Below are 288358 nucleotides of genomic sequence, written 5' to 3'. Positions count from 1 at the left end.
TTAATTTTTAAATTAACAAAAAATCAACTCAAATTAAAATATCAATTAATAATTTATAAAAACAAAATCTTAACATAGAGTATATCAAATTTGTTAAAGTTTCTAAGATACACATCATATACAAATTCATAGTTTTTAATTAATAAAATAATTATTTCATTATTAATATTTTTATTTCTATAAATTTTATAAAATAAAAATCATTTTTTAAATAAATGTAGATTAGCGGATTTGATATCTTCAATTTAATATTATATTCTTCAATACTTTTGTTTATAATATTTTATTTTTATAAATAATAAATATTTTGCTATTACTTATTAATGTAAATTAAAATATTAGCTAATAATTTATAAAAATATATAAAAAATTTAAGATTTATATCATGTACGAATTTATAATTTTAAGTATTAAAATAATTATTCTATTTGTATAATTTTTTATATTTAAAATCATATTTTTATATAAATGTAGATTTGATAGATTATTTATTCTATTAGTTTATAAAATACTATTTTTTAATTTTTAGTTAGAGTTGTTAAATATAAATATGTGCTTTTTTTAATTGCATGTAAATACAAAAGTTAATAAAATCTATTGTATATCACATTTAATTACAAACTGGCATGTGGCTTGGTGGCTTGGAATTGGAGCAAAGCATGGATGCGCTAGGTGTCCTTTAGTGCGAATTACTTTAATTGCATTTTTTATGAGATTGGTGAAATTGTCAATCCAACCCATCCTGACCTCCTCGACCCAACCCACCCTGACCCTTTTCCACTAACCCTGATGGGTTGCTCGACCCATATTAACCTACCAATAGAATGGGTGGGTCAAATGAGTTGGGGTCAAGATTGCCATCCCTACAATAAACCCTGCCCAACTTGCCTGATTTTCACCCCTAGGTATAAGTGCACACCAGTGTTTAGGGTTGGTAATTTTCCTCGTAAAACCAGGCCCACCTCGAATGGGGCAGGTTTTCCCATACCTTAAACGGGATGGGGCGGAGACAAGGAAAATATTTTGCCCTGAACTATGGATGGGTGAAGATGGGATTTGCAAATAATTCCCTAAACCTAATGGTAAACTAGTAAAATATTCCTAGGTTTAATATTAATTTCTAAAATACCTCAAAGTCTAACCCAAATTCTTAAAACCCTAGGATCCCATAATTTCATTTTTTTATAATTCCCAGAAACTGCCATAATCCAATTCTTAAAATATTGCAAACTCTCATAATTCTATTTCTACAATACCTCTAAATTAAAGGTATTGCATTAGCGCGGAGAAAATTCAAGGACTTCTCGTCCTTGATGGGGAGTGGGTGCTCCTCCCGCCCCCACCCACTAACGATATAGGGTAGGGAGAGGGGGTGCCCCACCTCATTCCCACCAGTGTTCTTACTCCTCTAATGGATTTTCTAATATAGATGGAAAATATGTAACTAATTTTCATGTCCCCCAAGGTGTTTTACAGCTTAATGAAAGCTGGTTTAGAGCTGGTTTGATGCTTAAACAATCAACGATTGAATGTACTTGCTACATTATTAGTAGGATATCATTCTAGCAACTAGTTTGCTAGTTTCTAACAATAGTTAGGGAAGATGATGAGGGAAATAGGACTGATTCCGAACCTTATTTTTCCTTTTATTTGGGCTTCAAAAAGTCCTAGAATAATCTCAATTGAATTAGGATAACCCATGCAACAAGTTTCCTAATCAAACTATCCTATTAGTTATAGTTGGGATAAGTTCTAGTCTAATTAGAACTTTGACTCCCAATAAACCATCCCTAAGAATCCTTCTCCAACTTAAATAATAACTAGAGGGTAACTAAATGTGTGTACAATTTAGTTTGAATTTTACTATTTAGTTATCAAAAATTAAATTTAAAAAAAAAACTAATATGGGTCTTGCATCTTTGTAATTGACAATTTATTCTGACCTATTTTATTTGAAAATCATTAATTTATGTTTTTTTAATTTGATTTAAGATATTAAATGGGATCTTATTCGTAAATAATAACCCACTTTATTTGGTATTTACTATTTATCTAATAAATCTATTTTGAGTTATTTATTTTTAAAAGTTAAATTAGGTTGCTTCCTAAAAGTTAAATCAAGTTTGTAATTAATAAAGTATTTTTTTTTGAAAAAATCATTTAAAAACAAATGTGGGTTTGTGGTAATCTTTTAATGGGTCCCACCATTTGTATTTAATAGACTATGAATAAACACGTGTTAACCTAATAAATAATTGTCTATTCAGAATGTTTAGGAGTGAAACTACCCACTTTTTGAATCCTATTTCTTAAATTAATAGGATGCCATGTGTCTGAATGGTGATAATAGGTTGTGGGTTTTAGCAGCAACTTCTCAGAAAGTGCCACGTATCTAGCTTTCGAGAAAAACTAGTGAGTGACCCCGTACTAAGTACAGGGAATCAGTAATGTTAAATTTACATTATGGAATCAATAATGTTAAATTTATAGTTATTAATATTTTAAATAATTATTAAAACTTCAAGAAATATTTATTTTAAAAAATATTTTTTCAATAATTATTAGAATATAGATAATTTTCTTTTGTTATGATACATAGAGGGTTAATGATTAACTGAGATTGATAAAGTATTGGTAGAATTGGTTGTGGATAACCACTTTTGCATTTTCTGCATTTTTTAGGAATGGATTGAAAAAGGTGGTAGTGGATTGTGGGCTTTAGCAGCAACTTCTCAAAAAATTCCACGTGTCTAGCTTTCCAAAAAAATGAGAAGGCCATGTGTCTAAACAGTGGGGGCTGTATCCTGGTAGTGGGTTGTGGGTTTTAGCAGGAATTTCTCAGAAATTGCCACGTGTCTAGCTTTCTAGAAAATGAGAATGCCACTTATCTAAATGGTGGTAGTGGGCTATGGGCTTTAACAGCCACTTCTCAAAAATTTCACATGTCTAGATTTCCATAAAAATGATAATGCCACGTCTCTGAATGGTGGGGGTTGTAGTCTGAAGAGTCCATTAGGATCAATTATGAGAGTACCCATCACCTAGCACATGTGCTAATACTAGTTGGATCCACATGGACCGTAATTCTACTTTTAATTAACAAAGAATTGACCCCTTAACTAGATGGGCCTACAATTAAGCCCATAAGTGTCTTTATGTTTGGGCTTTGTTATCCTTTAAAGCCTCAACCCATTGGTCCTAGGTGAATTGTGCTCATCAGGTTTTTGGGCATAACAGAACATTTGCTTCACAATCCTTGTTCCAACAAACTCAACACTAAGGGTCAGTTTGGAAGGAGTGCAAATACAAATATGTACAGTGCAAATAAAAGTTCAGCAATACAAAATACAAGGTTTTGTACTGTACATATTTGTATTTACACTCTTTCCAAACTAAGCCTAAGATACAAGGACTTGTTTCCACTTATACAATGTCAGTGTTATATTTCCTACCATGATGGATCTTAAGAAATCATTGATCTCAAACCAATTTGAGATCTTACTTCCAACAGATTTGGGTTCTCCATTAAAGAAAACATAAACAAAAAGTTTTCTTTCTAAATTAACAAAGTGGCAAATCTTATCATAATGATACTTGTCACAATCCATCACTAACCAGTCCAACCTACCCAAGTATTGGCCCTAATATCAAAACCAAAGAGATCAAAAGTTTGACACGGTACCATTATCAAGTTAAAAGAACTACAAATAACAATCTAGAAAATTATCCACAAGTTGTCCAGTTCAGCATTTCATAAATGTCAACACTATTAGTTGAGACAAGTTGCTCCTTCACACATGGTAGAATTATGCTAACCTTAATTGGATAAATTGCCTAAGCCAACCCACTAGTTAGGGACATTTAGATCACATACTGATCATGAAAGCTTCAAGTAAATTATTATAATCTTAAAATGTATATCAAGAGCACAACACAAAAACACACCCAATGATGCATACATAAATTGATTTTATTCAATAATAATCCCATATACAATGATATTGGACTTTGGGGGAATGCATTATCCAAAAGTTTGATCAACATCGGGGGCTAACATGTTTTAACCAATTCAACAAGGTTTTGTCAATTTTGTCTTTTGTGTATTAATGGGTATGGGGTTGAAATGGACCATTATGGCTTCCGAGTGATGATAGCTTAAGTGGTTAAACCATTCATGTCATGAATTGAAAACAATACTTATACCATCTAAAAAACTTGGCCTAGATTGAACCATGATCATCCCTAATCCTAACTATCACATTATACATAGTCATGCCTTAATATAGAACTTGGGCTAAAAATAGATCAATTGACACACTTAATTGCCCAATTTATTCATAAGACACTACTTAATTAGGGGTACAATGTACAAGTCAGATTGGGTTAAGTCAAGTTGAAGTAGAGCTATAAAGTGGGTCGTATCGACCGTGGGCTAGTACTATATAACTCATATATATATATATATATATATGAGTAGGCAGCCCACATAAGTGGGTCATGTCACATTACACCTCTAGGCTTAAGTCAACACACTAAGCAAAAACAAGTTGTTAAACCTCTAAACATAAAGAAATGATCTTAAGAAGACTTAAAGGTTGTCATTAAGATTCACTAGTTCTAGCAATAAAGTAGTTAAGAGGACAAACCCCTAGCATAACTTTGTCATGGTATATACATTAATAAATATTTGTAACATAATAAGTATGTGTTTGGTTCCGTGGGCATTTATGGATAGGCCATTTATTTGTACTTTTTTACTTTAAATGTTTATTTATATTTTTTTACTTTAAATGTTTCCTATTTTTGTTGTTTGATTGGGCTTCACTTTAAACATTTTTTATTCTCCACCTCAGATTAATACCCACTAAAGTGTGTCATATCAGCATTTGGTTTCAAGAAACGTTGGGGTGTTGGGGGAAACAAGATTTGATGTTTCCCCAAATGCCCCATGCACAAAAATCAAAGTGTTTCAATTTTTTTACCATTTATTTGATAAACAGTGAAACCAAACAATTGTTTCATTTTGCTTCTTCTACAATAAACACCAACGCCTATATAGTGCTGATGTGGTGGCGTTTTTTCAAAAACGCCCATGGAACCAAACACAACCTAAATCAAGATTTCAACCAACCATGTTAAAGATGTCACATGGTCTATTTATTTTTCATTTGTCCATGTTTCACAAGGTGTAGTCACCATCAAGACTTCAACTGTGATGTATCAATCATACATTTTGCCTAATAATATATGTATAAAAAGTTATATATAATATATGTCACACACATGATTTTATGATATTTATGTATATTAAGGGTTGTTCCAAGAAAGCCCCAAGGATGAAGGGTGGGTGTGTGGGTGGAGGAGGGGGACAATTTGAACTAATTCAAGTAATCCAACAAGCGAAGTTTGGATCATGAGGCAAGAAATGGACCTATCTGATATTGATCCAATTTGTTTGCATCTCTAATTCCGACTTACCCAAAAAAGCCTATTTGGCCCATGTTTTGAATTAATCTTGTTTGCATTAGCCTCCCTAAGTGTGCCATGCAACAAAATACAAGGACCTGACAATATATATATATATATATAGACATATACATATACATATACATATACATATACATATACATATACATATACATATACATATACATATATTTATGTATTGCACCCCAGACCTGGCCTAAGGTATTAAGCCTAAGTCAGGCTTGGAAATTTTTGAGTGTGATGCGGGGCCGTCCTAAAAAAACTACTAGGCTTAAGCCTTGATAATTTCAGCCCTGCAACAAAAAGCTATCTGATTTTTTATAAGAGAAAATCTCTTAAAATATCCTTGAGTTTTAGGAAATTGATTTACTTTACCCTATTGTTTAGAAATTGACTTACCTCTTAGTTTTCTTACAATTGATTAAATCATTCCCTATCATTAGCATTCGTTAGCGTTTTAGTACAATCAGTTCACATGTGACATCATGTGGCACATAAAATTTTTAAATACCAGTATTACCCTTTTATGATCAGTTTTTCCCTCCATTATTCTTCAATTTTTCAAAATAAAACTCAACAAAATCCAAATTTTTTATAAAATCTAGCACATTGTTTTTAAATTCTTTAGGACTTGCTATGTTCATCAACGCCCTGTGACAAGCTTCCATTTGCGACTTCACCTCTCAAATGTTTCACTCTCTTCAATTCATGTTTATCTAAAGCAACCCAACTTACATGAAGAGAAACCAAAATAAGAAAACATAGTTTCACTTTCTAAACAATTTCACTGTAAAATCAATTTTGACAGTTAATGGACATCAGTTTTCAGTTTAAGTGAGATTGTGAAAATTGTTGAACAAAAATGGGGAAGAACCTGGCTTGAGTTTAGAGCTTCCTAATAGCAAAGGATTTTTGTTTGCAATTAGAGAAATGTGTCAAGTTGGGTCATACAATTTGAATTCAAATAGTCATTTGCTTCTTTTGTATTAATAGACACTAACTATAAAAAAACTTGGGAGGTGTTTAAAGCAATTTCTAAACAATAGGCGTAAAGTAAATCAATTTTACTTTTGACAAATTTACCCTTTTATTAGTGTTTTTGAACTATTGTTGATCCAGATTGTCAAACCGTTTGGATTGACAACCGTCCAACCAACTGGTTCCATTTCACCCCTAACCCATTCCTTGGCCAAAACCTGTTGACTTGATTAGCGACCTGCTGACTTAGGCAATCGAACCATTGACCCAATTAACCCAGACAATGGTTTTAACCATTTTTATTTTAATTATTTTTTAATTTTTTGTTTCTTTAAATTAAATGGGCCATCCATTTAAGCCGGATGGTCGAACCTCTAACCCGAAAACTAGTGGCCAAAGTGGCTCCGATGTAGGTCAATTTTTAAACATTGATTTTTATAAGGGAAAATTCTCGATTAGTACCCTATGCTTTGGCTTGAGTGACAATTTGGTCCCCAAACTTTAAAATGCGACAATCCAGTACCCGAACTTTTGAAACATGACAATCTAGTACTTGCCATTAACCAGTCATTAAGTGGCATGTGAAAAGACACAAATGCCCTTCAAGTGTCATCTAATTTTCTTTATCAACCATATGCTAAAATCAAAACCAACCGTCAAAATTTTCATCCATGCAACAACACTTTTGTCTTTCTTCTCCTCTGAATATTCTGCCATCTTGAACCAAAACCTAAGCAATTTCTGGGAGAAAAGTTTTCCTTTAACTACTATAATTATCTTATATGAAAAAAGAGAAAAGTCTTCGGCCACCATCACTGATCTCTCTCTCTCTCTCTCTAAAGTATCATGACAAAGCTTCCATTTCTTCTCCTCTCTTTTACTTGTAGGAATAAAATATTACTATGTTAAGTTAAAAAAAAATAAAAATAAGTTGTATAAAACCTGGAATTTTCTGTAATTGGCAAAGACTTGCAACAACTTTGCATGAAAGGAAAAGTCATTGCAAGTGTTTGTGACAGAGAGCTTGAGCTCTGTTTAATCTTCTTGAGGAAGAAGATGATGAACAATCGATTTTATTTTCAAGGGTAATTTTGACATTTTCAAAAGTCTTAAATCGCACATAAAATACGTGATATACATAACTGACAGTCTATTAACGACAGGTACTTAGCATTAATGGCATGTACTTAGATTGTCGTGTTTCGAAAGTTTAAGTACTGGATTGTCACATTTTAGAGGTTGCTTGGGACCAATGCGTTTCATGACCGTTCCATTTTTTGCTGATGTGTCATGCGTGCCACAGCAACAAATAAACAGAATCAGTAAAAAAATATGACAATTAGTAGTCTTGTTTTTCAAGGAAACGTTTTTGTAATAATTAGCTTTGCGATTTAGGAAAGGAAGGGTTTCTTGAAACGCTAAATTTTCGTTTCTTGAATTGCCTTAATGATCCTGAATCACCCTGGTGACATGTCGTATTGGAATTTGAAAAAACTAACCACTTTTTGAGATGTCAAATAGTTGTCATTATAAATATATTATAATATTAAGCCAAATCAGTTTAAACATCCAATTAGCCTATATCCCGTTTATTTGTATTCCTTTAAAAAACAAATAAAATGATTCACTTATAAATCGGACCCCACTTGTGAAACACAATGATTGTGAAACGCACCGATCCCAAACGTCCTCTTAAAGTTCGATGACCAAGGCGGTGTTTGGCACCGTGTTCATCTTGTGGGCAGGACTGGTCCACAGGATGAACACCCATTCGGTTGGCTATGGAAAGGCGGTCCCGTCCACACCCCAATTTCTCATCCATGACAAAAACTCGTGGTTAGGGCCCGTCCACACTCTATTTTTGATCCCCCTGCTTCACACTCTCCTTGAAAGGCCGAAACCAAGGTTTTAAAAACTGACTCAGAAAAGGAACTGTTCTGGCCACCAGTTTCTGGGTCAGCGGTTCGACCATCTGGGTCAAACGATTCAAATAGTTTGAACATCTTACCCATTAGATTAGAATATTAGGGTAAGATGCATACTATATAAGAGAAAATCAAGTTTGAAATTTTGCATGAGAGAGATTTGAGAAAATTGTCGGTTGAAAGAGTTTAGAAGAAGAAGAAGAAGAAGAAGAAGAAGAAGAAGAAGAAGAAAAAGAAGAAGAAGAAGAGGAGGAGGAGGAGGAGGAGGAAGAGGACTTACAAGTTGCAGCGGCGACAACAACGACTTACAACAACAACAATGACGGCGACGACAAACTATAGCGGCGGGGATGGTGGCAAACTAGCAATGAAAGTAGATCTGAGATTTCTCAGTCTCAGATCTCACTCTCTCTCACCATCTCGCGCAGATCTCTCTTACCTTTTCATGCGAGAGAGACAGATCTGCACATATCTGAGATTTCTCAATCTCAGATATGAGATTTCTTAGTTTTTAAAACCTTACAGCAAACTGTTCTTCGGGTCGAATGGGTCAACAGTCAAACCATCCGAGTCAACGGTTCGTTGACTAATTCAACGGTTTTTGACCAAATACCAGGTTTGGGGTAAAACGGAACCGATCGCTTGAACAGTTTCCAGTCTAAACAATCCGAGTCAACGACGGTTCGAAAACTTTGGCTAAAACCTAAATTTTTAATGTTTTTATCAATAAAATAATATTTTTAAATATTTAAAATATATTTTTTAAAATTTTAATTATTTTACTATTTTTTTATAAAAAATAATATTTATTGGTTAATATTAATTCATTGATGTATTTTTCAATATATTTATCATATAAAATGTAAAAATTATATATTTGTGATTAATTGTGTAGATCAAGGTTTTTGAACTGCCGTTGACCCAGATGGTCGGACTGCTTAGCCCGAGAACTATCCTAGCAAGCGGTTCCGTTTTACCCCAAACCCGATTTTTGGTCAAGAATCGTTGAAAAAAGTCAACAACCCATTGACCCGGGCAGTTAAACCATCGACTCGTTCAACGACTTTGACCTTTTTTTATTTTTAATTATTTTTTTTTAATTTGTTTGTTAGAACGGACCATTCGTTCAAATTGGACGGTCGGACCGTTGGCCCGAAAACCAGTGGCCAGGATGGTTCCGTTTCCGGTTTGTTTTTTAAAACATTGGTGTAGATCATTATAAATGTATATGAGATACATGGAATCAAAAAGTATGGTGTGGAGTGATCCACACCATGCTTATAGAACGCCACTATGGGTCCAATCCACACAGTTGTGGTATAGTGTGGATTGGTCCCTACCATAGGGTGTGGTGTGCACCAATCCACACCCACCAATTTCTCATCCACACTAAGGAACGACCCAATTGTCACTCGAGGCAAACTACATGGTACCAATCGAGGGTTGGCTCGTTGGTGTGTTAGCTGGGTTGTCCCAACATTGACGCGGAATCAAATCCCACAACTAGCACTTTGGGCTCCGTTTGTTTGCGATACAATCACCGAATCGGGGTATTTATGTATTTCGGTTCGCGTTTGAGCGTTTGTTTGATGCATAAAAAGTAATGATTATCAGAGCAAAAATGTATTTTTTGACACTTTTGTACTCTAAAAAAAGAGCATTATTGTACCTATTTTTTGGATACAATTTTGTGCTCTCTTGATAATTAACTTTTTGACCAAAGTTAAGGCATTAAAGCATATGATATTTGGAGCATTTAATGATGGGCCCACACTTTTGCACGGATTTCAAACAAATAAGATGAATGTAAAAACGGTTTAAAATGTGAACCGTACTTCTATTCATGAATCGAGAAATGGATAAATATGAGAAATGGATAAATATGAAGTATACATATTTGCGTTTGCATTGCAACGAAACGCAGCCTTGGGAAGAAAAAGGGGGGTAAAGGGGAAAAGGGAAAGTTATTGCTGCTGATTTACCAAAAAAAACTACACGGTACTGATTGTAGATTTTCCCTTTTTATAATCCACATTTTAAAACTCTCATTTAACACCGGTCACTGAAGTTAACAACTCTCTCGTGACCGCGAAAGTCAGGAGAGATGAATCAGGGCTTCAAAACGCTGTGAATTAGGAAATTTCGATCTCCTTAAGTTTCTTCGGTTTGATCTGTGAACCTTTAGTTTCGGAGGCCGATTCGGGAAAGTGGGATGTCGGCCGTTAAAGGAAGTAGCAAGAGACGAGGGAAGGAGGAAGTTGACGTTCTGAAACCGGAGAAGAGAAAGCGAGATGAGGACTTCGATCCCGATCTATCGAGGTTTCTTTTTTATTATTTTTCAAGCTTTCTGATGCACTGCCAAATTTTTCCCCGATAACGTGTTATTGCTTCTTCGGATTTTGACTTTTCAGTGACATCAAAGGTATCCTCTCGGCACTGCAACAGATCAAAGAAAAGGCGCAGAAAGATGACCAGAGGAGGAGTGAGGAGTTGATTTCTAGGTGAATGCACTTAATGTGGCGATATCTGAAGCGATTTCACAACAGAACTTATATTGGTTTAGTGACTAGGGATTGTGTTACTTGCAAATGGTTCTATCAGCTTCTTGACTCTCTGAGTAGATCTGATTCATATTCCTTCGGATCTGGATGATAATCTGAACATTTTCTATCTTCTTAGGGTTATACAGTGCTCTGAATTGTATTGTTTTATAGAGTAGAAATAAATACACCATTAGTTCTTTATTGTTTTCCGGCCCTATTCTGAAGCATAATGGACTTCTTTCTCATTTTTTGCCTAAATTATCCAGTGAAGTTTACGAACTATTTAGATATATTGAAAAGTGTTTTTTCCAATTTCCTTCAGGGTTTTTGTTAGCAGCATTATCGTTTTTGTTGTTATTAATGCTAAAGAACAATGATTTACATTAAACTCATTTGCTTGCTGGCTTACTGGCTTACTGGCCCATGAAGGTACCATGTGAATTCATATGTCTTTATTAGTATATCTGTCTTTTAATTAGTTCCTGAAATCACAGAAAGCAATGAAAATGTAAAGAAAGGTCTAAACACTAGGAAATGTGCTAATAGGTAACGAAATACAGAATATATAAAACATAATAAGTGAATGCAAATATATAGATAATTTATATATGAGTTTTTAGTCCAGAGGTGGACTAAAAGTTAAATCAATTTACAATTATTCAAAGCTATTCAAGTGGTGGACTCCTTCCCAAGATGTGGTGGGTCTCTTTGACCCAAATTTCCTGAGGTAGGCAAAGAAAAGAGGAAGGATTCTGTGGAAAGCAATGGGAACAGCACTGGTTTGGACCATCTGGGAAGAAAGAAATGGGAGGATTCTCGATGAAAGGTGTAGATCATAGTTAGAAGTCATAGAAGCCATAAAGATAAAAATCGCACATTGGGTAAAAAATTTGGAAATCTTCCACGTTTTCTCCTTCAATGATATTCTGAGATCATGGAAGGAAGTGGCAGGCTTGGGCCAAGAGAAAGAAAGGGTTGTTATGGAGTGGAGACTGCCAACACCTAATTCTGTGAAATTAAACTTCAATGGAAGCTTTTTGGGAAGTGAAGGTAGGGTTGGTTTAGGAGGTGTATTCAGAGGCACAGGAGGTGAGGTACTAGCACTCTACTCGGGTCCTGTTGAGCAAGGGGATTCACTGACAGCAGAATTAATGGCTTTTCTTCAAGGGCTGAAACTCGCAAAACAGCTTGGTTTCCAAAGGTTAGCAGTGGAAGGGGACTCTCAGGTGGTGATTTCCTGGACAAAATTTCATTGCCAAATCCCTTGGATGTACAGGCAAAGGATTAGAGAAATTGAAATGATAACAAGGGAACTGAATGTTACATTTAAATGGGTGAGAAGAACTGCAAATGGCATGGCAGATACATTAGCTAAACAGGGGGAAAACTGGCAGCACTTATTTTGGGCTAAATTGTAAGGCTATTTTGGGGAGTTGCATCTTTAGTTGTATCTGTTTACCATATGGGTGTGGATAAACTACCCACAAATTTGTAAGCTCAATTTTCATATTATGGTTAATAAAAGTTACCTTTGCTGATAAAAAAAATATTGAATGGTTAATAGGAACTAATGATAGTTTATATATTCTAAGAGTAGAGGACTATTATGAGATACATTATGTGCTTTTGTTTGATCTCATAGCTTGAGTTAACAAGAGATGTGTACACAAGAAAACAAGTAATTTTGGGCTTCTCTATGCCTGATCATAGTTGACCACTTGAAACTGACTGGAGAAGTTGAAAATGGCCAGGGTCCTCGAACCATGTAGAATGTCGAGATCCTATAATATCATCTTTGGAGTGTCTAAAGTGTCTGAGTGTGAAGTAGGCTGTAGGAGCCCTTTTGTGAAGTCTATGGAGATTGATGATGAATTTGCTGCCCCAGTTGAAAAAAAAAAAATAGAGGAAAGAGTTGATTTTCTGCGTTGTTATGAGAGAATAAGTTGTATTGGGTGCCATAGTGATATCTTCTGTTTATTCCCGCTAGGAATTCTTTGATGTATGACTATGTCTTAGAGGAGATGGAATGGTCAAAATTGGGGCTGTTCACTAGTGAGATGGGGTGCAATTCAAACCTGAACTTTCTTTTCTTTGTATTGGTTCAATATGACAAAGATTTAGGGGAGAATGGGACTGTTTAGGATTTGGTCATAAGGAGAATGAACAAGGGAAAGAGGGGAAAGCAAAATTACAGAAAGAGGCGGCACACAGGGGGAAAAGGATTGGACCCCAGGTTATTTAAATTAATTTTATGTGCTTATAGTTCCATCTATTTTTTTCCCATTTTTTTAGGGCTATGCAATGGAGGGAAGCCCATCCCCCATACTCGTAACCCCCCCCCAACCCTGGTGCAGCGGGATTTGATCCCAAATCTCCACTTTAAACATCCAGAGATCCCAAAATTTCATCTAGTTTTATCCATTAAGCCTCATAAATTAAATCACTAAATAGTGCAGATTATCCTTTGGCTGGTTACATATATCCTGATTCGTATATGTTATAATCCGTCTTTGACTACATTTATTATGTGTTTGAAATTCATCAAGTTCCATGTTTTTTTATCCGTTGAGTTTCATATTTGATCTCAATTAAGAAAATAGTGCAACCTGTCCATAGATTTGTCATTTTGGTTGGTTTCTTTGCTTCCCTTTCTTCTTGCATCCTTATAGCATTCCATGGTGTGATGTACAGAGATTTGGTGACAGACAAGATTATCAGTTTTATTATGGTATCTCTAATGATTTTTTTGTCCTATTTTTTCTGGGTGTGGTGTGAATTCAATATGAGTTGGTTGTTCATACTAATATGGGTCTTGTGGCAGTGTGGCTTCAGAGATCAAGGCCATGCTAGATGATGCAAGGTCGCAGTTTGATAAGGAAAGGTGAGAAAAGAAAAAAATATTTTGCCATGAGTTTGTATAAGATTGTATACTTTTTCTAAGCTTCCTAATTTTTCAGTTGTTTCAATCATTGTTCCTCTCCACTCTATTAACATGGGTGTTGTTTTAATTGCTTTTGTTATCTTCTCTCACAGGCAGAGTTTTGTTAAGGCTCTTTCAAAGAGCTCAAAAGAGGTCTGCACAATATAAAGGCCAATTCTTAATGTAGATTGGATGAGATGGATTTTGTTTTTAGCTGCAAGGATGATGCCTCAGTTTTATTGCATTATATATTTGCATGAATTGCAGTGTGAAGGTTCATTGAAGAATGAATATACAAAGTTCCAAGCTACTTACGAGAAATTTTGCAAGGAAAAAGACACACACATGCAGATTCTTAAAGGTACTTTCTGGATTCTTTAGGTTATGGTGTAGACTGGTGTAGCATCTCAATTGAAGCACCAATTAATGTTAACAACATGTCATCTTTCATTTGCTGTTTCTACATGTCAGAATTTCTTTATTTCAGTTTGCATTCTCACTGGATCAAGTAAATAAAAGAAAAGGAAAGAAACAAGGAGATTAGGGGTTACCATATAAAACAAAAAAATATTGATTTTGGATCTGCTGGGAACAATTTATCTCATGTTTATAGATCATTTTAATGTCATTTAAAGAACATCAGTTATTAGCTAATAGTTTGTCGAGATTAAAATTTGTTTAATCCCATGACATAACAGCCCTTTTTCTGAATTCTTTCTTTTGCAGAGAAATCATCTGTAGTAATCCTGAATACCATCTAATCAACAATTCCATATTATCTAGCCACCAAGTTGGCATGAGTAACTGTTTAAGGTTTGGTGTACCTAGGTTAAAGTATCAAAAAAAAAGTTGAAGTTGACTTGCCAGATTGATTGCACTTGCATTTATATACTTAACACTGAATTATTGATAAAAAAGTATATACTTAACTGAATTGCATTTTTTCACTTTGAAATTGAGATGAAACAACCATATTGCCTTTTGACATAGCCAATACTTTTGTCATCCTAAAAGAGAATCTAAATGTGAAAATATTAGCTGAGTTCTATCTCAGGATACTAACCAATAACCATTGGTGTTTCTTCAGACATATTTTCCAAGTTTGAAAATGAAAAAGAAAAGCTGTTCACCCGCTATGAACAACTACGTGAGCAAGAAAACCCTGAGCCCGTTCTTCTGTGCATTCAAAACTTACCCTTCTAACCACAAACAACATAATCTCTGTACAATTTGGTCTTCAGGGAAGAAAGAAAAAAGTATGCTATCAGATTTAGAGAAAGCTTGTGCAGATAAAATTGCTGCAGCAGAGGATTCTATAAAGAAGAAGAAGCAGGTCAGCTACTGGTTCATACATTTTCAAGGTTGTTTTCACCAGAAAATATCTAAAAAAAAGTTTTTTTTTTAATACAGGATGAGAAATCTTTCAGCTTTTTGCGGAAGTCTCTAGGTTCATTTCTGGACAGTGCCTCCGATGAGGACTTCCTACTGGATGATTAAAGCTCTGCTTTAATGCATCAAAGCTTGAAATGCAGTAATTACTCTTTGGCTCTACATGTTACACAGACACACTTAAAACTTTAGTTCCTGCTCTTTATTACAATATGCTACACAATTCAGGCTTCTCTAACTAGATGCAACCTATGTTTCTACATGTTCTTCAACAAAAGGGAGAAACACCAACCTTCTTCTGCCACCTGAGTTTTAAGTTGAAATTCTCCCATTGTATATTCTCTTAATCACTATTTTGTTTCATCTGGACAAGAACTAGGAAGGTTATCATTACCATGGTCATTTGAGGTGGAATGATGCCTGGATTTTGCTTGGCCATTACCCAATGTTGGTCCTATCTATCTGGGACTTGGAAGAGGCAGACTGGATATAGTCATAATCTTTCATTTCTTTGCACAAAGTGTTTGCTCTCTGACTCAAACCCATGTTCTCACACTTGCCAGCCCAAGATTTTAACACCACCGATCAATAGCCCAAAGAAAAATGAAATAGGGGAAGAGAAACCCTTTCAAGCATAAGTTTGTTTTGTTTGTGCATATTAGAGAAAAGTTATTCTAATGGTAATGGAAAATTGGTAGTTTTACACAATTCAAGAACAGGATACAACATAACACAAGATCTAGCATGAAACAGTAAAACTGAATTTCCTATTAAAAGCTTCTTAGCAGATAATAGGAAAACAAGTTTAATAATAATTGTTATTATCATTATCTGCAATACATAAAAAATTAATACTGAATTTTAATTTGAGTGCAAGTAAATGTGAACCCTCTATTTGATGGCTGCACTTGGATCTTGCAAGAAAATTTATTCAGTACATGAATACATCATTCAATACTGCTAAAAATATTCAGGTCAGATGCGTTATTTCTGATCTGTTCTGACCATCATATCGTAAATAGAAGAATTTCTGATTGGGCTGTTTGCCTGTCAACCATCTCAGAACTTGAGGGTGGGATGATTAGGATAGAGTGAATACATTGAGGAAACTCATGAACCCTACAGACATGTTAATAGAATTGATCTCAGGCTCAGATGACCATAAAAAAAGTATAAAACATAAGAAACACATATTTTAATAGTTTATATAATAGACAGTGTTAACCATTGGGATACATTTGGAAAACATTGAAAAATGTGGAAGAGCTATGATATGCTTAGAAAACTAATATAAATCTCATTGAAATCTAAAACCAAAAAAGTATTATTTTTAATTATCAATTGATTTTTTTGTCTTTTTTGTTGGGTAAACTCCAGGAACCATCAGTACTTTGGAAGGTTTGGAATTTAACTCATTCCATATTCTTAAAAAAGATATAGTCATGATCATTCTAACCGGAAATCCAGATCATCATCAAAGTGGAGCCTCAAAAGCAGCCAACAACTCTTGAAAATCTAAGTGGTTTGAAAAATTTTGACTGATCAAGGCCATAGAAGCGGAATGGTACATAAACTAAAAGAATGGTTCATCAAATGGTGTATCCTGACATCAAGTGATTTTTGTTCTTTGATTAATGCTCCAATGTTCATATAAATCCAGGCTATGTGATGATGTACCAAATCAACCCAAAGATCAAAGCCATCAATTTGGCCTTCTAAGATCAATAAATTAATCTCAACTATTCAGGTAATGACCAAGGTTTTAACAAATGTGGGCCATCCAAATAATATGCTAAACCAACAAAATTTCTGTTATCAAAGTGGTCTATTAAAGACCAATGAATTAATTTTGGCCATCCAACATTCTAGTAAGATTTCAAGTAATCTTAGCTATTTAAATGATACACAAAATTCTATAGAGAATGGAGGACATTGTTGAGTGATGTACCGGATAAGACCTAAGATCTTACCATCAAAATGACCTAAGATCTAAGCCATCTAAGTGTGGTACAAATCAGATGAGTTTGGTCAAGTTAAAGGCCAATCCTAGACTAACCCTAGTCTGGACCCAAATTGATGTCAATACCTAAATTTGTAAATCCAAACCTAACCAAATTTCTATTCAATCCTATGCATTACATGAGTTTACTTGCTAGTTCATCACAATGTGTCCAAATTTTTAACCAAGCCATGTTTATTTAAGATGTAGGTATCCGGTGATGATCAGCATTGAAGTTGCTATGACTGCAGCTCTAACATTTTGTTCTTCATGCAAAATTTTGTACCAAGATCGGTCTATTTAAGAAACCATGGATTTATGCAATTTGCAATTTCAAATGTTTGCACATTTAGTGGAGTCCTAAAGTAAGAATTGATCCAATATTCAACAATTCAATTCAAGTGTTCTTTGGATACAGTGGGGTCAGTTATGCATGAATGGGTCTGACTAAACTGACCCCAGTTAAGATGACTATAAATAAGGTATATACACAAAAAAAAACACGTTTTAATGATTTATGACTATAAATAAGGTATTCCAAGTGTTAACTACTGGGACACTTGGAAAATTAAAAAAAAAAAAAATTGATGAAAGAACCAAAAATATGCATGCATATTTAATTCTTAAGAAGCCAATATAGGTCTGTTAATATTTATAAATATAAGTTTTAATGATTTTTTATTTAAAAATGGCATGCAATAAGAAGAGAAAATGTATCAATTTTAAAATTTAGAAACAACGAAAATATGAGAGCTAGGTGATGTCACTGATGTGTGGTGTAGTGGGAGGCTTGCCAGCTTTCTATTTAAATGTAAATTTGAATTTTTAAATATAGGACTATAGGAGTTAATGAGAGAATGGGCATGTTAGTGGCCTACAAAAATGTTGGAGCATGGTTTTCAAAACCGGATCGGATCGGATAGTCGGATTGGAAAAATCAGGAACCGGTCACCGTTTTCCCCCAAAATCGCTTTTTTCCCCAAAACCGTTGATTTTGGTTAGCAAACCATGGAATCGGCCGGTTAATTGTTCGAATCGTTCGAATGGTTTTGACTATTTTCTAATTTTTCTAATTTTTTTTGTCAGAACGGGCCAGCTGTCGGTCGAACGGTCGGACCATTCAAACCGGTAACTAGACCCTTGATCGGTTTGGTCACCGGTTTGTTTTTAAAAACCATGTGTAGGAGTCGAGATTTTTAAAACCGAACTGGATAGGGAACCGTGCTGGGTCCAGTTCCCAGGTTGAATGGTCCGGCCATTTAAATTGAATGGATGACCTGTTCTGACAAATTAAAAAATAATAAACTGTAAAAATGGCCAAAAACCGTAGTTCAGGTCGATGGTTTGAATGCCTGGGTCAGCAGTTTGATTATCAAATCAATGGTTTTTTGCCAAAAAGCGTCTTTGGGCTGAAATGGAACTGATCAGATGACCGGTTCCCGGTTTTTCCAGTCGAGTCTGGTTTTGAAAACATTGGTAGGAGTTTATATTATTGATTAGTATTGGTCAATACTCAATACAGGCTCAATTTGGTCTAGTACTTAGGCCCTGTTTGGTTTGCGGGGAACAGGGGTCTGGAATTGGAATCGGAATGGGCTATTCCGATTTCAATTGTTTGGTTGAGTGGAATCGGAATCTCATTCCCATTCCTGCTGGAATAGCATTCCCTCATTTGAGGGAATGACCATTCCCTGCCCCTTTCCTTAAGAATGAAATTCCATTCCTGCTGATTCCAATTCTCATTCTCATTTCTGTTTGAACCAAAAAAATTATGAGAACAGATCATTCTGATTCCGATTCCAATTCCAATCTCAGATGCAAACCAGAGACCTGTGTGATGCACAGTTTCTTAACTGAATTGGTTGTGGGTGAGATAGTTTCATCTTTAAATTTTTATTTTAAATGTTAAAAAAAAAACATAAATTTCAAAAAAGGTTGGGAAGCATATAATGAATCTGATGCGGACAACGATATCTTAGAATATTGTATAGATTTGACCATTCCACCTGTGTCACAAATCAATAAGCGCAAAAATTGATATGGACCATACATATTGATACTTTTAAACTTGCTTATAATTTACTAATACAGTGGACCAATCCAAACATCCTACCTTGGCTAACCCTGCTATCAGTAACATTTGACATTTAATTAAGATGCATGGTGTGTAATGAGTCGGATTTAGGTCGGTGCTATAGCCATGGCACCAATGACCCCTTGGTTGAGTTGGTCACTTAACATCCCTCCCATAGTGGAAGAATGGGATGAAACCCATGCATCTGGACATTCTTGTGGTAGTGAAACTCACATTGCATTCTACCCCTTTCCCAACCTTGTAGGCCTACTAATACTAACCTAATTACATGATTCTACAAATTGCTTATGTCCTCATATAGAGACGACCAAATAATAGGAAAAGAGCATAGTACTACCAAACCCAATAAAAAAACTAGAGAGACTCTCAAAGAACAAATCATACATTTCCCCAAAGCCATGTTCTTAAGAGAAACACTCTTAAAAACCCTAAGAACATGAAACACAAGATACAAATTATGTAAAAAACCATAACCTATAATTGGGGGACACCCAATGGAAAACACAACAAATAAATCACATTTTAATTGGTCTGATTCTTTTATTTTTACACCAAAGGCAATATCGTTCAATTAACTGCTCAGAAAATACAATCCGCACTTAAAGCAGAAAAAAAAAAAGACAAAAAAAGGAGGTAGACAAGACCAAGTAAGAAGATCTAGTGAGTGTCACAGCATGGCGAACCAACTTGTAAGCCACATTATTACATCTAGTATTAGCATAAATAACTGAGCAGTGGGATATTCTTGCTAATAATTCTTTGCAATTAGCTAGGATATTGGTATTCTGCCAAGGAGTGAAGTTACTCTTCAACAGAGAAGAAATCATTGTGTGTCTCCTTAAATGAGTACGAAGTTTAACTGCAAATCCATAACAAACTTAAAAGATTCAAGTAATGCCCAAGCCTCACTTTCTATAGGAGAACGACACAAGGAAAGACAGCACAAGCCACCAATAAGGAGCCCAAGTGGACCCGAATAGCAATACCAAATAAGGGTGTCCATGTAAAACAGAAAAACCGAATCGAACCGGAAAATGCTGTTAATTGAATCGACCGGTTTGGTATTTTTGAAAAATCGAAGGATCAGTTTGGTTTTCGGTTAATCTACAAAAAAACTGCGGTTAACCAAACCGATTGGTATATATTTATATGCATATTTTATATATATTTTTAATATATGTCACATATTTTATATATATTATATATAAATATATATTCATTTTATATATAAATATATACATATATTATATTTATAACAATCAATTTATAAATACATTATATAATTTTATAATATTTATAATATATTATATATCATTTATTATTTATAATATAATAGTATACATATATTTATATAATATATATTATAAATATAAAAACCGAAAAACCAAAGAATCGAACCGATCAAAAACCGAAACCGACGAGCCAATTAACTGGTGGTACCAATTCAGTTTTGGTTTGGAGAAATGGAAAATCTGGTGGTACCGGTTCAGTTTGCAAAAATTGCCCATGGTTTGATTAACGAACCGTGGACACCCCTAATACCAACCCTTGAATACAAAGAACAAGTGGCCCCATCAAAGTTCAGTTTCTGCTAATTGGTTGGAGGACAGGCCCAAAAGCATTTTGGGGTTGAAGCAACCAAAGAGGATAGCTTTAAATTGTATTACCAAAGTCATGAATTTGGGCTTCAAATAATTAAAAATATGAGCTGGATTTATAGGAATTGATGGAGGGTGATTTGGCCCGACCCCATAGCACGGGGACACGTGGGTATGACCTTGCTTAAGCGATGACTCAGCGTGATAGCACAACAAGCGTAACCGAAACCCAGTGAGAAGGGCTCGCCGAGTTTAATCCAGCAACTCGGCGGGTTAGGCTACTGGTCGAGAGTCGTCTGCCTTGCACCTTCCCGAGGTTGAAGCGCTCCGAGCTGCCTCCGAGCTCAGGGCCTCCTGACTTTTCCTAATGCCTGAGCTCCTCCTAGTGGGTTCTAGGCCACTCCCAAAAAAGGAACACCCTGATCCGACCCTAGATACCCGAGGTGGAGACACCCCGGGCCAGGCAGCTCGGTGTAACCTACCACAGGCAGCTCACCACGTACAGGGTAGCTCGATACAGGGTAGCAGTTCGGCATGTCGTAGGAAGATCTCCTGCCTAACAACTGAGCCCGACAACCTGAAGACTGCGATCACGTCTTTTGTTAGACAGTGTCGTGCCCACCACCTCTGGAAGATGTCTTACATCTGACAAGTACGTACCCTGCAGCGACGGCCCCGCACGTGCCGCCTCAGCCTTGGTTGTAACGGCTGAGGCAGGACGACAGTGGCGGTTATACCTGCCCTGACAAAAGCAAGTGGGCTTGATCCGACAGAATTCTGTTATAAGTAGCCCCAATTCCAAAGGGCAGAGGTAATCTTCTGATACTCGCGCTATCTACACTCTTAGCCTCTTTTACTCTCTTTGCATCTTTCACAGAGCTCTAACTTAAGCGTCGGAGTGTTCCCGCCGGGCAAGCCCCCCAGGGATTCCTCATCTTCTCCATCTCAAGTACCATCCAGGAGCCATGTAGCTGCCAGTTAGGAGGGACCGGATCGCGCACCATCATTTGGCCCTGTCTATGGGAATGACTTCAAAAAGCCTCCCCTTAGTTTTTGCAACTACCTTTTAAGACTTAGCACTCATGGCTTCTTCAAGCAATGCTGGACGCAGCATGGAGATGGACATCGCCGGGGAACAACTCCAAGTTCCCGTGGTCTGCATTGGGTAGTTCACTATTCCCTTCTCCACGGACGAAGTCCCCAGCCTGAACGTACCGCAAGTAATGGCACCTTTGAGCGTCCCCCTACCTTTTTCAGTCGGGACAACCTTCACTGAACCTTCCATCGTCCCTTCGACAACAAGCCAGAGCCAGGTTGACAACCTGGTGCAGTCCATGTGGGCCATGCAAGCCCAGATGCAGTAGTTTCAGCAATTTCAGCTCTACCAGCAGCAGGTGTTGCACCAAGTCTCTCAATATCACTATCAGTAGCAGTTCCCTCACCTGCCTCAGCCTCAGTTCCCTCCTCGGCACCTGGCCACGCGACAAGCTAGGTTTCACCGCCAGAATGAATGCCCTTCTCGCCCAGAAGAGGCTTCCCAGAACCCCCCTAAGAGCCAGGCCTCTTCCCGCGGTAGAAAGGAAAGACCAGCCACTCCGATCTCGCCGGGGGCAGTTAGGTCGAGAGGATCTCAACTCGCCAGGTCTACATCACCCTAGCAATCGAAGTTCGAAGCTCCGCTTCTGGAGAACCGGTTCGAGATCTTGGCTACGGACTCTAAGCAGAACCCCTTTGTCTGCAGCCATCATCAGCAGCCTGAGTTGCTTCTTGCGCAAACTTTTCCTGACAATACGGAGGTGAGCAGCACCAACATGGAGCCCGCCAAGAAGCAAAGACGCCACCGCCAAGCTCGTCGAACTGCCACCTAAAACCTTCCCAAGCTTAGAGGCAAAGAAGAGGTAAGCTTGGGTCAAGTAAAAACTCCCCTCCTTTCTGTTCCATCCCCCCTGTCTCCCGAGCTCCTAGCCGTTCCAATGCCTAAGGACTTCAAGCTCCCCCCTCTCGATAAGTATGACGGGTCGTTCGACCCGAATGGTCATGTAGACGCTTTCCAATCACAGATGCACTTGGCAAGGGCCAATGAGTCTTGCATGTGCGTGGCCTTCTCCACCACTTTTAGAGGAGTGGCCCGCACGTGGTATCGGAACCTTGCACCCAGATCGATAAGAAGCTGGGCACAGTTCGCGTAGGCCTTTACGTCCCACTTCGTCACCAGCAAACGGTGTCCGCGAACTGAGGAAACCTTCTCAGTATAATTCAGAGAGAGGGAGAGTCCATCCGGGGCTACATCAAGCGGTTCAACGATGCATGCATATAAATACCGCGCCTAGACCCCGCAATGCGCCTTGCAGCAGCCAAGAAGGGCGTGACGCACAAGGAATTCAAGTGGCACATGGTTGTCAACCAGTCGGTGACCATAACTGAATTCCTCAAGCTCGTAGACAGGTTCATAGCCACGGAAGAGGAGATCAACCAGAAGGGCGAAAGCGCGCTCGTAAAGAGAAAGAGAGAAGGGGAACCTTCCAGCCAAGGAGACAGCCAAAAGAAGAAGGACTTAGCTCGGGAGGCAAAGCTGAGTCAGCCATTCCGAACCCCTCTAGTGAACCGAATTGACTACACCCCACTGAATGCTAAGCGGGCCGAAATCCTGATGGCAATCAAGGATGCCCCGTATGTGAAGTGGCCACCCCGCCTGAGGGGGAATCCTAATGAAAGGAATAAAAATTTATATTGTAGCTTTCACAAAGACCACGGTCATAGTACCGAGAACTGTAAGAATCTCCGCGATGAGATAGAGGAACTCATTCGTCGCGGATATCTAAGGAATTTTGTACAAAATAATAATAATAATAATAATAATAATAATAATAATAATGATAATGATAATAATAATAATAATAATAATAATAATAATAATAATAATAAAGCAGGTTGACAAGGGGAGCACGGTAAGGATGTTCCCGAGTCCAGAGGCAGCCCCCGAAAGAGAGGCTAGTTCGGGGCACCATCCACATGATAGTTGGAGGCTCAGTCGTTGCGGGTTGTACCTCGGCGGCAGCCCGAACATCAGTTCACGAAGCTGCCAGAGAAGAACAGAATCCTCTGAAGTAGCCGAAGACAGAGGAACCGATCTTCTTCACAGAGGACGATGTGCGCAGGGTCCACTACCCCCACGATGACGCGCTCATCATAAAAGTAAGGATCAATGATTTCGAGGTCAGACGCGTCCTTGTAGACTCAGGTAGCTCGGCAGATATCCTCTTCAAAGCCGCGTTCAACCAACTTCGGCTGCAGAGAAGTGACTTGAGGCCCGCGAATACTCCCCTGGTAGGCTTCAGCGATGAAGAAGTCAGGCCCCTGGGGAAAATAACAGTACCTGTGGAAGTCGGCGCATGGCCCAGTGTAGTAAGGCTCAACCATGACTTCTTAGTGGTCACAACCCCCTCCCCGTACAATGTCATAATAGGCCGACCGATCACCCATGCCCTACGGGCGGTGGTTTCCACTTATTATTTGGCAATGAAATTCCCTACAGACTTCGGAGTGGGGGTAGCACGGGGCAACCAGCTTGAGTCTCGCAAGTGCTATGTTGCCGCCCTCAAGGGAAAGACCAAGGTGGCCGACAATCTCAAACTGGAGTGACCTACAGAGCAAGGCGAAGAACGAGCTGCACCCACGGAAGAGACAGTTGCTATTCCAGCTTCAGCGAAAGACATAGCTCGGACACTTCAGATCGGAGTTTCAGTCCAGGAGCCCCTGCGATCTGAACTAGTAAGTTTCCTACTCCAAAACTTAGATATTTTTGCATGGTCCACGATAGAGATGCCCAGCATAGACCCTAATCTCATAACTCACAAACTCAATATTATCCTGTAGTTAGGCCCGTTAGACAGAAGAAACGCAACCTAGCCCCAGAGCGATGGAAAGCAGTCAACGAGGAGGTCAGGAAGCTCCTCGCAGCCGACTTCATAAGAAAAGTCCATTACCCGAGCTGGGTAGCCAACCCTGTTCTGGTAAAGAAGGCTAACAGCAAGTGGCGCAGGTGCGTTGACTACACCGACCTGAACCAAGCCTGCCCAAAAAACTGCTTCCCCCTCCCCAAAATCGACCGCTTAGTGAACGCGACCTCGGGGCACGAGTTGTTGAGTTTCTTAGACGCCTATTCGAGCTATAACCAGATCAGGATGGACCCGGCGAACGAAGAAAAGACTGCCTTCATCATAGAGTTTGGTCTATATTGTTACAAGGTTATACCCTTCGGATTGAAAAATGCTGGGGCAACCTTTCAAAGGCTTATAAATAAACTATTTGAGCCATTAATCGGCAGAAAAATAGAGTGTTATGTAGACAACATGGTCGTCAAAACCCAATTCTCACATGAATTAATACAAGACTTACATTCTGTCTTTCAAATTCTGTGACAATTTAACATGAAGTTAAATCCAAACAAGTGCGTCTTTGGTGTTACCTCGGGTAAATTCTTAGGGTACATCGTCAACCAGTGTGGCATTGAGGCCAACCCGGATAAAGTTAAGGTTATCCAAGATATGAGACCACCCTGGAAGTTGAAGGACGTTCAGAGGTTGAATGGCCGCATAGCCACCCTGAGCTGCTTTATGTCCAAGTCAGCGGACCGTTGTCTGCCTTTCTTTAAGGCAATTAAAAGCAAAGGGTTCGACTGGACCCAAGATTGCCAGCTCGTGTTGGACGAGGTCAAGAAATACCTCGCTAGTGTACCCATCTTAACCCGGCCCAGAGAGGGCAATGTTTTACAGTTGTACCTCTCGGCAAGTGACGAAGTGGTCAACTCGGTACTGATAAAGGAAGTAGATTGGGTCCAACAACCCATCTACTATGTTAGTAAAGTGTTGCAGGGAGCAGAGACGAGATATCCAGAGATAGAGAAGCTAGCCTACGCGCTGGTCATCGCAGCACGAAAGCTCTGCCCGTACTTCCAAGCTCATACTGTTATCGTCCTCACCGACAAACCTTTGAGACAAGTCTTACTTAAGCCCAAGGTCTCTGGTCGACTAACAAAGTGGGTCGTTGAACTCAGCGAGTACGACCTCCAATACAAGCCGCGAACTGCTATTAAGGCCCAAGCCTTAGCAGATTTCATTGCAGAGTGCACTTTCAACTCCGAAGTCCCCAAGCTGGTTGAGCACGAGGCCCCAAATTCGAGCAAACCCGGAGCTCCCAGGCCAGTTGAGTCCGAGCCCCGTGAGGTAGCAGCCAGTGCGGCATCTCTCCTAGTTAGGCCAAGCACGAACTGGGATGAGGAGCCCGAGATTCTTCATGTAGATGGCTCCTCAAACTAGTAGGGCAGCGGAGTCGGAATAGTTCTACACGGCCCAAGTGGCACGAAATTGGAGTACGCACTACGCTTCGAGTTCGTGGCATCCAACAATGAAGTGGAGTACGAAGCATTGATAGCTAGGCTAGCTTTAGCCAGAGAAGTAAAAGCCAAGCATATCGTCATTTGCAGCGATTCCCAGCTCGTAGTCAACCAAGTTATAGGAGATTATGAAGCTCGCGAACCAACTATGATTGCCTACTTAGCCAAAGTAAGAGAGGCTCTGCTCAACTTCCAGTCACACTTCATCAGGAAAATCCTGAGGTCAGAGAACGCTGAGGCCGACGCTCTATCCCGGTTGACCAATACCAGTGATATCACCATGAGAACCATGTACATAGGGGACCTGCCTCGGCCTAGCATTCTCGGAGGGGCAGAGGAGGTCGCTCTCATCGTTCAAACAGAGCCGAGCTGGATTGACCCGCTCGCGAGCTTCTTGCTGCACGGGACCCTCCCTATAGATCGCAATGCGGCCAGAAGGGTAGAGCGCCAGGTGACCAAATACGTCATAATAGACAGACAGCTATACCGAAGATCCTATACGCTCCCCTACCTGCACTGTTTGCGGCCTTCCAAAGCCGAGCTTGTACTCCACGACATTCATGAGGGTCTGTTCGGTGGACACTTGGGGGGCAGGGCCCTTGCCCAAAAAGCACTACGACAGGGGTACTACTGGCCAATGATGAAAGCGGACGTTGTTGAGTTCGTCAAAAAGTGTGACAAATGCCAGAAGCACGCAAATATCCACCATCAACCCGCTGCCGACCTCAAGAATCTCACCAACCCGTGGCCTTTTGCGCAATGGGGCATCGACATACTTGGAATGTTCCTACCAGCGACAGGCCAGAGGAAGTTCTTAGTAGTAGCAGTGGATTACTTCACCAAGTGGGTAGAAGCTAAACCTCTCGTAACAATCACAACCCGGAACGTCCAAAATTTCTTTTGGAAGAACATTGTGTGCCACTTTGGGTAACCTCGGGTACTAATTTCTGATAATGGCAAGCAGTTCGAGGACATTAAACTCCAGAACTTGTGCCAAGACATGGGGATCTGACAGAATTTCACTTCAATCGCACACCCTCAAGCAAACGGTCAAGCAGAAGTCATGAACAGAGCAATCCTCCGCGGACTGAAGGCAATTTTGCACCAAGCTAAAGGATTGTGGGCAGACGAGCTACTCAGTGTTCTATGGGCTTACCGAACCACGGAGAAAGCTGCCATAGGAGAGACTCCCTTCAACCTCACCTACGGCACCGAAGCAGTTATCCCGGCAAAGATCGAAGTACCTACGCTGCGACTAAAAGCATACGATGACAAGACAAATGAATATGAGCTACGTACCAACCTCGACCTACTCAACGAAGTAAGGGACCTCGCGTACATCAGGACCACAGCTTACCAACAAAGAGTAGCTCGGTACTATAACGCCAGGGTCAAGAAGCGGAACCACCGTGTCGGTGACCTAGTCCTTCGTAAAGTTATGGTACCTGAGCCCGGCGTTGGCAAGCTCAGGCCTAATTGGGAAGGACCTTACCGAGTGAAACGAGTGCTCGGGGAGGGAACGTATGAGCTTGAAACCCTTGAAAGGAAACGAGTACCTCGGGCATGGAATATTGTCAATATGAGGCAGTATTACTTGTAGTCGCTAAGCAGACCACAGGTCACACAGAGCCCAAGGACCGAAACGCCAAACTAACATGAACCTCGGCAACACACGAAGACCAGCCCCCACCTGGCTTAAGAGCCAAGAAGCCGAGCTGGTAAAGACCCCAGCGCCGCGCACAACTTAACCGCCTCACCTTGGCTGAACGTGCGCCAAGCGATACATAGCCCACCTCAGCATATGCCAAGGGAAAATATCAGCCAAGTAGACAGGTCGGGCAGATGCCCTACTGTGTCCACCCCAACGTATGAAGTCTACTTGTAAAAAATATATACATATAGTAAATAGTCCAGAGAATAGTAAAAGAAAATTGTACGAAACATGTACTTTCATTAATTCTATGAAATTCTTTACAAGGATTGAGGAAGAAAAACAAGAACCGAGCTCACAGGCTCGGGGTACAGGAACTGAACTACTTCGGAGGCTCATCGCCTTTGCTCGGGACCTCCTCAGGGGCATCAGCCAGATCGGTGGCCTCTACATCATCATCGGTGCCATCATCCTCGGAGTCCGGATTATCTGCTGATTGACGCACAATGTCATTAGTAATCCACAAAGTGGTGATGGCACTCGTATCAAGACCGGGGTAGGTATGCCTGATTAACCACCGACTGAGCTTGAAGCCCTTACGGTAGGCCTCGGTCATCACGTCGTCAAACTTTGGAGACTTGACGTAGTCAAGGACGGCCTGGACCTTTGCCTCCTTGAGGGCATCTTCGAAATCCCGGTCTTCTCTTTGATGTTGTCTTTGAGGTACTCCACCTCGTGCTCCAACTTCCCCTTCGCTTCCTTGAGGCCTTGCACCTCGAGCTTCAGAGCATCCCGATATGCCTTAAGGCTGTCCACCTCGAGCCTTAAGGCCTCTTGGCCAACCTTGAACCCATTCACCTCGGCCCTCAATCTGTCCTTGTCTCGGGTCAGCTCACTCTTCTCCGCCAACAGTACCTCGATGAAGCTCTTCTGAGCTAAAGCATCACTTTGCAAGCGGTGGATCTGACCACGAGCTGCCCTCAGCTCGGTATGGGCTATGTGGGATGACTCCTCAACTGCTAGAGCTCGTCTCAGGTGCCGATCAGATTGAAGGGTCAAGGCGCGCACGACCAAGTTCACCTACAAGAAGGAGACCAGTCAAAAAAAAAAGGGAAGGAAAAAAAGAAAGAGAATCTTTCGCAAGGAACTCACCACCATAGTATGAGTAGTTTCCCGGGCACCGAGCTGACCAGGAGTGAGATCAGCCCAGTCTGTAACCTCCTCCGGGTACGCAACCTCCTTACTCTTCTGGAGGCTACACTCGGGGTTCAGAATGCTTGGACTCTCCTCCTGACTCCCCGAGCTGGATACCACCATCTCTACTGCGTGGGTGGACTCTTCGAAAGCTTCAGCGGTGACATCAGCAGGACGAACTTCGGTTGTAGCCTCTGCAGGGCGAGTCTTAGCAGCAGCTTTAGTGGCACCCCCGGCAACAGCCTCGACAGACTTAAGTAGTGGGTTCTGCTGCCACCCCGGGCTCCTGAGGCGCCATGTCTGCCTCCAATTCGATCATGGGGGGAGCGTCAGGGAGCTCGAGCTCCGAAGCCGGGACCTATGGAGGCTGGGCCTCAGTAGGAGTCCGCGGAGATTCGATGCGCACCTTCTTGGCTACGCGTTTCTTCCTCTTCATCTAGTGGAAGAGCCTCTGACTTTCTATCTTCTCCGCCTCCATGGGACCTGCAGCGAAGCTCGGCGTTAGTAACTCTGAAGTGAGTATGTAAACGAAAAAAACCGAAGTAAAGACAAACCTACCCGGGCTCAAGCTGGCCTGGATGAGCTTCTCCTCGGCTGTGAAATCTTTGTAGTTCATCCTGAGCTGAGCCCACGACTGTAATGACTTCTTGGACTTCCCATCAAGGATAACACCGGGGTGTATTAAATAAGGGAAAACCTTTTTATATTCTCTCTCTTTTTATTTTCTTTTTCTCTCCTCTGAAGAAGTGAGTGCATTTTATGCTCCATCTCACTTTTGGATTACTTGGTCAGTAAGTGCATTTTATGCTCCATCCTACTATTTGATTTACTAGCTAGTAGGTGCATTTTATGCTCTGTCCTACTATCAGATGACTTGGCTGGTAGGTGCATTTTATGCTCCATCCTACCATTGGATTAATTGACCAGTAGGTGCATTTTATACTCCATCCTACCAATTGTGATAATGGTGAAGTATTTACCCTATTTACTTAAACCTGAATTTAGGACTAGCTTAACTGGAAAATGGATTCAGATAAGTCATGTACTCCTTGATCATATTTCTTTACTAGGTTCACAAGAATTTCCCTACAACATTGCTTCAATTGATTGCAAAAGAGTTGCGGTTTTGATTTTTTTTTATTTATTTTTTTTTTGAAAAGCAAATGCAGAAAAACACGACCTAAATCAAGTTTTAGAATGCAACCTAAATTCTAACTTAAATCTCCCTCCCCCACACTTAAAATTTACATTGTCTCCAATGTAAGGTTAAATGCAAACAAAGGGCAGAAAAAAACTAAACTAGGAATGTAAAAACAAAAAGAAAAAGGAAAAACAAACTTCCCTATTTTTAATAATCATGGATTGGATCCTCTAATTCTTGTGGATACAGCTTTCGGTGTGCTCCCCTTCCATCCATCGTGGGTAGGTTCAAATCTGAAATAGGGGCCTTCGTATCCAATTTTGCACTCAATTCTAGCTCCCCATTCATATCTTTTTCAAAAATTTCCTGCACAGTTGGATCAATAGTGTCAACAGAATAGATCGAATGGTCTTCATTGGGGTACTTCATTGCTTCAAAAATATTAAATTTAACAATTTCCCCGTCGAACTCGACGGAGAGGGTACCCTCGTCCACATCTATTTTGGTCTTGGCCGTTTTCATAAATGGCCTACCTAATAGAAGTGGGGCTGAACTTGTGACTGTATCCTCCTCCATCTTCAGGATGTAGAAATCAACTGGAAAAATTAATTCGTTAACCTGCACCAATACATCCTCAACAATCCCTTCTGGGTAGGCATTAGAACGATCAGCTAAATGGATAACAACTCTAGTTTCCTTTAAAGGACCTAATCTCAAAGCAATGTAAATCGAGTATGGCATGATATTGATAGATGCACCTAAGTCTAGCATGGCATGCTCGATTCGCTTATTGCCAATCACACAAGGTAGGGTGAACATACCTGGATCAGCATGTTTTTTTGGTAAGGTCCTCTTGATCATGGCTGAAATGTTCTCTCCAACTCTTACCTTAATGGGGCTCTCATTTGAGTCTTGTACCTCCTCTTCTTCTTGTCCTTTATCCGCCTTCCTTGGTGAGGTAGGTTCTAGCTGCAGTTCCTTCCCGCTTCTCAACACCACTGCACTTACATTCTCCTTGGGGTTGACTACCGTTTGTGATGGTAGTTTCCCAGAGCTCTGCACCTCTAACTTGCTAATGGAAGTGGCAAGTTGGTTGATTTGGTTCCCCAAATTCTGAATGTTGGCTCTTCTTTCTTGCTGAAATTGCTGAGTGTTAGTAGCAAGAGCCTTAACGATTTCCTCTAATGACATACCTGAACTTGAGGGTTGACTTTGCGCTGTGATAGGTGTTGAATATTGGGGCTGTCGATTGAAATATTGGGGCTGATATCTCTGCTATCCTCCTTGGTTCCCATAGCTTAGATTTGGATGATCCCTCCACCCCAGATTGTAGTAATTGGAGTAGGGGTCATAATTTCGTTGGGGCTGCCCTGAGAATCCTCCAATGGCATTGACTTGCTGAATCGAACCATATTGCAATGACGGGCACATGTCCGTAGGATGCCCAGGAATCGAACAGAAACCACACACCCTGGTTGTTTGTAATTGTCCTGCAGCGAGTTGATTAACCAAAGCAGTTAAATCTGAAATCTGACTTTCCAAGTTAGTATGACTTACCTCATTTACATGCCTAATGGTACCATCTGTCCTTGCACCGAACTGCTATGAATTTTTGGCCATGTTGGAAATTAATTCCCTGGCCGCTTCGGGTGTCTTGTTCACTAAATCTCTTCCACTGGCTGCATCTACCATACTTCTATCCATGGGCTGGAGCCCTTCGTAGAAGTACTGGATTAACAGTTGTTCGGGTATTTGGTGGTGTGGACAGCTAGCAACAAGTTGTTTAAACCTTTCCCAATATTCATATAGTGTCTCACCACCAAACTGCCGAACTCCACATATTTCTTTTCTTATATTTGCAGCCTGGGATGCAGGAAAATATTTATCTAAAAATATCCTATTCATCTCATCCCATGTGCATATTGAACCGGGAGGAAGAATATACAACCAATCCTTTGCTTTATCTCTTAAAGTAAATGGAATTCCTTTAGATGTTTATGAGGGTCCTCACCTGGAAAACCCTAAAATATAGGAAATAGTTGAATCAAACCAGATTTCAATTCAAAAGCTACCTCAAGATTGGGATATGTTATACATAAGGGTTGTTGGTTCATAATCGGTGTCAGCCATTCTCTCTTCTTCTTCAAATATTGGTAGATCACAAGCAGGTAAATCGCAATCTGAATTCACCCTTTTAGGTGAACAATCCTTCTTTTGCTTCGCCTCCTTCCTTAAACGACGGGTGGTCCTCTCAATTTCGGGGTTGTACTCGAGTTCACCTCATTGAGAAGCACGAGTCATAAAACAAGAAGGTTAACACAAATAGAAGGAAATAGCTTAGAAATTAAAGTTGCTCCCCGGCAACGGCGCCAAAAATTTTGATGGGTTGTCGAAGCCCTCAAAATTAGTACTAGTCCCACAATCAAATTATTGCAGCAAAAAGTGGTACTAGGTCGAATCCCACAAGGAGCAAATCAGTAATCTCTTAGCTGAATGGATAAAGTCGTTGACTGGGAAAATTTAATAACTAAAATTTAAAAGAATAAGAAAGCAATAACAAACTAAACGAACAAGAGAAAATCAGTCTTACCAAATTCTAGTTCAAGGGTTCGGGTTGAATTGATTGGTCATCGATCCTAGGTAAATTTCAGCATTCTTGCAATTCAAGCATTTAACCTTACATTTATTAGTAAAGCCATAATAAACCATGTGTTTTCCTAATTCAGTTGACCAAACCCAGCACTCGATCAACACTTATCACCACTCAACTGGGTACGATAGCGTCCATGTTAAACAGTGATAGAATTAAGATGTGTGAAAACAGTTAAACCAAAATAACAATAATTGAGATAGATGCAATTACTGAATCTTGTTCCATCAATTCCCTTAGGTTGAACCATGTTAAAACATTGGACAAAGGCTGTCATAAACAATTGACCCAAAAAGATATCAACCTAATTGCTACTTGTACCATTATTCGTGACAATTACGGATCACCGAAATCATGGATAGCAGTAGGAAAATCAACATTAATTCAGTTTGTCAAACTAATTAACATCAACATCCAATAAGAATATGCACAAGAATCAATGAATACTTGAATTAAAAAGCAAGAAAATAAATTAACTACAGAACCTCACAATAGCACAATCGAACCTCCCCCCTTGAACCAGAAAAAGAAGCTTAGCTGCTCATGATCTGCGCAATCTCCATGCTTTGCTTCTCTATAGCCGAACTGCTTTCTTGAGCCTCTTGGTCTTCTTGATGATCTCCTGGATCTGGGAGTGAGTGATGCTAGAGCTGGCTCGCCCCCCTCTTTATATAGCCAAAGGAAAGAGTTGTTTTCCAACTCCTTCTAGGAGATCATCTTATCTTTAGGGAGTCTTGATCTTCTTTGAACTAATCCTATCATATCTCTTATCTAATGATCTAATCTAATCTTCTTATCTCTCTAAGATTACATTCAAGACTTTAGATCGGATAAGACTCTCTCCTTGTAGATTACATTCGAAATTTGGACTCTTGACTCTTGAATTCGAGTTGGGCTGCTTCAAGGTACTTCTGCGAGTTGGGCTTAAGTTGTAAAATGGGCCTGGCTACGAACTTGCTCCAACTTCGGGCTCATTTTTGTACTCGATGCATGCCGAATCTGTTAAAACCCAAAACATAAAAGTTATGAGCATTCCTTTCATCTTTATAATGCTACTTGAATTGTCCAATTCAGAGTCTGGATTGAGAGTTATACCCAGATTACTGACTGTCGCCGAAATTGTGCAAAATCACCCGATTTGCCCTGTTTTCTTCCAATTGCCTTCTTTATTGCCCTGAATCGAAACACAAGAGTAATGAGTCCATCTAAGTGCCAAATAAATGTAAAAGAGTGGATATTAGGGGATAAAAATAGGGTTCTTTTTGGTCTCATCAAAAACCCGGGTGCGGAGACAGGTAGTAGGCCCGCCTGTGCCCGGGGAGAACGCCCAAAGCGCTCTTATTTATTGCCAGGATGAAACAAAGAATATCTAAGCTAATAGGGAAAGCACGGTTGAAGCAGAGGGAAATGGTCTCAACCATGTTACGAATGGAATTCGGGTGGAGTGGGTCCAAGGTAATGTTAAAGTGTACCAATACCTCAACGATCAGGGGGTGAAGAGGGAGATGGAGTCCAGCGACCAATTGCTCCCTGAAGACCACGATCTCATCAAGATCGTGCTTCAATGGAAAACCGCCGGTAAGAAGGCTGTAAGAGTACTCCCTAGGAAGGTGAAACCTCTGTATGAGATCTTGAAGTCTCTCTAGAGTCATAATGGAAGGGCCGAACTGATCTAGCACCCGACCTCTGTTGGAGGTGGATGCCAGATGGCCCGAAGCCACCCGTACCTCAGACAGCTGGGTGGCAGGAGAGGCACCCTGAGCTAAGGTACCCACCTTGGGCTCATCTATAAGACTATCTACACAAGATGACATGAAAGCATGGAAAGAAAAGAAAGTTTACAAAAGAAAAGGAAGCTCGGGGACTCACCGTGAAAGACGCAACCGAACTAAGCAAATAACTGAATTAGAAGACCCGAGCTAGGAACCTCAGACGCGAGCTCAATACTGACGCTGAAGACTTTGTGGTGAAGAAAATGACCAGGGTCCCCCACTATTTATAGCCACTGTATCCAAGCATTAACAGTCGAGATTGAGATGATCCAACGTCTCTCAAAGAAACCGGCTACGGACTCCTCGAGGTGAAATCAGTTTAGCGTGTTTTTTGGCGTCCGCGAAGTCCAAATCACGTGACATTTGCACATAAACCGAACGTGACCCGGGTTTCTTTTGATTGAGTCGGGCACTGGACCGGTCCGGCCAGGCGAATCGCACGACGGAGTGGTATCAGTACCGAAGCCAAATCCACCTGGCGCATCATGAACTCCCTGCACTGCGTCCACACCACCAGCACAGGGAGTGGGGGGCAATTGATGGAGGGTGATTTGGCCCGACCTCGTAGCACAGGGACACGTGGCTATAACCTTGCCTAAGCGATAACTCAGCGTGACAGCACAGCAAGCATAACCGAAACCCGGTGAGAAGGGCTCGTCGAGTTTAATCCGGTAACTCGGTGGGTTAGCCAACTCGTCGAGAGTCGTCTGCCTTGCACCTTCTTCCCAAGGCTGAAGCGCTCCAAGCTGCCTCCGAGCTCGGGGCCTCCTAACTTTTCCTGATGCCTGAGCTCCTCCCAGAGGGTTCTAGGCCACTCCCAAAAAAGGAACACCTCGATCCGACCCTGGATACTCCGAGGTGGAGACACCCCGGGCCAGGCAGCTCGTTGTAGCCTACCACAGGCAGCTCACCACATACAGGGTAGCTTGGTATAGGGTAGCAGTTTGGCATGTCGCAGGAAGATCTCCTGCCTGACAACTGAGCCCGACAACTTGAAGACTGCGATCACGTCTTTTGTCAGACAGTGTCGTGCCCACCACCTCTGGAAGATGTCTTACATCTGACAAGTACATACCCTGTAGCGACGGCCCCGCACGTGCCGCCTCAGCCCTTGCTGTAACGGCTGTGGCAGGATGACAGTGGCGGTTATACCTGCCCTGACAAAAGCAGGTGGGCCTGATCTGACAGAGTTCTACTATAAGTAGCCCCAATTCCAAAGGGCAGAGTTAATCTTCTGATACTTGCGCTATCTGCACTCTTAGCCTCTTTTACTCTCTTTACATCTTTCACAGAGCTCTAACTTAAGCGTCGGAGTGTTCGCGCCGGGCAAGCTCTCCGGGGATTCCTCATCTTCTCCATCTCAGGTACCATCCAGGAGCCACGTAGCTGCCAGCTAGGAGTGACCGGTCACGCACCATCAGGAATATTACCCATCACAAAATCGCATCAAGTAAGCTAAACTTGCCAAATATTATTAAACAACATGCAAAGGTAGATATTAATTGATTGCACAAAGGATAATTCATTTAGACCTACATGGATAACCAGCCTACAAGTAAGCCAAACCCACCAAATATTATTTATGGATAGCTTTTCTGAAGGGATGAGAGATCCATCATATGGATTGCTGAACCCTGTAGGTAGGTTGGGCGGAATTTCAAAAATTTCTCTCTCCCATGTGGGAATCACATTCCCAATTTTAAAAAACTGCATTTTCAAGGATCTATCTTGAACCTAAACCAGACCAGATCTGAAACCAAAAGGGAGTGGAGGGATATACTAGATACGAAATAGTCATAACCTCCAATAAAGGTGTTCACGCCCAAGGAAAGATCCAAAGACTGCTTCCGCCGAAGATGACATGGTGCAGGATGAAGCAGAATCAGCGGGATGGTTTTTCAACAAGAATCGAATTCTTCAACAAGAATCTGATGGAGGGCTAGTGAGCATGACTTCAGATTACCTTTTCTGTCAAAAGGTAATATCAAGAACCCTTCTTGATCGCTCCCACAGGTGGAGGTCGAATTAGTATGGCGACAAGAGCAAGAGAGAAGGAGACAGTGCAGTGAAATTGTGTTGTCTCTCTCTACAAATCAGTAGTCAGTTAGATGATTTCTTATGTGTGTCTTGAGGGTTCGCCCTGCTCTCCTATTTATAGCCTTAAAGAGAGGTTCTCCTAATCCCATTAGGAGTTTCCTAATCCAAATCTTGTATTTCGATCTGGACTCTCTTTAAAAGATAAGGATAATCCCTTATCTTATCTGTTGATAAAGATCAGCCCTCCTAATCTAATTAGGAATTTCCTGATCCAAATCTTTATTTGGATCTGGACTCTCTGAGAGGATAGGGATAATCCCTTATTTTATCTACTGATCTAAATCTCAAAACCGCTTTTTTAATTAATCTCATTAAGCCAGTTCGAATTGGACTTTAGGCCCATTAAGTCCATCTACTCACTTACCCTTCAAACTGCTGCCCAGTTGGATATCCTTGTATGGCGTGGGACCCAAACATTGATCTACACATCAGCCACATGGGTTCAGCCCAGCCTCTGTTACAAGGCTTGGCCGAATTCTTTGTAAGAGACAGTGAACCCCTAAGTCCATCACCATGGGCTCTTAATGGGCCCAACATTTACACTATGTTAATATGGCCAAGTCGGTAATGCCATACGCACGTGGGATTTACTATATCATGGGTTCTTTTCTTGGGGATATCATCCGACGTAGTTTCGGTTATGTTTGTTTCCAGAGAATGATGGAGAACATAGAGACCATTCTCAAGTTCTCCGTATGCGTGGAATTTGTTATTTCTTTTAATAATAACCATCATACTTAAGAGAATAAAATATCCATCCGCACACAGTTTTGAAACAGAAATCAAATTTCTTCTCAAATTCGGTACATAAAGACAATCTTTTAATGTAATTGATCATTCTCTGAAATACAATTCTACAGTTCCTATGGCTGTAGCTGCAACAGTTGTAGAAGTCCCCAAGTAAAATCACCTCTCCGCCACTTAGTCTTCTGCTTGTCCTGAACCCTTGCAGTGAGTTACACACATGAGTTGAAGCACCGAAGTCAATATACCAGGAAGTAGAACTTACCAACATATTGGTTTCTATGACAAAGGATTCGAAATTAACTTGTTTCTTGGTCTCCAGGTACTGAGGACAATTCCTCTTCTAGTGGTCACCTTCTTGCAGAAGTGACAAACATCTGATGCGTTGTCCTTCCTCTGCCTTTTGGTCTTGCTAACTCTCTTCTGAGGCTTCTTTTTTGCCTTCCTCTTCTTCTTGTCCGATTTGCCAGATTCAACAAGCATGGCAATGGGCTCATCCTTCTTTATTATTTCCTCGGCCCTCTACAACATATTGTTGACTTCCTGGATACTAACATTTAGCTTATTCATGTTGAAGTTCATGATGAAATGATTGAAGGAAGGAGGCAAAGAATTTAGGATGGCATCCACCTTGGTGACATGATGAAGCCCGGATCCAAGAGCCTCAAGTTCATTGATGTATCCCATAATCTTAAGACAATGGTCATGAACTTGTTGGTTCTTGGACATCTGCACAGTCATGAACTGTTTCAAGACCTTCTGGCGAGTAGAACAATTCTGCTCCTCATACATCATCCTCAAACGTTCCAAGATATCCAGGGACAATTCGATTTGATCAAACTATCGTTGTATCGGATTATCTAAGGAGGCTATGATGTAGCAGCGGGCAAGGGAATTTTTCTCTTCCCATTCTTGATAGTCCCTCCTATGGGCCTCAGAAGCCCTATCACCCAGACATTCCGGGGCAGGGTTTTTAGCTACTTTGTCCAATTTCTCGGACGTCAGGACCAGCATAAGGTTACAATACCAGTCAGTGTAATTAGGGCCCTTAAGCTTGTTTTCGTCCAACAATTTAGCAAATTGTCCATTTGCCATTTCAAATAAAAGGCAAAACAAATATTAGTCCACAACCTTATTTGATTCATGTTATCTACATAGATATGGCTTTTAATCTATGTTCCATTTTCATTTATTCATCTTTGAGATTTCCCTCCCATCTCAATGATGGAGGCTACGAATTATGTCTCTAGAAATGTGAGAAATCACATAGGGTGCAGGGAACCAACTGTTTCAGCTGCATAACCCCACCACCTTTCTGTGAAGGATCATATCCACTCATCTTATGAGCTTTCCCTTTGGCCTCTGTCAGACAAGGTTCATTGCCATTTTAGGTTAAACCCTTTTCTCCAGTGAGTGCTCACCCATCATATTCGTGAACGCTAATGTACCGTGAGAGAGTCTTCCATTTTAGGATACTCCCCTCCCACAACGGTCTATGACACCCCTATCATCGTATGAAACAATCCAACAGCAAATGGATAGCCAAGTTTTATGGTGTGTTTCCTCATTACTGAATGACCCATCTTCATGCTAATGATGGAAGGCCTTTAGAGAGTTCATCATATGAATCTCCCTATCAAATGCACTCATATTTCAGTGGAAGGAACAAAATATTACGCCCTACTTTAATTTAGGTCAAACCAAAGTGGTTCCCACTAACTTTCATAAAGCCAGATTTAGGTGGGCCCTAAACGGCTAGGGTTCTGCACAGTTCCTCTTGGGTAGGTGTGGGGCCCACCATGAAAGGAGATCATCCAATGATCTTGAGGACACCATGGCAATGATGTGCATTCAGCCATGGTATGCGCAAGAGCCACTATCGCATCAGCACGGGCCAAGTACTTACGGCCCATGAACGTTGCACATCACACATCCATACATCATATGCAAAAAAACATAATTGATCCAATCAATTAAATAACTGTAAAACCCATGATTAAAGCCCATAATGATTCATAATATTACTGATTAATATTATCTAGGTACAAGGGTTGAATTGCAAAGCAGTTGGGCCCATATAGCTTTTATGCTGAAATGGGCTAAAACAGTTTTAACATATTAAAATTGGGTTTTACAGGTGTGGGCTGAATTGCATATTGCAATTAACCATCAATTCCTAGACCCATGAATGAAAAATTAGGGCTAAGAATAGCCCCGGTCGAACCACAGATTTGGTCCAATCTGGTTCGAATGGGTCTAGGGTTTGATTTTTAATTCAAGAATATAATCTGAAATTAAATTACTGATGCAAGACATTCAAGAATCAGTAGGAGGGTCATAGGACTGCTATCCTGCAAAACAAAAGTTAGATCGCAGCAAGCAGTTTCCAAAATTGCAGATAGTCGAATCCTAATCTGCAAAAATCTCCTCCTTGCGCTTTCTGCTTCAACTTTGAATGGAATAAAATAGAAAACCTAATTTCTATTAATATTACATCAAAATTGAATACCTATACATTCCGTCTAAAAATTAAAAAAAAAATACAGACCAAGAATGAAAAGAACGGCAGGTGTGCAGATTTCTTGTGCCATTAAAGATTTTGATCTCCACTATACGAAGAGCCAAAAAAACAAGAAAAATATATAGAACAATTCTAAATATAATTCAGATTTATAAATATTTAATTTCAGATCAATCGCCCAAAATGTGGGAACAAATTTCCCAAAAAACGCTAATCTGCGCAAATCGAGTAGAACGCCTTCTACCCATTTGCGCAGTTCCAAATCTAGTTAATTTTGGTTCAAGATTTGAACCTGGGTTGGATACCACTGAAGGGGTGAGAGATCCATCATATGGATTGTCGAACCCTGCAGGTAGGTTGGGCGAAATTTCAAAAATTTTTCTCTCTCCCATGTGGGAATCACATTCCCTATTTTAGAAAACTGCATTTTCAATGATCAATCTTGAACCTAAACCAGACCAGATCTAAAACCAAAAAGGAGTGGAAGGATATACCTGATACGAAATAGTAATAACCTCCAATGAAGGTGTTCACGCCCAAGGAAAGATTGAAAGACTGCTTCCACCAAAGATGACATGGTGCAGGATGAAGCAGAATCAAAAGGATGGTTCTTCAGCAAGAATCGAATTCTTCAGCAAGAATCTGATGCTGGGCTAGTGAGCATGACATCAGATTACCTTTTTTGCCAAAAGGTAATATCAAGAACCCTTCTTGATCGCTCCCAAAGGTGGAGATCGAACTGGTATGGCGGCAAGAGCAGGAGAGAATCAGACAGTGTAGTCAAACTGTGTTGTCTCTCTCTACAAATCAGCAATCAGTTAGATGATTTCTGATGTGTGTCCTGAGGGTTCACCCTGCTCTCTTATTTATAGCCTTAAAAAGAGGTTCTCCTAATCCCATTAGGAGTTTCCTAATTCAAATTTTGTATTTGGATCTGGACCCTCTTTAGGAGATAAAGATAATCCCTTATCTTATCTGCTGATAAAGATCAGCCCTCCTAATCTAATAAGGAGTTTCCTGATCCAAATCTTTATTTGGATCTGGACTCTCTGAGTGGATAGGGATAATCCCTTATCATATCTGTTGGTTTAAATCCCAGAACCGCCCTCTTTTAATTAATCTCATTAAGCCAGTTCGAATTGGGCTTTAGGCCCATTAAGTCCATCTGCTCACTTACCCTCCAAACTGCTACCCAATTGGATATCCTTGAATGGTGTGGGACCCAAACATTGATCTACACATCAGCCACATGGGTTCAGCCCAGCCTCTGTTACAAGTCCTGGTCGAATTCACTATAAGAAACAGTGAACCCCTGAGTCCATCACCATGGGCTCTAAATGGGCCCAACATTTACACTAAATGGTCATCGGGTCAAGGCACCTTATAAAAACCCAAGGACTGTGGGCATATGCAAGATTGGCCCATCAGGTATTACCCTCAACGGTCTTACACTTAACCTCTCAGCCCATAATGATCAAACACTGCTCGACAAGAGATGACCTCTCCCTCGGCTACAAGGTACAATGCTACACTCTCTACACTCATGGATCCCGGGAATTAAAACCTTTTGCAAACATTTTGAAACCATAATATATATATACATAAATATATTTTGTAAAACAAATTTCAACGGTTGAAATCAAATGTCATCAGTTTTGGTTTCCATCAGAGAGAGTGCATCCCCGATCATTCACTTTGTCCGACAAAGGGGATGATCCTGTCTCTATGATCACCCAGTCAGATGAATTCTCGGATTGTCCCAACATACCTAAGTTTTGACCCCCTCTAAGGATCTCACTGATTGGCATATCAAAGACAGCCCAATCTGACACCTAGTGTAGTATCATAATCAAGTCTAGGTGTCAGGTGTAACATTCCAGTTTTGCCTATCTATCTTCAAGGTCCAGGGCAATACTGGAATTCTGGTCCGGTTCAGGGTTTTAAGAAAACCCACACTGCATGTACCTTAGGTCTCACCCTGGCAACTGAGATAAACCACCCCAACCAACTTGGCAGCACATCAGTGTTAGCCTTAGCAGGATAAATCTCCCTAGATTTATCCAACGGCTGTGAAGATTCTAAACTAACACGAGTCTCATATGTGTCCAGTTTAAGGGTATTACACAGAAATGTACCATAATAACATGAATCAAATATGTACTTTATTCATTTACATTAAATGTCATAATGTACATCATTCTGATTGGAGCTAAGGGCATACATTGTCTAACATTTTTAGGTTATAACCAAATTAAAATGTCTCTAGAAGATGAAGAGCTAACTACTTTTCGAACTCCAAAAGGGATATTCTACTACATAGTTATGCCCTTTGGCTTGAAAACTGTTGAAGGTACATACCAATGAGCCATGATAGTCATATTCAATAATATACTTCACAATATTGTAAAATATTATGTCAATGATCTAGTGGTGAAAACTAGGAAAAAAAAAAGATCGTTATCTAGATGATCTTCTTGAAATGTGCATTTGGGGTGTCAAGAAAATTTCTAGAATTCATTGTGGAACATTGAGGAATTAAAATTGATCTTGTAAAAATTAAGGCAATTATAGAGATGCCACCTCCTTAGAATCTACAAGAATCATGGGGTTTACAAGAAATGCTAGCATATATAAGGAGGTTCATCTCCAATTTATTTGGGAGATGCTAATTATATAAAAGAATATGTGCCTTTTCAATGGGATAAAACAGGTCAAAATGATTTTCTACTAAATCCTCCTATGTTAGTAGAACCTAAAAGGAAAGGCCCTAAATTTATACATTTTAGCTTTACGAAATTTCCTATGGGCATTGTTAGCCCAAAACGATGATGAAAGGAAGGAAAATGCTATATACTATTTGAGTAAAACCTTAGTAGGAACAAAACTCAACTACTCCCCAATTAAAAAAATGTGCTTAGTGTTAGCATTTGCTCTCTAAAAATAAGACATTATTAAACATTATTTTCTTGCACACCCAATCACATTAATTTCAAAAGCCTACCTCTTAAAATATTTGCTTTCCCAGATGGTCTTAATAGGAAGACTAGTCAAATGGCCTCTCCTTCTTTCAGGATTTGAGATCAAATATGCTTCTTTAAAGATTGTTAAAGGGAAAACAATAGCTGATTTTCTAGTAGCTCATCATGTTCTTAATGACATGGAGTTATCAATGATCTCCCAGACAAAAAGGTTTTGTAAGTAAAAGTGGCAAAGCCTTGGCAACTTTACTTTGATGAAGCTTCCTCAAAACAAGGGTCAAGGGTAGGAATTATATTTGTCACACCTTCAAGGGAGTTAATTCCTTATTTATTCCCCCTAAAATCATTATGTTCAGCTTATATTGTCGAGTATGAGGCAATTATTATTGGGTTAAAAATTGCACGGGAGATGAACATTGAACATTTACAAGTGTATGGTGTTTCTTAACTAGCTGTTAACCAATTAAATGAATTATATGGGGTTAAGCATTTGAATTTAATCCCTTACTTCAAAAAAAAAAAAAAACAAAGAACTTGTGGCTCAATTCACCAACATCTCTATTGGTTATATACCAAGAATAAAAAGTGACAAAGCAGATGCATGAGCCAAGTTGTCACAACGTTAATTTTGTTGGAACAAAAAGAACTGCAAATTACTATTGGTGAAAAGCGTATCCTTCATAAATGAAAGATGTAGGAAAGTGAAAATTGTGAACTTTATCACAGTCTGATTAGAAGAAGAAACTACAAATTAGATGCCACCCATAATCAATTATTTGTAGTATGGGATTATCCTAATATATCTTAGAAGAAGGGCAAATGTACAACATCAAGTTGTTCACTTTAAGTATATAATGACACTTTGTATAAAAAATCCATAAATGAAATTCTCCTAAGGTGTTTTTTCTGAAGATGAAGCTTTAAAACTTTTTATGAAATATTACATGCAAAAGATTGCAATATACATTATTACATGTCCCTTTGGAAGAGTTGAGTTATTTTTTGCTCACTATTATATTAGATGTTATCTACATCCTAAGGAATTATTGTCACTTGTTAAAATCAAAGGAATCTATCATAAGAAATCACAAATGTAAGCATGGTCACAGTTTATCAAATTAAGGAAGACATAGATTTGAGGCAACCAATCATTGAATATATATAACATAGATTTGCTGCCATGGCACGTGATCTACTAACCCCTCTAGTGTTTATAGTTCTACTGGAGTTTTGTTTTACTGTAGGTATTAAGGTGCTAGGTAACAAGAGAAGTAGAATGAATGATGAAAGTCTGGACATGTGCATATGCTTGAAAGATTGACTAGGTGATGAGGATAGATTGTAGGATAAAGGAGGGAATGACACTTCACATGATGTTTCACCATAAGCAAATGATTATCTGGGTCAAAGAGATGCAAGTGGAACTTAAAGAAAAATGATGAAGTCAATATTTTTTTGTATACTCAATAATTGTATAGCATTTTCCAAAATTATCGTAATTTTGTTTTTCAATTTTATTTAAATTATTTGTTATTTTTTTAACAATTTAATTTTTATTTTCAATTTATAATTTTATCATATTGATGTTATATTTTATTCCATTTCCAATATTTCATTCATCCATTGTATCGTTCAAATCCAAATGAAATAATATTTCTACGTTTTCCAATTTGTTGTCTATTTTGTATTTTGTTTATTTTCCAAGAGTTTGTATCACTTTGACATTTTACTTAGTAAAAAATGAAAAAAGAAAATCAAATGTCAAAAAAAGCCTTGCTCAATTCAACCTAAGCCCAAGGCCAAACCCGTAGCCCAGCCTAGGCACACAACACAACCTATAGCCTGCCCAGCCCAAGCCATGCGACATAGCATGGCCTCGCTTGGGCTCGTGCCATGGGTTGTGGGCTCGGCATGGCCCGATTTGCACCTCTAGTTACTTATGATCCCTATTTATTTATATTTGTTGGTTTTCTCTTTAACAAAGAAGGAATATGAACCAAAGTTTTCGAAGAAATTTTTTGTACGAAAATTCTACTTAGTTTATTATATTTATTTGTACTTCTAAATTAGAATCAGGAGGTTTCTTTGCCCCTAGCAGAGATATAATTAAAGGAACAACTATGTGATTTCCTAGATGGAATTACCCAAATATCAAAAAGCCCAATTATTAGTCTAATTAGATGAATTATGTTATTTGAGAAATTATACTAGAAATTTTCCACTAACATAATTTTGGCATGTCTGATGGAACCCATTCTCCTTTTCATCTATGGTAAAGGAAGTTAAAATGAAAGAATAGGCTAAAACTAAAATGTAATGATGATTCATGCATGATCCTTATATATGTTATACCTGTACAGGAAGAAATCACGGCACCAAAGGCAATTGTCCACTACCTTGAACTCAATTATATAGAAAAAGAGAGAAAGTGGGGCTAAGAAAACCTTCATATAATGTAATATTTATTGTGGATGTAAATCCCTTTAGTCCTTAGTTCCTTAGATTGAAAAGAAGATTAAGAAGGAACTTCAAAAAAAAATTCCAAGTTTCCACTCATAAGGTTAGGAAGCCACAAAGCAGTGCTCCCATTTCCTTTGCTAATTTTACTACAAAAAGGTCAAAGAAAGCAAAATTGGACATGCAAGCTAAAAAAAATGAGCTTTTATTTATGGATACATGTTTTCCAAACAGGCTAGTTTCTATTTTGAATTGAGGGTATATATACATACTATGCCCGATAAAGTTTTTGAATCCATTTCAAGTTCAAGTTTGACTAGTTAATCTGTCACTTCAAAAGCTTTTCTAATCCATAAAGATCTCAAATCTTCTATTCAGGAAGAAGAATTTGTGGATGAAATAACATCCTGATTACAAAATATTGTTATGTCTTTAAAAGAAGTTTGAGTCAACTTTCATGCCAATCATGGTGACTGGCACCTCGAATTTAGAAGAACAAATTCAAGGGATGCAATGAAAGATGGAAAAAAAGATGCAAAATTTGCATCTCTTAATGCATAGTTGGTGGCAAACAAGTACAATTTCTAGGGACTCGTCTCAATAAGCAACATCAACTCTTGCACCCGCTCCTCAATTAGATTTAAAGGCATTTATTGTAAAGAGAATAAAAGAATTCTAGATGACTCTAATGCCACCAATCCTTGGGTACAAGAAACCATATCTTGGCCCTCTTATTTCCTTCATGATATCAAAAGCCAAACTCTTAAAAGATTGATGGAATAAAGGGTTTCTCCATGAACACTTGGTCCATTTCTATTTTGTATGTGGTGAATTAATAATGTGTGATGCCTTATTAATAAGGTAATTTGTACCATCCTTAAAAGGGGCACTTTTTTACTTGGTACACATAATTGGCACCAAGATCAATTATCACATGGGACGATATGCAATGTGCTTTCTTACACAGTTTATGAATTCTAAGAGGAATGTTTTAATTGTAAACTTGGTTGAAGCACAACTAAGGCCAAATGAAAGTATAAATGAGCTTAGCACATTAGAAAATTTTCAATTACATAGTGGAAAAACATGAATCTTCAATGTGCTGAGCAATTAAAGGAAACTTCAACGATATAATTGTGTACCAACAATTTCTTTCCAAAGATTGCTACCTTTATAGGCACAATAGAACTACAATCATTTTGATGTGTTGGTTTCTAAGGCTAGCTATGTGGATACTAAAATTACTAGACAAAAAATGGTGACATATAAGCCTAATATTCATTCAGAAACGAAAAAGGATGACAAGGAACCTATAGGTAAAGGAAAGGCAATGGACACCTTTCATAGTGTTAAAAAAGAAGGATAAAGGGTAAAAGAAATGATGTTCCTAAAATTATGACTCTACAAGCATAAAGGGAAAAGAAGCATTCCTTTGAAAGTGAAGAATGATAATGATAAAGGAAAATGAAAAGATATTCTCAATTTTCAAGCTACTGAAGTATCAATGTTCTCTTTCTCCTATTTATATTGATACTAAATAAAACATAGCTTTTTTGTTTATTAATTTTTTCTCCTAACATTATCTCAAATTTCTAAACTAATTGTTTACCAAAAAAAATTGTTGAACTAGTTGATGTACAACTTGTATCATGTTCATATTTGCTTTGCAAAACAATAAATAATCATCAATAAATAGTAAATGAGTGATTGGGAGAGGATTTCTATCTAGAACCATACCCTTAATGTTGCTTGCTTGTTTAGAACTTTGAAAGAGACTTGTAAAGGCTTGCATGGCCAAAATGAATAGATAAGAGGATAATAGATCCAATTGTCTAATGCCAAAATTTAGGTTAAACAACTATGATAAGACACTATTAACTTTGACAAAAATAACTAAGGATGAATATTATGTTGCATTGATGTGGTGGGAACTCCATGCCTTGTAGGACTAAAAGGATGAAATATCTACTTAGCTGATCATAGGCATTTGACACATCCAATTTTATGGTTATCCATCCCAATCCTTCTTTTTCTTGCTTTTTCTCATTTTGAATATTAACTCTAGGGCCAGTATTATATTTGTTAGACAGTTTTGTATGCCCTTAGCTTCAATCAAAATGATGTACTTTATGAGTTTATTGTAAATGAATAAAAGTGCATATTTGATTCATGTTCCCTTGGTATGTTTCTGTGTAATACCCTTAAACCGGACACTTAATTAGACTCGTGTTAGTTTAATATGTTCATAGCTAGTGGGTCGGTCTGGAGAGACCTATCTTGATAAGGTTGACACTGTGGTGCCACCAAGTCGGTTGGGGTGGCCTGTCTCAACTACCAGGGTGAGACCCTAGGCACATACAGTGTAGGATTAAATGAATCTTTGAACTGGACCAGATTTCCAGTATTGCCTTGGACCTTGGAGATTGATGAGCAAAAGTGGAAAGTTACACCCGACCCCTAGACTCGATTATGATACTGCACTAGGTGTCGGATTGGCTGTCTTTGATGTACCAATCAGTGAGATCCTTAGCGGGGGTCAAAACCTGGGTATGTTGGGATAGTCTGAGAACTCATCTGAGTGGGTGATCATAGTGACAGGATCAGCCCCTTTGTCGGACAAAGGTAATGATCGGGGATGCACTCTCACTGATGGAAACCAAGACTGCCGGCAGCCGATTTCAACCGATGAGATTTGTTTTGCAAAGTATATTTTATATGAGATATAAAAGTATATATATTATGGTTTCTAAAATGTTTGCAAAAAGGTTTTAATTCCATAGATCCATATAAGTGGAGAGTGCAACACGGTTCCTTGCAGCCGAGGGAGAGGTCCTCTCTTGTCGGGCAGTGTATGATCATTATGGGCTAAGAGGTTATGTGTAAGACCATTGAGGGTAATACCTGATGGGATAATCTTGCATCTACCCACAGTCCTTGGGTGTTACAAGGTGGCTAGGCCCAAGGACCACTTAGGGTAAGCGTTGGGCCCATAGAGCACATTTGATGGGTTTCAGGGGGTGCACTGTCCATAACAGTGTATTTGGCCAGGCCTTATAACAAAGGCTGGGCCGAACCCATGTGGCTGATGTGTAGATCAATGCTTGGGTCCCACGCCATACAAGGAAGCCCAACTGGGCAACAGTTAAGAAGGTTAAGTGAGCACATAAGCTTAATGGGCCTAAAGCCCATTTCGAACAGGGCTATTTAATTAGTTAATTATGGGGCGAATTCTAAGATGGATTAGCAGATAGGATAGGGTCTTGACCCTATCCACTCAGAGAGTCCATATCTGAATCACATTCAGATCTAGAAACCTCCTAATGAGATTAGGAGAAAGCTAATCTAATCTACAGATAAGATAAGGGTATATCCTTATCACCTAAAAAGAGGGCTGATCCAAATATGATTTGGATAAGCAGCTCCGAATTGGATTAGGAGCTGATCTTTTAGTTTAACAAAAGAATGAGGGGGCGGTAGCCTTTAGATTACAGATAATCAGATCCTCTTTAGAGCTGAAATCACCGAAGAAAGAATTAAGCAAACCTGCAGAATTCTTTCATGCCGCCTCCCTGTTTTTGCCGCCCCTGTTTGCCAGTTCAATCTCTAGTTGTAGAAGTCAAGATTCGATCTTGACATCAGTTCTTTCAGAAAGAATTGATAGGAAGTTGTACTCACGTGTCATCCTGTTGATTCTTGCGAAGGACAGAGTTCTTGGAGAAGAACACTGCTGATTTTGCTCCATTCTGCACTGTGCCATCTTTAGTGGGAGCAGTCTTTGGATCCTTCCTTGGGCATGAACACCTTCATTGGGGGATATTGTTTCTCCGTATCAGGTATAATCCTCTCCTACTCCTTTTTGGTTCAGATCTAGTTCAGTTTATGGTTCAAGAATGATCCTTGAAAATATGATTTTCTAAATAGGGAATGCGATTCCCAGTTGAAGGGAGAGAAAAATTTTTGAAATTTGCCCCCTTATTCCGTAATCTTTGGGCGTCCATACGATGGATCTCTCATCCCTTCAGTGGTATCAGAGCAAGGTTCAAATCTTGAACCATTTTGTTTCAGATCTAAACCTGCGCAAATAGGAAGAAGGCGTTCTACCCGATTTGCGCAGATATGGGTTTTGGGAAATTTGTTCCCAAAATTAATGGGCGAATAATCTGAAATTAATTTTATATAAATCTGATTATTATTTAGAACTGTTCTTTATGATTTTCTTGATTTATTGGTTGTTCGTACAAGAGGAGATCGAAATCTTGATTTGCACAAGGAACCTGCGATTTTGTAGTTTTGAATTGCTTTGTTACATTTGGTTTGTAAAATAATTTTTTTTTTTAGACTGAATGTATAGGTATTCGATCTGATGTAATTATTAATAGAATTTAGGATTTCTATTTATTTTATTTTTGGATCGAAGATGGCGGCGCAGAAAGGGAGATTTCGTAGATGGGGAATTACAAACTGCGATTTACAGTTTATGAAACTGCATACTGTGATCTATCCTCTGTTTTGCAGGATGGATTGTGCGAATAGCCCTATTTGACTGATTCTTGTTTTTTCTTTTATTAGTAATTAATTTCAGATTATTTTCTTGAATTAAAGGTTTAATTAAAAATCAAACCCTAGACCCATTCGAACCAAGATTGGTTCAAACTGTTTGGACCGAATCTAAGGTTTAATTAAGGCTGAAAGTCAGCCCTAATTTTCACACTAATGGGCCTGAGGATTGATGTTTAATTAAATGGTTAATTCGGCCCAACCTGTAAAGCCCAGTTTTAAATAATTAAAACTGCTAAAAGCCCACTTAACACATAAAGCTATATGGGCTGAACCATTCGGCCCATATACCTAGATAATATTAATGGTTAGTATTATGGATTTAAAATGGGCTTCAAATGGGCCTTACAGATGATTAATTGATTGGATCAATTTATCCCTGCATGAGATGTATGGATGTGTGATGTGCTACGTACATGGGCCATAAGTGCTTGGCCCATGCTCAATCGGCAGTGGCTCTTGCGCACACCATGGCTGAATGCACATCATTGCCATGGTGTCCCTTTTGGTCATTGGATGACCTCCCTCAGTGGTGGGCCCCACACCTCATCGAGAGGTTACGTGCGGAACCCTAGCCGATTTAGGTCCATCGAAATCTGACTTTATGAAAGTCAATGGGAGCTACTTTGGTTTGACCTAGATCAAACTAGGGCGTAATTAACTGTTCCCTCCACTAATATGAGTGCATGTGATAGGGAGATTCATATGATGAACTCTCTAAAGGCCTTCCATCATTAGCATGAGGATGGGTCCTTCAATAATGAGGAAACGCACTAGAAAATGGGCTATCCATTTGCTGTTGGGCTTGTTTGAGTGTTTCATAAGATGATAGAGGCATCATAGACCGATGTGGGAGGGGCTTTACCAGAAAATGGGAACTCTCTCACGGTACCATGGCGTTCACGAATATGATGGGTGAGCACTCACTGGACAGAAAGGTTTACATGAAAACGGCTCTGAACCTTGCCTGACAGAGGCCAAAGGGAAAACTCATATGATGAGTGGATATGATCCTTCACAGAAAGGTGGTGGGGTTATGCAGCTAAAACAGTTAGCTCCATGCACCCTATGTGATTTCCCACATTTCTAGAGACAACTCGTAGTCTCCGTCACTGAGAAAGGAGGGAAATCTCAGAGATGAATAAATGGAAATGGAACGTAGATTAAAATCCATATGTATGAAGTGAACATGAATCAAATTAGGTTGTGGACTGATGTTTGCTCTTTTATCAGAAAATGGCAAACGGATCATTTGCAAAATTGCTTGATGACAACAAGTTGAAGGGCCCAAACTATGCCGACTGGTACAGGAACCTTATGTTGGTCCTAACTTTTGAAAAATTAGACAAAATGGCAAAGAATCCTGCCCCGGAGCGTCCGGGTGATAGGGCTTCTGAGCCCCGAATGAGAGACTATCAGGAATGGGAGGAGAAGAACTCCCTTGCCCGATGTTACATCATTGCCTCCTTACACAACCCAATACAGAGGCAGTTCGATCATATCGAACTTGCCAAGGATATATTGGAAAGTCTCGGAACGATGTATGAAGAGCAAAATCGTTCTACTCGACAAAAGGTCTTGAAATAGTTCAAGACTGCACAAATGTCCAAGGGCCAGCAAGTTCACGACCATTGTCTTTGGATGATGGAATACATCAACGAACTGGAGGCTCTTGGATCCGGGCTGGACCTAGCGACCCAGATAGATGCTATCCTTAATTCTTTGCCTCCTTCCTTTAATTCGTTCATCATGAACTATAACATGAACAAGCTGAATGTCAGCTAGCAAGAGCTCAGCAATATGTTGCAAAGAGCTGAAGAACTGATTAAAAAGGATGAGCCCGTAGCTATGCTTGTTGAAGCGGGCAAGACAGGCAAGAGAAAGAGGAAGGAAAGAAGCCTCAGAAGAAAGCCACTAAGGGCAAGAAGCAGAACAAAGATAAAGCATCAGATGCCTGTCACTTCTGCAAAAAGACCGGCCACTGGAAAAGGAACTGTCCTGCCTACCTGGAACCCAAGAAAGGTAATTTCGAAACTTATGTTATAGAAATCAATTTATTGGTAGATTCTGCGTCCTGGGATAGTATCACAATTAGCTCATCCTGCTACACCACAACTTAACAGTGTTTCAAAGAGAAGGAATAAGACCTTATTGGATATGGTCTGGTCGCTTCTCATACACTCAGAGTTATCCACATCCTTTTGGGGTTACGCATTAGAGACTGCGATTACATGCTGAATCGGGTTCCAACCAAATCGGTTTTGAATACTCCATATGAACTTTGGACCGGAAAGAAATCAAGTGTCAGACACTTGAAGATTTGGGGTTGTCCAGCACACGTTAAAAGAACGAGTGCAGACAAATTGGAATCCAAGACCAGTCGTTGCCTATTTGTAGGCTACCCAAAAGGCTCTGTAGATTACCTATTCTATGACCCAAGTGAGTAGAAAGTGTTCTGCAATCGAAATGCGCAATTCTTGGAAACCGATTACATCCTGGACACCCATCGTCAGGAAGTTGTTCTTGATGAGGAGAGCTCAAGAGCAGTGGGAGATGCCCCACAAGTTCCAGGTAGAGACCAACCTAGAAGATCCACTCGGGTATCTAGGCCACTAATCCGTTAGGGTTATGACCAGGAGAGTTACCTGCTGGAAACCTTGACTAGTGAAGAGGATCTCGTGACTTATGCGGAAGCTATGTTGGACATAGATTCCCAGAAGTGGGTGGAGGCCATGAGAGCAGAGATGGATTCAATGGAGACCAATGGAGTCTGGACTCTAGTAGATCCGCCCTCCAGGGTAAAAGCAATCGGTTGCAAATGTATTTACAAGAGGAAGAAGGGCCCCGATGGTAGGGTTGAGACCTTAAGAGCTCGTCTAGTGGCGAAAGGGTACACTCAGAAAGAGGGCATCGATTATGAGGAAACTTTTTTGCCTATGGCCATGCTTAAATCCATTAGGATCCTGCTAGTTGTAGCAGCATACCATGATTATGAGATTTGGCAGATGATGTCAAAACTGCATTCCTGAATGGAGATCTTACTAAAGATATCTATATGCAGCAACCGCAAAACTTCATTGCTGCAGGTCAGGAAAACATGGTATGTAAACTCAATAGATCCATTTATGGACTTAAGCAAGTTTCTAGAAGTTGGAACATCCGTTTTGACTCTGCTGTCAAATCGTTTGACTTCAAGCAGAATCCGGATGAGCCCTGTGTCTACAGGAAGTACAGTGGAGATAATGTTACCTTCTTGGTTTTGTATGTAGATGACATTCTACTCATTGGGAATGATGTAGGAATGTTAACTACGGTGAAAGTATGGCTTTCACAGCAATTCTCCATGAAAAATCTTGGAGAAGCCTCCTATATATTGGGTCTTCGACTCTATAGAGATAGATCAAAGCGGATAATAGGATTATCTCAATCTGCTTACATTGACAAAATAGTCAAAAGATACAGCATGGAAAATTCCAAGAAAGGAAATGTTCCTTTCAGGCACGGAGTCACTCTCTCCAAGAAGATGTCTCCCAAGACTTCTGAGAAGATTGATGGCATGAAAGACGTTCCCTATGCCTCTACTTTAATATTATCAATACAATGAATCTCTCTAGGGCTAGTATGATATTATCAATACTTTAATGATTGATCCTTGATAAATATTGTCTAATTCTTAGAGATCCAAGTTGGTAAAAGATGTTGCAATTTTTTTACTAGGCATTTAGCTATGATTTTATATAAGACATTGTAGCAACTAATAGGTTTAAATTGAGCTACACTTTCTATAATTTTCTTTTTGGAATATACACTAAGTTGGTGCAATTGAGTTCCCTTAGAAAGTGACTTGAAGTAAAGATATCTAAAACCACCTAATACACATCATTCCCTGCAACATGTCAAAATTTTTGGTAAAAATAGGGAGAGAACCCATTAGGTCCAGAGATGATGTGATTTCATATATTTTGCAACCTCTTATACTTCCAATATGGTTGGTGGAGTAGCCTTATATTTGCTTTTGCTCTTCAAAAAATTGAGGTAAGATTAATTGTTAGATCCCAATTAAATCTCTAAATTGATTACCCCCAATATTCTTCTAGAGCTCTCCCCGTTAGGTCTCTAGTCCCCTCATAGTAGTTTATTTTTCTCCTTTGATAGGTTGTCTAATGGAAATATTTTGTATTTCAATCCCTTTCTTGTAATCAAAATTTTCTTCGCTTCATTCTCCATGATTGTTCTTCACTCAACAACCATATATTATACTTGTAATTTGTTAAATCTATTAGTTTGGATGGGGTCCGAATGGGAGGTTTCAATATCTTTCATTTAAGCCTCTAATTGATGCAATCTTTATCATATAAATCCAAAGAATTCTTCATTCTACTTTTTAAGTTTTTGTTAACTTTTCCAAACTTCACTGGTAATTTATTCACATTCTTTGTTTTTAGTCCACATTGGCTGAAAACGAAATAGGGTAGAACCAGTCAACTTCTTAACTTGAGTGTCTAAAATAATAAGGGAGTGATCATAGGAAATAGAATACTTGAGGATGGCCCCATGACCATATACTAATACCAAAAATTAATGATTCCATTGCCCATTATTTTGAATTTCACAAATTAAAAATTTGTCAATTTTGGTGTAACACTAGCTAGTAGAGACATATCCTATTTCCAACAACATAGAAGACCACCAACTTTACCCCATGTTGGTTGACATGTGAAATGAGGGTATTTTGACTTTTTTTGCCAATGTTGTACTTTGTATATTATTTAGGTGGTGTTTAATAAATCTGAAGTCTAATGTCTGAAAAGTCAAAAAAGATGCTATTTGGGTTTAAAATCTAAAAAGAAGTAGAAATGATTTCTTGCTTTTTAGAGGCTTTGAAAAGATAAAATTGTTTGAGTTGGAGAAATTATCTTTTTGATAATTGAGAAAATAATTCATTAATCAAAGAGAGATTTGTTACACATAAATCCAAAGAGAAGCTCGAGGTGCAGCCTCACTCTAAAGAAAACCAGAACTACATGAAAAAAAAAAAACCACTAGTAGAGAGGTAGTACACAATTACAAAGCTTCCCAAAATACAGAGTCCTTGTTAACCCCTTGTTTTGCAAGAAAATCAACCATTTCATTTTTCGATCTTCTTACCCAATGGATCCTCACTCTCATATTTCTTGTTAACCAAACCACCTTTGTAAGAAGATCTCTTAAACCCTAGACAATTGAATCTGGATTTAGCAACCACCCCACAACAACTTAGGAATCCCCTTCAATTATTAGCCTTTCTATACCAAGTTGACTAGCTATCTGAATCCCTTGTACAGTAGCTAGAAACTCTCCTTTGGTAGTCTCCTAAACTGATTAGGCCTGAGAATAGCACTAAGATGTTTTTGTCCTTATCTCTCAAGATTCCTCCTATGCCAGAGGGGCCAGGGTTACCTTGGCTGCTCCATCAAAGTTTAGTTTAACAAAACCCTTAGGAGGAGGGACCCCAACTACAACATAACTCTGTTTTGAGGAAGAAGTTCTAGCCACCATTGACTAGTTCTTCCAGAAGTCATCAAAGAAAAAGAGTTGGGATAATTATTTTGTTTTCAACTAGTGTATTTCCCTTATCAAAATGCAATCCTTCAGCTCGGAGAGGCTTCTCTCCCTATTTTGGAAGATTCTAAAGTTCCATTCCTTCCAAATAATCCATAATGAATCTTCCCTAATGCACCTCCACATTAACCTTCCTCTTTTTGATTGCCTACCAAGGATTGTGGGTTCAAATAGCTGAAAGACTTCTATTGGTAGTAGACACCTACAACCAAATAGGGTGAAGATCCAACACCAAATAGTTGTAGCAAAAAGGACAAGATAAAAATAGGTGGAAACAGTCATCACCATTGGATTTCCAAAGATAACACCAATTTGGGGGCAGACACAAGTAAGGCCTTTTCTTCTATACCTTGTCCAAAGTATTAACTTTCGCAAGGATCACTTCCTAGCAGAAAACAAAGACCTTTAAGGGGATGGGCTTAGTCCAAACTTCCTTAGCATGAAAGGTGAGAGAGGCAGAGGATAAGCAAAGGATTTTGAAGAAAGAAGCAATTGAATAAGACTCTTTAGGAGAAGGGGACCAAATCCTTTCATTTGACTTAAGGGAGTTTAGACAAACATCAGCCAAAAGAATCAAAGGGTTTGCCACACAAGTCAATTATGCTTCCCTTAGACCTCTTTTAAACCCCAAGTCCCAATTTAAAGAAATAGGGGTGAAAAGAAAAGAAAGACACTTGGCCACAATCTCATTCTTCCTTAGGGAAACTGAATAAAGAAAAGGAAAAAATCCTTAAGGGCTGAACTAGCAAACCAAATGTCTTCCCAAAACCTTATTAAATTCCTAGAACAAACATCATACCTGATATAACGAAGTAATTGAGGGAGGATCCTTGAAATTGCTTTCCACAGGGATGCCAAAGTAGCTTAATGAGACAAGCCAGCATCCCAACCATTATCTGAGTAACCATGTATGCTACCTATAACCTCATGCCACAACGACTTGTCCAACAAAGTTGTATTCTTACATACTAAATTTCTTAGGCCCAGACCACCCTATTCTTTATTCCTATAGACCAAAACCCAACTTACTAAGCAATCCTTTTTCTCCTCCCTAGGTTCCCAAAGAAAATTCCCCATCAGTCTCTTTAACCACTTTGCTACCCTAATAGGATTCTAAAGACAGAGAGAAAATAAACTGGTAAGTTAACTAAAGTGGCCCTAATCAAGGCAATTCTATCGCCCAAGGAGATGTAATTTTTCTTCCAAGAAGCCAATTTTTTTTCAAACTTTTCCAGCACCGGATCCCTAAACCAACTCTCTTTAGGATTTGCACCAAGAGGGAAACCTAAATAGGACATATGCCAAGAAGAAACTGGGCAATCTAAACACTCTGCTATAGCCTCAACAACCCTATCCTCCAAACTAACACCCGCTACACAACTTTTGGTCCAATTGATCTTCAAATTGGAAACACTTTCAAAAGAGAAGATCAAATCTTTGAGATTCCTCACCTTCCTCAACTCATCTCCTTCACAAAAGATTATTATATCATCAGCAAATTGGAGATGGGTGATCAGAAGATTGCTCCTACCAACTCTCCAACCTTACTTCCTCCTCCTCATCTCTAGAAATTAAGTGACTAGGCACATCAGCTACAAGGGCGAAAAGAAAGGGTGATAAAGGGCCACCTTATCTTAAACCTCTAGAAGCTAGAAAGAAATCCCTTATGACACCATTAACCAACACCAAGTAATGTCAAGAGCTTATACACCCAAGAAACCCATTTACACCATCTTTCTCCAAAGTTGTAGTTCATAAGTACCTCCACTACAAAGGTCCATTCACCAAGTCGTAAACTTTCTCTAAATCCAAACTTACAAACAAACCCTTGTTGGCCACTTCTTCGAAAATCCTCCACACATTCATTGGCTATCAAAATTTGATCAGTTATGTGCCTACCTTGTACAAAAGCTCCTTGAAAGCACATTTGCCAAGATTTTGTATAATCTAGTCACCAAGCTGATAGGTCTAAAATCCTTTAGGTGTTGAGCTTCACCTTTTCTTGGGGATCAGGGCGATGAATGCTGCATTTACTCTTGGACTAACATTAAAACCGACTTCAAATTCCTTAAAAACCTCAAAAAGATTGTCTTTAATTTCCTCCCAACAATCATGATAAAAGGCCATAGTGAATCCATCTGGGCCCGGTGCTTTTGATCTATCCATTGAGAAAATTGCTTGTCTCATTTCTTCTTCTTCGAAGCTCCTCTCCAACTAGACATTAAGGTCCTCCCCTAATTTTGGCCATTCAAAGCCTTCCATCATTTACCTAGGTTTCATGGGCCTCCTAAAAATTCCTTTGAAGTGCTCCACAAATATACATGCTATGTCATCTTGTGAGAAAATCTCTTCACCATTAACCTCTAGCTTACCCACAAAATTCTTCCTCCTCCTCCCATTGGCTCGTGCATGGAAAATCTTGGTATTCCCATCACCTCCCTTAATCCAATTATTCCTTGATTTCTGCCTCCAAGAATTTTTTTCTCTCAAAAAGACATCTTCCAACTCTTTTTCTAATTTCCATCTCAAGTCTCTCTCTTGCTCATGATGTCTACTTTAATTAATTAGTCGATCAACCCCCCTCAACATGGGCATAGAATGTTAGAGTTCCACACCCTTTTCTAAAACCATGCGAGTAGGTTAGGAAAATGCTTGCAAAACAAACCCTACTTAACAGCATGGAGAGAGCATCCATCACAACTAGATCAATCTTATGAGGTTAAGTTATTGGTCTTAGCTCCCAGTTTATTCGGTTTTGGAATAAAAGACCGATGCATCACTGAAAAGTAGTATACCTCCTTAAGTGGTGAATCTTTATTTCCTTGACCTTTGGCTTATCTAGGAGTGAATAATGCCTCCGGTCTCGGTCCCAAAAAAAGATAAACAAGTTGACACAAGCAAGGCATTTAGTTTTGCCTTGTCTTAATCGCATCCATTAACAAATCCTCCATTTTATCTATCTTCTCTTTATCCACATCTCCTTCCACTCGATGTATACATCCATACTTGCGAAATTGGAAATAGCAATATTGATTACTGTAGTAGTAAAGGTTGTTGTTGTTCATGTGGTTTTTCATGTTGACTTGTTGTCACGTCTTGGTTGTTTCATTTAGGTGTTCTGAATTTAGAGGTTGGGTTTTGAAATGATTGAATTTGGTGGGGTAGGAAGAAAGAATGTATATACATTCGTCTCTAAAATTCCTGACTCTCCTTTCCATCTAAATCTTCAATTTGAGACGTTAAAAGGGCTTTTTGTTTATCTACTTTCCCAAACTGAACCTTGTTCCACTCCTTCAGCTTGGCACTAAGCCTTTTCAATTTCTTGTGGAATCTAATCCCCTTCCACTTCACTCCTCTCAATTCTTCATTCCACAATTTTTTTATCTTATTCACAAAATCCATGTGAGTTAACCAGATATTTTCTAACTTGAATGGTCTTGGTCCATTTCCTAAGGATTCTTGTCCAAGTTTAATAGGGCAGTGATAAGAGGTAACTTTAGGTAGGGCTCTAGCTACTAAATCCCTCCAATAATTTTCCCACCCCTCATTAAAAAGAAATATATCCAACTTAGAGAAAATAGGGTTTCCTCGAAAATTTGACCAAGTGAAAATAACTTGTAGTAGGGGGATCTCCTTCAACTCACAAGTACTAATGAACTCATTAAACTTGTGCATGCTAGTTGTGATAGTCTAATGTGGGTTGCTGATTTCATTACAAAATTTGATTACATTAAAATCCCCACCCACACACCAAGGTCCTTTCCACAAGCCATGTATTCCATACAATTCCTCCTACATCTCATTTCTTGCCTTATAGTTGTTTGGCCCATACAAATTGGTTAGAACCCAAACAAAACCATCATCCACATTTTTGAATTTTAACGAGATTGAGAAGTTGCCTAACAGCTCCTCTAGAGGTTCCACAACATCTTCCCGCCGGATGGTGACCAGACATCCCGAAGATCCCCAAGATGGCAAAAAGGACCAATTTACTCTTTTGATTCTCCACACACTTCTAATCCAATTCTTGTCGAGCTCTTGTAGCTTTGTTTCTTGCGGCAAAACTATATTAGGTCTCTCTTTCCTTAATAGGTCTTTAATTATTCTCATTTTCCTTGCACTCCCTAGACCTCTAACATTCCAACTGATAATTTTCATGAGAAAAACTTGCTAAGTAATCCTTATAACCCACCAAAAACCCCTTAGCCTCTTTTCTTCTATCCCCTTGGGTAGTGAACTTAATATCACCCTCAATATCTAAGATTAATCTCTCTACCTCCATCTTTTTCTTATTATTTCTTTTCCTTTCCCACCCCTTTGGATTGAAGACCCCACTTCTACTACCTCTTCCAAAATCTGACCAGACTTCTTGGTAGACACCTTGTTTGGACTTCTAACTGGACTCTCACTACCTAATCTTTTTGCATCTACAATCTCCCTTTTCTCCAAGGGTCCTAGAGGGTTGTTGTGGCTCATAGATTCTTCCTTTGCACTATACTCCTCTAGTAACCCACAAATTTGTTGCCATATTCTCTCTAATTCCTCCTCTCAAACTCACTTCCAAATTCAAGTCTAACTTTAGAAACAACACCTTGAGGCTGAGATGCTGGCATATTTGTCACAGACAAAGAACAGAGGTCAGTACCAAAAACTAAAGAAACAAGGTTACCCGAGGTGGGATTGGACGGTTAAGTACACAAAATTTGATCATTGATTCCAAAAGTTTGGATTTTTCTGAACCCCTGGACTTGTACGAAGGGAAGGAGAAACTTGAACTGGAAAAGCATCAGAGACCGGCTTAAAGGACTACCCCTATTTTGGCGTTCTTGAGCTAGTCTTTTTGGTAGAGTCTTGTTCCACAAAGGCTATATCTTGACCAAGTTGAGCTGTCCAAGCAGATTCCCCTACTAGTGTAGGAGTTGTCTCCGCACCTATGTCTGACTTAGTAGTTCTCTTCCCCAACTCTTCACGAACACCAATCGTGTTTCCAAACATCAGGTCGGAGGAGCTATCTTCTTCCAGAAAAAGGATCTCTTCCCCAGCTCTTCACAAACACCAAATAGTGTGCTTTGTTGAAACAAATAATTATTTATTATTTAATTAATAATATTTATTTATTTATATTAAATAATAATAATATTTATTATTATTAAATAAATATTATTATTTCTTCAATTAAAGAAATAATAGTATTTATTAATTAATAACAATATTGATTTATTATTATTAAATAATATTTAATAAAACGATTTAAATAAATGATAATATTTGTTATTATTAAATACATGATGGTAATGATGGCATTAATTTCATTTCATCACATTTGAAATGCGTTTAGTTTTGGTAAGACATAAGACCTGGTCTTATGTTAGAAATAAAAGTATCTAAAACACCCCTTAGCCCTTACCTCTAGAAAACAAGTTTTTCATAGTGTTATTAAATGCTACCTAAAATTTGATTATGATAAAAAAAGAGATCAGGGGCAGGCACCCTATTCCCTGTATCGACTCTGACTTTTAAATTAATTTTCGTCCTTGGCCCGATTCCCATCAGAGAAAAAATTTAGCCCCGTCTCCAATGGAGACAGGTTCCCAATTGGGGACTCAGATCTCTGAATTTTTAATTAAATATTTTTTGGAAAATGTTTACTTAAAATAAATGAAAAATTATTTATTATTGTATATATAAAAATAAAAATATTATATATATATAATATTATACATTTAAAATAATTTATATATATATATATATATATATATATATATATATATATATATATATGTGTGTGTGTGTGTGTGCATGCATGTATGTATTAGGCTTGAATAGGCTCGCAAGTCTCATGAACCAAGCTACATTGGGCTCGAGTTCGGTTCGATTAGAAAATGAACCTGTATATTGGATTTGAACTCATTCAAAACTTGATTTAAAACGAGCCGAATCGAGCTTTTCACAAACTGAGCTTGAATAGCTTGGGAAAAGCTTGATTCATTTCCACCCCTACCGCCAAGAAAGTCTCCATCCCTGTCTCCACTAGGTTGGGATGCCAGGTATCCCATGGGGATGGAAAAAGTTGCCATCCTATTTATGAATTTTATATATTTGACAGATGTATTGGACAATTTTAGGATTATTATAACCCCTTGCATTCCAATTTAAAAATTTCATGATAATGGTGATGGCCAAAATAGAACAATGAGATTATGATGACAACTATAATGGAGAAAGATAGATAAAAGAAATACTCAATATATCCCACATGGTCATGTAATTAGGGTTGACAATTTCAACGTTTGGGTCAGCGGGTTATTGATCAAGTCAAAAGGTTTGTTTTTGCAAAAGAATGGTTAGGACTTAGGGGTGAAAAATCAATTACCTCACAAATTTTCGGGCCGAACAACCCAATTGTTTGGACTAACGACAATTTGAGAACCATGCACTATTAGATATATGTAACCTCGTACAATTTTTTGTATAACAAACAAAATATATTATTTTTCATTTTTCTCATGGTGCCCTCGGCACGGTACCAAATAGCCGGGTGCATGAATTGAGCTTTTCACGAGTTATTTGAGCTCAGTTTGTGAAAAGCTTGATTTGGCTTAATTTAAATCAAGCTTCAAGCCCGATATATAAACTCCTTTGTTAATCAAGCCAAGTTCAAGCCTAATGAAGCTCGGCTTGTTAGGCTTGTGAGCTTAATCAGGCCTAATGCATATATACATACATACATATATAATAATTTTTATTATATAATAATATTATATATATAATATTTTTATTATTTTATATATATGATAATAAATAATTTTTATAATTCTTAAATTTTCTATGTAAAATGAAAAATAATATAAATATATAATATTTATTTTTTATAGTAAATTTGGTTTACAATCGAGCTCGAATCTAACACTATTTTGGTGAGCCAAACTCAAATAGCCAAGTATTCGGCTTGGCTTGATCAAATCCACCCGTTCATCATTTTTCTCATGTTTTTTTTTTAACGGGATTTCCTACTCACTTCCTTTATCTGATCTCTACTAGACTTGTTCATGGGTTGGGAAGCCCGATGGCCCGGCCCCTGGCCGGACTTGAACATGACTTTTAGCCCGCAGGCTTGACCTCGGGCCTAAAAGCTCGGCTCGATTATTTTTCGGGCTGGGTTCAGGATTTGTCAAAAAAGCCCGGCCCGACTAGTTTCTAAACCCTAAATCCCTATTCCCTAACTCGACTAATCTTTCTCAGTTTCCCTCTTTTCATAATTTTGTCTTCTCATTCTCACTCTCATAGTCTCAGGCACCAGCAGACTCAGGCACCTTTCTCACTCTCAGAGGCGAACTTAGGCACAAATGCCACCAACCTCTCTCTCTAGCAGTGACCACTGACCAGGTCCTCTCTCTCTCTCTCTCTTTATCTTCCTCTCTTTGTCTCCGGCGGTTACAACAAGTTTGTAGTTTATTTCCAAAAACCACTAAATTCTATGTAGAGCTTTTTTGCCTTCTATTGACTAGCCCACGTCTCCATTACATCTACAGAAATGATTCTAGGCATTCTGCCTCTGTTGTTATCACCATGAGTTGATAAGCGACCTATTTGAAGGGATAATACATTGAATGTCTGTTAAGGGTTGGGCTATTGAACATTGCTATCACCATGAGCTCGACCTAACAAGGGATAATCATTTTGTTAGGTCGGGCTTCGGGCTTTTTATGAGGGTCAGGCTTGGGCTCGGGCCTGAAAAATTATGTTAATGAAGAGTAAAAGCTCGACCCATGAACAAGTTCTCTACTCGTCGTTGACTCTCTCTCTCTCGTTATCTTCCTCTCTTTATCTCTCAGTCTCCGGCAGTAACCACTAACTAGGTCCTCTCTCTCTCTCTCTCTCTCTCCCTCTCTCTCTTGTTATCGTCCTTTCTCTGTCTCTTTGTCTCCGGCGGTTACAACAAGTTTGCAGTTTATTTCCAAAAACCACTAAATTCTATGTAGAGCTTTTTTGCCTTCTATTGACTAGCCCACGTCTCCATTACATCTACAGAAATGATTCTAGGCATTCTGCCTCTATTGCTATCACCATGAGTTGATAAGCGACCTATTTGAAGGGATAATACATTGAATGTCTGTTAAGGGTTGGGCTATTGAACATTGCTATCACCATGAACTCGACCTAACAAGGGATAATCATTTTGTTAGGTCGGGCTTCGGGCTTTTTATGAGGGCTGGGCTTGAGCTCGGGCCTGAAAAAATTCTGTTAATGAAGAATAAAAGCTCAACCCATGAACAAGTTCTCTACCCGTTGTTGACTCTCTCTCGTTATCTTCCTCTCTCTATCTCTCTGTTTCCGGTGGTTACAACAAATTTATAGTTTATTTCCAAAAACCATTAAATTCTATATAGATCTTTTTTGTCTTCTGCTAACTAGCCCACGTCTCCATTACATCTATAGAAATGATTCTAGGCATTCCGCCTCTATTGCTATCACTATGAGCTGAAAGCGACCTATTTAAAGGAATAATACATTGAATGTCTGTTAAGGGCCGGGCTGTTTAACGTTGCTATCACCATGAGCCCGACTTAACGAGGGATAATCATTTTGTTAAATCGGGCTTTGGGCTTGGGCTCGGGCAAGCCCGACCCATGAACAAATTCTCTAATCGGCGAAATCTGGGCTATGTTTTTTTACGCTTATGATCATCTATTAATGGGATTGTTATAGATGGGATGAGATTATCACTGTCTGCAATTTTGACTATTACGTTTAAATGAACGAAACCCATTTGGAGCGCGGGAAACGTCAAACAGCTACAGTGGGAAATGGCATCATCGTTCTCTGCCGATCTCATCCCTCGCAAAGATATCGTTCAAATCCTCTCAGAGTATCAGATTGCAAACCTCAGAGAAGAGGATCTCATTAACCCAAATTCTGATCTCGTTACTGCTCTCTACATGAACATTCTGGTCTACATCGATCCTCTCCAGTACATCCTAAACCCTAAACCCTAATCCTGGTTTACATTCTTCCACTTTTTTAATGGTTTGTCGTTTTTGTGGTTCTCCTTTTTGCAGGGAGGATCACGGACAAGTAGATTTCAGTGCTTTGGAGCAGTTGGAGAATCCAGATTATCATGTTGATTCGGTTCGGGCCTCGAATTTGTTCCGCAAGATGACGGAACTAGTGGATGCGGTTAGTTGTCCAATAAATTTCATCTTCAGGGACCTCGTAAAGCCGGATACGCACCGCACAACTGCGTTCCTGAGTGCCATACTTAATTTCTTCCTTTACAGGTGTGCTTTTCCAGAATTTTGTTTTGAGTTCTTATCTTTGTTCAACTGCTGTATGTGAAGACAAAAAGATAAACTTTTATGCGTTACAACCCAAAATGAAGTAGCCTTCCGAGAATAGTCCTTACTGGCTGATCAGTAGCATTTTCTCGGAGAGTTAGAAGAAAAAGAAGGATGAAAGTGCAGCAGTCTGAATTACAAATGAGAATGTCAATAATTTTATCAGACTGATAATGTTTCTAAGTGATGCAAAATTTTTGCTTCTGCGCTGGATTTTTGCTCATTCTTGGTCATGCATATGAAACATACATATAAACAGGCAGTCTTTTCTTCAAGAAGCTGACCATATCTTTGTACGTGGCTTGTGATGACATTGTGGATAGTCACCAACTCAAACCTGGTCCATTCCTTAGTTGAGTTCAACCTAAGCAAAGAATAAAATGGTGGATAGCTGGATTTGTTCAGTTATTGATAAGGTCATGTTAGGTTTTTACCAACTTGTGGAGAAAATACCCACCTCAAAATAGGACTTAGTTAATTAGGTTGGGCATGCAACTGAAATTCTGAAAAGAAAGTGGATTCAGGAGGTTGTGGGTTTCTTCATATCATGCTTTGGTGTGAAAGGTTGTTTCCTGAATTGGTTGAATTCTTACTCCATGGGTGGTATTTGAATGGGCTAAGCAAAAGAGGCAAGCTTGTTTGGGGGATTTATTGCAATTGGGATGTTATGGTCTATGTTAAAAGAAAGAAATACACAAATTTTGAAAATAACTATGCACATGGCCAGTGATTGAGTGATTCACAGATTGTTTACAAGGTGTGCCTTAAACACCTCTTTTTCTGATACCAATACTCTTTTTATGAACACCAATACTGGCTAGATTTTTCTCTTGTATATTCCTAGTGTACAATGCCTTGATGTATTTTTTCAAAATACAAAAAAAGAAAGTGTCAGTTGGGAACAATGTTTTACAAGTGCAAGGCGTAAGGGCCAATTTGCGCCCGAAAATCTCTTATTTTCTAATGTTGTTCATTCATTCATCTTAAATAAAATATCTTCTTAAAAGGTAATTAAAATTATAAAATCATTATTTTTTGTGTGAGAATTAAGAATTTAAGACCCTAACATGGACTTGTTTGGGCTTGCCTCGAGGGGCGTGGTTGGGGGTCCAGGGCGGAGCCCTCGGCCTAGCTACTAGGTTCAAAAAAAGCAAAAAGAACGTAAAATTTTCAAAAAGATGCACGCCTAGGCGAACTAGGTGTGCGCCTTTTGAAAGTATTGCACATAGGACCTGGGCAAGGCACCTACCCTAAAATGTGTCCAATGATTTAAAAGGCGCGCCTAGGCGCACAGGCGAGGCACATTTTGGGGTATGCGCTTTGCCCAGGTCCTAGGCGCACCGGCGTGCGTTTAATGCACCTTGCACCTCAGTCGAGGCGTGCGCCTTTTTAAAATTTTGCACTTTTTGCTTTTATTGAGTCTAACGGTTGGGCCAGGGGCTCCGCCCCTGGACCCCAACCACGCCCCTCGAGGCGCCCGAACAAGTCTATGTTAGGGTTTGAAATTCTTATTTCTCATATAAAAAATAATGATTTTATAACTTTCATTGCCTTTTAAGAAGATATTTTATTGCAATGAATGAATGAACAACATTAGCAAATAAGGGGTTCTCGGAACTTCGGTGAGAATTTCAAACCCTAACATAGGCTTGTTCAGGCTTGCCTTGAGGGGCGTGGTACAAAGGTGACTCATAGAATCAAGAATGCAATATGTTTTACATCACATTAGCTATTTGAAGCAATGCAATTATGGAAAAAAAGAGACTGTGGATTTTACATGCTTGAAAATGCTTTATATGTTTGCTTTTATTTTTAAATTTTCATTTGAATACGCTTTACATGTTATGTTTATGTATTTTAATTTTAGATAATAGGTTTTTTAAAAAATTTATTTTAAAATTTAAGTTTATATTTTTATTAACATTATGTTTAATATTTTTTGAATTTTTGCATTTTCTTTTGGATATTTTGACTTTTTTTTTATTTTTTTAACTTTTTTGTAGTTTTGCGTCTTGCTTAAAAAGGCGCGCGTCTCACCTTGCGCCTTGCACCTTAGGCACAAATTGGCCCTTGCTTTTTTTTTTTTTTTGCGCCTTGCGCTTTTAAAACGCTGAATGCGCTTCGCCTGTGCGCCTAGGTGCGCCTTTGAAATCATTGGTCGAGACTGAGGGTTGCCAATTCTAATGTGCTTTCTCTTTGTATAACTAGGCTTTGATAGAAGAATAGAAAAAGTGGAATTTATGATTTGAAACATTATTCTTCAGTAGCTTCTAGTTCAGTGCAGTAGGACCGATGGGGAGTGGAGACTCTTTAAGGGCTGAACTGTATGCAGTCCTACAAGGTGCATAGATTGCAAGAGAGATAGGTGTGGAGTGTTTGGTGATAGAAGGGGACTCCAAAATGGTGGTGGGTTGGCCTAGAAATACAGATTCAATGATAAGGTGCTATAGAAATGAATTGATGGAATTCAAATGGGCAACACAAAATATGAATTTAATCATTCAATGGGTGGGAAAGGAGGCTAATTTATTTGTTGATTGTTTAGCCAAACGAGTAACTAGGGATCAGTTGTATTGGGCCCAATTGTAATCTTTGTGCTGTTTTTTTTAAGGGGTGAGACTACACCTCGCCCCTCTCGTTGGGATGCTTGTAACGGTCTTTATCTTTTGTTGATAATGAATTCTTAATGAACTTTTATTTATCAAAAAAAAAGGAGAAAAGAAGGAAGTTATATTGATCTTATTTGAACAATATATTTATTTTATCCCATCTTACTCTTCTTATGTTTAAAATTGAGCTATTCATTTTTATATTTGCCACTTGCTTAAATACTCCAGGACAACAAAATTGAATGACATTCAAAAAGTTTTTGATCAAGTGAATTTTGATGAAGTGCGGCGGCAGGAATTGGAGACACAGATTTCACAGGTACAGCCTAGGTTAATGTTACTGAAAATCAATTAATCATTCTATTTGATCAAGTGTTCTTTAGAAGTTACTAGTGTTTCGGCCTTGCAGAAGAACATGGAAATTTTGGAGCACAGAGAAGCAAGAGAAAGAGAGCAACCTTTAGTTCTGGAAGTAGATGCCCAAGTCAAAGAGTTACGTCAGAACATTCAGGGTCTCAACAATCACCAGATGTCATTAAAGACTTCTTTTCGAACATTACGGGAGAAGACCAAAGAAATAGATGAAAAGGTCGAGTCTTTGATCTTTTTTTTTTAAGTCCATCTCATAGTTAGATTTTGATTGAAAATAAATAAAAAATATTTAGGAACATAATAAAAAAAGCTTAGTATGCATGTAGGAACTCTGTGGATATATTCAGAACTCTGGATGACTAGAAAGTACAATCTCTGAAATGTGATTGATTGAGATTGTGAAGATTTGGCAACAAGGAATCACAAACTTTTCAAGTTGAATGCCATGCACATTATCTTTTAGAATAATTGGTATGGAAAGGGATTTAAAAAAATACCACAGTTTCTTTAGACTTTAGCAAGGAAATTAAGTTTGAAGTGGGAAGGGGAACCAAGCTTAGGTTCTGGAAGGACTGCTGGTGCAGAAATCATCTCTTGAAAGATGAATTTCTGGAACTTTTTGTGATAGTAGTTGACAAGGAAGTGCGAGTTGCAGACCATATGCAGATTTCAAATGGAGAATGTGTAAGGAACCCCCTTTTAGAACAGACTTGAATGATTGGTAGATAAAATCTTTGGTAGTGTTTAGAAAACCGAACAAGACCGGCCGGTTGAACCATGACCCAGGGTCCTAACCGGTTTGGTCATACCCCAATAACCGGACTTGCTCAAAACCCGCTGAGAACTGGCTGACTGGCCGGTTGAATCGGAAAGCCGATGAACCAGTCCCGGTTTCATGGAACCGCTTGGGTCCATACATAAGTGAAATTTTAAAATGTTGTTAACAAGATTTGAATTCAAGACCTCTTATTTTCAAGATTAGTTAATTACCACTAATCCACCTCTTTACTTATGCTAATTAATGACTTTATTATACATATTACATTATTATGCACATATTTTAAAGAAAATGTAAGTTAAAAGGCTTGAACCCTAGTCATTTGTTTTAAAAATTAAGAAGCTTACCATCCATCCACCCAGTCATTTATTATACATATTACATTATTCGCTTGCTTCGCTCGCTCACCGAAGCTTCGAGAACCCCCTATTTGGTAATGTTGTCCATTCTTTCATCCTAATAAAGTATCTTCTTATAAAGCAATTAAAACTATAAAATCATTATTTTTTATGTGAAAACTAAGAATTTAAGACCCTAACATGGACTTATTTGGGCTTGCCTCGAGGGGCATGGCACAAAGGTGGCTTGTAGAATTAGGAATGTAATATGTCACATTAGCTACTTGAAGTAATGTTATTGAGAAAAAAAGAGATTGTGGGTTTTATATGCTTGGAAATGTTTTATATGTTTGATTTTATTTTTAAATTCTCATTTGAATATGCTTTACATGTTATGTTTATGTATTTTAATTTTAGATAATAGTTTTTTTAAAACATTTATTTTAGAATTTAAGTTTATATTTTTATTAATATTATGTTTTATAATTTTTTGATTTTTTGACCTTTTTTTATTTTTTAGCTTTTTTTTTTTAATTTTTGCACCTTGCTTAAAAAGGTGTGCGTCTCGCCTTGTGCCTCAGGTGCAAATTGACCCTTGTGCCTTTTTTGCGCCTCACGCTTTTAAAATACTACATCCACCATATTTAAGTACATTAAAAGTTGTAAAATATATTATATTTTTATGACCCATAGTATATATGTATATGTATATGCCATGTCATCATGGTTGAATCTCCGGTTTGATCCCAGTTGAACCTCTGACCCGTGAACCTCTCCCTTCTCCGGTTCTATGCTCTGGTTCTCTGAACATTGATCTTTAGAGGCCTACTTCAGAAGCTTTATAGCATGCAAATGGATCCTAGCTTAGAAGGTAGAAGACTGTGGTTGGAAGATAAATTTGGGAATTCTACTGTAAAATCTTCCTATAACAAGTTGACTTGGGAAGAAGAGCATGAGTTTCCTATGGGGATAATCTTGTGCAAATACACACCTTCAAATGTAGCCTGTTTCTTGTATGGTCTACCTACTTAAATAATAGGTTTTATTTTTAACTTTTCATTTGAATATGCTTTACATGTTATGTTTATGTATTTTAATTTTAGATAATAGGTTTTTTAAAACATTTATTTTAAAATTTAAGTTTATATTTTTATTAATATTATGTTTAATATTTTTATTTTTTTGCATTTCTTTTGAATTTATGGCATTTTTTTAATTTTATGACATTTTTTTTTAATTTTTAGCATTTTTTTTTTTGTATTTTTGTGCCTTACGCACAAATTGGTCCCTGCTCCTTGCGCTTTTAAAACACTGAAAGGATAACCTGTTAAATAGAGGAGCGGGGATTGATGCAGCAGAATATGTCCTATGCAGCAGGGTGGAAGAATCTATAAACCACTTTTTATTGCATTGCAGCTTCACTTACAACATCTGTGTGAAAGTGTTCAAGCCTTTTTACTTTCAATAGATGCTGCCCAACATCTGTAGAAGACTTTGTGAAAGGGTGGTGGATCCAGGGCCTAAACAAGAATAGAAAAGCCATTTGGCAAATGATTCCAAGAGCAGTGTTTTGGATTGTATGGCAGGAAAGAAACTAAAGGGTTTTTCAAAACAAAAAAAGGCTATCAAATTGAGGAAGTGTGGCAAAAAATAGCGGGCAAACTGTTTTCCTGGTCAATAGATCAACTAAGATTGGACAGAAGCTAGTTGTACATGGGCTTTTCTATCTTAATGAAATTATACTTTACCTCTTCTCAAAAAAAGAAAAAAAATCTAGCCTCCTTATCTGGCATAGGAATGGGTAGGGTCCTATTAATTTAAGATCTGGTGGTGGGCTTTGTGGGGTAGAGGGGTTTTGGGTGATCAAGGATGAAGATTTTTTTTGATCAATAACAGAGATTTCATTAAATGATTGAGGAGTGAAAATACATAGAAGGGAGCTAGTTGTACATGGGCTTTTCTATCTTAATGAAATTATACTTTACCTCTTCTCAAAAAAAGAAAAAAAATCTAGCCTCCTTATCTGGCATAGGAATGGGTAGGGTCCTATTAATTTAAGATCTGGTGGTGGGCTTTGTGGGGTAGAGGGGTTTTGGGTGATCAAGGATGAAGATTTTTTTTGATCAATAACAGAGATTTCATTAAATGATTGAGGAGTGAAAATACATAGAAGGGAGCTAGTTGTACATGGGCTTTTCTATCTTAATGAAATTATACTTTACCTCTTCTCAAAAAAAGAAAAAAAATCTAGCCTCCTTATCTGGCATAGGAATGGGTAGGGTTCTATTAATTTAAGATCTGGTGGTGGGCTTTGTGGGGTAGAGGGGTTTTGGGTGATCAAGGATGAAGATTATTTTTGATCAATAACAGAGATTTCATTAAATGATTGAGGAGTGAAAATACATAGAAGGGAGCTAAAATATCTTAACTCCCCACAACTGCCACTAAACACCCAAAACACAAAAGCAATTACAACTGAGCCCAAAAAACAGAACTCCTATTCACCCCTTGTCTAGCTAAGCCATCTGCAAAAGAATTTGCACTTCTTTTATCCATGTGCGTCGAACTTCCATGTCCTTGGTCAACCATTTGTATTTCCTCTTTTCATTGTTGTAGCTCCAAAGTCTTGAGTTGTCTTCTTTTAACCAGTACACTACAGTCTTAGAGTCTCCTTCTATAATCAATTTGTTTATGTGCAAATCCTTAGCTCTTTGAACCCTTTCTAAAGCTGCTAAAATCTTGGCCCTCAATGAGTCTCCTATTCCAGTTGGGCCAGAAAACATGGCTATCACATTCCCTTTTCATCCCTCATGACATCCCCTATTCCGGAAGGCCTTGGATGGACCTTGTTGTTGCCATCAAAATTCAGTTTGATAAATCCAAGAGGTGGGGGGGGGGGTCCAATAAGAGCTTGGAACCTTCCTAATTGAGGCTGAATATGCAATTTCCTTCTAGTTCCTAATCAGATCATCTACTAAAATTTCTGCAAATCCAAGGTTTTTAACCAATGAATTACCCTTACATGTATCACTTCTATCACTATTTCCACAGTTCTCTCCATTTCTAAGAAGATCCTTAAGTTTCTTTCTTCCCAAATAGACCAGTACATGCAGCCCTAACATCTCCACATAATCTTTGCTAGGGGTGGCCATGAGCCAAGCTCTTCACGAGCTCTTCGAGCTTGGCTCAGTTTCAACTGAGCTTCGAGCCCAATTTATAGGCTCGTTTATTAATTGAGCCGAGCTCGAATAGCTACATAATAATAATAATAATAATAATAATAATAATAATAATAATAATAATAACAATAATATAAAATTATAGAAAATAAAATATATAATAAAAATATTATATATAATATGTTTATTTTTATATATAATAATAACTAATTATTATAATTCTTAATTTTTTAAATATCAAATAAAAATATTTTTTATATATAATTTTTTTATTTTATAAAACATTTTTCTTAAGTCGAGCTTGAGCCGAGCTCGAGCTCGAGCTCAAGGTTCTAGCTTGAATTGAGCTCGAGCCTCATACTCCCTTGGCGAGTCGAGTTCGAATAGCTAGCTATTTGGCTCGGCTCAAATCCACCAATCTTTGCCCTTTTTGTTGGCCAGTTAGAAGGAGAGGAAGTAAACAAGTTTTGCACATTCGTTGGAGAGTTCCACATGCACCCAAACAAATAAGTAAACCATTCCCAAATAAAGTTTTCAAATTGACAATAAATTAGTAAGTGAATCCTAGACTCACCAACAACTTTGTAGAGGACACACCATTGAGGAGACAAACATCTATTGGGCCTTTTTCTTTGAAGCAAATCTCTTGTATTAACTCTTTCCAGGAAGGCCTCCCAACTGAAACTTCCCGCCTTCGGAGGAATAGGTTGACGCCATACCTCTTTAATAGGAAAAGACAGACCAATAGTAACAACCGATTGTGTTATGGCTTTAAAGAAAGAAGCACAAGTAAAGGTACCAGATGGAGAGAGGGTCCAAATTCTGTTGTCTACCTTTGTTGGCTCCAGGAAAACCCCATCAAGGATGAATAATAAGGATAACGTGCTGTCCAATTCTGCGTCCCTGATGTCTCTTTTCAGTCCCAAATTCCAACCAAACCCAAAGGTCGAGTTAGATGGTACAAGGAAGGTGGATATCGATTCATTCTTGAAGGTAGAGATGGCAAAGAGAGTCGGAAACTGTTTTTTAAAAGGAAAATCCCCAACCCAAACTTGTTCCCAAAATTTAATAAGGTGGTCGGAGTGCAAGTCATACTTGATCCAGGGTGTAACAAAGGCAAGATAGCTTGGATTGCTTTCCCTGGAGATGCCCTTGTAGTCCTTGCTAGAATGCCAGAGTCCCATCCATTCTCTGCAAGCCCATGAATATTACCCACTATCTTAACCCATAGCTTTTCTATTTCTAGTGAGAATCTCCACAACCATTTTTTTTTATAGGAAACAATAACTTTCATTAGCTAAAAACCAGAAGTACAATTGTCACATAATAAAGTGAAAGGTGACCCCTGAACAAAAACAACTTACAACACTGCCCAAAACAAAACCTCCCGATTCACCCCTTACTTTGCTAGGTTGTTAGCTAAAGCATTTGCTGACCTCCTAGACCAAGAAACTTGTGTACCCAGCTCCCTTGTGAGGCTCAATAATTCCCTTACAGGTTGTCTAAGGGACCATGTTCCCAAACTATTTGATTGCAGCCAACCTACTACTAATTTTGAACCTCCCTCCACTTCTAGCTGTTGAAAGCCCAATTGCTTGGCCAATCTGAGCAGTCCCCCAAACCTATTGGACCAGAATACATAGCCAGGATTTTTCCTCCTGCATCTCTAAACACACCCTCTACTCTAGAAGGTCCATGGTTCCCCAACAGAGCTGCCATCAAAGTTCAGTTTGACATTACTGATTAGACTGCAAAGAAGGGGACCAAATTGCATGTATGGTAGGTGATGAAGTAGAAGACCTTGCTAAAATACTCCAGCCTCTAATCAAATCATCTATGGAGACATCCTTGAACAAGTCAAGAGTTTTCGGCCAATGTACTGCCTTGATGGTGATCCCTTCAATAACTTCAGGAGCTGATTTTTCTTTCCCTTGGAAAATCCTGTTATTTCTCTCTTCCCACATTGCCCACAAGATAGCTTCCCTCGTTGTTCTCCATATCACCCTTCCTTTCTTCTTTGACTATCGGAAAAAGCTAGGGTCAAATAATTCAGATATGCTTGAGGGGGGAGTCCACCTACAATCAAAGGGAGAGAACCAATTCCAAATAAGAGCACTAAAAGGACACGAAATTAATAGGTGATTCACTGTCTCACCATTCCTCAAGCAAAGGCTACAGACATGAGGGGGGACAAGCACCAATTTGGTCTCTTTCTTTGAAGCACTTCCAAGGTATTGCCAAATTCCTCTTCCTTATGTTCCCAATGCCAAGGCCTCCCTCCTTTTTATTCCTACACACCACCTCCCACCCAACCCTAGGAAGATTAAGGGTAGAATAATAGTAAGGAATTATAAGACAAGGGAACTCTTGTTGTTATGGTAAACAACAAAGAGATGATCACTTAGAAGAAGAAATAGGTGAGAGAGAGTGGGAAAAAAAGTGAAAAAATAGGCAATTACCAGAAAGACTTTGTTGAAATAACTTAGTTTATTTTAAGTCTAGTGCTGCAAGGGCACCTTTGTAATTTTCTCTTTTCTTTTTTTTTGTATGGTCGCCCTAGTATAAATACCAAATAAACTAGCGCTGCCAGTTGACTTTTTGCCTCTTTCAATTCTGTCTCTCTTCTCTCTGGTCTGGAATCATACCATCTCAGCACCAAGAAAACATGGTATCAGAGCGGCAGATCCAATCTTAGGACCAGGGCGGTGCTTCTTTCCTTTTTTGTCTATTGGTGATCAAACCAAAGAACAAGATGTTTGGTGGACGTGTGAGGAAGCTCACTGCAAGACTGTTCCTTTTTCTTGGTCGTGAGCCCAGAAACTATCAGAAAGAAAAATAAATTGAATGCTGTGATTTTTTTTAGTTTTCCTTCCTCAATTTGTGGATCAAACTGATCCTTTTGTACCCAGATGTGTGGGTTATGTGGGTCTAATGACTTGCGGCTGGTGTAAGAGTGTTTTCTCTCATTGTATGTGGATCAAGTGGTCCTTATTATGCCCAGAAAGGTGTTATTGCTTCAAGACTACAGATCTGTAACTGCTGTGACAACAGTTTATATCCTTCTTCTATTCATATTGAACCTAAGTTACTGTGTGAAAGCTGTTTTGTTGCTAGAGGGAATGGTCAGATCTGTTTTTTGATATACCTTACACATCTGAAATGGTGTGTGATCAGTCTGAAAGGGTTCAGTAGGGCTGAAATCTGAGAACAGTAATGGTGTGTGACCAGCTGTGATTTCTTTGTGCGAGAACAAGTTTTTTTTTTTTTTTGTGTCCAGAAGTGTGGCTGAACTGAAAACTTGATCAGATTGCTGCAACTTGGTTTTTTGACTGTATTATGGGTCTGAACTGAACTGAAAACTTGTTCTCTAGCTGGTTTGTGACTGATCAGATTTAGCTTCTATGTCTTTAGAAGATTCCGGTATGTCTGGTGTTACCTCTAGTCAGAGTGGGATGAGCGGAGGTTTTGACGTGAGTTTTCCCATGGCTGTGTTTCCCTTTGATGGCCTCAATTACCTAGAATGGTCAAGGGGAATCAAGCTTTACATAACTGCAAGGGGAAAAGTAGGGTATATCAATGGCAGAATTAGAGAACCCCAGTCTAGTGGTGTGGAACATGATAGGTGGGACTAGGAAAACAACATGGTGATGTCATGGCTGTTATTGTCTATGCTGCCACAAGTGAGAAAGACCTTCATGTGGGCAGAAACAGCTCATGAGATATGGAAGTAGGCACAATCTACATACTCCGAACAACGGCATTATACTAAAATATATCAGTTGCAGGCTGCCTCCTCAACTTGTAAACAGGGGGAGAGGAGTTTCTCCGTCTACTATTCAGACTTGACTTCTGTTTGGAAGGAACTAGATCACTATCAGAATATAGACTGGAAGTGTGATGCAGATGCCAAAGCATACAAGTCTCTGGTTTCCCAGCAATGAGTGTTTGCCTTTTTCGTAGGGCTGAATCCCATATATGAATCTATTAGGGTTCAGATATTGGGGGGTAAAGACCTCCCATCAGTACAAGAAGTATATGCTCTAGTGCAGTCAGAAGAGAGCAGACAGAATGTGATGAATAATCTTGAGGGAGAGCATGTTGCTTTAGCAGCTAAAGGGAGTGTTGCTATGGGTGGTGGAAATTCCTTCAAGAAGAGTGATTTCTAGAAGAAAGTTGATGACAAAGATAAGTTATGGTGTACACACTGTCAGAAGTTTAGGCATATTCTGGAGACATGTTGGGAGCTTTACAGGAAGCCAAAGTGGGCTCAGGAAATGAGTAAAAAGTTGGATCAGAATAAGAAGCTAGGACAGTAAGGTCAGAGAAAGTTTAATGCAGCAAATTTAGCCTCTCAAGAGCCTCAATCATCTACCACCACTATGAGTCCTTCCGGGACTGATCCGAGGGAAGATATCATTAATTCTTTCCGTGACCATTTAGAGTTGTATGGGAGGGCAATCTGCCAAATGGATTTTGTTTTTCCACCCTCGACTTCCTTTGCATGTACATCAGGTAATGGTAATTCTGCCACAGCTTTCCATGTGTCCTCTCATACCTTAGACTCCCCTTGGATAATAGATTATGGAGCCTCGAACCATATGACGGGTAAGTCCAATTGTATTCAATCTTATCATCTATTATCTGGTCGGGACAAGGTGAGGCTTGCTAGTGGTTCTTTCTCCACCATAGCTGGTCAAGGAACCATCTCCCTTCCTCTTGGACTCACCCTCTTTGATGTTCTACATGTTCCTAAACTGCCCATAAATTTGTTCTCTGTTAGTAGTGTAACAAATTCGTTGAACTGTTCAGTAACCTTTTTTCCTTCTTCCTGTATGATATAGGATTTAGCCTCGGGGAAGATGATTGGTAGAGGTCGTATGTAGATGGTTTTTACATGCTGGAGAATAAAGCTTGTCTTGCGGTTGTTGAGTCTAAGAGTGTCTAATAAGAGTGAAGTCTTTTTATGGTACAGTCGTTTGGATCATTTATCTTTTGAGTCATTGAAAGTTTTGTTACCATATTTATTTAAATTAGTGTCAGTGTCAAATTTCACATGTCAAACTTGTCAGTTGAGCAAACATTGTAGAAATCACCTTCAAGAAATAATAAATTTGACTTTCCTTCCCATATTGTGTATTCTGATGTCTGGGGCCCTGTTACTTTAACAACCGAGTCTGGCTATAGATATTTCAGCACTTATTGGTGACTACTCCCGATATACATGGGTGTACTCTATGCGGTCCAGAGATGAAGTACCAAAAATCATTAAAGATTTCCAATGCTTGATATTCACTCAGTTTCAAACGAAAATCCAAATTTTCCAATCAAACAATGCAAAAGAATATTTCCATAGTGATCTCATAGAGTTATTTGCTTCGTGCGGATCCATACACCGTAGCTCTTGCACTAGAACCCCCTAGCAAAATGATGTTGTTGAAAGAAAGAATCGTCATTTCCTTGAAGTTGCTCGCGGGTTACTTATACACATGAATGTTCCTAAACGTTTATGGTTGGATGCTGTGTTGTGTGCTGCCTATCTCATCAATCGTATGCCATCTCGCATGTTAGGGTACAAGGCCCCCCATCAGCTTCTTTTTCCCAAGGCTCCCCTCTTCTCTATTCCTATCCGTGTGTTTGGTTGTTGTTGTTTCGTCTAGGACCTTTCTCCTACACGTGGAAAACTTGATCCTCATACCATTCCTTATGTCTTCTTGGGTTACCCTTCTTTCCAAAAGGGCTATCGATGTTTTGACCCTATTTCCAAGAAGTATTATGTCTCTATAGATGTGTCTTTCTTTGAAAGTGATCCTTTTTTCCTGGTTTCTCCTCAAGGGGAGAGTAAGGTAGAGGAGAAATCAGTTCAGGTTCAGGCTCTTCCTCCTTTGCCTGACCCTCCTCCATTCCGTGTTTTTTGTCGTCGCAAGAGCCAGCTAAATTCAAGAGTTGTGGAGCAACTTGAAACCGTACTACCAACACCATCAGATTCATCGGGGACAGATCATATCCAACCAGGTACTATCATTCCTATTGATGTTCCTGATGACCTTGACATTCCTATTGCAAAAAGAAAGGGAGTTAGGTCTTGTACCACCAAGTATCCTATTACCCATTTTGTTACCTATGAGAACATCTCACCCTCCTTTCGTGCTTTCATTTCTTCCATTGACAGTGTCCCTATCCCAAAAAATGTGGCAGAAGCTCTCTTAGTACCTAAATGGATAGATGTAATGAAAGAAGAGATAAATGCCCTACATAAAAATGGTACGTGGGAATTAGTGGATCTTCCTGAGGGTAAGGAACCGGTAGGGTGCAAGTGGGTGTTCACAGTGAAGCACAAGGCTGATGGCACGATAGAAAGGTACAAAGCTAGGTTGGTGGCAAAAGGATTTACCCAGGTATATGGTGTAGATTATGCAGAAACTTTTGCCCCAGTGGCCAAGATGAACTCCATTAGAGTCCTTTTCTCCCTTGCGACAAATCTTGATTGGGATCTTCATCAGCTAGACATTAAAAATGCCTTCCTGAATGGAGACTTTGAGGAAAAGGTGTACATGGTCCAACCTCCTGGCTTTAGTGCCCTAGGTAAAGAGCAGAAAGTGTGCAGACTAAAGAAATCTTTGTATGGTCTGAAGCAATCACTAAGAGCTTGGTTCAACAAGTTTTATCTGGCTATACTGCAGATTGGCTACAAACAATGTCAGACTGACCATACTCTATTTGTGAAGAGGGGAAGGAAAGATTGCAACCTTGATAGTGTATGTTGATGACATAGTGATCACAGGTGATTGGAAGGTTAAAATTCAGAGACTAAAAGATTTCTTAGCCATTCAATTTGTGGCGAAGGATCTAGGTCCCCTTCGATACATCCTAGATCTGTTATTGAAGTGGCCCGCTCTCAAAAGGGGATCTTCATTTCTCAGAGGAAATACATCCTAGATCTGTTATAGGATACAGGAAAACTAGGTTAAGCTAGCCGACTCTCCCATTGATCCAAATCACAGACTGGGTGATTGTTGTGGTGAAGTTGTCAAAGATGTAAAACAATTCCAGAGACTTGTGGGAAGGCTCCTGTATTTATCCATGACCGGGCCATACATTGTTTATGCAGTAGGTGTTCTTAATTAGTTCATGCATGCTCCTAAGACCACACACTTAGAGGCAACAGAAAGAATACTCAAATACCTAAAGAGGTTTCTTGGAGCTGGTTTGTTATACCAAATGAATGGTCATTTGAAGATTGAAGTATATACAGATGCTGATTGGGCTAGATCAGTTGATGACAGAAAGTCTACTAGTGGGTATTGTTTCTTTGTGGGAGGAAACCTAGTCACATGGAGAAGCAAGAAACAAAATGTGGTGGCTAGGTCTAGTGCTGAAGCTGAATATAGAGCAATGTTCCATGGGGTGGCAGAAGGCATGTTGATAAAGAATCTGTTGAACGAACTAGGTTTTCCTGTTGATGGCCCTATGTCCTTGTATTGTGATAACAAGACTGCAATCAACATTGCAGCCAACCCAGTTCTTCATGATAGAACTAAGCATATAGAGGTTGACAAACACTTCATTAGAGAGAAAATTGTTAATGTGGAAGTGTGCACCCCGTATGTGAGTTCTAAAGAGAAACTGGCAATTATATTTACAAAAGGCTTACATCACTCACGGCACGATGATTTATGTGACAAGTTGGGCATGATTGATATTTACGTCCCAACTTGAGGGGGAGTGTTGAAATAACTTAGTTTATTTTAAGTTTAGTGTTGCAAGGGCACCTTTGTAATTTTCTCTTTTCTTTTTTCTGTATGGTCGCCCTAGTATAAATACCAAATAAACTGGCGCTGCCAGTTGACTTTTTGCCTCTTTCAATTCTGTCTCTCTTTTCTCTCTTCTCCCTTCTCCCTTCTCCTTCTTCTCTTCTCTCTGTTCTGGAATCATACCATCTCAGCACCAAGAAAACAGACTTTATTTTTCAATCAATTATTCCTTTAATTGCAATTAGAATGGCTCTATTTGTAGACTCAATTTATGGAGGAAACTTTGGTCATCCATGTTTGTCAGCTTGGGCTGTGGCTGTCAAATAATATGTCATGTGGGGGAGAACCCTGGTGACAACCCAGGCCAAATTTTTTCCCCAATTTATGAACTCCATTGTTCACTTTATTAATATGTGATAAAAAATTGCCCCGCACCCAGTTGTCCCTAGGTAGCCTCAGCTACCATTCACATTATATTTTATACCCTACTTATTGTTACAAATAACTAGGAACCAGATTCCCTCTTAGTCATCTCCCAATATAATTGAGCCATGTTCACCTCTTCTTTGGCTTGGGCATCTGCCAAATTGTTTACTTCTCTGTTTAATGCATGATAACAGGTCAAGCAGATCTGTTTTAGTGATTTTTACAGCAAAAATCACCCAAACTGATGGAAAAATTTAGAAGAAAGAAAGAAGAATAAAGTGAAGAAAGAACTACCAGCTTTTTAAGCTTGAAGTAATTGAATATCCTCCTTTTCTTCTTCTGGGAGCAGCTAATAATGTTCTTATATAGGGGTTCTGTTTAGGCAGCCAAAAAAAAAAACTCTGAAATTACAAAGATAGTAATAAGAAAATCCCAAAAGTAGCATCCCTTAATAACTATAAACCCTCTAAGACTCTTCATAACAATAATAATCAACTAGAAATCATTAACTACTGAGAAAGAACCTGAGAAATCATCAATACAAAATTAAAACAAGAAAACCAGCTAAATTATCTCGGCAAATAAGAAAAATAGCTAATTCAGGCATTTGGTTTCACTTTCTTGTTCTTTTTAGATTTATCATGTGTTTCTTCATAATTAAGTGCAGCAGTCTCTACATCAGTTTCCATTGAAAATGAACTCTCATTTCTTTTGCAGTTTCCCAACTTCTCTCAAAGTATGTATTTACTACCATGGACCTGGACTGTTATATAACAAGCAGGTCAAGTAATATGAGAATCAACTTCCACCAGAATATCTCTGAAGTTTAATGACTTTCCAAGCTTTAAACATTGGTGTAAGGCAAATAAGTCAGCCCTTAATAAGTCTTCTTGACCTATAGGGCCTGAATTATCACTCCATTAGAATCCCTAATGGGGTTAACAGGAGCTTTATGTATTGGGGGATGGTTCCCTAAAGGGATTTGGAAAGAAAAGAGGGGTGGCTAGTGGGACTAGGCCAAACTTGGTGTGCAAGACAAATCATTATATATACTATTCTTCCATATTTTTCTAATAAAATTTGTACAGTTACTAATCAAGAAAAACACTAAGACTCTAAAAAGTATAGTAAAAATTCTTAAAAATTCTCTTAAACATTAGAAAACTAGAAGACCAAAACAAGAATACTTGAAAATCTCAAATAAGCATAAATGGTTGTATGTTATATTATTTGTGAAGAAGGTATACTATGATTTGGCTATAGCTTGAACAAATTTATTAACGTCGGGTTAAGACATGCATAAAAATGGCCTAAATGGTATATCATTTCCATATTTCATGTTTCCTATTTTAAATAATTGTTTTGGTTGTATAAATGAATCCTATGATTGTATTGATGTATGCTCTATCTTTTTGTGAAAGGCTTTTTGTATAGTTCAAGCACTTTCATAGTGTTTTGATGCTTTCCACAATTTTGTAGCGTTTATTTTATCTTCTATTTACTTCCATACTTCCATGAATTAACTCTACTTATATTCCTGCAATCCCTCACAATGACAAATATGCTGATCAGGAAGCACTAGGAGTCATGAAAAATTTACAGTTGATGTGATAAAAAAACAAAACAAAGTGCAGCAACCACAGAGAAAAAAAACAAAAAGAGGAGAAATGATAATAGAAGAATTCAGGAGTCAGGACAATATTTTCTTTGGGACCATTTTAAGAGTCTGCATAATTATGCAACAGAAAAAAGAAGAGGAATGTTCAAAAATGATACGTTAATGCCATGTCTCCTCGCAGATTTCTATTTAAGGAAGAAAAAAGAGAAGAAGGGGGGAGGACACAATGACCTTTGCTAAAAATGAGAACTACAGTAAAACTGAGATATATCACAAATCCATGCTTTCGCGTCAGAATAAAACTAAGAGCTATTCAATTGATCTTCTTTTCCCTGTGTTGTACTTTGCAATCTCTTTTTGACCAATTGGACAATCAAATTGCGACACTATTTGCTGCAGTTAATTTATTGGCTTGGTTAATAATCTGCCCCTTGTGTATCTCTATCTGTATGTGGATGGTATGCTAACTTCAATGTTCATTTTTGCAGATTTCCAATGCTGAGTTTTTATTGCTACAAAGTGCACAAGAAAATGCTAAGCTACAATCTAAAATTGTTCAATCTCCGGAGAAACTTCAGGTACCGTACCATACATTTCATTGGCTTGAGTAGTTACAACACCCCTATTTAGCTTACTGTAGTTGATAATAATGATTTATTTAGCATAGAAGGTTAATCTATCTTAATAAAATTACTGGTATGATTGTGTTATGGACCTATGGTTTTAGAGTACAACATCATGATTCTTTTTGTGACTAAAATGCCATTTTATTGAGAAAAACTAGAAATTTGTTTTCAAGTTCCAACAAAATATGCCACAACCAACAAACACTCTCACATTTAAATTGCCATTTTTTTTTGAGGTGGAGATGGGGATTGCAATTTTGGGGAGAATGCATATTTTCCTGGTGGTAGCTTCATCACTAGATATGCTGTTCCAAGAAAACTAGATATGCTGTTCCGACAGAACATTCTAACAAAAATCTTATCCCCCACTCCCAATTTTGTGGATTTCTTTGATGAAATCCTCACAATAGATCATCTTATATCCTGCTAGAGAGATATAGGAAAGTGACGTCATTTATGCTGCTATTCCAATAACTTCAACTATCATACTTTGCTGGGGTTTTTGGGAGTGGAAGGTGAAACAGGTTTCTATCTTCCCCTGAACCAGTTGATTATGAATGACTAAAACTCCCTCCCCTGAACCAGTGCAGCGAACAGCTTGCTATTTCCTGAATTCCGCTCAGCACTATTTTTAGCTGAAGTGCAAAATCTGAAATGTAGGAAATACAAAATCAGTGTTACATTCAGATCTAGTTGCTTTCCATAAAATTATTTGAGTGGCTATGGATCATCATCCAGCAAATATGTCTCCACTCATTTAGCCATGGTGAGCAAAGGGCTCTAGTAGAAATGGATGCTTTTTTTGAAACTTTGCTCACTTTTACATAGTGTTCCATATGGAAGGTTAGGAGTAATCACATCCTTGAATGCAAATGCAAGAGAAAATAGCATAAATTCATTGTATCATCTGAAAGTTTTTCCAAGTTGTCTTGGATGCTGTTGAGGATAGGGATGCAAGTTGGGTGGGTTGGGCCAGGTTTTAGCTCAACCTAGGCCCAACCCTAAGAATTGGGCCCAAGCCTGAACCTGGCCCGCATTAATGATGCATTAAGGTTGGGCTTGGGCCCGGGCTGGGCTCAGGTTGGTCAATCAGCCCACACTAAAAATTGATATACATGTGTGTTTATGTATGCATGCATATATGTATAGTTTACTAAAAAAGTATGCATATATGCATGCAAATATGTGTCTACATATGCACATATACATGTATATAATCAGGCGGAGCTTAGGTTGGGATAAGGTCGAGCAGGCTCAAGCTTCCTCGCTCGAAAAATTTAAAAGCCTGAACTTTTGGGCCGAGGCCCAGCTAGAGGACAAAAAATTTAAGTCTAGCTTGTCAGCCTGTGTAAATTTGCAGGTTGGATCAGTCCGGGCTCAGGTTGGGCCCACCCATGTTGCACCCCTAGTTTAGGAGTTTGTTTACATTTTATGTTTATGATATGAGTAGAAAACCTTATGTGCTGATTTCGGCCAAGCTTCTTGTGAAAGGAAGAGTAGAAAGTTGGGGATTTCAGCAAGAGACAAAGGAAAGGGAAGAAAAGAGCAGAAGGTCGACTAGGATAGATTGACTTAATCCTAGCCGCCAGCCCCTCATTCTATTTATAATTAACTTAAGTATGAGATATTACAAAGATGCCCTAAGTAGGGCGGCAACTCAACCTAAGTAATTACAACTCTTTAAAAAATAAAGACTAATGGGCCCAAGGCCCAACAACATCTTAATTTAAAAGGAAATAAACTAAACACAAGTCGGCCCACTCAACACTCCCCCTCAAGTTGGGAGTAGATGTCATACATCCCCAACTTGCGTAGATCATGCTCTAGCTTATTCTTTGCAACGCCTTTTGTGAGGACATCAACAAGCTGCAGATCAGAAGAAATGTATGGAAGACAAACTTCTCCAGAAGTTACCCTTTCTCTGATAAAATGTCTATCTACTTCAGTGTGCTTAGTTCGGTCATGCTGGACTGGATTATGAGCAATATTAATTGCTGCCTGGTTATCGCAGTATAGCATCATAGGTTCTTCTGCCTGAACACCGATTTCTTCCAATAGAGAACGGATCCAGAGAAGTTCTGAAACTCCATGTGCCATGGCCCTATATTCGGCTTCTGCACTTGATCTTGCCATAACTGTTTGTTTTTTACTCTTCCATGAGACTAGGTTGCCCCCAACTAGGGTGCACACTCCTGAAGTTGATCTTCTGTCATCGAGGCATCCTGCCCAGTCTGCATCTGTATAGGTCTCTAGCTTGAGCTGTCCATGATCAGTAAACAATATGCCTCTGCCTGGATGTCCCTTCAGATAAGCAAGGATCCTCTCAACTGCCTTCCAGTGCTGGTCTCATGGAGCATGCATGTATTGGCTCACTACACTTACTGCATAGGAGATGTCCGGTCTTGTCATGCACAAGTATAGTAGCCGACCCACAAGTCTTTGGTACCTCCCAAGGTCCTTTACTGGTTCACCTTCTGATGCACTGATTCTGTGGTTCTGATCAATGGGGGTGCTAGCTGCCTTTGTTCCAAGTTTCCCTGTTTCTTGGAGAAGGTCCAAGACATACTTCCTTTGAGAGATAAAAATTCCATGTTTCGATCTTGCAACTTCAATGCCTAAGAAGTATCTCAGTTCTCCAAGGTCCTTAATCTCAAATTCCTTATGTAGGTTCCTCTTCAGACTATCAATCTCACTCAGATCATTCCCAGTGACAACAATATCATCCACATAAACAATTAGGATTGACACCAAGGATCCCCTGCGCTTCACAAACAAGGTGTGATCAGATTGAGTTTGAGTGTAGCCAAAAACAATCAGGGCCTTTCTGAATCTGTCGAACCATGCTCTAGGGGATTGTTTCAAGCCATATAGTGACTTCTTCAGCTTGCATACCTTTCCCTCTTTAGCATTATCATAAAAACCAGCTGGAAGATCCATATACACCTCTTCTTGCAGATCCCCATTTAGGAAAGCATTCTTCACATCCAGTTGAAACAAGGGCCAAGAGTATGAGGCAGCAAGAGAAAGGAGTATCCGAACAGAGGTCATCTTTGCAACTGGTGCAAAAGTCTCTAGATAATCAATGCCATAGGTCTGTGTGTATCCTTTTGCAACAAGTCTTGCCTTGTACCTCTCTATGCTTCCATCTGCCTTATACTTTACTGTGTAAACCCATCTGCATCCAACTGTCTCCTTGCCTTCTGGTAGGTCCACAATCTCCCATGTCTGATTCTTAATCAAAGCCTCCATCTCTTCTTGCATAGCTGCCTTCCACTCAAGTTTGGAGAGAGCCTCACTAACACCCTTGGGTATAGACACAGAATCAAGAGAAGAGAGAAAAGCACGGTAGGAAGGAGAAAGTCCACTGTAGGATAAGTATTGTGATATGCAATGAGCAGTGCACTTCCTCTTCCCTTTTCTAAGAGCAATAGGGAGATCAAGGTTATCTGTAACAGTGTTAGTGGGACCAATGGGAACTGAAATAGTAGAGGGATCAAGAGGAATACCTGGATCTGTATCAGCCGAATCTGGAGTCTCCAAGGGATCGACAGGAAGTGGTGTGAGTTCTGCTGTAGTGGAATCAACCTCCTTATGAAGTCTCTGCCGTGAGTAATACTGTGAGACGGAACGCAAAGGGGGGGGGGCAAGGTAGGTGACATCGAATGGTTGTCAAGCATAGTAGTAGTCATAGGAACTGGAACTGGGAGAGGGATAGACTGCTGACTTACTTCCCCAAAACACTTCCCCTGAGAAGGATTCCTTGAGAAGAAGTATGTAGATTCGAAGAAAGTGATGTCCATAGTAACAAACCGGTTCCCAGAGACTGGATCATAGCAGCGGTACCCTTTCTGATTCTCTGCATATCCAAGGAAGACACATTTCTTTGCCTTGGGATCAAGCTTCGAATGGTAAGGACCAAGAATATGCGCAAAGCAGACACACCCAAACACCCTTAGAGGAATATGAAACATCTCCCCCTGAGGAAAAAGAAGGCTGAATGGAGTGCTGAATCCAAGTATACGAGAAGGCATCCTGTTAATCAGATATACTGTCGTGAGAACAGCATCACCTCAAAAACGAACCGGAACTGTCGCTGTGATCATCATGCTTCTTGCCGTCTCAACAATGTGTCTGTTCTTTCTCTCTGCAACACCATTCTGCTGTGGACTGTAGGAACAGCTACTCTGATGGACAACACCATACTCCAACAGATATGAGGCAAGATGTCTCTCAAAATATTCCCTAGCATTGTCAGATCTGAACATCTTGATTTTAGTTCCAAACTGTGTTAATACCATCTGATGGAATTGTCTCACCAAGGATGGTACCTCATCACGTGATTTCATCAAGTAAATCCAGGAATATCGAGAGAAATCATCCACAAACAGGAGAAAATAGCGATAGCTGCCCATAGAGGGAACATGATAAGGGCCCCACACATCCGAATGAATAACATCAAAAAGAGAAGAACATCTTTTATTACTCGGTTTAAAAGAGTGTCTACAATGCTTTCCAAGTTCACAACCTTCACACTTCAACCTTGACAGACTCACAGACTCAAACAGTTTTGGAAACAAAGAACTTAAAGAAGAAAAAGACAAATGGCCCAGACGATTATGCCAAAGTATAATCTGATCCACAAGTTTTGACTCACTGCCCTTGCAAACATGATGACTTTGGTGAATTGGAAGAGTATCCAGGAGGTAGATTCCATTCACTTCACGACCACTCCCAATCGTCTTCTTTGAATCTAGATTTTGCAAAATACAATGTCCAGGAGAAAAAATTACTAAGCAATTCAGATTCTTAGTCAAACTACTAATAGATAACAAGTTGGTGCTCAATCTAGGAACATGGAGGATAGAGGGTAAACAAATGGAATCATTAATCTTGACAGATCCCTTCCCAGCAATAGGAACATGGGATCCATCAGCTGTGGAGACCCTATCTCTGCCAGAACTGAGCTGGTAAGAGGAGAAAATGGTGGAGCAATGGGTCATGTGCTCTGAGGCTCCAGAGTCTATAATCCAAGGAGATCTCTCCTTACTTGAAGCAGAAACATAGTTTGTAGTGACATGTGGACTACTTGTGTGGGCAAGGGAGGTAGAGTGAGTTCCACCTGTGCTACCTGTACCTTGTTGTCCGGTTGCGGCTGAATTGGAACTAGCTGTATCCCTCTGATTCAGAAGTAACCCAAACCTCTCAAGCTCGGCCCTTACTGCAGCAACTGCAACAGACTCCAAGGCAGCTGTAGTAGGAGGGGCCGGAGTGTCACCAGTAACTGCCATATGTGCATTTTCTTTCTTATTCTTCAATCTGGTTGGCACAAGATGTGGGTGAAGCTTCCAGCAAGTATCTCTTGTATGCTTCGGTTTCTTACAGTAGTCACAGACTAAGTCCCTTTTGTCTTCCTTCTTGTTCTCATTGCCATTCTGTTTAGGTTTCACAGCACTTACCATAGCAGACTGATCAGTCATGAGATTCTTCATCATTACATCCCTCCTGCACTCCTCCCCTGACACGAATGCATATGCTTGGGAGAGAGTGACACTGTCCCTGGAAAGAAGATGCTGTCGTGCAATGTCATACTCAGGGTTAAGGCCAGCAAGGAATTCGAACACCCTATACTTTTCTAAGTGTCTTTGATAGGTAGCTGCATCCTTGGTGGTTTCCCAAGCAAAGGTCTCTAGATGATCAATCTCCTACCACAGGGTCTTAAGGACTAAAAAATAAGCTGCAACAGATCTATCTCCCTGCCTAGTAGCAATAATCTGATTTCTTAGTTGATAAGCCCTAGCAACATTCTCCTTCTGTGAATAGGTCTCTGCCACCCCATCCCATATCTCCTTAGTAGTGTTTGCCCATAAAAAGTTTTTACTTATATGTGGCAACATAGAATTACACAACCATGTCATTACCATATAATTTTCTTGCACCCACCGGGAGTTGCCAGTTTCGGGTTTTACCTCTTCACCAGTAATATACCCCAATTTTTCACGAGCCCCAATGGCCATCTTTGTAGATTGGGACCATTCCAAGTAATTTGTACCATCCAACCTAACTGTAGTAATGGTTCCGGCTCCGAAGGGGTCTCCAACACCTCCTCCTACTGGTCCCATTTCATTCTCGGGCTTATATTCAACTCTGTGTCCCTCCATGTGTCTCAAAGAGGTACAAAAAACAACTAAAAAATGCAACAAGAATAAACAGAATACCTTCTGGAACCAACGACACTCCTTTGGTGTCCTGGACTTTCTTTCCACGAAAGATTCCTTTTCGGTGGGATGGGGAGGAGAGAGAGAAGAAGCAACCGCCCTCTCTAGAGGCCTCCAAACCACATGGAACTTGAATCGCCCGTTACAAAAAACCCAGAGGAACCCTAAAAAAATAGGGCGCCACTACCTAGGTCAAAATTGAAGAGTCCAACAAAATCAGGACTCTTCCCCTTTCTCCAGTTTTTCTTGATTTTGATGAGAAACCCTAGACCAGCTATAGGGCATACAAATCCACCAAGAAAATCCAAAAACTGGGCTTACCTGAAAGCTTCGATCAGCCTCTTAAATCTCCATGCAGTCGGCCGATCTAGGGCTGCAGGAACGAATCTCTTCAAGAACCTTCAACCCGCTCTGATACCAAGTAGAAAACCTTATGTGCTGATTTCGGCCAAGCTTCTTGTGAAAGGAAGAGTAGAAAGTTGGGGATTTCAGCAAGAGACAAAGGAAAGGGAAGAAAAGAGCAGAAGGTCGACTAGGATAGATTGACTTAACCCTAGCCGCCAGCCCCTCATTCTATTTATAATTAACTTAAGTATGAGATATTACAAAGATGCCCTAAGTAGGGCGGCAACTCAACCTAAGTAATTACAACTCTTTAAAAAATAAAGACTAATGGGCCCAAGGCCCAACAACATCTTAATTTAAAAGGAAATAAACTAAACACAAGTCGGCCCACTCAACAATATGTATTAGGGGTAGATTTGTCAGTTAGGGAAAAATCACTGATTAGGGTTTTTTTGAAAGGTGATATTTCATTGATGATGAAAATATAAGAAAGACTGCAGAGGGATAGGGTTCCTCCATAGCCAGTTACAAGAAGCTACGGGGAGCAGCAACTAACAAACATATTACAACATAAAACTATCATCTGAAAGCATAGAAACCCAAAGATCCAAGAAGTACTTGAATTTGAAGCCCTTAAGAAGGTTGTTGATCAAAATCCAGTTCAGAAGAGTTATTTCAAACTTGCCACACGGTTACTCAATAGGTTGACATATGTCTTCAAAAGTATGGGCATTCCTTTCAGCCCATAAGCACCAGACTACAGCCATAGGGGTCATATTCCAAAGAAATGGGGTATTGATGTTCTTTTATATTATTTTAAGCTGTTGCCCATTGTACTAAAGGGAAGCCACCACATATAAATAATAGAGGGTAGATGGGATTAGTTATATGAATCCCTTGATCTGTGCTCCCTCTATTCTGTCTTTGCTTCTCTTCTTCTCCTCCTTTTTCCTTTCTTATCCTGCAGTGTTCTCTGTTATACAGCAGGGTGAAAAGTTTTAGATGCCTTGCTGACCTGACTGTGACTATTTCAACTTTCAACTAGATCTAACATTCTATAGGTCATGACTTATCTTGTTTTAACACATTATTTCAAATACCTCTTCAGCTTGATGTAAAATCTTGGTTTTTTTGGTAGCTAAACAAAAATTTTCTTTAACTGATATCAGAGTTCAGAACATTGTTACAAAATTCCAACCATTCAGGAGGAGCACCCTGTCAAATATTACAAGAGTCAAACTCTTTAGCTGTTTGAGTCATTCTGATTTGTGGTAGATGCAGAATGCAGTATAGTACACATTTTCTTCGTTTGCTGTTAATTATTTTGCTGTGCTACTTACCAGGCGTCTTTTCACTTCTTAAGCTTGATGCAAAAATCTTCTCTTGTAATAAATGCAGAATTCAGTACAGTGCATATTGCCCTCTCCGTTTAACCTTGGTACTTTCCAATTCTTTTGATGGAAAATGGTAATTTTCATTCATTAGAATAGATAATGATTACACTGTCACCACCCAAGGAGAGGATGGTGAACCCTCAAAAAATAGAACTGTCTTACAAACAGGCCCAAAACAGAGATTCCCTATTGACTCCTTGCTTTGCTAAGTGTCAGCCCCATTCCATTTGCTGATCTTCTAGTTCATCTAAATTTCAACCCAAGTTCCCTTGCTAAACACTTGATTTATCTTACAGGTTGTCTGAATGGCCAAGTTCCCAATCTTCTTGTTTGCAGCCACCCTATTACCAATTTTGGAGTCTCCTTCCACATCTAGCTGTTGCAAACCCCATTGTTTATCTAATCTGAGACCTTGGAGCAGAGCCAACACTTCTTGGTACTTTACAAGTTATATATTCAAAGTTGATGCCTAATTTATCATATATTAATAAGATTTATGCCCTTTTACTGCTTGTTTTTATCATTAGTATTGACGTGTATATTGGTCAACATAAATTAAACTCAACCATTAAAATTACAACAATTTGTGAATAAGCATCAACTACTATTTTAGAACATCTTTGATATATTCAGTAGTTGAGATGCCTAGAATACAAATTCTGCTCTTCTACTGCCAGTCACTAGTTGCTGCTTTTCCTTCTTTGATTGCCAAAATGGTGGATATTTTTTTTGTCATTCGGTCATTCCATAGTTAACTCATCCAAGAAGGATATTTAGTTTTCCCATTCTATGCATTGGAGTTGTGAATGGCTACATTGTGTTACACTGCACCTGTTCCTATTGATTTTCTTTCTTAAAATTACGGGTATGTATATATATATATAATGGGTTTACATTCTAGATCTTGTTTTATACTTCATTTTGTATACCTAGGTTCTCTTCAGTTTAACTTGTTGTACACCAGCTTTTGTTAACATAATTCTTATTCATTATGTCAAATTATGTTTAGGATGTGAATATAGTTATTTCTAATTTTCCATATATTTGTATTATAATGCACACTACATTGCATAACTCATACTATTTCCATATAAAGAGGGCTCTGGAGGAGAAAAAATCAATTCAGGCTGAGGTGAAGAACTCAGAAAGATCAGCAATGCAATCTTTCCAAGAGAAAACTTCCACTGTTGAGGTGTATTCAAAGGTATTGGAATTTGAATTACCTTTCTTCAATAAATTGGTAATCCTTGCAAATTATCTCGATATAGATCACTGCAAATTGCTTGGTGTAATGGTAAAATATGGGTCGACAAGCATGAGAACATGGCTCAAATCTGAGAGGGACACTTTGTGCAAGAGAATGCTGAAGGTTAGGTCCATATACAATCTATCCCTTTCAATCTCCAGATAGTTGGGGCTGAGGTTGGGTAATGGCCTTTTTACCTAATATATCCCTTGGGTGTTGTTTAGACAAGGTACATCTGCTTTTTTTTTTTTTAATTTGTGATTTACACAAAATTATGGGAATAGTCCTGAAAATTATTGGCTAAGAGGTTTTCTTTAGATCCCTACAAGTGACAATATAATAGGAATCCTCTGGTATTTTACAGAACAATAGTGAGGTAGAAATTGATTTAGGTTAGTAAATTTGCTTAGTTTGATCCATTTAAGTGGCACTAGATTTGGCTTCTGGGAACCCAATTGGTGATAAAGAACATACTATCCCCCTTAAACTTTTTATGCAATTTGACATGTCAGTGTTCTGAAAATTGTAATTGTATATAAATCTAGAGAAGGTTGAATCTAATCAATTTTAACCATAAATCGTGTAATAAAAGTAAGGTGATTCTTTTTGTTTAGAGTTTTGTGAGAATTAAAACAGTATATACCAAAATCTTCTTAGAAAATAGTTTTAAACATAAAACTGATTAATACAGCGAAGTTTACTGCATGTGCACTCCAAGTGTAAGAAGTTTAACTTCAGAGTTAATTAATACACAGAAAGTGTCTTTAACTTCCATATGGTTGAAAGTAAACCTGGAAAGATCTTTCAATAGGTTTTGAATAACCCAAACACATCTTACTCTAGTTGGGTTTTTAGACGAAAACCCCTCAAAAACCTTAGAAAAGAAAAAATAGCATAATACAGCACTAGGTCTTAGTCAAATCACTGCAAACCAAATGAGTTGGATAAATCATAAGGTATAACAAATCGAATCATAAGATTCAAATAGCAATGCATAGTTTTTCCCCCAAAAAAGGATTCAGTCTTAAGATTCTAATTGGAACCCTTCTGAATTTATGATTTGTATCATGAAGTCATATTCTAGGCTTAAGATTTGACAACTATGGAGTGTTTACATAATTGTATTGTAATCTTGCAACATGAGGAAACTAAACACTTCATCTTTCCTGTGCTAATAACTTTTATCTTTCTTTTTCAGGCTCATAAGAAAATGTCCAAGAACTTTACTCAGATGCAGGAAATACAAGAACAGGTTCAATTATTATCTTGCCTTATTCTTTTTTTTTTCTCAATAATTATAATCAACATCTTGATTTGGAGCATCTTTTTATTGGTAAATGAAATGTGAAGAATGCTGATAGAAACAGAATTCTATCAGAGGAACTTGTAAAATGGTGAAACCTATTCTACAGATTGATAAACTGTTAAGGATAGTCCATTAAATGATAATTTGATGCACATAAGAAATTGTTGGACCTATCATCATTTATTTCCACCATGTTTAAAACCTTTGGCAATTACAAGACACCAAGTCAATCCAAAACTACGCTTTTTTTCCATTTATTGTTTAAAAAATTTGATAGATTGGATAGCTGAAAATACTAGTTCCATTTAAATCTTAACATAAAAGATCCAGTCAGACCCATTTATCATAGGATTAACCTTTTCTATGCATGTCTGGGAAGACAACTGAACAATTACTAAATTTGGTAAATCTGATAGTGCTTGGACTGTTTAACTTACTTTAGTAAACAAGTATGTTCTCATCATTTGGCATTGTCAGGTTAACAAAAGCAAGACAATTGATAAAGATGTTAAAGTTATCAAGTTTAAGTTTAGTGAGGATGAAGAGTCAATCATGTCTCTTGAGGCAAAGCTAGTTGAACGGCAAAGAAAAGGTTTCTCCTCACTTGGGATTTTGATATGTTTCACTCCATCTTTCAATTCATATATGTATTGAAAGATTATCATTTTCTTCCTTAGTGGAACAACAGGAGTCGTCCAGAAAGGCATTAGAGAAAGAGAGAGACCTGAAACGTGAGGAAGTTAACAAGGAGTTAAATCATGTGATTTTGGACGTGGAAGCAAAGAAGCATGACCTACAAGAAAGACAAAGGAAAATTGAAGTTATGGTAGCAGAGGTAACATTCTATGTTATTTTTATGATGGGTGATAACATTTCTTTAACTCCTTCACTTGACCTAATAACATTTTAAGCTTTTACCTTGAATTCAATTTAATTCAAGTTCTTCTGTCATTTTTGCTATTAGGGTGATGATATAACTTTGAAAATCAATTCAGCAAAGGAGACATCAGCAGCTATGCAACAAAAACTGGCTAATAAATGTGAGGAGATTGTAAATGAGGTGTGGTTTTGCTTCTCCCTCTTTCTCATCATGTATCTAATATCTATATATTAATGTGTATGTACATACTTAAAGCATTCTCCTTGTGTCATTTCCTCAGTTGTTGCAACATACGCTTATGTGCATATATATGTATTTTCCCACACAAACATGTATGCTTATACTGAAATTCTTACAAAAGGTAACTCGTATTAGTAAGCTGCAAAATTGACTGCTCACCCAACTTTACAAAATCCCAGATCACACTATTTGATCAGCTTTTTTTTTTTTTTTGTTGCATTGTATCCTGTATTTTGTAAAACTATGGAAAGGGTTCAAATGTGTGTCTTGGTGGTTGTAGTTTCACAATTATTCAAATTCCATTGGGGCCCATTTGGTAGAGGTTTGAAGCCAAGCTGGTGAGAATGCAGCTGAGCTCCATGATATAAGCTGGTTAATGCAGCGGAACTGCATGATACAGTACCCAAATCTGCAAGTCTAGTTTGTTCTGCCGATCAATGAACTATGACATTTGAATATTTTCTTTTGTATATATTCTTGTTTTCATCATCTTTACAATATTTGTAAGAATCCTTGTTTTCGCTATCTTATAGTAGTACACGAAGTCAGACATGATGCAAGTATGCAACATGCTCATGCTACACAGTTTTTATGTGACGGACTCTTCCAGTAAACTGTAAAGGATATTAGATGCGTTCATTCATCTTTATATGTGAAACTTGAGACAACTGCGATTGTAACTGAATCAATGGTAGCGATTTTTTGATGTGCTAAACTAGACCATCAATTAGTGTTTTAAAGCAAAAGTTAACCAGTCGCCATGTGCTAATCAATATTGTTTTTCTTGGTAGAAAAAAAATTTCATTCAAACATTGCAAAAAAGAGCGGATAGTAATACTAAGGAGGAATAGCCTCATATGTGCTGTTCAGGAAAGCCCGAAGCCAAGGGTGGTTCGGGTCAGACAGGCAAAAGGAGCCTGAGCACTCCTTTAGCTCCACTGAGACTAACAGGCCCAACCGCACTGCCCTTAGCTCCGCTTCCATTACTAAGGAACAATGCATCACTTCTCCCTTGGCAAGAGCCAGACTCCCCTCTGAGTGAAAGATAAAGGTTACACACCCCAAAAAAGCTAGATAGATGAAAATAGTGGTAGGATCCGATACACTAGGACTAGGATGGGGATGGCTTTTCTCAGGATGAACAACTCTTGATTCTTGAATAGTCCCGGAACTTCAGGGAGTTCGAACTTCAAAGCTCCGTGCAAGATGTGCCTCAGGTCCGGAATAATTCCTTGAAAAGTCAAACTGTATCTTGCCTGAATGCCTTCCATAGGTGGTGGCCGCCAATAACGCCTATTTCAAACTCCCCTAGCTAGAGAAATGGCTAGTGGAGAATCAGGATAGAACCCACTCCCCAATAGAAGTGCAACTTGGGTGGGCCCAATCCAAGCCCAAACAGGTCCAGTCTGAAATTTTACATGGGTTTGGGTTGGATGTTTTGGTCCTCAGACTGAGCTTGGGCCTAGCCCTTAGATAGCCCAAATCCTGCCCCACTATATATAAATATATGTTTACATATATACATACATATTTGTGTGCACATACATGCATTCACACATGTATATCAAATTTTAGAGTGGATTCATTGACCAACCCAAACCCAATCTGGGCCCATACCTAACCTGGCTGCATCAAATTACAATGAAAGATGGACTCGAGTTGAAAAGGACTTGGCCGTGTGCTTGGTCTGGGCTAGGGCTAAGGCTTAAATCTTAGGGTTGGGCCTGGGTTGAAAATAAACCCAGTCCAGCCCACCCGACTTCCACCCCCTCTCCCCAATGGAACTTGCATCCACCTCCCCTGACCTTAAGTCCCACGGATGCCTAGCTAGACTACACGAGTGAGATAGCGGAGAAGCAGGTGCACAATGTCTTCATCCTCCTCTTCACACACAGGGCATAGGCTGTAATCTAAAATTCCCCTCCAGCTCCAGATAAGCTCCCTGTTCACCGCTATAGCATTCGAGATAATCCACCAAAGAAAGCTCTTAATTTTCTGTGAGACCCTTAACTTCCAAATGGCTTTACAATACTTTATCGGGAATAGAAATGGCAATTTCCATCCTACTTGCCTTGATGATGATTTTTTTTTTTTTTTGTAAGAAATGGATTTTGGGGTGGAGATGAGTTTTGGGATTTTACATGTCGTATGGGTATGGGTAAGATACAGTATTAGGCTAAACCTGACATTCATCGACCTGTATTGGTTTGTGTCTTAGATTATATGCATAATGTGTTGGATGTAACTTATGATTAGTGTGCTGAATTTATTAATGATTTGAATCTTATGTAAAGGATAATTAATAATTTATTTTTTCTACATGTTTCCATTAAATAATTGAAAATTTTATGTTTATTCATGTTATTTTGCTTGTTTATTACTCATATATAACAGGAAACTAGATGTAGGTTCTGGATATAACACGACCCACCCTTAAATACAAGAAGGGAAAGGTTAGGGAGGGTTTGGCATTTTCATGTGTAAAGAGAGTTTGGGTTTTGGAAAAGGTATGATTTGGGAGGCCTGGGAGGCAAAGAGGGTCTAAAATTTACAAAACCCTCCCTGAACCTGCCTCACTGCCATCCCTATTTAGGAGACTGTTGATTCTCAGATGATCCATCACCATGAGGATTCCTTGTGATTCCGTACTTGACAGAATGGTATGGTATCCAAATTTAATAGAGTATACACTTGAGTTCATATGGGCCCATATCATGGTATTAGTCCTCTTCTACTTACCTAGAGAGATGGTTAGGACAGATTGAACTTTTTTTTTGATAGAACCTAATTGTGCTAGACAAGACGGGGGTAGCACACTCCCAATAGTCATCCTTACAAATAGCGCTTAGAGAACTAGGTAAATTACAAGCATTGAGTAAAAAGAAACCCAAACTCAATAGTAATCTTTGAATCCCTAAAGTTTGAGGCCAAGTTATGAGCCTCCCACGCCGCCCACGCCTCAGCAGTGTTAATGAGGAGATGCCCAGAGAGTAACCTTTGGAGTCGATTATTTCACCAAACTTGTTCCTTGCAACGACAACTACCTAACACATCCCATTAGCTAACCTTGATGAATCAAGATTAATCTTGATTTTCCCCTCTTCAGGGGGGATCCACCCAACATACCTCCACTTTTTAATATTAGACTCTTTCTTGGAGTCATTATAGTATTCACAAAATTCCAAAAAAGCTTTAGAGGCTCTTTCAATAATAGTTTGAGGATGATATGATGTATTGGAGAAACTTTTATTATTTCTATTTTTCCAAATGTTCCAAAGCAAATAGGCACATCTCTCTTTCATGTTTGATTTGTTTTTGCAATCATCTTCATGGATTTTTTTTTCTACCACTCTTTTTGGTTATTTTCAAATTCGGAGGGAGATAAAATACTATTATTTACCATACACTAGATTTGTTTTGTGAAAGAGCAACATCTAATTATATGATTCGAATCCTCTTCCTCCCCACAAAAACAACACTCCTCATCAATCTTAAAACCTCTGGATTTTAGTAATCCTTTCGAAGGGAGTATTTGGTTCAAAAGTAAATACAAAAATACTTTTATGTTTTGTTTACATTTAATACTCCAGACCAAAGCATTCCAATTGTAATACTCTCCTCTACTAATTTCAGATTTGCATTTGATTTTATAGGCTGAATTAACTGAGAAAATCCCCTTGGGTTATTCTTCCAAGTCAACCAGTCCTCTTTGTCCTCCGTATGGATGAAGATCAGCTTGATTTTGTTCCAGGTTTCCTGAGAGACGATCTCTTTTATCTTATTTTCATTCCAAATCTTCTTGTCCTGATCAATAAGCTCCTAAACATTTATATTTTCATTCACCAAAGGAGAAGTGTAAGATTTCTCTAGGGGTTCATCACATATCCAACAGTCTTTCCAAAACTTGATAGATTTCCCATTACCTAGCACTCATCCAAGACCCTTTCTTAGCAGCTCTCTAGCACCAAGAATTCCCCTCCACACCCAAGAGACATTTTTCTTACATTTGACATTTAAGAAGCTCTCTCTACTAAGATATTTTCCTTTAATAACCTTAACCCACAAATTGTTTTCTTCTTTCATTATTTCCCATCCCAATTTAGCTAGATTGGCTTCATTAACCCATCTTAAATTTGACAGACCAAGGCCAGCCCAATTTTTTGGGCTGTAGGCTTTTTTCCAACTTAGAAGGTGCAAAGGCTTTTTATCACTAGAGTTGGTCCACAAAAAGTTTTTCTGAGCTCTATCAATATCCATAATTACATTCTAGGGAAGTTTAAAGGATCTCATGATGAAATGCAACATCAGGTTGGTAGAGGTTTTAAGGAGTGTAATCCTACCAACAAGAGAGAGAGAGAGAGAGAGAGAGTTCTTCTTCCAAGAAGACAAATTTTTCTCAACCTTTTTCCTTCACATATTGGAAGGATCTTTTTGTAACTCTGGAGTTGATTAATGGGACACCCAGGTAAAAGTTAGAACTTGATTGGATTGGAATCTTCAAAATTCTTGCAAGGATCTTCTTAAATTTGTTTGGCACATCTTTTGAGATTTGGATAGAAGATTTTTTATAATTAGGAAGTTGACCTGAAGCCCCAACAAAAGAGTCCAAGGTTTCTTTAATTTGAAGACAGGTTGGGATAGTAGGCTCTACAAATATTAAACATTCATCTGCAAATTGAAGCACAGGGATCTTTAGGCTCCTTTTTGCTGCTTTACTTCCTATGAAGCTATCTAAATTTAAAGCTTCTCTTTCCAAATTTCTTAAGAGAGCATCAACACACAAAACAAATAAGTAGGAGACAAATGATCACTTTGTCTTAACCCTCTTGTAGGTAGACATTCTCTTGTGGAAGTTTCATTAATTAGGAGTTGAAAAGAAACAGTTTTAACACACTCCATAGTCCACCCAATCCATTTGTCATGAAAACCAAATTTTTTAAGAACTTTCTTAAAGAAATCCCATTCTATTCTATCATAGGCCTTCTCCATGTCAATTTTACAGACCATTATACCTCTTTTTCCCTTCTTTATCCTCATAGTGTGCATCATTTCATGAGCAATCAAGATGATGTCATTAATTTGCCTACTTGGGATAAAGGCACTCTGATAAGGGGAAATCAAATCTTCTAGGAAAGGCTTGATTCTATTTACCAAAATCTTAGTAATGGCCTTATAAATAACATTACAAAGGCTTATGGGTTTATAGTTATTTACAAACTCAGGATTATCTACTTTTGGGATCAGGGCAATAAATGTTTTATTTAGAATGAGACATAATTTCCTTGAGCGAAAGAAGGCTTTTACAACCCCACATAAACATTCTTTGACAATTTCCCAGAATTTTTTGTAAAACATAGCATTGAGCCCATTTGGGCAAGGAGATTTAAAGTCCCCAATACTTTGAAGAGCTTTGAAAATTTTAGATTCAATGACATCTCTAATGATATAGTTGTTTTGCTCTTCAGTGAAGATTCAATGATATAGCATTGAGCCCATTTGTTAGTGAAGATTCAATGACACACCTGCTAATATTATCAATGAACTTATCCACCCTTCTAGTTCCCTCATATTGGAATCTTTTCTTAAATTCCTCATAGAAGTGATTGGATATACTTACATCATCCTCAAGCTTTTCCCTGGTCATCTTTTATAACGATGATTCTATTTCTGGCTTTTCTAATCATAGAAGCTAAGTGAAAGAATTTGCTATTCTCTCCCAAATTAATCCAATTAATTCTAGATTTTTGGGCTCAATAGACCTCTTCCTTGAGAAGCAACTTATTGAGTTGTTTTTGCAAGGCATCTTCAAGGTTAATTTGAACTTTATCTGTACCATTTTCAGCTAGATTTATTTTATCTCTCTCAAGAGAGCACAAAATGTCTTGTTTCGTTTCAAATATGTTTCAGAAGTGCACTCTGTTCCACTCTTTGAGGTTATTAACTAGATTGCTTCTTTTCTTTATGAATTGCATTGCCTTGGATCCCATATAATCCGAATGCCATGATTGATTCACAACCTCCTTAAGGAAGGGATCAAGGCACCACACAGCCTCAAATCTAAATGGTTTTGGGCCCTTGTTTTGAAGCAAATTAGTGCACGAGAGTGATCAGATGCTAAGAAAGGAAGATTCTTAAGAATCGAATTAGGAAAGAGGAACCTCCACTCCTCATTAACAAGGGCACAATCAAGATGTTCCCAAGTGTTCTTGTTCTTCCAATGTGCTTTAGTGCCAATATATTCCTTTGCTCAAACCTTACTTCTAAAGACAAAGAAATCCCAACTTTTTTTTGAAAATAGATGCATGAATGAGAACTCTTTTTTTTTGACTTTTGAAGTTTTTGATTGTTTTGTTTTTTTAGGATTTATTTAATTTTTTTTGGATTTTGAAAATTTTTTATTTTTAGTATTATGAAACTGTTTGATTTTTTTTTGGTTTTTAAGAGAATATTTGATTAAAAAAAAAACTAATGCTAAGAAAATGTATCCCCTTTTGAAACATGGTAACTGCCTGAATTGAAGATTAAGAGAAAGAACCTCAAAGGGAAATGCTTAAGGAAATTTAGGGACTTTGAATAAAAAAATGAGTCTCTAGGGTTGAAGATGACTATACTTGGAGGAATAGTTGACTCATTACACCTAATGGGGGATCCAGGTTGACTTAAATGCATAAGGGATATGGAAAATCAGCGAAGAAATGCAAAAACAATATGAATATGAAAGTTATTAACTAAGCTACATAAAGGGATGAAAGTAAAAACGAGAAACAACCACCAGAAAAAAGGGATCATGCATGTATTTGCATTGTTCTTGATTGAAAATGATGATGTACTTGAATTGGGTGATGCTAATTTGGTTGGATCATGATATTCTCTGATAGTGTTTTCATCCTGCAAAAAGTGTGAAGGCACCAACTTGGGCCTAAGTTAGTAACGGGTCTTTGGTCAGACTGCTTCATGTTTGAACAAAGGGAGTCATGCTTGAAGTTTTGATGTAGATGAAAGATATGTAGCCATGCATTTGGGCCTATGCCAAAGATGGGTTGAAGATTAGCCCATGGTGGGTTAAGTAGTTATGAAAAATTATGAGGCCCTAGACTTAGGCCAAAGTCAAATGTGGGTTCAAGACTAGCCCATGGTGGATCGAGTGAACAGAGTGTTTGTGAGAAATTATGAGGCCCTTGGCTCAGGCCAATGTCAAATGTAGGCTTAAGACCAGCCCATGGTACATCAACGTTCAGATTACCCAGAGTTAGGTCAAGAAGCATGCAACATTGCTCAGGTAGTTGTAAAGAGTATTGAGGCCTCAAACTTGGCCCTTGATTAAAGATGGACTTAGGAGTCACCCATGGTGGGTTAGGAGGTTTGAGATGCATACCTTGTTGTTGATCCAAGAGTTCTACCTTGATGTCTAGGTTAATGACAAGATTTGAACCAGTAGCCTAGGAGATGTTTGGTTTGCTTAATTTCTTGTAGGAGATCCAAGGTCATATCTTAATAGGTTCCATGTTACATATCTAGATTCAAGTTGTCAGTCACCCCCAAGTTGGGCCGATCAGTGTCATAGTTAATCTGCTCTTGATGTTGCATGCCTTCTGATTCTATGCCAATGATTTGGTCTAGGTTAACTTGGTTTATATCTTGTTTGATAATTCTTGTGGCATGCCAAACTTCTAATTCAATGATGGTGTAGGGCTCCAGATTTGTCTGTTGAGGCTCTTCTTTTACTTGCCCTATGTCATGCCAATCTTTTGATTCAATGATGGAGTCTTGATTGACCTAGTTTGAGTCTAGCCAGTCTTTTGATTCAAATTCATATGTGGACTATTGAGATTCTAAGGCAAAACTTTTCCCTTGGTCTAGACCTATACTAACATTTTCTTGCCCTTGGCTTATGGGAATCACTTGAATTGAGGCAATAGAACCTTGCTCCAAGTCTAGTTGGTCGGTTTGTACATTATGCTCTTCTTTTTGAACCACTTCATTGATGTGTATCTGCTTTATGGGTTTGATGAACTGAGTTGGATCGAATGGTTGATCTTCTTTAGTCTTTTTCTTATCACAGTGATAATATGCGTTGCCATTTGGGGGGTTCCTTTCCCAACCTCCAAATCGGCTTGATGAGCTGGGTTTGATCAAAAGCCTTATCTTTCTAAGTTTCTGACACAACTTCCACTAATTGGATGGGCTTGATGTACTTGGTGGGATCAAACAGTTGGTTCTTTTGTTGCATGGTGCTGACCTGATGACTTGGTCGGACTTGTTGCTCATTTGTTGGGCCTTGAGGATTAATTGGATTTTGGTCTCGTAGAGCTTGGATCAGCTTTCTCACAGATTGCTTGTCGAGGTTGACTATTTGGAGTTAATGCATTGTAAATCACTACTTGAGTTTGAAGCTCATTCCCTAGTTGGTCCACCTCAATTTTTAAAGACTTGGCCTATGTAATATGCTTGTTGTCAGATGAGATGTCAGTTGTTGGTGATACTTTGACGGTGAATGTATTATCAACTGTTAGAGAGTCTTCCACTTGGCAATTTGCACAAACTAGGGCTTGAAAAATAAGATGATGAGTTAGAGTCAACCTAGTAGCATATTCTTTATTCAAGCTCTTTAAGACCATTAAAATTTGGTCCTCTTCACTAAGCCTCTTAAAGACTTGGGCTGCCTAGGCCCTCCACCTAGTTATGAAGTTTGTGAATGATTATTCTAGCCCTTGCTTGACATTCTAGTTTACGCTTTGACAATAGGATGTCTATGTTATATGAGTAGTGATTCACAAATGCGTCAATTAAACTTGGTTATGTCTTCACTAGGCTAGGGTCAGTGTTCATTAACCAAGTCATGGTAGGATCAGTTAGGCTCCTTAAGAATGATTGAGCTAAGAGTTCATCAGTTAAGCCCATAGTCCTTAGTATTTGTTGATACATTCTGATGTGGGCCCTTGGGCACCCAATCCCATTGTATTTGTCCATGTTGGGCTACTTAAAACCTAGGGGTAACTTATGTCCAATAGTCAAGTCAAATTCTGCTAAGTCCAAGTTATTGCCATGCAAGTTTCTATGTGGTCTAACCGTTGGTCCAACCCTAGGTCAATTGGGGTCACGGGAAAAGTGTTGCCCCTTGCATGGAATTTTGGATTGGTGCTTGTGTTAAAGGACCAGGGTGTTTGGGTCTAGATTGGTTGGGCTATTGTTGCCCCTTGCATAGGGACATGTGCTTGGTTGAACTATGCTTGGCTTGACTAGAATAGCATTGGTGAGGGCTGGGTTAGGCAAGAATACCCTTGGATGGGTTGCATTGGAACTATGGGCCATGATGGTTGGGCCTGCCTTGAATGGCCTTGAATGGGATGAATTGGCATAAATGGGTATTGTAAAAATTGAGCTTGAGTGCATTGCCCCTGGTTGGGCTGAACTGACATGGTTAAGGTACATGAAGTTTGGACTTGGGTGTGTTGCCCTTGGTTTGGCTAAACTGAGGTCCATGATGGTTGAGCCTGTGTATTTTGCCCCTAGTTGGGCTAAACTGGAATAGATGCGGCACATAATGGTTGGGCCTAATTGCACTACCCTTGGTTGGGCTGGATTGGTATAGATGTGGCCTACGATGTTGGGCCTAATTGTATTGAGCTTGGTTTGGCTGGATTGGTATACATGGGGCCCATGAAGGTTGGGATTGAGTGATTTGCCCTTGGTTGGGCTGAACTGACAAGCATGGGGACCATAAAGTTTGGGCTTGAATGTACTGCCCCTAGTTTGGCTGGACTAGCATAGATGTGGCCCATGATGGTTGGGCTTGAATGCTTTGCCCCTCGTTGGGCTGGGCTTAGTCATTAGGTAGGAGTTGTCTGACTCGACTCTTGAACAGATCTATTGGAGTTTGGAATTGATCTATTTGGTTTTGGTAAATGTTCGATAACCCTTTTGTACTGGGAGAAATCCATACTTGGGTTAGGTTGGCCTTAGATTATAGCCATGGGCTTTAGTTGTGTAGGCTTTTATTTAAAAGAAAAGAAAGAATTGTACCTGAGTGGGCCTGTAATTGCTCCTATCCGCTTGCTTAAGAAAAGACAAAAACGAGAATACAAATGCAAACAAAAGAACAGATACAAAACAATAATATAAATGCAATCAAAAGATGAATGTAAAAAGGTATCAATGCATAAAATGCCTAGTTGGGACTCCTAAAGTCCTAAGGGTAATTGCTAAGGCTCTACATGCAAGGCTTGGCTTTGTTTCTATAGGCTCCTAAGGGGTGCAGGGGAACCTCAGTCGGATTAGGCTACTGATATACCTTACGACAAGTCTTGGGTACGCTGTTGATGTCACACCTAGTCTATCTAGAGCCACCAACTTTATTCAAGTAGCGGTTGGATATACTGGAGGTAAGAGAGAAGGATCCTCCTCTTTCTTGGATGGTTATCCCTAAGCAATCATACCAGGGACTGCCTATAGTTGAGTTAGAAGGACAAAATGCAATACAACATGAGTGATTAGTGTGCAACATGTATGCAGGCCCATAATTAATTAAATATCCTTGGAACTCGGTTTTTTGAATTTGGTCCTCTTAGAAAATCTCTAGTGGAGTTTCCATCTATGACTACCCGACCTGGAGGGGGGACAGAAAAAATATGAATTTTGGAGTCACCACTTAAATTTTTGGAATTGGGAATCTAGGAACACCCGAGAGTTTCAAGAAAAACAAAAGTTTTCTTGGTAACTCATTACTCAATGGAATTAGAGATTCTTGGGGTTCAAGGACCAAGGTACGGTGCAGGAAGGTGTTAGGCACGCCGCATGCACTTGGTTAAACCGGTCTCTACTTCACCAGTTTCCAAGGAAAATTCAATAATTTTGAGCCTTAAAAATTAACACACATTATGCTATCAAGAGAGAAAAAAGCAATTCTAATTATTCAATTTAACCACTAGGCAAGAAAACCCAATCAACAAAGTAAACGCAACACTAAATAAAGAGAAAATGACTGAGTAATTAATTAAGATAGGTGAGATATGAATTTTGAACAGAGTTGCAAAGATTAAGATTGATGAATAATTTCTAGAAGATGAATGTTTGATGGTGAGGATTTTGATAAAGCATATACGCTATACTAGATTAAAGAAGAGAGATTATTTTACTAATTAAAAAAAGCAAGATGATGAACTAAAATTTATCTAGTGAAGAATATACTTATGATGGTGCAATGACCATGAAAACTAAGTGTTGCCTGGTATTCTATGGGAAGGAACATTATCCAAGAAGCATCCCTATCATTTAAATGGTGTATACTGAGGTGATGGAAATCGGCTAAGTGAACAACTATTAGACACAGATTAAATCATGCTAAGGAAATGATGGAGTTCAAGGACTGAAATGAAAAATGAAGGTGAAAGAACGTAAGTGGGTGATTTGGGATATATTATGATACTGTCCATAAAAAAAAAAAAAAAAAGAGAAAGTCAATTCCAACAGACGTACAAGACTCTAAATTCTTAAAAAAAAAATCAAAAGCCAATGTCTTAAATGCGATGTGTCTATCCAAATGTACATGAATCATGCAATGTTCAAGGGTTAACTACTGATGTGTAAGTTAAGTGTGACTCAAATATATCTACTATGAATTATTAATTAGATGTGTGCAAGTAGTACTGACAGAAATGAAAAATGAACTAATGAATGAAGAGGTGAAAGAACGTAAGAGGGTAATTTGGGCTACTATGATACTGTCCATAAAAAAATGAGAAAATCAATTCCAACAGACGCACAAGACTCGAAACTCTTAGTAAAAATCAAAAGCCAATGTCCTAAATGCAATGTGTCTATCCAAATGTACATGGATCATCCAATGTTCTAAATGGCACCAATTAGGGCTTGTTTGGCATGTCTTTTTGTGCGGTCTTTCGGCTGTTTACAAGTGGGGTAGATTGATTTTCGGTCTATTCCCATTTGGTTCATGGAAGATTTAGCTGCCAAAAGCCGGAGCGCCGAAAAGACACGAGAATCCCATTTTGAACTGATTTCAGGAAGCTCCAAATGAAGCTTTCCATGTCTTTCATGTTTTATTTTCGCACGGAAGGATACACAAAAAAGCGTGTATCTGCCAAACTAGCTTCGGGCTACTTAGATCTTCATGCAAAAGCTCAATGTGTCTTTTGACTGTCAGAGCTACTAGAAAATCTTCCCAAAAAGACTTACCAAATGGGCCATAATTATTTACAAATAGTTAATGATATGATTACAAAGATCTAATCCCCCTAAATGAAAATGTAGAAAAGCTAAAATGTAGTAAACGTAAGTGCGCTTTTGAAACAATTGCCAAGTGATTAGTCAACCTAAATGCAGTAGATGACGGTGCTGTTTAAGTGTAAAAAAAAAAAAAAAAAAAGTAAACAAATAAACAAACATAGCAATGGATTAATCAATTAACAGAAAGATAGAAACTTCATATGCTAATTATGCACGTTCAACCAGAAACTTGAAACCTTAACAACAAAATTCATCTTCGGCTGGTTTATTGCTGGCCAATCCCACTTAACTACTTAAAGGAGAAATAAAAAAAAAAAAAGATTAATAGAAATTATGCTGCTAGCTTGGGTTGTTAACTAGTTGAAATTGCAATGCCTTCTATCGATGCATTCTCCCATGACAATGACAACATGCATGTTTTCAGCAATTTCTACTTGAAAACATTAATAAGATGTGCTTTTGATCATTCATGGGCTATTCTTGGATTTGAAATGTAGCACAAATGGTGTGGAATGGCTATTGAATGCTTATAAATTTCTGCTGCACTGATATTGCTTCAAGAATATGCATTAAGCTATTTTTCTTGAATTGAGGCATGACCTAAGGCTGTTCTTTGGCTTCAAAATGATATGGGGGGACTCTAGGGACATTACAAAGTGAGTGAGCAAGGTCTTGGGATGTGAAGGGGGGGTATTTTTAGGCTAATGGGGGTAGAGTTATCTCTCTAAGCTAGATAGCATATCTAGAATATGAGAAATGGGGTATTTATAGATTTTTTGAAAGGGGAATGGAGGGCTGAGATAGGAGGCAAGGGAGACCAATGGATGAGGTTTAAATGGTTTTTGGAGGGACAATGATTGAGAGAATGAGGTGTCAAGACAGTTTTGGGAGAGATCCTCTCAATCAATCAAGACGATGAGTAGAAGATTTCACCAATTTGTCTAAATTGGACATTCCAAGTTTAGGTGATTGGCCTGATTGATGGAGGCCCCTAGGCTTCTAACTGGTCAAATATTGAATTTTAAGATGGTTCTAGATGTTGAGAGAAATGTTTGGTAGTGAGATGCCCTATGTTCAAAGTTGTAGTGAAGGGATTCCAAATGGAAGGCTCGGATAGATTTTAGCCTTGGGTCTCAAGATGGTGGGGTTAACGGTGTCTGAATTGGGTGATCTTAGTATCGTTGGAATCGAAACTTTTAGATATATCTATATATAAGGTTGGATTTCAGATTTCGTGTGGCATAGGGTTCAAGATAAAAAATGATCATATCTGAATGATTAGAACTAGTTCTGGTTTTGGGTCTTGAGATGAAGGGATAAACAATGTTGGATTTGGATGATCTTGGTGTCACTGGATTCAAAATTTTGAGTTCTATGTACCTGTCATTTTGAATTTCTAATTTAATGTGAGATGAGGTTTAAGATTAAAATGACCTCAATCAGACAATTAGAATTGATTCCGCCTTCAGGTTTTAGGATAAAAGGGTAAATGGTGTTGGATTTGGATGATCTTGGTGCCATTGGATTTGAATTTTTGGGCTCTTCGTACATATAGTTTTGGGTTTCTGATTTAGTATTAAATGAGGTTCAGAATCAAAATGGCTCCGATCGGACGATCGAAATCGATTCCAACTTCGGGTCTAAAGATGAAGGGGTAAATGGTGTTGGATTTGGGTTATCTTGGTGTTATTGAATTTGGATTTTCGGGCTCTACGTACCTATGGTATTAAATTTCTGAAGTTCAAACTTTTATGAAATTCCAAAAATAACCTCAGATCGACTGAGAGGTTAGTTGAAACATGTTTAAATCTCAAAATGCTATACTGAAGTGTACAAAAATAGAATGTCTACATGTTCCATTGCCTCTCCTTTTTTTCTTGAAACAATTCACATTCTAGTACCCTTCATCCTTGTTTTTCTTTTCTTGTTGTCGCCTTTTATTTTCTTCTTCCCTCCATCTACAGTTGATGGTCAAAAATATTTTTGTGGAAAACCTTTATATAGCTCTAGGCTCCACCTTGTATTATGGGAATCTGAAGAATGAAAGGAGGGGTAACCCTTCCAAGTCATCCTTATTCTAGCATTCAAGCGGTAACCCTGGGAGTCTTATCCATAAATCTGCTAATTCAAGTTTTGCTTTTAGTGGGTTAAAACTTGGTCCGATTTCTAAGGTACGAAGATCAAATATTTCCCGTTGACCATCCATGGACTCCTTTTAATAACTTTCTCATTGTCTTCTTTAGCTTTTCTCTATCACGGCTTCAAGGAGTTCCTCTTCACCAATGATTATGGGAAAAGGAAAAAGAGACCACCTCTCATCAGTTCTTGATTTCAACATGATCTCATCAAGGTTCACTATTCAAGCAATTTTGGAGTGATGTCTTTCACCTCTCATCAAGGTTCACTATTCGAGCAATTTTGGAGTTGAGATCTGGCGCAATGATCATCTCGCCCTGTACTTGACTGAGCCTTGTCGAAACCCATTTGCTTCTTTGACGAGTCTTCAAGCTTAAATGGATATAATTTTCCTTTTTTCTAGATGGGATGAACGCCTTCTTTTGCAATTATTATCATGTCAGGGTTCCCCTTAAAATTTTGGAAGAATGACAATTCAGCCCAGAGTTAGAGTTTATAGGCTTAAAGTACATTTAGGGTAGGTGCTAACTCGGAATTTATACCAATTCACAAGCAGGTTTGAATGCATAGAATGTGGGTTTTTAACCTTTTGAATGTTTATAACTCTGCAGTGAAAATCAAAAATCTGCATTGACCCTGTCCATAAAATTTTTCACATGCATGCAGGTTCCCTTGAGAAGAGCATCTCTATAACTGTTCTTTTTCCTTTAGGTTTCTTTTCATTAAATGATTTTCCATTTTTCCCATCACTTGAAGTATTTGTAATCTCAGAATTTATAGCTTGGGACAACTCTCTTCTCACCATGCCTAAGGAACCCTCCTCACATTGATTTTCATCTTTCTCGTACCCCATACCTTTCTGCCAACAGCTAGGCTCGTCATCAGGCAAAGTCGGCAGATGAGCGCATTTTTTCTCTTTTGCATTGAGAAGTTCAATCGAACTTTTGCATGGGATCATACTTTCACCACCACTTTCCATGAACATTTTCTCTCTACCCTTCTTCGCTTTTGCTTGTGTCGAATCACTTTCTCCTAACAAGTTTTCCTTCCTTTCTATCTTCTTTTTCGTTATTCATTTGAACCATTCCCACTTAAAACATATCCAATATGGTTGTTCTTTTTCCAGAAGAAGGAACAAACTTTACGTCTATCTTTCACCTCTTCCTACATCTTGAGGATAGGCTACTCCAGTTGTGTGTTCTTTCTACTTTCCCCATAACAAGGATTCGACTGTGATTGTGAGTTATACTTACATGATTCAATATCTTGGGAGGTTCTAACTGTCTTCATCAGGTCTAGATCGTTACTTTTGTCAAGTTTCCCATATTCCTACTCTGGGCATTTTTCCTTAAGAAAATTTTAATGATTGTTGGCATTTTCCAATCTCTGGTTTCCACCTTCCTATTATCCGTCATCTCGGGAAGGATGTTGAATTTTTTAGAAAGAGATGGCACTTCTTTTGCACATGAAGATGACTTTTCTCTTTTATTAATGGAACAACTAACATGATTCTCCATGAGGTTTTGGAGAAGCCTTTTGTGTTTTTTTAGACCTTTCACTCCCATCACCTGAATCAAGAGAAGAATCTCTTGAAGCCTCCTTGCCAAGATGTTAGTATCCAAAAATTACAGATCCTACCGCTACCTATCAGAAAAGAAATACAGATACCTACCTTAACAGAAAAATGAAAATAAATACAAGCCCCAATGAAAACATGACTAGAACTCAAGCAAGAAACACAGAAGAAAGGGATGAAAAGTGATGTAGGCACAGGTGGCCTTGTCCACTCGCAGGCTCACACGTGTCGGGCGATGCGAGTCAGAGCGGAACCAATTGGCGAATGTGCACTGCCCAGGTTGGCGGATTTCAAGGAGCCAATAGCGCGGGATCACCTGGAGGCCTCGGATGGCCTCACTCCCCGCGTACGGACTAGAGATCTCTTACTCTCCTGGTAAGGGGGATCAAATACTTGGGTTCACTCATTAGCACTTGAGATCTCTTACTCTCCTGTGGCCTCGTCTGGGTGCTCGCAACTCAGACCTCGTCCACCCCGTACCTCAGTACTAACTTCACCCGAGGCCTCTGACGTTCTTATCCTTGTTGAACCGACCTCCTGGTCCTTGATTACCTCGAACACGAGACACAATAGACCTCGGACCTCAATCCTCAGACTTCAGATCTCCATCATCTCGGATTCTACTCCTCGGCCACCTTGGTCCTACTCGAGCTAAGGAGTGAATTGACATTGTTGTCCTTAGCCATTCTAAGCATCAACAAAAAGTAAGAAAATAAGATAAAAGAAGGGAAGAAAGTAGAAAAAAATTCCACGTTCATTCTCTCCCAAAACAACTCAACCAGAGAAGTTTCCCATGTCTGTGGTATATGCTACACCTCAGATAGATTGAACTTCCACACTCAAGAAGAGGGACCTCAGGTGTTGGTAAGGTCACTAACCAGATTCCATTGGCAACCAGCAGGCTTGGGTGAATGCATTCTAAAATTCTCTAGGAAGGGGACCTATGGATCTTTCCAAATACAAATGCTTTGCCAATTTCCAACTCTCCAACACAAACCGACTTTAACTAAACCCTAGCCATGACATAAGCTTCTCCATCCACATGATGCATTAGAGCCGACTTTTTTTTTGAAACCTACAAGTAGATTCATTCAACAATAATCAAATACATTGTTCAGTCTGAATAATGCTTGAAAGATAATGCTGCTCAATCCGAGGTGGTGCACAAACTAAGGAGGGAAACCAGATAGTCCTTACTAGAAGGGTGAGGCCGAGCTTCAAGGATGAGGCCGCGCTTTAAGACCTGTGATCAAGGAAGAAGTCAGAGGCTCGAGGAGTTATCCCTAGGTGAGTACTCCAACGCTCAAGTTAGTAGGAGGTGGTGGATGGTCGGGCCGAGCTATAAGGGTGCTGGTCTGAGCTAAGTAGCAGTATGGGTGTCAAAAGTGGTGGCCTTACCTCGAGCATGGAGTACCTTTTTATAGCCGGAGGGTTCGTATCCTGGTCGGAGTAGGGTTCCAGGGAAATTGGGACAGAGTCCCCCGCCGAGGTTACGGGGGGTAGAGTCCTACTCCTCGGCGGAGTTGTCTTCCCATCCTTATCCGCTAGGCGAGCTTATCCGTGTGGTGCGTAGCTGACGTGGCCAGAGGGATTATGTTAATATCAAAGCTCGGCCGGACTACGCCGACGTGGCAGAGCTGTGACAGGTGGCCGTGGGCCTCTGGGCCAGCTCAGCCATGTCCAACATCACTCCCCCAATTCCAAATTCGAGGCTCGTTGCCCGGTTGGGGAACTTCTGGGCATGCGTATCGTCCACATCGTGTCGGTCGTTACCGAGGAGTCCTCCGATTGTTGGTTGTAGAACTTAAACGAGAACCGAAATTTTGGTTACTGAACCACTCTCCCAGTTCTGCTGTTGAGGAGGGGAAGTGCTTGGCCAGACTACTGCGCGGCCCTGTAGCCTTAAGCGACAAAGCCGTGGATTTGAGTGGTGTAGCCAAGGATCCGCGCCGAAGGCTGGACCGGTACTGCGGGTCTCTGCGTCGAAGGTTGGAGCGGTACTTTTGTCGAACCAACGCAATTAATGGACGTAACTGCTGCCTATCGAGGGTGCCGCTTCAGTTTTTGAGGCTTCTCATTGTACGTTATTGGTCACATCGATTGGCCTTCCGAGGCGTTGTTAGAGGTGCTTCATCCGCACCGTTGATCTCTCCTCGGTTTGTGCCCCTAATGGTTATAAAAGGGAAGATGGGGGGGACCCCCTATCCTCAGTATTGCTTGCAAGAAGGTGTTTGGCATTCACTACTCGGCAGGTTGTTCAACAGATAGTTCGGTGGATTTCACTCCTTAGCTTTGTAAATTGCTCGGTATGTCCTTTTCGTCTCGTCGGTCCTCTTCCTCTTCTGGGTCCTCTTGTAGTTCTAGTTGCAGCTCTTCTCACGACTCGAACTACGAGCCTGAGCTAAGAGATTTTGTGGTTGCCAAAGTTGAGGAGGCTGAGGTTGGTTCCTCCGGGATGGAAGCGGAGCTTCCTCTATGGGTAGGTTGCTGGTTCGGCACCATGCCCTCCTGCGTCTTGGCACCCAGGGATATGGCTCGGATCCGAGCTACGTACGCCATTCCCACAGAATACCAAATGAGGTGTCCGCTGCTTGGGGAGATGGCCATTGATGCTCATCCCGGTGAGCTATGCGTTTATGAGCACAACTTGGAGGCTGAGTTGAGGTTCCCGTTGAGCAAGGGGTTCGCCGAGGTGCTAAACTGGTACAGGGTGTTGCCGGTGCAGCTGATGTCGAACTCCTTTAGGTTCTTGCTCGGTCTTATGTCTTACTGTGCCGTTTGCAATATCAAACTAACCCTGGGGATGGTGAGCTTTATGCTCCAGCTGAAACACCACTAGCAGGGGTACTATTACTTCTCCACTCGGCGGAATATTCGGTCGTTGGTCAGAGCCCCTTCCTCTGTAAAGCACTGGAAGGAGTCGTTCTTCTTCGTGTGCATTCCCAAGGGTCTCCCTTTTCCTACCGAGCTGCGAGAGCCGAGGATGACTCTGCCATAGCCCCAATGGTCCGCACTCACTTGGGAGCAGAGGTCGGCCCTAAGCATGATCCATGAAATCGACATTATTGCGTACACATGCTCGGAGATGCTGATGCTCGCCAAGCTGATGGAGAGGTTGGCCGATTTGTTTCCTTTACTATTTGTTCGCCGAGTTAAATTTGCCTTGTTGGATTTCTACTTACCTTGGGTGTTCTGTATTGCAGGTATAAGTATGGCCAGCGAGGAAGAGATTGTTCAATGGATGAAGGCACTTCGACAAAGGCAGGAGCAAGCCGGTGTGCAACCGGAAGCTCATCTCGAGACAGAAGAGCGACCACGATCCGCAGATAGGGTGGCTCATCGGCAAAGGAGAGTCTGGTAGCGGGAGGCCGAGGAGGACGACGTTGTCGTGGTTGACCCTGAAGGGGTTCATTGTCCCATAGGCGCATCGATAATTGAGGCAGGCAGCAACTCGGGTCTACACGTGCCAATGTGGTTGGTTCGTGTGGATGACAATCTAGAGACGCCTGGGGTTCCCGAGCAGTTACTGTTGGGAATCATGACAATGTCCATAGCTTAGGAATCGGTCGGGGTCGGCAGCGGAGCCTTGGAGTGTGCGTTGCTATGGTTTGCTGCTCAGGTAAGTCCCCTCCTCTTATTCCTTGTGTTTCGCTCTCTTTTTTGGTATACTTCTCATGTTCGTTTGTAGAATGCTTATGCGGCGGTCACGCTGGTTGGTCCTCTTCGAGACCTCTGGTCATCGTACGAATGGGAACACTTTGAGTACCTGCGGCAAAAGGCCTAGTTGGCCACGCTGGAGAGGGAGGTTGCCGAGCTGAAGGCACAGCTGGCTGAGCAGGCCAGCCTAGTCCAGGGGCTGAAATGAGAGATCGCCAAGCTTAAGGCAGAGTGAGAAAGGTTGAGGCGAGAGGCCGCTGAGGAGGTAGTCAATGAGTACAAGGCATCAGAGGAGATGCAGCTGCAAATGGACGAGTACGTCGAGGCTTCCTTCGTAGTTGGGTTCAATCTCTTCCGGCGAAGGATCCTTTGCCGCCATCTAGAGTTGGCTGATGAGTCGCAGGGTTGGGGTGCTTTCGATCTGGATTCTCCGCAAGGATCCGTTGAGGAAGTTGATGCTGATGTCGAATCCGTTGATGGTGTTGTTGACTCTGCCACCAAGGATTGAGCGGCTACCTTCTATTTTTTTTTGGACTTAGTATGTTGAGCCTTAAACAATGTAATGAACGATTTTGAGTTGAATATTAGTGTTTCTTTGTCTAACCATATGTTGTTATACTTGTGCCTTTCGTTTTTAGCTGAAGCATGTCTGGCCAGGCTGTTGTGTATGCCGGGCTAGGCTATGCCTCTGCATCTTGTGCAATTTTATGTTGAACGGGTCTGGCCGGTCTTGCTACTGCATGGGCCAGGGCCGATTGTGCCTTGGGCAGCCTCTTTGTACTTCTACGATCGTTAATCATGGTTAGTTGGCCGAGGCATAGCCGGCTGGACTATGCCTCGGCATCGCCAGTCTTGTACCGACCGAGGCATGGTTGTCCAAGATCTTTCAATTTCCAAGCCCTCAGCGATGGGATGCTCAGTTTTTGGTCTCGGGAGCCTTTGGGGCCCTTCTAGGGCTAGCCATTTCCCAGCTAGCTCAGCCATTAAGCCGGTGGTTGTGCGAAGTTCCTCGACCGCCCTTAGGCCTTGGTGGGCGGGGGCGTTCTTCCTCCACGTTTAGGCTCAGCCGTTGTCAACTAAGTCCGGTAGCTTGGTCGGCAATACGCTGCCAAGCTGGGCGTGATGGGCTCAGCCATTCGGGGATCGGCGGAGTCAACTCAGTTGGTAGTGCGGCTTAGCATGTGCGTGTGTAGTGTGTGCGGTGGGCATGTGCGCAACTCAGAGTCGGAGAAGTATCTTAAAAGAAAGGAGACTTTTATTTCTAGTAGGTCTACTGGTAGGACATCCTGAGATTTCTTGAGTTCCAACTCCTCGGTATTGGTTGGCCTTCGAGGTCTTCAACTATATAAGTACTTGGTCTGAGGACTCTGATGATTATGTACAGCCCTTCCAATTCAGTCTGAGCTTTCCTTCTTCTGGTGTGGGGACTATGACTCTACGCGGGACGAAGTCACCTATCTTGAATTTGTGTCTTCTCACCTTAGAAACGTAATGCCGTGCAATCCTCTGTTGTTGTGCAACCATCTTCACATGTACTCAGTCCTGAGCTTCTTCTACTAGGTCCAACTCTGCGGGTAGATCTTCATCATTCTGCCCCTCGTTGTATAGCTCAGTCCAAAGGGTTGGGAAACCTATCTCCACGGGGATCATGGCTTCGGCCCCGTAGGTCATGCGAAAAGGGGTCTCCCCGGTGGTTGTTCGCGGGCTTGTCTTGTAGGCTCAGAGAATGCTCGGCAGCTCCTTAATCCACCTTCCCTTGGCTTGATCTAGGCGTGTTTTTAGGCCGTGTAGTAGGATACGGTTGGTTACCTCGATCTGTCCATTGCTCTGGGGTCGGTGTATTGCGGTAGTCTGGTGATCGATCCTCAGGTCAGCAAAGAGGGCCTCGAACTTCTTGTCAGTGTATTGTGTTCCGTTGTCTGTGATGAGCATGCGCGGGATACCGAAGTGGTAGGCAATTCCCTGCCATAGGAAATTTTGGGCATTGTGGGCGGTGATGTTTGCCAGAGCTTCGGCTTTTACCCACTTCGTGAAGTAGTCCACTGCTACGAGAAGAAACTTCTTCTTTGCAACCGCAGTGGGGAAGGGGCCGAGGATTTCCATTCTCCATTGGGAGAACGACCATGGGCTGGTGATCGGCTTCAAAGGGGTCGCAGGCTGGTGATGGAGATTAGAGTGACGTTGGCAACTATCACACTTCCGAACTAACTGGGTGGCATCCTGCTTCATCGTCGGCTAGAAGTAGCCTTGCCGGAGTGCCTTATGGGCTAGTGTGCATGCGTCGGGGTGATCTCCACAAATGCCCTCATGTATCTCCCTAAGTACGTAGTCTACTTCAGATGGGGGGAGACACTTCAGGTACAGAAGTGTGTCGGAATAGCGGTAGAGTTGACCCTGTATTAGGCTATACCTGGCCGCTCTGTGTTGGAGCCTTTTCACTTCTGCTCGATCCTCCGGGGAAGTGCCCTTTCAAAGATACTCGATTATGGGGTCCATCCAAGATGGGCCATGCTGCACAAGAAGGATGAGGATGGCTGCTGGTGCGATGCTCGGCTGGGCCAGCGTATCTAACTAGACGACTGAGTCAAGGTCGGTTTGTGGCGAGCTAGTCAACTTCAAAAGGGCAACGGCTTTGGGCGCTCTTGGCTCGAGGGATCTGCTGGATATCGAAATGCTCGAGCTGCTGAATGAGCTCCTACACCTTTTGCAGGTAGCTCACCATAAAGGGACTCCGAGCCTCAAACAGGCTGTGGATTTGGTTGAGCACGAGCTATGAGTGACTGAAGGCCTTGATTCGTCAGGCCCCGAGGTCCAAAGCAAGGTGGAGCCCAGCAAATAGGGCCTCACATTCAAGCCTTATTGTTGGATGCTTTGAACTCAAACCTGAGGGCGTGTTCCAACACTACGTTGTCTAGGCCGAGGAGGATAAGGCCAGTGCCACTTCCCTACTGGTTTGAGGAGCCACTACATGGAGAGTCCATACTAGGGGCAGTGGGGCCGGCTCTTCGGTGGTAATTGTACATTTTGCAATGAAATCTACCAAGGTCTTGGTTTTGCTCGCCAACCGGGGTGCGTACTCATGTCGAATTCACTTAGCTCCACACTCCACTTGACCAGGCAGCCTGATACTTCCGGTCTTTGTAGCACCTGCTTAAGAGGCTGGTTGGTGAGTATTCAAACGCTGTGGGCCTAGAAGTAGGGTCTGAGTTTTTTGGTCGCGGTGACAAGGTCCAGACCCAACTTCTCAGGATTGGAGTATTGGGTCTTTGCACCGCTGAGGACCTTACTGGTGTAGTAGATCGACCTTTGTACCCAGTCCTCTTCTTTGACCAGTACTGAGCTAATGACCTCATCTCCGGCCAAGAGGTAGAGCAATAGCTCGTCACCTAGGCTCGGCTTAGTTAGAAGGGGCGACGAGCTCAAGTACTGCTTCAGTTCCTAGAAAGACTGTTCACACTCTTCTGTCCAGTGGAAGTCCTTTGGCCGTTTGAGGGCTTTGAAAAAAGGGAGGCACTGGTCCGCGGATTTGGACATAAACTTGCCAAGGGCGGCTATTCTCCCGGTGAGTCGTTGCACCTCTTTATGGGTCCAGGGGGATGGCATGTCAAGGATGGCCTTTATCTTCTCCGGATTTGCTTCGATTCCTCTCTGTGTTACCATGAACCCCAGAAACTTGTCAGAGCCAACCCCAAAGGTGCACTTGGTTGGGTTTAACCTCATCTTGTACTTTTTGAGTCTGTCGAAGACTTTGGAGGTTGGCTAGGTGATGTTCAACCTTTTTGCTCTTTATGAGCATGTCGTTGACATATGCCTCCACATTTCTACCGAGCTGTTCTTTGAATACCTCATTCACCAACCGTTGATAAGTGGCGTCAGCGTTTTTGAGGCCAAAGAGCATTACCTTGTAGCAGTTCAGCCCACAGTCAGTGATAAAGGTTGTTCGCTGCTGGTTGTTTGGGTCCATCCAGATTTGGTTGTATCCTGAGAAGGCGTCCATGAAGCTTAAAAGCTCATGTCCTGCTGTTGTGTCGACGAGCTGGTCGATCCTCAGCAGGGGAAAGCTGTCTTTGGGATAGGCCATATTCAAGTCGGTGAAGTCGATGCAGATTCTCCACATTTTGTTGGCCTTCTTCACCATAACTACGTTGGCCAGCTAATCTCGATATTCGACTTTCTAAATGAAGTCGACGTTGAGTAGCTTCTGCACTTCATTAGCGATTACTTGCCACCGCTCTGTGGTGAAGTTTCTCTTTTTTTTTTTCTTCATAGGTTGGTAACGGGGGTCGACATTCAGCCGATGTGTGATAACTTTGGGGTCGATCCCAAGCATGTCCTCTACCAACCAAGCAAATACGTCAGCATTATTCCTCAGTAGTCGCACAAGTTCCTCTCGGAGGTGGTGACCTAGTAGGGAGCCGACTTGGACCTTCTTTTCGGGATCATCCTCAAATAGGGTGACCTGGACGAGGTCTTCCATGGGTTGGCCGCACTGCGCCTTTACCTTCTCACGCAGGTCATTTGCTTCCGCCATCAACGTCACGATCGTTGGACGTGGTCCTCGGCAGGATAGCTGATAGCAATGTCGCGTTGTTTTCTAGTCATCGTGTGCCACCCCTATGCCATACTTGGTTGGAAATTTCATGGCAAGGTGGTATGTTGAGAATACGGCATGCAGGGCATTGAGGGTTGGCCTGTCGTGGATCACATTGTAAAAGGAGGGGAAACGCACCACGATGAAGTCTACCATAGTCGTTGCAGTGACATCACCGTCTCCGATCAAGAGGTAAAGAGTTATCCTCCCAGTGGGCTGGAGGGACTTCCCAAAAGTCCCATCAAGGGAGTGCTACCTGGTGTAAGTCGTTCTCTCTCAATGCCGAGCTTTTCGAATGCATCTTCAAACAATATGTTGGCAGAGCTTCCTATGTCGACTAGGATCCGTCGCAAGTCGAAGTTGGCCACTTCGGCTGTGATGACCAAGGCATCATCGTGTGGTGTATGGACCCCTCGGAGGTCATCATCAGGGAAGGTGATAGATGTGTCGCACCTCCTCCCGTGACCTCGGTCGTTGATCTCGCACAGTCGAGCATATCTTTTCCAACTTGAGTTGCTTTCCCCTCTAGTGGCTGCTCCTCCTGATATAACGTGGATGACGCCGATTGGGGGCCTCGGGGTGGTGGTTGTCGAGCTTCATCCGCTCTTCGTTCCTCTTGGGATGGCTTCTCCCTTCTATCTATGAAGCCGCTAAGATAACCGCTTCTAATCAGATCTTCAATATGGTTGCGCAGGTCGAAACAGTTCTCCGTGTCATGGTCATGGTCCTTGTGGAACTCGCAATATTTGTCTCGGTTCCTCTTGTTACTTTGCGTCTTCATCTTCTTGGGCCACCTGATGTAGTTGCGGTCACGAATTTGCATTAGGATTTCAGACCGCGGAATATTAAGTGGTGAAATTCCGATAGGTCGGCGGAGGGGTCCGAGGTCTACGGTCGGTCTGGTGATCCTGTCTCTTTTGATCTTTGTCCAACCTCTCAGACTTTCGCTCGTCGGTCTCTCTCCTCTTTCTGTCGGGCTTCTCATCCTCGTCTCTGAGCTGTGCCTGATCCTCTTCAGCGTTGATATACTTCTGCGCATGGCTCATTAGTGCGGCCAATGTCAAAGAAGGATTTTTGGAGATGGAGAAGTTGAATGAGGAAGGGCGGAGTCCGTGTTGTTTGGTCGTCACCGCAACTGATTGGTTTATGTCCCTGACTTGGAGTGCTTCTTTGTTGAACCTCACCAAGTAATCTCTAAGGGACTCTGCCTTCTTCTGTCGAACCTGCGTAAGGCTGGTCAAAGTTTTCCAATGCTTCTGACTAGCGATGAATTGTGCTAGGAACTAGGTCTCCAACTGGGCCCATGATGTTATGGACCTCGGCAATAGAGAGGAGTACCACGCTAAGGCTGGGCCTTGCAGCGTGGTCACAAGGGCTTTGCACATTAGTCCCTCCAACGTGCCATGTAGCATCATCTGGGCTTTGAACATTGCGACGTGATCAAAAGGATTGGAGTTCCCGTCGTACTTGTCGAATTGGGGGGCTCGCCATCTAGCAGGGGGTATCTCGTCTACGATGTCCTGGATGAAGGGCAGCTCCTTGGTGATATGCATGGTGGCCTGCATAGGTTGGTTTATGGCGAGAGTTACACTCTTGTGGGTCTGAGTGCATTCTAACTCTTTCAAACATTGCTGGAGCTCTTTGATCTCAGCATCTATGTTGTCTGGGGTCACAGTGTATATGGCCTCCCTCTTGGGTCATGTGGGGTGATCCTTGACCGAACTTGACTCGGCGATAGAGACCATGAAGGGCGGCATCCTTTTGCCGAGCCTTTCTTTCGTGGGGATGTGCGCTGACTGACGTGTTTGGCTATGATGGGGCTATCCACGGGAGCGGGTAGTAGAGGCGGGCCTTTGGGTCGTGTCCTGCCTCATACGCTCAGACCGCTCTCCCCTTACGTCTGACCAGCACGCTTTGGGGTCCTCAGTCCAAGGATCGTCCTTCGTGCGCATTGGGGTGTGAGAGGGGACGGCCCGGTTGGGTGGCGTAGCAGACCCCGGTGTCTGCATGAATTCGAAGATCTTATCGACCTTCTCTTGCATGGCTCAGAATTGCGCTGGATCTACTACGGCCGAAGGTTGCGGGGCTTCTTGATGCGAGGAGTCGCGGTGTTAGTTCTCCCGAGACAAGGAATGGCATACTGATCATTCAGACTGGTTCTTAGGCATCTTAATCGTCTTTGAAGCTGCACAGCGGGAAATTTTTTGGGAGAGCTTTTTGTAAGTTCCCACAGATGGCGCCAATCTGATGTTGTTCATTCCGAGGTGGTGCACGAACTGAGGAGGGCAACCAGATAGTCCTTGCTGGCAAGGCAGGGCCGAGCTTCAAGGATGAGGCCGCGCTTCAAGACCTGTGATCAAGGAAGAAGTTAGAGGCCCAAGGAGTTATCCCCGGGTAAGTACTCCGACGCTCAAGTCAGTAGGAGGTGGTGGATGGTTGGGCCGAGCTATAAGGGTGCTGGTCCGAGCTAAGTAGCAGTATGGGTGTTAGAAGTTGGGGGCCCTTACCTCGAGCATGGAGTACTTTTTTATAGCCGAAGGGTCCGTATCCTGGTCGGAGTTGGGTTCCAGAGAAATCGAGATAGAGTCCCCCACCGAGGTTACAGGGGGTAGAGTCCTACTCCTCAACGGAGTTATCTTCCCATCCTTATCTGCTAGACGAGCTTATCCGTGTGGCGCGTAGCTGATGTAGTCGGCAGGATTACAGTAATACCGAAGCTCGGCCGGACTACACTGACGTGGCCGAGCTGTGACAGGTGGTCGTGAGCCTTTGGGTCAGCTCAGCCATATCCCCAACAAAAAAAAAGAATAACAACATTCCAAGTGGAACACGTTCTCGTAGAAACTACTTTGGCCAAAATGTAAGCAACCAAATTATAAGAACGATGATAGTTTAGAATTGAACAAATCTCGAGAGTTAATAGAATATTGCTGCATTTCGCTATCAGAAAAGTGTAGCTTATGGTAATAACCCCTAACAGGATGTTGACAAAAACCTATGAATTACTCTCCAAAATAACGTAATTCAAGGAGAGTTCCTTTGCAAAATCGAAGGTAGCAAGAAAAGCCTTGGTCTCAGCCTTTAGCAGTGAATCAGCATGGCAAATGCAGTACATGGTTGGCAAAAAGACACAGATGCCATATTGTTGGCTAATAAGTACAAAGCACCACAATCTATGCTCATTTTGGAGTAACCGCCTTGTTGATTTCACTAGGAAGGCCTGGTTGAAGGCATGTTGTAAGTCCCTGTATCCCACCCGAGTTCTTGCTATAGTGGAGTTCGGACCAATTCAGCTATCTCATTTTCTTCTCACTGGTTCTCTGCTTCTAGAAAAAAATTGCATTTAGGAGGCCTTATTTGTTTGACGGTAACTGAGTAATTGATCAATTTTCCCATATTTGAGCACCACGATAATAGGTCTCACAGAAAACGAATTTTTTGGAGTATCGGTTCCCCATATTGCCTGCCGAAATGTTAATCATATCTTGGCTTCTATTTCTGTCTTTACCCAAGTAAGTGGAAATGTGACTGAACACTAGCACCAAAATCTAGTTGGACAACTCTTGCTCGGGAATCACTTACCCAGGAGTTACCAATGTTTGTGACATGTCATTGACCCAGCCCGTGGAACCATTTCTAGAGCAGAAGACAATCCATTTCACCTTAAACCTGGAAATATGTAAATTAAATACCTATTGGCTTTGGTCAAAAACTATTAACTTGAATAGTCGAACCTGCTGGTGATATTATCCCTTTTAGAGGGATCAGATAGGGTGACCCTCTTTCTCCATATATCTTTGCACTCTGTGCGGAGGAGCTTTCGCTTAATCTCTTGAGGGAAGCTTCTGGCCCCGGAAGTCCTATTGGTTGTCAGGCGTTCAGAGTTGGGCCTTCTATACCTATTTTTCAATTTGCTGATGATTGCATCATTTTTGCCAAGGCTGACATACATGCTTGTTGTACAATCAAGAACATATTGTCCAATTTTGCCAAAGCCTTGGGTCAGGCCCCTAACTTTCCTAAGTCTACTATTCTTTTTTTAAAGAATATACACGTAAGACTTAGGAAAATCATGGCAAAAATCTTCAAAATCCCATTATAGGAAGAAAATGAAAGATACTTGGGTTTTCTTTATTTAGCAACAAATATAACAAGGACACCTTCAAATTTCTGGGTGAAAAGATGGAGAGTAAACTGGCAGGTTGGAAAAGGAACTATCTCTCCCTTGCTGGTAGAATCACTCTCATAGAGGCTTCTTGTAACATGATTCCTCAATATATTATGAGATCATTTAAGGTCCTAAAAAGAGTTATTCAGGACATTGGTAAGAAGCAAAGGGATTTTTTATGGGCTAACAGTAAAGATAGGAAGCCCCTCCATCTCATCAATTGGGACCAAGTCTGCACTTCTAAACAGTGGGGTGGGCTGGGCCTGAAGAATTTAGGCTGGATGAATGAAGCTTGCCTTGCAAAATTAGGTTGGAAAGTTCTGAATGAAAAAGATAATTTATGGGGTCAAGTTGTAAGTAGCAAATATCTCCAAAGAGAGGACTTTTGGGAGACTACACCAAAAAAGAATCATTCATAGGCTTGGAAAGGCATCATTGGGACCCGTAGTTTACTTTATAGGGGATTAGGAATGTTTATTAGCAATGGTAATGAGACAAAATTCTGGTTGGATAAGTGGTCAGACGAGGCTCCCCTCATCAATTTGGTTAACAAAGCAGATATTGGTAATATTGACCTCCGGGTTAGTGATGTCATCAATCATGAGACTAAAACTTGGAAAGAAGATTTGATTAAGAACCTTGTGCCGTTAAGTGCATGGGAAAAAATTAGAAATATTTTCATTCCATCGGATGATCTTAAGGATAGTAAAGTTTGAAGACCTAACCCAAAAGGTGAATTCTCTGTCAAGTCAACATATAACGAGGCATGTTGGATGCATGGTATCCCTACTAGAGTGACAAAGGAAATCAATAAAATCTTGAATCTAAAAATTGCCCCCAAAATCAAGGTTTCCTTATATATCTTGTTTAATAATAAACTCCCTTCCAAGATAGCTCTTAGGAGAAAAGGTGTTGATATTGACAGCTATTGTGACTTTTGTGGTGAAGAGGAGGATTCTACTCACATTTTTTTTTTAAATTGCCACTTCACTAAACAAATTTGGATCATCACGAAAGATTCTATTCTGGCTCCTCAAGAGAATTACAATTTGGTTCTTGAATAGTGGGCCTCTCTGGACGATATCTCTCGTCATCCTAAGATCCCTTTTGTAAAAGAAAAAAATTGCTATCTTTTTGTGGCAAATTTTGAAGAATCGAAATAACAAAACCTTCAATAACAAAGAAATTCCTCCCCCAATTATCATTAATAGAGCTAAAAACTTCTTTATGGAAGCTTCTACAATTTATGATAGTGATTTAATGATGGAACCAAAAAAAGATGGTCATCCCTATCAAATGAACTAAGCCAAAAGTAGATGGAATCAAAATAAACTTTGATACTTCTTGCATAAACAACAGATACACCATTGCTTGTGTGGCCAGAAACCACCTTGGCCAGATCTTAGATTTCAAAGCCTATGGTATAGGAACCTCAACTATCAATCTTGTTGAAGTGTAGGCTGCTTGGGAAGCTCACAATCTCGCTCTCAACTTCAACGGAAAGTCAATTGTCATTGAGGGCAATTCAAAGATTGTTATTGACTGTCTCAAGAACTAGGTGGACTCGCCTTGGAGACTGAAAATGATCGTTAAAGGTTGCAAGTCTTTGGTTGAGAGGATGGATGGCACTGTGGAGTACAGTCACACTTTTCGAGAAGGGAACCGAGTTGCTGATTGGCTTTCTAATTGTGCTCATTCAAACTTTGCTTCTGTTTCTTTTTTGCCTTTCTCTTTAAAGTCTCTCTCTTGTTCTGACATTTGGTGATGGACTACCCCCCGTTGTGTGTAGCCCTTTTTTATTTGATTTTTTATCTTTGGTTTCTGTCAAAAAAAAAAACACAAAGAATAGTTGAACCGCAAATGTTCAAAGCATCAACATATGAGTCCACATTCCGTGCACCCGTGGGTGCACTGGACGCGGGTTCGAACATGTCGACCATCACAACATTAATGGTCAAATGCGCGTTAACATGGTCTAGTCAGTTCAATCGGACATGAACCAGTTTCAGCTTAACCCGTTGGTCGTGACAAGGAGATCTCTGGCGGTTCATCGGCGGCGACAAGAACCCTTCCTCCTCTTCTCTTCATCTTCTCCTCTTCTCTTCATCTTCTCCTCTTCTCTTCTTATTCTCCTCTTCTTATTCGTCTTCTCCTTATTCTTCTTCTTACAAGTGTCCCCTTCTGTTCTGTTTTCAACAGAAACGGCCCAGCTGCATTGCTCTAGCATGTCCTTCTGCGATTTAAGGGCTCCAGCTGCTTTGCTTTAACATGTAACAACATGTCGGTTGTGAACGAAAGAACCTACATTAATTCTGACTATAATATGTATAATTCAGCAAATTCTTCTAATTATAGGAGTTATTGAACTATGTAGATCAAAGAAGGTTCAGGCTCACCCATCAAATATCATTCGGCAAACGACATCTAAAGTGCTGGAACGAATACCCTTTACTTCTTTGGCCTATAAGCCTTGCGCACAGAAGAAGCAAGATTTTCAATTCCTCTCACTGTCGTAAGAGGAACTTTCATTCTGAAGCCTAGTGATGACTAAGGGTGAGCAAAAAAACTGAAAAATCCGTTAATCAAACCAATCGGTATACATATATTTTTATATATTTTATATATATTTATGCATATTATATATTTTATATATTATAAATTAATAAATATGTATTATAAATATATATATTTATATTTTTTTATTATATTTATATATTTTATAATATATATTGTAAAAATAAAAAAACTGATAAACCGAATTGGTCAATCGGTTAACCGACTGTCTTCAATTTGGTTTTGGTTACAGGTTTTCAATAAACTGATAGTATCGGCTCGGTTCAAAAAAAGCTTCACGGTGGTTAACCGAAACGTAAGCACCCCTAGTGATTGACGTCTTTTGGTTCAAACAACCACAATTGCTTTTCCACCTTATCCAATTCATCCTGTTTCAGTTGGAGCCCTTAAATCGTAGAAGGACATGTTAGAGTCGTTTTTGTTGAAAACATAACAGAAGCGGACACTTGTAAGAAGAAGAAAAAGGAGAAGACTAATTGAAGAAGAGGAGAAGAAAAAGAATGGAAAGGAGAAGAAAAAGAGGAGGAGGAAGGGTTATCCTTGTTGCTGCCGATGAACCGCCGAAGCTCTCCTTGTAGCTGCCGATGAACCGCCAGAGCTCTCTTTGTTGCCGCCGATGTAGGAAGGATTCAGTATGTGGGTAGGGGTTTGGTGGAAGGAGGAAAGCTCCAAAGGAAAATTAGTGAAGAAAATCGCACAATAGGCTTTACACCCTTTTGTCAGGACCAGTGGGTTAAGTTGGAATTGGTTCATGTCCGATTGAACCGACCAGACGATGTTAACGCGTGTTTGACTGTTAACGTTGGAATGGTCGACCTGTTCAAATCCTATTCGGAGGTTCATCCATCCAATGCACCCACGGGTGTACTGAACACGGACTCTCAATATATATCGTTGCGCATTGTATGATGCATATTAGGGTTGCAAGTTAAGTTGTTCAGGTCCATTGAAAATTTTAACAATTTATCAACCCAATGTGACCCAAGTTGGCAAGTTGCAGCTCTCATGCATATCCATTTTTTAACCTTCCCATACATCTATAACTATATATTAAAAGCATTGGAGTGGTACTACACGTGGCAATCCTTTTGCTTGCCGTACATGTTCTAATTTTTTTATACGTGTCCTTTTGTTTTGATTCAGGTATGGAGTTTCTTAATTATTAATAAACAATGGCAGCTGTTAATGGACGTTCACTAATACGAAACATAGAGGTATAAATCAAGCCATGTCGGGCATGGCACGATGAGTTGGGCCGTGTCAGGCTTGGGTTTCTAGACCCATACGCCGATACGGTACAACACAACTGAGTGGGTTGTGTCATCCATGGCCTGCATGACAATATGGCCCATATATATACATTATATTATATATAATAAGTAGGGGAGATTTGTGCGATGCACAGGAAAATATGAAAGATTGGATAATTTTAATTATTATTAATTAACTGATAAATTAATAATCAAAATTTATTGTTAATTAACTAAAAGTATTGAAAATTATTGCTAATATTTAAAATTTTAATAAATGTATTTTTCATTTAATGTTGATTTACAGAAAATAATTATTGTTAATTTAATATGAACAAATATTCTTTAATAAATTTAATTTTATTAATCATTTATAGTAATTTTAATAACTGTTATTATTTTTATTATTTCTAAATGAATTTTGATTAACTTTAAATAAATAAAAATAATTAATACAAAAGCTAACATTTTATTAATTTCACTAATAATTAACAATTATATAGGAATGGCAACGGGGTGGGTTCGGGGCAGGTCACCCCATCCCTATACCCGCCCCATAGTCAAGACACTCTACCCCATCCCTGCCCCGTCCCTAGTGTCAAGCGAATTCAGGGCAAACCACCCACTCTCCGTTAGGGACAAGGAATCCATGAATTTCCCTGCCTTGTCCTTACTGTTAGGCCAGTTCAGGGCAAGGCACCCACTCTTCATCAAGGATGGGAAACCCTTGAAATTTTCCCACCCTGTCCTTAGTATCAATTGGGTTCAAGGCAAGGCACACACTCCCTATCAACCCAATATTCAATTAGATGACAAGAATGACCAAAAGGATATAGTGAGTAACAACCACTTGGCAAATTTCTATAAGTACACTAAATTGTCTTTAATTTTCAAAAATGTAATTTTATGAAATTTTATTATATTTTTGTAATTTTGAAAATAGATTCAAATTTATTTTTAAATTGTTATTAAATAAATTATTTTCTTTTTAAATGGTTTACTTACAGAATTACACTAATTTATCTTATATTTTCTAATATAAACTAATCAATAATTTTCTTTTTCCAATATTATACTAATTTACCTTAGTAATTGGTGTAACTATTGGTTCAAATTACAGTTTTCCCTTTCCCATAGTAATTTATCTTTAATAATTTACAATGAAAATTACATAATTTTTCAGTAGTTTTCCAAAATCTATCAAATGTAATAAATTTTCCTAAAATTTCCAAAATATTCTAATAATTTTTAATACTCATTTATCAAATGTTATATATTTAATTTCCAAAATGTTATTTTACACAAATGTAGTTTTATGAAAAATTTTGAAAAAATTATTATGTTTGTATAACTATGGAGATTTATTAAAAATTATTTTAAATTGTTATTAAATATTTATTTTTATTAGGTAATTTACTAACAAAATCACTAATTTATCTTTTATTATCTAATATAAATTAATTAATAATTTCATTTTCCAATAATTATAATGTTTTATTCCCCCATCTACATTTGTTTATTAACTACAATAATAGCAATAACTAAAATTTTATACTTTTTGATAACTATTAAATATAATTCTTAATTTTATAGAAATTAGCAAAGAGTTTTCAAATTCTTAAAATGTTGTTAATTAACATGAATATAACAATATTTATCGAAAATACTTTAAAAAGTCGTGGTGAGTTAGTTAATAACAATATTTATTAATTTTTGGTAATTTACTAACCGTACTAATAATAATATTTAATTTTTGGTAATTTACTAACCTTATTTATTAACTTTCAATAATAACACTGTATTTAATCCTCATTAAATATGGGTTGGATTAAATATTAACCATATTTAACTATATATTAATTAATATGAATATTTTAAATGAGAGACAATGGATATAAATTGGGGGGAGAGATTTTAGTAATTGATTGGGGAGTGGAGTAATAACATGATAAGTTCCTAATGGCTTTAGAGGAGATACCTTAGGAGAGAGATTTTATGAATATTTTTATGTAGTTGGAATGGGAATGGTGACATGACTTAATGGGAGTGGTGAGAAGGGGAGAGGAGAGAGTGTTAAGGAGAATGTAGGGTGGGGGTAATGGAACAAGGAGAGACATGTTGATGTGGACTATCTCGCTATATATATAGATAGATTATATATTAATATAAAAAAAATACATAATATACTAATATATATAAGTTTATTTTCAATTTTATTATTCTATTTCATTTTATTATTGCATATATAAACAATTGTATACATCAAAATTCATATAAAATAAAATTTTAAGACTTCTTTTAATTTTTTGTCTATTTTTTTAATTTACTTTATTTTTTTATTATTTTTTTCAATTTTAAAAGATACCTCTTATGGCTTTGGCCTGGTCCACAGCCCGGCCTGGCCCAAGGCTTGGCCCACGGCATGGCACAGGCCCACGTGGGCTCGGATCATAGGCCGTGTTGGGCTGACCCCACCCCCCTCCCCCCTAAAGTATCCCAGGAAGGGAAGCATGGCCTAGTTTGGCTTGGCTCGTAGGCCAGCAGCACAACCCAATTTACACCTCTAACAAAACACTCAAAAATAATCAAACTCACTTCTATGTTGACTCTAAAAATGGGTATTTACCGTATGATACCCTACAATATGTAATATTAAGTGTATTGTACACTTTAAGTGCTTATTGTAATTATTTTTTTAATTATTAAATATATCAATACTTTGATAATACTGTATACATGTTAAAAGATATAAATTAAAAAATGATAAAATAAGAAATAAAAATAAATGGAGAAGTGAGTAGGGAGAAGGATATGATAAGGATTCTTTTGGCGAAACAAGAGGAATGAAGATTTTGGAAAGAAAAGAAAGAATGGGAAATGGGGGAGAATAGGTGTGTTATTGGTTCGGATTCAGAATGGTTATACCTAAATTCAAGTTTGATCCGACTTAACAAACCCTACATCCGAATTTGATCCGAAATCCAATCAGATTTATGAGAAGTAAATTTGAATTTGTATCTGATCGGATTAATTGGATTTTGGATTTCATTCGAATTTGACAAGTAATACCCCAAACAAGTTATAAAATTGCGGAAAAAGAAAATAAAAGCTACAAAATAAAGCATATCCAAACAGAATAAAGTTATAGAACGAAAATAAGTTACAAAACAGAAATTGCAGAATTTGAACGAAAAAATAGAAATTACATAACAAAAATTGTAGAATTTGAGAAAAAAATGGAAGTGATAGAACATAACATCTCCCAAAATGTTACAAATTAGAAGCTATATAATTGAAACCAAAGGAAAAAAAAAATTACTCTAAACCCCAAAAAGCTAACTGGTGGAGTTTGGTAAAATTGAATTGAGCTCTTGAATGCCGAAATTTTTGCTTTTTAGCACTTCAGGGTCGTTTGATAGCTAGCACCTCAGAACCAATCTTCCAAACAACGAAATCTTGTTTGAACTCTTCAAATGTTGAGGTGGCGTTTGATAAATCTGAAATTTGAAGTCTGAAAAGTTAAAAAGATATTAAAAGTGTTTAGAATCTGAAAAGAGGCATATATGTTTTTTTTACTTTTTAGAGGCTTTGAATATATAAGCTTGTTTATGTTGGACCAAACCTTTAATATCTGAAATTCCCTGATTTTACTATGTTACCCCTAGAATAGATTATTTGGTAATTTTGAGTTCAATTTGTACTATGTCATACAAAATCATTTATCAAATTCAAAACAATAATTAATAGTTAACAATTAATAAAAATAATTAATAATTAATCAGTTTTGGGCATTGTTGATCATTGTTCTCGTCGTGAAGGCTGAACTGAAGGGAAGGGAGATCCATCATATGGATGGCTGAACCATGTAGGGTGGATGGGAGAAATTTCAAAAAAAAATTATTTTCTCCCTTCTGGGAATCGTATTCCCAGTTTTAGAAAAATTGCATTTTTCAAGGACCGCTCTTGTACCAAACCGGATCAGATGTAAAACCAAAAGAAAGGGAGAGCAATACCTGATACGGAACCCACACGTATAGCTCCCAACATAGGTGTTCACGCCCAAAAGGGGTACTAAAACCCACTTCCATTGAAAATGGTGCAACTTGAGATGAAACATGTTCAACAATGCAGTCCTTCAGCAAGAACTGCAATCCAACGGTTTGAATCAAGCAAGGGGGGTGAGTATAAGTTTGATTTGATATTTTCTTGCAAAATATCAGAACTAGAACCGATCTCTATCAGTTCAAGAATGGACGTCGAATTAGGGTTAGGGTGGTGTTATGGTCCCGTGCGTAGGATCCCGTCACGGGCCGGTCCACGGTGCGAGTGCCCTGCCTTCCCTTGCGTCTTCCCTTGCGTGCAGACCCTATTGCGGGACTGAATGGGTGATTTGTCCAAGAGACCACCCGAACTCTCCTCACTCTTTTCTTGGCTGAAAAACAGAATGCTTTATTTCAATTCGTAGCTCCTTAAATATGAGATTACAGAAGAGAATTCCTTGTTGGATTCGGCTAGGCTAGGGTAATCCAACTTAAACTAAAACTCTTAATTACCTACTCCTAATGGTAACACAACTCCTACTTAAGAAGATAAAAGAAGACAAGGATAAGGGATAGGATAAGATAAGGATAAGGTAAGCTGGCGGCGAGTTGGCTTGACGTGTCCAGATAAGGGTGGGCCCACCCCTATGAGCTTTCGTGTGGGCCCTGCTCTGCTGATGTTGCCGGGTGCGTGCGCGCGGCTCATGGTGCCGCTGTCGCGCGGTGCGTGTGCGCAATGTTGCTGCCGCGCAGTGCGTGCACGCGGCTCATGGTGCTGCTGCTGTGCGGTGCTGGGCGTGTGCACGGTGCGTGCTGCCATGCAGTGCGTGCGGTGCACGCTGCTGCCTGGCAGTGCGTGCTGCGCGCCATGGTGCCGCTGTCGTGCGGTGCCGGGTGGGTGCGCGGTGCGTGTCGCCGTGCGGTGCGCGTTGCGCGCTATCGGTGCGTGCTGTTGTGCGGCGTTGCCAGGCGGTGCCTGCTGCTGTGCGGCCTGCCGTGCGTGCTGCTGCCTATGACTGCTCCGTAGTGCGCTATTGGATGGTGTGCCCATAACAGGTGGCAAGAGCAGAAGGAGGAAGAGAGAGCTGAGAGCAGAGTGATCTGGAGCAGTTCGCCCTCCCCTATTTATAACCCTTAAAGAGCTAATCTCCTAATCTGATTAGGACCTTCCTAATCTGGGGCCCTAGGCCCATTAAGTGAATGGCTCACGCCCCTTATTGATTGCTGGCTAACTTGGCTCTTTTTGTATGTCTTGGGACCCTAACATTAACCTCACAAAAGTCCACATGGGTTTAGCCCAACTTCTGTAACAAAGCTTGGCCGAATTCACTATTGACACAGAGAACCCCTGAGTCTATCACTATAAGCTCTTAATGGGCTCAACATTTACACTAAATGGTCATTGAGTCCAACCATCCTATGAAGGCCTAAAGGCAATGGACTTAAGTGAGATATAGCCCATCAGGTATAAAAGCCCTAAATGGTCTACACTAAACCTCTCAACCCATAATGATCTGACCCTGCCCGACAAGAGAGGGCCTTTCCCTCGGTTGCAAGGTATAGTGTTGCACTCTTTGATCAGATGGATCCTGTGAATTAAAACCTTTTGCAAACCTTTTTCATAAAAAATAATATATGTATATATTCATATAAATATATTTTGCAAAACATATCTCAAACAAGTTTGAAATCAACTGCCGACAGTTTTGGTTTCCATCAGAGAGAGTGCAGTCCTCGATCATTCACTTTGTTGGACAAAGGGGCTGATTCTGTCACTATGATCACCTACTCAAGTGAATTCTCAGACTGCCCCAACATACCTAGGTTTTGACCCCGAAAGATCTCACTGATTGGCATATCAAAAACATCCCAATCCAACACCCAATGTAGTACCATAATCGAGTCTAGGGGTTAGGTATAACTTTCCATTTTTGCCCATCAATCTCCAAGGTCCAGGGCACAATTGGAAATTGGTCCGGATTCATTGTTTTAAACAAACACACACTACATGTGTTTCGGGTCTAACCCTGGAAGCTGAGACAAGATACCCCAACCGACTTGGTAGCACATTAGTGTCAACTTTGGCAGGATAAACTTCCCAAATTCTATCCAATGGCTGAAAACATACTAAACTAACATAGAAACACACCAGGTATAACATGAACCAATTATGTACTTTTATTCATTTACAATAAATGTTTAATGTACATCAATCTAATTGGAGCTAAGGGCATACACTATCTAACACGAACAGGGGTGGCGGTATTCCCCCCTCCTTTCTCTGGTTGTTCTCCCTCTAAACTCTCTCTCTTTTTTTCTCCTCTCTCCCCTTCTTCTTTTTCCAAACGCTCAGATCTACTATCTGTCTTCTTCCACTTGTCCCTAAACAGAGAGTGGTGGGGAACTGTGGCAGTAGCTCCAGTCAGTTTGCTTCTATCGGCCGATCCCAGATCGGCCGATCCCAAAAACCCTAGATATAGTGGAGAAAAACAAACAAATAATGAGGTTTGGTTTGAAGAACAGAGAGTAGAATGGAGATTTGAGTTTTGAAACCTAAAGAAAATAATAGAAAACAAGAGGTAAAATGGAGATTTGGGTTGAAGAACGTACCTCTGACAGAAGCTTGATGGCGGTGATCTCTTTTTGTCGGGTTAAATGAGGGACAACGTGGGGCATTTATAAAATTGTAGAGGCCTATTCTTGTCTTTTAACGTGGTCTACAATGCATCTGACTGCATTAAGAGGCTGGTCGACCTCGTTCGATTTCAGATCTGAAATGGATTTTCAGACCCATAATCAGACCGGATTCCAAACGTGCATAGCATTTGAAAAGCAACCTTTTCTGAAATGAGTTATCAAACGTTGAACACCATCTAAATAGGCTATTCAGACCGTGGTTCTACCATTGCCAATTTTTCTTGAATGATAAATAATAATGATATAAATTACATGAAAAAGGACACAAACATAATTTTTTGGGTAACCCACATAAAACAATATGGAAGATTGGAAGTTTCAAACCATGGAAACATATCAATCTACAACTCTTCATTATTGGAGTTTTAGACTATACAAGTAGAAAAACCTCATCTTTCCTTGAGGATTCATAGGGGTGAGCATTATTCGATTAAAATTGAAAAACCGAATTGAAAATTTCGGTTTCGATTTGTTCGGGTTTTGGTTAATTCAGTTTTTGAATATTTCGATTTTTAGAATTATAAATTTGGTTAACCAAATAAATTGAACTATATTATATAATATATTATATGTAATATATAATATGTAATATGTAATATATAATGTATAATATGTATAATATATTAATATATTAATATAATGAAATTTGATTTCATAATATATATTTTATAATATATAATATATATTATATGTTATAATATATATATAATATAGAATATATTATTAAATTTTGGTTTTAACCGATAACCAAAAACCGAAAACCAAAATGAAAATTTCAGTTTTTTCTAAAATTCAATTTCGGTTTGTTTTTTATTTTTCAGATCGGTTTTTAAAATTTTGATTTATTTGATTTGGTTTTTAACTCAATAAATGGAATGCTCACCCCTAAGGGTTTAGACTTCATCTTGAATACAAATGAGAATGATTTGGAGGATGCAATGGTGGCACCATAGGTAGGTAGGCCGTAGAAATGGCAACACCATAGTCTGAATAGCCTATTAACAGTGGCGGTAATAGGCCAAATAACGTATTAGTAGTGATGGGACAGCAACACAACACCGTGCTTCATAAATAATGGCAAGGTGTTTTAGTATTGAAACTATGAGGTGTACTTAAGTGCTTATTTCCTTTCTAGTCTATCTTGGCCTACCACATCAATTTGAAAATACCTATACTACCCCTATTTAAAATAATTACTTTTTCACCAAATGCTCATAAGGGCTTATTAGAATAAGCACTCCCAAACTTAGCCTTCTTCAATTCTAAAAGTCTAATGGGAATAGGAAATTAGGGGTTGTAAAATATCATATATTTCCTCCTCGGATATGTATTATGGACCTCTTTAATTATTATCATGCTTATAGTGGGTTTCTCCTTGCATATTTAAACACCTTCTTCCATATGCTTAGAGTGGTTTTCTCCTTGCATGTTTAAACAACTTCTTCCATTTCTTGAGGCTATTTAATAAGTTTATTGATGAGAGAGACTTAAATGGATGGATGAGGATTAAGAAATAATAAGCCTTAGTAGGGGTTGCACATAGTAGTCAACTACTTGACCCTGGGGTGATGGCTATTACAAGCAGTCAATTACTCACTTTAAGTGTGCAATAATCTTTGATAAGCTACTTCGTGCAAAAAAAAATGCATTAAAAATATAATGCTACAAAGAAGAAGAAATGGAAGCTTTGTTGAGCTAGCTGCCTAAGCCTCATATTCTCAACACTATCATCACATGTTTCCAATTGAGGAAGCTCTAAGTAGTTCAAGAATATTAAGGCTATTAAAGAACTTAAACGATTTTGGAGTTTCTTCTCAAAGGCCAACTGCTATAACAACTGTGAAGACTACATTAGATTATGCTCAAAATATGTCTATATTTTAGGGTCTTGATGTAATCACTTGCATATGATGCACTCAATAAAGGTTCAACAAGACTGAACTTAGTATAATCAACCTTAGAGTCCCTAAAGTTGAATGGGTTTGGTTCAAAGGCTTTTCTAAGCTTAAACAAGAAGATTTCAATCAGAAAATACATTTTGAAAATCAACAAAAGAGTTTCTAGACCCTTTGATAAGAATTTTCAAGGTTTCTAAGTGTTGGACTATCTGTTAGGCAATATTGGCCTTATTGTGAGACATAATCAAATACTCGAGACAACATAATTGGCTAAGTGTGATAGTTGATGCATGAAATGCTAGGTTTGTGAAGCATAGTTGACTACCAAAAAAAGTATAGTTGACTAATAGTGATAGTGAAGGCAAGAAATATGCCCGATTTGAGAAAACTAGTTAACTAACTCAGATGAACTGAGTTCAAGTGATACCAATTAACTAATATGGAGGAACTAGTCAACCAGGAGAGAAAAAAGATCCCTTTGTCAAGTAGTCAACTACAAAAAGTGACAGTTAACTACTTTGAAGAATTTTGACCATTTGAAGGCTCTAACGACTATTACCATCTTTGGAAGACCTTATAACATGTTGGGGAAATTTGAATCATTGCTAAAGAAGGAAAAAACCCCATAACATCTAGAAAATGGCCAATTTCTCTCAAATCCTCTATAAATAGAGGAGTTCAACTGGATTCAAAAGACAAGAAAAGAGAAGCAAGAGATTTGAATCAAAGCTTATGAAAAACAACATGAGCAGATTCATCTTCTTCTTCTCCCACTTCTGATTTTTGCGACTTCTTCTCTATCTTCTGTCTAATTTTAGTTCCTATTGTTATTTCTTATTGGACTGAATCACACGTCATTCCTTGTTCATATTGTTTATAATTGTTTTTCAGAGAGAGTAAGCTAGGCTACAGACCAAGTTTTAATATTTGTAAATTTCTCCATTTCTCATAACAACTACAAACGTAGTTAGTGGTGAGAAAAGGGTCGTATCCACATGGAAATGAGGGAAAAATTGTTACAAACATTAATCCAAATAAAAGAACACAAAGGGAAGTTGCAGAATCACAAAACTTTAATTAATTAAATTGGAATTCATTAAAAATAAAATTTGAACACTATTGAAAGTGAAAAAGTGCATAAAAATAAATAAATAAAAGAAATTAAATAAAAAGAGTCTGTAATCCGATTAGAGGTAGCAGTCTCTAGATCTCTCTTTTGACCCTCGAACTTCTCGAGCTAGGCCTTCCGTCTTACCTGGCCGAATTCCAGCTCTGCAGAAAAGAAACAAAGCAAAAATTAAATTGAATAAAAGTAAATTTGCAGGAAGGAAAAATCAGACTGGAAATTAAAAAACAGAAGTTAAATCTAAAATTGAATTAAAATGGTTGGGATCCAATTCCAGAGGTGGCAGTAGTGGCTTTGGCGAACTACTAGCAGGAGCCCCTCCTCTTGCCTGGGTGTTCTCCTCTTCCGCTACCCTTGAACTTTTCAAGATTAGCCTTTCGTCCTACTAGGGGCAGAATCCAACCCTTTCTCAGGACCCCTTGGGTCCTTTTTATAGAGAAGGGTAGACATAACTGGGATTAGAGAGAAAGAAGGGGGCGACAATTGGGTTTTAGCAAAGATTTGGGCACCCTAGGGTTTCTAACGGAGGGTGAGGATGGTTCTAGGGTGATCCTAGGGCTGAGAAGAAAAGGAGAGGGCGCCTAATATTATGTAAGGCTGAGATTTGGGCGCCCAGAAATGGATGGTGAGGATTCAAGCGCCTAGGGTTGAAAGGTGGAGATTAACAGGAGTGGGTGGCGCCCTAGAGTGGATGGCAGAGATTGAGGATGGAATGGAGGGTTGAGATCTAATGACTAGGGTCTAATTGGTGAGGATTAGAAGTTAGGTGGCACCCTAGGGTTTAAAAGCTACAAAGAGAATGCCCTAGAATGAATGGTGGAGATTAAACATCTAGGGGTGGCTAGGGTTTACTAAGGATGAAAAGAATGTGTTAGAAGGCGCCCTAGGGTTTGCTAAGGAGAGGGGAACATGCTAATACAGTAGGAGGGGCGCCAATCTAGGTTTTGCAGATAGGAGGCACCCTCCTGTTCTTAGTTTTTAACAAAAAATACCCCCTCTTTTAGCTAGACTTCACACCAGCCTCCCAAAAACTGCAATTCAATGATGAAACCTTCCTAGTTTTGCACAGAGACCATCAGAGGTCACAACTTTGAATTTAACTAGGAAAATGGCATAGTTTGACTATTCTAAGGTCGAAAATAATCCTAAAATGATGCCTTTAAGGCATCAAAACACAGAGTTATCACACCCCCAACTTAACCATTGCAAGTCCCTTAGCAATGCAGCCTTAAAATTACACTGAGTAAAGAAATCATTACCATTGCAAGATCATCCCTCACAAAATTAGCCAAGTATCTTGATTCCAGAATTCTCAAACTTTGTATAGATCGGTAGTGGGCTTAAGGGATAAAACTGTCATACTTTGAATATCCTAGAAACTTGACTTAAAAATCTTATATACCCTTCCATTTGTAAACTGTCTTGATAAGTTGAGATTAATTTTTAAAATCATATAGGTGTTCTTCTTATCATTTCTGATAGTGGATTTCTACCCCTGAACTTGATATGCATGCTTATTTTTTTGTTACATTCCACTGTTTGACGCGAATCTCAACACTTGACCTAGATGAAGAGACCTAGTTACTAAGTGTTAGGTGATTCTCTTTGGCATTCCCTTTTTCATTTGATGCGAATCTCGACACTTGACTTAGGTGAAGAGACCCGGTTACTAAGTCTAGGGTGTCCACTATCTCTAACAATTTGAAGAATTTTTGTCTAATTTCATAATCCTTCTTTTCTTATCCTGCCAGGGGCAAACTTGGGAGTATTTTCCAAATTCTAAATGGTTTCGACAATATTCTTAGGAGCTACTTTGGCTCTTGCTCAAAAAGACATTAAGAGAAGTTTAGCCTATTCTACAATGTCTCAATTGGGTTATATGATGTTAGCTCAAGGTATGGGGTCTTATCGAGTTGCTTTATTTCATTTGATCACTCGTGCCTATTCAAACCAATTTTCACTCCTATCACTTGCTACAAATTTCTACAAAATTCAATATTCTTTTATCAGTTTCCTCAACTTTTTATGTTTGGGAATCTCCTTTAATGGAAAGAATTTTTAAAATTTTTAGTGAAATTTTAATTCTACATATTTAAAGGCTTAGCTTCTCAATTTCAATTTTTCTTTTTTTCTCTCTTTCCTCACCCCCAACTTAAATGCCATTGTCCCCAATGGCACAACTAGATTGATGCAAAAAGGACTTGGGCCAAAGGGAACAATCAATAGGGTTTTCTTGAGGGGTTCAAGGTCTGCCACTTGGTCTCGAATCAAGAAAAGAAAAACTCTAATCCTAAAAGTAACTGAAAATTACGTTGGATTGCCTCCCAACCAGTGCTAAAGTTAACGTCTTCAGCCGGACACATTCACACACTTTCTTCATCTAAACTCTCCAACTTACTTTTATCTTCTGACAGATAGAGTTCAGATTGGGCTAACCAAGGGGTAGGCAGGGCATCTAAAAGATGGTCCACTATATCCACCTTGCACTCATCTTCCCCTAGGTTTGGATACGTAGAAACACTAAAAATGTTTAACCAGACTTTCTGATCCCCTAATGAAATGTTCATTTCTCCTGATTTACAGTTTGTATAAGTCGTTGCTAGAAACAGACATTTTAAGATTATCGGGATATGGTTCATTTTCTTCGATTGGGGTCATGTCTAGGACGATAAAATCCACTGGGAAGTGACAACCCTCTACCCTGACAATGACATCCTCAATAACACTTCGAGGAGTCTTGACTGACCAATCAGTGAGTTGCAGAACTACCGGGGTAGGTTTTAACTCGCCGATCTTGAACTTGTCAAAAATGGATGAAAGTAGATTTATATTGGCCCCAAGATCCAATAGGGGCCGATCAAAGGTGATTCCAGAGATGACACAACTTATGAGAGGAGCATCAGGGTCTTTCATTTTTCGGGGAAGTTGGTTTAGGAGAGCTACACTAACATCTGTCGTGAGCATCATTTTTTGTGGGGCCGATCGTGGCTCCACCATTTGAATACACAATACTTTCAAGAACTTGGCATAGGTCGGGATATGCTGGATCGCGTCGAGGAGAGGGAAGTTTATATGGACTTCCCGTCTCTCCTTGTTGCGAGTCTCTTTGTTCTTTCGCACCGACCCGACTGTGAGTGTAGTTGGAAAGGAAACTACGGGTTGGTTCACTAAAGGTTCTTCTTCTAAATTCTCCTTTCCTTTTTCTCCCCCCCCCCCCAACTTATAGTCTTCCTACTGCTTTTCTTCTTCACTAACTCTCTTTTTCTCACATGGGTCCTCTAAAATCCTCTCTCCTTAAGGTTATAATAGCCTTGGTATTTTCAAGCTTAGGGTTCTTAGGAGGTGGTTGAATCTGCTGTGGAGGAAAACCCGGTGGCTGATTTCTATGATTTTCAACCGGTTGACTCGGTAGTTGCCCTACTTTTCTCCTCGCCTTGGCTTCGGCTAGCTATCCTATTTGGCTTTCTAATCTGGCAATGGATTGCTGCTATTTTAGGATTAGCTGCATGAATTGGTCATCTACTATACGGGTCTAAGGAGGTTGAGGGTAAGCCTGATATGGTTGGGCCGGTTGGTTCCTAAAGTACATCTGTTGGAATTGGTTTTGTACTTATGGCCTTTGAAATTTCTGGGCCATGGAGTTAGATGGACGGTACTGCTGTTGGGACTGTGTGTAGGTTTGACATGGTTGAGCCGGTTAAGTCTTAGTGTAATCATTGTACTCCCAGTGAGTCTAGGCTTTAGACTATTGAGAATGCACATCTGGTAGGGGGTTTCTTGGACTTGGGCCCTATAAGTGAAGTTGGATTGATTTTCCACCCAAGGTTATATGGGTGAAAGAATGGATTAGCATTGGGTTGGAAAAATCTGTTGGCTACATGTACTTGGTCTGGAATGACTGGTTGACATGGGCCCGCCACAGGGCACTGGCTAACATAATGGACCAGGCTTGTACAGATGGAACATGTTGAATATGATGACAAGGTTGGGTATGGGCCACTTTGTTGATGATATGCAAGGACTTGGTCAATTTTGTAGGCCATCCCATTAATCTTGTTTAGTTGTCGAGACACATGGTTCCAATCTATTTGTGGCTTAGGTTGGAAGTAGTTTCTCATTCCACACACTTCGGCCATTGAATTCATTTTCTTTTATTTTGTTTTAACTCCCTTTTTCTTCTTTTTTTTTGAAATTTGAAATTGAAATTTTGAATTTTAGTTTTAAATTTAGATTTTGAAATTTAAATTCTGTAATTTAAACTCAAATTTAATTTTATTATTTTTGATTTTTTTCCTTTTTTTTCTTGTTTTATTTTTGAAATTTGAAACTTAAATTCAAATTCAGATTTTGAAATTTAAATTCAAATTTGAATTTTTAAATTTAAAAAAAAATGCAAGCAATTCACACACACGACCTATGGGTTGACCTAGGGTTTCCTAAACTAGTGGTTAACCAATGTGAATCCTCTTAGGTTCACTTGGAATTACACCACTTCGATTGGTTAGCCAGGTAAGAGGTGGGGATGTGGGAGGCTCCCCTTGCTCTCAGAAGGACCTAATTAAGTAACCACAAAACCCGCTTAGGCATAGCTGTTTAACCTCTTTCCTTAGACACCAACTACTAGTTATGGAAAGTAATCACAAACTTCCCTAAAATCCAGCACACATTCGAACGAAATGTGAGGCTCCCTAAAGGATCTTGATATCCAAATTTTAAATTAGGGTTTAGGGTGAACCGCACGTGAAAGGTGGTGGTTTGTGGGGCAGGGAAGGATGATGAAATCCCCACCTTATCTTATTTAAGTTGGTTGCCCTTAAAATGAATTAACGGAAAGAAACAAAATAAACAAAGCAAATGCAACTAATTACAATGCATGCACAATTATTTCTAAAATGCAATTCAGCAATATAACATAAATTAATAAAACAAACTAAGCAAAAGAAGCAATTAAAATAAAAAGAAAACCTAACGCATTCACAACTAACAAAATAATTTTCAACAATTAAATAAATCTATATGATGCATGCTCTAGAATATCAAAGTCTAAATGTTGGAATGCAAATGCAAAAATTTTAAAATATTAATTAATTAAATTTTATTATTATTTATTTACTTGTTTATATTTTTTATTTTTCTGAATGAAATTTGAAATTTAAATTTTGAAATTTGAAATTCAAATTTAAATTTAAATTCAGATTTGAAATTTAAATTCAAATTCAAAAATTTAAACAATTTCCTATTTAACAATTAATTATTCAATTAAATAACTAAAAAAGGAAATTAAATAAGGCAACAAATAATTAAAGCAAACAAGAAATAAAGAATTAATTATGCTAAAAAAATTAACAACTACCAAAAATAAATTCTAACAAGAGAGAAAAAAAATAGCTACTCAAAAGGTGAACCAAAAATAAAATAAAAAATGATTATGCGGCAATAAAAAATAAAATAAAATTTTATATCTAAAAATAAAAAAAAACTACTAAAATGGAAATTCGAAAAAGAAATTAAAATAAAGAAGAAAATAGATCTAGAAACAAAACAAAAGAAAAATAACACTAAAAAAAATCGGATCTAGAAAAAAATAATTAAAAATTCAAAAATCACTATTCTACCAAAAAAAAGAGTTTGAAAATAAAAATAAAAAAAATCAAAAATAAAATCAGATGACTACACATAAAACGCAATCCAATTAATCTTCTCTTCTCTTCTCTCCTACAGTCCCGCAATGCTTCGGTACCCCACCTTTCGCTATTTCGTCTTGCAAAATGAAAGAGAAGTAAGAATTAAAATGAGATAACATATTAAGTAATAAAACAGAAATAAAAAAAAAATAATGAAACAGATCCAGACAAAGCAAATAAAAATTTTTCTCCATTTCTTCCCCGTCAACGGCGCCAAAAACTTGGTGTGTCTGAAAGCATGTCGTTAACCACTTTGGAACACCAATTTTAATATTTATAAGTTTCTCCATTTCTCATAACAACTATCAACGTTGTTAATGGTGAGAAAAGGGTCGTATCCACATTGGAAGCGAGGGAAAAATCGTTACAAACTTTAATCTGGATAAAAGAGCACAAAGGGAAGTTGCAGAATCACAAAACTTTAATTAATTAAATTGGAATTCATTAAAAATAAAATTTGAACACTACTAAAAGTGAACGGTGCTTAAAAATAAATAAGTAACAGAAATAAATAAATAAAAGAAATTAAATAAAAATGTCTGTAATCTGATTAGAGGTAGCAACCTCCGGATCTCTATTTTGACCCTCGAACTTCTCGAGCTACGCCTTCCGTCTTACCTGGCCGAATTCTAGATATGCAGAAAAGAAATAAAGCAAAAATGAAATTGAATAAAAGTAAATTTGCATGAAGGAAAAATCAGGCTAGAAATTAAAGAATATAAGTTAAATCTAAAACTGAATTAAAATGGTTGGGATCCGATTCCAGAGGTGGCAGTAGTGGCTTTGGCGAACTGCAAGCAGGAACCCCTCCTCTTGCCTAGGTCTTCTCCTCTTCCACTACCCTTGAATTTTCTCAAGATCAACCTAGTCTTATTTGGGGTAGAATCCAACCCTTTCTCAAGAGCCCTTAGGTCCTTTTTATAGAGAAGGGTGGACATAACTCGGATTAGAGAGAAAGAAGGGGGCGGCAGTTAGGTTTTAGCAAAGATATGGGCACCCTAGGGTTTCTAATGGAGGGTGAGGATGGTTCTGGGGTGATCCTAGGGCTAAGAAGAAAAGGAGAGGGCGCCGAATATTATGTAGGGCTGAGGATTCAAGCGCCTAGGGTTGAAAGGTGGAGATTAAAAGGAGTGGGTGGTGCCCTAAAGTGGATGCTGAGGTAGAGGATAGAATGGTGGGCTGAGATCTAATGACTAGGGGCTGAATGGTGAGGATTAGAAGTTAGGTAGCGCCCTAGGGTTTAAAAGCTACGAAGAGAGTGCCACAGAATGAATGGTGGAGATTATAAGAGGGGAGGGTGGAGATTAAACATCTAGGGGCGGCTAGGGTTTACTAAGGATGTAAAGAATGGGTTAGATGGCGCTCTAGGGTTTGATAAGGACAGGGGGGCATGCTAATATAGTAGGAGGGGCGCCCTCTTATTCTTAGTTTTTCACAAAAACACCCCTCTCTCAACTGAACTTCACACCAGCTTCCCAAAAACTGCAATTCAGCCATGAAACCTTCCTAGTTTTGCATATAATGTGCGTAGAGGGTCTCAGAGGTCACAACATTGAATTTAACTGGGAAAATGACATGTTTTAACTATTCTAAGGCCGAAAATACCCCAAAAATGATGCCCTTAAGGCATCAAAACACAGAGTTATCAGCTAGTCATTTTAAAGAGGAAATCCTTGTGCTTCAATAGTGTTATAGGTGGGCAAACCTAAGAAGTTTTTGAGCTTGTACAATCTTACTCATCTATTGAGAACTCTAATAACTGAGGTATAGTTTGAGGTTACATTGTAATATGAGAGGCTTCTCTTGCTTGTAAACCTACTCTAGTGCTAAAGATAGTAATATCTTTGAGCATGTAAGTGTTGAACTTGATGAACACCATCAAAGTCTTGTTGGCAACTCTATTATGCCTAAATGCAAGGTTTTGTAGGCACCTAAAAGCCTTGTTAGTTTAGGTTGGGTTGGCGTCTTTAAAGTCCAACTACTTTAGGTATTGTGGGTACTTGTGATGTCCTGCTGGTTGTAAAGGCTTGATTGGCACTTAGGAAGTTCAGTCGATTAGTGGTGGTTTGAGGTTGAGGACGCAGGTAGGGTTGGTCGAACAGCTATAAAAATCTAGTGTGCCTTGTGTGTTTGTTTGTTTTCTTTCAAGATTTACAGTATATTTTCTACTTTGTTAATACCCTTAAACAGTTGCAATAATTTGAATCCTTGAGATCCTATAGACATTGTTTTTATTTTGTCCTTTTCTTTTCATATGCAAGATATAAGGTCACTTAGTGTAGTTATTGAGTTACTAACCTCACAATCTTTACTAATTGGACTAACTCTTTGGTCCAACATTTAGGCTTTACCCTCTAACCTTTTCGAACTGTTAACCATTTATCCTACAACTTTGCATTTACATTGACAGTTGCTTTATTTATTGTTCATTTATTATTCAATTGTATTTACATTTCTATAGTTAGATCTTTCCTTAAGATTCGGGTAGCAGCTAATAACTATTTTAATCTCAAGCTGATTATACTTAGAAAGTTGGGTCTCGTCTCAAATATCATATTAGAAGGTCCTTACACACCACTAGGTGCAGCTGCCATTTACTTTATTGTTTATTTACTTTTAGCTGCTCTTTTAATTTCTATAGTTATTTACTATCTATGTTCATATTTATTTGTTTAACTATAGAACCACTAATAGATAATATGTTGTAGATTTAAATTGCTCTATTTATTTTCAGTTGCTATCATTTTGTTAGCACTTATCAATCATTGTTATTATTGATTGTATTTGGTTGACTTCTAACCCCTACAACTTCCGCTATCATTCGTTTGTTCTTATAGCTGTAGATTGCTTGCTCAATAGTTGTGTTTATAAGAGAGTAACATCTTAATTAACTATTGAGCTAAACTGACTAAGTCTCAATTCTGCTACATCTTGACTCTTATTGTTAAGAAGGCTTGGGTTTAGTTTTAGGGAAAGATTTTTGAACTTGATTGATTCACAATCAAAGAATTCATATTTGAATTCAAGAATTTTTAAAGTTCAACCCAATTCTCCCCTCCTAGGTAAGGCCATCGATCCCAATATCTATAACAATACGTACATGATAGCTTTATTTGTTTTAAATTTGAGGCTTTTACAAATTTTGATTTATGAGATTTGCTATTATGAGAATATGCATACCCTATTACTCTCTTGTCCACTGTGTCCCTGATCTTTCCAAACTAATACATGATGCCAAATTAACAGACAATAGATGAAGGTCATCCCTCTCCAACACCTCATATTATCAGCATTCTCACTGTCTACTTTGGCTTTTGTCCCTGCCTTCAAATCAATCTAATGATCCGGTATCACCATTGGAGTCATGCTCATTACTCAAGTCTAGTTCCTACCTCAAGTGAAGGTTAGGACTTAAGATCATTCCTACGTTTATGCCTCTCTGTTAATAGAAAATCTTGGATGAATGCCCTCTCTATTGTAATGGAACTGTGACAAAAGAATTGGGTGTTTTGATTTTGCAAAGGAAAAGAAAATATGAAGACCAATGAACATTTTTTTAAGGAGAGAATTTAATGTTCTAATGGAATCGTAAAAGACCAATGAGTGTTTTAATGGAAATGTAATGGATATAATTAAAGTGAATGCAACGAATAAGGTGTAAAAGGTGGTGGGAAAAGAGAAAAGTTTTTTCTTTTTTTTTTTTGGAGGGGGGGGGGGAGATTGAAGTCTATGGAATTAAGTGTAAGTTGTAATAGGAGTGGAAATAATTATGACTTAGTATTTCTTGTTTTTTAAAGGCCACATGTGCATTGTATGAGAATGGAGAGGAGTACATGTGAGGCGAGGCCTATGGTTAGAGGACCCTTGGCCTCAACACATTCCTCTTTCTGTTTTATATATGGCAATAGAAGAATTTGATTTTGTGAAATGTTGTTGGATTTCCTGAGATGTTTAGTTTTTTGTTTTCTTCTTTTATATATTCATGTCAAGCTTTATATCTTTTTTGAGCTCTAAATACATTATGAATCATGATATTATTTGAAGATTGTTAATGAGGTTTTTTTTTTAATATTTTGATTTATTATTATTTTTTCATTACCATAAACCAAAAATAAGTTATATAGCTTGGCCCCCAAGAGAAAATTTATGACTCCACCACTGCACATATAGGAGACCATGCTTGTAAGAAGAAGCGATCTATTGCAAACTGAAGGGGCTAAAAGGGCTCTTGGTAGAGCAAAAGGGACATGAATTAAAGTAGTATAAGAAATGAATTAAGAACACATAATTTTACAATAAATATATGGAACTATACAAAATGGAATGGCCAAACAAGATTCATGTAGTCAACCACATATAGTTGGGACAAGGCTTAAATGATAATGTTTTTCATTGAATTTGAGTTAAAGTAGTAAGAAATGATTTAATCTTTAGGCTCAGTTTGGAAAGGGTGCAAATACATACAAAGCCTTGTATTTAATTTATATTGTTAAACCTGTATTTGCATTGTATATATTTGTATTTGCATTCCTTCCAAACTGGGCCTTAGGTGTTATTTATGCTATATTGAGTTAAGGTAACACTAGATCTGCACCCTCATTGTGTTGCATTTTTGAACAATGTCTTTTTCTACCCATTTCTATGTTTTATTTGGTACTAGCAAGGATTATGCATGTGATTTGTTAAAATCAAACATAAACAATAGAAACATGTAAGAGCAAATAATTGTTTTATATAATAATTAATAATCATTTATATTTTATATACTACTTTTAATAATTTTTTTACAATACAAAAATAACAATAATTAATTTTAGATAGGGTTGTTTATCAAACATAGGGATGGCAATTTCCCCATAGGATCCCTGCTAATATATATGTATATATACACATACGTTTATGTATGTATATATGTACACATATGTTTATATGTTAATATTTTAAAAAATATGGTTGAATCTTTTCTAATAGGATTGTAAATTTTAATTTAATTTTATTTTTAAATAAAAATAAAAACATAATGGTTGACATTATAAAGAATCACGGGGAGTAGGGATCCCCGTGGAGATGGGGATAGGGATAACTTTGTCCCCATTGGCAGGGATGGGGATGATGACATGGATGGGGATTTTCACAGGGACGTGGATGGGGAGAGGATCCTCATTCCTGCCCCACCCTGTTGCCATTCCTAATAAAAACTAATGAAATTGACCAAACTGATTTCTAGTATTTCCAATCGGCTTTGGTTCAACAATTTCCCAACACGATTGGGTTGGATCAATTTTGCTTTGGCCATTTGTAAATTAACTAAAATCGAATGACCCGACCATAGATATATATTAATATTTTATATTTTAAATATATCTTTAATACGGGAAAGTGAAAAAATTCCAATATTTCTTAGGCTAAAATATTTTATATCATAAATTTAATTTTTAAGGTTAAATCTTTTGAACTGATCGACTAACCCAAAAATTGACCCAAACCGATATTACTTGAGTGACCAACTCGATTTGGTTAGCCAAACAATAGTTTAATCTCCAATAATTATTAAAAATTTATAGCGAAAATACAATAAATTAAATTTAAAAATCTAAATAACAATAGTTTAAACTCCAATAGTTTTTGAAAATTTTCTATTAAATAACAAAACAAAAATAGATCAATACATAATTATTGAAAATATATTTATCACAAAAAATAATAAATTATTACTGAAATACAATAAATATTATTTTAGTATATATAGATTAAGTTTTTAAAATTATTATTAATAAACAATAATTTTTTTGAAAGTTATTTTTTAGAATTATTAATTGGTATAAATGAAATAAATTATTTACAATATTATTTATTTATTGAAATAATAATCCATAAAATTATAGTACTATTAATACATAATTTTGTTATTTTAAATATTTAAAATCTAGTTATGTTAAATATTTCATTATTTAAAATATTTGGTTATTTAACTAAATATTTAAAATCTTAATCTATTTGTTGTAATTGAAATTTGTTCAGTAGCTATTTAAGATATATTATTAATTGATTTAAAATATTAATTTTAATATTTTGTTATTTAAGATATTTAGTTATTGAAATATTTAAATAATATTTCATTTTTAATGTTAGATTTTATTATTTGAATAACATTTAGATTGAATAATCCAAAGAATCATAATTTATATTGTTTGTACATAATTTTGTGATGAATTTTGTAAAAATATATAATTATTAATAATATGAATATTATTAAATAAATTATAATTATTTTTTTATCTTTTCAATAAATATTTTAAAATTATTATATAGTTTTTTAGAATATGTAAATAATTCTTAATTTTTTAATTGAAACTTTCTTTAGATAGATGTAGATAAAAAGTGGGAGAGAAGATAAATAAGAATTAGAGATAATTTAGGAGAGAAACTCTCTACTAAATTAGAGATAACTTAGGAGAAAGTTGGAGATAGTGGGGGAGGTTGTTTAGGAAAAATTTTAGGATATTAGATTATTTAGGTTATTGGAATGTATGTGTGGGGTGGGGTGGGGTGGGGAGAGAGAGAAATTAGAAAGATTTTTTTAGGGAAAGTAGAATTTATAACTAATTGGTAGTTTAAAAAATGGCAGATTAAAAAATAAAAAAGATCAAAAATAGGAATTAAAAATTAAAACATTCATTGAGTTAAGCTTGTGAAGTCTGAACAACCGGATTGGAAAATGATATAATTGATTTTCTTTTTCTTACCGGTTTTCATATCAATATCCATAGTATCTGATTGATCCAATTAGTGGGTTTTAGAGTCCACTTATTCTTGATTCCTAATTGGATCCATTAGTCTTATCTTTTGGGCTGTGTTTGGTTTGAAAGAAAAGATGGGAACAAATTGTTTAGGTTATAGGTTTCCCTATCTTTTCCTTTCTCTTGGTTCCTTTTCTTTTCAACCAAACACAGCCTTGAGGAAGAACTATAACTGAGCAATACGAACCTTTAGATACAGAGATAGTGGCGTCCTATCTAATCTTTCATGGAGGGACTACGGTATAAAGTTACAACCAGAAACATGAGAACATCGACGGAGAGAAAGGCAAGATCAGTCTCAGACAATCTTCGTAACTGTTCTTAATGTTCCACATCTGTCTTCTCCATTCCCTAACACTCTCAATCTCTCTCCGTTACGCCGTGGGATAACAGTCTTATCATGCGCACTTGATCCTTGTATTGCTATTATTTTCAAATGGCGAACTTGAAATCTGATTCTCCCGTCTGTCGTCGAATCGTCCTTGCCTTTTTGGATTTCCTCAAATCAGGTTCGTTCTCTTGCATCATCAACTAATCCATACTTTTTTCTATGTTTCGATTTCTCTGTTGCTTTGATGAATTAATCACTGTATTTGTCCTTCTTTGCTTCTGTTTGTTAAATTTTCAGTTTTTAATATAAGTGGTGCTATGCTGGCTTGTGAATTTGGAGATTTTTTTTTGTGCGACTGATATTGGTTGAGTTTTATTATCTTTTTAGGTTCTAGGCGTCAGCTTGTACAATGCGTTTAGAAAAAAAAAGGTTTTCTTTTCTGCATAGAATTGATTATAGGGGGTAGTTGACTGTCCTTAGCTGTATACTTGGCTTCTGATAGTGATATAGTTTCTATTGGGAAAGCTTATATATATATATATATATATTGTTTTCTTAACTTAATTGGGTTGGCTTAGAAGGATCAAGTGCATAATATCATAATATTTAATTTTTCAAATAACATTTATAATGATATGATTGAGCAAGAGTGTGAGGCAGTCAAGAAAAACATGTCCAAAAAACGAATGTGGCAGAAAAGAAATGCCTATGCTGTTATGGATGAGTAGAAAAACTAGAAAGGATAGGATCAGAAATGAAGTCATTTGATGGAACCTAGGAGTAGCTCTAGTGGGTGATACAGTGAGAGAAAATAGACTAAGATGGCTTGTTCACGTGCATAGAAGACCACCTACAACACCTGTAAGAAGAAGTGACTTATTACAAGTTGGGTCTTTGAAGGAGCTGTAGCAGTGGAAGGGTACTACTGTTTTGGGTCTTTGGTTGCACTTGTTATGTCCACATTCGCAGTTCTAAGAGACATAAGTTTAAACCCAAGACCCAGAAGTGTATCTTTCTTGATTATGCCTTCACACAGAAAGGGTACTATTGTTTTGATCCTATTAATGGCACTCGGTTTGTTTCCATGGATGCCACTTTGCAGAGTTAGTTCCTTTTTATAATCGTCCTTTTGAGGGGGAGAGATCTCTTGAGTTGTTTTCTTCATCTCTTTGGTTGCCAACTCTAGTTGAGTCTTGTGTTGAGCCTTCAACAGTTACACCCTCATTCCTGTGGAGGGATCCTCTCCTTTGAGGTCTTCCATTCCTGCTCCTCCCCTTCCTCCTACTAGTCCTCTAGTTTTTCCCACTCATCCTATTCTCCAAAGGTGGTACAATGGCAAAGGTGAAGGCAAACACAGCTTGATCCCACACCTCCAGTTGAGTCTTAGGCGCTTTCCATTATTACTAAAGAGAGGACATGCCCATCATCTCTTCCACTAGCACCTTCGCTTCTAGGCCTTGACCTACCCATTGCTTTGAGAAAAGGTAGAGAAAATGTACAACTCATTGTATTTCCAAACAGTTTTCCTACTGTTTGTTGTCCCCATCCTACTATGCCTTTCTAGCCTCCATTTCCTCTCAACCCATTCCAAAGTCCGTTTCAGAAGCCTTCCACACCAGAATGGAGGGATGCTATGAGGATTGAAATGGAAGCCCTTCATAAAAAAATACCTAGGATATTGTTGACTTGCCAAATGGGAAGGAACCTGTTGGGTGCAAGTGAATTTTCACTATCAAGTACCATGCATATGGATCAATTGAGAGGTATAAGGCTTGTCTTGTTGCTAAGCGATATATCCAGGTATATGTGATAGATTACATTGAGACCTTTTCTTCAGTTGCTAAAATGACTTCGGTGAGAGTTCTTTTATCCTTAGTAGCAAGTTATGATTGGCCTTTGTATCAGTTTGATGTTAAGAATGCATTTCTGAATGGTGATTCCATTGAAGAGGTATATATGTCCCTTCCTCCTGTTATATATGGCAAGGAAATGCAATAAGGTGTGCAGATTGAAGAAATCACTTTATGGCCTGAAACTGGTGTTTTAAAAGCGCAAGGGCCAATTTGCGCCTGAGGCACAAGGCACAAGGTGAGGCGTGCGCCTTTTTAAGAAAGTCGCAAAATTACAAAAAAAACTAAAAGATAAAAAAAAGTCAGAAAATTCCAAAAAATGCAAAATATTAAAAAATATTAAACATAAGGTTAATAAAAATATAAACTTAAATTTTAAAATAAATTATTTAAAAAACCTATTATCTAAAATTAAAATACATAAACATAACATGTAAAGTGTATTCAAATGAAAATTTAAAACTAATAAGCTTTGACACCATTTATGTTTGTTTCCATTTGTCTAAGATCTATTGATTGAATATGTATATTTGCTGTTAGAACTAATAAAAAATATTGACTTGTGAGACTTGAACCTGCATTACTTGTATGGAAACAAGAAGAATTCCCACCAGATCACAACTAATACACTTATTAAAATATGTATGATATGCTGTATATTTAAATAGATGACGTCATTGGTCAGTGGATCTACCCGGTGGTCGGACCATTGGACCTGACTCGGTGTGAGTGACCATTTTGGTTTTTATATGTTCCAAGCCTGAAAACATTGGCATCCACAGGTCATTTTTTGATTAATGAACTGAATTATCTTACCATTTCAAACAAAAAAAAATATGCCCACCTTTTTTGTTATCTTGAAATATCTAATATTATATTTGATCGTTGTTGGCATTTCAAAGCCATACTGGTTATGTAATCAATGGGTTACTTCAGTCAACCAAATATAGCTAGTTACGTTTCTGTATGTGTGTATAGACCAAAAGAAATCAATGAAGTTCTTTTGAGTACTTAATTGTTTGGTTAATTTTTTATATGTTAATCAGAAAGAGAAGGAAAAATAATTTCTTGCTAAATAATAATAATTATTATTATTATATTCATCCAATGGTTATCCTATGTAAAAATTATTGCTGACTTTGCTGTTCAAGGTGTTTTGTCAATGTATATTAGGAGGCGATTAAGTCTTCGTAGTGTTTCATGATTTCACCCAGCCCATTTCTATACTGCTTAATGCGAAAGTTTTATTGTTTTGGTACTGATAGGAAAAGCTTCCAAGGTTTTGTCATTCAATTCTTGTTTTGATGCTTGTTATTTCCTCTAGGACAGTTGAACCTGCTCCTGGTGTTGATCTTGAAGGTCTTGAGGTTGTTAGAGAGTGCTTGGAAGAGGCTTTTAAGCTCAATCCATCTTCCACTGATGACCAGATACAACCTGGTTTGTTGGTTAACTTATTCAATTCAATGGATGAAAATAAGCACCTTGAGTTTAAATTGGATCAGGATCATTCTGCAATTCCACTTGACACACCTAGTACATCCTCAGCTCCCAATGCAGCAGATGTACATATTCCGGAAGCATCAAAACCACTGGTCCTTTTTTCCACACCTCTTTTTTCAGTCTGCTATGACCCATATTTGTCACATTGTCTGCTATAATCTATGTTCCAAGTTTGTTGTATCTTTGATTGCTTTTGTTATTTTGGCATCAAGCATACTGTCTATAAATATTTCTAATGGGATTACTTATTCTAATGATATTTACCTATAAACATTTCTTTTATTTGTAGAATTTATACTGATATTTACGTACTACTGTTCAATGGGGAATTGAACCATAACTGCTTTTACTGGATAAATATTGTTTCGAGTTGTCTTCTGATTCTACATGTGTTTGTTTTTTTGATAATTAACAAAAATTTTGTTGAATGTGAACAGATTATGTACAACCATTTTGTTAGGCTGGGAAGCTCCACCTAACCCTTTGCAAATACAAAGTTTGTCTTCCCCACAAATAATACAGATTGTCCTAACCCATATTTATGAATGTTTACAAGTTGGCCTGAAACATGTTCTCTCCCTGCTCACCCCTTGTTTAGCAAAACCATCACCCACTGCATTAGCTGGTTTTTGCACCCATGTAGAAGAGACAAGTAATTGTCTCACCAGCCAGCTTATTTCCTTGACTTCTTGCTATACTCTCACATTTCCTTGCTGTTGTCAATCAACCAACTAACTACCACCTTAGAATCCCTTTCAACTATAATATCATTCAAGCCCATCTATCTTGCCAGTCTCAAACCATGTAAACTGCTAACAACCCAGCTCATATAGAGTTCCTACAACCAATAGCACATGAAAAAAAACCAATATCGAGCCAATTACATCTCTAAAATCCCTCCCATCCCTGGTGAGCCAGGATTTCCAAGGCTACTCCTGTTAAAATTTAATTTTATACGTTCCCAAGTTTCCTTTGTGATGGTTCCCACTGCATTTGGTACACTCTCCTTTTAGATGAAGGACTAGCTATCACACTCCAACATCTAAGGATGTCATCCACAAAAAAAGGGCTGAATATCTCTAAGGTTTTTAATCAATGCACCACTTTAACTTTGATGATTTCAAACACTACTTCCATGGGGCAGCTCTTCCCATTGAAGGTCCCATCATTTTTTTTTGATCAATAACAGAAATCAATTTATTAATGGACAATAAAATTACCAGAGAAGAAAGCCTTATGCTTGCCTTTCTCCTAAAAAAATGGACAATAAAATTACAACAATTCGGGAAGAGGTAAAGAGGCTTAACTCTCCCGAAGAAGAAAAAAGAAAAGGAGATTACAATACAGCCCAAAACATCTGTTCCCTTTCCACCCCTTGTTTCGCCAATGTATCTGCAAAAGCATTTTCAGTCCTCTTCACCCATTGAAACTTAACCTCCAACCCCCTATTTATCCATTTAGCCTCTCTTTTCTCATTTGCATGTTTCTACAGTCCATTGTCCTTCTGTAACCAGCTTTGAGTTTCCTTCAACAATTAGTCTATGAATACTCATCTCCTTTGTCTTTCTTAAACCTTCCATTAAGGCACATATCTCAACTCTAAGAGAGTTACCATTCCCAATGGGGCCTGAAAACAAAGCAATCACCATTTCTTGTGGTGGCGATCATTCCACCCTGATGTAATCTTTTCTTTTTGATGCTTAATAAAATTTTTCTTCATTGATAAAAAAAAGAAACAAAGCAATCACCTTTCCATTCTCATCTCTGAACACCCCACCAACACCCGAGGGCCTAGGATTACCTTTACTACTGCCATCAAAATTTAATTTTACACACCTTGGGCCTGGTGGAGACCATAAGGGAGAGGCAACTGATGAAAAAGGAGTAGAATTTGCCACTTCTAGCCAGTTATTCAACAGCATATCTCTAGAGATATCAACAAGCATATCTAAAGACTTCAGCCAATGCACCACCCTAACCATTATTACCTCAATGATACCTTCTTTGTTCCTTTCCTTATCAGAGAAGGTCCTAGAGTTCCTTTCTTCCCATATAGTCCAACAAATGGCAGCCCTCACACACCTCCACATAACCCTACCCCTTTTCTTAGGTCATCTAAGGAAAGAAGTGGCAAACAAGTTTCGTATATCTGGTGGAGGGGTCCACTTGGAACCAAATAAAGAAACAAACCATTCCCATATATCAGAAACAAAAGGATAGGAAATTAGTAAGTGGTAGGAGCTTTCACCATTAGCCTTGCAGAGGATGCACCAATTTGGGGACAAGCACCAATTTGGCCTTTTCTTCTGGAGTAAATCACATGTATTACATCTTTCCAGGAATGCCTCCCAACAAAAAGCTCCAATTCTTGGAGGGATTGGCTCACCCCATATTTCCTTGACTGGGAAAGATTGAATAGAATTGTTGGTCTATTGTACCAAGGACTTAAAGAAAGAAGCACAAGAGAAAGTCCCAGAGGGGGATAAAGTCCAAATTGTACAGCCCCTTTTTGAAGGGTCCAAAACCACCCCATTCAAAATCTGAATTAAGTCCACAACAGTTGCCAATTCTAACTCCCTAAGGCCTCTCCTAAGACCCAAATCCCAATCATACCCAAAATTTGACTCAGAAGGGATAAAAAAATCAGACACACACTTCCCTTTGAAACGGGAGAGGGAGAATAAAGAGGGAAATTGGATCATATGTTCTCATTGCTAGGAAAAAGGTCTGTCAAGATAACCGATACCATTTCCCTACCTTCTGTCCTTCATGTTCCTAGACTGAGCACTAATCTTTTATTCGTTAGTAGCTTGACAAAGAATTTGAATTGTTTAGTGATATTTTCTCCTGGTCATTGTGTTCTGCAGGATCTGGAATCAAAGAGGACGATTGGGAGTGGTTGTGAGGTGAGTGGAATCTATCTTCTTGATGCGCTTCCTAGTCATCAGAGTCATCATGTCAGTGGGAACATTGAGTCCAAGTTAGTGGGTCAGATTATGCTTTGGCATAATTGGTTAAGGCATTTGTCTTTTGCTTCTTTGTGTTTTTTGTTTCCAAAATTGTTCGAGTCTATCAGTTTGTCCAGCTTGGGTGGTTATCAGTATTTTCTTCTGTTTATGGATGATTATTCTCGATACTCTTGGATATATTTGATGAGATCCCGTGATGAGGTACTGTCTTTGGTTTAACAGTTCCATCGGATGGTGTTGATGCAGTTTGGGGTATGAGTGGAAGTGTTTAGATTAGATAATGCTAGAGAATACTTTGAAAAAAACTGGCATCATACCTATTGGAGCATGGAGTAGTCCATCAGAGTAGTATACATACACTCCACAACAGAATGGTGTAGCAAAAAGGAAGAACAAATATATCGTGGAAGTAGCAAGAAGCATGATGTTGAGCTCTACAGTTCCAATTCGTTTTTGGGGTGATGTAGTTCTTACAACAGTTTTTTTGATTAATTGGGTGCCTTCTCGTGCTTTTGGATATAGCATTCCGTTCAACCTTCTTTTTCCTGAGGGGAAGATATTCCATATTCCTCTAAGGGTTTTTGGATGTGTATGCTTTATCCATGTTTTTGGTCCTCTCCGTTTAAAGTTGGACCCTAAGGTGACGAAGTGTGTCTTCCTTGGGTATGCAGGAAATTCGAAGCGGTATTGTTGTTATGATCCAGTCTCCGGGAGTCGGTATGTTACTATGTATGCCACCTTTTTTGAGTCCACACCTTTTTTCTCGAGTGGTTTTTCTCAGGGAGAGTGTTTTGGGGAAGGAAGTGAGCAATCTATACCACTTCTTGCTCCAGCTCTTTTGTCTACTTTAGTGTCTGACCCACCTACTCCACCCACTTTGCCACCTCCATTGCGTCCTGCCTCTCAGTGTTTTACACAACAACATCTATAGTAGCACATGGAGGTTGATTCCACAGTAGAGGAACCCATGTCACTCCCTATCAGCTCATTAGAGATTCTAGGTTCGATTAGTACAGATCCAGGTATGCCCCTTGTTTCCTCTGTTGGTTTAGTTCCTATTGGTACCACTATCCATGCTCTTAACACCATTGCAGATGACCTAGATCTCCCTATTGCACTTCGAAAAGGGAAGAGGAAGTGTACTGTTTATTGCATCTCACACTATCTTTTCTACAATGGATTATTTCCTTCCTACCGAGCCTTCCTTTCTTCCCTTGACTCTGTGTCTATACCTAGGAGTGTGAGACTCTCTCTAAATCAGAGTGGAAGACAACTATGGAAGAGGAAATGAAAGCATTGATTAAAAATCAGGCATGGGAGATTATGGATTTACCTGATGGCAAGGAGACAGTTGGATGTAGATAGGTTTATACAATGAAGTACAAGGCTAACAGAATTATAGAAAGATACAAGGCGAGGCTGGTTGGAAAAGGGTATACTTTGACTTATGACATAGATTACTTGGAGACTTTTGCACCAGTGGCAAGGATGAGCTTAGTCCGGATTCTTCTATCACTTGCAGCTACATACTCCTGGCCACTCTTCCAACTTGATGTGAAGAATGCTTTTTTTAATGGGGACTTGCAAGAGGAGGTGTGCATGGATCTTCTAGCTGTTTTTTATAGTGATGTGGATAAAGGAAAAGTATGTAGATTGAAGAAGTCTTTATATGGTTTGAAGCAATCACCTAGAGTTTGGTTTGACAGGTTTAGAAGTGCATTTGTTGTATTTGGCTATACTCAAACTCAATTTGAACATACTCTTTTTGTGAAAAGGAGTGGAGGAAGGAAATATGATATGGAGGAAGGATGGAGAGGAGAGACAAGGGGGAGGGATCAGTGGAGAGGAGGGAAGGAAAGGAGGGCAGAGTTGGAGGGGAATATGTAGAGAGGACAGTGATAGAGGAATCTAAGAAAGAGGACATGATGGCGGAATTTGTGGGGAAGCTGGGATGTAGGTTGGAAGACTTGAATGTGTTGAAAGAGGGCCTATAGAAGAGGAAGAAGGATATCAGAACAAAAAAGAGAAAATTGAGTGAAGTTGAGAGATTGAAAAGAGATGTGGAAGGTGACAAGAAGTTCAGGGTAAAAGGATATAGAAGGAAAGGGGGAAGTAGTGGTTAGGTGAAGAAGGGAACTAAGAAAGAAGTGAGAATGAAGATACTTGGTTGGAATTGAGGGGAATAGGAAGTGCGAGGAAAAGAGCGACAATAAAAGAGGTAATAAAGAGGTATAACCCAGACATTGTACTATTACAGGAGTCCAAGAGAATGGAGTTTAATAATAGATGGGCAAGGAGTGTCTAGAAAGCCAGTGGGATTAGTTGGGTGGCCACTCCCTTGTGGGGTGCTTCAGGGGGGATAGTGACAATGTGGATGAGGGATGTGGTTGAAGGCTTGGAGGAACTGATTGGAAAATACTCAGTTTCCATGAAGTTTAAACAACAAGAGGATGGCTATGTGTGGGTGCTCACAAATGTCTATCGACCAAATGATTACATACTCGGAGGAACTGGCTGATGTCAGAGGGCTGTGAGATGGACCCTGGTGTGTGGGTGGGAACTTCAATGTGATCAGATACTCGGAGGAAACCAATAATACTAATTAGAGGGTGACAACCAGCATGAAGAAGTTTAACAGGTTTGTGGATGCCTTTGAGCTCAAAGAGATACCTCTAGCCCATGAGACGTTTACATGGTCTAATCTTGAATCTAGCCGCATATGCTCCAAGTTGGATAGGTTTCTGTTCTTTCTGGACTAGGAAGAACATTGGGGGAACTTAGCTTCTAGAGCTCTTCCTAGGGTGATTTTTGATCATTGGCCCATAGTGATATGCAAGGAGGAAAGGAGTGGAGGACCTGCCCCTTGTAGATTTGAAAATATGTGGTTACTCCATTTTGGGTTTACCAAAAGATAAGGGAGTGGTGGAATGAGTGTAATCCAATGGTGGAATCGGAGGGGATGAGATTTCATAAGAAACTACAATTTTTGAAAGCAAAGGTCAAGGAGTGGAATCTTTTGGAGTTATGGAGGTTAGAAGAAAGAAAGAGAGCTTTGATGGACCAACTTGAGAGCCTTGACTCTAAAGAAGAAAGGGGAGAATTTGGAGAGGAAGACAAGGAATATAGAAGAGGTTTGAGAAGACAGACAGAGGACTGCCTACATAAGGAGGAAATAAGCTGGAGGCAAAAATCTTGTTGTAAATGGTTGCAAGAGGGAGATAGAAATACCCGGTTTTTTCATTCTATGGCAGATTGGAAAGAGAAGGAGAAACTTTATTTCCAAATTAGAAGTGGATGGAATTGAGTTAACACAACAAGAGGAGATAACTGGGACTGGGGCATGTGTAGAACACTTTAAATCCATTCTAAGAAGGCCTGTAAGTAGAGGGGTGTGGGTAGAAGGAATGGACTGGCCAGATGTAGGGGTGGATAATAGGAGAAGGTTGGAAAGAAGGTTTGATTTGGAAGAGATCAAAGAGGCTGTGTTTTCTATGGATAGAACAAAAGCTCTAGGGTCGGATGGGTTCACACTGTCTTTTCATCAATATTGTTAGGATATTCTGAAAGATGACTTTCTGTTGGTTTTTGAGGAGTTTCATAGGAGAGGAGTTGTTAACCCGAGTGTGAATTCCACTTTTATAGCTTTGATCCCAAAAATGAAAGATGCATCCCACCCAAAGGATTTCCGGCCAATCAGTTTGGTAAATAGCCTGTACAAGATTATTGCAAAGGTTTTGTCTTTGAGATTGAAGGAAGTACTGTCAGACATCATTGCGCAAAATCAAGGAGCGTTTGTGAGTGGAAGACAGATTACTGATTAAATCTTCATTGCTAATGAGAGTGTGGAGAATTTCAAGAAGGATAAAAAGAAGGGAGTGGTTTGTAAGTTGGATCTGGAAAAGGCTTATGACTTGGTGGACTGGGAATTTTTAAAGAAAGTTATGACCAAATTTGGGTTTGGGGTAGATGGTGCAAATGGATTATGGGGTGTGTTCGGAATTATCATTATTCTGTGCTAGTGAATGGGACTGTGGTAGATTCCTTTCTAGCCATTAGGTGTATAAGACAAGGAGACCCCCCATCTCCTTTCTTGTTCATACTAATTGCTGATGTTCTGGGGAAATTGATTCACAGAGCAGACTCTAGGGGCCTCATTAGAGGTTGGAGAGTTGGAAGGGAGGAAACCCCTCTCACCCACTTACAGTTTGCTGATGACACGAATCTATTCTGTGAAGGAGGTAATGTGAGGTTCATCAGGAACATGAAATTGGTGATACAACTCTTTGAACAAATGTCAAACTTGAAGGTGAACTTTGGGAAAAGTTGTGTAGTGGGTGTGAATATGGAGGAGGGAGAGATTAGGGAGAGTGTAGAAGTGCTAGGGTGTGAAGTCTCAGGATGGCCATTGAATTATCTAGGGTTGCCATTAGGTGATAACCCTAAGAGAGAGAGCTTCTGGAACCTGGTGCTGGAAAGATTTGAAAAGAGACTTGTCTCTTGGAAAAAGAATTACCTCTCTTGGTGGGAGGACTACACCGATTAAGGCCACTCTAACAAATTTACCCATTTATTTCCTGTCAGTGTTCAAAATTCCAGTGAAGGTTTCTAGCAGATTGGAGAGGATGATGAGAGATTTCCTTTGGGAACCGGGAGAGGAGAATAGGGATCATAGAGTAAGCTGGGAGGTGGTGACCAGGAGTAAAAACTGTGGTGGTTTGGGGCTTGGGAACATTAGAAAGAGGAATATGGCCATTTTGTGGAAGTGGTTGTGGAAGTTACCATTAGAGCGGGAGAAACTATGGGCTAGAATAGTGGCAAGCATACATGGGCTGGAGCAAGATGGATGGGATGTCGGAATCAGAGCCAGGACCACAAGCACTTCACCTTGGAAAGCCATTTATGATTTGCTGCCAGTATTCTCCCCTCGCATCAGGTACGATTTGAATCAGGTAACTCCATAAAATTTTAGGAACAAACTTGGGTGGGGAATGCCCCTTTGAAGGACCAGTTTCCTTCTTCGTATCCCTATCTGATTTTAAAAATGAGCCAGTTTCTTCTTTCATTACCCCTTCCTCTTCTAGTTTTGGGCTTGGGTGCAACTTGGGTCTAATAAGGGTTGTGAGGGACTTAGACCTCGACAGTATTTCGAGCCTCCTTGAACTTCTTGATAATGTTTTCTTAGACCCTATTAAGGTGGATTCTAGAATTTGGACCCTTACCCCCACTGGCTCATTTTCTTGTGCTTCTTTCTTCAAAATCTTAAGCCAGTCCACCAGTCCTGTAGCCCTCCCTTTCTCTGTTAATGAGGTTTAGTGCAGACCAATTCCTCCTAGGGTTGGTAGTTTTTGTTGGGAAGCCTATCTGGAAAGATTCAACACTGGTGATCTGCTCCAAAAGAAGAGACCCAATACTTGCTTGTCAACACATTGGTGTGTTCTTTGCAAAGATGATGGGGAGACTGGTTTTCACTTATTGGTGTCTTGCCAATTTGCTAAGTCAATTTGGGAGTGGGCTTTATCCCTTTTTGGGTGTAGTTGGAACCCTACATCAGACTTGCAAAGTCTTTTCTCCCTTTCTTTTTTCAGGTGGCGTATGAAAAGGGTAAGGACTATGTGGAGAGGACTAAGGGCTGCAGTATGCTGGTCTTTATGGGAAGAAAGAAATCCCAGGATCTTCTCAGAAGTTGAGAGAGGTGCTGAAGAACTGAGGGCCCTAATCCATATAAGGGCTATACAGTGGCTGAAATCCCTAGATTCACAAATTACACAGTGGATGACATGTTGAGGAAGTGGGGTGAGATTGCAAACTGTACCCAAATCAAAACAGTAATGAGTGTGTCTTGGACCCCCCATCTGCTGGATTCTTAAAACTAAACTTTGATGGGAGTAGTGGGGAGAATCCTAGACACTCAGGGATTGGGGGTGTTTTTAGGGATGAGAATGAGGTTATTTCTGTCTTGTTCTCAGGCTCAATTGGAGTGGGTGACCCTTAGAGCTGAGATCTTTGTAGTTATGGAAGGAGTTCAGAAAGCTAAGAGAAAACTCATAATTGAAGGGGACTCGGAGGTGGTGATAGGGTGGCTGAATAAAGACAAAAATGGCTTATGGAATTACATTAATGTGAGGAGGAAGTTTAAGTGGCTGGTGCGAGAGATGGAAGTTAAGATTAGTTGGGTTAAAAGATAAGTTAATTCTTTTGCTGATGGATTAGCTAAACAAGGGGTGGAAAGGGAATCGATGTTTTGGGCTCAGGTGTAATTTTCTTGTCTCTCCTTTTTCCTTTTTCTTTTCTTTTCTTGGGGGCTCAAGTTGTAATTAGAATGTAGAGGAGATGGGCCGAATGGCCCATAAGCTGTCATTCTATGTTATGTTTATGTTTTTTTCTCTGTAATGGGCCTTATTCTGGGCCCATACTCTTACATACTCTGTTTTGTAATTTCTTGCCCATCCAAGGGCCCCTCTGTAATATTTCAAAGATTAAGTTAATAAAATGATTTAGAGTGTTAGAGGGAGGTTTAGTTCGAACCTTTCTTCTCTAACTCTCTCATTGCCGCCAGCTCTCTTCCTCTCTCAACTTCTTAAGCTTCTCTTGTTCTTTTTTCTAGTTTTGTATCTAATCTCAAGCTGTTCTATACTACAAGAGGGCTGTTTTCAACTTTCTAGGGCTGAAAGTTTAAAGTCATTCGCCTGGTTCTTGGAGGTCAATGGAGGGTGCCCAAGTCTCTACACACTTGGAGAATGGTTCGGTGACTAGGAAGAATCAGAGAGCAAGGTGTTCGGCCTGGTTTGAAGTTCAAATAAGAGATTCTCTTACTGTAAGTTTTCTTAGTTATTGCTGGGTTATTTCCGTTGTTTGGGAGGGCTGTTAAAGCATTCAAAATCTTCCTCCATTCTGCCCTACTGTTGCTGGACTGATTCAACTCAGAAATTTCTGGGTTATTTTGGAGGGCAGTTCGACTGTTATTGGACTGCCAAGTTGCTGAAACTGTTTTGGACCAAGTGGTACTACTCTTAATTTCAGCCCAACCCTTTTCTTGGACCTATACGGAACTCTATTGAAGTGGTTTCTGTTAGTTAACAGTAGGCTGTTAACTACTGCACACAGAGTGTTTGACAAAAGGTCTCTTAAGGACTGTGGACCTTTTTCTCTTCTCTTTGGGACAACTGTTGTTGGGGACCTGGAATACTTTGTGTTTGGAGGTCTGCTGGTTGTCCCTTGAAGGCTGAAATAGTATTTCTTACTCTAGAAAGAGCTACCACTGAGCTGGACTGTCATAGTTATCAAGATTGAACTAATTCTGTGAGCTGGTTGTTGTTGCTGATTCAGCTCAAACTAAGTTCATCAAGAACCCCAGTACCTTGGAAAACTTATTAAAATCCTAATTGGAGCCTTTGCATGATGGATTTCTCGAACCTTGAAAGCAAGAATGCTGCTGAATATGGACAGACTTTGGGAACCCCAGCCGATTCTATGTTGGCTGTAACTACAGTTAAACTTGATGGGACCAACTACTTGGCATGGTCACAATCAGTGAAAATCCATATTTGTAGTAGAGGAAAATGGGGGTTTATTTCTGGGAGCAAGAAAGCTCCTCCAGAGGATGATCCATCTTATGAGAGATGGATGCAAGAAAACTACATAGTGATTGGGTGGCTTGTGAATTCAATGCAGCCACAGATTAGTCAGCACTATCTTTGGATGAACTCGGCTAAGGAAATCTGGGATAGCGTTGCAGAAACTTACTCCCAGAAGTTGAATGTTGCCAGGGCCTACAAACTGAGGAGTGATGTGAAGAATCTAAGGCAGGAGGAGAAGTCACTTGTAGCATACTTCTCAACCCTGAAATCTCTATGGCAAGAGATTGATTTGATAGAGGTTGTGACATGGGATACCCCTAATGATGCTGAAACATACAGGAAATTAGTTGAAAGGAACAGGGTCTTTGAGTTCCTGACAGGGCTGAATTCTGAATATGATATCACAAAGCAGAACATTTTGTCCAAGGAAGATGTTTCATTGTCTCAAGCATATGCTTTGGTCAGCAGTGAAGAGAGTAGGAGGCAAGTGCAGGTTCAAGGAGTCAACATCAATGATCATTTTGCAAATATGGGAATTAAACCCAAAGGGGTTATAGGAGCTCCCAGTGGCACAGGAAAGAAGGAGGTGGTGTGTGAATATTGCAAGAAGCCGAAATACACCAAGGAAAAGTGCTAGAAATTGCATATCAGTCTTGTCCTTATCCGATTCCAGAAGAAGAATGATAGTAGAAAGACAGGAAGTGCACATGCAACCACAAGTACAAATATAGAGGTTGAGTCTGCCAGTGCACAGTTGGTAGCCATGAAAGCTGAATATGAGAAGTTTGGAAAGATGATCAGTCAACTTGAAGGTGTAACTTCATCATCCAACCCTTCTGGAAGTTCAACCACCACCGCATTTGCTCCCTCAGGTATAAGAGCTTCTGCTAACCATGCATCCACCTCAGGTAATCCCAAGACCCCTTGGATCATAGACTCAAGTGCTTCTGATCACATGACCAACCTTTCCACTTTGTTTGTTTCATATGATTTGCTTCCTGGTCGTGACAAAATCACCTTAGCTGATGGTTCTCTTGCCCCTATTTCTGGCAAGGGAATTGTCAAGCCTACAGACTCCTTACTCTTATCTTCCACTCTTCATGTACCTAAATTGAATACAAATTTATTATCTGTAAGTAGCTTGACCAAGTCATTGAATTGTTGTGTAACCTTTTTTCCTTCTCACTGTGTGTTTCAGGATCTGGAATCTCGGAAGGTGATTGGGAGTGGCCATGAAGCGAACGGAATATACTTGCTCGACACTCCTAGCCAATGCCTTGATTATCCCAATAACGCTGCCTTTGATTCTACTTCTTCGGAGTCTGTCAGTCGAATTATGTTGAGTCATTGTCGTTTTGGTCATTTACCTTTTTCTGCTTTAAGTCATTTACTTCCCGAATTGTTTAAGGGAGTCAGTGTGTCCAGTCTCAATTGTGAGTCATGTCAGTTGTCAAAGCATTGTAGAAACAATTATCCTGTGAGAAATAAAAGATCTTTTTTTCCTTTTCACATTGTGCACTCTGATGTGTGGGGGCCTTACCACTTATCTTCTATGGGGGGGCTACAGATATTTCGTCCTGTTTATTGATGACTTTTCTAGATTCACTTGGATATACCTGATGAAATCCTGTGATGAAGTTCCAAGACTTGTGAGGCAATTTCATGAGCTTATTTTAACCCAATTTGATACCAGAATTAAAGTTTTCAGATCTGACAATGCAAAAGAGTAATTTGAAAAGAGCTTATCCTTGTATCTCTCTGACATGGGGGTTATTCACCAAAGCTCTTGTGTTAGAACCCCTGAACAAAATGGAGTTGTTGAAAGGAAAAATAGACATATTGTTGAAGTTGCAAGAAGCCTTTTACTTGTTTCACATGTTCCTACGAGATTTTGGGGTGATGTTGTTCTTACTACTACCTATCTTATAAACCGTATGCCATCCAGGGTTTTAGGGTTTAAATCCCCCTTCAGTCTTCTTCATCTAGACAAGGATCTTTTTCCCATTCCTCTTCGTGTGTTTGGTTGTACTTGTTATGTTCACATTCCAAGTGCCTAAAGACATAAGTTTGAACAAAAAGCCCATAAGTGCATTTTTCTTGGTTATTCCCCCACACAAAAGGGTTATTGTTGTTTTGATCCTAAGACTGTCACTCGGCATGTCTCTATGGATGTTACTTTTGATGAGCTTTCACCTTTTTATGGTTCCCCTCAGGAAGGACATTGTCAACAGGGGGAGAGTTTGTCACAAGTATTTGCTCTTCCTTTTCCTGTCCCAGTTGAGTCTCTTGGCAAGCCTGTATCCTCACCAAATGAACCAAAGGAGGATCAGCCACTTCATTCATCTTGCCCTAGTGCTCCTATTTCTTTACCTCCTCGTCCTATCCATAATCCAAAAGTGTATCAAAGGCAAAGATCCATAAATGAGCAAGTTGTTTCCCTTACAACAAATGAGGCTCATACACTCCCAATCACAGATGAGATAACAGGTACTGCTTTAGCCCCCTTGGAACCATCATTCCCAGATCTTGATGTCCCCATTGCTGTTAGGAAAGGAAAGCGGAAGTGCACTGCACACTGCATTTCCAAACATCTTTCTTATGATCTACTTTCTCCTTCATACTTTGCCTACCTCTCTTCAGTTGCTTCTAACCCTATTCCTAGGTCTGTATCAGAAGCTCTTGGGATTCCAGAATGGAGAGATGCGATGAAGTCTAAAATGGATGCTCTACACAAAAATGATACATGGGAAGTGGTGGAATTGCTTAAAGGGAAGGATCCTGTTGGATGCAAGTGGGTCTTTACCATTAAATACTGGGCTGATGGGACTATTGAGAGGTATAAGGCCAGACTGGTTGCAAAAGGTTACACACAGACATATGGGATTGACTACCTGGAGACCTTTGCCCCTGTTGCCAAGATGACATCTGTGAGGGTTCTCCTATCTCTGGCAGCTCACTTTGATTGGCCTCTTTATCAGTTAGATGTAAAGAAAGCATTTCTGAATGGTGATTTACATGAGGAAGTCTATATGTCTCTCCCTCCAGGAATGTATGGGAAAGATATGCAAGTTGAAGAAATCACTTTATGGACTCAAATAGTCTCCTAGAGCCTGGTTTGAGAAGTTTAGAGCTGCACTTGTTAGATTCGGCTATGTCCAGACACAGTCAGACCATACTCTCTTTGTGAAGAAAAGTGGATCTCTAGTAGTGTATCTCATTGTGTATGTTGATGACATTATAGTGACTGGTGATGATGCCTCAGGCATTCGGGCCCTTAAGTCTTTCCTTCGCACAGAATTTGAGATTAAGGATCTGGGAGAGTTGAGATACTTTCTTGGCATAGAAATTGCTAGATCTAAGGATGGGATTCTTATCTCCCAGAGGAAATATGTCCTTGATTTGCTGTCTGAAACTGGAAAGATGAGTGCTAGACCGGTTGCAATTCCCATTGATATGAGTCACAAACTTTCAGCTTTGGATGGAACATTGTTGGAAGACAAAGGGGTCTTTCAGAGACTTCTTGGGAAACTCCTGTACTTGTGCATGACTTGGCCAGATATTGCAAATGCTGTCAGTTGTATTAGTGAGTTCATGCATGCTCCCAGAGATACTCATATGGCAGCTGCAGGACGAATTTTGTGTTATCTGAAAGGCTCTCCAGGAAAAGGAATTCTATTTACCAAGCATGGTCATCTGAAGCTTGAAGCCTATACTGATGCTGACTGGGCTGGAAATATTGATGATAGAAGATCTATTTCAGGGTATTGCAGTCTGGTGGCTGGTAATGTTGTCTCTTGGAGGAGTAAAAAACAATCAGTTGTGGCCAGATCATCTACAGAAGCAGAATATAGGGCCATGGCACATGGAGTCTCTGAATTGTTATGGCTAAGGTCCTTAATGGAGGAGCTTGGGATTGATCATGACAATCCAATGATGTTGTATTGTGATAATCAGGCTGCCATCAACATTGCTCACAACCCAGTACAACATGATCGAACCAAACATATTGAGGTTGATAGACACTTTATTCGAGAAAGAGTCTTTTCCAATGAAGTGTGTCTTCCATTCATTGCCTCTGAAGGACAATTGGTAGATTTCCTCACCAAGGGTATTTCCAGAGCAAGGCTTCAACATGGCACTGGCAAGCTGGGCATGATTGACATCTATGCTTAGCTTGAGGGGGAGTGTAGAGGAGATGGGTCGAATGGCCCATAAGTTGTCATTCTATGTTATGTTTATGTTTTTTCTCTGTAATGGGCCTTATTCTGGGCCCATACTCTTACATACTTTGTTTTGTAATTTCTTGCCCATCCAAGGGCCCCTCTATAATATTTCAAAGATTAAGTTAATAAAATGATTTAGAGTGTTAGAGGGAGGTTTAGTTCGAACCTTTCTTCTCTAACTCTCTCATTGCCGCCAGCTCTCTTCCTCTCTCAACTTCTTAAGCTTCTCTCGTTCTTTTTTTTGGTTTTGTATCTAATCTCAAGCTGTTTTATACTACAAGAGGGCTGTTTTCAACTTAGAAGATAAGAAAGTTTGTCTTCCTTTTTGTAATTATTCTTATGTTGAATTAATGAAATTGTTATTGATCAAAAAAAAAAAAGGAGGGGATCACCGGTGTCAATTTTGATAGTGTATGTGGATGACATTGTTGTCATATGAAATGATCTAAGTGAGATTGATACCTTGAAGAAGAACCTGTACAAAGAGTTTGAGATTAAGGATCGTGGGGAGCTAAAGTACTTTCTAGGCATTGAAGTGGCAAGGTCTAAGCATGGGATCTTCATCTCACAAAGGGAGTATGTTTAATCTCATAGAGGAAGTATGTTTTGGACTTATTATAGGAGATAGGAAAACTTGGGGCAAGGGCAGCTGATACTCCTATTGATCAGAACCATAGTGCTTCAGAAGGTGAGCTAGTGAAAGATGTTGGAAGGTATCAGAGATTAGTGGGCTGGTTGCTATACTTATGTACGACACGACCAAACATCTCTTATGGAGTGAGTGTGGTGAGTCAATACATGCATGGCCCACGAGTTCAGCATTGGGAGTTCATTGACAAGATACTTTCCTATTTGAAGGGATACCCAGGTAGAGGCATATTGTTTGTTAACCATGGACATTTGAAGTTAGAGGTTTAAACAGATGCTGATTGGGCAGGGTGTCTAGATGACAGGAGATATACATCAAGAATTTGCACTCTTGTTGGAGGTATTCTAGTTTCATGGAAGAGTAAGAAACAATTAGTTGCAACAAGGTCAAGTGCAAAAGTTGAATATAGAGCCATGGCACATGGTGTTTCAGAGCTCCTCTGGGTTTGATCCTTATTAGGGGAGATTGGAGTTGAGGCCAAAGAACCTATGATGCTATACTATGACAATCAAGCGGCAATTAACATTGCCCACAACCTAGTTCAGCATGATAGGACAAAGCATATAGAAGTGGATAGACACTTTATAAGGGAAAAGGGTGGCATTTGGAGTAGTGTGCTTACTATATGTTGCTTCTAACTTGTAGCTTGCTGATGTTTTTACAAAAGGTGTTGCAAGAAACAAGATGGAGCATGATCTACGCAAGTTGGGAATGTGTGACATCTATTCCCAACTTGAGGGGGAGTGTTGAGTTTTGAGTTGATGTCATTTGTTTTTTATTTACATAGCATAGTTAGGGAGTTATTGGCCCAAGGCCCATTAGTTTATGTTTAAGTTAAGAGTGTTTATTTAGATTTTACAAGTAACCGACTTACTAAGGGCATACTTGTCTTTGTATTCAGCTTTTATTTGTGAGTATATAAGCTAATGAAAGGGGTAACCAGACATAATTTTTGGCTTCTCCCATTCTCTTCAAGTTCTCTCCTCTTTTCTTCTCTACATAAACCTTCTCTTCTCTTCTCTTTCTTACACAGATTTTATATCAAAACAGATCTTCTACACTTTTCTACTGAAGCTTGCCACAGGTGTTGATTTTGATTTTTCTCATGGAGCACCTCTCAACAGAATGTCTTGATTTTGAGGGGAACCTTTTTGTACCACAAATCTTTAAATGGAAAGGGATGCTGAGGAGAGGAAGGTGCAATGAGAGCATAGAAAAAGGAAGCACAAGAAAAGGCTCTACAGGGGTTGGCAGTCCAAGTATGAGCATCTAGTCTAGAGGCATCAAGGAAAACACCATCAAGGACTTTCAGCAAATCAAGAACTTGAGAGGTTTCTAAGTCTCTAACACCCCGATGAAAACCTAAATCCCAATTCAAATTTCAACCCATGAATAGAAGGGGTCACAAATTTAGACACAAGCTCTTTTTTTATAACCAAATAGTGCAGTCTTTGAGTGGAGACTTTTCCACCCACAGATTTTCCCAATTTGGGATTTTGTGACTAGATCACACATCATTCTAGATAAGTTTAAGAAAACAGGAAGAATACCTTGAATTGCTTTCTAGGGCAAAGCTAAGGTAGTCCTTGCCGCTACACCAACGTCCTAGCCATTATCCATAATGTCATGAATGCTCACAATCACCTTGTGCCACAACTTATCTTCTTTTAAGGGCAACCTCCACAACTATTTCCCTAACAATTGCCTTGATCCTATGGGCAACATCTTCCTCAATTCCTCCCTTGTTATGAATTATCAAACCAAGTTACAGGAAAGGCCACATTGAGTTATCTCTTGGTTTCCAATCCTAAGTGTACCTTGATTTGCACTCCTATTATTAAATTTATATTTCATATATTCTATTTTATCCATACTTACTTTTAAATCTCTTGTTTCCTAGGTAATCATCCATAATTTTGCATTTAATCTTTCATTCGTTTCATCAATTAAAACAATGTTACCAACAAACAACAAGCATCATGGGACCTCCTCTTGAATATGTTTAGTCAATTCATCTATGATCAGTACAAATAAATAAGGGCTAAGTGCTGAACCTTAGTGAAAATTCATTGTAACTATAAAATCTGATGTCTCTTCTATAGGTGTTCTAACATTGGTTGTTGCACCCTCGTTCATATCCTTAATTAGGTCTACATACCTATTTGGCACTCCCTTCTTTTCCAAGACTGATCATATTTTTTGTTTTGATTCAAGAAAAAGGAGAATGGACATACTGATTTTTGAAGAATTTTTTTCCCTATCAACTGCACTTACTAAATGGTAGATCCTAAAATTTGATCTGCCTTGAGGATGGACTATCCTATCATTGCAAACCTAGGAAATATGGTTGTAGATTGTGAATGATTGTATGACAGCGTGATGGTGACAGTGGTGGTAACAGTGTTGTGGTGGTCGGAGTCAGGATGGCGAGAGGGAGACCCCCTATCTTGGTAGTAGAGATGTGAGATGTTGAATGGTTTTTTTTTTTCAAAGAGGTTACCGAAACCAAAGTCTAGCTGATAGAGGGTGTTTGCCAGTTTTATCGCAATGGTGACCTATTCTTCATTGAAACAACGGAAAAAAGGGGTGTGCGTTCAAAGGAAATTCTTGGAAAATTGTTTAGTTGGGAGGTTTGAGGGGGAAGTGCCTAATATAGTTAAAGTCAAAGGTAGGGCTTGAGAGGTGTGGAGCATTGTGGAGGATGTGAGGGTTAAAAATCTAATAAATGGGATTTTCTTATTCATTGTCTCTATTTTCTCTTCGGAGGTGGAAATTAAGGAGATATTGAGTAGACCTCAATGGAAGTTGGGGGATAATAGCTTGCTTATCGATCTGTGGAGCTCTTGTGTGGGATCTGCTTTAAAAGGCATGGGAGGCGTATGCCTGGAGGTGCCTCCAAAACACCCTAAGGCGTATGCCAGAGGCGTTGACACCTTTGAGGCGTATGGCTCATATGCTTTTTTCATGAGGCATGCTAGAGGCGTATGCCTCATGTGCCTTGTTCACACCTCATGTTAAAGGATAGCAAAAACAAAGAAAAAAGAATGACAAAGTTCAGATCTGTAAACCTGTTGTCTTCGGATTAATCAGGGAATAAAGGGAAAAAGAAGAAAGAAGAGAAAAGAGAGGAAAGAAAGAAGAAGAGTGAGGAGAGAAAATCTGGTTTGAACTAAAGAGAAAAAATCAGTCCTCTCCAGTCGACCAGGGTGTATTAACCTTTCTATTTTTCTTTACAAATGACTCTTGTGCCCCTACTTAAGTATGGGACACATCATCTAACTCAAAGACATATCACCATACTGATAAAACTTAAATGACCATTCTACCCTTATTTAGTCGACACTAACAAAGAAAAAAACGAAAGGAAAGAAAGGGATGGGAAAGAACAAGAAAGAAAAGAAAAGGAAAGGGAAGGAAAGAAAAGATAAGGGGAAAGAAAGTGGGCTGGGGCTTAGTCCTCGGACCTCTTTTAACTAGTGATGTGCATCTTCATTCTTCTTAATATGAAATATTTTTATTAAAAATAAGGAAAAATGAGATCCTCCTTCCTCCTCATCCCCCCTCCTCTTAAGTAGGCTTACGCCTCCTTGTGTTTGGGAGGCTCACACCTCTTATGTTCTGAACTATGCCTCACGCCTCTAGGTAGTGGAACACCTCGCGTCACGCCTCCGCGTTTTAAAACATTGTGTGGGATGTATAAAAAATGAGCCTACTATTAATGATAGGTTGAATCAGAAGATCTAGGTTTGAGTCTATGGCATTTCATTGATGCTCTAGAGTCTAGAAATTATCTCGGTGGTTGGTGACTACTATGGGTTTTCCTAGCAACCCATGACTCATTCAATGAGTTAGCTACATGCAGATGGGTTAGATTGTAGGCAATGTGGAGGGGGGAAGTTTCGGCGGTGGTCATATGTGGTACATATTTTTTTAGGCATATGTGATACATATTTGGTCAGAGCTTGAACCCTTAGTATGGTTGGCAGCTACCATGCACAAGGCGGCGAGGAAAATCTCTAGTGATGAGCTGATTGATACCTATAAGGAAGGGGAGTTTTACATTGGGGGAAATGATGTTGCTCAAGGTCACCAAAGGACCTAGCCCCACCATTTAACTAGTGATATGCATTCTTCATTCTTCTTAATATAAAAGATTTTTATTAAAAATAAAGAAAAATGAGATCATCCTACCTCTTTTTCCTCCTCCCCTTCCTCCTCACCTCCTCCTCTTAAGGAGACTTACACCTCCTTTTTTGGGAGGCTTATGTCTCTTAGGTTCTGAGCTACACTTCATGCCTCTAGGTGGTGGAACGCCTCACATCATGCCTCTGTGTTTTAAAACATTGGTTGGGATGTATATGCTCTTGAATCTGAAGTGCTATGCCAGTCTTACATATTTTCATATAATAGGAAAATAACCACATCCATTACTTATATGCAGGCAGGCATCATGGTATAATCATTTAGCTGGACTTTTATTGGGATTTGGGAAATAGGGAATAATAGGTCGTTATTCCCTTTGTTTTAACATTTGATATAATGAACTGGTGTCTGGCTGACATACATTTGGAATTTTATGGGGATCATCGTGTAATTGCCATTATAATGTTTGTACAATATTAATTTTCTAAATTTGACCTTTTTTCATAGAAGCTGAAAGGGTTTTGTAACTATTTTTATGAAGTATTAACATGACATTTTTATTGATTTATTTTTAACAGTGTTTATTTTTTTTAGTTGCACATATTTTCTAATCAGTAATACTGTAATAGTAACTCCATTATTTATTTATTTATTTTTTTTTGTGAATATAAGATGTAAGAAAAGGACTGACTTATGAAAAAAAAAGAAAAAAGAAAACAAAGAAAACTGACCAAACAAAAGACCAAGAATTAAATCAATGCCTCAATAATTCCTTCCACATAGCTTCAAAATCTGTCCTCTGCATATCATTGAAATATTTTTGCACTAGAGCCCAGTCTATAATCAAAGAGCTGATGTCATTGTATAACATGTGGATAGTACCTATATATGTAGATTAGATTAGTGTAAAATGAACATGGATCCGTATAGCTAATTTAGGCTAAGGAATTTTCATTATTTTATTTTTTTAGAAAGTTGTATTTTTGTTAGGATACTGAAAATCTCTTTTCCTTGGTAATGTCTAAGGATCTTTTTTTCTTTACCATTTACTCATATTACCAATCTATAGTTCTTTTTTCGTTAGAATGGAGGTATCCTGCACTATTCTATTTGATGGAAATTTTATTATCACTTTAAATTGAGTGTCTTTTACTTTGTTTAAATTGTCTAGATAATGGATTTGGATTTAATGCTTTCTCTTGTTGTCCTTTTTAACCAGAAAAAGGCTTTGACTGGAGAACCTGACTCATTTGGTACGGCTCTGATCTTTGATATATTGGTGTTGTGATGTTTTAGGTCAAAGTTTTATTGATATGATTTCTTGTTTGTTAAGTCATGCTTAAACATGTAAAATGTTTTCTTCTTTTAGCAAATGTGGAATATGGAAAGGAAGGCTCAATTCACTCCTGGTAGTTTCTTTTTGTTACATAGAACAATGAACATCTTTTCATACGATCATGTGGTTTGTTTTTTCTAGCTTTTATTTTAGTTGTGGAACAATTTGGATAGGTTGTCTAGCACAGGTCATCTGTTTCCAAGGGCTCTATGTTTTTTTAATGGATAACTGTAAACTTTTATTTATTTATTTATGGTAAGTAACTGAAGCACTTTATTAATGAATATCAGAAAATGTGGACAAATTACATACAGGATACAGCCCTTAGGTAGGGTATCAATTATTACCCTACCTCAATAACATTATAACTGTTACAAGCAAGCCCAATACAATTGATCCCTGCTAACCCCTTGCGTAGGTAAAGCATCTATCCATTTGAGATCTCTGCACCCATGTGTTTTTACAATCATGCACATTGTCAACCATTCAATCTGTTTGAGTTCATTCCTGTAACCCCCATATTGCTTTCTCACTGTTTTTCAGCCACCCAGTTACAACTTTAGAATAACCTTCAATGACTAAATTTGTTATATTTTGTTCTCTTGTACATTGTATTCCATGAAGCACTGCTAGAAGGTCAGCCCTTGTTGCATCTCCATGGCCAATTGGTCTTGAGAAGTGAGAACATAGCAATGATATGTCATTGCACATCTCTAAGGACTCCTCCCACTCCCGATGGACCTGGATTTCAAACACTGGTCTCATCAAAATTTAACTTAAATGAAGCCCTCCTCAGGTGCTGTCCGTTGAGTATGGACTTTTGATTTCTTTGAAGAGGATGCTACCACCTCACTCCACTTTCTCCACAAATTGTCATGTGTAAAGGATGACAATAACTCTATGGACTTAACCCAGTGAACCACCCTGGCCCCAAACTATACTTTTTTGATTGATAACTGAAAGTTTTTATTAATTTAAAAAAGAAATAGATACTATGTACAAACAGTACAATATGCACTTTTCACTCTTAGTAGAGGCTAATATCATTGCCTCACTCTTTTCTTTTAATAGAGAACTTGTGGCCAATTGGTCCTGAGTAGAGTGCAGCAATTGGATCTGTGGTTCAAGGAAGGAAGAAGTGCAATAGTTTGTCAGCCTCTCAAGAGATCTTCCACTGACAAAAGGTAGAAGAGAGGTGGGATTTTGGCCCAATGAATCATCTTAAACATGATACTCTGAATCAAAAGATTTACAGGATGGGCTTCTTCCTTGCATAAATGGGTATTCCTTTCTTCTGAAATGGACCATAAGATGTAAACACTTGTGGTTCTCTATCAGATGCTTTCTCTTTTTGTAAGTGAAGGTTGAAGAGAAACTTCAAACAAATTGTACATTATCCCCTTGTGGGATCCACCTACAACCAAGGATGCTGAGAAATGCTCCCGAGTTCTTGAGACACAATTACTAGGAATGGCAACGAGGCGGGTTCGGGGCAGGCCCGTCCCCGTCCCGTAACCAAAATCCCCTACCCTGTCCCTGGTGGCGGCGTGGGCACTCTTCCCCCATTGGGGATGGGGAATCCTGGAATTTTCCTTGCCCTAAAGAAATTACTTAAATATGCATTAAATTTTAGGGGTATTTTAGATATAGGATTATGGGAATTTAGGGGTAGTTTAGAACTGTGATTATGGGATCCTAGATTTTTTTTTTGGAATTTGGGAGAAATTCAAGGGATTTTAAAAAATTAATGTTAAGCCTAAGAACATTTTAATAATTTACCACCGGGTTTGGGGCAGGTTCGGGGAATTATATGCAAACCCCGTCCCTGCCCCATTCCTAATTTGGGGCAAAAATATTTTCCCCGTCCCCGCTCCGTCCCCATTTAAGATTGGGGAGGGTCAGGTGGGGTAGGGCACCTGTTTTTCGAGAAAAATTTCCATCCCTAACAATTACAGAAGATTAGTTGATCTGTAGATGATGCATAGTTTCACTACTTTCCAAACACAATAAGAAAATATGAGGTGATAAGCACCAGTTGGGCCTCCTCCTTTGAAGAACCTCACAAGTGTTGATCCTAGAATAATAGACCTCCCAATGAAAAGCCCTAATCTTGGGTAGGATCTATCTACTACAAATAAATTTCATTGGGAAGGGTCTAGGAGGGGAAGCAGAGAAAGGTGATTCAAAAAGTGAAGCACAAGAATAAAAAACAGAACTGGAATTCGACCAAACTCTCGTATCAACAACTGAGGAATCAAAGAAACAACCTTTAAGATGTGTAAGAAGATTAAGAGCTTTGGAGTATTCAGAATACCTTAATGCTCTTCTCAACCCCAAAATTCTCGGTAGATCTGGACTCAGATAAAGAGCACAAGAAGCTACTGGCTGATGCTTAAGTGTGGAGATGGGGTAAACAGAAGGGAATTTGTCCTTTAAGGGATATCTCCCCACCACAAGTCTCCCCCAAATTATATTTTTATTGTTCTACTTTTAATGAACCCCAAACGATTATTCCCTTTGTATTCCTTGCTTGGAAGTATGCCAGCCAAGCTCTTAGCAGATCTGTTAACCCATATAAAAGTTGCATTTGTCTCTGTTATTAGATTTTTAATCTCCCTCATGATTTTCCTATAGAGACAATACCTTTGTCCATGGTCTTTTAACCAGTGACCACCACCCTCAAGTCTCCTTCCATGGTTCCACCTGCAATTTGTTGTAGTTCAAAGAGACTTCTAGTCTAAGACCCTTCAATGTTTCTTTGAGTTCTGCCCTTACCAAATTTCCGATGCCTACTGGTCCAAAATACTACAAATATGTGGGAATGGTTTTTCTCTTTGTTAGGATGTAGGTGGACCCTGCCAACGGAGGTAGACAAGCTTTTTGACCTTTCTACCTTTGTTTGGACTAAATGGAGGGGAAGGATTATGTGGAGAAGTGCTAGAGCAGCAATTATATGGACTCTGTGGGAAGAAGAAACAATAGAACTCTTTTAGGAAAGGAGAGAAGTAAAGAAGTGGTAAGAGATTGCATAATGGTGAGGGTGATATATTGGCTTAGGACCTTGGATTCTTTCTCACATTGGTCCTTCGATGATATCTGGAGAAATTGGGAAGTAGTGGCCAGAAACTCTTCCAAAAAAGAAAAAGAAAAGACTTTATGGAAACCCCAGCTGAAGATTTCGTGAAACTAAATTTTGATGAGAGCTTAAGGGAACCTAGGCCCCTCGGGCATAGGAGGGGTGTTGAGAGACAAAGAAGGAAATATCATTGTGTTTTTCTCCACACCTATGGGAATGGGGGATTCCATTAGGGCGGAATTGCTTGCTGCTATGAAAGGGGTGCAGATTGCAAGTGCGTTGGGCTTGATAAATGTGGTGATTGAAGGGGATTCAAAACTGGTGATGGGTTGGCTGAAGAATCCAGAGTCTATAGCCTGGTGCTTTAGGGATGAGATGAAAAACTTTAAATGGCAAACTAGAAACATGAATTTGAGAATACGTTAGGATAGGAGAATGGCTAATGCTATGGCAGATGGGTTAGCTAAACAAGGGGTAATTAGGGACATTTTGTATTGGGCTCAGTTGTAATTGACAACTGTATTTTGATTGTTGAGTGAGAGGTAACATCTTGTACCTCTCTGTGGGATGCTTCTACTGCCTTTCTTTGATCTTTCATACATACTCACTTTTACTTATTGAAAAAAGGTATGGCTACTTATTGGAGGTTTGAGTTTTCTTAGTGAATACCCACTAAAATTGAGCTAAAAAACTCCATGAAGAGTGCCCTTGGGGGTTTGGGGGGGCTCCTACACTATATGTTGTGTACGAGTCAAGAGACATGCACTGACATGCCATCCTCTAATAAGTAACACATTAAGATGCCTCTAAGTCCATTTCTGATCAATATTTAAGGGTTTCTGTGTAAGTTCAATAATACCTTAATAGGACTGAGTGCTATTAGAGAAGGTTCTAAAGTGCATTTTTTTTTTTCAGATCCTTCAAAGATCAGTAGCTTAAGCTCTTCTTGATGTATCCTTATCTTGGTATTAGGAGAAAAGAGTCTATCCTCAAGCAAGTTCTAGATGTTAGTAGGAGGCTCCCATTGGAAGCTAGGGGAATTGAGTGACAAAATAAAAATTTGAGGAGATAGCTCCTATTTTTGGTCTATTGTGAGCAGTATTGAAGGAGGTATTTGTGAACACAACATTTGATGCTTATGTTAATCTCAGGGTCTTGGGGAGGAGTCTAGTTGGTTGTTTTGTTAATTCTGATCCAGATGCGGAAGATGTTAGGGATTGGGCTGCAACTATTTAGAGCCCAAAAAAGCCTTTGCAAGTTAGGAAACTGAACACTGGTTTCTTCCTATTTACGTTTGATAGTGTGGTGGCGAACCTCATGCTGGAGCGAGAGCTAAGTTAGTTGCGATCTCTAGATCTTAGAATCAGGAGGTGGTCTCCCCTGGTTGGTGCTATCAGAGACATGGGTCTGTCGAGTTTGGTTTGGATTGTTGTTTTTGGCATTCCCTTTCATGGCGGAACTTGAGTGCTGCATGAATTCTGGTCAAAGTTGCAGAGGTCCAGACGGTGCCAACATTGTTATCTCTTTGTTTTGTCGGTGAGAGATACAAGCTAAGACTTGTCGTTGAGGGTTCTTACTCTTTAAGATGGGTAAATAGCTTCGAAGGGTGGAAGGAGCACAGTTGGAAGAAAGTTCAATTTTCTGGTGAAATGAATGAGAATTTGAATGGATAGGTGGTGGCAGGAAGGACAGAGGCAGACAATGAAGGGAATTTATGGTACTTTAGGAATTTTAAGGAGGTTGGCTCAAGGGGTCATGGTGAAGGTGGAGGTTGTCAGATATTGAAGAGACTAGAAGTGGGTGGGGCCCAGCTGAAGTCTGTCGAACTAAACCGGGGGGGGGGCTTGATTATCTTAGTGGGTGGTTGAGTTGGTCAGGAGAAAGGGGGAGCGGGACATGTGGATGGCCTTAAGGAGAAAATTTTGATGGAATTCAAAGAGCTGCTTAAGAATGCTAGGCCCGATGGAGAATCACGTTGGGCCCAAGCTTTGATTGCTTATTTTAGTGGTAGCAGAAGTTTATTCGATTTAGGAAGGTAAGTGGACAAGATAATAAAGCTTTTAAGCTTTAACTGACAAAAATTTAAAAGGTGTGGGACGTTTGGAAGGAGAGCCATGACCGAGGTTAGAAAGAAATAGGGAGAAAGTTGGGTTTAGCGGAAAGAAGAGGATTGTTGGAGGAACAATGATGAAACTTTTTGATTGTCAGTCTTCTTTTGTGAACGGTGATACTGGATCCTGCTCTCAGGTGGTTAGAGATCCTGTGGTGGTTTGCATCTCTTTTGAGCCTGAGGTGGCTGCTGTGGCTTCTGAATAAATCATTTACGATTTTGGATTAGCAGTTCTGTTGGTTTCTGAGGAGGTCCTCTCTGCTATGTTTGAGAGGTTGAAAGAGAGGGACAAGGAAGCTGAGGATGGGTGTGCTGATGCAGATGCTGAGTTTAAGGACGAAGATGAGATTGGAGGGAAAGGTGCTTTAGTTGCTGGAGACAGTGTTGATGGTCAAGACGAGAGCTTTGAAGGTGATTATTTTTGTTTTGAAGAGGTGAAGGTTGGAAGGTTGGGTGTTGACCTGGGTCGAAGGAGCAAGACTGAAGAGGAGGAGTCGTTTATTGGAGTTAATTAGTAAGAAATCGCGTAGCTCAACAAATCCTAATGTTGTGCATATGGTGAAAAATTTTTCTAGATTGAATCTTGGTCTGGCTGGGGCAGGACCTACAAAAAAATACAAATGGGTTTGTAGGAGAAAAGGTACAAGAGGCAATTTGGCATCTGGAATGAATCATAGGGCGCAACGATGCAGGCCCAACCATTGGAATCCCATTTGGGGAAGGAGCAACAAGACAACAAGGTGAGTGTTGATGGTCCTGATACTGGTCTTAGTTTGATGAAGCAAAGTAACAGTGATAAGGTTGGCGTTTCAATGTGTGTCTATTCAGAAATTAGTGGAAAGAGAAGTCATGATTGGTAAAAGTTTGGGCTTGTGTTTTTGGGGAGGTGAGGAGTTTGCTAGAAGGGTCTTTGAGGAGTTTGAAAGGAGAAGGAAAGAGAAGTTGAATAAAATAGTTCTTGGGGAAGGAGGCGAGGCATGGAAGGAGGCAAGGTTCAAAATATCGATACAGGGCGATACGCTGGTAGGGCATATTGGTACTGTTTTTTATTCTACCCCCTGAACCATTGCCGACCCGAAACACCCCCTGTAGGGGTGTATCGGGAAGGCTTCGATACGATATGTATCGGTCGATACGGGCCGATACGTGACGAAATTTTGATCCTTGGAATGAGGATGTTTCAGACTAGCATGATGCGATTGTGGATGAAGAGTGAGGCCTTGGTTATTTGCAAGTAGTGGTTACACTTCTGATTGGCTTTTTCAATTTCTTTTGTCATCGTTTAAGTCTGGTTTGTTGTGCCTTTTTGTCTGTAAGTTGTGAGGAGTTTGTTTCTGTTAAGGGGTTGTTGACATCTGATTGTTGGGTCTATTGGCTATGTTTTTCTTTCGGGTGATATCTTGTCACCTTTCTGCTGTATTTTTTTTTCCGTTTTAATGAAAATTTCTCTTTATCCTTCAAAAAAGGTATTGAGAATTTTATCCTTCTTGTTGACCACTTCTCAAATTCAATTTTTGTTGCAATTAGACCCAACCGTATAGCTCTGAATTGGAAAGCTTAGTAGTTAAAGGCATTATGATTGAGAGCTTTAAGGAAGGATGAACATTAGAAAGAACTGTTTTGGTTAGAAAACCACATTTGGCAGTTAAGATCTTTTGGGTCCAAGAAGATATTGTAACTTCTTAAATTCATACTCTGCAATCCTGTGTTAATGGATCTGAACTTTTTGTTCATGCGTTTTGATCTTTTTTCTTATCTTTTTTTTTCTGTCTTTGTTGAACCCAAAATTCTTATCCATTAGTTGAAGTTAAATATTATAGCTTCTTGAATTCATTCTCTGAAATAAAAAATTCTGTGTTAATGGATCTGAGCTTATTTTTCATGGGCTTCGATGTTTTTTCTTCTCTTTCTTTCTGTCTGTATCTTTTTACTCTCTCTTTATCTCTATCTTTAATTATATTTGTAGATAATTTTATTTGTTAGCCTTGGGAGTTAATACAACTTTTCTAGCTCTAATTCCAAAAATCCTGATGCTAGCCAACCCAAGGATTTCCGACCCATTAGTTTGGTGACAAGAATCTATAAAATAATTGCTAAAGACTTGTCTTTGAGGATTAAAGTGGTACTACCCTCTCTCATAAGTCAGTTTCAAGGAGCTTTTGTTCAAGGGAGGCAAATAATTGACCAAATCCTAATAGCCAATGAATGTGTAGAGGAAATGAAGAAATCTGGGAAGGAAGGTTTTATTTGCAAATTGGACCTAAAAAAAGCATATGATTTATTAGAGGTGATGTAACAACATGGGTTTGGGGAGAGGTGGTGTCATTGGGTGTTTGGTTGTATTCGGTGTTGTCACTTCTCTATCCATTGTTAATGGAGTGGTGAAAGACTTCTTCCCAGCTTGTAGAGGACGAAGGCAAGGGGATCATCTCTTACCCTTTCTCTTTACTTTAGTGGCTGATGTGTTCATTAGACTCCTCTCTAAAGATGATAGGGGAGATGAGATTAGGGGTTGGAGAGTGGTCCGAAACAGTGTTCCAAGTACTCACCTCCAATTTGCAAACGACATCATAATATTTTGTGAAAGGGGTGGATATTTGGAGGGTGAGGAGATTAAAAGGACTGATCAAGAAGTTTGAAGGGACCTCAAATCTGAAAATCAACTTGGGTAAGAGTTGCGTAGCAGGAGTTAACATGGAGGACAATGATTTAAGCTTGGTAGCAGGCTGCTTAGAGTGTCCTATCACCCCTTGGCTGTTGACATATTCAGGTCTTCCTTTAGGTGCCAATCCTAAGGAAAGTAGATTCTGGAACCCTATTGTAGAAAGATGTGGAAAGAGATTGGTGGCTTAGAATAGGAACTATATTTTGTTGGGAGGTAGGATCACTCTAATAATATCGACTTTGGCTAACTTACCAATCTACTTTCTTTTTGTATTTAGGATTCCACCAAGGGAAGTGAAGAAATTAGAAAAAATCTTGAGGGATTTTCTTTGGGAGCCAGGAGAGTCTAAAAAAGAACACCTAGTTAAATGGGGGATTATGTGTAAAAGTAAGAAAGAGGGTGGTTTAGGAATTGGGAATGTGAGAAAGAAGAATATGGCTCCATTAGGGAAGTGGTTATGGAGATGGCCTTTATTGAGGGATAGCTTGTGGCATGAGATGGCGGGCAGTATTCATGGGAGATTGGAGAGTGGTTGGGATGTTGGTGTTTCGCATCAGGTTACTTTGGCACTTGGTAGCACCTTGGAAAGAAATCCATAGCATCCTTCCTTCTTTCCTCAGGTTTATCAGGTATGATGTTTGTTCAGGTAACTTAATTCACTTTTGAGAAGACATTTGGTTGGGGGATCAGCCTCTAAAGGATTTGTTCCTTCTTTGTATTCCATCTCCTAGTATAAAAATGAGAGTATCTCAAAATTTTTATCACCTCCTATTTTGCCTCTAGGTCATAATTGGGATTTTGGGCTTCGAAGGGGATTGAGGGATGAAGAAGTCACCTGTTTGTCAGAGTTGTTGCTTTTTGAAAGAGTTTGCTTAGAGCCTCCTAAACCGGACAGAAGGGTTTGGTGTCCAAGTTGTAAAGTTCTCTTTTCCTGTGTGCCTTTTTTTTAATGCTCTTTGCCAATATCTTATCCCTCTTTCCTTTCCTACAAAGGAAGTTTGGTGTCAACTGATTCCTCAAAAAATTAAGGTTTTTTGTTGGGAAGTGACTTATGGAAAAGTTAGCACTCTGGATTACCTACAAAAGAAGAGGTTTTTTTATGTATTTCCCCAAACTGGTGCACTCTATGTAAATCGGATGGTGAATCTTGTTACCACTTACTAATCTCTTGTTCCTTTTCTGCAGATATTTGGGAGTGGTTTTTCTCTTTGTTTGGGTGCAAGTGGAACATGCCAATGGAGATTAAGATGCTGTTTGATCCATCTACCTTTGCGTGGACAAAGAGAAGGGGAAGAATAATGTGGAGAGGCACCAAAGCAGTAGTTGTTTGGACCTTATGGGAGGAAAGAAACACTAGGATCTTCCAAGAGAAGCAGAGAAGCAAACAAGAAATTATGGACTGTGTATTGACTAGAGTTATACATTGGCTACTAACTTTTGATCTGCTTAGGCAGTTCTCCTTTGATGATATTTGGATGTACTGGTTATCAGTGGCTTCTAGTTCAGTACAGAAGGCTAAAACAAGGTTGATATGGGTACCTCCCAGTGAAGGTTTTTTGAAATTAAATTGTGATGGGAGTAGCCAAGGCAATCCAGGTCCTTCTGGAATTGGAGGAATCATAAGAAATAGGGAAGGGAACCTGGTAGCACTTTTTTCAGGACTGGTGGGTAATGAAGACTCTATACGGGTTGAACTGTTTGCAGTCCTACAGGGTGTTCAGATTGCTAAAGAGATGAATTTGGAAAACCTGGTGATTGAAGGGGACTCCAAGGTGGTCGTGGGCTGGCTAAAAGACCCAGATTCAATGATATGGTGCTATAGAGACGAAATGAAGAAATTCAGATGGTTAGTACAGCAGCTGAGCTTGATTATACAATGGGTGGGGAGGGAGGCTAATGCTATGGCTGATTCATTAGCTAAGCAAGGGGTAACTAGGGATCAATTGTTTTGGGCTCAATTTTAGTTCTTGTGCTGTCTTTTCTTAGGCTGCATCTCGTGCCTCCATTGAGGAAGCTTGTAACAATTGCTTATCTTTACTGATTTAATGAAATATTAAAGAATTTTTACTTATAAAAAAATGATGCATTATATTTTTGAAGTAGCTTTTTACCCCAAAAGAGATGACTTGGAAATTGGTTGGCCTCTAGAATTATAATTTAGCTGACATCCTTTATGTTCCAAGTACCATGCATGTTTATTGTTTCATGTTCGCTATTTAAATTCCAGGGATTTCAAAGGATGAACTGTTTGGGCAATTCTTTAGTGCACTTGAGAAAATTAGGTTCTTTAAGACAACACCTGATGGAGGTGATGATCAGGTCCAACTAGATAGGGCAACACGTATGTTTCATGATGCTCTAGAGGTATGGTGTACATTCCATTCACGTTTCTATGCATGTGAACACTAGCTTTTCATCCTTTCACTATACCTTTATTCCTGTACCTGCTGGCATTTACATTGTATTTTTTTGAGACCGTAAAGAAAAGGATTTCATTTGAAATACATCCAAAACAGAAGTATAAAGCCAACCCCTGTACTGTATATCTGAACCTATTAGAGGTGTCAATTGGATGGATTTGGTCCAACCCGATCCAGTCCAATGTGAGTCCACTTATAAATGGACTGGACCCAATCCAGTCCAAATCCAATACAAACCAAATCCAATCCAATCCATTAAAATGTAAATGGATTGGATTGGATCCAATCCAAACCGAATGAAATATAAAAAATTATATAAAAGCACTTTTAGAATTGAAAAAGCACTTTTGTAAAAGTACTTTGATAAAAATATTTTGATAAAAGTGCTTTTACAAAAAGCACTTTATTGAAAGTACTTCGGAGTAGAAGTGCTTTTGTAAAACTACTTTCGTAGAAGTGTTTTTATAAAAGTGCTTTCATAGAAGTACTTTTGTAAAAGTGCTTTTGTAAAAATGCTTTTATAAAAGTACTTCTATAAAAGTGCTTTCATAAAAGTACTTCCGTAAGTTTTTTTGTATAAGTTATTTCATAAAAGTGGTTGTGTAAAAGTACTTTTATAAAAGTGCTTTCATAAAAAGTACTTTTGTAAAGTGCTTTCGTAAAAGTACTTTTGTAAAAGTTCTTTTATTAAAGTGATTTTGTAAAAGTGATTTTATAAAACTACTTCTGTATAAGTGCTTTCATAAAAGTACTTTTGTAAAATTTCTTTCGGAAAAGTATTTTTATCATAAAATTACTTTTATAAGAGTGCATTTATAAAAATGTTTTTGTAAAAGTGCTTTCGTAAAAGTACTTTCATAAAAGTGATTTTATGCTGTTTTCAGTTTTGATTGATTTCAATTTGGACAAGGGTTTGACCTCATGATCGGATTATTGGTGTTTCTACTGTAGCTACAGTAGTCCGAACCAGTAAGGAGAAGAAGAAAGAGAAGGAGAAGAAGAAAGAGAAGGAGAAGAAGAAGAAGAAGAGAAGAAGAAGATGAAAGAACTCTCGAACCTGATAGCTAAACCCTATCAGTCGACCTCTTCATAGTGATTAGGCTTCTAATTAAATGTACAAGGACTAAACTGCCCCTACTTAAGTATGGGACAGAGAACCTCTAATAAGACTGCCACATAAGCTCATAACTTAACCAAGGTGAGTTGACTAATCTACCCTTATTCAGATAACTCTAACACTCCCCCTCAAGCTGGAGAATATATGTCATATAATCCCAGCTTGTTACATATATAGTTCACTCTCCCTGAGCTTAAGGCTTTTGTAAACAAATCTGCCCACTGATCACTTGAGCTTACATGTTCTGTGCTTATCTCTCCAGTAAGAACCTTCTCCCTCACAAAGTGGCAATCAATCTCTATGTGCTTTGTTCTCTCATGAAAAACAGGGTTGGATGAGATACGGAGCGTAGCTTGATTGTCACAGTACAACTTCATAGGTTTATCCATGTGGAACCTGATTTCTTGTAGGAGATTCCTCAACCACACTAATTCGCATGTAGTGTGTGCCATGGCTCTGTACTCGGCTTCAGCACTGCTTCTAGCCACAACCGTCTGCTTTTTACTCTTCCACGTCACAAGATTTCCTCCAAGAAATGTGCAGTAATCTGTAGTAGATCTTCTATCAGACACAGAGCTTGCCCAATCTGCATCCGTGTACCCAACTACTTCAAGTTTTCCTCCTGGTTTATACAATAGCCCACGGCCCGGAGCTCCCTTCAAATATCTTACAATTCTAAGAACTGCATCCCAGTGAGATATACGAGGGTTCTGCATAAATTGGCTCATCACACTGACTGCAAAGGAGATGTCTGGTCTCGTGATAGTCAAATAGTTCAGCTTCCCCACAAGTCGTCTATACCTTCCAGGATCATCAAATATTTCCCCTGTATCATTGCTCAACTTAACATTTGGTTCCATAGGAGTCTCAGCTGGTTTTGCACCTAACAGTCCTGTTTTGTCCAATAGATCGAGAACATATTTTCTTTGGCACAGGTTTACACCTTGTCTTGATCTAGCAACTTCTATACCCAAGAAATACTTCAATGTCCCAAGGTCTTTTGTTTGAAAATGATTTTGCAGAAAGACCTTGAGTTTGTCGATCCCCAATTTGTCACTGCCATTTATGACAATATCATCCACATAGACCACTAATAAAATCTTTCTAGTTTCTGAGTCATAGTTGAACACTGAGTGATCAACCTGGCATTGTTTCATTTCAAAATTCTTCACCACTTCACTAAACTTCCCGAACCAAGCACGTGACGATTGTTTCAACCCATAAATTGCCTTTTTCAGTCTGCACACGTTACCAGCCTCCCCCTGAGCAACAAACCCAGGTGGTTGCTCCATATATACCTCCTCTATAAGGTCACCATGAAGGAAGGCATTTTTTATGTCAAGTTGAAATAAGGGCCAATCATACATAACTGCCAGGGAAATTAACACACGGACATAGCTAATCTTAGCAACAAGTCTGGCTTTCAGACGCTGCACACTACCATCTGGCAAGTATTTAACAGTATACACCCATTTACAACCCACAACATGCTTACCGGGAGGAAGAGTAGTGAGCTCCCACGTGTGAGTATGCTGAAGAGCAGAGAGTTCCTCCTCCATTGCCTGCCTCCACCCAGGTGAACTAAGAGCCTCTTGGACATTGTTAGGTATGGAAATAGATGACAATAGTGAAACAAACTGGCGATGTGAGGTGGAAAGGCGAGATATTGAAACAAAATTGGAAATGGGATGGAGAGTAGAACTACATTTACCTTTCCGTAAGGCAATGGGTAGGTCAAGTCCTGAAGGTTCAGCAATAGGAGCAACGATAGGATCCGCGAAAAAGGTAGAAGCCGGAGGAGGGGCCGGTGTCGTTCGACATGTATACACTTGCCGAATTGGTGGTCGTTCATTAGGGATCTGCACTGGATGAGGTGACGAGTCAACTCCAACAGGAACACCCGGAATGGGATCACTGACTGGAAGAGGAAGAGGAAGTAAAGGTGGAGACGAAGATGCTTCAGTTCCTGAGAAGAATGGAACAGACTCAAAAAATGTGACATCAGGACAGACATAGCACTTCCGAGTAATGGGATTGTAACACTTGTACCCTTTTTGAGTCCGAGAGTAGCCAAGAAAGACACACTTAATGGAGCGTGCAACCAACTTGTCTATTCTAGGACTCAGATTGTGAACAAAGCACACACAGCCAAAGATACGAGGTGTTAATGGAAAGGGAGACAAGGTGGGGAACAAGATAGAGAAGGGAGACCGACCATGAAGAATAAAGGAGGGCATTCGATTAATGAGGAAACACACAGTAAGTACAACATCACTCCAAAACCGTTTAGGAACACTCATATGATGAAGAATAGACCGAGCTGTTTCAAGGAGATGACGGTTCTTCCGTTCAACCACCCCATTTTGTTGAGGAGTGGATGCACAAGAAGTTTGATGAATGTTGCCATGCTGTTCTAAATACTGTTGAAAGGAAGTTAGAAAATATTCACGACCATTATCTGAACGAAGAACTTTGATTGGAACACCAAATTTTGTACGTATTTCAGCATGGAATTTTTGAAAAATGGAAAATAATTCACTCATTTCTTTCATTAAATAAATCCATGTCATTCTTGAACAATCATCAATAAATGTGACAAAATACTTGTAACCATTATAAGACTCTATTTTGATCGGGCCCCAAACATCTGAATGAACCAAAGCAAAAGGACTCAACATACGACTTTCAACTCTAGGACTGAAGGAAACACGACGATGTTTCCCAAACTGACACGACTCACACTGTAACACTGACAAATGACTCAAAGACGGAACTAGTATCTTGAGTGCCTTGAGAGAAGGATGTCCCAGTCGACAATGCCACTATAGAGGAGTGAGTGAAGTCTGAAGTGCAACTGACGATCCACCACCGTCAAGGTAATACAATCCACCAGCTTCATGCCCCCCACCAATCTTCTTCCCCGTCCTGAGATCCTGAAAAACACAAGAGGAAGGGAAAAAAGTAACAGAGCAGTTAAGAGTCTTGGTTAATTTACTAATAGACATAAGATTGAATGGAAACTTAGGGACATATAGAACAGATCATAAAGAAAGAGAAGCCATGTCAACATTGCCAATACCACAGATGGGAGAGGAGGAACCATTGGCAAGGGTAACAGTTTGAGATGTGGAAGTTTCAGAGAGAGAAGAGAACACACCTGGAGTCCCGGTCATGTGATCAGAGGCTCCAGAGTCAATAATCCAAGGAGAGGTTTTAGATGACAGGCAAGCTATACCTGAGTGGGCAAGAGTAGCAGTAGTGTGCTGTGAAGTGGACTGAAGGAACCGCTCATACTCATCACGCGGTACACTCACCATCTCCCTTCCGGAAACAGATGTAGATGTGGAAGGAGTTAGGTCTGCCTGTTGATTATCACTGACATCAACCCCACCAGCAACAGCATGATTGGCCCATTTAGAGGGAGGGCGGCCATGAAGATCATAACAGAAATTTACGGAATGTCCTTCCCTGCCACAGTGGGTACACTTCCTTGTAGAGCTACCTTTTTCTTTGCCACAGCTTCCCCCTGAGTCACGACCACCACCATGGCCGAAATATGGAACCACCACGACCTCCTCGGGAGGCATGTCCTCCCTCCTTCGTACCACGTCCACCTCCTCTGGCTGTCACAAAAGATGATCTATCAGACTGTGTGGGATTCTCTGTCTGTCCCAAAGAAATCCTGCGAAGCCGAGCAAACACTTCCTCAAGTGTAGCAAGGGTAGAGCCCCCCAATATTTGGGCCCTAACTGGTTCATACTCTGATTTCAACCCCACTAAGAACCTTGTGACATTTAGTTGTTCCCTCTGTTGTTGCTGAACCTTAACATCTGGAGTGAGAGGATGATAGACATTGAGTTCATTTCTGAGGTTCTTCATACTGGCATAGTATTCTTCTAGGGTTTTATTTCCTTGTTGCAGACCAAAGTACTCCTGATAGAGCTGATATACCCTTGTAGTATTATCTTGCCCAGAATACAGCTTCTTGGCATGTTCCCATATGTCCTTAGCTGTATCTAAGAACATGATGTTGGCACTTATTTTGGGTTCCATACTGTTACATAGCCATGTCATGATTTGAGCATCCTTCTGTTCCCAATCCTCAAACCCTAGAGAGTCAGCCGGTGATTTATCTTCTTTCACATGTTTCACTTTTCTCTTTGCCTTGAGAAAAACTTCCACCGAGTTGGCCCATGGAACATAGTTCTCACCATTCAGTTTAATTGATGTCATCTGTACACCTAGATAGTCAGAGGAAACCAGCACACTAGGTTTCTGATCACTACAGCCATCTCCCATTGCTGCCATGATACTCTTTCAATGCTGCCTCTTATCTGAATTCCCAATCACCAACTAAGTGCTGCTGTCAAGAGTTTAATGTTCCAGAACCTACAGCAGTCCCTAAACACAATGATAGATACACAAGCCTTTGTTCTTATCTACACCACTACTGATTTCACAAAAAAAAACACAGACTACACCGACATTAATTCAACACTTACTAACCACATGCAAGCTCTCTTACAACTACTCAACAGAGTTTGTGCATCACAAGCCCCACCACACCGCCATAGCTGTCACACACAATACATTGCATTACACCTTGCATTACACATTGCATTACACCTTGCACCATTCGGCCACCTACAGTAGCAGCCCTTACACCATTTGGTCACTGTAAACACAGCCTGTTCTTGGAAGTTTTTCAAGAACCAGGGCAACAACCATCCTAGTTCTCTAGGTTCTGATCAGCCCTGTCAAGTTCTTGAAGATTTTCAACCCAGAAATACCAACAGCACACAGAGGAGAGATAACCAACCTTCGTTTGAGAGCTTCAGCCAACCATTTACTGCTGAAGTTGTTTTCTTAGGAAAGGAGGTTCTGTGCACCAGAAAAAAGAAGAGCTGTGATGTTTCAAGCCTGGGACGAACCACTTTTCTCCATTGACAGCCCAGAGAAGAAAATGAGAGAACTGAAGCACGAACTGAAGTTGTCACGAATTGAAACAGGTCACGAACTGAAGTTGTCACGCTCTGATACCATGTTTCTACTGTAGCTACAGTAGTCCGAACCAGTAAGGAGAAGAAGAAACAGAAGAAGAGAAGAAGAAGAAGAAGAGAAGAAGAAGAAGATGAAAGAACTGTCGAACCTGATAGCTAAACCCTATCAGTCGACCTCTTAATAGTGATTAGGCTTCTAATTAAATGTACAAGGACTAAACTGCCCCTACTTAAGTATGGGACAGAGAACCTCTAATAAGACTGCCACATAAGCTCATAACTTAACCAAGGTGAGTTGACTAATCTACCCTTATTCGGATAACTCTTAACAATTGGAAATTTGGTTTAGGTCTAATTCAAACCAATAAGAATATGGACCAATTTATTTTGGATTGGCGCAACCCAATAATTATAATGGACTGTCCAAATCCGATTTGATAAGGTTTGGATCGGATTGGATCTAAACCAAAACCGATCAATTGACACCCCTAACCTATACCAATGTCCAATTACATCTGATATATGCTTCTATGGCTTTACTAAATGAAAATCTCAATAAAAAAAGTATGAGAAATGCCTATTTCTGGATAAAGAGTGATTTGTGTTGTTTTATTAGCTTTTGATCTAATCAATTGTGATATGCTTCCCGTGTTTGCAACATCTGTTCCAAGAAATGGTTCTTTTTCTTTTCATTCACTAGCTAGCGTTTAGTTAATCCCATACATTCAAACCATTCTTCCTAAGCAAGATACTGCAACTTTCTTTAGGACCTAATGTTCCAAGGTATCAATTTGTTCTTTCGGAAAGAAGCTATGTTGATATTTCTTGAAGTGGGTATAAAAGTAAAAAATGGTTTGAGTGGCATGTAGACATATGGGTTTTGTGCAACTATAATGATGGACAATGAAAACATATTTCAGGCCCATGTAATTTGGTTTGAATATGATGAAACATCTTACTCCTTCGGTTCATTTATTACTTTTTAGATTTAAATATGTATGTAGGTTCTTAAGCAGTAAATCATTATTTTTCATTGGTATCTCAATCATATATATCAGCTGCTTGTCTATTTATGATTGTTCATTTATATGTTCTCAGTTAGGTGGTCATATTAGTAGTATTAGTGCTTAAGTTATCTTATTTCTTAATTAAGTGTTACATGAAATTTTATCTTGAATATTCTACTGTGTCCAATGTTTCCTTGCATGTCCTTTTGTATTTTGGACATTGTATTCTGCACTTCTGCTACTCTTACACATAATGATATATAAGATAGTGGTTATAGAAGGACAATTCTTTCATCGCAACTCATGATTGAAGTCTATTTATGATATTTTTCCTCATTTTCATCTGATATAATTCCTTGTCTGGTTGTAGAGTAAGGTTATTGGAAGGACGTTTAGTCAGGTGGTTACTTTTTTGTCATTAGTTTACTAGATTTTATGCTATTTTATCTATTCAGCGTAGGCCTATGTCTCAGTTTGTTTCTTGGTCCCAATCCAGTAAAAAAGGCTATGACACAATGGTCCTAATCTGGATTTTTTGTGGAATTTTTAGTTTAGAAGGCATTTTAGAGACCATGAGAGTGTTGAGGCATCTGATTTGCTCATATCCCTAGATTTCTTTCTTTACAGTAAGTGGTGGAGAAGGGGGTGGATTTTTGTCAGTTGAACCTCATGGTTTATTTTCTTGCTCATCTTCTTTTAGAGATGTTTATTCCTTAGTCCTTCCAAATTCCTTTCCAACAGAATCCATTTGGTTTAGAGCTCATTCAGACAAAACTCAATACCTGTGAGAAGATACAGCAGAAGTGACTTCGGTGGTGCATCTTGTTGCATATGTGCTTTTTTTGATCAGCAACAGAAAACAGTCAGTTCATTAATTAATTATAGAAGTATAACAAGAGGTTGTCATGTTACAAATAAGAGTGCTTTGTGAGAATAACCCGTCATCTCACCCCGATACAACTTTTACAAATGAGCCCAAAACAAGTGTTGCCTGCTGCCCTCCTTGTTTAGATAACCCATCTGCAAAGCTGTTGGTTGATCTTTGTGCCCATTGAATTTTTAAGTCCATCTCTCTAGAAAACTCTCTAAAATGTCAAATTTCATTCCTGTACCTCCACTTGTCTTTGTTGTTGTTGTTATTGTTGTTATTGTTGTCCAAAAGCTAGCTGATAATCACTTTAGAGTCTCCTTAACCATCAATTTATCAACACCCAATTCCTTTTCTTTTTGCATCTCAAAAACTGCTGCCAAAAGCTCTGCTCTAATGGAGTTTCCTTCCCCAGTTTGACCTGAATAAGTTGCGAGCAAAATTCCATCCTCATCCCTTGTTGCATATGTGCTTTTCTGTAGTGCTATTGGTGAAGCCATCTATCATCTGCTAATTTCCTAGTACTTTTGTCAGATCTGGGAGCATTTTTTTTTTCACCTTTTTTTTGCAGGCAAATTGGAACCTGCAGATGATACTCAGTCTATTTGGGACAGCCATTTCTGTTGCCTTGTAACTCTAGAGAGAAATATCATGTGAAGATGCTTGAGAGCAACTGTCCTATGATTGATCTGAGAGGAACAGAATGCTTGAATCTTTAACATAGTTTTCAATGCGCCAAGGCAAACCTAGGCGACAGGGGAGTGCTTAGTCGCTTGATCGCCTAGGCGGGTGCCTAGGCGTTGCTTAATGTCAAAAAAAAAAAAAATATAGAACAAAAGGGAGACGAACCCATACTTTCGCCATTGCAATAGAAGTAACAGAAGGACAGAGCCCCTATTCTTGTTTTAGAGGAAAGAAAACGAAGGTGCGGACCCCTGTTTTTTGTTCCAGAAGGAGTTTTTTGTTTTAAGAAAATGAAAAAGTGTTCTAGTCCGCTGATATTTTTTGTTCCACAAAGTGGAAGAGGAAGGAGGGGCGGAGCCCCTGTTTTTGTTCATAAAAAGAAAAAGAAAAGGGGTGGAGCCCCTGTTTTTGTTCTAAAACAGAAAATGAAGAGGGGCGGAGCCCCTGTTTTCTGCTCCAGAACGAAAAGCATACTTTCTTCTGTGGTCGATTTCCATTTCTTGTTCAAAGGCATACAACTTGGTACCCTCAAACTCATCCTCAAACATTATTTATCAGAAACCTTGAGGTCCTTGACGAGATAAGAAATTAATAAAAAACTTATTATCTTATGAAATAAATAAAAATAATGATTCAGTGCATCATGTCTTTGTTTAAATTATACACTTAGAACATAACAATTTATTAAATATATATATATATATATATATATATATATATATAGTGTTTGGGTGAGGCAAGACCCAAAAAGCGCCTACACACCTAGGTGACGCCTAGGCAGGTGCCTAGGTGTCGCCTTGACAACTATGACCTTTAAAGGTGTGATGTAATCATCCGATTTTGATTGATACTGTTATTATAAGGGTGGCTAATAGGGAGTGTACCAGGAACAAGTTTTGTGACTTCTCCACAAGTTATGTGTTAAGAGGCTGGTTTGTTGTGTCCTTCCATGCCTCTCCTAGACGGGTGATTCTTCTGCATGCTTTAGTTCTTTCCTTTCAATGAGTGTTGAAGGTGGACTCTGATGGTTGCTCATTACAAAATCCCAGCTTATCTGGTGTTTTTGTTTTTGCTATATTCTTTCTTTTTTTTTTTTGGGGGGGGGGGTGGGGGGCTATAATGCAGTTGATGGGTGATGAGTTACCGCTCACCTCGGAAGCCCCTTCGAGGGTGGCTTAACCTCCTGAAACAGAAGATGGGAGGGAAAGAGGAAAGGTAGGAAGAAAATGACTCAGAGAGAGAGATGAAAGGGATATTCATTCATGCCACTTATTACATGATCAAGGGCTTATATAGCTGGCCTACATGTATGCAATCATGGAGAGAATATCTTCTGGTGGCAGTGTAACTAACTCTGGGAGACTCTGCCGCGTGTCACGCTAACCTCTCTGTCTTCTAGTGAAATGCTACTTAGTGGTGGCCTTCACTACTATAGTTGGGTTCGGAGGGAGTGTTTGGGTCCGAACAATTCCTCCCCCCTTATCATTGACCTTGCCCTCAAGGTCTAGGTTTGGAAACCTCTCATTCAGCCTAAGATAAGGTTCCCAAGTGTTATCATCTGGATGAAGCCCAGCCCATTCTACCTTGGCTTCTGGCATAACCTGACCACCTCGTCGAACCCAACGGAAATCCACAATTCTGATAGGCTCCGTGTCAATGTCCCCTTCTTCAGTGAATTGGGGTAAGTTGGGTGAGACAGGTGTATGATTTCCCACCGCCTTCTTAAGAAGTGAGATGTGATAAACTGGATGAAGTTTTGAGGTTGCAGGGAGGTCCAACCGATAAGCAACAAGGCCCACTCTGTCCAGAACCTTTTAAGGCCCATAATACCTGGGTGGTAGCTTGTGCCAAGCCCGTCTTACTACTGAGATCTGGCGGTAAGGTTGGAGCTTAAGGTAAACAAAGTCACCCACCTGAAATTCTAACGGGCGGTGGTGAGTGTCATAGCGGGCCTTCATTCAATGTTGGGCTTTTGCCAAGTTGGACTTAAGCAATCTAAGAATCTTGTCTCTCGCAAGTAGACGGGTCTCTACTTCTGCCACCTTGGATGACCCATATTCATAAGGTAATATGGGAGGAGGTTCTCTGCCATAAAGAGCTTTGAAGGGTGTCATTCCAACAGCCGACTGATAAGTCGAATTGTACCACTGTCGAGGCTTTTCCCCTATGGAACACCTAAGGTAGGCTTTCAAGCAACAATTAAGAACTTCAGTCTGCGAATCAGTCTGCGGGTGGTAACTCGTGGAGGGGTGCAGTTGGGTTCCTTGCAACCGAAAATATTCCTTCCAGAATGAACTCAGGAAAGCAAGGTCCCGATCTGAGACAATGGATCTTGGGGTTCTATGCAGCTTGGTGACGTCCCGGATGAAGATGCTAGCCACCATTGCTGCGGTGTAAGGGTGAGGTAATGCAGAGAAATGGCTGTACTTGGTGAGACGGTCAACTACTACCATTATAACCTCCTTTCCTGCAGAACGAGGAAGACCCGTGATGAAGTCCATGGAAAGGTCTTCCCACACTTGATCTGGAATCTTGAGAGGTTGTAGAAGGCCAGTGGGAGACTGTGACGAGTATTTCTGCTGTTGGCAGATTTGGCATTCGGATACATATTGTAATACATCCTTACGCATTCCCACCCAATGATAGTGGCTGCTGAGCCTCTTTAGGGTTCGTAGCACCCCTGAGTGCCCTCCCAAGGCGGAGTCATGAAACAGCCTTAGCAGTTCAGCTTTGTGGGCCGAATTTTGGGCAACAACAAACCGACTCCTAAAGAAAAGATCAGGCCCCACAACTTGGTAACCGACAACTTGTGAAGGGTCTTGCCTCCACTTATCTCTAATGACTTGCAACTGTGGGTCAGACCTGGCTTCTTGCCGTATAGCTTCGAACAAGGGAAGCTGGGCTGAGAGTAGGTCAGATGAGCTAACTCCTCTACTCGTGACAAGGCATCAGCTACTCTGTTTGCGGGCCCCGGCTTATATTCTATGAGGTAGTCAAAGCCCATCAGTTTACTAAGCCATTTTTGCTGCTCCGGGGTGTGCACCCTTTGCTCTGCTATGTACTTCAAACTTCGTTGGTTTGTCCTAATAACAAATTGGTGTCCCAATAGGTATGCATGCCACTTTTGCACTGCCATTACCACAACCATCATTTCTTTGACATAAGTGGACTGACTTTGGTGAGCTGCTGAGAGAGCCTTGCTGAAATAAGCAATGGGCTGCCCTTTCTGCATCAAGACGGCCCCTACTCCTACTCCCAACGCATCACATTCTATTTCAAAGGGCTGAGAGAAGTCTGGAAGAGTGAGGACTGGAGGGCTGGAAACTGCTGTCTTCAAGTCTTCAAAAGCCCATTGGGCTTTATCAGTCCAATTGAAGGAATCCTTCTTTAATAGACGCATTAGAGGGGCGGCCATAAGCCCATACCCCTTAATGAAGCGCCTATAATATCCGGTAAGCCCAAGAAAGCCCCGCAGAGCCTTTACAGTAGTGGGCTTGGGCCACTTCTGGATGGCATCTACCTTTTCTGGGTTTGCTATGACCCGACCTGCTGCAACCACATGGCCTAAGTACTGAATTTGTCCTTGTCCAAAGGAACACTTTGTCATTTTGGCATGTAACTGGTGCCCCTTTAGAGTTGTGAGGGTGAATTTCAGATGTTCCATATGTGTGTCCCAATCTCTGCTGTACATTAGAATATCATCGAAAAACACCAGAATAACTCGCCTTAGAAATGGCCTGAAGATGTCATTCATGAGGGCCTGAAAGGTGGAGGGCCTGAAAGATGTCATTCATGAGGGCCCAAAGGCATAACCAAAAACTCATAATGGCCATCGTGGGTCCTAAAGGCCGTCTTGTGGATGTCAGCCTGGTGGACCTGAATTTGATGATACTCGGACCGTAGGTCTAGTTTGGAGAATACTCGTGCCTCTCCTAACTCATCCAGTAGTTCGTCAATGAGGGGTATAGGAAACTTGTCCTTCACAGTAATATGATTCAAGGCCCGGTAATCTACGCAAAAGCGCCAACTACCATCCTTCTTCTTTACTAAGAGGACAGGAGATGAAAAAGGGCTGGTGCTGGTCTGTATATGCCCTTTTTCCAATAGTTCTCTCACTGCTTTCTCAATTTCCAGCTTCTCAAAGTAAGGGTATCTATATGGCCTCACATTGGCCGGATTAGAACCGGGTAAGAGAGTTATTTGATGATCACGAGCCCGGGGTGGAGGTAGTTGTTTCGGCTCCTTGAATACATCGCCAAACTGATCGAGTATCGATCGTAATGCCTTGTGTTGGGCTTTTGTGGGGTGAACACAGCCCTTGTTGTCCAGAATTGGGACTATGGGCCGAATGCCTAAGTGCATAAATATGGGTTGGCCAGCATCCTTGGAGGCCCGTATCATGGAGGCTAAAGTGTCACCTTGTGGACTAGGGGGCCGCACCCCTTGTAAATGACAAGATTGGCCAACCTGGTGAAAGTCCATTGTCATTTTGGCTCAATCACATAGAGCAGGGCCTAGGCCACGCAACCAATGAACCCCCAAAATGATATCAGCCCTCGAGAAATCCAATGGGTGGAGATCCATCACAAATCTATGGCCTTGTATGAGGATTTTTTCCTTCTTACATACACCATTACACGACATCTAACTCCCATTAGCCACATGGATTGAAAAAAGAGGAGTGAGTTGTATGATCATACCTAGCTGCTTAGCCAAACGACAAGTGATGAAATTCAGGGTAGAGCCACTGTCAATCAAAATCATCACGGTCTGGCCCACCAATCTTCCTTCTACTCGCATGGACTGAAGAGAGTTGAGGCCCATGAGGGCGTGTAAGGAGATCTCGGCCCCGTCAGATTCTGGTCCGTCTGGAATCAGTTCACAGTCATTTAAGTGCTCTGGGTCTATCTCTTCTGCCTCTTCCTCTGTTTGTAGGAGAAACACCCGTTGGACCCAGCATTTATGGTCCGGTCCAAACTTATCATCGCAGTTATAACAAAGGCCTTTCTCGCGTCGGGCTTGCATCTCAGCCCATGAGAGACGTTTGAAGGGCATAGTGGGCCAGGGCAATATGGGCTTCTGATGATCCTCAACCGGTTTCATGGGCTGCTGATCGACCCGTTGAGGAGTCCTCAAATTCGGGTAGCTTGGTTTGCTAGCTCTACGAAGGTTGTCGATTCTTTCTTCTTGCAGGCGAGCCAATCCCACCACAGCCATGACAGTTGCTGGATGGAGAGCCCTCACCTCTAGATGGTACTTTGCTACTGTTCCAGTCTGCTTCAACCGGGTGATCAGCTCGTCGTAGTCCACGAACGCTTTTGGCCCAAACGGATGCACAAAGCTTCGGTGAATTCCTCCCAAGTTACCTGGGGATGATTCCAGCGATACCACTGGAGCCAAAGAATCGCGTCTCCTTCTAGATGAATGGAGGCGATGGAGACACGGTGGTGTGCGGGAGTTTCGTGGTATTCGAAATATCTTTCTGCTCGGAAGATCCAAGGAATGGGATCTCCACTGGAATAGTTGGGAAAGTTGATCTTAGTGACTTTTCCAGTGGGGTAATCCCCTGTTCTTCGGCTATTAGAAGCAGAGGCTTCCACTCCTGTTAGGTGACTGGTCTCGTCGGACTGTTGCTGAGAGACGAAGCTGGAGATGACCACTTTGAGTTCCTTGAGTTCGTCCAACACATGGTGAAATCCAACTTCAAGCTGGGATTTGGATAGCCTGGCTCTGATACCAATTTGATGAGTTACCGCTCACCTCGGAAGCCCCTTCAAGGGTGGCTTAACGGGAGGGAAAGGGGAAAGGTAGGAAGAAAATGACTCAGAGAGAGAGATGAAAGGGATATTCATTCACGCCACTTATTGCATGATCAGGGCCTTATATAGCTGGCCTACATGTATGCAATCATGGAGAGAATATCTTCTGGTGGCAGTGTAACTAACTCTGGGAGACTCTGCCACGTGTCACGCTAGCCTCTGTCTTCTAGTGAAATGCTGCTCGGTGGTGGCCTTCTCCACTCCTATAGTTGGGTTCGGAGGGAGTGTTTGGGTCCCAACAATGGGCCCATCATAAAGTTGCAATTCACTGTCCTAAAACTACTGCCGCTATAAGGGCTCATCATAACATTTTATTCAAGTATTGTGCATTTTTGTGCTTTGAAAGTTTGGTATACGAGGGGTTCACCTCACCACTGACCTTAAAATAGTTATATGTGTATTTAGGAAAGAGTGGGTGGCAGGGCATAATTGGCCATTGACTGTATTTTTGCTTGAGGAGGGTAGATTGGTAATTATCTTAACAAGTCTTTTATTACAAATACAAGTCTGCCACAGGTGGTGAATTGATTTTTCTCCCTATCGAAGTGCACTTTCATTCTTCTTTACTCTGTTTCTTCTTGTATTTAGTGCTATTCCGTTCTTTTTCTCTTCAATAAATAGGTGATTGCAGAGCATTTTTACTCTGTATCAGAACATCCTTTGTGATCTGTGATCTTCTCTTTTCTCTGTTGTTTCCAAGCTTTGCAACTGTTGGGATCTGAATCTATCTCTCCATAGAGTTAAAATCGCTAACTGGAAGCTTTCATGATTGGCTGTGGTTTCTGGGCTGTGTATGATCTTGGTGTGATTCCCTCTATAATTCAAAGATGGTTACTGTTATGGTGGTTGATGGCTATATACTAGAAGAGTGACAGACTGACAGCAGTACTTAATTACACACTTATATGTTGAGGTATGTATAGCAAAATTGGTGATGTATATGTGCTCTCTACTCATGCAGTGGCTAGAAGAAAATGATCCGTACTCTGGGGTTTGATTTAAGGGATTATAACTGATAAGGGCAACTTTTGGGCCCTAATATCAATAAAAGTAATATTTTTAATAAAATTTTAATAATAGGTTAAATTTTTAAAAAAATATCAAATAAGGGCAAAAACACTGTTCATATTCTTCCTCCTGCAAACCATTCATCAGCGCTGCCGCCCGCCGCTGCCTCTGGAAACCTCCGGCAACGCCTCCGCTCACCTCTGGCAACGCCTTCCCATATTTAAATAAGCACTATATATATTTAAGTTCTCTTCTTTTGCAGGTTCTATACACTTGAATTGAAAGCTAGCGGAAGAACGAGTACGGCGATGGCGAAACATTTGAATATTTGGTCGTATGAATTTGAACAAGCTAGTGGCTAGTGGAAGGAACTAGTTGAGTATCTGGTCATCGGGGATTTACAGAACAAAGACTCCCAGATCTCATAGAAGGCACCGATGATGACATTGTGGTGTTGTCACGAGTTCAGAGATAAGAAACACTGCAAACAGATGCACCAAATCCTTCACTTTGAACATATGTTTCTCTACTATCATTTCCAGCATTGAATTCTTGAAATCCTGGTAGCGGTCCTCCGACTTCTTCACCACCGCGAAACTCTCCCTTACTTTCCCATCCATAACAGATGGTATCATTCTCCGGAACTCCGACAATCTTGCCACTTCTGTTTCCGGTGAACCACACTCTGTCATCATCTTTCCAGATGCAAATCCTCCGTTACTCCTGGAAACCTGATGTTTCAACTTTTTCATGTTCTTCTGCTTGTTCTTCTTATGACCCCTTAAACCTTTCATAGTGCTGGGTGATTCGCATATTGTTTCCAGACGTGGGTTGAAGTCTGAAAAAGAATCCATGGATAAACTTCTAGAATAACTAACTAGGTTCAGTTTCTTCATCGTCAACCTGTTCGCCTCCATCGCTGCTGAACCAACCGCTATCGGTGGAGAACGTACTGATACGAGCCCTGGGCTTCAATTTCTTACTCGTTTGTGTCTTCTTCTTTATCGTCATATTCACTTCCATCATTGGTGGTTGATGCCCTTTGGAGCCTCCGGGTAGCGATGGATTGTAAATTTTACAGCGAGGACTCTCTTCGTTCACTCTCGCAACAACACGCCACTTATCTTCCTCCTTCCATTTGTACTTTGGCATGTCACCGGAGGATTTTCCATGCTGTCTGCCACTACCGCTGGGTATCAGATGGCAGCCACAGGTGACGGATACTATTGTGCATGACATGTGGCGTTTCAGAAAAGAACAATGATTCCTGATGGTCGGCGGTAGTGGAAAGTGTGGGCAAGCTGCATTCGCTGGGAAATCAATGTCGATGGCCTTGGGGTTCACCGGAGAGAGTCCGGAAGCCACAGGATGTGGATTCTCCGTCAGGGTGGAAGGGTCTTTGGAACGGCAGGAGTGGAAGGTCGGAAAGAATCGGGAAATTCGAAGCTTCAAATATTTCGCCATCGCTGTACTCTTTCTTTCGCTAGCTTTCAATTCAAGTGTATAGAACCTGCGGAAGAAGAGTACTTAAATATATATAGTGCTTAATTAAATATGGGAAGGCGTTGCTGGAGGTGAGCGGAGGCGGCGGAGATAGGCGGAGAAGTTGCTGGAGGCGGCGGCGCTGATGAATGGCTTGCAAGAGAAAGAAGATGAACAGTATTTTTTCCCTTATTTGATATTATTTTTAAAAGGTTAACCTATTTTTGAAATTTTATTAAAAATATTACTTTTATTGATATTAGGGCCCAAAAATTGCCCTTATCTGTTAAAATCCCTTGATTTAATATTACTTAGGTTTTAAGTGTTGTCTCAGTTCAGGTTTTTGGTACATTAGTAAATTACTTCTGTTTTTGTTGGTCCAAGTACAGCAGTGTCATATAGGAGTGTGATCAAGCCTAAGATCATATTGTAGTTGATAGAATGGCATCAAACAGTGGTGAAATTAAACTTGGAATGGTTATGGCTTCTAATTTCTTTACAGTACAGATGACTTCCTTCAAACTAAATGGTGATGATTATGTGCCATGTTAAAATCTGTTGAAGTAGTTTTTGTTGGAACGTGAAAACTGAAATATATTACTGAACCTAAACCAGAAATTGGTTCTGAGGGTTATAATGAATAATGTGTTAGATGGTTATAGTTTGGGTAAAATAACGTAAGTTGTGTTTATAAGCTTTACCTGGACTACCTCCTTCAGTAGGGTGATTGTAGTATTGAAGAATATTAGTCAACTCAGAAAATGGATGATGAAGGTTTTTTACAGGCAAGGAAATGGAGAAGTGTCATTAATCTGGAGAAGAAAGTACTACTATTGGAAGAGATGGTTTACCAGGAGTTCATGATAAAAACATGAGAAGGACTGAAGGAGAGGTCATACAGTCTTGCCAGTGGGCGATGTAGCCTTCTGGTTTCAATGTTTCCTTTATGGCGCAGTGTATGTGAGCTGGTGTGAGACATGGAAAATCACTTTTAGTCACTTGAGGAAGGAATATGTTGCAGAAAGGAAAAGAAATTCCAAAGGCTGGTTTGTAACTTTGGAAGAAAAGTTTGATAGGGGGAAGAAACAGTTCATTGTCATACCTGAATGAAGAAAGTTGGAAGGATGGATTAAAGTATAAAATGAGCTACACCAAAGAGTGGTTAATAGATGGGATGACATTGGAGAAGCAAATAGAGAGAATCTATGGTAGATGGACAATTGGGAAAGAAAGAGGAAATGATTGAGAGGGATTCTTATGATCAAAGTTCAAAGTATCGATACACTATGATAATCTGGAAGGTGTATATCAGTACTTTCTACCTAAAGCAAAGCTTATTTTTTCTAGTATTTTTATTTTGAAAAATAGGTCAAGGGGTAGGTCTTAGGCCATCTTACCCCTTGAAATGGGGCTAAAAAGCCTGTATTTCGTGTATCATTCACTCAACGATATGATAAAATCACTTGATACGGGGCGTATTGTTTTGAAATTTTGAAAATTGGTTATAATATATGTTTAGTTTAAGAAAGAGTGGGCGACAAGGCGTTTTCATAATCCTTCCACTCTATTTTTACAAGGAGGGTAGATTGGTAGTTTTCGCATTGTGTTTAATTATAAATACAAGTTTGTTGTAGGTGGGGGTTGATTTTTCTCCCCATTGTTCTGCTGTCTCATTCTCTTATTTTCTTCTATTCTATTCTTATTCTTTTCATTAAATAATTTGCCTGGAGACCGAGGCTGGTGTCCCACTCAACCACCCCTGAATGTCCAAACCTGAGGTATGACAGAAGCAGAGAGGAAGATGTTGAATTTGATTCAGATTGGGTAAGATGCGAAGAGGAAAAAATGGATGAGGATTCCTATGGTCAGTCCAGTATCGTCAGTGTAAAGAGTAGCCTTGGCAAATCTTTCATGGAGGATGCGGACCTAGGAACAAGAGTACTATTTGAAAACTCTCCATTGGCCCCAACCAATTTTTCTTTGGATCCTTAGAAGAGCTGTGGTTTGGAAGGCTCTCCCCTGGGTGAGGAGAACACCTCGAATAAAGGCAGAGAAACCCTCTCTTGATCCAGAGTCAAAGCCAGTGTGCCCATAGAGTGTATACAAGTACTCCACACTCAACAAGCAAACCTACAGATGTTTTCCCTTCCCCTTTTAGCGCAACAAAGGTTAGTTTGGAGGAGATCACCCCCTTTAAAGCCTCGTGTATCAGAAAGTCTCCTTTGCTTGACTCTCCAGCATTGCTTCTTGGGTCTGGTGTTGTGGATGCTTTTACAGCCGCTAACAGCAGCAGTGATGGACAGCAGCAGTAATGGGCGATTAACTCAGTGTTCTCATCTTAGTGTTCTCATCTTATCTAATTCAGTGTGCTTATCTTATCTAGCTAGATACAGTTCTATCTTATCTAGTAGAGAGTCTTATCTTATCTAGTAGGGAGTCTTACCTGTTCAGTGTTCTTATCTAAATTCAGTAGTATAGATCAGTAGGGAGTCCTCCTAAAAGTGGGATTCTTATCTTCTTGTAATCTCCTATTTAAAGGAGCTAATGATATTCAATAGAGGCATCGAAATTCTCAGTCAAGACAGAGTAGAGGAGAGTTGGTGATCTCTTGAACAAATCACCATTAAGGCGCCAAGATAGGTTCCTCAAGAAAAGGGAGGAACAAGGGAAAACAGGAGGTTTTCCCCGTGGACCGACCCGTGACGAGATCCTATTCGCGGGCCTGTAACATCTGGTATGTTGTGTTTCCGCTTCTTGGGTCTGGTAAGTTGTGCCTGATTGTCCAGCCTGTAGGTGACACCAAATCTTGTCCAACAGCTTCTAGTCCTAGTGTGTCAATGGAAGCAACAGAAGTGTTAGGGGATGTCGAGGCTGTAGAGGATTCTAAGGAGGAAGGGGAGAGAATTTGGGAGCTAATAATGTAGATTTTTGAGCAGTTGGTACAGGTAGAACTACAATCCAAGGTCGAACTGGAGGAGCAAGGTATTACTCCAAACCTGATATCCTTGGAAAAGGAAAAGGAAGGTAGCAAGAGTGGGGCGGGAGCTAAAAAGGCAAAAAGAAAGAATAGAAAAAAGCATAAGAAGAAAGAGGTGGAAGTGGAGCAAGAAAAGCTCCAAGCAAAGAGGAGTTAGAGACACCAAAGAGAAGAACAAAGAAGATGAGTGAGGTGGAGAGGCTTAGGTGTAGAGTTGACTATGAAAAGGAGGTACAGGGAGAAAGGAAAGAAGAATGGGTTAATATAAGGTAATCTCAGGGTTTTGACATATATTATTTCCTATGAAGATAATTAGTTGGAGTTAAGGGGTCTGGGAAATCAAAGGAAAAGAAGGGTGATTAGGGAAGTTTTTAGGAAAGAGAAACCAGATATTGTGTCGAGTCAAGAGACAAAGCTGGTGGAGGTGGATAGAAGATGGGTGAGGAGTACGTGGTCAGCTAGAGGTTAAAGTTGGGCTTTTGCACAATCGTGGGGAGCTTTGGGGGGCATTATGACAATTTGGAAGAATGAAGAGATGGAATGTACTGAAGAACTGATTGATAACTTTACAGTTATGGTTAAGGAGGAAGGTGGACGGGTTAGAATGGGCTTTAACTAATGTCTATGGCCTAATTCATATGGGGAAAGGGAAAAGTTTTGGCAGGAACTAGCAGCCATAAGGGGTCTATGGAGTGCTCCTTGGTGTTTGGGGGGTGATTTTAACGTCATTAGGTTTGTGAATGAAACAACCAATCATAGCCATAGGGCCACTTCCAGCATGAGGAAATTCAACCTACTTGTGGATTCCTTTGAATTGAGAGAGCTGGCCATGCTGCAAGCAAATTTTACTTGGTCAACTTCTAAGAAGAAACCCTATGTTGTAAACTAGATAAATTCTTATTCTCTTAAGATTGGGAGAATGCTTGGAGGGAATTGGTGGTAAGGGCTCTTCCTAGACCAACTTCAAACCATTATCCAATTAGGCTCTCACAAGAAGAAATAGGAGGACCTTGTCCTTTTTGGTTTGAGAAATGTGGTTGTATCATCCTGATTTTATAAAGAAAGTACAACTTTGGTGGGAAGAATTAGGTGGAGTTTAGGTGGAAAGGGTATAGGTTCTATAAACTGCTACAAGCTCTGAAAGCTAGGAGCAAAGAGGAGTTTGGAAGAGTGGAAGAAAGAAAGGAATGAATTGCTAAAAGGATTCGAGAATTTGATATAAGGGAAGCAGAGAGATGATTGAGGGTAGGATAAAGGAAATAAAGGTGGAAATTGAAACAAGAGTTAGAGGAAATCATTAGAATAGAGGAGATAAGTTGGAGACAAAAGTCTAGATGTAAATGGCTAAAGAAGGGAGATGGGAATACCAAATTCTTTCATACCTTGGTAAATGGAAGAAAGAGGAAGAATATTGTGGAGAGGCTGGAATGGAATGGAGAAGTGCTTACAAGGGAGGAAGAGATAGCAAGAGCCTTTGTGGATCACTTTAAAACCATTTATGATGATCCAAGCAGATTGAGAGAGGACATTTCTGATTTGAGTGGAAAACTGGGAGTAGAGAACTAATGGATGAATTAGAAAGAAATTTTGAGGTTCAAGAAACAAAAGATGCTGTTTTCAATGGAAAGATCTAAAACCCCAAGTCCAAATGGCTCCACGATAGCCTTTTACCGAGATTTGCTGGGAAATCATAGGTGGTAACTTGTTGGAGGTGTTCTTAGAATTCTTTGAGAGGTAAGATGAATTCAGGTGCTAATGCTACATATATAGCTTTGATTCCCAAAAAGGTGGATGCAAGTCACCCAAAGGACTTTAGACCCATTAGTCTGATTGGTAGCATGTATAAGATAATCTCTAAGGTGTTAGCCTCGAGAATAAAAAAGGTACTTCTTTATCTTCTTACTTGGCTTCCTACTTTTCAGTAAAAGAATTATGGTGTTGTCTTGTACCTCCAAAAGTGAGGGCCTTTTGTTGGGAAGTGGTTCTCCGAAAAATTAACACTTTGGATGTGCTTCAAAGCAAAAGACCAAACCGGTGCTTATCACCGCATGTTTGTAGCCTTTGCTTGAAGAGTGGTGAGATAGTTAATCATCTACTAATCTCCTGTCCTTTTGTTACTCTTATTTGGGATTGGTTCTCCTCTCTCTCTAGGTGTAGGTAGAATCCTCCCACAAGCATGGCAGATATTTTTTACTCTTGTTTCTTCTGACAACCAAAGAAAAGAAGGGTGATGTGTAGAACAATGAGGGCAGCAATTATTTGGGCAGTGTGGGAAGAGAGAAGTAAAAGAATTTTCCAAGGGCAAGAAAAACAACACATGAACTCATAGAAGGAATCACCATCAAGGCTATACATTGGCTGAAATCATTGGATCTGTTCAAGGACTTCTCTGTAGATGATATGTTTAGAGGTTGGAGCACAGTAGCGAGCTCGTCCTTCTCTTCTATTACTCTTCAAGAGGATTGGTCCCCTCTACTTTTTGGTGTGAAGTTGAATTTTGACTGCAGCTTTGTAGGTAATCCTGGCCCCTCTGGAATTGGGGGTGTTTCTAGAGATGGGGAAGGAAGAGTCCTAGCCATGTTCTCTGGCCTGAGAGGTTTGGGGGACGCAGTTGGAGCAGAAGTTTTGGCACTCCTGTAGGGGGTGCGATTGGCTAAACAATGGGTTTTCAATGATTAGAAGTGGGGGGAGATTTGAAACTGGTAGTAGGTTGGATGCAAACAAACAGTTTGAACACTTGGTCTCTTAGACAGCCTGTAAGGGAAATATTGTACCTAACAAGGGAGCTTGAAGCACATTTTAAATGGACTAGGAGGTCAGCCAATGCAATGGCCGATACCTTAGCTAAACAAGGAGTTAGTGGGGAAAATCTTTTCTGGGCATGTTTGTAATTGTTTTATATCGAGGGGTCACCTTGCCTTTGAAGGTGACAGCTGTACTAGGTTATCCTTTAATTTAATGAAAGTTACCGTTTCCAATAAAAAAACATGATGTTTCTCTAACTCCTAACCCTCTGATTAAAGATATGTAACACTTACGAGAGCTTCTTTTTGAAGGTGGGAGCTTTTCCTTTCTGATTTTGACTGATAACAAAATTTATTGAAGATCAATAATCAATAACAGTTGGAGAGATAGATTGAGGAGAAGAGGAATCTAGGCCTAAGTTTGACCCCCACAATTACAAAGGCCTAGCCTAACCACAATCCCAAACCTATAGTTGACTAGCCATCTAGATATGAACTTGTCCTTGACTGAACTCTAATCTCAATAACCATAAGAGCCAATGCATCTAACTAGTAACCAAAAATAAATAAATAAATAATCTGGGAATAAAATTGTGTTTACAAAATTAGTTCACTAGAGCCTTTCCTGGCATTTCTTTACTTCTATGCCTGCTTCCATTTCCAATGTTGGACTTTTGAAAGTAGTCTCCAGTACTTTTATCCTGGTATTTATTTCAAAAAGCCAAGTAGAAGATGTAACTAAGTACTAAAGTGTCCAGTTTCTGGCATGCCTTCTTTGGAAGATGTGTTATGTTATGAAAGATCTCATATAACTGACTATTTGCTACCAATCTGGCTAGTTGATCAACTTTATTGGCTTCATGATATACTTGAAAGTCAAGTAATCCTCCTGTTTTAAGTCTCAAATATTTGCCATTTCTTTCTTTTATGATAAATAACAAAGAGAATTCTATTAAGATTTGAAGCGGAACCAAATTCCGCAACCAGCACTTTGGGGGAGTTATTAATGGTGCATAGCACCGAATACCAAAAAAAAAAAAAAAATTAGCAGCTTATTTTGGATATGGCCTTCATTTTGGTTTCGTTATTATTTTTTTGTTGTCGATCTTGCACAATTTTGGTTATTTGAACTCTATTGCAGCATAAGTATCACCAATTAAATTGGTGCATTATCCTATATTCCTATGTTATGGATTTAGAACTTTCCTCCCTTTTGTCTTATTCGGGTTCTTTCTCTTCTAAGACTTGATAGTAGTTGAAAAATTTTGCTGGTCAATCTATCATACTTATTATACTTTTCTTGTTGACCAAGTTTTTGTTACTTATTTCATCTCCTTGCACTGTGCTTGACAAGAACACATTATTTGTCATATCAGGAAATGGAAAGAGCTGGATGCCAGATTGTTAATCAGAAGACCCTGGCTGAGACTTTAAAATCCCAAGGTAAATCTTACACTTATTTGATCAATAGATGAACTGACAATAAGCTTGACAAGAACACATTATTTGTCATAACATGGTCGTGTTAAAGAGTCCGCTTAGTGGGATCTGAAAGGATGCCATTACTCTCAAATTTTGTGTATGTTCCTGTATATGTTGAGAAATTAGTTTAGATTCTTTTATGGTTCATATCTTTATTTATTATTGCTATTATTGTTCTCTTATAGTTTTTGTAAAATTGCTGTTTTTAATTCTTGACATGGGCAGCCAGTGGTACTATGGTCATTGCGCTTGTTTTAACTTTTAGTATAAATATAAGAGGAATGTCAACACAACGTTTTGTACATTCTTCCCATTCTCTCTTCCATTATACTTTCAGTTTCTATTGTTAGGTTTTTTGCACTAATTGCATATCAATTCTTGTATTCATCTGTGAATTTAGATGGCTGTTTACAGTGAAATATAATGCTAATGGAACAAAAGGAAGGTACTAGGCTCAATTGGAAGTAAAAAGGTTATACACAAACTTATGGTGTTGGTTAACTTTTGCTCTAACAGCTAAGATGTACTCTATAAGAGTTTTATTGTCACTTGCTTCCATCTATTTTCATGGCCTTTATATTAGATGGATGTTAAAATGATAGGTAGCCTACTTCTAGCTATTGTGCATTAGTTAGTAGTACTCTATAAGTGTTTTTGCTTGTTCCAATGCAGAGGTAAAATATTACACTGACCCATGGTGTATTTGAAGCCCGGTGGTTAAAGTCACACTTAATTGTCGATGCTATATTGCTATAACTAGGCTTTCATTAACATTGCACATAATCCTATACTACATGATTGAACTAAACATATTGAGGTTGATTAACACTCTATTAGAGAGCGAGAGAGAGTAGTAGTATATAGAGAAGTTTGCCTACCACTTTTTATTTATGCATCTGTCTGATATTTTCACTAATACTGTATTGGGTTTTGTTAGAGTCGACAGTACAAGGGTATTTTGGTCATTTGTCTAACTAGTTGAGAGTGAATAGTCTGTTTTGTTTAAGTTGTGTCCCATACTTAATGAGGGACAATACAGTCTTTTGTAATTCAGCATATATACAATATAAATACAAGTGGGTCGACTAGGGGAGAGTGACTTTTTTTCTCTAGAACGAACCCTTTCTTCTTCTCTTTCTCTCTTTCTCCTTCTTCTTCTTCTTCTTCTTCTTCTTACCTAGAACTAATCTAGGGCTAATCGATTTATTCACAGATTTGAAAGAATGGTAGGAAAATCTATACAAACCTTGTATAGGTTCCCTATCTTTCCTGCCTTTTCTTTAAAACCAAACACAGCCTAAAGGAATGGTAAAATCTAAGCCTAAACCAATTTAAGTATTTTGGGATGTTTGGTGGGGGAATTTTTATTCACTTATTTTGGGGCTTCCAATAGGTGCAAAAGCTTCATTTTCGTCTACTTGGCTGCCCGTTTTGGACAGAATTGATCAAAGGTTGGCAGGGTGGAAAGGGAAATATCTCTCTTGGTGGAAGAATCACATGAATAAAGTATCTTGCCTAACCTACCAGTGTATTATTTGTCTGCTGAAAGTTCCAGCATCGGTTGCAAACCCAATTGAGAAGATGCACAGGGATTTTCTTTTGGGCATTAAAGGGTTTGAAAAGAAGTATCGCTTAGTAAAATGTGATTGGGTGTGTATATATAAAAAAGATAGCGGTTTAGGGATAAGAAAAGTGAGATTATTCAACAAGGCACTCTTGGGTAAATGGCTATGGAGATTTGGGGTAGAAAGGAATGCTCTTTCGAGAAAGGTAGTGGCATGTAAATAAGGGGTGAAGTCATCATACGGAGATATATGTTTGGAAAGGAATTGAGTTTTCAGTCAGCCTTCTTAAACTTTGTATCCTTTAAGGTTGGAGATGGTTGAACTATAGTTTTGGGGAGAGGATTGGGTGGGAGGTTAGTAGGTTCTGTGATTTGTACCCTTGACCTTATGAAGATGCAATAGGTGGAAGGAATCCATGAATGATGCCTACTCGACAAACATTTTTATAGTGGTCTTTCACGGAATTAGGTCGAGGTTGGAGGTGAAAGGAGTTTGGGGAAAGCCCATCCTTCCTAGAGTGGAGGCATTTGCATGGTTAGTGGCACTGGATAGCATTCTTACGCAAGATCACATAAAAAATAGAGGAATTCAGCTGGCTGGGAGATGCTGCTTATGTGGGGCTGCTGAAAAGAATGTGTGTGCTTGTGCTTTGGATGTTGCTATTCAAAGTACATATGGGGCTTCTTTTTGGTCTCTTTAACATTGACATTTGGGAGCCAAGATCCCGAGTAATCTTTGCTTGTTGGCTTACATTAAGAGGGAATATGAAGGTGAGGATAGCTTGGAACTGTGTTCCTTTTTCTATTTGTTGGGAGATTTGAAAGGAGAGAAGTAGAAGTATCTTTGAAGAAAAATCTCAAAGAGGGGGCCAAATTGCTGTTATTTGTGGAAAAAAATATTTTAATTTTACCAGAACTTGAGGGAGTCTTAAAGGAAGCACTTGGAAATGGTTTTTGGTCTCAAAGAGGGGACCAATCTTTGTACTTTTGAGCTATTTTGTTATTTTTCTCTTTTGTATGCTTGTATGGTTGGTAATCCCTCATCACCCTAAGATGTACTTTTATTTCAATAAATTTTTCTTTTTATTTATTAAAAAATGATGGAAACTTAGATATAACACCTCATACACAATCTTCAATGGAAAAAAGGCCATTGCCAAATGCTGGTCCTAGCTCTGTCTTGGGAGGGGTGCATGGATCCATGCCTAATCTTTAGCCTTTTTTTTGCATAAAGTTACCATTCTTAGACTTAGAACCCATGTTCAGAAGCTACTCATTTTTGGTTGTGTAGCTATTTTTTCTTGGTGTTCTCCTTTGGGAAACCTTTGGGCTGTGTTTGGTTTGAAGGAAAAAGTAGGAAAATGAAGGGAAAGGTGGGGAAACCTATACAAGGTCACCTTTCCCTTCCTTTCCCTACCTTTTCCTTCAAGCAAAACATAGCCTTGGTGTCTGTTTTTGTTTTGGATTAGATAATCGTACTTTTCTTTGTTTTCTTTTAATAATATTATCTCTTTGATATAGCTATCTATAAAATATAATAATTTATTTGCTAATTCGACACTCCAGCCTCTTGTTGATGCTAAATTGCTAATGCATGGGCTATACTTATTACTACTGATCTAAGTATTCAACCTAGTGGCACTATTCATATGTGTTTTTCATATGGCTAGAAAGGTCGTCTATATGCTTTTCTATTTCTAATTAAGCTTTTACTTATTATATATGTTTATGTATAGCCATGTTCCAGTGTTGGGAATTTTAGAAGTCCATGTGCCAGACACCTCTTGACACCTGGACACTTGGAATTTGTGCCTCTTACCTAGGTAACACTACCTATATGTGTTTTGTCTCTTGTCCTCTTGGTCCTGTGATTGTTGATTATAGGATGTTGAAAAATGTATAATTATTTATGCCAGTATATCTTCATAGTCTCAATTGTCTCTATAAGCATGTTTTTTTCCTTCTCCAGGCAACCGGGCAATGCAGTCAAATTCATACTCTGAAGCAATTGAGCTCTACACTTGTGCAATTGCTCTTTCTGAGAATGCTGTATACTACTGTAACAGGTAAAAGTTGACTACTGGCTAGATTTAAAATTTGATAAAAATCAAAGCTTGCTTTGCATAATGAATTGTTGGTTTTGGATTATAGAATAGAATGATTTTGGGTCTTAAATCTAGTGATGTTGGGTATTCAAATGTGGAAATTTTTTTGTGTACTTTTTTCAGGTTTAATAAGTTCAACAATATATTTTTCATATTTGGAGGAAAAGAAAACCAATAAAGTATCTGACATTTCAGACTAGAAAGATACTTTTTGAATGCTTTGAAGTGGTTTCTCTTGCCCAACAAGGTTACCTGGTGTTATAGGAATGGGATCAAGAAGTTTTTTTTTTTTTTTTTGGAAAAAGGTAAAGTAATTTATTCATAGAGAATGATGATTACTACAACAAGACCAGGCCACTAGATCTGTTTAAATTGTTGCTCATATGTGTTTTGATGATAACAAACTCATTGAGAGTACTAATGGTTTGAAAAATTTGTACCTGTAGAGAAACTATCCTCATTTGAGCCTAACAAAGATGAAGAAGAAACTATTTACATGAGGCAAGGAAGGACAGTTGACGTTCCTCATTTGAGCTTAAAAAGATGAACAAAATTTATTTACATGAGACAAGGAAGGGTAGTTGATTCTCATGATGCAGTGAAGACACTTTAAGTCTCTCCAAAGAAGATGATAATTCAAATAATAAAATGAAGTCATCAAGCACCATTTACAAAGGAAGATTTGTTACCAAAGGAAGAAGAAAAAGAAGACATCAAGCTCCAAAGTACTAAAGTTTGTTTTCACCTTTTTAGGACTTGATGCAACCGGTGCAAGATATACAACATGGGCTTGAATGAAACCATACTTGGTTAACCAATCTAGAGACCAATGGCTAAAGTTGGGTCTGGTTCTTGAGCTTTCCTAGATTTTAATTGAGTTAAAAATGTAATAATTCCCAAGCCTTGGAATGAAGTCTCTAAGTGTTCTAAGGTTGGAGCTGTCGAAGTAGTAGACTACTAGGAGAAAGTAGTAGATTACTTTGCATTGTAAAATGCTGTTGGTGCATTTAGTCGACCACCCTTGACAACAGAGAGCAAAGTCACTCTATAGTCAATTACCCTTGAACCTATAGTTGACTACTCTTGATAGCAGTCACTTGGGAGCTTATGAGTTGACTACCAGCTCGTATTTTGTCGATCGAAACATGAAGAAAAACTTCTCATGTGATTTCTATTCAACCATTTGAACTGCAATGTTTCTATCCTCCTTAGAAAATGGTTTTAAGCAAGTTGAGAAACATTTCAAATTCTACCAATAGAGGATTAATGAGCTTCATCGTTCAAATAATGGTAAAAAAATGACTGTATTCCTTAGCCTATGAAGATATGTGAGAAGAGGAAGAAAGGTGTGACAACCATGTGAAAATGGAAGAAGAGGCTGAAAGAAGATTAGGGGTGGAAGGAAGAGAAGAAAGATGGAACCTAAAAAAAGAATTGGAAGAAACCTTAAGAAAGGAAGAGATAATGTGGAGGCAAAAGTCAAGATGCAAATGGCTCAAAGAAAGGGATAGAAATTTGAAGTTCTTCCAGGTGCTGGCAAATGGGAGGAGGAAAAATACAATTCATGCTTTGGAGTGGAATGGGATAATGCTAACTGAGGAAGTGGTTATTGCAAAGGCTTTTGTACACCACTTTAAAGCCATCTATAACAAACCGAGAGGAGGAAGAGAGAGCCTACAAGATCTAGAGTGGCAAACAGGGCATAGGCAATTAATGGAATCCTTGGAGAGAAGATTTGAGGTAAAAGAGGTAAGGGAAGCAAGTTTTTCGATGGGCAGATCAAATGCTCCAGGACCGGATGGTTTTTTGATGGCCTTCTATCAGGATTGTTGGGAGATTTTAGAAGGTGATCTAATGGAGGTCTTTGAGGAATTCTTTGAAAGAGGGAAAATCAATTCGGGAGCAAATGCCACATTTATTTCATTGGTCCCAAAGAAATCGGAGGCTAGTCAACCGAAGGATTTTAAACCAATTAACTTGGTCGGGAGCATGTATAAAATCATAATAAAGGTTTTGGCCTCAAGGATAAATCGTAGATCAAATCCTGATTGCAAATGAGTGTGTGGAATATAAAAAAAGGAAAAGAGAAAGGGGTGTTATGTAAACTAGATTTAGAGAAGGCTTATGATTTGGTGGAATGGGAGTTTCTTCTGGAAGTCCTAATGTGTAGTGGCTTCGGAGAGAGGTGGTATAGATGGGTAAAAGGGTGTATTTCAACTTGTCACTACTCTATTCTGGTAAGTGGGGTGGCTATAGATTTATTTTTTTTTCCGGAGAAAAGATGCTTAAGGAAAGGAAACCCTTTATCCCTCTTTCTTTTTACATTGGTTGCCGATGTATTGAGTGTTATGATTGCTAAGGCCGATGCTAGGAACTTGCTAAAAGTGTGGAAAGTGGGGAGGGAGGGTGTGATGATTACTCACTTGCAATTTGTGGATGATTTAATTCTCGTTCGTGAGGGGGAAAGGAAGGAAATGGAGTAGCTTAAAGCTTTAGTTAACCGGTTTGAATTGGAGTAAGATTACTCCGGAAAAAATTAATACCTGTGATGTATTACAAAATAGAAGGCCAAATCAGTGCCTTTCCCCTCATGTGTGCTCCCTTTGCTTTGCTTGTGGTGAGAATTCTGAACACCTGCTAATTTTCTGAACTTTTATATCATTTATTTGGGAGTGGTTTTCTTTAGACAACCCAAGAAAAGGGGAAGGATGTTATGGAAAACCACAAGAGCTGCAGTCTTATGATCAGTTTGGAGGACTTGGTTGATTGGATCACTATCAAGATAGTGCATTGGGTAAAAGCAGATGAGTTATTTAAGGAATTCACAGTGGATGATATAATCAGGGTCTGGAATACAGTAGCCAACTCTTAAAGATATATCCCAACAATTCAAGAGAGTTGGGCAGCCTCTACAAAACAAAAAATAAAGTCCAATTTTGATGGAAGCTCCCTTGGTAACCCGGGGCCCTCAGGTGTAGGGGGAGTCTTTGGAGACGGGGAAGGAAAAATTCTAGCTCTATTTTCAGGGCCTATAGGAGTGGGTGATTCATTAAGAGCTGAGGTATTAGCACTGCTGCAAGGTCTGAGACTGGCTAAACAGACAGGACTACAACCGATTGAAGTAGTAGGGGACTCAAGATTAGTAATAGACTGGATGAAATCTGGAAGTTTGGGAATCTGGAACCACAGTTAAGTTATGAGAGAAGTCTGGTGCCTTGCAAGGAAAGTTGGAGCAAACTTCCAATGGGTTAGAAGAACAGAAAATGGGATGGCTGATGCTCTAGCCAAACAAGGATCAAACAGGAGTGAACTTTTGTGGGCTGCCTTGTAACAGTGGTTATGAATGTGGGTCAGCATTTCAGCTTTGGAATGCTGGAGATGTAATTATCTTGTTTAACTTGTTTATTTCTTAATGAAAGTTACCATTTCCTATCAAAAGAAAAACTTCGTCTTGTTCATTTATATTTCAGTTGCAAGTCATTAATTGCGGTTACTTGAGTTGTTCATTCACTTTGTTCAACTGCAACATTGAACAATTGCACACACTAAGTCTTCATTCTCCTGCACTTAGTTCCAATTCACCCCCCTCTTGGGTCTAGCAAACTTGGCAACATAAATGGCTAACATGAAGTATGAACTTGACGGTACAATGGGTGGGGAGGCCTTCATCAAGATACTGGGGGCTACCTTTGGAGGCCAATTATTGATCGATAGCCATGTAGGATCCAATAGTGGAGATGTTTGAAAGTGTTAAGGAGAGTAGATTTCTTGTATTAGGGGCTGTAGGATGGCTTTGTCTTTCCTTTTCTCATATGAAGGGTATTCCTGTCCAGAATTTATCATAAACAGGTTTTTTTATATAAACACAACTTTAATTAATATAAGTAGTGGACCGACTGGTTAAGAGAGTTAGACTCTTTTAATCTCTTCTCTATCAGTTTGACTGTGCTCTCTTTCTCTCGGGCCCTTTTCTCCTTTCTCCTTCCTCTCTCTCCCTTCTCTTTTGTCTTCTCTTTTCTTTTTCTTCTGGTTTGCTGCCTTCCATTACTGTTCGATTGTGGTTACCATGTTTAAAGGAAGGAAGCTTGTTTGATGGGTTTGATGTAGTATTGGCCAAGAAGGTCATGATTTTTATTTGTATGGACCAATGTAGTAAAGATGTACTTCATATTTATTTCTAGAGGTTAATCAATGGTAACAATTCAACAGATTTGTATTTCTAGTGTTTCCTGCAAGTCTCATACCAAACAACAAATATAAGGGGTAAACTAGATGGTTCTGCTAGTACTTACCTGTCACTTGAACATCACATCAATAGACAAGTAAATAAGACTTACCAATCAACAAACAAAAATTAGCTTTACTAATCTCAAACATGTTGATCAAGCATACCACTGGATTCCAATCCAGAAGTGGTGCTTGAAGAGCAGAATGATTGCCAATTTATTTTCTTTTCTTTTTATAAGTAACCTTAAATAAATTTTATAAATTATGAGAAAATGTGCACAAGATGTACATCCAGCCAATACAATAGGTAGTCCCTACTACCTTACCCATATCATTACCCTTGTTTGATTTACAATTTACCCCAAAACATCTGATTTCTGTCAACCCCTTGTTTTGCTAAGGCACCAGCCATAGAATCTGGTGATCTTCGCACCCATTGAATTTTCACTTGGAAGTTGCTAATCAACCATCTAAACTTCTTAATTTCACTTATATACCTGCACAGTGCTCCCTTGTCATTCAACAGTCAACCTATTACTGCTTTTGAATCACCTTCAATGATTATTTATTTCAATTTAGCCTTTAGCCTGTTGTATGCTCTCCAACACTAAACATTTCTGCCCTTAATGCGTACTCTACTCCAATTGGCTGGAAAATATAACAACGACATGACCCTCATTCTGAAACATACCACGTATTCCTTAAGGCCCCAAATTCCCTCCCCACACTGTTTCCATTAAAATTAAGTTTGATGGATCCCCTCTCTAGTGGTGCCCAATTTATTTGAGATACACTCTTCATTGAAGAAGGTACAACCAATTCCACTTTTTGAATATATATCGGTTGAGAAGAGAGAGAAGACATCCAAAGATTTAAGCCAATGGGCCAACCTAATGGTTATGCATTCCACCATCACTTCCTTGCTTCCCTCCTAATTCTTAAATATTCTTATATTCCTCTCCTCTCAGGTCGTCCATATGAGACCTGCCCTTCTACATCTCCACAAATTTTTTTCCCATTTCTTTGGCAAGCTAATGTCAATGGTTAGAACAAACCAATCAAACTAGTCAGGAGAGTCAATGGACACCCAAATAAAGAGAAGAATCATTCCCAAATATAAGCAACAAGTAGATATGAGATTAGCGATGATAAGAAGTCTCATTGTTAGCTTGTCAGATAACAGATCAATTAGGAGATAAGTAGTTATTAGGCCTCCTTTTTTGTACAAGTCCAGAGTATTAATTTTCCCATGAAACACTTTCAAGAAAAGCACACCAACTCTAGGTGGGATTGGCCTACCCCATACTTCTTTCACTGGAAAAGGCTGCAAGGATGAAGGAGAAGAGGAAATGACTCTACCAAAAGATGAGAACAGAAGGAACACAAAGGATTAGAAGTCTAAATACGACCATCAGGAATAGAAGGATCCAAGAAAGCTTTCTCAAGCATTTGATGAACATTGGCAACACTAGGAATTTCCGAATATCGAATTCCCCTTCTGAAGCCTAGATTGATTGCTAATTTACATGCCAAAATTCATGTGAATATCTATATGTTATACTAAAATAGGGTCAAGGGTTTGAGAATAATGGACTGTACAATTCTTGTAGTTTCAGGCTGTATAGACTTGAAAAATAGGGCATGAAGCCAAGAGAAATGAAGACCAAGGAGTTCCATGATTGGGAGAAATATTTTCTTATAAATATATTAACAAAGGTGCATGTGCTTTGCAGTGCAAAGTTTGCAAAAAGCAATTTTAGATGATGATGATAGAATAATTTGTTCCCAAAATTTTCTACTACTTTTTTTATATTTCTATGTACATAAAAATAATACTTATCACACTTATTTTTGTTTAAAGTGATGAATATATAATATTAGAGATGCACCCAAATGTTTTCTACAAATTTTCTGCATTTTTTATTTTTTATGTTTTAATCTATTTTATTAATTTTTATTATTTTATTATGATATCAAGGGTTAACACATTTGACATGAAAGGCTGAGTTGTTAACCCAACACCAAATAGGATAACAATTTTATTTATGGCTTGGTTTTAGTAGAAGATCAAGACTGTAATCAGTCTTGAATCCTAATAGGTTTTAGGTTTACAAAACAGAAGAAAAGTGAGAGAAAGGAGAAGGAATAGAAGAGAAACAAGAGAACACAAGGGGTTGAAAGGAGGGATAGATTCTAACAGATCTGCCGCCGGCACTCTCTTATTATTTATAGGTTATGTTCAGTACATAATGGAAAGGACAGATCTGCCCTTAGTACTTACATGATAAATAAAGTACATAATGGAAACTAACACTACTATAACTGAAGCAAATAACTACACATGCTGTCCTATGAACACAGTGGGGACCACTGCTGTGGGGCCCACATCAGTGTTCTCTACACTCCCCCTCAAGTTGGGAGTAGATATCTATCATTCTCAACTTGGATAGGTCTGTCTCTAACTTCTTCCTTGGTACAGCCTTGGTGAGGATATCCGCGAGCTGCATATTAGATGTGATGTACGGAAGACACACTTCTTGTGATGTGACCCTCTTAGATGTGATGTACGGAAGACACACTTCTTGCGATGTGATCCTCTCTCGCACAAAATGTCGATCAACTTCGATATGTTTAGTTCTGTCATGCTGCACTGGGTTGTGGGCTATATTAATAGCTGCTTGATTATCACAATACAGCATTAAGGGCTTTTCATAGTCAATACCCAACTCTTCAAGTAGTGACCTCAGCCATAAGATTTCAGCCACTCCGTTAGCCATTGACCTGTATTCCGCTTCAGCACTGGAGCGAGAAACAACACTCTGCTTCTTACTCCTCCAAGAGACAAGGTTACCTCCCACAAGGGCACAATATCCAGAGGTAGACCTTCTGTCATCAACACTCCCAGCCCAATCGGCATCTGTATAGACCTCCACCCTCATGTGATTATTATTCTTGAGCAGTTTACCTCTACCCGGGCATCTCTTCAAGTATGCTAATATTGTCTCTACCGCAAGAAGATGAGAAGTTCTAGGGGAGTGCATGTACTGGCTAACAACACTAACTGCATAGCTGATATCTGGCCGAGTGAGGCAGAGATATAGGAGCTTTCCAACCAACTGTTGGAACATAACTTTGTCTTCAAGAGGCTCCCCGCCCTCTGCACTAATCTTGTGATTTTGTTCAATGGGTGTATCAGCCGGCTTAACACCCAACTTTCCAGTTTCCGCCAACAGATCTAGAACATATTTTCTCTGAGAGATAAAATTCCCCTGCTTGGATCTAGCAACCTCAATACCCAAAAAGTACCGTAGTGCACCAAGATCTTTCACCTCAAACTCTTGATGAAGGAGCTGTTTGAGGGACTCAATCTCATGGCTGTCATTTTCTGTCACCACAATATCATCAACATATACTGCAAGTAGTGTTAGAGAGGACTCCACCCTCTTGATGAATAGTGTATGATCTGACTGGGCCTGTACATAACCAAACTTTCCAAGGGCTAATCTGAACCTATCAAACCAGGCTCTAGGTGACTGCTTCAAACCATACAATGCCTTGTTCAGTCGGCAAACCTTCTTACCTGTCTCTGTATCATAGAATCCAGGAGGCAACTGCATGTAGACCTCTTCCTGTAAGTCTCCATTCAGAAAGGCATTTTTAACATCCATTTGGAACAAGGGCCAAGAATGATTTGCTGCAAGGGATAACAGAACTCGGATGGTGGTCATCTTGGCTATTATGCTAAGGTCTCCAAGTAGTCTATGCCATAAGTCTGAGTGAACTCCTTTGCAACCAGTCGGGCTTTGTACCTTTCAATATAGCCATCAACATTATGCTTCACAGTGAACACCCATCTGCATCCCACCAATTTCTTTCCTTTTGGTGGGTCAACCAGTGCCCAAGTATTATTCTTCAACAGGGCATCCATTTCGACTTGCATTGCATATTTCCATTTTGGAACTAATAAGGCTTCTTGCACTGTTCTTGGAATAGGGACATCGGTAATGGAACCGAGATAGGACCGGTAAGATGGAGATAGACGATCATAGGATAAGAACTGTGAGATGCTGTGAGCTGTAGAAGTGGTGCAATGTCGTTTCCCTTTGCGAATGGCAATGGGGAGATCAAGGTCATCCACAAGAGGGGAAGTGGCAACAGTGGGAGGTGTCTTAGTAGACTCTGGGTCTGGAGCCGCAGAAGGAACTGGAGCTGGCCGGGACTGCCGATGACTAGGATCAACCTGCCTGCATCGCCTGTGATAGACTCTCAACTCCTGCTCCCTCTGACCACCCTCACCACTATAGCCTTCATTACCCAGTGGAATAGGTAAAGGAACAGCCCCACTCAAAACAGCCCCACTTCCACCAGCCCCACTTCCACTCTCACTGCTCTCTCCCTGAGGAAAGAAACTCAAAACAGCCCCACTCTCACTACTCTCCCCCTGAGGAGAAACCCTAGGATAATAGGGTGTCTCCTCAAAGAAGGTGACATCCATTGGAGACAAACCTTTTCCCTGAAATCGGATCATAGCAGCAATAACCCTTTTGAGTTTGTGCATAACCGAGGAAAATGCATTTGGAGGCCTTAGGTTCAAACTTGGAATGATGAGGCCCGAGAAGCTGAACAAAACAGGTACAACCAAAGGTTTTAAGGGGAACAATGAACAACTCCTCGTCTGGGTATAGAAAGGAAAAAGGGGTTTTCATATCAAGAACCCGGGAAGGAACTCGATTAATGAGATAAATTGCCGTGAGGATAGCATCACCCCAGAAGCGAATAGGTACATTGGAGGTAAACATAATGCTTCTAGCCACCTCCAAGATATGCCTATTCTTCCTTTCGGCAACGCCGTTCTGCTGTGGTGTATAAGGGCAAGTGCTCTGGTGAATAACTCCATGGCTAAGAAGGTAGGAGGTCAATGGCTAAGCAATGTATTCCTTTGCATTATCAGATCTAAGGACTTTGATTTTGGCCCCAAACTGAGTGAGAATCATCTGATGGAAGTTTTGAGTCAGAGCAGGAACCTCATCCCGAGAACGCATAAGATAGACCCAAGAAAAGCGGGTATGGTCATCAACAAACAGTAGAAAATATCTGTACCCACCCACAGAAGAGATATGATATGGCCCCCAAACATCAGTATGCACAATATCAAAAGAGGAATTACTCCGTTTATTACTTAAAGAATAAGAGGTTCTACAATGTTTGGCAAACTCACAACTCTCACACCTCAACTTTGATAACTCAACAGACTCAAATAAAGCAGGAAACAGACTCTTCAAAGACTTAAAAGACAAATGACCTAATCGGTTATGCCAAAGCATAACCGGACTCACAGACTGGGAAACAAAAGACTTCTTATCCACTGATTCCTCCTGACGAGAACTCTCTCCAAGCAGATAGATCCCGTTCGTCTCACATCCAGTCCCAATCACCTTCCTCGTCTCCAAATCCTGAAAAACACATCGGTCAGGGAAAAAGGTTACTGAACAATTCATGTGTTTGGTAATACTATTAACTGAAAGTAGGTTAGTATCAAGCTTAGGAACATGCAAGACAGAAGATAAAGAGATAGTATGTGATAGCTTGATGTCCCCCTTGCCCGAAATGGGAACAAGAGAGCCATCATCAATGGATACTCTATCTCGGCCAGAGGACAAGTGATAAGAAGTGAACAATGATGGCAAGCTAGTCATATGGTCGGATGCACCTGAATCTATTACCCAGCAGTGGTCAGTATTACCTGGAGCTGAGGCTCAAGTACCTGAATGTGCAAATGCAGATGTGGCAGGAGCTGATGGTGACTGAGATGGCTGAGCTGAACTCCCAACTTCCTTTTCCAACTGTATGAGGGCAGCCCGAACAACGGCTAAAGTCTCTAGGGATGTGCCTGATGAGGATGCTAAATCAGTGTTCACGGCCACATGAGCATTACCCTTCTTATTTCTTAGTTTTGCTGGGACCAAGTGAGGATGCAGCTTCCAACAAGTATCTTTTGTGTGCTTGGGTTTCTTGCAATGTTCACATACCAGATCCCGTTTATCTTCCTTCTTCCGGTCCCTTTCTGGATCACCCCCTGGCTTAGGTTTAATAGCTGTGAAGGCTGGGAAAGGGGGCTAAGGCTGCATCATAACTTTTCTCCCGGTCTCTTCACTATGCACTAGGGAGTATGCTTGAGAAAGGCTCACACTATCTCTTGTCAATATCTGTTGTCGCACAATGTCATATTCTGAATTCAAACCAGCTAGAAACTCAAATACTCTATTCGTCTCGACTTGCTTTCTATGAGTCTGTGCATCTTTGGGACTCTCCCACTCAAGGGTCTCTAGATGGTCAATCTCATGCCACAAGGATTTCAAGGTAGAGAAGTAGACAGAAACTGGCTTCTCTCCTTGTTTAAGGCTGTTCACCTCACACTTCAGTTCATAGGCTCTGGCAACATTAAGGGGTTGGGAATAGGTTTCTTTCACAACATCCCATATCTCTTTGGCTGTCTTTGCCCACAAGTAATTTTGGCTGATATGTGGCTGCATAGAATTACACAGCCATGCCATAACCAAATAGTTCTCTTGAACCCACTTGGTGTATGTTGGGTCCTCCTTGGAAGGTTCTTTCACATCTCCCAAGAGGTAACCCAGTTTTCCCCTTCCTCCAATAGCCATCATGGCTGATTGAGCCCACTCCAAGTAATTTGACCCATCAAATCTCATAGTTGTAATCTGAAACCCGGTTTCAGATACACTATCATAACTGTTGTTTCCAAAACTACTTTCTCCCTGACCCTTAAACTCCATCTTTGATCAAGAATCAGTGGCTACAAATTGTTAGAGCCACTATATCAGAAAACAGAGTAATATCAAGCAGGTCTGAAATCTGATCTGAAACCAACACAAATCTGATCTGATCTGAAATCTGATCTGAAATCAATCGCCTATCACAATATATGCAAGAAATCAACTCAAATCTGATCTGAAATCAATCGGCATGCACAATACCAGGCAGCCTGTCAATCTGAGATGCTATTTTCTGAAATCACTACTGTGGGGCCCACTGCTGCGAGAGCAAAATTAGGGTTTCAACTGTAGGTCTGAAATAAGTGCTCAGCTGCACTCTCCAAGCAGTCCGCACAAGTGGGACTTGTCGTAGGGTCAATATGAAACCCTAAAACTGATCACCTCTGAGAGGGGGGGGGTTCGGCCCAACAGTCTAACCCTAGAAACAAACTTAAAACAGTTCGGCCTCTCCTTCTAGATAGGTCCAACCTATCTCTACTGATTGCAGTCTTTGAAACTCAATAAAAAAAAACTTACTTATGGATTTTGTAGAGAAGATGGGCCGAATGGCCCATAGACTGTCATTTTATGTTATGTTATGTTTCTCTCTGTTGTGGGCCTTATTCTGGGCCCATACTCTGTAATATTCTGTTTTTTTGTATTTTCCTGCTCACTCAAGGGCCTCTCTGTAATTTGTCAAAGATTAACTTATTAATAAGATGTTTAGAGTGTTAGAGAGAGGTAATGTTCGAACCTCTCATTCTCTAACACTCATTGCAGCAGCTCTCTCTCTTCTCTTCCTCTCTTGTTTGCTGTTTTGCTGTTTTGCATCTAATCTCAAACAGTTCCATACATCAAGTGAACTGTTTTTCAACTTGGTATCAGAGCGGGTCGTTGCTTGGCGTGTCCCTCATGTGGTTCTAGTTCAGCCAACTGCATGAGGAGGTTCTAAGGCTGAATGTTTACAGTCATTCGCCTGGTTCTTGGAGGTCATTGGAGGGTGCCCAAGTTTCTATACACTTGGAGAAGGGTTCGGTGACCAGGAGGAATCAGAGAGCAAGTTTTTTAGCCTGATTTGAAATCAGAGAAAAGGGATTTCGAAGCTAGCTCAGAGAGCAAAGTGTTCAGCCTGGTTTGAAGTTCAAACCAGAGATACTGTAAGTTGTTTTCTCAGTTCTTTGCTGAGTTATTTTTGTTATTTGGGAGGACTGTTAAAGCATTCAAAGCACACCTCCATTCGGCCCACTGTTGCTGGACTGATTTCTGGGTTATTCTAGAAGTGTGGTTCGGCTGTTATTGGGCTTCCAAACTGCTGAAAAACTGATCTAAATTAAGTGGTACAAGCCTCTACTTTAGTTCAGCTGCTTCTTGGACCTAGACAAAGTGTTCTTGAAGTGATTTCTGCTTGTTAACAGTGAAGTGTTGACTGTTGCATACATATTGTTTGTAAAAAGTCCTCTTAGGTACTGTGGACTGTTTTCTTTGTTCTCCTTGGAAAATTACTGTTGGGAACCAAGAATACATATTGTTTGGAGGCCTGCTGATTGTTCCTTGAAGGCTGAATCAGGGTTTCTTCTCTTTGAAAGTGCTGCCACCGAACTTGGTTCTCACGGCTGTCAGTTCTGAACTGAGTTTGTGTGCTGCTGTGTTTGCTACTGTTTCAACTCAATCTGAGTTCTTTGAAATCAAATCACTTTTAAAGGCCTGCCGAAACCCTAATTGAAGCTGTTACATAATGGACTTCTCAGAAATTGAGAACAAGAGCACTGCTGAATATGGACATAATTTGGGAACTACAACTGATTCCTTGTTGGCTGTAACTACAGTTAAATTGGATGGAACCAATTATTTGGCCTGGTCACAATCCGTAAAAATTCATATTTGCAGTAGAGGAAAGTGGGGGTTTATCTCTGGGAGCAAGAAAGCTCCCCCAGAGGAGGATCCCTCTTATGAGAAATGGGTGCAGGAGAATTACACAGTGATTGGGTGGCTTGTGAACTCAATGCAGCCACAGATTAGCCAACATTACTTGTGGATGAACTCGGCTAAAGAAATCTGGGATAGTGTTGCAGAAACTTACTCCCAGAAGTTGAATGTTGCCAGAGCTTACAAACTGAGAAGTGATGTGAAGATTCTAAGACAGGGGGAGAAGTCACTTGCAGCATACTTCTCAGCCCTAAAATCTATATGGCAAGAAATTGACTTGATAGAGGCCGTGACATGGGATACCCCTAAGGATGCTGAAACATATAGGAAATTGGTTGAAAGGAATAGGGTCTTTGAGTTCTTGACAGGGCTCAATTCTGAATATGACATTACAAAGCAAAACATCTTGTCCAAGGAAGATGTTTCATTGTCTCAAGCATATGCTTTGGTCAGCAGTGAAGAAAGTAGGAGGAAAGTGCAGGTTCAAGGGGTCAGTATCAATGATCATTTTGCAAATATGGGAATCAAACCCAAAGGGGTTATAGGAGCTCCCAGTGGCACAGGAAAGAAGGAGGTGGTGTGTGAATATTGCAAGAAGCCGAAACACACTAAGGACAAGTGCTGGAAATTGCATCCCAGTCTTGTTCCTATCCGATTCCAGAAGAAGAATGACAATAGAAAGACAGGAAGTGCACATACTGCCACAAGTACAGATACAGAGTTTGAGTCTGCAAGTGCACAATTGGCAGCCATGAAAGCTGAATATGAGAAGTTTGGAAGGATGATCAGCCAGCTTGAAGGTGTAACTTCATCATCCAACCCTTCTGGAAGTCCAGCCACCACTGCATTTGCTCACTCAGGTATAAGGGCTTCTGCTAACCATGCATCTACCTCAGGTAATCCCAAGACCCCTTGGATCATTGACTCAGGTGCTTCTGATCACATGACCAACCTTTCCACTTTGTTTGTGTCATATGATTTGCTTCCTGGTCGTGACAAAATCACCTTAGCTGATGGTTCTCTTGCCCCCATTTCTGGCAAGGGAACTGTCAAGCCTACAGACTCTTTACTTTTATCTTCCACTCTTCATGTACCTAAGTTAAATACCAACTTGTTATCTGTAAGTAGCTTGACCAAGTCATTGGATTGTTGTGTAACCTTTTTCCCTTCTCACTGTGTGTTTCAGGACCTGAAGTCTCGGAAGGTGATTGGGAGTGGCCATGAAGCGAATGGAATATACTTGCTTGACACCCCTGGCCAATGCTTTGATCATCCCAAGAATGTTGCTTTTGGTTCTACTTCTTCAGAGTCTGTCAGTCAAATTTTGTTGAGTCATTGTCGGTTGGGTCATTTACCTTTTTCTGCTTTAAGTCATTTGTTTCCCAAACTGTTTAAGGGAGTCAGTGTGTCCAGTCTCAGTTGTGAGTCATGTCAGTTGTCAAAGCATTGTAGAAAAAATTACCTTGTGAGCAATAAAAGATCCTCTTTTCTTTTTCATATTGTACACTCTGATGTGTGGGGGCCTTACCACTTTCCCTCTATGGGGGGCTACAAATACTTTATCCTGTTTATTGATGACTTTTCTAGATTCACTTGGATATACTTAATGAAATCCCGAGACGAAGTCCCGAGACTTGTGAGGCAATTTCATGAGCTTGTTTTAACTCAATTTGGTACCAGAATTAAGGTTTTCAGATCTGACAATGCAAAAGAGTATTTTGAGAAGAGCTTATCCTTGTATTTCTCTGACATGGGGGTTATTCACCAAAGCTCCTGTGTTAGAACCCCTGAACAAAATGGAGTTGCTGAGAGGAAAAATAGACATATTGTTGAGGTTGCAAGGAGCCTTTTATTTGCCTCACATGTTCCCACAAGATTTTGGGGTGATGTTGTACTTACTGCTACCTATCTAATAAACCGTATGCCATCCAGGGTTTTAGGGTTTAAATCCCCCTTCAGTCTTCTTCATCCAGATAAGGATCTCTTTCTAATTCCTCTTCGTGTGTTTGGTTGTACCTGTTATGTTCACATTCCAAGTGTGCAGAGACACAAGTTTGAACCAAAAGCCCACAAATGCATCTTCCTTGGTTACTCCCCCACACAAAAGGGTTATTGTTGTTTTGATCCAAAGACTGGCACCAGACATGTCTCTATGGATGTTACCTTTGATGAACTTTTCTCCTTTTTATGGTTCCTCTCAGGAAGGACATTGTCAACAGGGGGAGAGTCTGTCACAAGTTTTTGCTCTTCCCCTTCCTGTCCCAGTTCAGTCTCTTGACAAATCTGTATCCTCAAAATGAATCAAAGGAGGATCAACCACTTCATTCTTCTTGTCCTAGTGCTCCTATCTCTTTACCTCCTCGTCCTACCCATAATCCCAAAGTGTATCAAAGGCAGAGACCCAGGAATGAGCAAGTGGTTTCCCTTACAACAGATGAGGCTCATACCCTCCCAATCACAGATGAGATAACAGGTATTGCTTCAGCTCCCTTGGAATCCTCCTTCCCAGATCTTGATGTCCCCATTGCTGTTAGGAAAGGAAAGCGGAAGTGTACTGCACACTGCATTTCCAAACACCTTTCTTACGACCTACTTTCCCCTTCATATTGTGCCTACCTCTCTTCAGTTGCTTCTAACCCCATTCCTAAGTCTGTATCAGAAGCTCTTGGGATTCCAGAATGGAGAGATGCCATGCAGGCTGAAATGGATGCTCTACATGAAAATGGTACTTGGGAGGTGGTGGATTTGCCTGAAGGGAAGGATCCAGTTGGATGCAAGTGGGTTTTTACCATTAAATACAGGGCAGATGAGACTATTGAGAGGTACAAGGCCAGACTTGTTGCAAAGGGCTACACACAGACATATGGGATTGACTATCTGGAAACTTTTGCCCCTGTTGCTAAGATGACATCTGTGAGGGTTCTTTTATCTCTGGCAGCTCACTTTGATTGGCCTCTCTATCAGTTAGATGTAAAGAATGCATTTCTGAATGGTGACTTACATGAGGAGGTCTACATGTGTCTTCCTCCAGGAATGTATGGGAAAGATATGCAAGGAAAGGTATGTAAACTGAAGAAATCTCTTTATGGCCTCAAACAATCTCCTAGAGCCTGGTTTGAAAGATTTAGAGCTGCACTTGTTAAATTCGGCTATGTTCAGACACAGTCAGATCATACTCTTTTTGTGAAGAAAAGTGGGTCTCTAGCAGTGTATCTCATTGTGTATGTTGATGACATTATAGTGACTGGTGATGATGCCTCAGGCATTCTGGGCCTTAAGTCTTTCCTCCGTACAGAATTTGAGATTAAGGATCTGGGGGAGTTGAGATATTTCCTTGGCGTAGAAGTTGCCAGATCCAGGGATGGGATTCTTATTTCCCAGAGGAAATATGTCCTTGATTTGTTGTCTGAAACTGGCAAATTGGGTGCAAGACCAGCTGCAACTCCTATTGATATGAGTCACAAACTTTCAGCTTCGGATGGAACTTTGTTAGAAGACAAAGGGGTCTTCCAGAGACTTCTTGGGAAGCTTTTGTACCTGTGCATGACTAGGCCAGATATTGCGTATGCTGTCAGTTGCATTAGCCAGTTCATGCATGCTCCTAGAGATACCCATATGGCAGCAGCAGAACGGATTTTGTGCTATCTGAAAGGCTCTCCAGGAAAAGGACTTCTATTTGCCAAACATGGTCATCTGAAACTTGAAGCCTATACTGATGCTGATTGGGCTGGAAATATTGATGATAGAAGATCTACTTCAGGGTATTGCAGTCTGGTGGCTGGTAATGTTGTCTCTTGGAGGAGTAAGAAACAAACAGTTGTGGCTCGATCCTCTGCAGAAGCAGAATATAGAGCCATGGCACATGGAGTCTCGGAATTATTGTGGCTAAGGTCCTTAATGGAAGAACTTGGGGTAGATCATGACAAACCCATGATGTTGTACTGTGATAATCAGGCTGCCATCAACATTGCTCACAACCCGGTACAACATGATAGAACTAAACATATTGAGGTTGATAGACACTTTATTCGTGAAAGAGTCTCCTCCGGTGAAGTGTGTCTTCCATTCATTACTTCTGAAGGACAATTGGCAGATTTTCTCACCAAGGCCATTTCCAAGGCAAGGCTTCAACATGACACTGGCAAGCTGGGCATGATTAACATCTATGCTCAGCTTGAGGGGGAGTGTAGAGAAGATGGGCCGAATGGCCCATAGACTATCATTTTATGTTATGTTATGTTTCTCTCTGTTGTGGGCCTTATTCTGGGCCCATACTCTGTAATATTCTGTTTTTTTGTATTTTCCTGCTCACTCAAGGGCCTCTCTGTAATTTGTCAAAGATTAACTTATTAATAAGATGTTTAGAGTGTTAGAGAGAGGTAATGTTCGAACCTCTCATTCTCTAACACTCATTGCAGCAGCTCTCTCTCTTCTCTTCCTCTCTTGTTTGCTGTTTTGCTGTTTTGCATCTAATCTCAAACAGTTCCATACATCAAGTGAACTGTTTTTCAACTGATTTCGGTTTACTGCCTTCCTGGGTTACCTGAACCCTAACCTTCGCTGCTTCTTCCTGATTACCAACTCTCTACAAGCCGCGGCAAGCCCTCAACTGCTGCGAACCTCTCCTGGTAATCTCCAAGATTCAGCCACCGAATACTTCTTCATAAGTTTCCAGCCCTAGCTAGTCCTCATGTGGTCGGCTGGACTAGACACACATGAGAAGCCCTAGATAGGCTCTGATACCAAGTAGAAGATCAAGACTGTAATCAGTCTTGAATCCTAATAGGTTTTAGGTTTACAAAACAGACGAAAAGTGAGAGAAAGGAGAAGGAATAGAAGAGAAACAGGAGAACACAAGGGGTTGAAAGGAGGGACAGATTCTAACAGATCTGCTGCCGCCACTCTCTTATTATTTATTGGTTATGTTCAGTACATAATGGAAAGGACAGATCTGCCCTTAGTACTTACATGATAAATAAAGTAAATAAAAACTGAAATAAATAACAACTGAATTAACAAACTGACTCAAACTGACACTACTATAACTGAAACAAATAACTACACATGCTGTCCTACGAACACAGTGGGGACCACTGCTGTGGGGCCCACATCAGTGTTCTCTACAGTTTTAAATTTTGTATTCCATTTCCATCATCAATTAAAAACATTTATTGTTTATCACTGTAGCCAGTTTTTTTAATTTTTTATTTAGTTCTATTTTTAAAATCTCATTTTTTAACTATGACATCATGGTTTGACACCCAAATGGTTTAATTGCTTACCTACCACTTGGACAGAAGAATGGTTTCATTTTTGGGTTGGTTCTAAAAATGTGGGTTTTATATCGCTAAAAGTATTGTATATAGATCTAATTGGAAAGGAAAAAAATACCTCAGGGCCAATTGGTAGAATGAGTACTCTACCATTAAGGTCCAATCGGCCTTGCTGACTTTTTAAGTGCAGAAATTTCTGCATTACTACAAGGGAGATTGGCCAAACAAATGGGCAATAGAAATCTCTTTTGATAGTAAAAAAAAAAAAACTTTATTAAAAGAAAGAAAAGAAGATTACAAGGAAGGAGACAAGAAGTCATGCAAGAGAAAAGGATTCTTTATGGTAAAGCTATAATCCATGCTGTCTTATGGGCTATTTGGGAATAAAGAAACTGGAGGATCTTTGAAGATGGTTATGCTTCCCTTGTGTGCCTGAAAGGTAGAATAATTTTCTTAATCACTTCTTGGGTGCTCACACACAAGTTCTTTAGACGCATTTCTTACAGAGATATGGACAGAAATCTGATGCAGGCCCTTCACTTTTCTTGTTTTGAGCCAGACTATTTTGCCTCAATCTCTTCTTACCTCTGTCTACCATCATTCTCCAATTTGATGGAAGTTGTAGAAAGATGCAAACTTTCAAAGAAAAGCTGGTATTGAGTGGTTAATAGCCAGATCTGATGGTGGGTAGTGTGCTCTTTTAGTGCCCCATTGGGGATTCTGATATCTCTGAAGCCGAAGTTCATGTGCTTCTTGCTGGTCTTCGGTTTGCTGATTCTCTTGCCCTGTCTTTGAGTGTGGTGGAAGTTGATTCTAGAAATGTTATTGGTTGGGCAAGCAGGCTGGAGCAAAGCCCATGGAGATTTGATTTCCTTCTCAGTAAGATCAAAGAGATTGCTGCAAAGTTACTATGCTCTTTTAGATGGGATCCCTAGAGAGCTCTATAGCTGTGCACCTAATTAGATAAGGCATCTTTTTTGTTGAGGTTTTAGACAAATTGTGTAGTCTATAGTGGTAGTTTTTTATTATTTATTGTTTAGATAGGAAGTGGGGACTACAGCACTCTTGTTGGGTCCTTTTGGAGCGGTTATTTTAATTGTTTTATATGTTAGCTGCCCTATAAAGGCATATTGGTCTTTGTACTCTTTATTATTTTAGATTATGAATAATAGTGAAGAGGGCAGCCAGCATTATTGCTCTCTTTTCTCTCTCAAATCTCTTCTCTTCCTTTTCTCCTTTCTTTTCTTCTTCTTCAAGAAATATTCTTTTCTTTTACCAATCTTTATTTCAGCACCTTTCTACTTTTTTTTTTCTTTTTTCATCAGTATAGATAAACTTATCTTATAAAATGCTGCAGTACCTAATATAAAAATGCTGGAGCACCTAATATGATACATACACCTCTTAAACCTCTGTGCTTGTGATAAGTACCTTTATTATCAACCTTGTTGGGTCAAATCTGGAGTACCTAACAGGCTTTAAGTTGGGTCAAGTACAATATTGTTTCTAGCTTTTAGATTAGCAGAATTTGGATATTTATGTTAGTATTAACATTTTTCACCCGGAAAAGCCCCTTCATTTACACCTTTTTATGGTTCTTCCAGAAATTCAACCTTTTACTTTCACCTACTTTTGATTCTGACTTTGTTGTACAAAAATTCCTTGTATTTGGCTGTTTGATTTGTATATTCATGTAAGAATATATTGGTTAATTTTAATTTATTTCGCAAAATTCAGAACCTATGTCATTGATATTTTTTTGATTATTTTCCTTGTTTATTACATGCATGATCATCAGGGCAGCTGCTTACACCCAGATCCAAAAATATACTGAAGCAATTGAAGATTGTCTTAAGTCCATTGAAATTGACCCCAATTATGGCAAGGCATACAGTCGTCTTGGCCTTGCTTATTACGCACAAGGGAATTATAGTGATGCCATCAACAAGGGATTTATGAAAGGTTGGTACATTATATTTATGCATTCATTAAGATGCAAGATAATCAAAGTCAAATTTACTGGAATCCTATCATATATGGGTGTTAGATTTTAAACTTTTTATGTTAAGTGAGGCATATTTTCAAGTAGTTCTGTTTGTATGTCTTGTAGAACGTAATTTTACATTTATAGTTTACTTGGAAGAAGTGTTTTAAAAGGTATGGGAGGTGTACGCATGGAGGCGTGCCTCCAGGTGAGACGCCCCCCAAACGCCCTGAGGCGTCGCCCAGAGGTGCTAACACCTCTGTGGCATACGCCTCAGGTGCAAGAAGCGTACGCCTCATATGCTTTCTTCATGAGGTGTGCTAGAGGTGTACACCTCATGCGCCTCATGCACACCTCATGTAAAAAGACAGAAAAAAATAAAAAAATAAAAAAGAAAAGAAAAAAGGAAAGGAAGGGAAAGGAAAAGAAAGGAAAAGAAAGGAAAGGGGAAGAAAAAGAAAGAAAAGGAAAGGAAAGGGAAGGGAAGGGAAGGCTTATGCTTCATCCCCCCCTCCTCTTAAGGAGGCTTATGCCTCCTTGTGTTCGATAGGCTTACGCTTCTTATGTTCTGAACTATTCCTCACGCCTCTAGGTAGTGGAATGCCTCGCGTCAGTCCACCTGTGTTCTTATTAGAAATCAGCAAGAGAAATAAGGAAAAGAATAGGAGAGAAGTAGAGAATGAAGAGAAGGGTGCAGTATATTGTGGTCCTGCCACCCCATCATTAGCATTTATATGTTTCTTGTAAATATTTGCAAATGCAAATATACCCCTGCTGCCTAATAAGTGATAATAACAGTAATAAAAAACATAAAGAACATGCAACCACATAGAAACAACTACTGTACTGTGTTCCTACACACCCCTCAAGTTGGGAATAGATATTTTTCATTTCCATCTTGCATAAATCTGTCTCCAACTTGGCCTTTGTAACTCCTTTGGTGAAGAGATCAGCAAGTTGCATATCGGATGTAACATAAAGAAGACACTTCTTGAGAAGCTATTTTTTCTATGATGAAATGCTAGTCCTCCTCGATGTGTTTGGTTCTGTTATGTTGGATTGGGTTATGAGCAACATTAATGGCGGCTTGATTATCACAATACAACATCAAGGGTTTTTCATACTCAATTACCAACTCAAGAAGAGACCTTAGCACAATAGTTCAGACACACCATTAGCCATGGACTTGTACTTTGCCTCTGCATTGAAATGGGCAACAACATTCTGTTTCTTACTTCTCCATGGAATAAGATTTCCTCCAAGGAAGGTACAATACCTAGAGGTGGATCTTCTATCATTAACATCAAGGGTTTTTCATACTCAATTACCAATTCAAGAAGAGACCTTAGCACAATAGTTCAGACACACCATTAGCCATGGACTTGTACTTTGCCTCTGCATTGAAATGGGCAACAACATTCTGTTTCTTACTTCTCCATGGAATAGGATTTCCTCCAAGGAAGGTACAATACCTAGAGGTGGATCTTCTATCATTAACACATCTGGCTCAGTTTGCATTTGTGTATACCTCCAACTTCATATGACCATTATTCAGTTTGATTTGAATTGAAGTGAAGAGCTCATTGCTACTCCTTTTTCTTTCTCACCCTTGTTATCTTCTTTTCATTTCTCTTCCCGTATCTATTTCCTCCCTTCCGCCTCTATTTTCTTCATCAATCTGCTGATCTCTTTCCAATCAAATAGAGTAGAGGCGACTGAATCATACCTGTGAAATTTCCATCACACATCAGAGTAGCATAGCTCGACCACATTTATTGCGGCGGAAGCAGAAAATCTAACCCTCATTGCTGATCGTGTCTCTTGTTTGATGAACTCGACATGGCAACACTGAGTTATGAGCTTTGCTTGATTCAGACTGCACATGTTGAACGGAAGTAGTAGGGGAATCGATAATCAACACCACAATCATCAGTGACACCATTGAGACTGCCCTGATAATAGCAACCTACCCTGATCTCTCTACTCCAGTTGAAAATTCAAAATATCGAAAGGGTGAATTATTACCTCTAAGCAATGCTGATCCGGAGGGCTAATTATTACCTTTTTGATCTCTCTGCTCTAGCACTCGTTAATCTAAGTAAAATGTATTTTTCATGTTCTATGTTTCTCATTTTCTTATTTTTTGTTGTTTTTTTTTTCATTTTTTATGTTTTTCTATAATTTTTTATATGTTTTTGCACGATTTCTGTTATTTTTTCTTTAATCTTTGCTTTTTTATGTTTTTTTGTAATTCCTGTTATGTAACTTCATTTTTGTGTTTTTATAATTTTGTTATATGTTCTTGCAATTTCTATTATTTTCCATAATTTTAGTTTTTTGTATGTTTTTTAATACTTCTCTATAATTTCTATTGTTTTTTTTTTGCATTCTTTGTATTTTCTATAATTTATGTACTCTTTCTACAATTTTCATTACTTTTTCCATTTTCTATGCTTTTCTATAATTTTTGCTATATTTTCCTGTAATTTCTTTCTTTTGAATTTTATTTATTTTTCCTTAATTTCTGAATTACCACTGTTTTTTAATGACATAAAAAATTAATGGGTTGGATGGGTTGGTTAGGTCAGGGTGGGTTTGGGTTCAACCCAATCCCAACCCATTTATTTTTCTCCAAATGGGTCATTAATGGGTCAATAGGTTGAATGGTGTGGGTTGAAGCTCAACCCACACCCAACCTGCCCTAGGGGGTAAGCAAATGGGTAGATTCTACCTAGAACTGAATGGAACTTGTTTTCAAGAAGAAGAAGAAGAAGAAGAAGAAGAAGAAAAGAACGTGTTTTGGAATGGTAGAATACTGATGTATTTCATTCTATTGCCAATCGGCATATTTATACAGTAAGTTGCTGCAATAAATAGAAAGAAGAAAAAAATAGAAAGAAAAGAAAATAGAAAGTAGAAAAATAGAAAGAAAAGAAAATAGAAAGTACAAGAATAGAAAGAAAAACTTTCTAAATCAATCCTTCCACAACCCTAGGAATATATACAATTCTATTTTTACACAACTACCAAATATAGATTTGCACCAGTAACCCCACGTTTTCCAACACTCCCCCTCAAGCTGGTGAATAGAGATCCTCCATTCCCAGCTTGGCTATAATTCTTCGAAAGTCTGTACTATTGAGCCCTTTAGTAAGTACATCGGCCAGCTGTCCTTTTGTAGACACATAGGGAGTGCAAATCAACTTGCTGTCTAGTTTCTCTTTTATAAAGTGTCGGTCAATTTCGATGTGATTCGTCCTGTCATGTTGAACAGGATTGTGAGCAATATTGATGGTTGACTTGTAATCACAATATAGTTTCATAGGCTCTTCTCGTGGAATCTTCAGGTCTTTTAAAATTACCTTCAACCAGAGTAATTCAAACACTCCTTGTCCCATAGCCCTAAACTCTGCCTCTGCACTTGACCGAGCCACTACATTTTGTTTCTTACTCCTCCAAGTGACTAAGTTTCCTCCCAAGAAGGTACAGTAACCGGAAGTGAACCGTCTATCTACTGGAGATCCTGCATAATCGACATCTGTATATGCTTCAAGAGCCAGTCCCCCATTTCTTCTGAATAAAATTCCTTTTCTTGGATTGGCTTTCAAATAGTGCAGAATTCGATGGGCAGCCTGCAGATGAACTTCTTTAGGATTATGCATAAATTGACTTATTACACTTACATTGTATGCAATATCTGGCCGTGTATGTGCAAGATAAACGAGTTTTCCAACCAGTCTTTGGAACATCTCCTTGTCTACACTTGCATTTTCACTGGCTTCTCCAAGTTTATGATTGGGATCTATAGGCATGGAAGCTGGTTTACATGCCATATTTCTTGTTTCTCTCAAAAGATCAACAACATATTTTTGTTGAGAGATAAAGATGCCTTGTTTAGAATGTGCTACTTCAATTCCGAGAAAATACTTTAGTCTCCCCAAGTCTTTTATCTCATTCTCTGGAAAGGCAGTTTTTCAATGCTTCCTTCACCTTTTTATCATTCCCAGTAACGATTATATCGTCCACATAGACTAATAGTGTAGTAACTCTCCCTGAGGCTGTGTGTTTGATAAACAATGTGTGGTCACCTTGACTTTGCTTGTAACCTGCACTAAGCATCACCTTTGTAAACCTTCCAAACCATGCTCTCGGAGATTGTTTGAGGCCGTATAGTGCTTTCTTCAACCTACAAACTTTGTTCCCCTTAATGCCTTCTCAAAAACCCGGTGGAATGTCCATGTATATTTCCTCTTCTAGATCACCATGGAGAAATGCATTCTTTACATCAAGCTGTTGCAAATCCCAATTATAGTTAGCAGCCAAAGACAACAACACCCTTATTGTATTCATTTTAGCTACTGGGGCAAAAGTTTCCTGATAATCCACCCCATAAGTCTGTGTATATACCTTGGCTACCAGTCATGCTTTGTACCTTTCTAACGACCCATCAGATTGTACTTAATTGTGAACACCCATTTACAACCTACAGTCTTCTTGTTTCTTGGTAGATCCACAACTTCCCATGTGTTGTTCTTTTCTAGTGCCTCCATTTCCACTCTCATGGCTTTGCTCCACTCCTTATTAGGAATTGTCTCGGCTAGAGTACTAGGAATTGGAATGGTGTTAAGGCTGGCTAGAAAACTTTTATGGGATTTAGAGAATCTTTGGAACGACACAGATTTGGCTAAAGGGTACAATGGGCGTTTGGTACATTCTCTGATTCCTTTTCTCAGTGCAATAGGTAGGTCATACTCAGACTGTGAAGGTGCAGGTTCAGGTTCTGCATATCCCTCAGTTCCAGGATTAGGAGTTGAATCTTGGATTTGCACAAGTTGAGGATTTGGATTTCTTCTCCTAGAGTAAACCTGCATATATCTCACATCATCATGCACATCATTGGTGGGGTTAACAGTGTCTGAATTTGGTTCAATGGTCAGGTTGTTTGACTCTTGTTGAGACTCGGGAATGTGGGGCTCAGAGGGTTGTGACTTAGAGGGATGTGATTCTTGACGGTTGGATGACTGTGAGGAGGGTAATACATCTAAGGAGAGTAGATCCGAGGCCTTATCTTCCATTAATGAGGGCTCCCCCTGATGATAAGGTTGAGTGAAAAAGGATTGTCCCTCCTCAAATGTGACATCGATGGAGGTGTAGAATTTTCTGGTGGTTGGATGATAACATTTATAACCTTTATGAGTTGGGGAATATCCCAAGAAGACACACCTGATTGCTCGTGGATCCAATTTTCCCTTATTATGGACATGAACAAAGGCAGTGCAGCAAAAAATTCTTGGTGTGAGATTATTTGAGGTTCGAATATCAAGGTAGAATTGAGAAAGGACTTGTATTGGGCTTCGGTTGTCAAGAACTTTAGATGGTAGTCTATTTATGGTGTATGCAGCAGTAAGGACAACTTCCCCCCAATATTGTTTTGGCACCCAGTTTTGAAAGAGAAAGGCTCGGGTGGTTTGCAAAAGATGGCCATTTTTCCTCTCAGCTATCCCATTCTGTTGGGGAGTGTTAACATAGGAGGATTCATGCAAAATGCCTTCTTTCTAAAAAAATGGGGACAAATTTTGATTAAAATAATCTATAGCATTATCAGATCGAAACCTTTTAATTCTCACACCAAACTGAGTTTGGACCATATTATGAAAGTTGGGAAGAATGGTACCCACATCAGATTTAGATTTAAGAAGAAAGATCCATGTGACCCTAGTGCAATCGTCAATAAAGGTGACAAACCATCTAGAACCAGTAATGTTGGGAATTTGAGAAGGGCCCCATATATCCGAATGAATCAAATAAAAAGGAGTTGAAGATCTTTTATTGCTGATTGGGAAAGAAACCCTTTTGTGCTTAGCAAATTCACAAACATCACAATGAAAGGTTTCAACATCAATTCCTTTAAACAAGGAAGGAAGCATTGTTTTTAAAACAGGAAATGAAGGATGACCGAAACAAAAGTGATGACGCCAAATTAAATCTTTATTGGAGGTAGATAAGAATGACTTGTGTGTGACATGCATAACAGTGTGAGATGGTTTGCTGGTTACTTCAAGGTAGTAGAGTCCATCCCTTTCCTTAGCAAGTCCAATCTTCTTCCCCGAAACCTGGTCCTGAAATACACAGTAAGAAGGAAAGAACACAACATTGCAGTTCACATTCTGGGGAATTTAGGTATAGAGATAAGGATAGTGGATAACTTAGGAACATGAAGCACATTTTTAAGCAATAGGGATGGAGTAATTTGAATATTCCCAATCTCTGCCACTGTGGTGAAAGAACCATTAGCAACAGAAATTTTTCTATTACTAGGACAGGGTGTATAGGTGAGAAAATGTAGTGAAGAGGGTGTCATGTGGTTAGTAGCTCCAGAATCAAGAATCCATGGAAAAACACTAGCTGAGGCATGTAATCCTAGAGATAAAGACTCACCTGAGAGAGCAAGAGAGGTAGAACCACTTCCTGGTTTCAAGGATTTCAGGAAGCTCCTTAGCCTTTCAATTTCTTCATCATTAAATGGTCTCTGACTTGAGTGTTCTTGCTGCGGGGTTGTGGAGACATTATGGGCCTGTTGAACTCCTTGTGAAACTCCTCGATTTCCCCATTCCATGCTAGATGTGGGAGGTTTCCCATGAAGTTTCCAGCACCGATCTTTTGTGTGTCTGGGCTTCTTGCAATAGGTGCACCAGAGGTTATCGTTAGAGTCACGGGTAGTTGTGTCACGAGCCAAGTTGTGATTGTTCTCACCCTTTGAACCACTGTAACTTCCTCCCCTTGCCACCATGGCTGAGCCTTTGGGATCTTTAGGCTCAAGCATGATTCCACGACGGCTTCATTCAATGGAGGCACTTCTTCTTTGCCAAGAATTTGTATTCGAACCTGATCAAATTCAGCATTCAGTCCGACCAAAAAATCATACACCCTATCTCTTTCAATAAAATTCTTCAAGATCATATTATCATCAGGGCATTTTGTCTCAAGAACCCGATAATGATCAAGCTCATGCCATAAATTTTGCAGCAGATTTGCATACTCTGTAACACTTCTGCTCCCTTGTTTGGCCGCCACTGTCTTCACTTTGACCTCATAGACACGAGCAGCGTCATGGGCTTTGGAATAGGTTTGTCGGACAGCATCCCAAATAGCCTTTGCAGAGGGAAGAAACATACAAGTATCACTGATCTCGGGTGTCATTGAACTCCACTACCATGACATAATCATGGAGTCCTCTTCGTCCCAAGCATCAAAATTTGGCTTGCCCAACTTTGGCCCTGTTCCAAGAAGGTGACTAATTTTTCCTTTTCCCTTCAAATAGGTACGCACTAGTTGTGACCACTTCAAGTAGTTCTGGCCATTTAGTCTATATGTTTTCTAAATATTCTGCAAATCACCAGTGTGAGGATGAGAATTTGTTGCTCTTTCATCAGTTTGGACGGGAGCACTTGTTGCAGTCATGTCGGACATTGTTAATGGAGGAAAAATAAGGCTAGCAGGAAAGGAGAATAAAGGAACACTTTTGGTTATAGATCAACACTAAAGGCCAGAAGAGAAAGACATGAAAAACTGGCAATGAAGGCCGAAAAAAATCTCAAGGTTGACAAACCTAGAGCTCTGATACCATGTTTTGGAATGGTAGAATACTGATGTATTTCATTCTATTGCCAATCGGCATATTTATACAGTAAGCTGCTGCAATAAATAGAAAGAAGAAAAAATAGAAAGAAAAGAAAATAGAAAGTACAAGAATAGAAAGAAAGAAATAGAAAGAAAAACTTTCTAAATCAATCCTTCCACAATTCTAGGAATATATACAATTCTATTTTTACACAACTACCAAATATAGATCTGCACTAGTAACCCCATGTTTTCCAACAGAATGTGAGAGCCAAGAGAGATCTCTAGCGGCCCCAGATTTAATATTTATATGTTAGGGCGACCAAAGACAAAAAATAGAGAGGAAAAGACAAAAATGCCCCTGTGGCATATAGTACATATTTCAACACTCCCCCTCAAGATGGGGCATAGATGTCAATCATCCCCAACTTGTCACAAAGATCATAATGCCATAGTGAGCATAATCCTTTAGTAAGAACGTTTGCAAGTTGTTTATCAGAGCTAATGTAGGGAGTGCACACTTGCCCCTTCTCAATTTTCTCTCTGATGAAATGTTTGTCAACCTCAATATGCTTGATTCTATCATGGAGAACTGGGTTGGTTGCGATGTTGATGGCAGCTTTGTTATCACAATAGAGTGACATAGGATCATCAAAAGAAAATCCTAATTCACTCAATAGGTTCTTGATCCATAGTAACTCTGCAACTCCATGTGACATAGCCCTGTATTCTGCCTTCGCACTTGACCTGGCCACCACACTCTGTTTTTTGCTTCTCCAAGTCACAAGGTTTCCACTAACAAAGGTACAATATCCGCTGGTGGATTTTCTGTCATCCACTGAGCCAACCCAATCTGCATCTGTGTACACCTACTCTCATTTGCCCATGTTTCTTAAAGAGTAAACCTATCCCTGGGAATTTCTTCAAGTACCTAAGAACTCTGTATGCTGCCTCTAGGTGTGCCTCTAGGTGTGCCTCCTTTGGTTCATCCATAAATTGACCGAGGACACCCACAACATATGCTATGTCAAGCCTAGTCATTGATAGGTAGAGAAGCTTGCCCACAAGTCTTTGGTACTGCCTTGGATCTTTCAAAAACTCACCACATAGGCAGCAGTTAGAACAACATCCACCCAAAATCTTTTTGGGACATTCATCTATAACATTAATCCTCGAGCAACTTCAAGGAGATGTCGATTTTTTCTTTTTACAACCCCATTTTGTTGTGGGGTCCTGGCACATGAGCTATTGTGTCGAGAGCCACAGGAGGCAAAGAAATCTGTGAGGTCTCCATGAAAGTATTCCTTGGCATTGTCTGATTGAAAGATTCGGATCTTGGATTGAAATTGGGTGTAAACCATACGCTGAAAGCTTTTCACAATTTTAGGAACTTCCTCCCATGAATGCATAGGATAAACCCAAGTGTAGCGAAAGAAGTCATCAACAAAAGAAATAAAATACTTGTAACCATACCTAGTTGGAATATTAATAGGTCCCCACACATCTGAATATACAATGTGAAAAGGAAATTCTGATCTTTTATTACGTAAAGGGAATGAGGTTCTACAATGTTTACTCAGTTGACACACTTGACACTGAAAATCACTAACAGACAAAGACTTAAACAACTCTAGAAACAAAAACTTCAAAGACTCAAAAGACACATGGCCCAAACGGTGGTGCCACAAAATAATTTGACTCTTACTCGATGGACTCAGACTCTGAAACTGTAAGACTAACTTTGTTCTCCAGCACATAGAGATCATCCACCAAGTTCCCTCTACCAATCGTCCTCCCGGTAGCCAAATCCTGAAAAACACAAGAATGAGGAAGAAAGGTTACTGAGCAATTCAATGTATGAGTAATATTACTAATGGATAACAAATTAATAGGTAACTTGGGAACATGTAGGACATTAGATAAGGAGAGGCCAAAAGGTAGAGATATGGATCCTTGGCCAGCAATGGAGGAGAAGGATCCATCTACTAGCCTCACTTTATCTCTCCCAGAGAGAAGAGAATATGTTTGAAATAAGGTTGACTTACCAGTCATGTGGTTGGATGAACCGGAATCAATGATCCATGGGGATTCTGGGTTATCAGTAGACACATGGAAAGCTGAAGTAGAATTACCTGAAAAGGAGGCAAAAGAAGTAGGTGTGGGTCCAGAGTCAGCATTGCGGAGAGCCCTACTATATTGGTCTAAGTGGTCACGGAAGGAATTGATAATATCGTCCTTTGGGTCAAAACAAGGGAGACAGTCCTGAGAAGTACTCTGATGTTCATGAGATGCTAAGTGAGCCGAATTAAACTTCTTCTGGTATGACTTCTTGCTTGGTTCTTGTGCTGATTTCTTACCCAATTCTTGTGCCCATTTCGGTTTCCCATTTAATTCCCAGCAGGTTTCACGGGTGTGCCTAGGTTTTTGGCAATGAGTACACCACATTTTGTCTTTATCATCCATCTTTTTTTGATTTTCCCCTTTTTTCGGTGCCCCAGTGTTACCCCTTACAGCAAGAGCAATAGTCTCCCCCTCAGGAGGATTCATGGCAGACTTCCTACTCTCTTCAGACTAAACAAGCGCATAAACCTCTTGGACAAATGGAAGATCCTTGCTGCCTAAAATCTGAACACGAATTGGTTCATACACAGGATTCAAACCCAGAAGGAAAGCGAACACCTTTTGTTGAGAAACTAACTTTTTATATGCTTTAGCATCCTTTTCACTTTCCCAGTCATTGTTCTGGTAATAGTCAAGTTCTTTCCAAACTGAAGTGAGGGTAGAATAATATGTCGATAAGTTCCTTTCTCCCTGCTTACATGTCGAAGATTCTGCTTGTAGCTGATAAATCCTGGCATAATGTCTTTGTTCTGAGTATGTTGCCTTGGCTTGATCCCAAATTTCCTTTGCTGTCTCAACCCACCTGAAATTTTGCTTGACAGATGGCAGCATTGAGGTCAAAAGCCAAGACACTATCATGCAATCTTCTTGGTCCCACTTATCATAATCAGCAGTACCAACCTTAGGTTCTTTAGTTTTCCCATATATATATATAGATATATATCCAGCCTTACCCCTGACAGTAATGTACAATCGCATCTCCTTGGACAAAGCTAAATAATTTCTGCCGTCCAAGGGGGTAATGGACATAGGAAAATTTAGGGTCTCTTAACCACTGGTAATTCCTCCTTGATGTGAGGTGGTTCCCGAAGTTGCAGAATCTTCAGAATTCATTGGAGTCAAAAGAAGGCAGCACACACAAGCTTATTCAAGTCTTTTCCCAACTAAGCTAACACAAAAAACTACTAGATCAGAGCACAGGCCTTCCTGTCACAGGTATTCACAGATCTGATAGGCCCCTTCTTAAGGCAATAAGAACTACAGAAACACATTTAAAGAAGGCTGCTGCACTCTGTCAGTCGAACCAGGTCACTTATGACCTACAGAGGTTCCTTAAACATGAAGATTATTGGGTCTTCACACCCACAAAGAAGGACAAACTCCCTTTATACCATTCGGTCAAGTAAGAAAGCTTAACCAGTTCTTGGTTTCAACACCAAGAACCAAAAAAAATTGGTTTTGACTTCTGTCCTTATTCAGTCCAGGGGGTTTCAATCGATTCCAGCCCAGAAGCAAGGAAACAAACACAGAAAGATAACACCGACCTCTTAAGGAACTTCAATCAGTCATCCACTGGTCTCTGGGTGCCGTACAAATCAGTTGCAGTCCAAGAAACAGGGGCAGGAACTGGAATCGAACAGTCTTCAGATAGAGCTCGCACCTGTCTCTTCCATTCTCAGTTCAGAGGAGCAAGGAAGATCTTCTAATAGCAGGAGAGAATTTGCAGAGCACTGTCCTGCTCTAATACCATTGTTAGAGTTAGCCGAATAAGGGTAGATTAGTCAACTCACCTTGGTTAAGTTATGAGCTTATGTGGCAGTCTTATTAGAGGTTCTCTGTCCCATACTTAAGTAGAGGCAGTTTAGTCCTTGTACATTTAATTAGAGCCTAATCACTATTAAGAGGTCGACTGATAGGGTTTAGCTATTAGGTTCGACAGTTCTTTCATCCTCTTCTTCTTCTTCTCCTTCTCTTTCTTCTTCTCCTTACTGGTTCGGACTACTGTAGCAACAGTAGAAACATGGTATCAGAGCAAGGTTCGTGACCTGTTTCAGTTCGTGACAACTTCAGTTCGTGCTTCAGTTCTCTCCTTTTCTTCTCTGGGCTGTCAATGGAGAAAAGTGGTTCGTCCCAGGCCTGAAACATCTCAGCTCTTCTTTTTTTTTTCTGGTGCGCAGAACCTCCTTTCCTAAGAAAACAACTTCAGCAGTGAATGGTTGGCTGAAGCTCTCAAACAAAGGTTGGTTATCTCTTCTCTTTGTGCTGTTGGTATTTCTGGGTTGAAAATCTTCAAGAACTTGAGAGGACTGATCAGAACCTAGAGAACTAGGTTGGTTGTTGCCCTGGTTCTTGGAAAAATTCCAAGAACAGGCTGTGTTTACAGTGACCAAATGGTGTAAGGGCTGCTGCTGGTGGCCGAATGGTGTAGGGGCTACTGTAGGTGGCTGAATGGTGCAAGGTGTAATGCAATGGTACTAGTTGAGTTCTTGTTGGTCTTGTGGTGCCCTCTTAAAAGCGTTAAAACAGGTCTGTATTGTGTGTGACAGCTATGGCTGTGTGGTGGTGCTTGTGATGCACAAACTCTGTTGAGTAGTTGTAAGAGAACTTGCATGTGGTTAGTAAGTGCTGAATTAATGTCGGTGTAGTCTGTTTTTTTGTGAAATCAGTAGTGGTGTGGATAAGAACAAAGGCGTGTGTATCTATCATTGTGTTTAGGGACTGCTGTAGGTTCTGAAACATCAAACTCCTTGACAGCAGCACTTAGTTGGTGATTGGGAAGTCAGATTAGAGGCGGCATTGAAAGAATATCATGGCAGCAATGGGAGATGGCTGTAGTGATCAGAAACCTTGTGTGGTGGTTTCCTCTGACTATCTAGGTGTACAGATGACCTCAATTAAACAGAATGGTGAGAACTATGTTCCATGGGCCAAGTCGGTGAAAGTTTTTCTCAAGGCAAAGAGAAAAGTGAAGCATGTGAAAGAAGATAAACCACCAGCTGACTCTCCAGGGTTTGATGATTGGGAACAGGAGGATGCTCAAATCATGACATGGCTATGGAACAGTATGGAACCCAAAATAAGTGCCAACTTCATGTTCTTAGATATAGCTAAGGACATATGGGAACATGCCAAGAAGCTGTATTCTGGGCAAGATAATACTACAAGGGTATATCAGCTCTATCAGGAGTACTTTGGTCTGCAACAAGGAAATAAAACCCTAGAAGAGTACTATGCCAGTATGAAGAACCTCAGAAATGAACTCAATGTCTATCATCCTCTCACTCCACATGTTAAGGTTCAGCAACAACAGAGGGAACAACTAGATGTCACAAGGTTCTTAGTGGGGTTGAAATCAGAGTATGAACCAGTTAGGACCCAAATATTAGAGGGCTCTACCCTTCCTACACTTGAGGAAGTGTTTGCTCGGCTTCATATGATTTCTTTGGGACAAATAGAGAATCCCACATAGTCTGATAGATCAGCTTTTGTGACAGCCAGAGGAGATGGACGTGGTACGAAAGGGGGAGGACATGCCTCCCGAGGAGGTCGTGGTGGTTCCATATTTGGCTGTGGTGGTGGTCGTGACTCAGGGGGAGGCCGTGGCAAAGAAAAAGGCAGCTCTACAAGGAAGTGTACCCACTGTGGCAGGGAAGGACATTTGGTAAATTTCTGTTATGATCTCCATGGCCGCCCTCCCTCTAAATGGGCCAATCATGCTGTTGCTAGTGGGGTTGATGTCAGTGATAATCAACAGGCAGACCTAACTCATTCCACATCTACATCTGTTTCCGGAAGGGAGATGGTGAGTGTACCGCGTGATGAGTATGAGTGGTTCCTTCAGTCCACTTCACAACACACTACTGCTACTCTTGCCCACTCAGGTATAGCTTGCCTGTCATCTAAAACCTCTCCTTGGATTATTGACTCTAGAGCCTCTGATCACATGACCGGGACTCTAGGTGTATTCTCTTCTCTCTCTGAAACTTCCACATCTCAAACTGTTACCCTTGCCAATGGTTCCTCCTCTCCCATCTGCGGTGTTGGCAATGTTGACATGGCTTCTCTTTCTTTATCATCTGTTCTATATGTCCCTAAGTTTCCATTCAATCTTATGTTTGTTAGTAAATTAACCAAGACTCTTAACTGTTTTGTTACTTTTATCCCTTCCTCTTGTGTTTTTCAGGATCTCAGGACGGGGTAGAAGATTGGTGGGGGGCATGAAGCTGGTAGTTTGTATTATCTTGACGGTGGTGTATCGTCAGTTGCACTTCAGACTTCACTCACTCCTCTACAGTGGCATTGCCGACTGGGACATCCTTCTCTCAAGGCACTCAAGATACTAGTTCCGTCTTTGAGTCATTTGTCAGTGTTACACTGTGAGTCGTGTCAGTTTGGGAAACATCGTCGTGTTTCCTTCAGTCCTAGAGTTGAAAGTCGTATGTTGAGTCCTTTTGCTTTGGTTCATTCAGATGTTTGGGGCCCGATCAAAATAGAGTCTTATAATGGTTACAAGTATTTTGTCACTTTTATTGATGATTGTTCAAGAATGATATGGATTTATTTAATGAAAGAAAGGAGTGAATTATTTTCCATTTTTCAAAAATTCCATGCTGAAATACGTACACAATTTGGTGTTCCAATCAAAGTTCTTCGTTCAGATAATGGTCGTGAATATTTTCTTACTTCCTTTCAAAAGTATTTTGAACAACATGGCATCATTCATCAAACTTCATGTGCATCCACTCCTCAACAAAATGGGGTGGCTGAACGGAAGAACCATCATCTCCTTGAAACGGCTCGGTCTATTCTTCATCATATGAGTGTTCCTAAACGGTTTTGGAATGATGCTGTACTTACTGCATGTTTCCTCATTAATCGGATGCCCTCTTTTATTCTTCATGGTCGGTCCCCCTTCTCTATCTTGTTCCCCACCTTGTCTCCCTTTCCATTAACACCTCATATCTTTGGCTATGTATTCTTTGGTCACAATCTGAGTCCTGGAATAGACAAGTTGGATGCACGCTCCATTAAGTGTGTCTTTCTTGGCTACTCTCGGAATCAAAAAGGGTACAAGTGTTACAATCCCATTACTCGGAAGTGCTATGTCTGTCCTGATGCCACCTTTTTTGAGTCTGTTCCCTTCTTCTTAAGAACTGAAGCATCTTCGTCTCCACCTTTACTTCCTCTTGCTCTTCCGGTCAGTGATCCCGTTCCGGGTGTTCCTGTTGGAGTTGACTCGTCACCTCATCCAGTGCAGATCCCTACTGAACGACCACTAATTCGGCAAGTGTATACACGTCGAACGACACTGGCCCCTCCTCCAGCTTCTACCTTGTCCGCGGATCCTATCGTTGCTCCTGTTGCTGAACCCTCAGGACTTGATCTACCCATTGCCTTACGGAAAGGTAAACGTAGTTCTACTCTCCATCCCATTGCCAATTTTGTTTCAGTATCTCGCCTTTCCGCCTCACATCGCCAGTTTGTTTCACTATTGTCATCTATTTCCATACCTAACAATGTCCAAGAGGCTCTTAGTTCACCTGGGTAGAGGCAGGCAATGGAGGAGGAACTCTCTGCCTTCAGCATACTCACACGTTGGAGCTCACTACTCTTCCTCCTGGTAAGCATGTTGTGGGTTGTAAATGGGTGTATACTGTTAAATACTTGCCAGATGGTAGTGTGGAGCATCTGAAAGCCACTTGTTGCTAAAGGTTATTCACAGTTGTATGGAATAGACTATATGGAGACCTTCTCTCTAGTGGCTAAGATTAGCTTTGTCCGTGTGTTAATTTCCCTGGCAGTTATGTATGATTGGCCCCTATTTCAACTTGACATAAAAAATGCCTTCCTTCATGGTGACTTTATAGAGGAGGTATATATGGAGCAACCACCTGGGTTTGTTGCTCAGGGGGAGGCTAGTAAGGTGTGCAGACTGAAAAAGGCAATTTATGGGTTGAAACAATCGCCTCGTGCTTGGTTCGGGAAGTTTAGTGAAGTGGTAAAGAATTTTGGAATGAAACAATGCCAAGTTGATCACTCAGTGTTCAGCTATGACTCAGAAGCTAGAAAGATTTTATTAGTGGTTTATGTGGATGATATTGTCATAACTGGCAGTGACAAATTGGGAATCGACAAACTAAAGGTCTTTCTGCAAAATCATTTTCAAACAAAAGACCTTGGGACATTGAAGTATTTCTTGGGTATAGAAGTTGCTAGATCAAGACAAGGTGTAAACCTGTGCCAAAGATAATATGTTCTTGATCTATTGGACGAAACAGGACTGTTAGGTGCAAAACCGGCTGAGACTCCTATGGAACCAAATGTTAAGTTGAGCAGTGATACAGGGGAAATATTTGATGATCCTGGAAGGTATAGACGACTAGTGGGGAAGTTGAACTATTTGACTATCACGAGACCAGACATCTCCTTTGCAGTCAGTGTGGTGAGCCAATTTATGCAGAACCCTCGTATATCTCACTGGGATGCAGTTCTTAGAATTGTAAGATATCTGAAGGGAGCTCCGGGTCGTGGGCTATTGTATAAACCAGGAGGAAAACTTGAAGTAGTTGGGTACACGGATGCAGATTGGGCGGTCTCTGTGTCTGGTAGAAGATCTACTACAGGTTACTGCATATTTCTTGGAGGAAATCTTGTGACGTGGAAGAGTAAAAAGAAGACGGTTGTAGCTAGAAGCAGTGCTGAAGCCGAGTACAGAGCCATGGCACACACTACATGTGAATTAGTGTGGTTAAGGAATCTCCTACAAGAAATCGGGTTCCACATGGATAAACCTATGAAGTTGTACTGTGACAATCAAGCTGCGCTCCATATCTCATCCAACCCTGTTTTTCATGAGAGAACAAAGCACATAGAGATTGATTGCCACTTTGTGAGGGAGAAGGTTCTTACTGGAGAGATAAGCACAGAACATGTAAGCTCAGGTGATCAATGGGCAGATTTGTTTACAAAAGCCTTCTGCTCAGGGAGAGTGAACTATATATGTAACAAGCTGGGATTATATGACATATATTCTTCAGCTTGTGGGGGAGTGTTAGAGTTAGCCGAATAAGGGTAGATTAGTCAACTCACCTTGGTTAGGTTATGAGCTTATGTGGCATTCTTATTAGAGGTTCTCTATCCCATACTTAAGTAGGGGCAGTTTAGTCCTTGTACATTTAATTAGAGCTTAATCACTATTAAGAGGTCAACTGATAGGGTTTAGCTATTAGGTTCGACAGTTCTTTCATCCTCTTCTTCTTCTTCTTCTCCTTCTCTTTCTTCTTCTCCTTACTGGTTCGGACTACTGACTGTAGCAACAGTAGAAACAACCATGTTTTCAGCAAGAAGGTGAAGAGAACAAGAACAAGAACAAGAACAAGAACAAGAAAAGAACGTGAGAGCCAAGGGAGATCTCTGGCAGCACCAGATTTAATATTTAAATGTTAGGGCAACCAAAGACAAAAAATAAAGAGGAAAAGACAATATTTAAATGTTAGGGCGACCAAAGACCTTTGTGGAATCGGCCTTGGAACCGAACTTGCCTTAAAATGAACCACAAAATACTTTTTGAGGAGTGAAGATTTAATCCTAAGCACTCATGGTTACTAGATCTGTTCATGGGCCGGGCCGGGCTGGGCTCGAGCCGAGCTTTCACTTGTCACTAATGAAAATATACTAGGCCCGAGCCCGAGCTTGGCCCGACCAACGGGCCTATAACTTGGGCCCGAGCCCGGCCCTGGTAAAAAGCCCGAAACCCGAGCCCGAGCCCGAAGCCCGACCTAATTGAAAAAAAAAACAATTTTCCCTATTCAAATTAGAATTAAAAATTCAGATTTTTTCTATTTAAATGAACAATAGGCCTACAAGATGGTATTTTTCCCTTTCTTTTATATTTTAAAACACAATTTTACATTCTTAAATCAAAAAATTTGTTCAAATGGACATAATCACATAACTAATTTTAAGTTTAATATTAGGTCGGGCCGGGCTATTTTGACAAAACCCGAGCCTGGCTCAAATTTATTCCGGGCCGGGCTTTTTGGCCTGAATTTAAGCCCGCGGGCCATGGTCTCACTTGACCATTGAGTTAAGTGATTTGATCATTTGTTTTCATTTTAATATTTATGTGTGTAAAGAAAGTAATGTAAAAGTTAATATTTACAAAATTTAAATTATAATCATAAGTTTTGAACAATACATTAATATATCATGATAATCTACATATTAAATTACTCAATTGCATCAATAGATAATGCAAGTTTTAAACTATATATTATATTTATTAAAAGTCAAGTTTTTATAAGAATATGTTTCTTTTTTTTTTTGTTTTTTTGAAGCGGGGTAGTAAAGAAAGATCAGGTTCGCCAGGTAAACCCTAGAACCAACCATGGAACCACCAAGGCCAGAACCGACCTTCATAGAGTAGGTTCCGATTCCAAAAACCTGGAACTGACCCCTATAGGGTGGGTTCTAGGTTCTGCCATGGAACCAAACCGAACTGACCCATGCTCACCCCTTACCTGCCCAAACCCACCCAATTTCCACCCCTAGACATGGGTTAGGGGTGGTGAGGAAAAAAAGAATTAAGGGTTAACAATTTAATAGGACATTGGTCTTTCACAAGAGTAATGGCAAAATAGTATTTTTGTAGGGAGAAGTAGGATTCTTGTAGGTTGCCTCATATGATTTGAATATGGCTTTATCAAATTGAGTTAGGATGAGGTAGGGTATGGCTTAAAGATGATGGAAGAAGGTGAAATAGGATTTATTTTGTTGTGGATAAAATAGAAAACTAAAAAAAAACAAGAAAATGAGTTTTTTTTTTCACAACTATTGATCCCTTAGTTGGGAAAAATGTTTAAGAATGCAGAAGCATGAAGCCAAGCCATAGGACCTTTAGATGCATGAATCATAAGCCTTGAGCAAGGTTTAAATTGTTGGTTTCTATGGAAATGTCATTTGAAATTTTGTGCATATTTATTATGAAAAATTTATACATTGTAAACATAAACCTATGAAAATTTCTATTAATTTTTTTCTTGAAACTACAAAAGGGCATACTCATTCAAATAATTATATCATTATAAAGTGATAAAATTATCTTATAAAATGATTATAGAATTTTGAAATGGCCAATTCCTACACAATATTATATCTAATTGCAGTTGTTATTATAGTGTAAATATTATTTCATTTTTTTATTTGATGTAAAATAATGATTTAAATATGAATATGCCTTTTAAGCTATTGTAAATAAATATTAAAACAGTTGACTATTTTGTAAGTAAATAATTAAAATCATTTCATAAAGAAAAATAAGAAATTATCCATATTAATAAACACTTGGGTTATACTAGCCTACAAAAAGGGGTGCCTCACACATTGTACTTGCAAATAATTCTTTTAAACAACTTAATAAAATCCTTCATTGTCATCAATAAAAACAAATATTTATGTATTGTATTGAAAACTTTACATTAATACAATTAACAAAGTAAAACTTGTTGAGAACACATGTTAGATTTTTATATACTAGGGAATATATTGAGAGATATTCTAGTAGTATTTTGTGTCAGTACCTATGGAAGTAGGAATATTTGTAAATTTTAAACCATGGCTTTGTGGCATGCAACTTATCACTAGTTACCAGTTTTCTACAAAAATTAAGAAAAATGAAGTGTTGGAAAATGCAAAAGAAGGAATCCATAAAAGAAATTACAAAGAAGAGCATATTTTTGTTTGGAAAAGGCATGTAAATGAACAACTAATCACATTGAAAAGAGCCATAAGATTATTAGGAGCTTATAAACCATTTAATAACAGCTAAAAATTTTTATATGCAAAATAATACATAAATGTACATATGATTAAGAGCTTATGATCACAAATGCATACATACATATAAATATGCACTTCCTACTTTTGCTCCTTTCTCAATGGAAAATTTGATCAGAGGCTGGCCTTACAGAGCATGTTCAACAATCACAAGAACAATAATGGCGTTATCATGGATAGATCCAAGCGGGCAACATATAAAGTTGAACTTTGGTGGAAGTAGCATGGGAAATCCCGGAAAACCAGGCATTAGTGGTGTATTTAGACTTGTGGCTTTGTGTTGAGGGCCAATAGGGCAAGGAGATTTACATTTATTATGGGCTGAATTACTGGTGGTGCACCAAGGGATTAAACTTGGTAAGCTGCTAAATATGAGAAACATTGTAGTAGAAGGAGATTTCTACATCTTAATAAGAGGATTAGTGAATAGAAGCTTGTTGAATTGGCAATATAATTATGTACTAAGAGAAGTGAGGCAGCTGGCAAAGGAATTACTAATTCAGTTTTGATGGACAAGGAAAGCAAACAGGCTGGTGGATTATCTAGCTAAACAAGGAGTAGATGGAGATCAACTTTTTTGGGGTGTAACAAGTGAAGTTGTAAATACATTATAAGATTGTTTAAAAGGGGTGTAACCAGGGATTTGTAGATGGGAGTTTGGACTACTTGAGGGGATGTGATGCTTCTTTCTCTTTGTATGATATTACTCTTTAATTAATACAATGCACAGATTCCAAAAATTATACAAATGCACAAACTAATATATTCATATTATATATACATTGACAAAAACACACATAAGGCATCTCAAGGTGTTAGTAGCCTCATACAAAGGCTTGAGCTTCAAGGTGTAAAGCTGATAGGCCCTCGACTACCCATTCAGGCCCATCACAGGAGACCCAGGCCCACGACATGCAACAGCCAGGCCAAGCACGAGAGAAGCACTCGATCTCCCATGTGCAACTGCCACAGAGGTTTGTTTACGTGAGGAGGCCACGTCCCTCCAGTTAATTAGCCGTCTCAGTCAAGCCATGTGCAGGAGAGGCTGAAGAGAGAGTATAAGTATTGTATTACCTCACCGATTCTGGGCATGAAAAATGAAACCCTACTGATCTCCTCCATCTCTCCTCAACAGCCAGGCCAAGCACGAGAGAAGCACTCGATCTCCCATGTGCAACTGCCACAGAGGTTTGTTTACGTGAGGAGGCCACGTCCCTCCAGTTAATTAGCCGTCTCAGTCAAGCCATGTGCAGGAGAGGCTGAAGAGAGAGTATAAGTATTGTATTACCTCACCGATTCTGGGCATGAAAAATGAAACCCTACTGATCTCCTCCATCTCTCCTCCTCTCTTCTTCCTCTCCTCTACTCTACTCTGTTTTCAGGAGGGTGAGCTCCCTCGAACCAGCTCAGGTTTTCAGAATATCAAAGTGATCTTATCAACTGGTATCAGAGCTTAGCACTGATGACTAATACGAGATCCACTGCAGTAGATGATCGTGTTGATCGAATTGAAGTAGAAGTTCACCGAACCACATCAGAACTGAAGGATATCAAGGAGACCTTGTCGGCACTGGTGGGGCAGTTCAAGCGACCATCCACACCCATGGCGAGGGAACCAGAAGCGGAAGGATCCAGTAGCAGTGCAGGTAGACGTGGCGGGATCTCCCCAGGCAAGATGATGAAGATCATATTCCCAGTTTACTTAGGTGATGATCCGGTACCTTGGATTTATTGGGCTAAACGGTATTTTGAATATCATGAGACCCCGGCGCACCAACAAGTGCCTATTGCCTCTATCCACCTCGATGGAGAGGCCATTATGTTGTACCAATGGTATCGAAAAACACACCCCCAGACTACTTGGATGGACTTCACCGAAGCCTTACGAGTGAAGTTCGGACCATCTGGGTATGAAAATTTTGATGAATCCTTGTCCCGCATCAAACAGACTGGTAGTGTGCGGGAGTATCAGACTGAGTTCGAGAGATTAGCCATCCGTGTGCATGGTTGGCCGGAAACGTCTCTGGTTGGCTGTTTCTTCGGGAGTTTACGGGAAGACGTAAGGATTGAAGTAAAAAGCATTGCAGCCTTCAACTCTTATCTCTGCTATCTGGCTAGCTAAACTCCAAGAAGACAGGCTAAACCGATTAAGAAAAACCACTAGACCGATTGGTCCAGCAGTTGGACCCCTATTATGAACCCACCCAGTCGAGCAGATTCAGCTCCAGGACCCTTACTTCCCACCCCGGGCACTAAACCAGAAGCCCCAACACCCAAGAACCCCGAGACCATGGTAGTACCTTACAAGAAGTTATCCTGGACCGAGATGCAGGCCTATCGAGAAAAAGGGTAGTGTTACAATTGTGACGAAAAATTTCCCCAAGGGCACCGGTGCAAGACCCCACACCTCTACCTATTGCAGGTTGAAGAGGAGGGTGCCAACTGTGAACGGGAACCGGAAGTTGGAACCAATGAAGCAGTCCCAACTACGGAAATTGAATATTATGTGATTTCTTTGCAAGCTCTATCGGGATGTCAGAGCCCATGTACCCTGAGGGTGGAAGGGTGGGTTCAGGCCCAAAAAGTGGCTATCATAATCGACAGTGGAAGTTCTCTAAATTTTGTCACCCCTGGGTTGACCCGGAGACTCGGGTTGGATGTGGAACCCAAAGCTCCCTTTGCTGTTAACGTGGCCAGTGGGCAAGGAATCAGATGTGAGAGAAAATGTAAATCAGTTAGGCTTAAAATTCAGGGGTACCTCTTCACTATAGACCTGCACCCCCTTGAATTTTCAGGGGCTGATATAGTTCTGGGCATCCAATGGCTTCAATAATTGGGCCTAGTAATGTGCAATTGGGCTGACCTTACAATGCAGTTCCAACATGAAGAACTCACCTGCATATTAAGGGGAACCAGACCTGTCTCGGATACCCCCTTGCTAATGAGTATGGGCCCCATGCCTCTTGGGCCAACATTGACTGTTGATGATACTACAACCCAGAAACCCGAGCAGCAGGACCAACTCCAACAGCTCCTGAGCGAATACGAGGACGTATTCCAAGAGCCATCTGCTCTCCCCCCCTCGAGACAGCTGGACCACAGGATTGTACTCCGACCAGGAGCACCTCCTACAAATGTCCGCCCATATTGGTACCCACATTATCAGCGGGTAGAAGTGGATAAGATGATCCAAGAACTCCTGGATAAAGGGTTCATTCGGCCCAGTAACAGCCCGTTCTCCTCACCTGTCTTACTAGTAAAGAAAAAGGACGGGACATGGAGATTTTGTGTTGACTACTGAGCCCTCAACAACATCACTATGAAGGACCGATATCCCATTCCATTGATAGAAGAGTTGTTTGACGAGTTGGGCCAGACCCTCTTCTTCTCCAAACTGGACCTCAGGTCCGGGTACCACCAGATCCGAGCCCACCCAGAAGATATAAATGAGACAGCTTTTTGGACGTCGGATGGGCACTACGAATTTGTGGTTATGCCATTTGGTTTAACCAACGCACCAGCTACCTTTCAGCGGCTCATGAATGACATTTTCAGACCGTATTTGTGACGCTATATATTGGTTTTCTTCGACGATATACTTATCTACAGCCCCACCTGGGCCTCACACCTAACACACTTGCGTCGCACTCTGGACCTACTTGGGTAGCACTCCTTGTTTGCCAAGCCCACTAAATTTTCCTTTGGACAGACCCATATTCATTACCTTGGGCATATAATAACAGGTGGGAAAGTTTGTACAGACCCAGACAAGGTTTCAAGCATGGCCAACTGGCCTAGACCACGGAACCAAAAGTCACCTAGAGGGTTCCTTGGACTGACTAGTTACTACAGACGTTTCATAGCCGGTTATGGTATGTTGGCCGCACCTCTCACTAAGTTGTTGAAGAAACAATCCTTTACATGGGACGAGGCGGAAGAAGGGGCCTTCCAATCTCTTAAGAAGGCAGTCACATCGCCTCCCACCTTGTCTCTTCCAGATTTCAGTAAAGACTTTGTGGTGGAAATTGATGCTTCAGGGAAGGGGATTGGTGCAGTCTTAATGCAGAATGGGCAACCATTGGCTTTCTTCAACCGAGCTCTATCAGCCGAGGCCCAAGCCAAGTCCACATATGAGAAAGAGTTGATGGCGATTACCTTAGCAGTACACAAATGGAGGGTGTACCTTCTGGGAAGGAGATTTACGGTGCGAACCGATCACCAAAGCATTAAACATTTATTGGAGCAGAGGATTCTCAGCCCAGAACAGCAAAAATGGGCCTACAAACTTCTGGGTTACGATTTTCATATTGAGTATAAACCTGGGCCTTCAAATGCAGTTGCAGATGCACTATCCAGGGTAGAAGATTTCTAGCTGATGGGCCTGTCTAAACCCAATTACCCCTTGTATGACCTCATCCAGCAGGAGGCACAATCAGATCCAGAACTCAGCCAGATCTGATCCCAATGGAGCAAGGATCCCACTTTAGTGCCAGGGTATTCTGTAACTAGTATTACACTCTTCTATAAAGGTCGTGTGGTAGTAGCCAGCAAATCAGAGTATCAGAAGGAGTTTCTCAAGTTATTTCATGACTCGACTATAGGTGGGCATTCTGGGTTTCTCAGAACCTACAAGAGGATAGCGAGCCATTACTATTGGAGGGGAATGAGACATATGGTTCAGAGTTATGTGGCCTGTTGTGACATATGCCAGCAGCACAAGTATAGCACCCAGTCTCCTGCAGGTCTACTTCAGTCCTTACCCATTCCAGAACGAGTATGGGAAGACATTACCATGGATTTTATTACCAGGTTGCCTAAATCAGCAGGGAGGGAAGTCGGTGATCCTGGTGATTGTGGACCGCCTGAGCAAATATGCTCATTTCTTGGCGCTACCACAGCCATACACAGCTTCCACAGTGGTCAGTGGCTCGAGCTTATGTCCAGGAGGTAGCCAAATTGCACGGCACTCCGAACTCTATCTTGACCGACAGAGACCCCCTCTTTATGAGCAAATTCTGAGATTCTTATTTTTCTGCTACCACCCCCAGACAGATGGGCAGTCCGAGGTGGTCAATCGTTGCCTTAAAACTTACTTGCATTGTTTCATCGGAGAGAAGCCCAAACAGTGGGCTTATTGGCTGCCATGGGTCGAATATTGTTATAACACCACATACCAAGCTTCAGCAGGGACCACTCCATTTAAAATAGTTTATGGGAGATCCTCCAGCTGTGCTTCCTTACGAGAAGGGGACTTCTACAATGGCTGAGGTAGAAGCCCAGTTATTGGACAGAGATGAGATTTTGAGATCCCTCAAGCTGCATTTGTAGAAAGCCCAACAGCGCATGAAGTTAGCCTATGATCACAATCATCGGGAGCTTGAATTTGCAATGGGGGATTGGGTCTACTTAAGACTCCAGCCTTACCAACAAGCTTCGGTAGCCCGACGGGTTTGGTAGAAGCTAGATCCTAAGTATTTTGGCCCATTCATGGTGATTGAACGAGTAGGGCAGGTAGCTTACAAACTAGAGCTTCCTATTTGCTCGAAATTACACCCAGTTTTTCATGTCAGCATGCTGAAACCATGTCTAAGTCCTACCACTAAGGTCAGCCCAACCCTCCCACAGTTCACTAAAGACGGGGACATATTGATTGAGCCACAACAAATCAGAAATATAAGGTGGGTCAAAATGGGCAAGAAGTTACACAAGCAGGCCCTGGTCGTGTGGAAGAACTTGCCACCAGAAGATGCCACATGGGAGGACTATGACAAACTGAAAGACCAATATCCTCACATCAACCTTGAGGACAAGGTGTTTCTTGAAGAGGGTGGGACTGATAGGCCCTCGACTACCCATTCGGGCCCATCACAGGAGACCCAGGCCCACGACATGCAGCAGCCAGGCCAAGCACGAGAGAAGCACTCAATCTCCCATGTGCAACCGCCATTGAGGTTTGTTTACGTGAGGGGGCCACGTCCCTCCAGTTAGTTAGCCGTCTCAGTCAAGCCATGTGCAGGAGAGGCTGAAGAGAGAGTATAAGTATTGTATTACCTCACCGATTCTGGGCATGAAAAATGAAACCCTAATGATCTCCTCCATCTCTCCTCCTCTCTTCTTCCTCTCCTCTACTATACTCTGTTTTCAGGAGGGTGAACCCCCTCGAACCAACTCAGGTTTTCAGAATATCGAAGTGATCTTATCAAAAGCCCATACACTTGTTCAAAGCACCGGTTGGAAAAAAATTCCACCTAATGTATAGTGTGGTATAGTCTGTAACTTTTTTTAATAGCCAAATTGTAATAAGGAATCATATTTTCCAAAGAAATGGTAAAGAGCCTATATGCAAAGCCCTGGTATCTAGAGGTGAGCAAAAAAACCAAAAAACCGAATTGATCGGAAAAACCGACCGAAACCAAACCGAAAAATTGGTTAACCGAACCGATCATTTCGGTGTTTTTAAAAACCAAAGGTACCGGTTCGGTTTCAATTAACCAATATAGAAAACCGACGATTAATTGAACCGACCAGTATACATATATTTCTATATATTTTTATATGTATTTATGTATATTATATATATATTATATATATTTTATATTTTTTTATAAATTATAATTTAATAAATATGCATTATTTATAAATATATATTTATAATATATTATATTATATTTATTATTTAAAATATAATATTTTATATATATTTATAATTTTTTATTATATTTTTATAATATATATTGTAAAAATTAAATATTTATAATATTTTTATTTATAATCGAACCGACGGTTAACCGAACTGGTCAATCGGTTAACCAAATGGCTTCAGTTTGGTTCTGGTTACCGGTTTTCCAAAAACCAGTAGTACCAGTTCGATTCCAAAAAATGCCCCACGGTTCGGTAACCGAACTATGAGCACCCCTAGTGGTATCATAGCCTGAAATTGGCTAGATTGCAATTTTATGTGAGAAGTATTGCTCTATATAAACTAGAATACACATCCCAACTATGGTTGGTTTCATAGTGTGACCTACTGTAAGAGGGAAATGCCTTACTAAGGGACTGGCTAACAAGGGTGGGGGGGGGGGGGGTGGGGGGTGTTTGGTACTGGTACTGGAGTCTTTGGAATGTGTGATGTGTGCCTGGAGTGAAGAGTCAGTGTACCACCTGTTCGTGCATTGCAGGATAAGAGAAATAACCCTGCAAGACTAAAGATTTAATCTGAAAATAGAGAGAGAGAAAAGTGCTGAACCATAAGGAGATGGCGAGACAAGAAAGGTTGGAGAAGAGAGTCCATTGACCTCTCTCCAGTCCCCTAATCACTTTTATTAATTCTAATGAGGAAAAAATAGTATAATTACAGTGATGCCTTTAATAGGTCAGCCAGCTCATAAAAACATAAAAGAAAAGTTAACAGGCCCATTAACATAAAAGACAGCTACAACTACAACTAAAGTATAAGCAAAAAAAGGAAGATTAGGGCCCATTTGGCCCAGCCTCTCTACAGCAGGATTGCTATCACTTCTGTGAGCTGTTCAATGTCAGTTGGTGTCAGCTGAGGGGCCTATTTGACCTGCTGAGTCCTTGGACGTTGGTGGGGTTAAACCATAAGGGAAAGATTCTATGGAGTATAATTCCCTAGCGGTCAGTTGGGTCATAGGAAGGAAAGAAACTGTGGAGGATGTGGTAATCCAGGCTGTGGGTACTCTACACGCTTGGTTATAAGCCAATGACCTGTTCAGGAAAATTCCACACTACCAGTTTTTTTAATATAATATCCTATTCAGTTGATACACAGATCTGATATGGAGTAAAATTTTTTTCATCTGTTTTTGTATGGAGTGCCTTGGTTTTAGTGGCTCTACTTCTAGATGTATAGTTACTGGTTGTATATACTTGGTCTTTACATGTAAACATTATCTTTTACAGTGTTAAAATATAATGTGATACCTTACCTTTTCTTCAAAAAAAAACACCAGACTTCAATCTAAACTTGTAGATGAATCTTATATACTTTCTAAGTAGCAAATCTCTCTGAAACATTTTCTATTGAACTACTGATTTTGTTGGAAATATCATTATCTTGCCATTACCATACTTTGTTATAATAGTTGAATGCTACTTAGTTCTTGATTTGACATCTCATGTATGCAGCCTTACAGTTGGATCCAAACAGTGATTCCATAAGAGAAAATATCCGGGTTTGTCTATGTTCCTTCCCCTATTGTTTTAATCATACACACACACAGTTCCCCTATTGTTTTAATCATACACACACACAGTCCATGTCACTGTTTTTGCTCTCTCTCTCTCTCTCACACACGCACCCACACCCACACTGTCCTCGTTTTTCATATGAGCTAATCTTTTTTTTTTCATTTCTAATCATAGGTGGCTGAACAAAAACTGAAGGAAGAGATGCAACGTTCTGGAAATGGTCAGGTAGTTACTTTCTATTCCTCATTAATCATGATTTATTTATTTGGTGCAAAGATGAGTTGTTCTGTACATACATATCACAGGGATTCTTGTACCACTGTATAGTTGCTCACTCTTTGTGGGCATCATAGTCATACCTGTGGTTCTTGACACATTTAAGTTAAATAGAAGCATTCTTTACCTTTTCAATGGACAAGATGCATGCATTACAGTGAAAGCTGTAAGTTCCTACCTAGGTTCAAAGTATTGGAAATGCAAGGTGTATCGGAAAGACAATTTTAAGAGAATGCCAGCATGCACTTTGGATCATGGTTTAAAATGTCCCTAATTTCCCTAATATTTCCACAACATATTTCCATTTCCATGGGTAGTGACACGAAATTTTACCGGAATCGACATATTCCCCAATGAACACTACCAACACTATGTGGAGTACAAGAGATAGTTTCCATGACATACATATTCCCCAATGAACACTACCGACACTATATGGAGAACAAGAGATAGTCCTATAACATAAGTTGGTTATAGCATTTTAGATATGTGGAGTAAAAATGTCATTGGCCGCCTAACTTACATGATTACCACATTGAGCTAGCTCAATATTCATTTCCTACTATCTCTTTCATCTGTATAGTTGTCTCCTTTTCCTGCTTCACCGTTAGAACAACCAGGGACACCATTAAAATAATGGTACTTTTTCTGGAGAAGATGCAGATACCTGTATCCATCACCCAATAACTTTATCTACCTAATAAGTGATATAATCCCTAGAAATATACTTTAATCTGTTGAGGTGAGCCAACAGGTCATAAATTTTAATAGCATGATCTGTTATTCTTGTTGTGGGACATTAAGTTTATGGGCTTAAGTTATAATCGTGGGCCTATGTTGGTGTGAAAATTTTAATAAATTCTCATGCAACATAATTCACTCAATCAAGTGATTGAGTTTTTATTATTTTGGGTAAGGCCCATTCAGGGAATCATACGGATTGTTCCCCTAAATTACATCTCCACAAGAAAGTAGAGAACACCTTTTGTTTCTGACTTGGAAAAATGAATGCATAGAACAAAAGAAAACAACAATAGGGTACTTAAAAGAACTTTTCATTTGCTTTTCTTTTACATCAAGTGTACAAGAATGAGAAGAAAGAAAAAGAAAATACAATTGAGAAACTATACAGCAATACATTTCTCTTTTCTTTTTAATACAAAGAAAATTTCCTTCTCACTCCTTTCTTCACAATAAGTTGTAGTCAATCAGATGAAATTCTGATTGTAGACAGCCTTAATCCTTGGATTTTTGCATACAAAAAGGGAACCATAGTCAATCAAACTGAATATTTGATTGTAGACGATTTTCATCCCTCTTCTCTTCATTTTCATTTGAAGGGAACCATAATCAGCCTTCGATAATTAGACTGAAGATGGTTTAATCCCTAACTGTCTTGAAAGAGGGACCATAATCAACCAAGTAGAGGCACCTGGTTGTAGATGGTTTATTTCCCTCTACTCTTCATTTTCATTTGAAGGGAACCATAATCAGTCTTCGAGAATTAGACTGTAGATGGTTTAATCCCTAACATTGTCTTAAAAGAGGGACCATAGTGTAGATGGTTTATTTCCCTCTATTTCCTTTCTCAAAAGTGAAAATAAAAGAGAGAGAAAGAAGGATACATAGCAGAAGACATATATAGAAAGTATTCACAGAAAGGACTTTCCTTTCTTCTACCTGTATTAGTCAGACTTTTCCTTCCCTGCCTTCCCTCGAGCACTTCTCTTTTCTTCTCTCTTTTTCTGTGCTTTTTTTAGGAATCTCTTGTGACAATTTTCTCCAAAGAGTGTCTCTCTGTCCGTGCTTCTAACTTCCCCTTAAGAAGCTTAAATAGGGAGTGAGGTAGTTATGTAACTACCTCCTCCTCCTAGGTGAAGGACACCTGTCCCTCCCACTTAAAGAGGGGGAACTCCTCACTTAAAGAGAGGAAACTCCCCACTTAAAGAGAGGGAACTCCCATACGGGATACTTTTTTATAGTTTTAATGATTTGGCTAGCAGACTATCCAACCCACTTATTTGAGTTCTAATTTATTTAAATATTATTTGGATTAAAAAAATGCCTTCAACAGCCTACATTGTCATTCCTTTTATTTCCTGCATTTGGGCTGAGTGGACCTGGGCCTACAATTGTTTTAAGTTCTTTCTTATTGCTGCCACCTAATCAGGAGCAGTGTTGTAATCTCATGTTTCATTAGTCTCTAATATAAAAGATAACATGTAGGGCTGGTAAGAAGAGAATCTGCCACCCCTTATTTTCACTTCTCTTCTTCTTCCTTTTCTAATGTTGGGCTAATGATCTTCATGATATCAGAACACCTGAAACTGTATTAGAACCCGTTCATTTCACCTTTCTTCTCTTCTTTTCATCTTCTTCCTTTACTTTCTTAATTTCAGCAGCTATTTTTTCTAAAACCGTAGTTCTGGTCATAATTCTCCAGATTTTTCTTTCATTTTCTAGGGTTCTACCATGAGATTTAAGGCCAAGGAGACCCTAAGCTGTCAATTGACTACTAGGGAGACCTGATTTATTGCAAGTTTAGAAGCTAGACTGTGAAAGCACTTTGGTTCAAGAGGAGAGAGCTGCTGTCCAAGTGACTGCAATCAATTCTAGATTGTAGGAAGTTGCAGCCCAGGTGTTTCTGGAGTTTTACCTCTCCTGTTGTGTGATGGTAGTGTTCTCCTAGTACTCAAACCAAAAGGTACTTCTTGTTTCTGCTTCCTTTAAGTGAGTTTCAAGGGACTAGAGGTTCAACTATCTCCCAACAATAGTGAGGTAACTTCTAGGGGTTTTTGAACTGGTGATGGGGGTGCGAACATTGAGAATCCAAATCTGTCCAGCCTATAGATTACTAATGTGATGTTGGATAAGAAGAATTTCAAGTGTTCTCACTGTGGAAGGGAAAAGTACACCATGGATACATGCTGGATTTTACACCCCACAACTTAAACAGCAGCCCTGAGAAAAGATAAGAAGTCCTGCAAGGGTCCAAATACATTAGGATATATTCTAAACTCAAATGTTGAAGATAATGCCCAAAAGAGCAATCACATTGGTTCTTCTCTATTGGGACTGACCACTTCTCTCTCTAGTCATTTTCCTGAATTCACAACCGAAGAGGTAATTCTTAGTTGGGTTATAGCACAATTGAAACTTTCCTCCATTTCCTCCTCTTCCTTTGCAAGATAGGTACAGCTTGTACACTTAGTGCTATTCCGTCCCCATCTAGATGCTCTTGGGTTATCAACTCTAGAGCTTATGAGCATATGACGAACACATCATCCTTGTTTTCATCTTATCAGCTTCCTTTTGGGCAAGACAAGGTTAGAATTGCCAACGGTACTATTCCGTCCCCATCTAGATGCTCTTGGGTTTTCAACTCAAGAACTTATGAGCATATGATGAACACATTATCCTTGTTTTCATCTTATCAGCTTTCTTCTGGGCAAGACAAAGTTAGAATTGCCAATGGTTTTCTTTCCACTATCCTAAGAAGGGAGACATCTAGCTTGGGGAGAACCTCCTACAAGGTTTAAAGTAACACATTACACCTGTATCAGCAGGTAGCTGATACACCTTTTTCAAGGCTTTTCCCAAAACTTTATTTTTTAAATGTTAAATAGCCTAATCGCCAAGCAGTTTTGTATGTTGTGTTATAAAATACTTTTGTATTCTTAACTCTTTGAGATGATAATTATAAAATTGGCGTTATTAAACTAAAATATTCATTTTGTGTGTTTATATACTAATTTCTTTTTATTATTTTCTTATTTGTTAGGGTTTAATCAACATAAACATTGCTAACTGCTGTATTGAACCCTTAAAGACTTCAAAACCTGAACCAATAAAAATGTTTGGCAAGGGGGCTGCAGGTGGAGAGGATGTTGGTATGGAGAGCTTGGTTGGAAAGAATAAGGATGAGAAGACGAGAAATTTTAGAAAGGGTGTAAACGAAGATGAAGCGGAGGATATGTAATGCTGTTATGTTTGGGCTATTTCCCCTTCTAAAGTGTTTAGTTGGGGAGCCTTTGTACTTTGTACAAGTACAGCGGAGGATATGTAATGTTGTTACATTGCCTTTTCTCAAAAAAAAAAAAAAAGGATGAAGTGGAGGATAAAATGGGGAAGAAGCAGGACGTGGGTGAGATTAATGATGAAGTGGATGTTAGGGAGAGAGAAAATGTGTTGGGAGTGAAGAAACAAAGATTTACCATAGGAAAAGAGGTTATGGTACGCTAACTATTGACAACGACTTAGGAGATGATGCAGAAGGCGAGACTTTGATGGATGAAATACATGAGGTTGGAAAAAAAATCCGATGTAAATACAATCATCAACAAGGAATTGGAGATAAGTATAAAATTGGCCTTTTTTTCTTGGGTGGAGGGGAGTTTGCAGGGAATGCTTTTTGGGGTTGGCATAAAAAATGTTTGAGAAGGATTTAGAGGTTCGGTTGTGGAAGGGGAGAAGGGTGTGGACTTGCCAGCATAAAAAATGTTTGAGAAGAATGCCATCATAGAACTAGAAAGGATTAACGAAACTGAGGGGAAGAAGAAGATTGATAAGATAGTCCTTATTGTAGTTAAGAGATTTAAGCACCAAAATAAGAATTGAACTGTGACAGTTTCAACAGTATTTGCTAGATTGAGGGGAGATTTATTTGGGGTTGGCATAAATAAAAGGGTAAGGAAGACAAGAAAAGTTATGAAGAAGAAAAAAACAGTCGTGATTCCTATAGATGAAGGATTGGAAGGAAGGGTGTGGGGATTGCATAGGGTAAGGGGTTTTTGGGTGGTCTGCCTAATTGGCTTTGGAAAGATGGGAGATAAGTCTTTTGAAGGGTATATGCCTTTTCTTTTGGCTTTTGTATATGGGAGGTTTTTGAGTTTACTTGTTTTGATTTGATTGAGCTTTATTGACTTCCGGGAGGTTGGGTTTAATTATGGGGTCTTCAGGTGATTCCTTGTCACCTGTTATATTTTCTTTCGTTTCCTTTAATAAAATTTTCTTCTTTATTTATCTTAAGAAAAGAATTTCTTTTCCTATAACAAAAATAGGGTTTTTCCCCTATATTGTTTGAATGTTCTTTTCATTCTTCTTTTTCTTCTCATGAATATGTTGATTCTCTGTACTTTAACATGATGTTTATTCTTTTCTTATGAAAATTATGGATAATTATTAAGAAAATAGTAGGGGTGAGCATTCGGTTTGTTCAATTAAAAACCGACCGAACAAACCGAACTTTTAAAAACCAATGTAGTATTTTCAAAGACCAAATCGAAACCAAATTCTTCCAAAACCAAACAAACCGAACCAATTTTTTTTTTTTTTTGGTTATTTCGGTTGATTTTCTTAGAACCGAAAATCCATTTCAGTGATCATGATTCATGTGGTTTTCTCAAACATTTCATATGTATTTTTTCTCACTTTTTCTTGGTTGAATTTAATATGGCTATAACCAATTGGTGCTAGAGTTTGCTACTTCAGAGAGTAAAAAAATAATTATAGGGAATGAGGGAAGAAAAAGAAAAAATAAACGATAAATACTTGAGACTTCACTTTCTACTGTCTATCGGTGCTGGAGTTTGTTGCTTCAGTGATTCAGAAAGTCAAAAAAAACTTACAGGGAATGAGGGAAGAAGAAAAAGAAAAAAAATAAACGATAAATATTAAATACCTGAGACTTCACTTGTCGTCATTTATCGATGCCGGAGGTTGAGTTTGCTGCTTTAGAAAGAGGGAAGACGGAGAATTGGAGTCTTGGAGAGGAAGACTCGACAGTCGACAGATACAAACGTACAATATACAAAAAGTCAGAAAGAAATCAAAGAATAAAGTAAAAGTTCGAGGGTTTTGGGTTTTGGCCTAAAGACCTATATAATTACTAATATACCCTTAGAAGTTCAGTTATTTCGGTTAATCGAACCTCTAAATACCGCACTTGAAATCGAAACCCAAGGATTATAAAACTGTAATAAAAGGCCAAAGCCAAACTATATACCCAAACGAACCGAAACCAAAATTTCGATTCGGTTATTCGGTTTAAGCTGAACTATGCTCACCCCTAGGAAATATAGTTTTGGAACCTAGGGAACTACCCTAGAATATATGTTTTTTACTTAAAAAAAAAAAAAAAAATCCATTGCCTAGGCAACTAGGCGACAAGGTGCCCCCTGTAGCCTAGCCTCACCTTGGTGCCTTGAAAACTATGGCCTTTAAATCAACCCCCTTGGCATATTTTAGAATAAAAAACTAAAAAGAAATATGAGCACAAGGTTCAAAGTGTCAGTACACCCCTTGTGGCATATCGGGGTGTATTGATACTTTGAACCTTGACCTCCTACTTAAATCTGCTTTGCATCTCCCAAATTTTGCTACTAACTTGCTTTTTGTTTCAATTACCAAAAAAAAAAACTTGCTTTTTGTTTCTATTAGAGCAGCTCAATGCATGAGATTCCTACCAATGCAGGGTTTGGAGGGGGGGGAGGACAGATGTACACAGCCTTACCACTGTACATACAGAGAGGTTGTTTCCCAATAACAAAAACCCTGGATTGTATTTTGACATTTTTTTCCTACTCATTGTGTTTTCCAAGACCGGCTGGTGGGGAAAATGATTGGGAGTGGTTGTGATGTTGGAGGTCTCTACTATCTTAAGGATGATGCTGGATTAACTCTTTGGGTAGCTACCGGTAATAGCAATGCCTTCATTGAGTCAAGTTTAGAGGTCTATCTCTAGCATGACATATTGGGCCATCTGCCTTTTCAGTTCCTAGAAGTTTTGTTACCGGAATTATTTAAAAATGTGTCTGTTGAGAGTCTTTTCTGTGATGTTTGTCAATTGTCCAAACATTGAAAGACAAAATATCCTAGTTCTATTACTCATATCACTACTCATTTTGGTTTATTCCATTCTAATGTGTGGGGTTCTTCACTTTACTTGTTACCTCTATGGATGGATATCACTATTTTATTAGGTTTACTGATCATTTCTCATGATATACCTGGATCTATTTGATAAGAGAATGTGATGAAGTTCCTAAAATCACTATGATCTTTTGCAAGATGATTGAGACTGAATTTGAAAAGAAACTTAAACAATTCAGGTCTGGCAATGCAGCTGAGTACTTAAAAATTCATTTAGTTTGTTCTTTGAACATCTTTTGGAGACGGTGCATGTTCTCTTATTTCAACACAAGGTTTCAAAGAAGTTCTGGTCTCATGTAATGCTTTCAACCACCTATCTAATAAATAGGATTCCATCCAGGGTACTTGGTATGAAAACTCCTATTTCTATTCTCTGTCCAAGTGTACCTCAGTTTTCTTTACCTCTGAAAGTCTTTGGCTATATTTGTTTTATACATATTAGGGATCCTGAAAGGACAAAGTTGAATCCAAAAGCTATTCATGTTGTCTTTTAACGTTAATCAACTACACAAAAAAGTACAAATGTTTTAATCCACATACAGGGTGGAAATTTATTACTAAAGGTGACACTTTTTTGTGAGTCACAATCTTTCTTTGAACCTCCCAAGGGGGGACTTGCATATTATCCATCCCATAAATAGGTTTGTTTCTTACTCACATTTATCCATTGCCTATTGTTTCTTTGTTTCTGCACTTTTGTTTGGTATTCTGTCTCCAACTTTTACAGGTATTTTGAAGCTATAGTTGAACCTAAATGGAAGGAAGCAATGGATGAGTAAATGAGAGCTCTATTGAAAGAGCATAGTTGGCTGCAAATGGGTGTATACAATGAAATGCTACAAAGTAAATGATTCTGTATGTAGAAAGATACAAAGCTAAGTTGGTTGCAAAGGGGTTCACATAGGAGGGAATAAATTACAAGGAGACCTTTTCCCCGGTTGACAAGTTGAAAGCTATACGTGTATTATTGTCTCTAACAACAAATTACTCTTGGGAACTACATCAACCAAGTGTCAAGAATGCCTTCTTGAACCGGAATCTGCAAGAAGTCTACATGGTTCCTCCATGTTATGACACAATAGGGAAAGTGTGTAAACTAAAAAGAGCTTTGTATGGTCTCAGGCATTCTCTTAGGGCCTGGTTTGAGAGATAACCACATTTTTAAAGTAGGATGGGGGAAGGGTAACCACATAATTATGTATATTGATGATATGGTGGTCACTAGGAACGGTCCAAAGGAGATTCAAGAGTTGATTTTGGCTTCAGAATTTGATATTAAAAGTTTGGGATCTCTAAGATATTTCTTAGGAATTAAGGTAGTGAGGTCTGGTGAAGAGATTTACATCTATCAAAGGAAGTAGACTTGTAGAGACTCCTATTGAGCAGAATCATGGATTGCAAGAGTTATGAGAATCTATATTCAGACAAAGAAAGGTACCAAAGGCTGGTGAGGAAACTTCTTGACTTGTCTCTCATTAGGCCTGACATTGCATACACAATCCACATTGTAAGCCAATTCATGCATGTTCCTCATGTTTCTCACATGAAGGCTGTTGAGATTTGAGAGAGTTTTCTGATATTTGAAGGCATGCCTGGGGAAAGGTTTGTTATTTAAGAAGCATAACAAAGCTTGAAGTTGAGTCATATATTGATGTTGACTGGGAAGGTTCTGCAACTTCTACTAGCAATGGATGGTCTACTACTAGATATTATAGTTTTGTAGGTGAAAATCTGGTTACTCGGAGATGCAAATGACAGACATTTTGTGTGAGAGAAGATACTTATTGGAGATCTTTGTATTCCCTACATGCCATCTGCAAGACAGCTAGTTGATTACTTTACTAAGGGCCTTACTAGAGCAAGATTTGCTGAATAACTGTGCAAGTTGAGCATAAATATAAGTTGTTGGACATAAGTTGTAATTAGGTGTGGAATCGAGCAGAGCCGAGCTGAATACCTGGCTATTCGAGCTCAGCTCGCCAAAACAATGTTAGGCTCAAGTTCAAGCTCAAGCTTGAGCTTGACTCAAGCTAGAGACTTGAGCTCAAATTTGGCTCGGCTCAAAAGCTCACAAGTTCCATCTCCTATTCCATGTTGAAACCATACCATGAAAATGGGAAATGAAAGTAGGAAGGTAAAGTAAGAAATTCTTTGGGGAACCATGACCATTGTGGCTGGGCATTGGTTCCTCAGCTTTTTTTTCTCTTAATTTCTCCCATTTTCCATAAGACCAAATTCAGTCTTTCTTTTTTAGTTCTATCATCATTTCCTTTCTATTTACTTTTTCCATCACTCTTTGCTTCTGTTTCCTTTTTTTTCCTTTAGGCTTTGTTTGGGAAGAGGGTAAACGCCGGTTTGATGCATTTATGCAATCTGGTTCAGTTTTTCTGGTGTTTGATAAGAGTACATTTGTGTATTGGAAATGACAGTTATCTCACACTTGGAATTCATGTTTATACCCATAACAACCAAAAACCATTAGGCAAGGAAACAAAATTTATCAATGCAAAACTAAACCAACTTTGTGTTTTCATGAACCAGCATGTTTGTATTTTCACTCTTCCCAAATGGAGCCTCCCCCTTCCCCCAATTCAGGCTCTTTCTTGTGCATTTTTTTATCAATAACTGGAAATTTCATTGATTAAATAAAAGGAATTACATCAGATGAAAAAAGGAGAGATAACCTCTGACATAGTTGTCAAGGTGTCACCTAGGTGACTAGGCGCCCTCGGCTGGGCGCCTCACCCAAACGCCTTGACTTTTAGTTACTAGGCGCCTTCTAGGTGACTATGCGCCCACCTAGGCAACAAAAATACAAGGTGGGTGCCTTTTATAATATCATTTATATTGCTGTATCTTATTAATGTATGTGTTAAAAGATTTTATTAAATGCTATATATATATATATATATCAATTATACTATGTTTTAATGTTTTACTATTGAAACTTAAAAGATCAAAGGGTTAAGAAGAGAAAGAAAAAAAGAAAGAGGAAAGAAAGAATAGAATTATAAAGAGGTTCTTTTTTTATTCTCTCTCTCTCTCTCTCTCTAATTAAATAAAACAGAAACTCCATCCTTGTTTTTTCTATTTTGCTTTCCATCTTGAATATTTATCATATAAAGTTAATAACCTGTTTTAGATACTAATTGATATGAAATTGTTCTGTTAAATACTTATTATAGTAGTATTACTTTTGAAAATAATGAATTTAACATATGTAAAAGATTTTATCTTTTCCATCAAAAACCGCCATAACCATTTTCCCAATTTCCAATCCTCCTAATTTTTTTCTCTTGTTGACATGTTCCCAACTAACTTTGTGACCCTTTCCCCCCTCACCTGGATCCCACAAAAAAGCTCTCATCATTTTCTCCAATTTCCTAATCACACTTCATAGGGACCTAAAGACCAGTGGATTAAACTGTTAGCAAGGGTAGCTCTGATTAGAGTGATACTTCCACCAAGGAAATGTAGTTCTTCCAGCTAGCAAGTTTCTTAGTAAAACTCTCCACCACTGGGTCCCAAAAGCTAACACCTAGGGTTATGGCCTAGAGGTAGACAAAGGTATTTAATTGGCTACTGTGCCATCTCAAACGCCATCATATTTGTAAATTCCCCTTCGCTCTTAGTCAGATTCATTCCTAGTGCTTTAGATCCATCTCAAACGCCATCATTTCAGAAAGTCCCAACAGCCCTGGTAAAAAGCCATAGTAAATCCATCTGGCCCTAGTGCTTTAGATCCATCCATGGAGAATATTGCTTTCCTAATTTCCTCCAACTCAACTTTTCTTTCCAGCCAATCTTTTGAACCCTCTGATAATCTAGGCCAATCTAACCCTTCCAACCAGATTCTGTCATCAACCAGCCTCCTAAATATAGATCTGAAATGCTATGAAAAGGCATGTGAGATTTCATCTCGTTGAGTGAGAGCCACACCTACTTCTAATTTTGAAATAAAACTCTTCCTTTTCCTCTCACTAACCAGCCTCCTAAACAAATATACCTTGATTTTTGTTTCCAGCTTATCTCTTCCTTAATTAAGATGTCTTCCAACTGTGTCCTTGGGGATCTCCTTTCCAATCTATCATTCTCCTCAAAAATACCTCAATTTTCCTTGAGGTCCAACTCTTCAACCTTGTCTTTGACCTCCTATTTTCTCACCTCTAATCTCCTAAAGTGATCAATATTCCACTCTTTGATTTTCTTTCAGCACTTTCAATCTCCTAATAAAAACTCATACCCTTCCATTTGGCCCTCGAAGCACAACTAACCCACCAATCCCTGACTTTGTCAATAAAACCTGGGTGGGATAGCCACATGTTTTCAAACCTAAACAGTGAGAGCCCCCTTCCACTCAACTCTGAAATGGAAATCGGCCATGGTCAGAGGTTATCTCAGTAAATCTTCCATGACTAGTCCACCCCAATGCTCCTCCTAATGCGTAGAAAATAGGAATCGATCTAGTTTAGAGCACATAGGATTTGCTTAGGTACCGATCTAGTTTAGAGCACATAGGAATTTAGACCAAGTGAATCTGTCATGCGAGAGGAAGTTCTTTTAGCCCAAAATTAGCAATTAGCTTGTTAAATTTCCTCATACTCAAGGTGTTATTCTATCTAGGATTATTGGATTCGTCAATAAATTTGATTACATTGAAATCGCCTCCTAAGCACCACGGGCCCTCTCACAAGCCTCTTATATATCACTCAATTCTTCCCAAAATTCATTTCTTTTCTCGTAGCCATTCGGACCATAAATGTTTGTTAGAACCCACTCAAATCCATCTTCAAGAGACCTGAACTTAACAGATAATGTGAATTTGCCTAATAACTTGATTCCTTCCACTAAATCATTCCTCCAGACAGTAACTAGACCCCCTGAAGCACCCCAAGAAGGTGACCATGCCCAACTAATCCTTATGGCTCTCCACACACTTCTATCCCACCTGACATCAAAATTTGTAAGCTTGGATTCTTGAATAACCACCATGTCCGGATTCTCCTTCTTAAACAATTCCTTTATTAAAGCTCTTTTCCTAGCATTACCCAAACCCCTCGTATTCCAACTCACTAATTTCATTCTGAATGCTTGTATGAGACCTGCACAAAAATCCTTTATTTGCCTCCCCTTCTTTCCCTTCTCTCACTGAATTCCTCATCTCCTTGCAGATCTCTTTTTAATCTTTCAACCTCTTTCAGTTTCCTTTTCTAAATTTACCTTCTTGTGCAGCTTTCCTTTTTCTGCTTGTTTCTTGAATTGTTAACCTAGTTAGATGTTGTCTTTATACAACATTTTAAAAGTCATTTCATCAAAATGGTGTATTTCCACATTGTCTTTAAAGTCATTTCTCAACCTTTCACTTCTTTGTAGTGATTTGGGCAGTGAAAAGACAATCTTCCTACCGTGGGGATAGCTTTACTGCAACTGTGATTAAAACTAGAGATATTAGTCATTATTTATCGCATTCTTGTGTGTAATACAATTTATTTTGGTGATTCTGCTGAACAGCATGCTACCCCATGATTGTTTTGACTTAATTATTGAATGTACTGTTAACACATTTTCCATTCCAACAGAATGCAGGTTCAACAAGTCATAATCACCAAGACTCAGATAACCAGTCCACAGGAGCATCTAGGAGCCGAAATGCATCATCACCATTCACATCAATACCTTTCAATGCAGCTGGCCTTCCCACAGATTTTGCAAACGTTCTCATGAATATGGCTACAACTGCATATCAGCAGGGCCGGCAGACCCAAGACAGATCACATGATGGAAACAACACAGATGGGTCTCATGAGCCTGAAATAAGAATAGGTGGTAACATAAGCATGAATTTCGGAGATGAAGTACCGGTGGACCTAACAGGTGCTTGGAGATCTGTGATGGAGATGTTCTCAGGGGCATCACCCCATGATCATCCTCAGGGAAATATGAATAGTGGACCAGCACCAAATTAATACAATGGATACTGATACACTGTACAAAAGAATAGATTGTACTATACTTGCATTGTTCATTTTCCCTCCCTAAATGGATATGAATCAAATTCTCTAATCAATGAAGACGGGCTGAAACATTAGGTTAGCTCTTCACTAGTAATTATGTTCGTCTTTCTGTTCCTAGTTGGGCTACTAAGCCATGACTAGCGAGGAGAGAGAGAAAGAGAGAGAGAGAGAGAGAGAGAGATTTTGAACTTGCATCAAGGACCCCTAGGATAATCCATCCACCCAATATCAACTATAATGTTTTTTTGGTCTCTTTGAGCCACCAGTCAACATTTCCATTATATGACCTGTTTAGAGGTTGTTCACCAATGAATTTTTTTTCTCGTTGCAAGTTTCAGAAAACAAAACAAAACCAGCTGGTTTGAAGACAAATTGGTTCTTAAGCAAAAACACAGAAAACATGTTCCTGGTTAAGGGTTATGAGTGTTTGTTTTTCTTTTTTTCCAAAACTGAAACCAAAAGCGCGTTCATGAATTTCTGGTTCAAAGAACCTGTTTTCATCTGTCTATTCTTTTTTTTAGGTCCTTATCTGGTTATTTGATATCATGTTCCACTAACCATATGATTTTTATACTACACAATTTCTTCTTGTTTCAAAAACCATTATTTTGATGGTTTTAAAATCAGACATCCTTTAAAGGAGAATGTGCAGTACTTGGGGGCCATTTGATAACAGTTGAAGATGCTGAACTGAAAAGCTTATCACTGTCTTTTAGTGGATAAGATTTTAAGGAGGCTCTGGCTCAACAGCTAAAACTGAAGTTGGGTAGACTATTATATCCTTGAATTTTTTATTATTTAATTATTTTAATAACTACAAGACAAAGCAATAAGTCTTTCAGTTCAGAAACTTCAGCTGTTATCAAACAGTCCATTAGGGTTTGGGTTTTAAAGGATTTAAATAGTTATTATTATCTTTTTCTTTTTTTGAAGTCAATAGTTATTATTATCTTAGTGTACCTATCTGCAAACTATCAGAAATAAAAACTTAAAAAAGTTGAAGCGAAAAAAAAAAAAAAAGAAGTGTATCGAACTATTGATTAGATTAGATGTTTGAAACTCAATTTTTGAGCACTTTCAAAAAACAAAAAAACCCTCACTTTTTTAGTATATATTGTCCATACTTTGAACCTAACCTTGCTTCCAAAGGGGCCTACGTGAAAACCCTCCCAAAAGCACAAAGATTTTTTCCCTAGTTGGTGTTACCGTTCAAATTAAGCATATGTTTGTTTCTGTGGGAGTTTTCGTAAGAGATGTTTTTTTAGATAAACGTTTATCTGAAAAACACTACTTTAAATGTTTTTTGCTTTTTCTATTTGGTTGGACGTTTTATGGGTGTTTCAAGTAACACCCCATAAAGTTACTTTCCGTCTTAGATAAAGTGTGCCACAACAGTATTTCATTTCAAGAATTGCCCAGACATTGGGGTAAACATGAATTTGACGTTTTCCCAAATGCCCCATGCACATAAATCAAAGCGTTTCAGTTTTCTAATGTTTATTTGATAAACGGTGAAACCAAAAAATGGTTTCATATACTATAAACACCAATGCCTATGTGGTGCTAATGTGGTGGCATTTTTTCAATAAACGCCCACAGAATCAAACATATACTAAAGATGTTTATTTATTAGTAAACTTTGATGTCAGTCATCAATTTTGTTGATGGAAACCTTGGCCAAGACAGAAAAGAGGGATTTTTGGTGTCACTTTGGTGATTGCAAACTTGTATGTTGGTGTAGATTTTTTCCTCACTTGGGTTATGATGAATGAATTAAATTTTTTGTCTGTAGATCCGCCACATTGAATCAAAACCATTTAACTGTTAAAAATCCCATTGGCTGTGACTTTTTTTTCCCTTTTTTAGGGTTGGGATTATTTTATCAATTGTTTCCTAAATGGGTAATGGATTGCATTGCAAGAACTATATTCAGGTTAGGGTTCAAATTTCAAATATTCAATGAGCCTTTCATGCTCGTTTGGGAGGGTTGAAGTGCAACAACTTTTGGCTTTCTAGGGTAGGCCCTACATGAACAATCTATAAGCCATGTTTGGTGAAAAACCTAGAGAGCCTAAATCAACTGTCCAACAGTTATTTGAAAGGCTATCCACTTTGGCCTCCTTAAGTAGCTTATTTGGAGTAGTTGTCAACTAGTATTGTAAGTCTAGGATTTGTATGAGAAAGGAAGAAAGAAAGAGAGAAAGGAGAAGAAGAGAGGAATGTGTCGAGTGGTGTGTTCTTGTTACTGTTCACACCCTCAAAAGGCATTTTATGTTTCGAAACAAGAAATTACAAAGAGGTCCCTACTTGGGTGCCCAAATACAAAAAGAGTACAAAGGGAAGAGGTAAAGACTAAAAACACCCTTGCCTAAACTTTCTCAACACTCCCCCTCAAACTGAGCATATATGTCAGTCATGCCCAGTTTAGCAAGGTTCTTAGCAAACTTTCGGTGGTAAACACCTTTAATGAGGCAATCAGCTAGTTGGTCTTCCGATCTTACAAAAAGAAGGCAAATCTCTCCACTAGCAATTTTTTCTCTAATAAAGTGTCTGTCCACCTCAATATGCTTTGTACGATCATGTTGAACAGGATTGTGGGCAATGTTTATGGTTGTTTGATTGTTACAATATAGTCTCATTGGGATATTCGCTTGGATGCCCATCTCAGCCAATAAGGTCTTCAACCATAGTAGTTTAGACACTCCATTAGCCATTGCCTTGTATTTTGTCTCAGCACTAGAACGAGGAACCACAGATTGTTTCTTACTTCTCCATGAAACCACATTGCCTCCGACTAATGCACAATAACTAGATGCCCATCTCAGCCAATAAGGTCTTCAACTAGAGTAGTTCAAACACTCCATGAGCCATTACCCTACAACCACAGATTGTTTCTTACTTATCCATAAAACCACATTGCCTCCGACTAATGCACAATAACCAAATGTTGATCTTCTATCAGCAATGGACCCTGCCCAATCTGCATCTGTGTAAGCCTCAATCTTTAGATGGTTATGGTTAGAATAGAACATCCCTTTACTAGGGCATCCTTTCAAATAGGCTAGGTTCATGCATATGAGAGGTCTAGGTTCATGCATCTGGTTATTAACTACCTGCATATGAGAGGTCTAGGTTCATGCATATATTGACTAACCACTCCAACAGCGTAGGATATGTTAGGTCTAGTCAAATAGAGATACAAAAGGTGGCCTACCAATCTCTGATATACCCCTTTGTCTAGAAGAGCTTCTCCTTTAGTAGCACTCAACTTGTGGTTGGGATCAATTGGAGTTTCTATAGGTTTACACCCTAATTTCCCAACTTCATGAAGCAAGTCAAGTATATATTTCCTTTGTGACAGAAAAATTCCCTTCTTTGATCTTGCAACTTCAATGCCAAGAAAGTATCAGAGATCACCAAGGTCTTTAATCTCAAATTCGGAAGCAATGAAGGACTTTAACTAGGAGATACTTGTAATATCATCACCTGTCACAACAATGTCATCAACATACACTATCAACATTGTTACTCTTCCATCAACTCTTCTAATGAATAAAGTGTGGTATACTTGAGATTGAGAAAACCCAATCTTTAAGATAACATTTTTGAACTTGTCAAACCAAACTCTAGTATATTGCTTGAGCCCATACAAGGACTTTTTTAAGTGAAACTTTTCCGTGACTATTAGGAAAGCTCACCCTAGGTGGTAAGTCCATATACACTTCTTCATGTAAGTTCCCATTGAGGAAGGCATTTTCACATCCATTTTATATAAAGACCAAGAGTAATGGGCAACAAGAGAAATGATCACATGAATAGAGTTCATTTTAGCAACTAGAACAAAGGTTTCCAGATAATTAATGCCATAAGTATATGTATATCCTTTAGCTACAAGTCGAGCTTTGTACCTCTCGATTGAGCCATCCGCCTTGTGCTTAACAATGTAGACCCACTTACACCCAACAGGAGTCTTATCCTTAGGACAAGGAACAACCTCCCAAGTCTAGTTCTTTATCATGGCCTCCATCTCTTAGTTCATAACTTCCTTCTAATGAGGGGATTGCATTGCCTTTGTAACACTATAAGGGATGGAAACAGAAGAAATGGTAAAAATATGGGCACAATAGGAAGGTGAGAGAGCATCATAAGACACGTAGTTAGTAATAGGATACTTACTGCATGCCCTCTTCCCTTTTCGAATGGCAATAGGAAGATGAAGGTTAGGATTAGTAATATAATTATCAAGAGGTTCAAGATTACTTGAGTCTGGGAGATCATATTGTGATGGGCATTCTACTTTAAAAGCTACCCTCTTACTGTGTCTGATGAAAAACTACTGCTAGGACTGAGGCCAATACATAAGAGGAGGAGGAGGAGAAGGAATACCATCGTTACAAGGAAGAGAGGGAGGAGGAGGAACAGAAGAGACAGGGATAGGAAGGCAAAAGGGAATCCAATCTTCACTTGCATTCTCCCCTTGAAGAGAAAGACGGGATGACTAGAAAAAGGAGGACTCCAAAAAGGTAACATCCTTAGAGACATATCTCTTGCCAGAGAGAGCATCAAAGCATCTATAGCCTTTCTGGATAGGAGGGTAACCAAATAAGACACATTTAATTGACTTAGGGTCAAACTTATGCTGGGAATGACTCATATTATGAACAAAACAAACACAACCAAAGATTTTAAGGGGGAGATTGAAAAGAAGTTCATCAAGAAAGAGAAGTTGATGAGGAGACTGAAGATTAAGGGTCCTTGAAGGAAGTTTGTTGATGAGATACACAGATGTCTCAATAGCATCACCCCAGAAACAGGTGGGACCATGAGTCTGAAATAGTAAACCTCAAGCAACTTCAACCACATGCCTATTCTTCCTTTCAGCTACCCCAATCTTCAAGAAATCTATGCAAATGATGTTCAAAGTATTACTTGACATTGTCAGATCTTATTATCTTAACTCTTTTCTCAAACTGTTTCTACCATATTCATGAAATTTTGAACCACCATAGGAACTTTATCTCAACTTTTCATCAAGTAGAGCCATGTATACCGACTGTAGTCATCAATGAAGAGGATGAAGTATTTATACCCACCCATGCAAAGGATAGCATATGGGCCCCAAACATCAGTATGAATCAAATGAAAAGCAACATTACTTCTTTTACTACTTGCAAAGTATGTGGTTCAACTATGACATTGAGTCAAATAAGTTTGGAAACAAAAGTTTTACAAAATTGAAAGACATATGACCAAGACAACAATGCCATAATTTCAAAAGACTCATTTTCTCATAACAAGACTCAGTTTGGCTTGATAATCCATGCTTTTAAGGTCCATCAAAGAGGTAGACTCCATCAGCTTCATGCCCACTTCCAATCAGCTTCCTCGTTCTCAGGTCCTAAAAAACACAATGGGTAGGAAAAAAGGTCATTGAGAAATTATGGGATTTTGTAAGAGAACTAACAAACAACAAACTTTTATGTAATTGGGGCACATGAAGAACCGATTCAAGAGAAAGGTTATGAGTGAGTTTGACTTCACCCTGACCCGAAATAGGGGTCTGAAATCCATCAGTAACAGTAAACTTGCCCTTCCTTGGGGTTAACTTATATGAGGTAAAATGTGAAGTGAAGGCATACCAGTCATATGGGTAGTGACCTAGGAGTCTACAATCCAAGGACTAAAAGATGTGGAACAAGCAAGTGCAGTACCTATCTTGGCATATGAACTAGATGGATTACTAAGTCTATAACCAAATGAAGAGAATGTACCACCATTTTCCAACTACAGCAGTATATTCTTGAGTTTGTCCATTATATCAGAGGAGTCATGAACATTATAAGGTTGAGCATCATTACCAACTGTAGCCAAGTGAGCATTTCCCTTCCTCCCAATTTTGTACATTTTTGGCTTTAAGTGAGGATTGAGCTTCCAACACTTTTCCTTAGTATGTCTTGGCTTCTTGCAATAATCACAAACCGCATCCTTAGCCTTCTCAATAACATGGTGCTTACTAGTATTTTGCTTGGATCAAAATGACATAAAGGCAGATTGATCAATCATAGGAGGTTGCATCATAGCTGTCCTTCTACTTTCTTCCCATTGTACAAGGGAGTACGTGGAAGTAAGAGTGACAATGTCGGAACTAAGAATATGTTGCCTAGTAAAATCAAACTCTGGATTCAAGCCAGCCAAGAAATCAAACTCTATTATTCTCTATATACTTTCGATATTGCTCAACATCTTCAGGGTCTTTCCATACAAGAGTCTTCAGGTGATCCATTTCTTCCCAGATAGACTGTAAAGAAGAGAAATACATAGCCACAGATCTCTCTCCCTGACGCATACTGCAAGTTTCCCTTCAAAGCTAGTATACTCTAACAGTATTGTTAATTTGGGAATAAGTGGCAACAACTCTATCCTAAATATCTTTGGCCGTTGGAAGAAACATGTAGTTTTGGGCAATATGAGCTTGCATTGAGCAAATCAACCATGACATTACAAGGGAGTTATCCTGTTCCCACTTTGCATATTTTGGATCTTCTAGATTTGGCTTCACCTCCTTTCTTGTGATGAATCCCAGTTTGCCTCTCCTAGTGATGGTAAGTTTAGAAAATTGGAACCACTCTAAAAAGTTGGTTCCATCAAGTTTAACAGTAGTTATCATACCACTAGAAATGTTTGTACTTCTCGGGAACACACTACAAAACCATCTATACATCCTTAGATGATTCCATAATCTATCAAAACACTTTCACGTCAACCAAAAAGGGCCCTAAAAACTTAACCACAGCTAAGGACCCAAGAAACTAGGGCACCACACGGTTAAGAAGCATAAAAAAAAGAACAACAAACTAAGTTGGCGCCAAAATAAAGGGAGAAATAAATCTCCCAAAAATTTTCTAGGGCTTAGAAAAATTCAGGACCACTTCTCGTTGCTCCCAAGGTAAAAAATGACCTGAATGGTCTAGGTTTTGCAGTAGAAAAACTGATTAAACAAAGTGTATAAGGCTCGACATCAGATCTGGATTTTTTGCGATTTTCTGTTTGAAAAATCTATTAAAAATCATAGAAGCTTCGAACAAAGACGAGCCATACCAAAAATCTTTTAAAATCAGGTTGAATCAAACCATATATGATTCATGTATTGTTGCTAACACCTGTACAGATTGCTGACATCATCTGACAGTGGTCTTACATCAGCAGTTCATCTTGTGCAAGAGAGTCAACAAGAAAGGTATTCCCAAGTGCCTTAGCATTGCTCTGATACCAAGTTGTCAACTGGTATTGTAAATCTAGAGTTTGTATGAGAAAGGAAGAAAGATAGAGAGAAAGGAGAAGAAGAGAGGAATGTGTCGAGTGGTGTGTTCTTGTTACTGTTCACACCCTTAAAAGGCATTTTATATTTTGAAATAAGAAATTACAAAGAGGTCCCTACATGGGTGCCCAAATACAAAAAGAGTACAAAGGAAAGAGGTAAAGACTAAAAACACCCTTGCCTAAACTTTCTCAACAGGAGTGATTCAAAATAGCTAAACCAGCTTAGCCCTGTGAAACGGGCACTTCATTTGGACTGCTTATGTTTTAGCGGAAATTTCCATTAGTCTCAGTTTGGAAGGTATACAAATACAAATATATTGGGTGTAAAACCTTGTATTTTGTTTTATTTTGTATGTTTTTTTGTACCATACATATTTGTATTTATACACTTTCCAAACTAAGCCTTAGAGGGTCTCATTAGTGGATATAGAGATCTCATTACTCTTTGTCCAACTAACCTCATTATTTGACAAAGTTTTGCCCTTGAACGTGCCTTTCATTTTGAACTCTTCATCAAGGATGACTTCAGAATAACTATTTCTATTGATGACCATAATTGTCTGTTATAGGTTTTCATCCTGAACATTTGGACCATATTTTGCTAGAGTATGCTGGTTTAGCTCTGGCTTTGATAATACGATGTAGGATTGGTTGGGAAATGTTGTCAAACAATAGACCTTGCATGGGTGGACTGCAGTATAAAGTAAAAAATAAATTGAAAAAAAAAATGGTTTGTTAGTTAGAAGTTTGGATTTAGGTGTAGATGATTAATGAAAGTGTTATGGGTGATAATTTAGAGTTATATGTTTAAGAATGGTTTTCTTTTCTTTTTTTTTTATTTTTTGATATCTTTTGAATGGGCTACAAAACAGGGTGTAGCCCATCCCCCAACCAATAACCCCCCTAACCCAGGTGCAGGCGGGATTCGATCCCAAGTCTCTGCTACCACCGGAAGGAGACCTTTCGAACCAGCTAGTTTAAGAATGGGTTTGTGTGATAAAGAAAGTGATTTTTTGCTAGAGAAATAAGAATTTTTTAAAAATGGTTTAGAAAGAATACTGAATAGATGAACATTAACGCTGTGTTTGGTTTGAAAGAAAAGGTAGGGAAAGGTATGGAAACACTTTTACCCGATGCCAATCCTCCCTTCATCTCTGTTCATGCTCCCTCCTTCAATGGCTGAAGCTTCAAACTTTGGTGGGGTAAGTCACCGCTGGTCATCTCTGGCCCATGGACCCATCTTCTAGAACGTTTTTTTTTTCTCATATTTAGTCATTAGGTCTCTTTATTGCACTTTGTTGGCCCCCTCCCTTAACAGAAACACTTAAATTCCACGCAGGAAGCCACTGACCTTTCATTTTGATGTTGTTTCTTTTCTCATTTCAATTATTGGGTCTCTTCAAAGTTTTTTATTGGGAGAAAATTGAAAAATCCCAGTTAATTCTAATTCCGCATTTCAGATGATCAGTTAAACACAACATCATCAATTGAAATCCAATTTCGGTTCCTATCTAAACCAAATAGGCAAGAGGAATAGACAATTCGAATTCTAAATCTAAGAGATTTCGATTCCAATTTCAATTTCAATCATGAACTAAATGGATCTTAATTGGAGATCAATCTAGGAGTATGTGAGTTGATGTGCGATTTTACTTGGGATCAGTAAAGTGGTCATGTAGCTATTTTCAGTTGTTACTAATTTATAATATCTATACCATATTATAAAAATGAGGATGGTAACTGATGTGGGTATAACCGGCCACTTCACCAGATGACGACACGTGGCACCACTCAAGGGCATTTTTCCCATTTCGGCCATGGCTAAGGACAATATCGTAACTCCCACAAGTCATTATTGCAGGGCATTTTCTATAGGCGTTATATTCTTGGTTGCACTTACTCACAATGCACTTATGAGGGAGTAACGCTCGGTTGTCATCCTTATAACAATCTTATTCATTACCAAAATTCACGAGATAGTTATCGACTGCCTATTACTCCTCTCCAAGGTTCAAAGTATCAACATGTATCAGCCTGTATTGGTCATTATGTATCATGCCAGTGACTTAACGATACATCAGCCATTGGTTCAGAGGGTAGCCGGGCCTTAGATTTCTATTCAACTCACTCTCAGATTTCTATCAAAACACATGAAAAAAAGCAAAAAAAAAAAAAAATGAAGAAAACCCACTCTTTGGAGAACTTCATTCCTCAACTCACTCAAATTGTCTAATATCTTCAGACTTTGAAAATCAATTAAAATTCAATTTGGACAAACCGAAAAGGGACCATTTTTGGTCCTCCATTTACAACTTGCTTGCCATGTTTTAATTACCATTATGAGGACAAAAGAGAATCATATAAAAGAAAAGAAAGAAACTACTTATGGTAAGAAATTTTTATATGTTTTTGAAAGAAAATAAAATAAAAATTTTATTTAAAAATCTTAAAAATAGGACTTAGTGCTTTCCCTCTCTTTACCATGGTAGCAGAATCACCGGTGAAGAGGAAGATAACCAACAACTAAGAAGATGAAGGCAAATAGCATAGCTAGATGGTTTTTTGAGCAAAAAGCAAGATTGGGTTCCGATTCGTTGTTTAGTTACCGAAAAGAAAAGTTTTGATTCGTTGTTTATTCTTTGTTTTCTAATCTGTTGTTAAAAAAATCAAATCATTTTATTAAACAAATGGTATCCCAAACGATGAATACTATGCCTAACCAGTGGAATAAAGTAGAAAGACATACCCCATTTCATTTCCTAACCCCAAAAGATCTAAGTTATAATCTGTTAAAAACATTCACCATTAATGCTCTTGGAGATAGAAAAAAACCAATCAAAAGGCATTTTCGTCTGAGTGAGGGAAAGAGATAAATAGGAAAGTTAATTTGAAAGTGAATATTGTAACTAATCATTCGAGGCAAAGGAATAGTGACAAGGGTTTTAAGAAAGAGGACAAAAGATATTCCGATTTAATTTTGATAAAATAAAAAAAAGGAAAATAAGACAATGAAAAAAACAAGGCCAAAAATACAATCAGTAATTTGAACATTTCATCCATTAATACTCTAATTAATTAGATGAGGTGGCATGATCTGAATGGAGGACCAAAAAAGGCCCTTTTTTGGTATAACAGCATCAAAATTTTGCCCTTTGAAAAATTTGAAGACCATAAATACTAATTCAATAGCCTGCACAATGTATTAACTATTAAAGTTGGATTCTTTTCAAGTTGACATATAAATTTATTACATGTTTATAAGTCAAGTATTAAGAAGTGAACTCCCATAGCCATAAGATTAGTCCACGTTAAAAATGTTAGGTAGAATAAAGAAAAATGCTTTTGGCCCTCTAATAGTATCGATTTAAATATAGATGGGGGAAGAAAGTTTTCATAAGGTTAAAAGTTTCATAGTGCCTCAATCAAATGTGAAAATATTATATTCACCTAAAAAGTCAAAATATTATTGTTTTATAGTGTTTCAATCTTGTCACCAACACCATTGATTAAAAGTTTTCATCCCCTTTCATTTTTCTTTTCTTTTTTTTCCTTATGTTTCATGGGGCTACACAATGGGGGTAGCCCATCTCCCCATCCCCTTAACCCCCGAATCCTAGTGCCAGTGGGATTTGATCATCAAAAAGTGAGACAATTGACAAGGTATAGGATGCCAAATGCCAATATAGGCTTAAATTAGGTTGTGGCTACTAAAGACCTAAATCCAAGTCTTCCCAACTTGGGGTCAAGACCATATTTTTATCCCAAATTATATTTATTTTATCATACTTGATTTGCATTAATGAATTTAATTTATTTTTAACTATAGATTTTTATATTTGTTTCAACCAATGTATCACGCCGGCTTCTTCATTAGTATAGTTTAAATAGAAGATTATGAGAAGAAAAGGAAAACAAAATAATCTTATAATCTTTTTAGAGTTACTCTTAGATATTTGCATCTCGCAACTCAAAATTAAAATCAAGAAGGGCTTTAATTAGATCGGATTCGGATAGGATATAGCTACATCCTCATGAAATTTTATTAATCCTTGGATTTATAGGGGTGTTCATTGTCTAGTTTGATGCAGTTTAGAGATTTCATACTAAACCAATAAAATACGGTCTAAGATTTTCTCAAATCAAACCAAACTATTTTGGTCTAGAAAACAAACCAAACTAAACCATTTTATTATAGTTTGGTGTGGTTTACAATATATGTTGGGCCATTCTATTGGGCTTAACCCAATTAGAAAGCTCAAACGACATATATGCCTACATAAATAACAAATATAATCTTTACTCACCATAAAATCATCGAATCATCATAATTGCTATGCAATGTAAGCATCAAATTTGGTTAAAAAGATATATTTAAGACCCAAAGACCAATTTTATTAGTCATCCAAACAACTTTGGTTTGACTTCCACTATTCAATAGTTTAGTTTAAGGAAAGAGAGAGAGAGAGTTAAGACTTGGAGAGAATGATAGTGTTTTCAGAGTTTACTATAGCATATCTTTTAGATCAAGTCCTATCTATCACTTGCATATGCATAAGCTATACTAGGACTTCAAAGGTAGGTTAGCAAGGATAATTGGGACCTATACATTCCAAATAGGTGGACGATCAAAAGAGTTTGTAGGGTGGTCTTTATTGATTCAATAGTAAGTTTTGAATTTTACACATTATATATATAATGTTTTTATATTTTCCTTTTATATAAAGATACCAACATGCAATCAACAAATATATACAGAGTGAATCACATCGAATTAAAAGTTTATTCACGTCATCTGACAACTCTATTTGAAAATTTATGGAAGGCAATGTGTATTAACTTATCTAGAGGTTGTAATAGTTGATAATGAGTTCACTGTTGTTAGAACAAAAGCCCACTTAAAATTTATAAATAAGACAACCATATTTGAAGTTCTTGAAGATTGCCCATACATTCCACTATACGAGTACAATTTTATTCGATTTAACACATTGTAGAACTATAAAAGTAAAAGGATTTTTATTGGTATATTTATTTTATTTAATACTTGTTTTTTTTTTTACTTACATTTATATCTCTTCCATTTAACTAGAACAATAACATTTCTTATATTATGACTTATATAGATGTAATTGGAGTCATCATTTTTGCAAGTTCACAAACAACAATTGCAATAAACTCAAGAAAGAGAAACATCCTTCTCATCAATACTAGTGAGAAAATAATTACTTTTTTTTCAGTCTTTAGGTTTCTTTTTGTCAAGCTTTCCTTCTAATCATACATTGATTTTCTATAAGAATGACTTGAAGAACAAGATTCATACTTTGGAATGAGGTTGGAAATGTTGACGATGTTGTACTCGAGATAATTGACAACAACAATGTAATCTTGGTTATGTTATGGTTGCGTTTGTTTTCTGTGTAAATATTTATCAATGTAAATAGTGGAGTTTAACATCAATTGGTTTAAATGAGTGAACCATTGTAATTTTGAAAAGTGTGATTATCGATATAAATATTTATATCGATTATCGATGTAAAACTCTACCGTGAGTGGAGTTTACATCAAAAACTACGCTCCATCCAAATGCAAACAAATATGGACCAAAAGTGGAGTTTTACACCAAAAACAAACACAACCTATAGAAATATGGGTCCATCCATCTTCACAACAAGCTACATCAACAAAGTCAATCACATTAGTTGAATTCCTCTCCTAAGCACAACTAGACAAAATGAATCCCATATCCATCAAAAAGTATGAATTAGAAACTTGGAAAATAAATACTAACTTCTAATGCAAGACTTTTAAATTAGTTAGAATTATTTTTATTCCCTGTAGGTTCAAAAGTACAAAATTATTGGGTACATTATGTATATTGACATTGATCAAAGCCTCTGGTGTGAAGCATGCTCTATTTATAAGAATAAAGGCAATTCCAATTGAAAGTGCCTTTACTTGCACCAATTGTAACATTAAAATCGCCTTAACAACCTCAAGCTACATTATACCAATTTACATTAAAAGTTTTATTTACTTCCTTGTATACAATAACAACCTTCATCTTTTAGGTACAAGGGTCTCAATTAGATTTTAAGAGTGGTCCAACAAATAAATGTTCATAATATTTTATAAACAAATAGAGTACTAGGGCTGTTCATAAGAATGCCCAAACTAACTAATCCGGACCGACCCAACCTGAGTCGGCCGGGTTTTCATTAGTACTGGTCGATTTCGGGTTGGGCAAATATATAAACCGATATATCGGATCGGTTTTGGTTTTCTTGTGTGAAAATCGAAACCAACCTGTCCTAGTTTGAGTAGTTTCCTACTTAAATATAACTAGTCTTCTACTAGAACTAGAAGACCCATTAAGCAATTACAATTAGAATAGACAATCTATCATAGTTTCTAACTTTCTATAATCTTTTACACCAAATAGGCAACCCGTTAGGCAATTACAATTAAAATTCAATTAGGTGTCCTTTTGTACAAGAGCAAAATCCAAACCGACCCAAACCGACCCAACCCGACCAAGTCGGTTTGGCCTATCAGTGGGTCAGTTTCGGTTTCCACCTCAGGTAACCCGACCAGGTTGAATCGGTTGGGAAAACCTCAATAAACCGACCCAACCCGACCCATGAACACCCCTATAGAATAACTCTTTGGAAAGCTTATAAATGAATTAAAGCAATTATTGTCTTAGGTCGTATTCAAATTCCAAAAGGACAATTTGTTTTATAGAAAAAAAATATCACATAAAATCAACATTAATTAGCAACAATATTTTAGGATGATTATTCCGAACAATTGAGCAACTAAATACACTCATACAATTGGAAAGACTAACACTACCACTGTTGAGCCTCCAAAACAATTCTCTCTAGTTATCGTACTCAATATTAAGCGTCAATTGGTAAAACATTGAACACTTTAAAAATTTTTGTTCAACATATAAGAAACTAACTTTGAACCTCCATGAACATATGTAGATCTTTTTCTAGTGTCATATATGCAACTCAAAAGGGCTACAAATCAATGTATAAGTTGATCACCATTATACTCATATTTTCCTTTGCCCATTTGTCTATACAACCTTTCAAATTTGTTAAAATGATGCCACTACTCCTACCTTTCTACAAGAACATCCTTCACTATATGTGTCCTATACGAGATTAGCTTTAGTGCTCACAAGATCGTGCTCACATTGTTTGCACAACATTTTGTAATTGTACATTGTGAATATCTCTGTACTTGTATGCTTTTTTTGATGGAGAGATATTCTCGATACAAGGTTACAATGGACTATGCAAACAGTGTGAGCACAGTCTTGTGAGGACCAAATTCGGTTTTGTCCTATACCAACTCAATCTACCTAAAGTATTGTCACCCTCAATCTCACAATATGTAACTCAATCCATTCAATATAATTGTATGATTAATTAATTACATAGATCATGCAAGAACAACACTGAACTTTCCCCAACCAACACGACATACATTTGGGCAAGGTATTGAAACATTCATAATTAACACACTAAACATGTCTTCCTCTATACCCACTTAATAACTAACAAATTATTTTTATTCTCATTTTTTACTGCCATCAGCAAGAAAATTACACATTGGAGAAAGCTCATCATTAGTGAAACAGTCCAAGAACATTCATTTGAAACTCGCTTCTTCAGTATTAGCTCATCACCTTCATTACAACAATGTCTCACTAAACAAACTCTAAGATTCCTTTATTTTTCCCCTTTATTATACTTGGCATTTTGAATCACTTCTACAGTAAAACTGAATTGTACACTAGTGCATTTTGGTAGCATATGATGGAAATAGAACAATATATTTTTATAAACTTAAGCATACCCTAAATTTTTCGAATAGACTTAAGCATACCTTGTTACAATTGACATAAACAAAAATAATAAAAAGACAATCATACCCTTTTGCTGTAAAATACCGTCTTCCCCTTTTGTTTGCAATATCTTGTTGTAGTTGATGCTAATGCTGGTGCAAGATACTTTTTTGTGATGATAAAGAATATGAATTACAATATATCTTTCAATCTGAATTATATTTACAGTATACACGGGAAAATGCCTACTGTTGGTATGTAAATTTTTACCCCAAGAAGTGCATTTAGTAGGGCCCAATATGAAATTGAATGGAAAGGACCTATTGGACCCACTAAGAGGAGAAAACGGCAAGGAGCCAAGGATTGAATTGGTTGACATCTCAGTCCAACAGCTGGTGAAATCAAATGAGGGCATGTTGGGCCTACCAAAGATGAAAGGCTTCTTTTTAGGACCCAGAGTATTAGCCCATTAGCCCAAGAAGACATTAGCGAGTC

The 288358-nt window shown here is 39.2% G+C and overlaps 3 protein-coding genes and 1 pseudogene across 7 annotated transcripts; 3 read left to right on the top strand and 1 right to left on the bottom strand.

Moving 5' to 3' along the window:
* The first annotated feature begins 10415 nt into the window (after window positions 1-10415).
* On the top strand, window positions 10416-17375 carry LOC104587829 (DNA ligase-like protein). 2 transcript variants are annotated; one of them, XM_010245567.3, is made up of 9 exons: window positions 10416-10709; window positions 10802-10891; window positions 13755-13814; window positions 13967-14006; window positions 14121-14214; window positions 14941-15000; window positions 15095-15186; window positions 15264-15384; window positions 16620-17375. In XM_010245567.3, exons 1-8 carry the CDS (start codon window positions 10603-10605, stop codon window positions 15348-15350), a joined length of 630 nt encoding a protein of 209 aa, XP_010243869.1. In that variant the 5' UTR covers window positions 10416-10602; the 3' UTR covers window positions 15351-15384; window positions 16620-17375. The 2 variants fall into 2 exon arrangements, with proteins under 2 accessions (XP_010243869.1, XP_010243868.1); XM_010245566.3 differs by lacking the exon at window positions 16620-17375 and having other exon boundaries at window positions 10420-10709; window positions 15264-15748.
* A 47019-nt stretch (window positions 17376-64394) lies between these two features.
* Window positions 64395-95035, top strand: LOC104587828 (kinetochore protein). The gene is made up of 11 exons (XM_010245565.3): window positions 64395-64663; window positions 64752-64970; window positions 67865-67955; window positions 68046-68225; window positions 82587-82676; window positions 91775-91882; window positions 93123-93176; window positions 93708-93822; window positions 93908-94065; window positions 94195-94290; window positions 94631-95035. The coding sequence occupies exons 1-11, from the start codon at window positions 64500-64502 to the stop codon at window positions 94676-94678; spliced, it is 1323 nt and encodes a 440-aa protein (XP_010243867.1). The 5' UTR covers window positions 64395-64499; the 3' UTR covers window positions 94679-95035.
* A 53956-nt stretch (window positions 95036-148991) lies between these two features.
* Window positions 148992-272779, top strand: TPR8 (Tetratricopeptide repeat (TPR)-like superfamily protein). Of its 4 annotated transcripts, none has more exons than XM_010245563.3 (10): window positions 148992-149299; window positions 152301-152563; window positions 173252-173285; window positions 183447-183583; window positions 207722-207788; window positions 211361-211457; window positions 231494-231657; window positions 259403-259449; window positions 259640-259690; window positions 272251-272779. In XM_010245563.3, the coding sequence occupies exons 1-10, from the start codon at window positions 149227-149229 to the stop codon at window positions 272635-272637; spliced, it is 1320 nt and encodes a 439-aa protein (XP_010243865.1). In that variant the 5' UTR covers window positions 148992-149226; the 3' UTR covers window positions 272638-272779. The 4 variants fall into 4 exon arrangements, with proteins under 4 accessions (XP_010243865.1, XP_088752363.1, XP_088752365.1 ...); XM_088896237.1 differs by having other exon boundaries at window positions 149012-149299; window positions 152296-152408; XM_088896239.1 differs by having other exon boundaries at window positions 149015-149299; window positions 152301-152408.
* LOC148803018 (transcription repressor OFP7-like) lies at window positions 199090-200640 on the bottom strand (annotated as a pseudogene).
* Window positions 272780-288358: the final 15579 nt, after the last annotated feature.

This window comes from Nelumbo nucifera, chromosome 1 (assembly GCF_055504915.1).
Source record: "Nelumbo nucifera cultivar China Antique chromosome 1, China Antique-T2T, whole genome shotgun sequence".
Taxonomy (NCBI): Eukaryota; Viridiplantae; Streptophyta; class Magnoliopsida; order Proteales; family Nelumbonaceae; genus Nelumbo; species Nelumbo nucifera.
The sequence above is the reverse complement of the archived record's forward strand: the minus strand, read 5'-3'. Positions and strand labels throughout refer to the sequence as shown.

Bases quoted from the DNA above. Each gene is read 5' to 3' on its own strand.
- LOC104587829 (XM_010245567.3), top strand. From the start codon at position 10,603: ATGTCGGCCGTTAAAGGAAGTAGCAAGAGACGAGGGAAGGAGGAAGTT. The intron at 10,892-13,754 runs GTGAATGCACTT...GTCTTGTGGCAG, and splicing joins AGTGAGGAGTTGATTTCTAG to TGTGGCTTCAGAGATCAAGG. The intron at 13,815-13,966 runs GTGAGAAAAGAA...CTTCTCTCACAG, and splicing joins TCGCAGTTTGATAAGGAAAG to GCAGAGTTTTGTTAAGGCTC.
- LOC104587828 (XM_010245565.3), top strand. From the start codon at position 64,500: ATGGCATCATCGTTCTCTGCCGATCTCATCCCTCGCAAAGATATCGTT. The intron at 67,956-68,045 runs GTACAGCCTAGG...TCGGCCTTGCAG, and splicing joins TGGAGACACAGATTTCACAG to AAGAACATGGAAATTTTGGA. The intron at 93,177-93,707 runs GTTCAATTATTA...TGGCATTGTCAG, and splicing joins TGCAGGAAATACAAGAACAG to GTTAACAAAAGCAAGACAAT.
- TPR8 (XM_010245563.3), top strand. From the start codon at position 149,227: ATGGCGAACTTGAAATCTGATTCTCCCGTCTGTCGTCGAATCGTCCTT. The intron at 149,300-152,300 runs GTTCGTTCTCTT...CCTCTAGGACAG, and splicing joins TTTGGATTTCCTCAAATCAG to TTGAACCTGCTCCTGGTGTT. The intron at 211,458-231,493 runs GTAAAAGTTGAC...CATGATCATCAG, and splicing joins GCTGTATACTACTGTAACAG to GGCAGCTGCTTACACCCAGA.